Source organism: Mobula hypostoma, chromosome 4 (assembly GCF_963921235.1).
Source record: "Mobula hypostoma chromosome 4, sMobHyp1.1, whole genome shotgun sequence".
In the NCBI taxonomy this organism is placed as follows: Eukaryota; Metazoa; Chordata; class Chondrichthyes; order Myliobatiformes; family Myliobatidae; genus Mobula; species Mobula hypostoma.
In genome coordinates, this window is record NC_086100.1 from 120619796 (window position 1) to 120908153 (window position 288358).

At 41.8% G+C, this 288358-nt stretch overlaps 1 protein-coding gene across 1 annotated transcript; it reads right to left on the minus strand.

Moving 5' to 3' along the window:
* Positions 1 to 452: 452 nt before the first annotated feature.
* LOC134344905 (uncharacterized) lies at positions 453 to 125002 on the minus strand. The gene is made up of 6 exons (XM_063045036.1): positions 124879 to 125002; positions 93630 to 94094; positions 50374 to 50462; positions 38614 to 38707; positions 32908 to 33048; positions 453 to 2112 (listed from the first exon to the last, which is right to left on the minus strand). The coding sequence occupies exons 1-6, from the start codon at positions 124916 to 124918 to the stop codon at positions 2006 to 2008; spliced, it is 936 nt and encodes a 311-aa protein (XP_062901106.1). The 5' UTR covers positions 124919 to 125002; the 3' UTR covers positions 453 to 2005.
* Positions 125003 to 288358: the final 163356 nt, after the last annotated feature.

The following is a 288358-nucleotide window of genomic DNA, read 5'->3' on the forward strand; positions in this document are numbered from 1 at the left end:
CAATATGGGTCCTAATGTCATTATTAGTATCATGGAGAGGGGAGACTTGCAGCTTGGGCAACTGCTGGTCTTCCATACAACCTTGCCCAGGCCAGGTTGTATTACTATTGATGGCAATACATTCGATGCCTCTCCTATATTCCTATATGACTTCAACTGAATTTCAGGATTGTGTTTAACACAGAGGTGAGCTAGTAGTCATTTAACACTTTTTAACACTTTCAATGTTAAAATTACCCACATTAGCAAATCAGAATGGTCCTTTCCCCAGCATCTTCCTCTTACTCCGGTCTTCCTTCCAGCTTGCGAAAGCAAGTCCAGATGCAACTGACTGCTTTTCCCTGATTTATCTTCTGTTTTCTTTCGTTCACTCTTTGTGGTATCTCTTACAATGGTAATTGGCACTTCAACATTTAAAAAATAATGCAATTATCAAGTAAAATTGGTTGTAAGATTATGATGGCATTTTATTTATTTAAAGTGAAAAAAATGGATTGTTGCAAAAGCATGAAAAATACTTGAGTTTTATAATCAAAATATTTTTATACTAAGTATAGCAACCAAAAACAACAATAACACTCATTATCTGACATTTCCATTATCATTGTAAATCTATCATATAATCTAACAGTTAGTCGATTGATTATCTAAAATACCTTATTCCATATAAATGAATATTTGCTTTGTACAAATGCTGATTTTACCTCTTTAGGGAAAATGTCATTGCAAATTTAGCCCATTTTCTCTTCCTGTAGCTGTATAGGTTTCCTCTGGTAGCTTAGCTAGCCCACTGCAAATTATCTCAAGCATGTAGCTGAATGGTACGGTTTGAGGGAAGATGATGGGAATATGAGGAGAACAAAATCAGACTGGTATAAAATATGTGTATATGTGGGGAAAGAAACAGAGCTAAGGTTTCAACCTAATTACTTTTTCTCGGAAATATTCTGTCTGCTTCTCTGTCCACAGATACTGCCTGATTCACTGAGTAACTCCAGTGTTTCTGTTTTTATTTCAGCATAATAGCATTTGCAGCTTTTTTTTCTTGTTTTTTTAAAATTAGAGATCGTTTGATTGGACTGTTAATGCAGATCACATTTAATTGCACCCTTGGGCAAAGTTTGCCAAAGATAGTATAGAAATTCAGAGGTACTGCCAAGTACAACCAACTGAACCAGACTAGGAAGATCGAGGACAATATAAATATACCTGCTTCTAGATTTGGATCTAATTCATGGTAGGTGAGTACCTGAACAGAGCTTAGAGTAAAGAGAGCACATGTGAATCCTGATGAACGTTTTGACCTGAAATATCAACTGTTTATACATTTCCATAGATGCTGCCTGACTTGCTGAGTTCCTCCAGCATTTTGTGTGTGTTGCTCTGGATTTCCAGCATCTGTAGAATCTCGTGTATACATGTGAATCTGTGACAAGTTTAAAACAATGGCAGTGTTGGCTTGGATAAAAGTAATTCATTTGAATATTGATGAAGGGTCTTGATCCGAAACAACAACTGTTTATTTCCCTCCATTGAAGCTGCCTGGCATGCTGAGTTCCTTCACTATTTTGTGTGTGTTGCTCAAGATTTTTAGCATCTGAAGGATGTTTTCTGTCATTAAAATACTGCTGTTATTATTGCATATTTATATTGGTGGTCAAATGCACTCATGCACAGAAAGTGGAAAATCTGCTCTCAGCCAGCACCTAGGGATTTTGACAAAAAAAAAGCCTCTTGAATATCTTAATTTTCTGCTACATGATGTCTTTCAACACTTCTCAGACATCCTTTACCTTATTATTTTATCCTCCTTTTTAGAATTACGTTATACCCTGAGACAACATAATTAATTATGTGTTGAATCTTCTATCTTAAATGCAATACATGTCCACAGTAAAATAAAACAAGAAACCAGCAGAAGAGTCAAAGATTGATTCTTGTCAGTCTCTGGAAGAGATAGCACAAGAGGAACAAGAGCTCATCAATCTGAATGGAAGTATCCAAATCACTCAGTGGTGACACAGTCCATCAGGTTAATGTCAGTGAACGAAGCGTATTCAGACTTGAAGTTCCAGTCATCTAGGGTGTCGGTACCTTCCTGGGCAGGTGTTTCTGCAAAACAACAAATATGTTAAAACAAAGCGCATGAAGAGAAACACACAGCTTGTCTTCTGTTTCTTTTACTATCAAGTTAACAACATGAAGCAGTTCTGTGACGGAGGCTGGAGGAAAGAAAAGGGTAAGTCTGTCCCTTCCAGTTTGGACAGAAAGGAGCAGCCTCACTGCTAGCATCCTGCTGCACCCACTCCACTTGTTTCTCCAAGTGGAATGCAAGCCCGAATATACTTTGATAATAAATTTACTTTGAACTTTGAATCATTGACTTGCAGGAGTGCAGCACATTTCAGCTTGGTCCTTGTTCAGACTCCACCAGAACATCTCTTGATTTGTTTGATACTTTCTACGTCAAATTTTATTGCCTTAAATATTTGACAACTACACACCATATACAGAACAAGGAAGAGCACCATATAGAAACAGCCACTTCAGCCTTGATGTCTATGCTGACCATGATATCTATTTAATTTAATCCCGTTTCAGGATATATATTGTATACATTTCTCTGAAAGTAAATTGGACCTTTGAACCTTTGATCTAGCTGCACATGATCCATATCCCTCAATCCCATGCCTGTTTATGCAACTGTCTAATTTCTTCTTAAATGTTGCCGTTGCATCTGATTACACCACTTCCCTGTCAACACTTTCTAGCCATCTACCACTCTGTGTAAAACTCTCGCCTAGCAAATCTCCTTAAATTTCCCCTCTCTCACCTTAACTCTATGCCCCCTCATATTTGACATTCCCACCTCGGGAAAAAGACCATGACTATCAACTTTGTCTTTACCTCTCACAATGTTACTTATGACTTTCCCAGTGTCCTGAGCTTCCAGCGTTTCAGAGAAAGCACCCCAGGTTTATCGAAAAATCTCTTTATGCTTAATTGTGTTCACTACATCTGGAATTTTGTAACCTTGCTAATGATGATGCCACTCTAAACTTAAACTGAGAACACATAGCTACCTGCAGATATGTACCTGGGCACATTGGCTTCAGAGCCAGAAACAACGAATATTAAAGAAAACTGCAGGCTATTTAGATCATATCGTTTTGATCATTGGGCAAGGCCTAGTGTGGACCGCTATCAGGTTCTCCCCATCTGCAGACCACAATTCTCTATGATTTTGATCCATAAGGTTTTGATGTCCTAAGTCAGCTTGAAAACTCTAATTTTCCGTTTCCTGACTCTTGAGACTTCCAGGTGGATCTTTGTTTTTCTTCCAACTTCTGATGTAATTTCTCATGGTCCGGTCAGTCCTTAGGGCAATCCCTCTTTCCCCAACACTCGGACTTAATATACATGCCCCTGAAGCCTCCAAATCTCTCACCACCTCTGACTCAAACACACATTATTGTGAACATAGTACGGCAGTATGGATCCCACAAAAAGTCTGCCCTTCCACAGCAACAAAAGCAATGAGAATACAGGCTCTTATGCTTCCTGTCAGCACTCCTCTGCCCCTTCCCTGAATAGAGTACAGCCTCTAATGCATTCCCTCACCACCTTCCCCACCTCCTCCACCATAACACAGGCACTAATATCTTCCATCACCACCTTCTTCCTCCCCCCACCATAGTACTGGTACTGAATCACTCCCTCACCACCCTTCTCCTGACTCTGATGCTTCTCTTACGGTCACCCACACCATGTAATGAGCTCTTCAGACTTGTGCGGGGAACTGGATAGTGTTGGGCTCTGAGGTTGTTTAGAGCACCTGCCTCGGTTAATTGTTGTTCAACTAGAGTCATTAATCGCTTACAATTCCTCCTGTTTTTTTCACAAGTGACTTGTTTCTTGTAATGCGGTCTCTAGGCGCTTGCGATTTAAACTTGTTAAATGTACTTTGATAGTCTCGAGGATTCTATGTCACTTGTATAATTTAAGTGGATGCCTGATTAGCACTAATCGTGGGGTCCTAGTTTTGAAAATGTTACATCTCGCGCTGCTTTATTCTGATGGAATTCTTACGAATAAACTCTGGTCGCCTTCTCGACATTGGAGTCGATCTTCCCTCCACACTTGGGTTCCAATATTGCCAGTGCTCATCATGGCAGAAGGGCCCCGCCAAGTAATGCATCCAGTTGAGGTTGAACAGCAGCGGTTTGACATTGGTCAGCTTTAGTTGAGAATTTCATCTATTCTCAAGTCCACATTCTGCGTTTCTCAAATTTACATATTGAATGTGTCTATTCTACGCTCAGACCAGGGATGCGACTTGCCTGAAATACCTGTGCATTGCCTCAGACAAAACAATGGAATATCTTTCAGCAAACTCAGAGACTGCAACACTATTTCACTCAGAGTATGAAGATATATGCAGACTTGTAAAGAAGTCCCCAATATCATATTGTTCGCAACAGCATGCGATGCATATCTCTGGCGTACAAAATGACTACTTTTAATTGCTTTCTACATGCACCAATTGTCAGCAAATTTCAAACAAACCTTGTTACCCTGGGGCAAGTGGTGCTTCTCAGGTTTACCTGACCTCATCTGCTTTTGCACTACATAACCATAAACACGATCCCCAGTCCTGCAATCGTAACTCCCATTTGAGATGGAACCAGATTTGGAACGTTGCCTATGTTTAGAAATTGCTCTATTCCAGTCTGCTCACGCATTTAACCAGCACTGTGTTTGCCCAAACCTGTTTTTAAAGTGATAAAATGAATGCGAATTTCATCTGCCTTTTTTGTAAACAGTGCTCTTGGTTCCCTTGAGTAGCGATGTGCAGTTGTAGTTTTGGTGATATTACACGAAGCTCTGTTTAAATGCCTGCAGCTTTCAACACTAGACCATAAGGGACACACACAACATGAGCAGCACTCCTCCATTTGTTTTTGGCCAATTACATCTTTGGGTGAAGCAGTATTTCTGAAATATACCCCCCCACCCCCCCCACCCCAATTTAGTGAAAAGGAGCAGGAAAGCCTGGTGGTTAATTGCCCACAAAGGAAGTATTTTATGTAGCTGGTCACACTATTTTATGCAGTATTTTATGTCGCTTGAGGCCAACCTATAGAATGATAACAGCAGCTGGGTGCAAGGAGATGTCTGTTAAAAGCAGAGTATCCCCACAGTGCAGACCAGTGTCACAGGAAGTATCATGACCTCATAAGATTTGTCAAGGTGAGTCCTCAGTACTGACTATTTCATTTTATCCTCACCCTTTACTTTCTCTGAATCACGTACATGGTCCCTGTTTCCTTTGCATCCTCTCTCCCTCACCTTCTATCTTTCACCCTTTCTTCCACTTTACCTCCCGATTCCTTCTCTTTTCTCATACTATTTGGTCCCTTCCCACTCTGCCGCTCCCCATTTTCTACTTTCCCTTTTCAACACTTATGATTCTGTCCATCTCTGTCCCTTTCCCAATCCCCACTGCTCTCTCTATACCTCCCTCCCTTGTTTCACTGCTCTCCACGTGCTTTTCTCTATCACCCCTCTTCCTCTTTCTCCGTGTGTTTCTCCCCCCTTCTAAAAGTCTTCCCCCTTCTATATTGACTTCACTCTGTGGTATGCTTTCAACAAATGGCTGTAAATATCTTAGGCAAAAGGCAGGTCGCAAAGGAAACAAAACGATACTAGTTTGAAATTAAATGGAAGTCTGTCTGGAAAACCCTGACTTTCATTTAAATTCATAAGATTCAAGGAGTTATTTTAAAACAATAAATTTTTACAATTACATAACGGCTAAAATGTTCATTGACCTGAAATGTTAACTCTGTTGTTACCTGACAAACAGAGTATTTTTCATCACTTTCTGTACCTTACTTATTCAGATTTCTACACTTTTCATGCTGTTTTCGTTTCCAGTTGCATCTCACATTCAATGAATCACTGCATTTCTTTAACCCTGGGAAAGTGGGATTCTCACCCATCTGCTTTTGAGCTTATTAAGTATTAATCATTCACTTTCGGGATAAATTCTTGGCGCTTGCAAGCGACACAATTGCCAGTTGCTTTGTGATTCATCAGAAACTCCTGATTCTCTGATTTTCAGTATGTGGATGAACAGATGCAATCCCATCTTTTTTGTAGGGTAGATTGAACATTTCACTTGAATGAAAAACAGAACTCTCTGTTAACTCTTAAACAAAACTGATTTTCTTGTGGAGCCAGAGTTTTTAGACTGAAAGGCAAACCTTGGCAGGCTTTGCTTAATCAACATGCCTTTAAAACGTTGGCTAAGATGATTGGTGCAAATACAGATGAGTCAGTAACTTCCTCAACTCTCCTTAAATAATATAGTACATTGTGGAAATATGTCAATCTTAATGTTGTGCAGTGTGGCTAAATGATTAACGCACTTTAATCTAATTTCTGGTGCTTGTTCCTGTAGTGGTAGTTAATAGTGTTATTCCTGTGCCACCTAATTAGCTGTTCCTACTTGGGAGGAGTTCACATATTGTACAAGCAGGGTTTTTCAATGAAGGTCAGTTGAGCATCCTGCCTGGCATCCTGGTGTGCACTATCCCTCAATAACAAACTCAATTCCTAACTTTTCAATTTATGTTGATAAAACAACTAAGCATGAGGGGAATGATTCTCAAGATATCACGAAAGTAAAGATCCAGCATGTAATCAAAGACATTGACAACTTCTAGAGATGTTTGTGAGAGAGTACAAGAGAGTCTCTCTTCTCTCCTCTCCCATCAGTCAGGTGATACAAAAGCCTGAAAGCTCCTACCACCAGGCTGAAGGACAGATTCTATGCCACTATTATCAGACTCTTCAATGGACCTCTTGTATGATAAGATGAATTCTTGGCGTTACAGTTTATCTTCTTATTATTTTGCTTTTTTTTGTTTACTTCCACTGCACTTTTCCAATAGCTTTTACACAATATTCTGCATTATTATCCTTTTTTTTTACCTTATTCTAGCTCAATGTACTAGCTACTAATGATTTGATCTGCATGAACAGTATGCAAGACAAACTTTTCACTGTACATGTGACAGTAATAAACCAATACCAACATCATGAAGCACTGCAGCACTGAATCTAAAAATCTAAATGCTGTGATGTTTTCTATTGCAAATGGTGATCAAGCAAATCTGTAAAGACTTGGGCAACCCTGAAGCGGGTGTTCAGTGTGGGAAATGAATGGACCTAGCTATTAAAGCTCAGAAGTTAATAGGTGCAGGGCACCTCACATTACAGGCATGTTCCGAAAGTCAGGTCAGATATACCTGTCTAGCTGCAGGCTTCAAATCAACTGTCAGGGTCTATCAGAACCCTCAATTACACTCATTCAATCATTTTTGCTTTATAACTGAAAACCCCATGCTAACTTTCTAAACTACGATTAGGGTTAACGAAGCAATCAGCCTTTTCATACCAGATTAATTGCTAAAATACAGTTCAAAAGCAGAAACACGGATTTGTTTAAAGATAAGTGGCTGGTGCCTATGGTGAATTTACACTGGAACCCCTGGCCATAATTGGGTCAAAGTTTAAATCACAAAAGGAATTTCTTTTTAAACCTCCCCTCTTCCAAGATTTTCAAACAATGATACCTGTAGGTGCTTGGACAGAGTAGCTTCAGATTGCCACAAGTACAGACAATTCCCACAGCTCCTAATGTACAAAGGAATTATTGACCACACTTCATCAAGGGTAATAAACCACTTTAACCTAAACTTCGTTATAGAGGTCAGAAGCCCTGGGCAGCTGCTGCGTGCACTAACTCTGATAATTCAAAAGAAGGCTAAGCTTCAAAGGAATGGACATAAATTATATCAGTTCTTTTGAGAAACCGGATTTCATGGACATGTTGTCACATCCAGAGGAAAAAACATTCTAACTGGTTGTCAGTAGAAACCTTTTCAGGTGTTGGCAATTCTCAGTGAATATTAATTACATGGAGGTTGCCCTACAGAATTAGGTTAGCGCCAAAATTTATGTTCCATGCAAGCTTCCTTCCTTCTTCTTAGGCTGCATTCATCTAAATAAAATAAAATTATTTCACAGTTCTAACCACTGATATTCATAGAAGATATTTGAACACGACAAGTAACTCTAAAATTACTTTCAGCCGATGCCAAATAACCTGATCTACTATAGACGGCAGAGGGAATGGAGTGGGTAAGGTAAGAATTTGGAGAACTGTTGGAGATTTTGCAGGAGGAAAGCAGAACTGCTGTTTGAGGGTGAGGTCATCTGTTGGGGGGGTCAGTTGTGAGGGTCATGAGAGGGGTGGGTGGGGGATTTGTGCTTGGAAGTTGTATTCAGAATGGAGTGGAGGGGTGCTGGTCTTAGGAACCAGCAAAGTGCTGATTGTAGTAAAGACATGTGTAAGTATCAAGGAAAACAATATGGAATCTGAATTTTAAAGTTATTTTTAAAGTTTTTGGTTAGTTACTTAATTACACTATCCTGTTGTTCCAGGAGCCATGTTCAAATTAAAACTCCTAAGGAATAGATTGAAAACAACGTCAGAAACAAAATATGCTGTAAATCGGCAGAGCTCCCAAAGTAATAAACTCCACAGTGTAATAAAACCTTGTATTTCAGTGACCTTATAAGACAGACATTCAAAAGTGCATATGCCTAGAATTTTAATAATATCTCTCCTTAAATGTTTAAAGAGTTTCAGCATGTAGTTGAAGACCCTGACTGACTTTTACAGCTGTACAGTATACATTCTGACTGGTGTGGAAACTCCAAAACACAGGAATTCAAGAGGCTATTGAGTGTAGTTGGCCACATCATGGTTACAACTCTCTACACCTACAATAGGTAATATCTCAAGTAGGTGACATCCATGTTGACACCAGAATGTATGGCAAGAATTTCAGAATGCCCGCAGCACGTCCTTGGGTGTGTTAGTTGTTAACACAAATGACTCATTTCACTGTATGCTTTGATGTATATGTGATAAATAAATCTGAGTCTACATCAGAAATGTCATCTGTACAGGAAGGATCTGACTGTGAGGGCCCCTCTCACTGCCAGCCATGTGCAATTTTGGTGCTTGTTTGCCAGATCTGGCAATGAAGCATTCCACCAGGTGACTTGAACAGTTTTCTCAGCGAACCACACCGCAGTATCCATAGCATCTCTGTTCCACAGTATCTGCAGGATCTTCTGTGCTGATCACTGCCTAACTCCAGACTTGATATGGAAGCTATCTCTCTCCCACTCATTAATTTGTACTGCACTATGGATATCTGTGAAGAACTGAAGGATCCAATTTCTGAATCGTTCTGCAAAATCCATTTTGGAGAGCGAATCCATTAACTATGTGAAGGCCTTCTCCTGATCCTAGCTAACTAGATAGGTGTCCAACTCTCTATCCTGCACATAGGTGACTGTATCCCAGAACACACAAGGCTGTCAGAGATATGTACAAACATTGGTTTGGACTGGATGGATCACCTCTCCCAGAGCAGATGTGACCCAGCTGGCAGCAGCCTTTGACAAAATTTTGTTATCCGCATTCAACAGTGAAAAGGGTCTATAATTCATGATGACCTCTCTCTTCCCCTTCTGCTTGTTGATGAGGTTGATGATGCCTTTCCTCATGGAGATTGATATGCTGCCAGAAGAACAGCTCTGTACCTTTCTAGCTGGTCTGGGGCCATCCAGTCCCACAGAGCCAAGTACAACTCTGCCCATGTCGTCATTTCCGGGAGTTTCAATCACGTCGAAGGAATGGATGGAGCCAGTCAGCATCTCCCATGTCAATAGCTGATTTAGACTTCCCTGCTTGCTATTGCCTAACACCTCTTTAATGGAGGACAGGAGGTTCTGGGAGGCTGTGATCTCTGTGGTCTTACTGTCATATAGACTGGAATAGAAGGATCGACAGATCCTAAATATGTCAGTCTGTGAGAGTGTTACTGAGCTGTCCTCTTTAAGGCTATGGATCACGGAGCTCCTACTGTGAAACTTGTGGAAGGAGTGTAAACGTATCTCATCCTACTCCAAAAATTAGTTTATGGATCTAAAGACGCTCTTAGAGGATTAAAAGGCAAGGAGCCCAACTTGCAAATCATAAGATATACGAGTAGAATTAGCCCATTTTGCCCATTGAGTCTGCTCCACCAATTCATCATGGCTGATCCATTTTCCTCTCAGCCCCAGTCTCCTGCCTTCTCCCTGTATCCCTTCATTCCCTGGCTAACAAAGAATCTATCAACCTCTGTCTTAAATATATCCAGTGACATGGCCTCTAGAGCCACCTGTGTCAATGAATTTCACAGATTTACCACTCTCTGGCTAAGGAAATTCCTCCTCATCTCTGTTCTAAATGGACTTCCCTCTATTCTGAGACAGTGTCCTCTGGTCTCAGACTCTTCCAGCACAGGAAAGATCTTGTCCAAGTCTACTCTACTGAGGCCTTTCAACATTTGATAGGTTTCAATGAGATCTCTTCTCATTCTTCTGAATTCCAGTGAGTACAGGCCCAGAACCACCAAATGCTCTTCATATGATAAGCCTTTCAATCCCGGAATCATCTCCGTAAACCTCCTTTGTACCCTCTCCCACGTCAGCCAACATTTCACTTCTTGGAGTTCCTCTCTCATATCCATTGACTACAGAAGAAATTTCTGCAAGTCTGTCTGGAGTTAACACAATTCCCTTTGGCTCTGTTTTACCTCTGAATACCTTTGGGGAAGAAGAACCTTTTGATATTCCCCTTGATGGCTTCCCGCCAGTGAAGTGGAAAGTTAAAGAGGGGCTTCACAATCTTCAAACCTGTGTAATCCCTCTTTAGTTCCTTCTGCTCTGAATTGTCAGACGATCAGAGAATGAACCATTGATATCTTAATGAGGACATTTTAATTTACAAGTGGTTGACATATTGGGATTTCTTTCTTTTCTTGTATTATAAATGCAAATTACAGAGTTCAGAATAAATATAGTATTAAAGTACATATATATTACCATGTACTGCCTTGAGATTCATTTTCTTGCAGAAAAAAATAACAAAATACAATATAATTTACGAAAAAACTATACTTCAACAAAGACAGACAAACAACTAATGTGCAAATAAAAAAATACAGAGACCACACATTCTAAAAGAGTCCTTAAAAGTGAGTCTGTACATTGTAGAATCAATTTGGAGTTGTTATCAGTGAAGTTATCCACACCAGTTCAGGTCTGATAGTTGTAGGGTAATAATCGTTCCTGACCCTGGTGGTGTTGGACCTGAGGCTTAAGAATCTTTTGCCTGAGAAGAGACCATGGCATAGATGGTGGAGGTCTCTGAAGATGGATGCTACTTTTTTGTGGCAGTGTGGCATGTGAATGTGCTCAGTGGTGAGGAGGACTTTGCCCGTGATGGACTGGGATATGCAGATCATTGGTTCTACTTTGTTGGTCCAATTTTTGCCACTAATGGGTGTAATGCACATTTGCTTTGTCATCATCTGTGCAAGTAACACTGTGGTGGGGGGGGGATTTTAGGGGACACTAAGGTGCATGCTGTTGATTCACTTCCTTGATGGGTGGGTATTCTACCTGAAACAGTGGAATTAAAAGGTGCACAAAACAGGGTTTCTGCTTGTCTCGCACTGCGAAAGTCAAGGATGTCCATAGGTTTGTACATTTGACTGATTTGCATACCATGCTAGCGATATTAAGAATCCAAAATGAAAAATAATGTTGAAGTAAAACTATTAATTGCTACAAATGATTAGCAGGAAGGGCAGCATCTGTGAAAAAAAGCAAAACAACTAATATTTCAGGTTGAAGATCCTAGGAGTTGATCATGTTGAATTTGTCCAGCTTCTTGTTGGGCTCTAAGTCTGTTTTTATTTGAATAGTGTAGGAGAGAATATACTTGCTGTCCTGTGGTGATTTAAGAACACTGCCCCTTGAACCATAGTCAGCAAAAGTGCCAGCATTCTCCACCATTAGAGGGGCTCACAGCTCCACTGACGACCTGCACAGCAACACTACGAGTGTCCAGGTATTACAAGCAACATTTTTGCAACTACTGGTTGGTCTCCCTCCTATGCAAAAACTCACTTAACAGATGTGAAAAGCTGGAATGGCTGTGTAGTCACACACAGATACCCACAGAGTGAGGAGCCATCCAACCTTCTACCTTCTTTCATACTCTTTAACTAGGTGTCCTACATAACATAGGCCTTCCAAGTGAACTCCATCACAAACACCCACTCTGTCTCTGTCTTCAGCATCAAATGTGGTCCCATGGGCAACAGTGAACCAACACCACAAATATCATTTTTATTACGTTTTCTGACTCCGTTTTGACTTGTTGCCTATAACTGAGTAGTGGATTTGGTATGTCTAGAACTGACTAATCTAACACACCTGCACCCTCTGAACCTGAGAGCATCTAATACCCTATTGCTTGTGTCTTACTTGCACCTACCTGTTTGTATCTCATCTCTTGTAGCTATTGACCTGAACTTACTTTCAGCGAAACCAGGCAGCATCGATAGGAAGAAGTACAGTCAACAGTGTCCTGACGAAGGATCTCGGCCCGAAACGTCGACTGTACTTCTTCCTATAGATGCTGCCTGGCCTGCTGCATTCCACCAGCATTTTGTGTGTGTTGTTTGAATTTCCAGCATCTGTAGATTTCCTCATGTTCAGCGAAACCACCTCAGTTTAAAAATCCTGACCCCTGTTTTACAAGCTGTCAACCTGGTTTTCCATTGGTCTATAATTTTCTCCCTGAATCTTTCAACCCCACTTTCTAATCTAGTTCTTTGACAAATGATCGGTCATCTATGTAATTCAATTTCAAAACATTGATTGACAACACTTCTTCAAAAGAGTTTCTTGTATTCTGAATTGCTGCTTTAAGCATGTGGAATTAATTGGTTGCTAAAATATGTCCCAAAGAAGTTAGATTTATGGGTTTTTATACACTTGAAACAGAAAAGAGAAAAGAACAAAGAATATTAATTTTAGTGTCTTGATCACTCAGATAAATCACAAGTGCCATTATTTGTTGTACATGCCATTTGAAAAAAGCAGAAAAAAATAATGGAAATGTGATTTTCCTTTTTTCACATTTGGAAACAAATACATATTTTCTATTATTGGAAAGCTGCTACTGGAATTGGATAGCAGTAATCAGTGGGGAAACTTTCACAAAGGAAAGTACCGTACAAATTGGGATTGCTGAAGTTTGTACCTAATTTATTTTTCTCCATAAACTTTGAAGTGTATTGCTTAAACTTCATTTTGCATTGACATCTCAACTGTCATCAGTGTTTAAAGGGAACTGCCAATGTGAATTATGTGGTAAATTAAATCTGACTTGAATAATGTACAATTAATTCTAAGTTACCTCTGAAGAAAACAATAGCCAAAGATTGATGGGTTGTTGGTTTGCCTGGGTATGCATGTAAGCACTGTCAACTATGCAGTAAATGGACAGGCACTCTATACTTTCTCCATCAGACTGATGTTGGACTACTCACATATTCAGACATTCGACACTTATAATTGCATATTTTTGCATGAAAGGAGGCCTTTCCTGTACTTGCTCAAGGTCGATGTTGCCTGCTCTAATTTCAAGTTTCTTCTCATTCTCTAAAAGTACATTCTTTAATGTATTTTCTTTCCCAGGCACTAAAAATCAGTTAAGGGACAGGTAATACAAATCCAGAGTTGAGCCCTACAGAGATGTGTGCTGCCAGCTTGGGCATAAAGAGGTGGACAAGGCAAATTTGTTCTGTAACATCCTCCTGGGTATGACCTCTCCAGTGATGGATTGCACCTGTATTCCAACAAAGACTTTATGAAAACTGGTGGGTCATGTTAACTATTATCCTACCGGTTGTCTGTGTAAAGTGTAGGAAGAGATATGGATTCTCAGCCAGCAGTACCATATCCAATTCCAGCTTAAATAATGGAATTGGCTTGATCTTGGTCTCATGAGAATTGGGTCTTTGTGGGTTGGGTTGGGCTCCAGAGAGGGTTTTCATCTTCACCTCGCAGGAGACTTGTGTCTGCATTTGATTGCTCCCTTAAAAGCTCTTAGTGGAGGTGAGACAGGAGGAGGTTTAGGTGGGGTGGGTCCTTCTGGAGAATCTACCACCTTGATAAAATTTCCTTTTGATTTGCTGGGTATCAGTTAGAGCAACATAGATCAGCATAGTAGTGCAACAGTAATTCTATTACAGTGTCAGTGACCCAGGTTCGATTCCTGTCACTGTCCATCAGGAGATTGTATGTTCTCCCTGTAACCATGTGGGTTTCCTCCAGATGCTCCAGTTTCCTCCCATATTCCAAAGACATGTGGGTGTAGCCCCTGGTAAGCCTCAGGCTCACCTAGCTCGCTTTCGTCTAGGGGGAGCAGCCTTCCACCCCGCCAAACTGGGTAATCAAGTTTGTGTAGATGCTGTGGGATGTACCCCACCACGCCCAATAACAAACAGTACACCATATGCAATTAAATGATTACACTTTATAGATCTTACTGAAACGATGTAATTAATAGACATAAAATATAAAAAGAAAGGTAAAAGGCGCCAAACTTATCAAAGTTCAACCACTTGGTGCACAATAGTTGGAGCTCAATTAACGGAGTCTTCTTTCCACCATTCGAACCCTCCGACCTCCTTGATGCGCTGCCTGGGACCAACCATTGTGGTCGACCAGATGCTCCACATGAGTCTGTCTTCGTCTCCTCTCCTCGCCGAAGACCCTGGTCCTTGGACTCCCACTTGGGGTCCATTCCGTCAGCCAGCGTACAGCATCGCATCTCCTCTCTCTGTCCCCATCGTGCCTTCTGCCCCAAAGCCCGCAAAAACAATAGCTTACAGACACACAAGAAAGAATAACATCTATCCCAATTGGTTAGCAAATGAATACAATTCTCTTTATCAGTAATATAACCCAAATGAGCTGCGAGAGAGAAGCACTTTCTCAGCAGTTAACATAAAAGGAGCCATTTTTATTTTAACATAACAAAGAAGTCATTTTATTAGCCTTAGCAGTAACATAAAAGAAGAAATCCCCTGCATGGGTTACCAGTTTAATTTCTCATCACCATCATTATGTGCTATATCATATTACGTGGACAATCATGGTCCATGATCATAACTATTCTTGGCAAATTTTTCACAGAAGTGGTTTGCCATTGCCTTCTTCTGGGCAGTGTCTTTATGGATGGGTGATCCCAGCAAAAATCAATAATCTTCAGGGATTGTCCGCCTGGTGTTTGTGGTCGCATAACCAGGAACTGTGATATGCACCAGCTGCTCATATGACCATCCGCCACCTGCTCCCATGCCTTCATGTGACCCTGACTGGGGGATGAGGGGCTAAGCAGGTGGAACACCTTGCCCAAGGGTGACCTGCAGGCTAGCAGAGGGAAGGAGCACCTTACAGCTCCTTTGATAGAGTCGTATCTCCTCCCTGCCACCCAAAATTGGTCATATGGGTTTAATTAGGCAATGTGGGCTCATTGAGCTAGAAGGATTTATTAACCTGCTGTATCTTTAAATAAACATCATTTGGAGGCAGGGTAACAGAAGAATGAGGATCAATCTATTCTCCACTGTGGAATGTCTCTCCTGGTCTGACCACTTCTAGCATGAACTCCAGTTTTTCATTTAGGAATCTTAGTTAATTCCTGAGCATTCTGTGTGTGTCAATGAATTTAACAATCGTTAGAAGTGGCTGAGTGGAGCCACTCTATATTGCTACATGGACCTTGTGCCTTATCAATGTTACAGTAGTAAATCTGCAGACATGTCTGACTGGCAACTTCAATTACAGCTAACTGCAATTGGGGCTAAGATTGCAGTTTATTACCAAACAGGACCTTCTTGAAACATTGCACCCATTTAATGGCTATCTTTAGCCTGTCATCCAAATGTCCCTTCAATTCCTCCCAGCCCGCACTTTCACACTAAAGCTGTTGTCTTAACGCAAAATTGCAGTGTTTTAAGAAGTTCCTGTTTGGAAGTAACCGTATTGTAATATTAGCAGGTACATGATGGTATTTGCATTTACCAGCTGAGAAAATGATTTGCGGTTAATACTGTTTGCGTTGCTTGAGATGATAAGCTACTAATGTCAATTTTTTGGCCATCAAATCACAGAGTCATGGAGAAGTACAGTGTAGCAGCAGGCCCTTTGGCCCATCTAGTCCATGCCAAAACCATTTAAACAGCCTACTCCCATTGACCTGCACTCAGACCACAGACCTCCATATCATTAGGATCCAATGTACCTATCCAAACTTCTCTTAAGTGTTGAAATCAAGCTCACTTGTGCTGGCAGCTCATTCCACACTCTCACAACCCTCTAAGTGAAGAAGATTCCCCTCATGTTCCTCTTAAACTTTTCACCTTTCACCCTTAATGTTTGACAACCCAACCTCAGTGGAAAAAGCCTACTTGCACTTATGCTATCCATACCCCTCATAATTTTGTATACCTCTATCAAATCTCCTCTCAGTCTTCTACTCTCTAAGGAATACTGTCCTAACCTATTCAATCTTTCCTTATAACTCAGGTCCTCCAGACCCGGCAACATCCTTCTAAATTTTCTCTGTCCTCTTTTAACCTCTTTTAATCATTCCTGTAGGTAGATGACAAAAACTGCATTCAATAGTCCAAATTAGGCCTCATGAATGCCTTGTACAACTTCAGCATAACATCCCATCTCCTGTGCTCAATACATTCATTGCCAAAAGCTTTCTTTATTGTCCTGTCTACCTGTGATGCCACTCCTCAGTGCCCTACCATTCACTGTGTAAAACCTACCCTAGTTGGTTGTATCGATGTTTTATTCCTCAAACTTGTCTGCATTAAATTCCATCTGCCATTTTTCACCCCATATTTCCAGCTAATGCAGATCTCTCTGCACCCATGCTAGACTTCCTCACTGTCCTCTACTGCCCCAAAATTGGTGTAATCTGCAATTTGCTGATCCGGTTAATCACTCATTATCATCCAGATCGTTGATTTAGATCACAAACAGCAAAGGACCCAGCACCGATCCCTATGGCACACATGAGTTACAAGCCTCCAGTCAAAGAGGCAACCTTCTACTAACACTCTCTGGCTTTCCCCACAAAGCCAATGTCTAATCCGATTTATTATCTCATCCTGAATGCCGAGTGACTGAACCTTCTTGACCAACCTCCCATGCGGGACCTTGTCAAATGCCTAGCTAAATTCCATGTAAGCCACATCTACTGCCTTGCCTTCATCCACTTTCCTGGTAAATTCTTTGAAAATCTCTCTAAGTTTGGATAGCTATGCTGACTATCCTTAATCAGTCAATGTCCATCCAAATACATCTAGTCCCAATGACTTTCCCACAACTGATGTCTGGTATATGGCACTGAACCAAATTATTGTAGCAGTTTTATTAATTATTGTAGCAGTTTTCTAACAAACCAATGCTACTGCTGGTGACCCCCATGGATCGTTATGCTTGTATGGTGTGCCTTCCAATCATGCTAGCAATGATACTCCAAAAGTCAAAGGATTGCATTCGATCCTTTATTAGCAACTAGCAAAACATACAACCTTAAAGCGATGTAACTTAAGAAACTAAGACTAGTGATATTAAACATACTGAAGCAGACTTGAACAAATTTAAACTTAAGTTAAGCGTAAGTAAGCGCTCAATAAATGTATGACATCCATCGGTCCCCAACTCCAAACCGTCCAGAACAAAGCAGGAATATGTAACTTACTCCCTTCACTATTACCACGCCCTACTCACGTAACTAGTTACCATAATACACATAATAAACACGCAATGCAGAATACAATGCAGACAGAAACAGATGCATGGCTCCTAGAGGGATGAAGACAATAAAAACCTCTAATGTCAAAGTTGCACATTTATAAACATTATCCATGTTATTCTTGGACTGTTTAACTAAGGATTTTTGTTCTTCTGAGGATAAATCCAAGAGTAATATGACACTCACATTTACTAACTCATAGCCCTCACATACTGTATGCAGTTTCTTCTTAAGTCCTACAATTATTTCAATCACTTTGTTTTAAATATGGACCTTCGACCATGACTGAGGGCTGTACTCCTTGTATAAGGGACCTTAGGGGGAGTATCTTTATTACCATTGGTTTGATATATCCTGATGATTTTATAAAGAATAAAACTTGTTGGCATCAACTCACCCATTGAAATATCATCAAAGTTGAGAGTGTGTGGGACTTTCCAACCATACTTCCCTTGATACAGGAATGTAATTATTTATCCTCATGATCTGTGATCCAACTACCAGGAATGTAGCATTTGACCTCTGCTGCCATGATATGTGCAAGGTACAGCAAAGCGTAACATTGCCCAAGTCAGAAAGTAATATGAGTGATCTATCCAAATTCCACATAAGATATACAGCATATCATCAATAGGTGAGAAGGGTCAGGGTTAAAAAAACTCCTACAGGAAAATAATAAGTCCCATTGTATTTGCATACAACTCAACAAGTTTGTCAGCAGTAATGCCGGTCATTAGTATGTCATTCAGTAATGATGTCAGGCTTGACCACCCGCATCTATTGCCTTTAGGTCTGAGGAATGTTAAAACAGACAGTCGTATTCCTTCCATTTTAATAGTTTAAATTCCAGTTGGGAACTTTGATTGTAAGTGATAGAGTTAATATGCAACACAATGGCTTTAGACAAGGAAAAAGTTGATAAAAAATCGGTCTTTGTTACAAACGTACATTACTGTGTCGTGTATTTTGCCCACTCAAGTTGAAGAATGTATTATTGAATAAATCTGTTCCATATGAATTAATTTATTAAAAAACAAGAAATTTCTAATTTGCTTGTTAGTCCAATTTAGTGCTTTACTTAGTTAAAATGAAAATTGACAAGCTAGATGCATGTATGCACCAGTGATATTGAATTGTGTTGATGTTGGGGATTCAGTGAAGAGAATATGATTGAATGGGACCAGATGGTTAGACTCTCCATGTGGAAGTCGCAGTTGCCTGGTGGTTGTGTGGAACCTACACTCAGTGGCCACTTTATTAGGTACACCTGTACGCCTGCTCATTAGTACAAATATCTAATCAGCCAATCATTTGGCAGCAACTCAATGCATCATAGCATGTAGACATGGTCAAGAGGTTCAGTTGCTGTACAAATCAAACATCAGAATGGGGAAGAAATGTGATCTAAATGTCTTTGACCATGGAATGATAGTTGGTGCCAGACAGGGTGGTTTGATTATTTCAGAAACTGCCGATCTCCTGGGATTGCCACGCAGATAGTTTCTAGAGTTTACAGCGTATGGTGTGAAAAACAAAAAAACAGCCAGAGAGCGGCGGTTCTGTGGGTGAAAACACCCTGCTAATGAGAGAGGTCAGAAGAGAATGGCCACATTGGTTCAAGCTCACAGGAAGGCCACAGTGACTCGAAGAATCGTGCAGTGGTGTGCAGAAGAGCAACTTTGAATGCACAACCGTTGAACCTTCACCTGAATGGGCTACTGCAGCAGAAGACCACAAACATACATCAGAGGCCATTTTATTTAGTACCTTATTCAGTGACCACTGCTTGTGTATACTCGCCACTTAACTGCTGATGACAAAATGTTGATCCTACTGCCTATGGATGTGAACAACTTAATTGTTGAAGGAATTGTGAATAACACTAAATTTTGTGCAATTTTCAGGAAACTTTTGTTCTTATGGAAGATGGACAACACTGACAACTCTGGGTCTTGGACATGCTGTTCCGAGATGCCTCTACAGAAGGGATAGGATGACTGATCTCGATCAACAAAAATTAATTTTTATGTAAACTATGACCAGCCATAGGATAATCTCTCCTCGGTGTCCACTGACCTCAAGGTTTGTTTGCCAATGCCACATTTGATCGAATATTACTCTGGTATCAAGGACAATCACCCTTGCATTTTTAGAATTCGGCTCCCTCAGTAGTTTTGAATCTCTTTGAAGTTGCCTTCAAAGCTTGAAATGCAACTTTTTAAAGTGAAGTAGAGGGTAAATTTCTCAACAATACACACAGTTTGCTTTAAGTCCTGGATGTATTAATAAAAGTTTTATAAAGCATGGAAGAATGAATCTTAAACACAAACTGTCACTACAAACCCTATAGTTTCCAGTTTGTGTACTCTGATTAATACTTAATTTAATTGACGTGGCTAAGAACAAAAAAAACTTTAAATGGTCCCTATTTCTTTTATTAAGGATAATAGGAAATATGACATTGGAACAGAATCAGGCCATCGGCCCATCATGCCTGCTCTGCTATTTGATAATGGTCGGTTTATTATCCCTGTCAAATCCATTCTTTTGCCTTCTCCCTGTATCTTTTGATGCCCTTATGAATCAAGACCCTATCAATCTCTGATGTAAATACACTCAATGGCTTGGCCTCCTCAGCTGTCTGTGGCAATGAATTCCACAGATTCACTACGCTTTGGCTAAAGAAATTCCTCTTCATCTCTGTTCTAAATGTACATCCTTTTATTTGGAGGCTGTGCCCTCTGTTCCTAGCTTCCTCCACTAGTGAAACATTCTCTCAACTTCTACTCTATCTAGGCCTTTCAATATTAAATAGATTTCATTACCTGGGTGATGTGCATGGCAAGACTTCACCAGTAGCTAATGTGGTAAATAGCAGAGATGTGGAATGGTTAAAGCACAGATAGAGACATAACGTTACTTGAAGCATTAATCTGTATCATCAGATGCACTTCAGACTCTGCAGTGACAAATAACCTCAGATAGTCCTGACAAGACAGATTGCTTGTGGAACATGTGTGATTCATGCAGACAGAGGAAGACATTTGGCTCTGCTGAATTCATAATGATTAGTAGAGTGGTTCTCCCCATCCACTCTACTAGTTACATCCTCAAAAAATTCTATGAGATTCGTCAGACATGATTTTCCTTTCACAAATCCATGCTGACTTTGTCCGATCATTTCACCGCTTTCCAAATGTGCTGTTATCACATCCTTGATAACTGACTCCAGCAGTTTCCCCACCACTGACGTTAGGCTAACCGGCCTATAATTCCCCGGTTTCTCTCTCCCTCCTTTTTAAAAAAGTGGGGTTACATTAGCCACCCTCCAATCCTCAGGAACTAGTCCAGAATCTAACGAGTTTTGAAAAATTATCACTAATGCATCCACTATTTCTTGGGCTACTTCCTTAAGCACTCTGGGATGCAGACCATCTGGCCCTGGGGATTTATCTGCCTTCAATCCCTTCAATTTACCTAACACCACTTCCCTACTAACATGTATTTCGCTCAGTTCCTCCATCTCACTGGACCCTCTGTCCCTTACTATTTCTGGAAGATTATTTATGTCTTCCTTAGTGAAGACAGAACCAAAGTAATTATTCAATTGGTCTGCCATGTCCTTGCTCCCCATAATCAATTCAATTGTGTGCAGTTTTGGTCCCCTAATCTGAGGAAAGACATCTTTGCCATAGGGGGAGTACAAAGAAGGTTCACCAGATTGATTCCTGGGATGGCAGGTCTTTCATATGAAGAAAGACTGGATGAACTGGGCTTGTACTCGTTGGAATTTAGAAGATTGAGGGGGGATCTGATTGAAACGTATAAGATCCTAAAGGGATTGGACAGGCTAGATGCGGGAAGATTGTTCCCGATGTTGGGGAGGTCCAGAACGAGGGGTCACAGTTTGAGGATAGAGGGGAAGCCTTTTAGGACCGAGATTAGGAAAAACTTCTTCACACAGAGAGTGGTGAATCTGTGGAATTCTCTGCCACAGCAAACTGTTGAGGCCAGTTCATTAGCTATGTTTAAAAGGAAGTTAGATATGGCCCTTGTGGCTACAGGAGTCAGGGGGTATGGAGGGAAGGCTGGGTTCTGAGTTGGATGATCAGCCATGATCATAATAAATGGCGGTGCAGGCTCGAAGGGCCGAATGGCCTACTCCTGCACCTATTTTCTATGTTTCTATGTTTCTATAATAGCACTTCAGACCAGTGGGGAGCTGGAGGGGATAAGAGCTATCCGCTAAACCTTGGCTTCCCCTACATCAGTGGTCCCCAACCACCGGGCCGCAAAGCATGTGATACCGGGCAGCGAGGAAACCATATGAGTCAGCTGCACCTTTCCTCATTCCCTGTCACACACTGTTGAACTTGAACACATGCGAGGTCATTACCCATGCGTCATCCATGCCAGCGTGGGAAGAAGATCAACTCCTCGAGCTTGCAAATGACGGTGGGCTGAGAAGTATGTTTGACATTACATCTCTGCCAGCATTCTGGATCAAAGTCAAGGCTAAATATCCTGAGATAGCCACGAAAGCACTGAAAACGTTGCTTCCATTTCCAACATCATATCGCTGCGAAGCGGGGTTTTCTGCAATGAATGCAACGAAAACTAGATTGCGGAATAGACTGGGCATAAGGAACCCCCTTCGAGTATCACTGTCTCCCATCACCCCTTGATGGAACCGTCTTGTTGCAGGGAAACAAGCCCAGGGCTCCCACTGATTCAGCAATATTGGTGTGTTGCAATAATTTTATATCTTCATATAGGGAAAATATGTGCTGTGTGTTTAATATCCAAACGTTACTTAAAATGTTATGATGCTATGTATAAGTGACTTATAATTGACATCATTATATTCATGCAAGGAAAATATGCGCTGTGTTTAATATTAAATTTGTTAGATAAACCCTTTTAGAAATGAAATTGAGTGTATTAGCCACTTATAAGTGACTCATAGTTGACTTATCACCTATATTCTGGTCGTGATTAATACCCCTGCCCCAGGGTTGCCAACTGTCCTGTATTAGCTGGGACATCCTGTATATTGGGCTAAATTGGTTTGTCCCATACGGGATCGCCCTTGTCCCGTATTTCCCCCGCTAAGATAGAGTGTTCCTATGACACCTTTCATGCTGAAATGGCCTAAAGCGAAGAAGCAATTACCATTAATTTATATGGGAAAAATTTTTGAGCATTCCCAGACCCAAAAAATAACCCACCAAATCACACTGACATATAGTAAAAGCAGGAATGACATGATAAATACACAGCCTATATAAAGTAGAAATAACGTAAGTACAGTGTAGTTTCATTGACCAGAATCGCCAAAAACGATTTGTAGAAAAAAATCGGCACGTACACGCATGCGCACGTAATATATACACGCATGCGCACACAGGTGCCCGCGCAAGGCTTCATGGTCATGATAGTCTTTCTCGGGGTAAACAGAAAGTTGGAAACCCTCCCCCCCCCACCCCCCACCACCCTCCCTGGTCGGCCTGGTCCGCAAGAATATTGTCAATGTTAAACTGGTCTGCAGTGCAAAAAAGTTTGGGGACCCCTGCCCTACATGATCTATGCATTGTCTGAGAGTGAAGCAACCATCAAAGCATAAAGGATGCTACCACTCTTTGCTTAAGCAAAGGCTTAGATACCAAACTTAAGGTGAACTCCAAAACACTCCACTGAGGGACTCCAGTTTATGGATTATATGCTACATCCAGCACATTGGTTCAACTGTACCCACACACCCTGCTGCATTCCAAACCCTATCCAATTGCAGTGTAAAAATTCTTTTTGTACAATTTATTTGCCATTAGTGACAACTGTTGATGGAATGACAGTGTTTTCTGGTAATGCCCCTCTCCTTCACCATTCCCTATCCCCTTTTCCCTCTCTCACCTTATCTCCTTGCCTGCCCATTGCCTCCCTCTATTGCTGCTCCCCCCTCTTCTCTCTTCCACGGCCTTCTGTCCTCTCCTGTTGGACCCCTGCCCCCCCATTCTTCAGCTCTATGTCCCTTTCACCAATCAAGTTCCCTGCTCTTAACTTCATACCTCCTCCTCCTGGTTTCACCTAGCAGCTTGTGCTTCTCTCTCTGTCCCCCACCTTTTAAATCTACTCCTCATCTTTTTTTCTCCAGTCCTGCCGAAGGGTCTTGGCTTGAAAAGTCAGCTATACGTTTTTCCATAGATGCTGCCTGGCTGGCTCAGTTCCTCCACCATTTTGTGTGTGTTGTTTCTTGACAACGTTGTGTTTTATGATCATTTACATCAATAAGGAGGCAGATAAGGATTTAAACTGCCTTGCAAATGAAGTTTTAAGTTAGAATTCAAATATTAATTAATTTGCACTTGATGAGAAAGAGTGAGGAAGAAATTATGTCCATTTTTTGGGTGCTCTCTTTGTGCTGGAGCAACGTACATTAACACCTTTCACAAGATCCAGAACAGCAGTACAAATTGAGTTGCGTAGAAGGAACGGTTCTAAGTTCCACACCAATACATATGGCTTGCCTCGTGTCCTTGATATGTTAAATATCTCTACATTGCTTCAGACAGTCAGGTTTAAATGTTATCAGAGTTGTTCCAGCAGGTCATGATGGTATCTACAACAGAGCACAGGCCCTTCAGCCCAGAATGTTGTGTCAAACTAATTGAACTGATAACTCCTAATTCATCTAATCTCTTTCCCCCACACATTGACCGTATCCCTCTCTTCTGTGCATATTCATCTGTGCATTAACATCTGCCGGACGATGCTGAGGATGTTCTATGAGTCTGTGGTGGCCAGTGCTATCCTGTTTGCTGTTGTGTGCTGGGGCAGCAGGCTGAGGGTAGCAGACACCAACAGAATCAACAAACTTATTCGTAAGGCCAGTGATGTTGTGGGGATGGAACTGGACTCTCTGATGGTGGTGTCTGAAAAGAGGATGCTGTCCAAGTTGCATGCCATCTTGGACAATGTCTCCCATCCACTACATAATGGACTGGTTGGGCACAGGAGTACATTCAGCCAGAGACTCATTCCACCGAGATGCAGCACAGAGCGTCATAGGAAGTCATTCCTGCCTGTGGCCACCAAACTTTACAACTCCTCCCTTGGAGGATCAGACATCCTGAGCCAATAGGTTGATCCTGGACTTATTTTCCTGGCGTAATTTACATATTACTATTTAACTATTTATGGTTTTATTACTATTTATTATATATGGTGCAACTGTAACAAAAACCAATTTCCCCCGGGATCAATAAAGTATGACTATGACTATGACTATAAGAGTCTCTTGAATGCTTCTGTGCAATCTACCTCTACCACCATCTCTGGCAGTGAATTCCAACCCCACCACTCTCTGTGGGTAAAAAAATACAACACACAATTTGTTTATGCCGTCCCCCTCTCATCCTAAATATTTGCCCTCTGGTACAAGACATTTACATCTAGAGAAAAAGATCCTGACTCTGTACTCTATCTATGCCCCATATAATTTTATAAATTTCTATCTAAGCTCACCTCAGCTCTAGGGAAAACATTGTCAGCTTGTCCAACCTCTTCTCATCCTCCAAACCAGCCGGCATCCTTGCAAACCTCTTCTGCACCCTCGCCAAAGCCTCCACATCTTTCTATCATGAGGTGAGCAGAATAGGACGCAACTCTCTAAATGATGCCTAGCTAGAGTTTTAAAAAGGAGTAACATACTTCCTGGCTCTTGACTCAGTGACTCATCTAATGAACACAAGTACACCATATGCCTTCTTTACCTCCCTATCAGCATGTATGTTAATTTCTGTGTCATCTTCAGTTTGAGTATTCCCATTAATCCTTGTATGAAGTAATGTGGCAAAGTACAACACCATTATTTAACAACAGGGAAATGCCTTTATGCAGAGGCAGCAGCCAACTTGCATATAGCACAGTCCCCTGAAAGGCAAATAAGATAAATCAGAGATTGGCTACAGCACAAATGGAAACCATTCACCTCATTAAGTTCACAGTATTTTAATGTAACAGCAGTCTAAATCATCCCATTCTCCCGCTCTCTTACCATGCTACTATTAGTTCTTTCTTGGACTCCGTTGTGTACTCATGCATATTTTGACCCTTACTGTTTCCCTGCATGTTACACATTGAATGTAATGTGAGAGGGCATTCTGGGTAAGTGACTTACATGTGAAATAAACGTCTGCGCGTTTAGTCCACACATCTCCGCCTCTCTTGTGTGTTATTCATAGCCACCCTGCTTCCCAGTACCACAAACATACCAAACACCATTCCAGCTCGCTTTGTATGCAGTCAAGGTATACTATCTCCTCATGTTTGCCAAAGATTACATCTGTGTATTGGAGCAGCTCTGTAGAATACATTAATTTTATGACATATATTAAAACTAGTTTTATTTTAATCATTGCAATGCATGATTATGTAAATTATAGTCAATATGACTATAATATTTATTGGATTGTAGTTTCAGGATGATTTGAGGGCCAGAGTTAAGATCAACAAAATCAGAACACTAATGTTCCAACCGTGTCTTAAATAAAAGGATGGAACTGATTCTAAATGCAGTCTGCTATACGCAATGTGTGCTCATTCTGAAAATCCAACTGATTTCAGAAAAATATCCTGAAGTGTAACTTCTTTGTTAATTTTATTTCCAAAATTTCTACAGAAAAGGTTAATAAGAAAACACTGAAGCATTTTAACTGTAGTTGAACAAAGGGACTAAAAGATTGGACAGTGACTAGACATTTGTTGTGAGACTGTACCTGGTGCCTGAATGTCATCAGTTTCTTCAGAGTGATGAAAGAGATAGAAGCACTTACTCACCTCTCATCTGAAGTTGTATAAAACCCTTCTTACACAGGTTATAATGTTCACTCAACAGAAGAAATCTCATTACTAAAGGAAAGTGTAACAGCTCAAGCAGAACCCAGAATTTTCCCAAACAGACCCAATCATTATGCTTTTGTTTTCTTTTAGACCTCAACAAAGTCCTATCACAGGCATGCAAGGAGCAGACAAGTGAAGTTTTTCTACTCAAGTCAATTGCCATTTCATAAAATCTGTCATTTACAGATGCTCCCAACCCTTCCACACAATTTTCTCATATCTTAATGCCGCACTCTATCAGCCTTGCAAGAGGATTCTGTCATCAATAATAACAGGGCTGGGCCTCTTGCTTTGATCTCTACTTGGCTGGCTTTTGAAAGAGTAACTTCACAAAACTCTGTAAGGCAATTGTTTTCTGGAGTTTAAGTTGCCATTTGTTCGCACTTGTAAAATCTGACTGTAAGTGTCAAGGCAGTGACAATTTCATTACTGAATCATGATTTTCCATTCCTATTAGGCCATTTAAAAAAATTGTTCTATTATTTATATTCTTCAAAGCCAATAGAACATCGCTGTGATTCACCGGCAGCATTTTAGTCTCTCTAGCCTTGAGCATTATATCATCATGCCTAACCTGACAGACTTGAATCCGGGTCTATGATTCACCCAACTTCTTGAAATACCAGCTAACAGCACCAGAGTCTCATACATAAATTCTCAGCATCACATCTTACCCAAAGTGAAGCATCTTTTCCATCTGGTATTTCTATGCTACAGATTGCTGAACATAAGCATAACAATGAATACCATTCCAATCCAAGCAGGGAATTTGGTTACCAAGTGCTAATGAATAACTGGGATTGGCGTCAAAATTAGGAGTACCATCCCACAAATGAATCATGTAAAAGTATGACAAAATATCATCAAAAATCACATCTTACAGATAATGTGCCAGAATTCTCCATCGTAATCTCCGAGTACGTCCTGTTCTACTGGCAGGGTAGATCCACTACAGGAGGTAGCGAGAAGTGGCAAAGATGAATCCCAGCTCAAGCTAAAAAGTTAAAGCCTATGTGAGTCATACCCTCCATCCTACCGTTGTGATTGCGACAGAAGGGGTGTTAAAAGCTGTTGAAGGGGTGACAGAAACAATATCAGGTGCCTGAGGAGACTGAGGTCCTTTGGAGTATACAGGCCTCTCCTTCACATGTTCTACCAGTCTGTTGCTGCCAGTACAATCTTCTATGTGGTGGTGTGCTGGGGCAATGGCATCAACACGAGTGATGCCAAACAGGCTCAATAAATTGATCAGAAAGGCAGGCTCTGTTATAGGAGTCAAACTGAACACACTGGAGGCTGTGGTAGAACAAAGGACCCTACGGAAAATCCTGGCAACTCTGGATAGTGTTTCTCACCCTCTGCATGCCACCTTGGCTGAACAGAGGAGCACTTTTAGTAAAAGACTAAGACAACTGCACTGCTCCAAAAAGCATTATATGAGGTCACTCTTGCCCTCGGCCATTAGTCATAGTCATAGTCATAGTCATACTTTATTGATCCTGGGGGAAATTGGTTTTTGTGACAGTTGCACCTTAAATAATAAATAGTAATAAAACCATAAAGAGTTAAATAGTAATATGTAAATTATGCCCGGAAATAAGTCCACAACCAGCCTAATGGCTCAGGGTGTCTGACCCTCCAGGGGAGGAGTTGTAAAGTTTGATGGCCACAGGGAGGAATGACTTCCAATGACGCTCCGTGTTGCATCTCAGTGGAATGAGTCTCTGGCTGAATGTACTCCTGTGCCCACCCAGTACACTATGTAGTGGATGGGAGACATTGTCCAAGATGGCATGCAACTTGGACAGCATCCTCTTTTCAGACACCACTGTCAGAGAGTCCAGTTCCATCCCCACAACGTCACTGGCCTATAGCTGGGGAAGTGATGACCCACCCCCCCCCACCCCATTAGACTGTTCAAGGTAACTTATTTTTAATTCTTTTTTACTTCTCTTCTAATATTTGTATATTTGTATATCTGTGTACTTTTGATGCTACTGTGACACTGTAATTTCTTTTGCGATCAATAATTTTGCAATCGATCTATCTAAGTATAACTTGCTAACCGGGTAAAGCAACAATACAGGGCAATGTGCATAATAAACAGATATGCAGTGGTTGTGTCTGCTAAACTACAAACAGAGTGCATAATAAACAGATAGGCAGTGGTTGTGGCTGCTTCAGCCTCCTTAAGAATATTATTTTGGAAGGCATTTAGAAAGCATAACAATAAAGTCCCAAATGGGGAAAAGAAGTGTCTGCAGAGAAGGACAAATATAAGTTATGGTTGTTTGTATATTCCACAGTTGATTGATTCAAATCTGCACATGGCACAATATTAACCTAGTTTTTATGACTGGAGCAGGAAAATTTTCATTTAAAGAATTGTGGAAGAATTGGATCAGCCCATGATTGAAAGACGGAGCAGACTCGATGGGCCAAATGGCCCACTTCTGTTCCTATATCTTATGGTCTTTCTATTCCTCAATTTCTCTTCATGATTATGGAATTGACTTTAGACTGTTAAGAGTCATCGGACTTGCAAACACAACCAACTGGTCTTTTCCAAGCAAATGACAGCGTTGACCAATTTTCAGTCTCTCATACCTGACTTTTCAATAGATGAGAAATTGCAAGGATTTTTTTCATGGTTGCAGATGCATTTCGAGTGCTGAATAGTTACACACCACCCCCAAAGTAACTCGTCGATGACATCGAGAAAACACACTTGCATCTGCAGCAAGAATAATTCTCTTACATAAAGGTTGAGAATTTGTGAAAGGCATTACTGGTATTAGTTTATGAAGATCACATTCATTTAGCTTGTAAGAATAAATTAGGTAGACAGGTGAAGTAAAGGGGATGAGGGAAGAGGAAGTGAGTCAATTTTATGCGAATTCTACGAAGAATGATTGGGTTAAAAGCATTCCTTCATGTTGAATTTTCAATTGAAACATGGATTTAGCCAGACTTTGTAATGTACTCAATGTAAAAGACCAGAAACAACCTACAAGGAAAACACATTGCTGCTTTCAACCAAGAAGGCATTGAGAAACTGAGTAGTCGTAATGTGTCTGTAAAAATGCTACTCCTTCCTTGTCAGAAACATTCTGAGACTAAATAAATTACCCAAAGTGTAGCCATTCTAGGTCCCATTGTTCAATATTGCTCATATTTGCTGTTAACCAGATTTCCCAGTGTTTGTAGGTTTCTTTCTCCAAAATCAATCTGATTCAGACCGGTGTCACTGTGCGGCTTCAACTGCCAGTCAGTGTATGCTTATGTAGGAAGATTTCTTTACAAATTACAAATCAAATGATGCTGCTTCCAACTTCTGTCAAACTCTTAAGTAAGATAAATCCATTCCTCCGCAGTCCAAGTACCAGGCTTCCAGGAGGAGCACATCATTCAGCCACAAAATGGATTGCTCCTTTAAACTTGTCCATGTTATTTTACAGCTGTATATAATTGATTACTATCAGTATTGCATCCTTCAGGTTAAGTCATCTTACATTCTAGTCTCAGCTTATCACATGTATATGTGTATGATCACAGACATATGTGCATGATCACAGACATATGTGTATGATCACAGATATATGTGCATGATCACAGACATATGTGTATGATCACAGATATATGTGTATGATCACAGATATATGTATATGACCAGAGATATACATGTATGACCACAGATATTCATGTATGATCACAGATATACATGCATGGCTGCACTTAAAGTGATTAGCTTTTTATTATATCCAATGCTTATTAAAGAAAACATTAATGTGCAAGTGGAAGATAATGCAACACCTCTTCCCAGAAATGCAGACACAAGCTGCAGGCACTTAAGTAGCTGGAAGGGTAGAGGGGCAAGTGTCTAAGCTTGTGATGTCACCAAGTCCCATCAAACTGAAGGCCAAAGGAGGTAATGAGGAAAGTCTGTTCCAGGGCCTTCAGTTACTGGAATAACCCAATGCTGGAAATTCGGTTTAAATATTGGCAGACACTGCTTTCATAGCTAAAATTATCAGAGTCAGGCAGGTCATAAAGGCATTGCACTTCACCAAAGAATACGCATAGTTATCATTTATGTATTTCATCATCCGCATTGCCATTGTGGGCTGAGTTTTATAATTAGTGATTAAACGCTAATGGAAACTATTTTAAGAAAAGATGTATTACAAGAAATATGTCCTCACTGCCATGAAAAGCAAGGTTAAAAAGCTTCAAGCAACACACCACAAAGTTGCTGGTGAACGCAGCAGGCCAGGCAGCATCTCTAGGAAGAGGTACAGTCGACGTTTCGGGCCAAGGCCCTTCGTCAGGACTAACTGAAAGAAGAGCTAGTAAGAGATTTGAAAGTGGGAGGGGGAGGGGAGATCCGAAATGATAGGAGAAGACAGGAGGGAGAGGGATGGAGCCAAGAGCTGGACAGGTGATTGGCAAAAGGGATGTGAGAGGATCATGGGACAGGAGGCCCAGGGAGAAGGAAAAGAGGGAGTGGGGGAAAAACCCAGAGGATGGGCAAGGCAAATAGTGAGAGGGACAGAGGGAGAAAAAGGAGAGAGAAGAAAAGAATGTGTGTATGTTCAATGTTCAAGTCAATGTTTAAGTCAATGTCCATGCCATCAGGTTGGAGGCTACCCAGACGGAATATAAGATGTTGTTCCTCCAACCTGAGTGTGGCTTCATCTTTACAGTAGAGGAGGCCGTGGATAGACATATCAGAATGGGAATGGGATGTGGAATTAAAATGTGTGGTAACTGGGAGATCCTGCTTTCTCTGGCGGACAGAGTGTAGGTGTTTAGCAAAGCGGTCTCCCAGTCTGCGTTGGGTCTCGCCAATATATAGAAGGCCACATCGGGAGCACCAGATGCAGTATATCACCCCAGCCGACTCAGGTGAAGTGTCGCCTCACCTGGAAGGACTGTCTGGGGCCCTGAATGGTGGTAAGGGAGGAAGTGTAAGGGCATGTATAGCACTTGTTCCGCTTACAGGGATAAGTGCCAGGAGGGAGATCAGTGGGGAGGGATGGGGGGGACGAATGGACAAGGGAGTCACTTAGGGAGCGATCCCTGTGGAAAGCAGAGGGGAGGAGGGAAAGATGTGCTTAGTGGTGGGGTCCCGTTGGAGGTGGCGGAAGTTACGGAGAATAATATGTTGGACCCAGAGGCTGGTGGGGTGGTAGGTGAGGACAAGGGAAACCCTATTCCTAGTGGGGTGGCAGGAGGATGGAGTGAGAGCAGATGAGCATGAAATGGAGGAGATGCGTTTGAGAGCGGAGTTGATGGTGGAGGAAGGGAAGCCCCTTTCTTTAAAAAAGGAGGATATCTCCCTCATCCTGGAATGAAAAGCCTCATCCTGAGAGCAGATGCAGCGGAGATGGAGGAATTGCGAGAAGGGGATGGCATTTTTGCAAGAGACAGGGTGAGAAGAGGAATAGTCCAGATAGCTGTGAGAGTCATTAGGCTTATAGTAGACATCAGTAGATAAGCTGTCTCCAGAGATAGAGACAGAAAGATCTGGAAAGGGGAGGGAGGTGTCGGAAATAGACTAGGTAAACTTGAGGGCAGGGTGAAAGTTGGAGGCAAAGTTAATGAAGTCAACGAGCTCAGCATGCGTGCAGGAAGCAGCGCCAATGTAGCAAAGGAAAAGTGGGGGACAGATACCAGAATAGGTTTGGAACATAGATTGTTCCACAAAGCCAACAAAAAGGCAGGCATAGCTAGGACCCATACGGGTGCCCATAGCTACACCTTTAGTTTGGAGGAAGTGGGAGGAGCCAAAGGAGAAATTATTAAGAGTAACGAAACTGGTGTCATTTACATTTTAAACGTCACCACATGGGGAAAGTCTTGTGGCAGGGCAGCTCTGTGGCAAGATGTTTCTTATTCACCGCAGAGTACTATCCAATCCCCTTATCACTTCAATGTATTTTGATCTAGATCCATGTTGATAAGCAACTTTTAAATAAACTAAAATTTCCATGGAGATTCTTCTGATTATCATTAACTTCAGGTGTACTAAATTAATGGAAAAAATGCAGGATGTTTCCAGGAGAGAGTAATTATTACTGTATGCAGAGCTAGTGACAGGTAATACTTCAAACAAAAAAGAATTACAAACAGCACAACAAAAATTCATCACATTCCCGCTGTGTCTCTTGTTTCATGATGCATACCTGGAGATTGGTTTATTTCAGGCTCATGGTTGCTTTGCTTCCCATTAATTTCCTCTGGAACATTGAGGGTTGGTGCTGAATCTTTCTTGTGGTTGGTCTTGTCTTCGTTCACCTTCTCCACTTCTTTGTTGTTTTCTTTGTCTATAATGATAGATTTGAAAAGAAACTGAGGTAAGGACCTGATGCTTTGGCTCTTGGGCTCTCTAGTTTGCTGTTTCTTGCCAAAGAAGGACTTGTGCAGCAGCAAAGAGCTGATTAGTCAGTGTACTGAAGGAGATTGCCTGGAAACTTGTGGGACCATTTACTGGTAAAAACACAGTGGGATTGAAAGCCAAGGATAGATTAAACAAATTAGACAATTGCAATTATTTCTTGGTCCTAGAGTCAGACACTACCCGGTGCGTGGACAATCTAAACACTGGCCCAGATAGACTGGAAAGCCCAAGGGTTGGGCTGATTCCACTTGCTCCCCCGCGATGCTCATTCCTCTATGCGGTGATGAGGCAGTGAACTGATCCAGCAGCTGTTGTCTCTGCGAGTCTCGCAGTGTTTCGCCCTGCTAACATGATGAACTGAGATCGAGGCTTGGGCCTACTTCTGGCCACTCCAGGGAGCAGATCTTATGATTCGACCTGATTCAGAACACTTTTGTTTGTTTGTATTGTTTGCATGGTGTGCATGTGTGCGTGCATGTCACCCCTTTCTCTGCAGAGTGCTTATGGCTTTTCTATCTTTTAACTGGGTCATTTGGGTTTCTTGCTTTGTGGTTCCCCGTAAGCAGACAAATATCAAGGTGTATAATTTATACGTTCTTTGATAATAAATGTACTTTGAATTGAAATTGAATGATTTTCCCTCCTTGCAGGAGGAGAGAGCAGAGAATACTAGGGAGAGGCAAAGAATCAGAGGTGGTCTTCCAGCCATCTCTCAACTAACAGTTGCAACGCTGGAGATAGACGCTGAACGCCAACAGAACTCTGCTGTAGTTGATGATCATTTGGAACCCACTGACAGAATCAAACACATGGCATACATAAATCATTCATATTTATCAGATGTCAGGAATATATAAAATATAACCACATGGATACTAGCTACTAACACCTTTATGTTTTGTTAACTTTATTTCACATCTTAGCCTTCAATGTGGTCTTCAAGTGCCCCACAAGAGGTGGGCCAGGACGATGAGTCACCTCCTCAGTGAAGTCATGTATCCTGAGAGAGTGTGTTCACCGATACATGGAAACCCTTTGCTGGTTCAGAAGTTAACGCTTCTGACAGACCACTTAGGTGCTTGGCATTAGACAAAATATCAGAGGAGCAGCTGATGAAGACGGAGTCATTTGTGGGAAGTCTATGTTAGACTACATGAAGCTCCAGCTTCACTTAATTGGTTACAGATGCTGTAGCTTCAAGACGGTCTAAAACAAGTTACAAGCAGAGAGGCAGGAAAAACAAAAATTAAGGTACTAGTAGGTATCTCCTCCAGGTCTCACTGAGAAAACAGAAAGCTTTATCACAAGCATAAAGCACATAGTATTGTAGATCTTTGTAATAATGTCCTTGTCCGTGGGAGAAAAAACAAAGGCCACCTGCATGGATCATTAAAAGAGTTTGCATGGCTTAAGTGCCAACTTAAATAGTGTAATACCTTGAAGATGACAGCAAGAGTTATTGTGATCGTATCGTCTGACTTGTTCTAAAGTCAGATTAAGATATAATATGCAAAATGTGTTCGCTCTGTGTGCACTCACACACACATTCACGTCTTGTTTTTACTTGATGTTTGCATAATTTGAACAATGCCATTTAATTATCAGTGATGAGGATAAAAGAAGATTATTCAGGGTGGTATTTTTTGCCTGTCCTGAGATTTTGGGGGATTATCTTCTCTGGAGCTGTGGAGCTGTATGATTTACAAAGACTGAGTTGGATTTTGCCGGTGCAGCTTTTGTGCTTGAATTGTACAAGATTACTGCAGATGGTACGTTGGACCCCTCACGAGTCTGATCAAATAGGGAAAAAAAGGAACATTTTTCACTAAAAAATGACATCAGTATCACCAACACGTCATGAAGTTTGTTGTTATGCAGCAATATACATTTCAATACATAATAATAAAAACTATGAATTACAGTAAATATATATATATATAGAATCTAATGCTTTCCCGGCATATATGATAAATAAACTCCTCTCGGGCTTCCAGCCGGGTATAGATACCGATTATAACCGACGTCTCGATGACAAACTCTGCCATCTTCATCAGAGATGATGTGCTTGGGCATGTCTAGTTCAGTGGTAGTTACACCCATGTAGTTTATGCCTCCTAATTGGTTAGTCCTCATCCAATCAGGAGGGACGGAGTGCGGGGGTATAAATACCGCCAGACTGGACATGCCTAGGTGTCAGACCTGATCAAGATGGTAGTTTGTCATTGAATTGTTGGAAGCCCAAAAAAGAGTTTATAGAAGTTAAATTAATATACGATTGTTAAGTTAAATAAGTAGTGCAAAAAAATCTGTGATGTAGTGTTCATGGGTTCAATATCCATTCAGAATCCTGATGGCAGAGGGGAAGAAGCTGTTCCTGAATCATTAGGTGTGTACCTTCAGGCTCCTGCACCTCCTCCCTGATAGTAACAATGAGGAGAGGGCATGTCCTGGGTGATGGGGGTCCTTAACGATGGGTACCACCTTTTTGAGGCAACACTCCTTGAAGATGTCCTGGATGCTAGTGCCCGTGATGGAGCTGACTGAGTTCATAACTTTCTACGGCTTCTTTTGATCCTGTGCAGTAGCCCCACCCTACCTGACGGTGATACAGTCAGCTAGAATGCTCTCCACGGTACATCTGTAGAAATTTGCAAGTGTCTTTGCTGACGTACCAAATCTCCCCAAACTTCCAATGAAGAGTAGATAAATCCTTATCTGACTTACATGTAGGCGCTAAGACAAATGATGACAGAAGAGTATCACCTTAGTGCAACAGTGCAAGCTTAACAGACAGCACAATCATCAGCGCCCAGCCTATGATTTTTGATTATTTGCTCGGAACAATTCGAGAAGAGAGCACCCTGTCATGTGGTACAGGTACAAATGACTTCAGTTTTAACATATTTCCTGGCCAACCTCACTGGCATCTGCTGATACTCTAATATTGATGTCAGATTCCACTCATGTTCTATCCTTCTGTCCTTGTTGATGAAGGGAAAGAATAATCAGAATGTTGATTAATCTGTGCAGACCCCCATGCTCTTGAGTACAGTGTTCTTTACAGTTCTGTCCAAATGGCTTCACATTCTGCTTGCTTGATTTTGCCGGGGCCTCATTCTGCTTTAATGCCAACTGTTTATGAGTGTCTCTTGTTCTGCAGTAAAGGTAGGCTAGCCTGCCCAGAAATCCAGTGTTCCCTACTTCAACACGAATTGATTCTTTCCTGTATCTTGAAAATGAAAGAGCTGGGCCCTATTTTGATAACTTTCTGGGTCATTGCTGTGATGGAATGGGGCCTAAATTGCTATTTTTCTCGTAATTTAACTTTTAATGCTTGCTTATATGTTTGTATAATCATCTGCTTGTCCATAAAAGTTCAGTGGATCATCAATCACTTGTAGTATATCTGGTTCTGTACTTCTGTAGATTCTTTGTCTGAGAGCCTGAGATGTCACGGCAATGAAAATCAAGACAGTCTTTATTGTCTCACAGGCTGTTCTTACGAGAGAAGATTCCCTTACCTGTTCATCTTGAACCAGCTTTCAGTCCAGGAGGCAGGTTAGTAGTTTGTATGAGTTAATTACAGTCAGAGATGGTTACCTGCTGCTCTGTTACTTGCTCAGAATACTTTCCTGTTATTTCTTTATTATGAACATCTAATAAAATGTCTGGAACAAGATTTGTGACTCATTCTTGACATCTGAAGAACCTTCTGGACAATATCGTTTTCAGGTCCAGCAGCTGGGAAGTGGTGCTTGACTGCTGTCTCCATTGCTTGTTTCTGTGGTGCATTTCTATGACTCCGATAACAAATGCTTGCTGGGAATTCACTGCTTTCTCACTGAGCAGTCTCCTCTTACTACATGATTGTACCAGCAGGCTCCTGATTAAAAGGAGATAACTCCACTCACTTGCCCCATCATTCAGATGTTTCCCACACCCAATGATCTCACTTGAAGGACTCTTTATCTCATTATCTCAAGTTCACATCCTTTAAACACTTATTGTACTTGAAGTCTGCAGCCGTTTTACCTTGGTGCTGATGCTGGCTGTTCAACTTGTACTGCGGCACAGAGGTGGACCACTGCTGTCACTAACATTGTGATCGAACTATGAATATTTAACCAAATTCTAATATCCACTGAAGACCTCTCAGCCATTGAGCACATCTAAATGAAATGCTGTTGTAGGAAAGCCGTACCCATTTTCAGAGATCCCCACCACCCAGGCTATGCTCTCTTCTTGCTGCTGCCATCAGGTAGAAGGTACAAGAGCCTCAGGACTCACACCACCAGGTTCAAGAACACTTACTACCCCCCAACCATCAGGCTCTTGAATAAAAGGGGATAACTACACTCACTTGCCCCATTTGATTGGACAGCGGCGCAGACGCAGTAGAAGCGATCCTGTGCAGGACCGGAGCGGAGCTTGAAAAAGCAGACAGATTTCAGCAGGAGTCTTTCCACAGTGACACAGACTCAGTAGAAACGTTCCCACACAGGTCCGGAGCAGACGTTGGAAGTGCCGCCAGCGTTCAGCGGGAGAGTTTGACTGGACAGTGGTGCAGACACAATAGAAACGGGTCCAGAGTGGAGCTTGAAAAAGACAGTCTCCCTAAAAGAGAGGTACCGTCTAGCGGAACAGTCATCGTGGGAGTGGTCTGAGTCAGAGAGGTAAGGATTCAGCAAGAACAGTCAGAGGCGACATAAGTAGGCAAGTTTAATTCTTAGTTCTTTTTCTTAGTTAACCCTTGAAAGAATAGGGGGCATGTCAGCAGGGCCAGTGTTCTGTTCTGGGTGTCAGATGTGGAATTTCCAGGAGACTTCCAGCCTCCCCAGTGGCCACATCTGTACCAAGTGCATTGAGATGCAGCTCTTTAGAGACCATGTTAGGGAAGACACTAGTAGTGTGCCAGAGGTCTGTGAGTGTCAGGGAGCAGGAGTGAGTACCACTGCTATCACAAATGAAAAAGTGACATGCAAACTGAAAGTCTTAAGGTGGATAAGTCACCTGGACCAGATGGACTACATCTCAGAGTCCTGAGAGAGGTTGCTGAAGAGATAGAAGGTGCATAAGCTCTGATCTTTCAAGAATCATTTGATTCTGGCGTGGTTCCGGAGGACAGGAAGATAGCAAATGTCACTTCACTCTTTAAGAAGTGAGGAAGACAAAAGAAAGGAAATTATAGCCCATTCTGATATGTCCATCCATGGCCTCCTCTGCTGTCAAGATGAAGCCACACGCAGGTTGGAGGAACAACACCTTATATTCCATCTGGGTAGCCTCCAACCTGATGGCATGAACATTGCCTTCTCTAACTTCCATTAATGCCCCTTCTCCCCTTCTTACCCATCCCTTATTTATTTATTATTTTTTATTTTTTCCCCTTTCTTTATCTCATACTGCAGAAACTATCTGATGTAATTTCTCATACTCTGGAAATAAATCTCTGAAAAGAGACGGCAAATTCATGTTATTACAGAGAATATACCTGCTGTTAGTTCAAAGCCTCCTGGTAGAATTGGGCAACTCAAGGGGATGTTAGCATCTTCAGCAGTTTTTTGGGAGAGATCAAAGGAATACCTCTGAAAAATAGAAAAAAAAATCATACAGTCATACCCATGGTGTTATTGTTATCCAGTACACCACCTACCAAAATAAGACAAGGTCACTGAAGTTTCAGAAAAGTTAGGATGTCCAGATAAATGCTCACATTGGTGGTAATGTCTAACTGGTTTTGTTTTAATAACTACCAGAATACCCCTGTATTACAAATGTAATTTGTTACAGAGTGCTTAACCCTATTTATTATGAACTAAGTGGTGTTAAGCCATATCCATATATCATTCGCAGTTTAGAACCACCTTGGAAGTTCAGGTATTTCAGATTTGTAATTAGACAATGTGTTATGTTTAAGAATGGAGTGTTTATGTTGGTAATATGAAAATTCACTAAACTGGTGCTTAGAGAATCATAAATGATATCGCATTTCCCCTTCTATCCAAACCGGTGCTGCTAAAGAGCTATCCAATAATACACTTTCACAGGAAATCTCTTTTTCCAAGTACGTATCTGACTCTCTTCTGAGACTTAATATTGCATGAGCCGTCAAACCAATTTTAAGCAATATGTTCCACAACATCTTTATGTGAGGAATATTTTTTTTAACCTGACATCTCTGGTTAACAACCATTGACCCCTGCAAACAGTTCTTACTTTTTCTAGGAAAATCCTTCATCATTTTGAGCACCTCTGTCAAACCTTCCCTTAATCTTCTCTGCTCCAAGGAAAACATTACTAATTTCTCTAGTTGCCCCAACTAACCTTTAATTTTTTAATTCCCTGCACCAACTTTGTAAATCTCCTCGAAATGAATTCACTGATTTTGGTACATTAATGCTACATAGGATTTTACATTTAAGTCATCTCTCTAAGATCTTGACAGTTTTCTTAAGGCGTAATGAAAAAAAAATCTGTTGGCAGTGTGACACTTGGAAGTCCAATATTCTATTATTGCAAAGAATAGTTCCTTTACATTTTGTACCGTTAGCATTAGCACAACCAAGGTAACATAGCCTTCTCAAATTTCCCTCTCACTATTAAAGACATGCATTTCTGATTCTATCTTCCACTCTCTATCCTTCTGGTTTTGATACTCCTATCAAAATCAACCAATATCTGTTTCTTAAATTTCAGTTGCCATAAACTTGTCACATATGATAATATGCTTATGTCTGCATGAAGCCTATTGTTATTCATTCCACCATTTGCCACGATCTGTGTTTTATTTTAGCTGAAAGCTCTGATAATGTATACAATTCAAGAGCAGGGTATTCAACATGGACCTCAGCGGAAGAATACTATAATCTTCGCTCCGATCGGAAAAGCATACTTCCACCATTACTGTCTGTACACCATCCGTCAGAGAACTTTTGTGTATACAATCACTGGCATGTTAACCCATAAATTTACCATTATTTATAGACAGGGCTTTGTCAAACACTTTCTAAATATTCATAACAGCATCACCAATTTGTTATACTCTCATGAATCATCTCTTTAACTTGCTAAAAAACTCAACTCATTGGTCAAATGCAAATTAGTTTAGCAAAGCCATGCTTCTAAAATCCTCTTTACCTTGTTTTCTCCTTTTTTCCCCCCTTTATCCACTTTAAATGGAACATGAGAAACATGGGTGCAAGTACTTAAAGGCATTGGACACTTTTAAAGCACATTCACCTCTTTTTCTTTGATGAATATACTTAAATATATGCATTTAGCATCTGAGCCATGCCTCCAAAAAGAAATCTTTTTATTGGTTCCTACATGGCCACATCCCTGAATGGATTATATTTGTATTTGTTAGTGGTGACTTTGGGTGACAATATACATATTGGTATGTTATGTGTGTGACCATGTGCATACAATAAATGTCAAATTTGGCTCACAGGTTGCATTCTAATCTCAAGTACAATATCTTTATGATGTTGTCTTTCAGATAGAGAACTAGACTAATACTCAGTCCAAAGGGCCAGGAGTGTGAATGTTCTTCAAGGAATTCTAATGACAATCAGCCAATACGTTTAAAGGAGAATCACCCAAAATTTTAGTGATAGCAAATGGATGCATTAGATAGGCACACCAATGGGTCAAAAATTTAATCTCTAGTACTGTTCTCTGAGGAGTTTGAGAAAGCAGCAGCCATGCATTACCAATACAATTCTACAAAACCGTGTCTTACATTGAAGACAGCAGTTCTGAAGAGTGTTGATGTAACAGTCAGGAATGATAATACATTGAGGTGGTAGGGTGAGGATTGACATTACGGAGTGTGCACAGGAAAGGGGAAAGATTCTGTTGTAGGGAGCTGGATCTCTGGGAAATGCAACTCCCCATGACATAATGGCAGCTTCATGCCAACACAAGAAAATCTGCAGATGCTGGAAATCCAGACCAACACATCAAAATGCTGGAGGAACTTCAGCAGGCCGGGCAGCATTTATGGAAAAGAGTAAACAGTTAACGTTTCAGGCCGAGATCCTTCATCAGGACTCAAAGTCAAAGACTTTCCCCCAATGTCCATAGTCTACAGTTTTACCAGGACATGGCAAATGCTATCTAAATTGGTCAGCAGGTTACTGTTGGATATGTGCTTCTTGATAGAACTGTCAGAGACACTTCCATTACCTGATGATGACTGAGAGTGGACTGACCACGCAATGATTAGTTGGACTGGATTTGCTCTGCATTTTGTGAACAATCATTTCTGAACAATTTCCCACCTTGATGGGAAGTTGCTAGGCTTGAGATTGTATTGGAATGGTTTGGATAGGGAAGCAGACCTTCAGAACGATAGTGGGATGTTGTTTGGTTCCATATTCACACTGAGAATAGTTTTCATATTTTCATGCATTGAGAATGATTTAAGGATTGATGTTGTGTTGTGGGTAAGTTGGGTTTACATTGAAGAAGCCATGGAATTGGGAACTGGCATTTAGTGATATGCCCAAACTGCAGCTAACTACTGTGACCACAGTGTGTCGCCTGAGAGCTGAAATAAATGAGAAGAAACTCAAGCAGACATTGAACTGTTTCAAAGTTTCTCTCCCGACTTCACCAACAGAGAAATTTCATAAACTATTTCCTTGGTCAACAAGTCTGATTTGCACTTTGTCTGATTTTCCCTGGACCCCGAATTCATTAAAATGATGCTACACAGGGATCCTGTTCTAGAGAAACACACACAACATGCTGTAGCAACTCAGCAAGTCAGGCCATATCTGTGGAGGGGAATAAACAGCTGGCATTTCAGGCCCTGAGTATTGGTGAGCAGGTTACTGGGGATAAGTGCCCTCTCGAGACGCTGTTCTGGATGTGGGTGACTCTGCTGTGTTTTATCACCCTGACGACAAATGCTGGATGATAATGCAGCAAGTGAACAGTTCATTTCATTTCACAACATGTTTGATGAGGCCAAAGCACAGTTTATCATGATACAAGGCAGTCTATTCATACCTCTCTGTAGTCTAAACCTTAAGAGCATTCACACAATAGATTATGAAAAAGCTCAAAGATTCACTCTTCACATTCCAGTTTAGATAATTTTGTCTTTTTAACAATACCCGTAATAATTTTTGTCTGGATTTTAATGACGTGCCTTCAATGATCTTATTGATCTCTGAAGCATGGGTTTCTCTTTGACCTATAGCTGTGATAGCATCAAGAAATGTGAGTGGCCAATTATATTCAAGTATTTTCCCAGGCCACAGAGATGGCTATCTTAAAGCTAGAAGATGAAATCTGTGCTCTGCACTTTGGGAGGTATATCTTTCTGAGGGGCAGAAAAGACTTATTCAAATAATTCCAAGGTAAGGGGACTTATGACATGGATAGATATGAGAAACAGTTTCTTTTTTTTTATCTTAGTGTAAAGCAAGTTGAGCCGAAATTTGATAAGTGTGTTCAGAAACAATAATGTTCTAGACTTCTCTAGGAAAGAAACATTTTGCATTGAGAGAATCAGCATTAAAATTCAAAGCGAGTGTCTGCGATCTGGAATGCTTTTTGTTCATCTAAGGGTTGACGATAATTTGCTCCCACTCTAGTTCTGCAGGTGCTGAGATAGCTGATGAAGTCAGTGTGGGATCTTTAGATGATGACATGTGTTCCTTAATGATACAGGAAAGTTTGGGAGATGGAATAGTTATCCAGAATTTTCACAGAGCAGAGCTTCTGCGTGCCACAGACAAATGCATTTGAAATTCCCAAAACCTTCCCAAGAGATGTATCTCCACTTTTAGCGGTCATGGACCAGAAGTTCCCAGGAGTCCCGTCAGATGTTGTATATTTTCAGGGACTCTTACGAGAACATCTTTGAAGCATTTTCTCTCCCCTCCTGGAAATCTCAGCCAACAGTATTCAAGGTAGAATTTCTGCTTCGACAATCTGGCCCAGATTCAGCACTGGTTGAGAATGCTCACAGCCTCTATTCTATAGCCATAGCCTTGAAAAAGGACACTGCCACTGATGGCTTTATCCTACCCTTAGATTTAGATGGCTTTGGAGAAATACCACCAACATTGTCTCAGCAATGAGTTGAGGTGCCTACTGTAGTATGTGGCTATCTTTAAAGCATGCAAGAAGACAGGGTCACCTTTTCTTGGTAGCTGATAAGCCAGGTATCAGGTTTACAGGCTTGGTCTCTAAATCTCCTACAACAGTCGGTTGCAGGCTGCACTGGCCATGTCAGGAAACGGTCAGTGTTGTCCTTGATACTGTCTGAAACTACATGCCTATAAAACTGTTGTCAACAGGTTTCATTGTTCCTGTACCTCACCTCATTTATGCAAATGACTTAACTGATGAATGTCTTTACCATGAGGTGGCTGCCGAGATATGGAAAATGGTCCAGGTTTTTTAGCAAACAATGGCGCAGCGTTTCAATGCTGCACAATGACAGAGGGCATCTGTTTTCAAAATATTTAGTGTGAAACCCAACCTTTCATAACATTGATGGCATGTAGTTCAGCCTCTGATATTCACACACAGTAACTAAATTTTATCTGAGTTCTCTAAACTGCTGACTGAGATTTGAATGATCTTGGGTCAGGAGTGAAGATGAAGAAGATTCCTTCCATGCTGTGGATTAACTCCAATCAGTGGCAAACTCATTGGTGGTTCAGTACAACACCGAAGGAAGGGAGATTATTGGTGTCATGACCTAGCATGATTTGACCTGGGAACGGCTTTGCAGTTCACATAGCTAGAATGCTATTATTTGGCAGATGTAATTTGGTTAGCAACTTCAGGGACTACTCAAATTTACATGGATTCTTCATGTTTTTTAAATTTGTTGTTGAAAGAGATAACAGTCTTTGAGGTCAATACAGGTGACAGAGTGTTTTGTGTTGCTCCTATGTGAGGTGACATGAGTGCACCGCCTGAAAGATTAGCAGATGCAGATTCCACCGTGGGGGAAGTATGTGAAGGAAAGTAAAACTGAGGAAAGTAAAGAAAGAGCTGGGGACCTAGATTGACTAGATTGCTGTTACAAAAGGACAGTGGAACCTCTATGGACTGAAAGAGTCTCATTCTGTTCCATCTTTACACCTGAACTACAAGGGGGCCAATATCCTTTCAGGGAGGTTTGTTAGTGCTATTGGGGAGGGTTTAAACTAGATTTGCAGGGGGATGGGAACCAGAGTGCCGGAGCAGATAGTGGAGCGGAGGTGAAAATAAATGATGTTAAAAGTTCATGCAAAGTCACAAATAGAAGGGTTGAGTGGTGGTAATAAAGTTCTGAGGTGTGTCTTTTTCAATGCAAGGAGTATGGTGGGGAAGGCTGACGAGCTGAGGGCGTGGATTGACACGTGGAATTATGACATTATAGCCATTAGTGAAACTTGGCTGCAAGAGGGGCAGGACTGGCAGCTTCATGTTCCAGGGTTCTGATGTTTCAGACGTGATAGAGGCAGAGGGATGAAGGGTGGGGGGGGGGTGGCTGGCATTGCTAGTCAGGGAAAATGTTACAGCAGTGCTCAGGCAGGACAGATTGGAGGGCTTGTCTACTGAGGCCATATGGGTGGAACTGAGAAACAGGAAAGATATGACCTCATTAATGGGGTTGTATCATAGACCACCCAATAGTCAGCAAAAATTGGAGGAGCAAATCTGCAGAGAGGTAGCAGACAACTGCAGGAAACATAAAGTAGTGATAGTTGAGGATTTTAATTTTCCACATATTGATTGGGATTCCCATACTGTTAAGGGTCTAGATGGTTTAGAGTTTGTAAAATGTGTTCAGGAAAGTTTTCTAAATCAATATATAGAGTACCAACTAGAGAGGATGCAATATTAGATCTCCTATTAGGAAACGAGTTAGGACAGGTGATAAGGACAAATATGTGTAGGGGAGCACTTTGGTTCCAGTGATCATAACACCATTAGTTTCAACTTGACCATGGATAAAGATAGATCTGGTCCTAGGGTTGAGGTTCTGAACTGGAAGAAGGCCAAATTTGAAGAAATGAGAAAGGATCTAAAAAGCACGGATTGAGACAGGTTGTTCTCTGGCAAGGATGTGATTGGTAAGTGGGAGGCCTCCAAAGGAGAAATTTTGAGAGTGCAGAGTTTGTATGTTCCTGTCAGGATTAAAGGCAAAGTGAATAGAAATAAGGAACCTTGGTTCTCAAGGGATATTGGAACTCTGATAAAGAAGAAGAGAGAGATGTATGACATGTATAGGAAACAGGGAGCAAATAAAGTGCTTGAGGAGTATAAAAAGTGCAAAAAAAACTTAAGAAAGAAATCAGGAGGGCTAAAAGAAGAGATGAGGTTGCCTTGGCAGTCAAGGTGAAGGATAAGTCAAAGAGCTTCTACAGGTATATTAAGAGCAAAAGGACAGTAAGGGATAAAATTGATCCTCTTGAAGATCAGAGTGGTCGGCTATGTGTGGAACCAAAAGAAATGGGGGAGATCTTAACTGGGTTTTTTTAACGTCTGTACTTACTAAGGAAACTGGCATGAAGTCAATGGAAATAAGGCAAACAAGTAGTGAGGTCATGGAACCTATACAGATTGAGGAGGAGGAGGTGCTTGCTATCTTGAGGTAAATCAGAGTAGATAAATCCCCAGGACCTGACAGGGTATTCCCATGGACCTTGAAGGAGACTAGTGTTGAAATTGCAGGGGCTCTGGCAGATATATTTAAAACGTCGGTATCTAGGGGTGTGGTGCCAGAGGATTGGAGGATAGCTCATGTTGTTCCATTATTTTAAAAAAGCTCTAAAATTAATCCAGGAAATTATAGGTCGGTAAATTTGACGTTGGTAGTAGGTAAATTACTGAAAGGAGTACTGTGAGATAGGATCTACAAGTATTTGGATAGACAGGGACTTATTAGGGAAAGTCAACTTGGCTTTGTGCGTGGTAGGTCATGTTGAACAAATCTATTGGAGTTTTTCGAGGAGGTTACCAAGAAAGTGGATGAAGGGAAGGCAGTGGATATTGTCTACATGGACTCCAGTGAGGCCTTTCACAAGGTCCCGCATGGAAGGTTAGTTAGGAAGATTCGGTCGCTAGGTATACATAGAGAGGTAGTAAATTGGATTAGACATTGGCTGAATGGGAGAAGCCAGAGAGTGGTAGTGGAGGATTGCTTCTCTGAGTGGAGGCCTGTGACTAGTGGTGTGCCACAGGGATCATTGCTGGGTCCATTGTTATTCGTCATCCATATCAATGATCTGGATGATAATGTGGTAAATTGGGTCGGAAAATTTGCTGATGATACAAAGATTGGAGATGTAGTGGACAGTGAGGAAGGTTTTGAAAGCTTGCAGAGGGATTTGGACCAGCTGGAAAAATGGGCTGAAAAATGGCAGGTGGAGTTTAATACAGACAAGTGTAAGGTATTGCACTTTGGAAGGACAAACCAAGGTAGAACATACAGGGTTAATGGTAAGGCACTGAGGAGTGCAGTTGAACAGAGGGATCTGGGAATACAGATACAAAATTCCCTGAAAGTGGCGTCACAGATAGATAGTGTCGTAAAGAGAGCTTTTGGTACATTGGCCTTTATTAATCAAAGTATTGAGTATAAGAGCTGGAATGTTATGGTGAGGTTGTATAAGGCATTGGTGAGGCCGAATTTGGAGTATTGTGTACAGTTTTGGTCACCAAATTACAGGAAGGATATTAATAAGGTTGAACAAGTGCAGAGAAGGTTTACAAGGATGTTGCCGGGACTTGAAAAACTGAGTTACAGAGAAAGGTTGAATAGGTTAGGACGTTATTCCCTGGAGCGTAGAAGAATGAGGGGAGATTTGATAGAGGTATATAAAATTATGATGGGTATAGATAGAGTGAATACAAGCAGGCTTTTTCCACTGAGGCAAGGGGAGAAAAAAAACCAGAGGACATGGGTTAAGGGTGAGGGGGGAAAAGTTTAAAGGTAACATTGGTGGAGGGCTTCTTCACACAGAGAGTAGTGGGAGTGTGGAATGAGCTGCCAGTTGAGGTGGTAAGTGTGGGCTCACTTTTAACGTTTAAGAAAAACTTGGACAGGTACATGGATGAAAGATGAATGGAAGGATATGGTCCAGGTGCAGGTCAGTGGGTCTAGGCAGAAAAATGGTTTGGCACAGCCAAGAAGGGCCAAAAGGCCTGTTTCTGTGATGTAATGTTCTAGGGTATGGTTCTATCTTTCTTTAAATAATTTAAAAATTCCCGATGTTGCGATAGCACCACTGATTTCTGAAGCCATAGTGGGCTGCAGACACCATCCTACTCTGTGAAGGGCATGGAGGGACAAGAAACCCCTGACAGTGGCTTCTGGATTGCTGCACATGACAGCATGAGTCTGCCTTCCAGATGTTGCTGGCTGCTTCGAGGTGTAATGACAACAACCAGTGGCAGATTTCTTTGGCAAAATTCAGGCCATTGTTTTTCACCAGCATGATTGTTTTTATTTGAAAAATGTCTACCTTTTTTGTGAGGAGACCTGTTCTTTATCAAGGTGGTAGCACTGAGTAATGCAAATGCAGAAAACGGATAACTAACTGTGTGAAATTTCCATCACATCCTGCTCTTCTTTGAGCTACAGCTCATCATTTTGAGTTTTGAAGTTAACGTACTGTAATGACAATACTAAATCTATTCTCACATCCACTGCTGAGAATGGATTAGCCACAGGATGGTTTTAATTTCCTGGTTTGTGTTGATATGGTTAATCTCTCATGAGCAGAGGTATCAATACGGACCAAAATGGATTTTCAAAAGGCTTTTGACAAGGTCCCACACAGGAGATTAGTGTGCAAACTTAAAGCACACGGTATTGGGGGTAAGGTATTGGTGTGGGTGGAGAATTGGTTAGCAGACAGGAAGCAAAGAGTGGGAATAAACGGGACCTTTTCAGAATGGCAGGCAGTGACTAGTGGGGTACCGCAAGGCTCAGTGCTGGGACCCCAGTTGTTTACAATATATATTAATGACTTGGATGAGGGAATTAAATGCAGCATCTCCAAGTTTGCGGATGACACGAAGCTGGGTGGCAGTGTTAGCTGTGAGGAGGATGCTAAGAGGATGCAGGGTGACTTGGATAGGTTGGGTGAGTGGGCAAACTCATGGCAGATGCAATTTAATGTGGATAAATGTGAAGTTATCCACTTTGGTGGCAAAAATAGGAAAACAGATTATTATCTGAATGGTGGCCGATTAGGAAAAGGGGAGGTGCAACGAGACCTGGGTGTCATTATACACCAGTCATTGAAAGTGGGCATGCAGGTACAGCAGGCGGTGAAAAAGGCGAACGGTATGCTGGCATTTATAGCGAGAGGATTCGAGTACAGGAGCAGGGAGGTACTACTGCAGTTGTACAAGGCCTTGGTGAGACCACACCTGGAGTATTGTGTGCAGTTTTGGTCCCCTAATCTGAGGAAAGACATCTTTGCCATAGAGGGAGTACAAAGAAGGTTCACCAGATTGATTCCTGGGATGGCAGGTCTTTCATATGAAGAAAGACTGGATGAACTGGGCTTGTACTCGTTGGAATTTAGAAGATTGAGGGGGGATCTGATTGAAACGTATAAGATCCTAAAGGGATTGGACAGGCTAGATGCGGGAAGATTGTTCCCGATGTTGGGGAGGTCTAGAACGAGGGGTCACAGTTTGAGGATAGAGGGGAAGCCTTTTAGGACCGAGGTTAGGAAAAACTTCTTCACACAGAGAGTGGTGAATCTGTGGAATTCTCTGCCACAGCAAACTGTTGAGGCCAGTTCATTAGCTATGTTTAAAAGGAAGTTAGATATGGCCCTTGTGGCTACAGGGGTCAGGGGGTATGGAGGGAAGGCTGGGTTCTGAGTTGGATGATCAGCCATGATCATAATAAATGGCGGTGCAGGCTCGAAGGGCCGAATGGCCTACTCCTGCACCTATTTTCTATGTTTCTAATACCTGGATGGTTGGAATGGGGTTTTTATCGCTGCTTCCAATCTTCCCCATTGACCTTTACTACCTTTGCTGAAAGTATAAGTGGGTGAGGACTCAACTGACCTCAGCTCATCTTACTAGTAGCTAACCAGTCAACAAACATTCACTGTAAAGACATGGGCATGAAACAATGCACAGGAACAAGGTGTTATATATTTACCTGGTTATCCTCCCACTATTCTCAGCTGACTCAAACAAATAACAAATGCAGTACAGTCGATATGACATGCTAACAAAGCTTACAAGCATCTTACTGAACGAGGTGTTTGAACACAAAGCCAATTTTCTGGCTCAGAGCTAGTAAGCAGAGTATGGTGCTGAAGGGTGTCTCTCATTATGGACGAGAGGTGTGTCACAGGCTGTGTCGAAACCCTAGTTATTCATTATTTATATAAAGGATTTGGATACAAATGCACAATGTTTGATCAGTAAATTGGTGGATAACACAAAATTAGGAGACGTTGGTGATGGTGAAGAAGGTTATTGTAGATTACAGGGGAAATCTCGATCAGTTAAGAAAGTGGGCTGAGAAATGGCAGATGACTTCAGTACAAGTAAATGTGACGTGTTGCATTTTGGAAAGTCAAACCAGCATAGCACTTATGCTAGCAACGAGAGAGTGTAATGCAACAGGTAGACATAGGAGTACAAGTGTATAGTTCAATGAAAGTGGCGTCGTAGGGTGGTAAAAAAGTATTTAGCATGCTGGCCTTCAGTCAGGACTTTGAACATTGGAGTTAAGATATCATGTTGCTATTATACCTGTATAAGCCATTGGTTAAAACACACGGAGTACTATGTTTAGTTTTGGTCTTTCATAGCAGACCTTATTATAACAAAGTTGTGGTTAAAGTGGAAAGAGTTCAGAAAAGATTTACAAGGATGTTGACAAGACAGGAGGGCTTGGGTTATAGGGAGAGGTTGGTCAGGTTAAGTCCATATTTCTTGGAATGTAAGAGAATGAAGGGCGACTTTATAGAAACATTTAAAATAATGGGAGGCAGAGATAGGTTGGATGGTAAGTTTTTTCCCCATGATAGAGGACACTAAAATTAGGGGCATAGATTTAGGTGTGGGGAAGAAGGTTGAAAAGGGGACTGAGGGGGGCAACATTTTCATGCAGAGGGTGGTGAGTATATGGAATGAGCTGCTGGAGGAAGTGATTGGGGCAGATGTAGGTTGGGCCAAAGAGTCTGTATTCATGCTGTATTGCTCTACGACTCTATAACACAAAAGAATTTGTAATTTAAATCACAAATTTACTTACTCGTTTCCTTCTGTACAGGAAATAGCTCAGCAGGCAAATTATGGGAATAATCAGGGCAATGAGCACTACTAAAATTAGCATGGCATCCTCTGAAACAAAAGAAAAACAAAGTTATTAATGATATATCAGAAATAATGGACACAAAACCTGAAAGTTGAATTGATCTCAGTTCAGCACAGAGCAACAATCTTAATCACAAATTTTTAAAAAAGGATGGTTGATGTGGACATTTGGGACCTTGACACAGGGGAGAGTATGAATCAGAGACTGAATATCATGCAGATCGTTGGAGTAAGCCCCAAGAAGATTGTTTTCATGGTTAGTAGCATCAAGTACAACTCTGGTTAACAGCACAGTAAAGGTGACTGAGATGTTCTCAGGAATCACAAATGCAACAGCATAAATCAAAATAAGTATTTAAAAGTGAGAAGGACAAGTAGAATTTCCTCAGCTTCACATTGGGGAGCTGATTCTGGGATCCTGCACCAAGGCAAAGCTGGTGCCTGATCTGAAACTTAATTTCAATGGAAGTTGCAGATTTGGAAGTGAAATGTAAGATTACTTTCTTTTCAAACAATTATTTCACTTGAGATTTATATTCATTCATTAACGCTATTATTCTGGCCGGTGGTGTAGTGGCATCAGTACCGGACTTCAGGGCGAGTTGTCCCAAGTTCAAATCCATCTGTGCTGGGTGGAACAGCTAAATACTAAAGAAATGGCAAGGTTGCCTCCCAATGTGCCACAAGGCACGGAGAGGAATTGATGTTATTACATAGTTCAGTTAATTTTAGTTTTTTTAACTTAAAAAAAGATTGTTTTAATTATTAACTTATATTTTAATTGGTATTGAGTATCGCTGGGGAAAAATAGTTTAAAGTCTATTAAACAGCTATGACAACCTTTGCAGGGGGAAGAACACCACTCACAGCTTTTCATGCAGTCAAGGCCTTGACCTTGGGGGATGGGACTTCTCACTATCCCACTAGTGACTCTACTCATGTCACTAGGATCTAGGCCGACTTGGACCTGCCGGATGAGAAGTCAGCATTCAGATCAGGTGACATATTGGAGTGGGGATAAATGCTTGATAACAACTCCAGGCAATGGTGTGGGCCAACCTGTTTTAAAGGTTTCCCTTCTCTACATTTTTTACCTGAGAAAAAGCTTGCCTGTTTAAAACAACTTGAATAAGTCTGTATTAAAACTGTGGAGAGTGGAATATTAGAAACATAGAAACATAGAACATAGGTGCAGGAGTAGGCCATTCGGCCCTTCGAGCCTGCACCGCCATTTATTATGATCATGGCTGATCATCCAACTCAGAACCCCACCCCAGCCTTCCCTCCATACCTCCTGACCCCCGTAGCCACAAGGGCCATATCTAACTCCCTCTTAAATAGAGCCAATGAACTGGCCTCAACTGTTTCCTGTGGCAGAGAGTTCCACAGATTCACCACTCTCTGTGTGAAGAAGTTTTTCCTAATCTCGGTCCTAAAAGGCTTCCCCTCTATCCTCAAACTGTGGCCCCTCGTTCTGGACTTCCCCAACATCGGGAACAACCTTCCTGCATCTAGCCTGTCCAATCCCTTTAGGATCTTGTACGTTTCAATCAGATCCCTCCTCAATCTTCTAAATTCCAACGAGTACAAGCCCAGTTCATCCAGTCTTTCTTCATATGAAAGTCCTGCCATCCCAGGAATCAATCTGGTGAACCTTCTTTGTACTCCCTCTAAGGCAAGGATGTCTTTCCTCAGATTAGGGGACCAAAACTGCACACAATACTCCAGGTGTGGTCTCACCAAGGCCTTGTACAACTGCAGTAGTACCTCCCTGCTCCTGTACTCAAATCCTCTCGCTATAAATGCCAGCATACCATTCGCCTTTTTCACCGCCTGCTGTACCTGCATGCCCACTTTCAATGACTGGTGTATAATGACAGCCAGGTCTCGTTGCACCTCCCCTTTTCCTAATCGGCCACCATTCAGATAATAATCTGTTTTCCTATTTTTGCCACCAAAGTGGATAACTTCACATTTATCCACATTAAATTGCATCTGCCATGAATTTGCCCACTCACCCAACCTATCCAAGTCACCCTGCATCCTCTTAGCATCCTCCTCACAGCTAACACTGCCACCCAGCTTCGTGTCATCCGCAAACTTGGAGATGCTGCATTTAATTCCCTCATCCAAGTCATTAATATATATTGTAAACAACTGGGGTCCCAGCACTGAGCCTTGCGGAACCCCACAAGTCACCGCCTGCCATTCTGAAAAGGTCCCGTTTATTCCCACTCTTTGCTTCCTGTCTGCTAACCAATTCTCCACCCACACCAATACCTTACCCCCAATACCGTGTGCTTTAAGTTTGCACACTAATCTCCTGTGTGGGACCTTGTCAAAAGCCTTTTGAAAATCCAAATATACCACATCCACTGGTTCTCCCCTATCCACTCTACTAGTTACATCCTCAAAAAATTCTATGAGATTCGTCAGACATGATTTTCCTTTCACAAATCCATGCTGACTTTGTCCGATCATTTCACCGCTTTCCAAATGTGCTGTTATCACATCCTTGATAACTGACTCCAGCAGTTTCCCCACCACCGACGTTAGGCTAACCGGTCTATAATTCCCCGGTTTCTCTCTCCCTCCTTTTTTTAAAAGTGGGGTTACATTAGCCACCCTCCAATCCTCAGGAACTAGTCCAGAATCTAACGAGTTTTGAAAAATTATCACTAATGCATCCACTATTTCTTGGGCTACTTCCTTAAGCACTCTAGGATGCAGACCATCTGGCCCTGGGGATTTATCTGCCTTCAATCCCTTCAATTTACCTAACAACACTTCCCTACTAACATGTATTTCGCTCAGTTCCTCCATCTCACTGGACCCTCTGTCCCCTACTATTTCTGGAAGATTATTTATGTCCTCCTTAGTGAAGACAGAACCAAAGTAATTATTCAATTGGTCTGCCATGTCCTTGCTCCCCATAATCAATTCACCTGTTTCTGTCTGCAGGGGACCTACGTTTGTCTTTACCAGTCTTTTCCTTTTTACATATCTATAAAAGCTTTTACAGTCCGTTTTTATGTTCCCTGCCAGTTTTCTCTCATAATCTTTTTTCCCCTTCCTAATTAAGCCCTTTGTCCTCCTCTGCTGAACTCTGAATTTCTCCCAGTCCTCAGGTGAGCCACTTTCTCTGGCTAATTTGTATGCTTCTTCTTTGGAATTGATAGTATCCCTAATTTCTCTTGTCAGCCATGGGTGCACTACCTTCCTTGATTTATTCTTTTGCCAAACTGGGATGAACAATTGTTGTAGTTCATCCATACAACCTTTAAATGCTTGCCATTGCATATCCACCGTCAATCCTTTAAGTGTCATTTGCCAGTCTATCTTAGCTAATTCATGTCTCATACCTTCAAAGTTACCCCTCTTTAAGTTCAGAACCTTTGTTTCTGAATTAACTATGTCACTCTCCATCTTAATGAAGAATTCCACCATATTATGGTCACTCTTACCCAAGGGGCCTCTCACGACAAGATCGCTAATTAACCCTTCCTCATTGCTCAAAACCTCATTTTTCACTTTATTTAATGCTTGATTATTATACACAGTGTAATGCACCAGGAATCTGCAAGTCCAAAGAAGGTAATTCAAAAATTTCAATTACAATTAAGGAGATTTAAAAAAATAGCAATTGACCCAATGTACGATCCTTAAAGCTATTATTTCTTAAGGATGGGTACTATATGTTCACTTCCACTTTAGCATACTTTCATAAAATACGTAGGAATAGATCATGCACAATCTAAGGAATTCCTGAAATTATTTCTTACTCTTTCACTCCCATTTGACTAAGAGTGCCCTCTGGTGGAAGAGTGTAGGGGTTTCTGCATGTTCTTCACAGAAGGATTTGTCTGTCTTTTGCCTAAATTTTATTCTGCTTTTATTACGATATTTTTAAAAATCCACAAAACAAATTCACACTTGGCCTCAGAAGACTCATTTCAATAAAGTTTACAAGCAGTAAGATGGCAAGTTATGAACGATGATTCAACGTTTCCACATGAGCAAGTATTTTCCCTGCTTGTGGTCGATTTCTCATCAGCTTAGCATCATTCCAAACAAAATTCTTCTGTTATATTGGTGGGAGCCAGTAATACCAATGAGAAGGAAAGGTTATTATATATCGAAATTGTATGGGTGGACAATGAGCTGGTGAGAAGGCCCTTCATCCTCTGCCAAAGGAGAGGAAGACTAATCTCCTGACCTCTGCTGTATAAACAAAATCTGTCTCCTCCTAGAGTCCAGGTCCAAGTGTTAAAACTGTTTAATTTATGCTTGTTTTTGTACTTGGTCCATGGCACGGTCAACATTTATTGGTCTAACTGCCTTTAGGAGGGTGATGATACTCTCTACTGATGATGGAATCCTCACCAGGCTAATGGGTAGAGAGATCTAGAATTTGTACTGGCCAACAATGAAAGAAAAGCAGTATTGTTCGGAGTCTGGACAGTGAGGAATGTGCAGCTGCTAGCATTAAACTGAATCTTCTGTCTTTAGCCCTCCAGATTGTTGAGTTTACAGGCGTAGGAGATCCTGTCGAAGAAGCCTTTGGCTGGAAAGTGCAGTACATATTCAAAATGCTGGTGAACACAGCAGACCAGGCAGCATCTATTGGAAGAGGTACAGTTGACGTTTCGGGCCGAGACCCTCCGTTAGGACTAACTGAAAGAAGAGCCAGTAAGAGATTTGAAACTGGATGGGTGAGGGGGAGATCCAAAATGATAGGAGAGGACAGGAGGCGGAGGGATGGAGCTAAGAGCTGGAAAATAGATTAGCAAGAAGATACAAGGCTGGAGAAGGGAGAGGATCATGGGACGGGAGGTCTTGAGAGAAAGAAAGGGGGAGGGGAGACCAGAGGAAGATGGAAAGCAGGCAAGGGGTTATAGTGGGAGGGACTGAGGGAGAAAAAAGAGAGAGAGAAAAAGGGAATAAAAAATAAATAAAGGAGATCCTGCTTTCTCTGGTAGACAGAGCGTAGGTGTTCAGCGAAACAGTCTCCCAGTCTATGTCGGGTCTCGCCAATATATAGAAGGCCGCACCGGGAGCACCGGACACAGTATATCCCCCTAGCTGACTCACAGGTAATGTGTCGCCTCACCTGGAAGAACTGTCTGGGGCCCTGAATGGTGGTGAGGGAGAAAGTGTAAGGGCATGTGTAGCACTTGTTCCGCTTACAAGTGCCGGGAGGGAGATCGGTGGGAAGGGATGGGGAATGAATGGACAAGGGAGTCGTGTAGGGAGCGAAAGAGAAAGCAGGATGAGAGGGGAGGGGAAGATATGCTTGGTGGTGGGATCCCGGTGGAGGTGGTGGAAGTTACGGAGAATTATATGTTGGAATCAGAGGCTGGTGGGGTGGTAGGTGAGGACAAAGGGAACCCTATCCCTAGTGGGATGGAGGGAGAATGGACTGAGAGCAAATTCCCTCAAAAAATGACCCTCAATCACCTTTAAACTTTCCCCCCTAACCTTAAAAGCATGTCTTGTAGAGTTCGACATTTCTATACTGTTGTAAAGAATCTGACTTTCTATCCTATGAACATGTGTCATGATTTAAAACCTCTATCAGGTGTCTTCAGTTTCCAATATGCTAGGGAGAGCAACCCATGTTTGTCCAAACATGTTCCTTATTGCTCTTACCCTTGAATCCAGGTAAACCTCTTCTGCACACTCTCAAGTCTCCACATCTTTCCTACAATAGAACAAATAGAATTGCACACAATATTCCAAATCCAGTCTAAATGAAGTTTTATTTAGCTACATCTTGACTTCCTTACTCTTATATTCAACAGCCCTACCAGTGAAGGAAAGAAAATATGCTATCTGCCTTCTTCACTACTTTATCCAGTTGCATAGCCACCTTCAGTGAACTGTATATCTGGAGCCCAACATCCCTCTGTATCTCAGGGCTGCTAAGGAGTCTACCATTAACTGCATACTTTTTCCTTTTATTTGATCTCCTCACTCTTGCCCGGATAAAACCTTACCCACCCCTTCTCTGCCCATATCTGTAACTGATCTGTACCCCTCTATATTCGTTGATAGTTTTTTATACTGTCCAAAACTCCACCAGTCTTGGAGCATACACAAACTTGTTAATAATCCCATCTACAATTTCATCCAAATCATTGATATATATCACAAATGGCATAGATCTCAGCACCAATCCTTGTAGGACACCACTTTTCACAGAGCTTCAGGAAAAATAACATCCTTCCAGTCTTCTATGGGCAAGCCAGTTCTGAAATCAAACTTGCAATTCACCTTCAGCCCCATGTATTTTTATCTTCTGAATCAATCTACCTTGAGGGATCTTATCAAATGTTTTACATCCATGTAGATAACATCCCACATGAATCTTTAGGTCCATGAAGATAACATCCCTCATGAAGCTTCTTTGTCACCTCCTCAAAAATCTCAATGAAGTTTGTCAGGCACGAACTGCCATGCTGATTGTTGCTATGCAGGGAATGCCTTTACAAACGCACACAAATCCTATCTTTCATTATACACTCCAATAGCTTCTCTCCCATTAATATGAGGCTCAACAGGTCTTTAGAAAATGGCTGAGCTTAGGAAGAAGTCTGAAGCAGTTTTCACACCCCAAGCATGAAATGCTAAGCAGGAAAACCTCAAGAAGGAAGTTAAATAGGTACAAATCAGGGGAGAAAAAGTACCTTTTAATAAGACTTTTAAAATTGAAGTGCCTTGCCACTTTCTAATGAAAACATCTTTTAACATTTTTCTCCATTTTTTAGTTTGATTTGTACGTGGCTTTTTGTTTTACTTTTTAAAAAATTACAATGACGAGCAGTCTCGTGTGAACACGAATGCTGGATTTCCTGTTTCTGATGATTGGTTAAAACAATTAAAACCACAAGCTTGTCTATTCAAGTTATTAAGATTTGTTCATCTCACCTTTGTCCACTGCATAGATGTAAATAACAACTCTATTGCTTAATTTCCAGAGTGCAGCTGTTCACAGGAGTTGATCAAAGGTTTGCATGAGTGGTTTTCTCAGATTCTTGGAAAATATTACTAAAGGGAGAAAAATGGAATTCCTTTTCCCATGACAGACTTGAGGTCAGGGCATGAAGGAATATGGGGAGAAGGCAGGAGATTGGGGCTGAGAGGGAAATTGGATCAGCCTTGATGGAATGGTGGGCCAGGGTTGATGGGATAATGGCCTAATTATGTTTCTACATCTTATGGTCTATTCATGAGTAATCTTGCTGCATGCAGCTTATAAATCAGAAGAGAAAGTTTAGTGGGGTGGGGAAATGCCATATTTTAAAAGATGCACTAATTTGAGGATCTTCTTTTATATCAGCCGCATCACCCACCATGAACTCAGTAAAGAGAGAATCATTCCCATGATGCTGAGTGCCACTCGCACCATCAGAGTAATGCTACCATGGGTTTCTGCTACCATTAGTCATGAATACCTTGTCCTGAGGCGTGTTAGTGGAAGTCATACAATTGATACCTGGAATGGCAGGCAGTGTGCTATGGCCACAGTGTTTGCAGAAGTGCTGGCAGCTGAAGATGAGATGAGCAATAAAGAAGATATGTAGTAAATCGTGATTGGGGGAAATTAATAGTCAGTGAGGAGCAAATATCAACTGCATGTAGCAAAGAATCAGAGAGTTTATTACACAGAGGGTGGTCATTCAACTCACTGTGTTTCAACAGACCAATAAAAAGAATTCAGAATCAGAATCAGGTTTAATATCACCAGCATAAGTAGTGCAAAAAGAGAGCAAAAAAATAGCGATGTAATATACTTGGGATCATTGTCCATTCAGAAAATTGGTGGAAGAGGGTAAGACGCTGTTCCTTAAATGTTGAGTGTGTGTCTTCAGTCTCCTTTACCTCCCCCTTAATGGTAACAACAAGAAGAGGGCATGTCCTGTGTGATGGGGGTCCTTATTGATGGATGCCGCCTTTTTGAGGCATCTCCTTCTGAAGCTGCCCTCGATGATGGAACCGGCTGAGTTTGCAACTTGCTGCAGCTTTTTTCAATCCTGTGCAGTGGTCCCTCTATACCAGATGGTGATGGAACCAGTTAGAAAGCTCTCCGCAGTATACCTCTGGAAATTTGCTCGAGTCTTCTGGTGACATACCAAATCTCCTCAAACTCCTAATGAAATATAGCGGCTTTTATACCTTCTTTGTAATTGTATTAATATTTTGGGCCCAGGATAGATATTTAGAGATATTGACAGCCAGGAACTTGAAACTGCTCACCCTTTCCACTGCTGATGACTAGATGAGGACCAGTGCATGTTCCCTCGTTTTTCCACTCCTGAAGTTGGCAATCAATTCCTTGGTCATACTGATGTTGAGTTCAAGGCTGTTGTTGCGACACCACTCAACCAGCTGATCTATCTAGCTTCTGAATACCTTCATGTCACCATCTGAAATTCTGCCAACAAAAGTTGTGTCAGCAGAACATTTATAGGAGGCATTTGAGCTCTGCCTAGTCATATAGTCATGGGTGTAGAGAGAGGGTTGGGGTGTACCAGGGCTGATTATCAGTGAGGAAGGGATGTTATTTCCAATCTGTACTCACTGTGGTCTCTCAATGAGGTAGACAAGTATCCAGTTGCAGAGAGAAATGCAGAAGCCCAGCTTTTGGAGCTTGTTGATTAGAACTGAGGGTATGAAGGTCATGAATGCCGAGCTATTGACCTTTTGTGGCGATAGACAAACTGCAGCAAGTCCAGGTCCTTGCTTAGGCAGGAGATGATTCTGCTCTGCCCACGACCAGCCTCTCACAGCACCTCATCATAGTAGATGTCAGTAAACTGGGCGATAGTTGTTGAGTTAGCTCACCCTGCTCTTCTTAGGCACTGGAATGATCATCGCCCTTTTGAAGCAAGTCAGAGGTTCAAGATGTCCTTGAACACCCCTGCCAGTTGATTGACACAGGTTTTCAGTGCCCTGTCGGGTACAACATTAAGGTCTGACGCCTGTGAGGTTTCACCCCCTTGAAAGATGTTCTGACATCGGTGTCTGAGGCAGAGATCATTGGGCTGCAAGGTGCTGCAGGGATTCGCATAAGTACAGTTTCATTCTCCCTTTCAAAGTGAGGATAAAAGGCGTTGAGCTCATCTGGGAGTGAAGCATCACAGACATTCATGATGTCAGGTTTTGCTTTGTAGGAAGTAATGGCCTGCAAACCCTGCCAGAGCTGATGTGCATCCGATTCCTTCCTTAACTTCAACTGAAATTGCTTTTTCTCTCTTAAAATAGCCTTCCGTAGGTCATACCTGGACTTCTTGTATAGATCTGGATTACTGATCTTGAATGCTATAGATCTAGCACTCAGCAGACTACAAGTCTCCTGGTTCATCCATGGCTTTTGTATTGGGCATTTCCAGTATGTTGTCAAAGACACACACTCATCCTCATAGCTCTTAATAAATTCGGTGACAACTGTAGCGTACTCATTCAGATTCAAGGATGAATCTCTGAATATTTTCCAGTCCACTGACTCAAAGCAGTCCTGTGAGTGCCCCTCCACCTCCCTTGACCATTCTTTCTTGGTTCTCTCCGCTGCTGCTGAGGTCTTTAGTTTCTGGCTGTTTGCTGGGAGTAGAAGTGCAGCCAAGTGATTGGACTTTTCACAGTGTGGGCATGGGATGGCGTAGTAAGCATTCTAGATGGTGCTGTAAGAGGGGTCAAGTGTGTTGGCTCCTCTGGTTCCACAGGCAATAAATTGGTGTTAGATGTTCAGAGACTTCTTCAAGCCAGCCTGGTTGAAATCCCCCTCAACAATAAGGAAAGTATGAGGGTGGATTGTTTCGTGACTGCTGATTATGGTGTTCTGCTTCTCCAGTGCCTGCTAGATATTGGCCAGTCGTGGAATGTACACTGCTACTAGGATGATGGTGGAAAACTCACTTGGCAGATAAAATGGGCAACATTTGACCGCTATATTTTCCAGGTCAGGTGAGCAGGACTGAGACGGAACTACCATGTCTGTGGACCACCTTGAGTTAATCATGCAGCATACTCCATATCCTCTACCTTTGAAAGACTCAACTGTCCTGCCTCTGCAGTGGATGGTGAAGCCCTCAGGCAGCAGCAGCTATGGTGGGGGTGAGCCATGTTTCCATGAAGCAAAGTACACAGCAGTCCCTGATGTCCCTCTGGTACTGCAATCTTGCTCTGAAGTCTTCATTTTTATTTTCCAGAGACTATATGTTCACCAGCAGGAGAGTCAGGAGTCATTGTCTCAGGGCTGTATTTCAATTGTATTTACAGACCAGTACGTGTTCCGCATTTCCTTTTCCTTAAAGGGGAAACCGCAGACATGACCAGAGAGTGCAGTCTGGAATCTACCGATTTTGAGGATCAATAGATATTTTTAATGTTTTAAATGTTGTTGCCTAATGAAATACCCATGGATTTCAGCTGTAATATTCCTAGCTAGGAATATTTGATGACTCCCTTTAGAGCTGCACACAAAGAGTCACCATTAATTGGCGCTATCTTATTCTGTGTAGCCTAAACTCATCTTTTAAATTGAAACCTTCCAAGCTACAGCACATTAAGAATGGATGGAAGTGTAATAGGTTTCTGCTTCCTTCACCTCCACCTCCCAACCTCTTATCATTTCCAATGTTTTATTGTCCTTCCTTAACTCCTCTCTAAACCTTTTAACAGTTGTTGTAAATTCATACCCACAGGTTACTGACCTTCCATGAAGAGATTTCCTTATGCTTTACTCTTTTCAGGCCTCTCATAATTTTATACACTTAAATTAAATATTTTCTCAGTCCTGAATAATCAGAAGAAGAAAAAATCCCAGCGGTGGCACGGTAATGTAGTGGTTAGCACAACGCTTTGCAGAACCTGTACATTTTCCCTGTGACCATGTGCGTTTCCTCTGGGTGCTCTGGTTTCCTACCGCAGTCCAAAGGTATACCAGTTGGCAAGCTAATTGCTCATTGTAAATTGTCCCATGATTAGTCTAGGACTAAATCAGGAGATATCCAGAACTGTGTGGCTCAAAGAGCTGGAAGGGCCTATTCCACACTGTATCTCAATAAAATGAATAAATCACAGGTAAAATTCTCCATTTCCAATGAAGTCAGGGCCACACACTGGCAATTGGAGGTAGCTTAGATGGGAATCTTCATTAGCATGGTCTAATCGGAGTGAAGGATCATTTCTGTGCTGTGACTCTATGACTCCATGACTTTGAAAGTCCGTAAACTGTCTAGAGAGGTGGCACAGTGGTGTAGTGGCTAGCACAACGCTTTACAGGTGACCCAGGTTCAATTCCTGCTGCGGCCTATAAGGAGTTTGTATACTCTCCCCATGAATACATGCATTTCCTCCAGGTGCTGCAGTTACTAATCACAGTCCTGGTTGGTAGATGAATCAGTCACTGTAAATTGCCCTGTGATTAGGCTCAGATTTAACTGGAAGGTTGCTGGGCAGCATGGCTTGAAGGACCAGAATGTCCTATTCTGCGCTCTATCTCAGTAAATAAATAAATAATGTTGTCACTGTACTCTGTCTAATAAGTTTCTATAAAGCTCAAGAATATTCTTGCTTCTACATTCAATATCTTAGATAATAAAGAAAATTATTCCATTTGCCAATTGAATCATTTTACTTACCCTGTTGTATTATATTTAGGAATTTGTGGGCATACATTCCAAGGTTCTTCTATATATCTAGAGTTACCAGGATCCTACCTTGCTTTGTTTGACTTCCCCAAATGTATTGCCTTGCATTTCTACAAATTGAATTCAATCGAGCACTTTTTAGCCTATTAGACCACTTCATTGATACTCTCCTGTTGTGCACAGCTTCCTTCCTCAACTATGTGTTTCAGCCTAGTAGTGCAATAAACACTGCACCCAGTCCTTCTTTCACTGCTCCTTGTTCTGGTCTGTTAGGAGTCTATGCTGACGGACAGTTGTCTGGAGGGTTTCTAGAGATCATGTAGATAGAAAAATGTTTCATGGAAAGTGGGAAATCTGAGAATCATAGAGCTATGTGTCAGAATTCAGTTGCATTCGCCTGAACAATTTCCTCTTCTAGCTCCTACATTCAAGATGCATCTTTCTATTAGGGATGTTAAGGATTGAGCGATGCTAGCCGCTCATTCGAGCAGGAAAGCCCAATGAGGCTTGAACCATTCAGTAGTGTGGTTAATGCTGAATCCAAATTATGATCATTTACATTTGAAGGTAATGCGAAGTTTGTTTGTTGCTTATATTGTAATCAACAAGCACATTATTAAACCTGTCTATAAGCAAAAACATGGCAGTTGATGGAAACCTTAGATAAAAATAGAAAAGCCTGGTAATCCATGATGGGTTAGACAGCATCTAGAACATCAAACATCGAACATAGAATTTGGAACATTGAACACTATAGCACAGGACAGGTCTTCTGGCTCATGAGGTTGCACCAACCATTTAACCTGCTCCAAGATCAATCTAACCCTTCCCTCCTACATAGTCCTCCATTTTTCTATCATCCATATGCCTTTCCAAGAGTGGAGTATTTAAGTGCCCCAATGTATCTGCCTGTACCACCACTCATGACAGCACATTCCATACACTCACCACTAAATGTGTAAAGAAAACTTATCCCCTACATCCTCCTATACTTTCCTCCATTCACCTTAAAATTATGCCCCCCGGTATTAGTCATTTCCGCCCCGGGATAAAGTCTTTGGCTATGCACTTGATCTATGCCGCTGATCTTCTTGTACACCTCTATCAAGTCACCTCTCATCCTCCTTCACTCCAAAAAGCAAAGGCCTAGCACATTCAACCTGTCCTCATAAGACCATCTTTATAGTCCAACCAGCATCTCTGCACACTCTCTAAAGCTTCAACATCCTTCCTATAATGAGGCAACCGGAAATGAACACAGTATTCCAAGTGTGGTCTAACCAGGGTTTTGTGGAGCCGCAATGTTACCTTGAAGCTCTTAAAATCAATCCCCAACTAATAAAGTCCCACACTCGTTGCGCCTCTTTAACCATCCTTTCAACTGTAAGGTCACTTTGAGGGTTCATTGGATGTGGGCCCCAAGATCCTCCGTTTCTGCAGACTGCTAAGAATCTTGACATTAACTCTATATTCTCCCTTCAAATTTGATCTTCAAGGTGAATCACTACATGCTTCTTTAGGTTCTTGATAGTCTGAAAGGAGAAAGACATGAAAAGACTTCATTGAGAGAGTGGAAGAGATGGATACACTTGCTGCATACATCTGCCACTTCCTTGCCCAACTCTGCATCCTATCAATGTCCTGTTGTAAAATACAGCAACGTTCTACACTCACCACAACTCCATTAACCTTCGCGTCATCTGCAAACTTAATAATCCAGCCTTTTACTTCCTGGTCCAACTCATTTATAAGAATCACAAAAGCAGAGTTCCAGAACAGATTCCTGCAGAACACCACTGGTCACCAACTTCCAGGCAGAATACACTCCACCTACAACCAGTCGCAAGCCAATTCCCAATCCACACAGACAACTTTGCCTGGATCCCATGCCTCTTGATTTTCTGAATAAGCCAACCATGGGGAAACTTATAAAATACCTTATTAAAATCCATATATACACTATCTATTGCTCTACCTTCATCAATATGCCGCATCCTTAAAGAATTTAATCAGGCTCGTCATGTATGATCTGCCCATCACAAAGTCACGTTGACTATCTCTAATCAGACTATGCTTCTCCAAATGCCCGTATAATATATCATGTCTCTAAGAATCTTCTCCAATAATTCTCCCACCACTGAAGAAAGACTCACCAGTCTATAATTTCCAGTGTTATCCCTATTACCATTCTTAAACAAAGGAATAGAATTTGCCACCCTACAGTCTTCTAGTATTACTCATGTAGCTAGAGAGTATGCAAAGATCATCACCAAAGGTGCAGCAACCCCTGCCTCATTTCCCGTAGTAAGCTGGTATATATTCTGTCTGGCCCCAAGTACTTATCTATCTTCAGGTTTTTTCAAAAGTTCTGGCACATCATCTTTCTTAATGTCAACATGTTCTAGCATAACAGCCTGTTTTACACTGTGCTCACAAACGTTTAGGTCTCTTCCTCTGGTAAATACTGAAGAAAGGTATTCACTAAGGACCTCCCCTTCCTCCTCCGATTCCAGGCACATGCTTCCTCTTCTGATTGAACCTACTCTCACATTGGTCATCCTCATGGTCTTTATATATGTGCAGAATGCCTTAGAGTTTTCCTTAACCCTACTTGTCGAGGCCTTCTAATGCCCCCTTTGAGCTCTCCTAAATCCATTCTTCAGCTCCTTCTTGCATACTTTGTAACTCTCTAGAGCCTTGTCTGATCCTTACCTCCTAAACCTTCTTCCTCTTGACAAGATGTTCTACATCTCCTGTCATCCCTGGTTCCTTCACCCTACCACCCTTTCCCTGCCTCAAAAGGACAAACCTATCCAGAACATGTATGCAAATGTTCCCTAAACAGTATTTTATTGGTTCACATTTCCAGTGAGCATTTCCCTAAGTATATTTGTTCCCAATTTATGCTCCCAAATTCTTGCCTAATAGCATCATAATTCCTTATCTCCCCTGCAGCCCACCCCCCCGCCCCAAATTACATACAGAGAGAGAAACAGTTAAGTTTCCACATGGTTGAGTTTAACTCTCATTAAGGACCATCCAGTGAAAGACTCTACTTCTCTGACCCGATGATGATTCCTAAAATTCCTGCCTTTTATATCACAAGCCAGCAGTCTTTCCACAGTTTTTTCTGAGCATTCCTCCTTCTAGTACAGTTTGTTTTCTCTGTTTCTGTTGGTATGAACATTTAGAAATAACTTAGCTAATTTAGCTATTGCTGTAGGAAGTAACAAAAAAAAATGATAGATCTCAGCCTTCATTCTGGCAAATCAAATCATATAATCACTTGTCCTTCATCACCTCAATCATTCTGGTTGTTCTCTTCAGCTTTTACGAAACAACTGTGGAATCATTTTATACAATGTTCAGAGTTTCAGCCCGAAACATCGCCTGTACTTTTTTTTTCATAGATGCTACCTGGCCTGCTGAGTTCCTCCAGCATTTTGTGTGTGTTGATACAATGTTCAGGTTTAATTTTTGATTTTGGCTAAATCTTGACTGTTTAGCTCATCTCATTGACTGATTAATTTTACTCATACCCATCGAGCAGAACTTTGTTTTATTGTGAAATATCAATCAAGATCCTCAGATCTCTTTTCCTTTTGAGGTAACTTGCACTTTCTGGATTCAGTAATAGGAATGAATGAGTGGAGACAAAGTTCTGTCTCCACACCGAGGAGTTCCTCTATCGTGCTGCCTGGAAACATAACTGTGCTAAAGGAGAAATGTCCAGAAATGAAACTGTTGATTGATTCAAAACTGGCAACTGTGATATAAGACCATAAGATGCAGGAGCAGGATTAGGCTATTGAGCGTGCTCCACCATCTCATCATGGCTGATCCAATTTTCCCTCTCAGTCCCAATCTCCTGCCTTCTCTCCGTATTCTTTCATGCCCTGACTGATCAAGAAGTTATCAGCCTCTGCCTTAAATATACCTAAAGACATGGCCTCTACGGCTGCCTGTGATAACAAATTCCACAGATTGGCCACTCTCTGGCTAATGAAATTCCACCTCATCTCCATTCTAAGCAGACACCCTTCTATTCTGTGGCTGTGTCCTCTGGTCTTAGACGTTCCTACTGCTGGTAACATTCTATCCACACCCACTCTATTGAGGCCTTTCAACATTCAATAGGTTTCAATGTGGTCATCTCTCATTCTTCCGAATTCCACTGAGTACAGACCCAAAGCCATCAAATGCTCCTCACCAGTGCCTTTTAAAGCTTTAGCTTTAAATCCTTGCTTTTATTTTCTAGTCCTCCTGAAATGAATACTAACATTGCATTTGCCTTGCTCACCACGGACTCAACCTGCAAATTAAACTTTAGAAATCTTGCATGAGGACTCCAAGTCCCATTTCACCTCCAATTATTATTATTGTTGTATTTTTATTTTTCCCAGTTTATGCTGGTAAAACCTGAGGTACAGGCATAGCTAAGCACACTCATTTGTCAAATACTAGGAACTTTCGGACTATTCTAGTGTTGTTTAGTATTGTGGCTTCCTATAGATTTACAGAGATATTACTGTGAAGCCCTAATTGTTTAATGCTACTGTGTAGAGACACCAGTTGTAGATTTTACTGTCAGGACAATGTATACCTTGTTCATGTTCCATAGTCTTTCAATTTCCTCTTATAATTCAATGTATTTCTGGTGTTTTTCACATTCATTTCTGTAAGTTGTATGTGTTTGGAATGGCTATATCTATTAAATAAGTTGTTCTTGCTTGTTTGTCCTGTATTATTATATCCAGATGGTTATTTTGGATTGTCCTATCTGTAATAACTGATCATTCATAATATAATATTAATAATAATTATTATTAATTGCCTGCAATAACAAGATTGTATTCTACCACAGTCTACAATCTAATGTCTTATTGGAAATGATGGAAGGAAACTATGATAGGCTAAGTAATGAATTCTGGCTCCAGGAAGCATGGAGAATGTGAACAACGTTAGGGTTACCAAAGGAAGAATCGCCTAACCAGATGTAAAGCTCTTCTGTATTCAGATCTGTCTAACTAAACAGATAATGAAAGGAGACAAGGAGGATCAGATGCTCAGTGACTTTATCTATTTACTCTTCGTCTCCCTCAGTTATTGCCCATAGTTACCATGAAACCAGCTTCCACTGACTCAGCCCTATTCTAGGCAAGCACCTAAGCATCAACCCCTCTTCCTGGCGGTATCAAAGGGATTTTGCCTAACATTGTACATCTCCCCTTTCAAACCTGCTTTCTGTAGTCCTCTCCTCAAAATACACTACCTGCAGATTTGACAACTGCAAAGCTCTATCAGACTGGTACCATCTCTCACCTTCTATAAACCTTAAGTCATTCAAATATTCACCTACCTTAACTTGTGCGAAGTTCTGATTTCTCATCAATGATTTTAAATACAATGGCTTTTTATTGGTTTAAATCCTCTACTCTGGAGTGTCCTTCACAAACCTCCTCCCTTCACCACCTTTCTCTGCTCCTCGAAGATACTCCTCAAAACCCACTAGTCTGATCATATTTTGGTTCAACTGTACAAGCACCTCTTTATGTGCCTTGGTATCAAATTTAGTTTTTAATGCTCTAGTGGAGAGCTTAAAATGCCATCACGTAATCAACGTTTATGTGCGCTATGCAATAGAATTTTATTATAAATCCTATCTGATTTGGCCAGTTGGCCATTTGATTACTAGTTTATTTGGTTCAGCACAACAGTGTGGACTGAAGGGCCAGTTCCTCTGCTGTACTGTTCTATGTTCCATCCTTAAAAGGGAATGAGTACTTCCTGTACAGTCTCAAAATGACAGCCAATAGATTCTAGATCCTTCATGCAAACAGTAGGTGAATGCACAAAGGTGCCCGGAGAGGGCCTGTGAAAGGCATGACATGCCCATTTGAATGGTACATTCGCAAAGCACAGTAGTGCATGTGAGAACAGCAAATGATGCAGGTCACTCATCCAAATGCAGGTCTCCATAATCAATGTGAGCCTCAGAGGCCGGTGATCATGAAACTTAACATTAATCAATACTACAATCGAAGAGTCCCTTTACAGAGAAAGTTAACTCCCCTCTCTCCACCACCAATTTATAGCCCTAAGAAATCCACCCTAGCGATTCCCAGTCCAATACCCATCCGGATTCCTCCAGAATCAGAGAGAAAAAAAATCTTTCTGCTCAGAAACTGTGCAATGGCTGCCTCTTTATACATGTGCCTTGGGCCCTGTGCACAGCAGAAAATTTGCTAATGTAGCCCTGGTGGAAAATAATCTCAGCCAACTGCTCATCCCCTTTATAGGTGCAGAAGGATTTCTAGACCAAGATATTTTATTGCATTAAAGCCACAATGTAAACTTTCGTTGCTGTTAATAAAGGATTTCATCACTTGAACCAGAATGGATGCCAAACCCTTTGGCATATCAGGTCTTTATGGTGTCTCTCTAAAAACAAGAGTAACATCTGCCTTTCCCAGTCTCCAGGCATCTCTCCAGCTGCCAGTGCTCCCTGGAAGATTTATGTTAGTGTTTTTGTGCAGTTTCCTTCCTTATTTTTTATAAATCCTTTTATAGATTTTATCCGGCCCTTGAGGTTAATTCACCTTAAGTTTGCACAGCTGTTCAACAACTATGCTGGCCTAAATGTGAATAGTGTCATAACATATCTCTGCAACACCCACTAGTTCCTTTTTAAAATCACATAACTTACCTGTCTTCTCTTTGATTAAAAACCGAGGCAATAAACTTATGAAGCAATTTCACAGACTGCGAAACATCGGCTATCATGCCTTCTCACAACTTTTCTTTCAATGGCTCCCTTCTAACTCATTTATCTTATTTTTCACTTGGAAAAATAAAACTTTATTTCTCTTGTATTATTTAGCTAAGGGAGCCAGTGGCTTCAGTTGCAAATTCTGAAACTTACTGATAGATTCATAGGTCCAAATCCATTATTTTGCTCTGTCATTAGAGTGAGCATGGATCTAGGAAATGATTCATGGATCCTTTTCAAGGTGACCCTATAGATTACCATGGGATTGGAGGGCAAAGTTAAAGCTACTTATTTTAATTGTAGCTTTTTTAAATTATTACATCTTTTACATGGTTTAAATGAATTAAGGATTAAGAATTAGGGGTAGGCCATTTAGAACGGAGTTGAGGAAAAACTTTTTCACCCAGAGAGTGGTGGATACATGGAATGCTCTGCCCCAGAAGGCTGTGGAGGCCAAGTCTCTGGATGCTTTCAAGAAAGAGATGGATAGAGTTCTTAAAGATAGCGGAATCAAATGTTATGGGGATAAGGCAGGAACTGGATACTGATAGTGGATGATCAGCCATGATCACAGTGAATGGCGGTGCTGGCTCGGAGGGCCAAATGGCCTACTCCTGCACCTATTGTCTATTAATTACTTTTTAACATTTTTAATCATTACATTTTGGTAACATTTATCAAGATTTATCATTTCTAAATATGAGAGAATTTAAAGCAGATAAAATCATTTAAAACTTCTACAGCTGGCAAAACCTTGCCCCAACAATGCCTGATGTCAAAGGTTATCAAGGGCATATTGTGGGAGGAGCCTTCTCTCTGTGCTTTTAGAAGCACTGTTGCAATAAATTGGGCAACTTACTTCCTGAATTCAGCCAACCAACATGTTTGGCTTGGGAAGGGTAAATGTCACTACCTAGGGAACGGAGGTTGAGATCCAGGTTGTCCGACCAATCCAGTGTAAGCTAGGCCAATATTTTTACTTTACAATTTTAATTCCTCTCTTACAAGATCTTGATTTTGATACAACCTCCATATTAATGTTGCATCGTTTTCCTATAAGATGACAAATACATTTTACACCTTTATATGAGAGGCTTTGAAGCTCTATTCAACCGATAGGAATACCTTTAAATTTGGTATCTTTCCTTCGCGTTGGCCTAAATAGGTCCATTAGATTTAGAGTAATTTCCATAGTTATTCTGTTTCTTCTTTTCAGGTATTCCTCAATTTGGCCATTTTGTTTGGTCTGAGTTTCTTTGTATATCAGTAATTAAAAAAGAAATATATTTATACAATCTTTCTTTTCATAAATATTTCTTATAATTCAGAAAAGCAGCCAGTGATGTTGCAGAAAAAGATGTCCAACAAATAGCGTTGAGTTAAAGGCCAAATAATGCACTTTAGTCATGTGGTAAGTGTTATCTTAGATCCAGCAGTAATCTCCTTGTTCTTTTTCAACACGATACCATGCCATCCTATCTACTCAGATAAAAGATCATTGGGTTAATATCTCACATGAAGATGGCACTACCATATCGTTCAACATTGCACTATCCTGCACTGAGAAAGACAGCACAGATTTAATATTCTTGGACAAATCCTGTAGGGTATGACTGTAACTGCTGAGCCACAGCCACAGCACAAAGAGTGACTGAACAATGATCACTGATGCATAAAGCCTTACCTAACTCTATGTTGGTGATTTAATCATCCCTATTACTCATATTCAAACACTGGGTGTCTTTCTGTCTATTGATTCGGTTACAACCTGAGTCATAAATCAGTTTTCCATTAACGAGAAATCCCTTACTGGCTTGCCAGCAGTGACATTACTCTCCAGCCAGTTTCTGGTAACTTGGAATTTCCAGTACTAAAGTTGATCCTTTACCAGTCATCATCCTCATCCCACCCACAAACAAAAATAAAGTGTTTTACATTGGCTCGCTATTCCTCCAGTAGCAGCTTACACTTACAGGCATGTGGTTCACTTGATACCACTCTCACCTCTGGCTCAAAGCTCTGGGTCCTGCTCTAATGACCAAGCACAGAAATGTATATTCTGCACCGATGCACAACCTGACAGAAATGTTCTATGATCAGGAGTTTTGTCCCTTGAATAAGATGTTGCTGAGTACTTATGAAATTTTGCATACTCTCTACCTTCTTCAGTAATCCTATACATTGGGTTGACAAGAAGCAGTGAGTTTTACCATGGTATGCTGGCCAATATTTTCGCATCTGCAATATCATAAAGTAGGTTATATAGTAATCATTCAATGCCTGTGCATGGGAGCTTATTGTGCATAAAATAGCAGCTGTGTTCTCAACATTATAATGGTGACAACACTCCAAAAGTACCTTATTGGCAATAAAATGGCTTGGAATGATCTGTAACAGTAAAGTGTATTACATTAAAGCAAACCCATCTTGTTTTCAGTCGCATTTATTAATTGTCCCAGACTGCCTGCATCTCTGCCCTTTTTCTGTAATATCTCCCCTCACCTTAAGTTGAATATTAAATGTATATTTACTTGCATATTTGCTCCTGGGTGCTTGCTTTTCATATATGCATTCCATTTATTTGATTCAGTTTACCAAGCATTTGCAATTGTGACGATTTCTAATTGCAAACTTGCCGAGCTTACAAGTCTAACATCTTATTAATAAGTTATATTCAATTCAAATCACTCCAGTAGATTTACCTTGCGCTGATTTGGGGATAATTCTGTCCATAAGTTAACTGTTGCATTTTATTTCATTTGCACTGTAATTACAAACAATAACTAATACAGGATCAAATAAATTTTAGTATGGGCAGAATCATAAAATGTGAATGTTGTGTATTTAATATTTCGGTATTATTTGACAAATATTGTAAGTATATTGTTTGGTGAAACATCCTTTGTTTGTTTAAATACTTCATTATGGGTTTTATGTAAAAATACGTGACTGACATACATCATTAGGGCAGCACGTCATATGTGAGTGCCTCACTAAAGTAACACGAGGTAGACACATATCTCCCTGCACCAGTGCTTTTCTTTCAATTGGTTTCTGAAGTTACAAAACATAACAGTACCAACATGGTAATTTTAAAACAAATCCTGACTGACTACCTACCCGCGCTGCATGTTTTTTCTTTGGAAAGGTGACAGAAACGTTTGAGTTTTTAAAAAAGTGTAGCATGTCCATCTTCAGAAGGGGACAGAAATGGTCAAGTTAAAAGAAAGGCAGAAAATGGATGAAATTCAAGGATTCATAAACTGTGAATACCGGGTGATAATAATCATAAATTTTAAAAAAGAAGAAATGGCTGGCTACATCAGAAAGATAGATGTTTTGATTGCACTACAGATAACTGAGTGATATATACTGAACCAATTGAACAATGTTTTGAAGCAAATGAAGTAGCCAATGAAAAGCAAGTGCCAATTTGCTGAGTGCTATAGGCGGAAAAGCATACAGTTTGCTTAGAAGTTTAACGGCTCCAACCAAACCACCAAAATGAGCTTTGCTGATACTGAGAACATAATGAATGAACATTTAGAAACAAAAGTATTGTTGATTGCAGAACACTTTAGGTATCATAAGCGGAATCAAAAGGAAGGGGAGTCCATTTTAAATTGCAAAGCTGAAATGAAGAGATTCTACAAGCATTGTCAGTTCAGTAATGGACTTAATGATGCACTGAGAGATCATCTAGTTTGTGGAATCTTACAAGAAAGCTTTCAAAAATGGCTCTTAACCAAAGCACACTTTCATTTAAAAGACCAATTGAATTTGTTGTATCAATGGAAACAGCAGCCAGAGTCTCAATTGAGTTGCAGTCAGGAATGACAGTAAACATAAACAAAATTGTAACGTCTAAACAGAAACCAGCATGGCCAAACAAATCGTGTTACCGTTGTGGCAGAAGTTCAGATACACACTAATGAGAGTTTAAAGGCAAAACTTGCAGAAAATGCAACAAAGTAGGCCGCATATGAAGAACATGTTGGGGAAACAAAAATAAATGGACTGCACAGGGAAGAGAAAAAGATTTTTAAAAAGTCAAGTTGTGGTTTTAAAAAAGCACTGATCTGCATGCTGTTGATAAAAAATCTGATAATAATGAGAACAACACAGGACTCTGGTTCTTAAGATTTACAATGTGAAAACTAACAGGAGACAAGGTATATGGCTTGCACCAGACGTGAATGACAAATTAATTAAAATGGAATTGGACGCTGCAGCAGCTGTTTCAGTAATTCTACAAAGTGAGTTTGAATGGCATTTCAAAAATACTAAACAAACCTACAGATACAGGATCTAACTAAAGGCTTCCACTGGAGAAAAGATAACTCCTGGGGAATGACATTTCTAACAGTGAAATACAGCAGCTAACAAGCCACACTGGGATTGTATGTGGTAAAAACAGGAGGGCCAGCATTATAGGGCCATTATTGGATGAGACAACTACAACTTGATTGGAGATCCATCCACCATTTGCATGCCACATCCTCTGCAATAGAGTCAATTGAAAGTTAACTAAAAAGGTACTAGATAATGCCACTGAAGTGCACAAAGGTGGCACTGGAAAACTCAAACATATTAGGGATAATATCATGTTAAATAAAAATGCCACACCCAAGTTTTACAAAGTCCATCCATTTACTTGTAAAGTAACCAGTGAGCTAGATCACGTGGAGGCTGAAGAAATTCTTTTCAAATTTAAATTGAGCCCATGGGCAACACCAGTGGTCCCAATACCCAAGAAGGATGGGTCTGTCAGGATCTGTGGTGATTTTAATGTCACCATCAGCCCAGTACTGAAAGTAGAGGTACGGTGGTGAAGAAGGTGAATGCAATGTTGGCATTAATTTCTGGAGGAATAGAGTATAGGAACAGGGATGTGATGTCGAGGCTCTATAAGGCGCTGGTGAGAACTCACATGGAGTACTGTGGGCAGTTTTGGGCTCCTTATTTAAGAAATGATGTGCTGACATTGGAGAGGGTACAGAGAAGATTCACTAGAATGATTCCGGAATGAGAGGATTAACATATGAGGAACGTTTGTCTGCTCTTGGACTGTATTCCTTGGAGTTTAGAAGAATGAGGGGGGACCTCATAGAAACATTTCCAATGTTGAAAGGCATGGACAGAGTGGATGTGGCAAAGTTGTTTCCCATGATGGGGGAGTCTAGTACGAGAGGGCATACTTAAGGATTGAAGGGCGCCCTTTCAGAACAGAGATGCGAAGAAATTTTTTTTAGCCAGAGGGTGGTGAATCTATGGAATTTGTTGCCACGGGCAGCAGTGGAGGCCAAGTCATTAGGTGTATTTAAGACAGAGATTGATAGGTATCTGAGTAGCCAGGGCATCAAAGGTTATGGTGAGAAGGCAGTGGAGTGGGACTAAATGGGAGAATGGATCAGCTCATGATAAAATGGCAGAGCAGACTCAATGGGCCGAATGGCCGATTTCTGCTCCTTTGTCTCATGGTCTTATGGTCTAGATTAATATCATCTGCCCAGGATAAAGTATATTTTTGCAAACCTTTCTGGAGGAAAATCTTTCAGCAACGTGGATTTAGCTGAAGCCTACCTACAGATGGAGATAGAAGAAGAGTCCAAAGTGTTTCTCACTATAAGCACTGACAAAGGACTTTATTATTATAATAGGGTTATTTTTGGAGTAGCATCTGTACCTGCACTCTGGCAGAAAACTTTGGACCAGGTGCTGCAAGGATGTCCAGGCTCTCAGTGTTACCTGGATGACATCATTGTTCAGTGAGTATGATAAGAAACATCTTCCAAATCTAAAGACAGTGTTAAAAACATCAGAAGAGTGTGGGCTCAGAGCAAAATGTGGTAAGTGTGAGTTCTTAAAGCCAAGCATTACTTACTGTGGTCACACCATTGACACACGATTATTACACAAGTGTTCTGAGAAAATTTAAGCAGTGGCAGTTATTTTTAGGTTTCGTCAATTAATATAATAGGTTCCTGCCAAACCTGGCTACTTTGTTCAACCCTTGAATTCATTACAACAAATCGGGAAGAAACAGCAATAGACAAAGCAATGTCAGTTAGCTTTCCAAAAGGCAAAACAAAAAGATAACTATCCTCACACATTATAATCCACATCATCCAGTGAAGCTTGCTTATGATGCCTCGACTTATGATATAGGTGCAGTCATGTCACATGTTCTGAATAATGCAAGTAGACGCCCATAGCCTTTCCATCATGTTCCCATACCACTGCAGTGAAAAATTACCCATCGATTGACAAACAGGCCTTGTGTCTGCTTTGGGGTGCAAGATGTTTCAACCAGTACTTGCATGGGAAATAGTTTATTCTCAATACTGATCATCAATCACTAGTGTCCATTTTCAATCCACAGAAGGGTGTTCACTAACAGCAGCAGCATATATTAGAGATGGGCTCTGCTTCTTTGACGATTACAAGATTGAATTCAAGAGGTCAACTAATCATGGAAATACTGAGGGATTATCCCATTCACCCTTGGAAAAGGAAATACCTGAAGAATCTGCAAAAGAGTGCACTCCTCTTGGTGTATTCTCCGAAATGCAAATCTAAAGTCTCCCTATTATGGCAGTAATTATCCAAATGGAAACCAGAAAAAATCCCTCACTGTCTCAGGTCTACATGGCAATCCAAAATGTCTGGAAGAAGCAGCAGAAATTCCAGTTCCCCTGTAGTATCCAGTACCAGGATGAACTTGCACTTGACAGGGTTTGCCTTATATGGGGACTGAGAGTTGTTGTACCATCCAACCTGAGAGCTGAAGTGTTGGAGGCATGGTCAAAATAAAAGCATTGGCTTGAAGCGTTGTCTGGGATAGGTCAGCAGGTTGAGCAGCTTCCGTGCACAGTTCAGGATGCCAACACATCCAGAAGATGCCAAGAGCAGCACCTCTCCATCTCTGGGAATGGCCTTCATTGCCGTGGCAGAGGATTCATGTGGATTTTGAGAGACCATTCATGGGCACAAATTTCTTGGTAGTAGTGGATGTAACTACAAAGTGGCCAGAAGTGTTCCCAGTGGCCTCTGCTACAGCCTCGCACGTGGTTGATGTGTTGAGAAACCTTTTCTCAAGGACTGGTGTTCCAAAACACTTAGTCACTAACAATGGGCCACAGTTTGTTGCAGAACAGTCTCAGTCATTCCTGAAAATGAATGGAATAATTCATACTATATCTACACTGAACCACCCAGCTACAAATAGCTTGGTGGAAAGGTTTGTCCAGAGTCTAAAAAACACACTGTGGTCAATGTCAGCAGAGCAAATTAAACAGATATTAAATCCGAAGTTTGATAATTTCCTCCTTGCCTATCGCAATGTAGCACACTCCACAACCAACAACACACCAGCCATCCTGTTCTTGGGTTATCCCTTGCACTCATGATTGGATTGCGCTCATGCCTGGATCTGCTCAAACCCAATCTCAGCAGGAGTAGGCAGGACAAACAACTGAGACAAATTGAACGCTCCTGAACAAGGAGGTTCAATGTCTCACTCTTGGATAAGCCGTCCTGGCAAGGGATTACAGAGGTGATCAAAAGTAGGTACTTGGAAAGATTAAGGACAGAGATGGACCACTCTTCTACATAGTGGAGATTGTGTCTGATGTCCTCTGGAGACAACATGCTGATCAGTTGAGAACAGCCGACAACTGCTAAAGAAGAAAAGTGCCCAGAACTATCAGAACCACTTCCTGTAGTCCCAGAGTCAACTCCTACAGCCACTAGAGTGGAGACCCCAGAACCTGAGATTCTTACACAGCAACAAGTCTCATCTGCAAAGCAGGGTGACCTCCCTGGTCAGGAAAGACATTATCCCAGAAGAGTAAGAAATATTTCACAGCAATTAAATCTTTAGGCTTGAGTGGCACCATTTAAAATTTGCTGTGCTATGGATGTCTATATAATGGTTGTATTATATAGTAAAAAGACTGGAGAGCAATATGCTGTGATGCATTCTGTATTGAGCTGGACTTTGAGCTAAGCAGGGAGGAGTGTTGTGTATTTAATATATCAGTAATCTTTGCGTAATATTGTAAATATGTTGTTTGATTAAGCATTCTTTGTTGTTTACATAATTCATTACAGGTTGTATGTAAAAGTATGTAAATGGCTTACGACATTATGCCACCATATCATATGTGAGCGCCTCACAAAAGTAATACATAGAGTGTTACAAAACATAACAGTGAATACATTCTTCAAAATTTATATTCAGCTCAAAGAATTTACTGTTGTCCTCATCTTGTCTGCTTTTCAAAACTGTAGAAATATTGAAATGAATATTTCTATCTATTGATGTGAAATATGTTATTATTTTTCAAATACATTGAGGTTCTAACAGTGGTCCAGCAGGCCTCTCAGTCTTTGGCTTCTTACACTGTTAACTGTCAACTTGAAATATTAACTCTTCTTCACCCTCCCCAAGTGTTGCCTAATGAGTCAAGTATCTCCAGTACTCCTGATTTTATTTCAGATCTTCAACATCTGCAGATCTGTTTCTCCAGTTTGTCCCTTCAGAGTCTAGTACCTTTTCATGAGCCATCACCACCCTCTCTCAGCTGATACTGCATCACTTATGCCTTATTATCATCCTGTTACAGCCGTTTTCATTCCTCTCTTCCACTGCAACTTGAAACATGATGGTTCTTTTAACATTTCTCAGCATGGATAAAATGGCATCAATGTTAACTGTTGCATTTGAAATCTGGCAGAACCTCCCTAATAAAGAAAGGAAACAACTTCTTCTGTGTCTTTGATTCAGGAAACTTGCTTACAGATTTATGCAAATTCAAGACTTTCCAAAGCCCCAGGAGTGAAAGACTGTCTGGGCATGATGCTTAGGCCTGAATTCTGAGACCTTTGCCAGTAGGAAAGGCTATTACTGTCTGAATATGTAGATGGTATGTAACCACAGCCTACACTGTACACCAAACAAGCTGACATGAATCTGTCATGCTTGCTGAATATCAGCTACTGTTTTTTATGGATTGACTGCTCATTGGGGCACTAAGATTTCAGAAGCTGTTGTCTGCATAGCGGCAAAGTAGAGAAGAGGGGTAAGAGGACAGAGAGGATGCACTACCAAGATAGATCTCAGCATCCTGTGGTTAAGGAGGGGGTTCATGCATTAAAGGGGATAAGAAGGTAATACATTAAGGGCTTACAGCCACTCACTGGCAATTAGGTTATGAATAAATATTGCATGCAAGATTTTCAAATACACATCTCTGCAAGGATTTGTGCACTGAAGCAAAACCAATTACAATAACTTTTCAATGCTGTCAATGCAAATAATTCCAGGAGCCTTCCCCGTCTGGAACTGACTTGTGCTAATAAATATCAAACTTGCACCGCTTAAATGAGAGATAGTCACTGCTGAAGTCTTTGTGCATCCTGGGCTGACTGAAGACTGTGGACTGATGGACATGAATAGTAGTACTCTTCTACAAATCTTACTGTAACATTTTGGTAGAAGAAATGCAAAGCCTTAAAAAAGTCCTTTTCACTGGAGGAGATTTGCCAGAAAGATCAGTATGTTCAACAAAGCCCTGTAGAACGTGGCACCAAGTTTCCTTAAGTTATACTTGCGGTTAAGGTCAACGTGACCACCAACAAAGCAGTAGTTGCAAAACTGCACTCACACTTGCCGTCTAACTCAGCCACTAATAATGTCTGTCAATCTACCTCAGAACCTAACGTGACAAAAGATGCCACAGAAATTCATGTCGTAACTTTAAGTGTTACAAAATGCACTTACCAATTTATCAACAATCCCACACTCGCACACAAATTTCAGAACTTGCACAGTTTGCCAATGATTCAGCATTCAGGCACTTCACTCAATTATACTACAGCACTTACATCGACACTAATGTCTACCTCACAGGTTACGCTGGTAGAACACAGCAGCACACATCTGCCTGATTCTAATGTATATGCAGTTTAAAATGGATGAGAGATACCTGAGGGGCACCTTGGGTTGGCAACCATTCAGCCATTATACAACAGAAACTTGGAGTTGATTGAGCTTATCGGTAAGCTCAGACCTGATCTTATTTCTATCTTACATGATTCAGATGGTTTACACATGATCCTCTTCCCTGCCCTATCCCCTCATCATAGATATACAATTATGCTTCCATTATTTCACAAGTCAAAAATAACAATAAGCTGTGGCTGATGGGACTTCACTGTTTTTTAGCGAGGAAAAGAGATCGGTTGAAAATCATATCCACCGGTTCGAGTCCTGGCACAGCTGAAGACAGCAAAGGAACTTCTGAGTGACGGTAAGTTGTTACTCACGTTGGGGTATGGCGAAGGGTTGTTTAAAGTGTGATTGCTCAGAGGGGCATTAATGTGCTACCACCCAGGTCACTGAGAAAATATAGTCAGTCTGTACTTGTGAGCATATTAATCTCCCTGGCCATCTCTTCGACTCTGTTGCAGAGGGCTTTCTGGGTTCCCAGATGAGCAGGACCTCTATTTGCATCCCTGCCTCCTTCACCGGCTATGTGTCGGCAGAACTGTCGATCCACTTCTGTGTTGCCAGTATTGTTAGCAGAAGTTTTCAAACTGCACAACGATGTGATCTTTGCAAGGTTAATATCAGCTGGTAAACAAGACTCTTAAAATCCTGACGAAGGGACTCAGTCCAAAACATTGACTGTTTATTCCTTTCCACAGATGCTGCCTGACCTGCTGAGTTTCTCCAAAATCTTGTGCATGTTATTTGTGAAGTTAACCATGCTTATTCCATGCAAAACCTATTATGATCAGGACTGCTTCAACACACAAATCCGCAAGAGATGCATGGTGAAAACTCTTGTGCAAACTGCACTGGGCCTGCATGGCATTGGTCTTACACAGGGCTACTTTCATGCACTCATGTACAAAGGAAGTTTGAAGTCAAAAATACTTTTCACTTCACTAAAACTGTGCATGGCATTGATATCCTTTAATATCATTGTTTTTAATGGCCACTATACTCAGATTTTTTTTTACTCGGGGGAGCACGTTCATATTGGGAGTTAAACTGTGTGTAATTTTAAGAGAAGGGAAAAAGTGTTATTGAAGAAAGGTAGTTTCTGGATGAGGTTTCCAGGATATTACTCTCCCTCCAAAGAATTTACAAGTGATGTGAAACGAATGAAGAATTCAGTAATACATGTGAAGTTGTTATACTTAAGTTAAACGTTGGTTGCCACGATAGTATAGCCGTTAGCGCCACTCTGTCACAGCTCAGGGCATCGGAGGTCGGAGTGGAATTCCAACGTTACCTATAAGGAGTCTGTACATCCTCCCCGTGGGTTTTCTCTGGGCGCTCCAGATTCCTGCCAGAATCCAAAGCTGTACGGTTAGCAATTCAATTGGTCATTGTAAATTGTCTCATGATCAGGCTAGGGTTGCTGGAGGGGCTAGGAAGGTTTATAACATGCTACTTCTCTGTGAATTTGTGCTCCATCAAAGGGGCAATGAGGGAGCTGTGCCAGCTGCCTGATGTGCCACCATGCAGACGGCTCTGCTTGCGGCTCTTTCAGTGCTACTGAGACTTGTACGGTATAAAAGCATCCAGTGTGTTAGCTGGGCATTCATTCATCAGGTTGCTGACATTTGTAAAAATTGGGGAAAGTGTCCAGCTACCCACAGGGCAGCAAGGCAGCAATTTGATAAGGTCATTAATAGTACCAAAATGCAGGCAGCAATAAATTTAAAACTTCTTACCACCATCTGTGTTTAAAAACTTAACCCTGTTAGAAACATAATATGCTTTAAATAAATTGCAAGCCCTCAATCTATTACCTATGACAGGACATCATTAATACATAAAATGATGTCTGACTTCTTAAAAATCCAGATTACTGGTGATCTAATGTTGAAAATCTTTCACTTGGATACCAGATTTACTGAAATTTGGCATGACATACCGAGAAAATCTGACCTCCCAGAGTTTCTACTGAAAGTTAGTTAACTAAACAGAAGGCTTGCGAGTAAAGAACAAACTGCAACTCATCTGGTATAGGAGCAACTAAACATCGGACCTGAAGTCCCTACAAAGGACTGTGAAACGACTGGGACGATCATAAGGGTCTCCCTACCATCCGTTGGGAACATTTGTCATGAGCACTGTGCATGCAGGGCCCTTAGTATTATCAAGGATCCCACCCATACATCCAGCATCCTCTTTGTCTTTCTACCATCAGGCAGGAGACCCCGTGGCATAAAAGTAAGAACGGTCAGGATGGAAAACCTTTAGACCATTAGGGCTCGTGGGACTCTTGCTCTTCCTATATCAGATAGTTAGGGATTCTGCAATAAGCCTTGTGTACATCACACATGCGTGAACCTTACTTAAATTTACCATTCAAAAGGCCTTAACATGAAAATTTTGTTTAAGATGGTTTCGGACATGCTTTTTTGGGAATAAAGTGAAAAGAATGGCTTATTAAGAAAACCATCTCAGGAACAGTTACATAGAAACATAGAAACATAGAAAACCTACAGCACAATACAGGCCCTTCAGCCCACAAAGTTGTGCTGAACATGTCCTTACCTTAGAAATTACTGAGGTTACCCATAGCCCTCTATTTTTCTAAGCTCCATGTACCTATCCAAAAGTGTCTTAAAAGATCCTATCGTATCCACCTCCACCACCGTTGCCGGCAGCCCATTCCATGCACTCACTACTCTCTGAGTAAAATACTTACCCCTAACATCACCTCTGTACCTACTCCCCAGCACCTTAAACCTGTGTCCTCTTGTGGCAACGATTTCAGCCCTGGGATAAAGCTTCTGACTATCCACACGATCAGTGCCTCTCATCATCTTATATACCTCTATCAGGTCACCTCTCATCCTCCGTCGCTCCAAGGGGAAAAGGCCGAGTTCACAAAGTTGTCAATAGACTTTATACGTGTCATCAATACTTCACCTTAACAAATTTCATTTCATTTTAACAAAGCAACACACACAAAATTTTTGAGGAACTTGGAAGGTCAGGTAGTGAACAGTAGACATTTCAGGGCGAGACGCTTCATCAGGACTTTTTTATCACCCTAGCTTTCTCAGATTTGTCTTAAATCTTTTTCCCACTTTATATAAACTGTAAACCCTTAATCTAGTGCCCATCTCAGAACATCACTCATTTGGACTGATTTTACTGACAGATGGTATCAGTATATCTTATGATAAATCCAATTTTAGATGCATCCATCAAATAATGCCAGGTTATAACTCCTTAATATAGCAAGGGGTTTCTTCATGAATAAAAGAACATCTCTATTTAATTATCTTGCCCACTGAACGATAGAAGATTTTACCTTGCTGATAATTCAATGACTTTGAATGGACTATAATTTCACTGATATTGTAATACAAATATAATTTTGTGTCCAGTTTGTGGTTATTGGATTCATGTTAGAAACTGTAATTCTACAGAACTACCCAATTCTTTGCAATTCAATAATTACAAAGCTTTGCATGTGTCTTCAGTTTCCCTGAATTAACTAGGAGGACCTGTCCTGGACCCAGCACGTAAATGCAATTGTGAAGAAAACACGGCAGTGCCTCTGTTTCCTTAGGAGTCTGTGGAGATTTGGCAAGTTATCAGAAACTTTGACATGCTTCTATAGATGTGTACAGGAGAGTGTATTGACTGGTGATTCATGGCCTGGTATGGAAACATCAATGCCTTTGAATGGAAAATCCTGCAAAAGGTAGTGGATTTGACCCAGTACATCACAGGTAAAGCTCTCCCAACCATTAAGTACATCTACATGAAACACTGTCATAGGAAAGCAGCATCCATTATCAGAGATCCTCACCCCTCAGGCCATGCTCTTTTCTCAATGCTACTATCAGGTAGAAGGTAGAAGAGCTTCACACCACTAGGTTCAGGAACAGCTACTACCCCTGAATCATCAGGCTCTTGAACAAAAGGGGATAACTACACTCACTTGCCCATCCATTGAGATGCTCCCATAACCAATGATCTCACAACCAAAGGAATCTTTATCTTGTTATTTTATGATCGTGTTTTTTATTACTATTTATTTATATTTGCATTTGCACAGTTTGTTGTCTTCTGTACTCTGAGTGATCTTTCACTGATCTTGTTATAATTACTATTCTATGGATTTGCTGAGTATGCCCACAGGAAAATGAATCGCAGAGTTTTTTATGGTGACATATATGTACTCCAATAATAAAATTTACTTTGAACTTTGAGATTGTGAGTTGAGTTGCAGTTAATAGATGACATATGAGAGAGAACTCTGGCTACACTGGGACAAAGGAAGCCATAGTTATAGGCTTTTTCCATTGATAGTGGGGGAGATTCAAACAAGAGGACATGAATTGAGAGTTAAAGGGCAAAAGTTTAGGGGTAACATGAGAGGGAACTTCTTTACTCAGAGAGTGGTAGCTGCGTGGAATGAGCTTCCAGCAGAAGTGGTTGAGGCAGGTTCGATGTTGTCATTTAAAGTTAAATTGGACAGCTACATGGACAGGAAAGGAATGGAGGGTTATGGGCTGAGTGCAGGTCGGTGGGACTAGGTGAGAGTAAGAGTTCGGCACCGACTAGAAGGGCCTAGATGGCCTGTTTCCGTGCTGTAATTGTTATATGGTTATATGGTTATAGTTCAGAAAGAAGAAAGTCATATCAAAGGCACCTGCACAACAAATCCATTTCTGGAGCAAATTCAGGGGAAACTGTGGAAGTGGGTTGAATAAGTGAAGGTAGAATGTAAGAAATAATAGTCAAAATGGCTATGGGAGTCTGTAGGCTTGCAATAATTGTTTGTCACTAGGCAATGCCTAAAATGAAGAAGAAGAGATCCCAAAAGGGCAGAGGCAAATCAAGTTGAGAGTGGGTTTGACATTATCGGCAAAAATACTTGGAGTTTTGAACTCTATATGAATGCTGAAAGCAGCACCGATACAGTCATCCACATACCAGACAAAAAATGAGTGAGTTGACCCACATAGGGCTGTAACAAAGACTGTCCCACAGATCCCATGAAGAGACAGGTGTAGGTTGGGCTCAAGTAAGTGGCCACAGTTACATCTTAGATGTGGAGAAAGTGAGTGGAACTGAAGTTGCTTGGTTTGAGGATGTGTTCAGCCAATTGAATGTTGGTGTAGGAAGTCCAGTTGGGCCTGTGTTGAATGAAATGGAAAACCTTCAGACCTTGCTGATGTGTATAGAAGCACTTTATGTCATGAAGGATGGTCTATTACTGACGATGTTAAGAGGATATTGTCAGTAACTGCAATGAAAAACAGATAGCAAGAAGATAATGATGCAGCTCCAGTTTCATTTGTCTTTGAGAAAGAATCTAATACCTATAGACAAATCAAATGCTAAGTATTGTTGGCAGAATTTCAGACAGTGATGAGGAGGTTTACAGGAGTGAGATAGATCAGCTGGTTGACTGGTGTTACAGCAACAACCTTGCACTCAACGTCAACAAGATCAAAGAACTGATTACAAATTCCAGGAAGGGGAAATCAAGGGAACATGCACAGTCCTCATCGAGGAAAGGGTGAGCAGTTCCTGGATGTCAGCATCCCTGAAGAGCTATCCTATACCCAAAATATTGATTACAAAGAAGGCACAACAGTGGCTATACTTCATCAGGAGTTTGAGGAGACCAAAGACACTCACAGATTTCTACACATGCACTGTGGAGAGCATTCTCTTAGTTACATCACCATCTGGTGTGGAGCAGCCACTGCACAGGACTGGAAAAAGCTGCAGGAAGTTGTAAACTCAGCCAGGTCCATAATGGCCACTAGCCTCCAGGACACCTTCAAAAGGTAGTGCCTCAAAAAGGCGACATCCGTCATTAAGAACCAGCATCACCTAGGACATGTCCTCTTCTCATTGCTACCATCAAGGAGGAGGTACAGGAGCCTGAAAACACGTACTCAACATTTCAGGAACAGCTTCTTCACCTCTGCCATCATTTCTCTGAATGGACAGTAAACCCTTGAAAGTGCCTCACTATTTTTTGGAAGAGGTACAGTCGACGTTTCAGGCCTAATGGGAAGGAGTTGGAGTTGGTGTGTTCCACCGGAATGTCAGGTGGTATGGGTCCTGACGAAGGGTCTCGGCCTGAAACGTCGACTGTACCTCTTCCTAGAGATGCTACCTGGCCTGCTGCGTTCACCAGCAACTTTGATGTGTGTTGCTTGAATTTCCAGCATCTGCAGAATTCCTCGTGTTTACTATTTTTTGCTCTCTTTTTACTTATTTAATTATATATAGAGAGAGTAATTTTTGTTTTTATTATTATGTATTTTTATGTACTGTCACCACAAAACAACAAATTTCACAACTTATGCCAGTGATAGTAAACCTGATAACCTGATTCTGATTCTGACAATTGTGTGTGACAATTAGAAGAACTTAATCTAAATTTGATAGTAAAAGTGCAATATTTATTGAAGGAAAAATATATGGAAGCTATTCTATATTTTTCAAGTTAGAGAAATCCGATCAATGGTGTAGGCCCCTTTTTTTCCTTAATCTAAGTAGATTCTCAAGGTGGTAAATTTATTTTTTTCTTTTTTCTCTCATTTTTAATACTTTACATCTTATTTTAGGCAGAGGTCCAGTAGTCTGCAGTATCATCCCCTTAACAGATATAAATCCACAAACAAGTTTTATTTTCTCTGTGAGTCAGATCAGACTGTGGTTTATCTGTGGCAGATCTGTATGTCAACAGTTTGAATAAATATAGCAGTGTCTGACTATGGCCATTATTTTCAGCTGAGAGTGAGCCGTGCAGGCTATCGAGCAACAGTCTATGGATTGTCAAATGTGAATCACGGAGTGTACAATTACTGTAGCGTTGTAACAAGAGAACACCACCATCTTCATGACCATCATCAGTGTCAAATAAAAATCCATAACCGAGAATAAATATGGCCTCATTGCTGAGATTTATGTTTACACACAGGCATATTTTAAATAACTCACACAACATCTGAAAAATGAGCAAGAGGCAAGAGACTATCCCAAAGGAAATGATGTTGTGTCAAAAGTATTTCATTCATTGGCAGCAGGCACAAGCCAAATCGGGTACCATCTTATTTCTTTATTAAAAATAACAGAAAAAGAACAGGACTCATTTAATTCCAATTCTTATAATAACCTACTAAGGATAAAAATATGAAGTGACTATATCATCTCTCTGAATACCAGTTTTGCTCTAGTAGCTTACAAAGCCTAGCTGACTGTAACAGCTCTTCTTTATATCTTCCTGAAGGACAGGCCTCATAGCATTGATCCTAGCTGACACTCATAATGTAACCCTTCCTATATTCGCTCAGTGAGCTGTCCTCAGATGATCTCATTGGCATGCAATGGGTTAAACATAATGGTCTTTTGATAAAATGTTGGTGTGCTTGTACGCAGCAGCTTCGATAGGACCAACCAAAGGTGTTATTGTCTTCTTTAAGTGCATATTTTACATTCGCAAGACCCTGCTGGGCATAAAGAACTTAAAGTACTGTAGGTCTACCCTGTCAGCGAGTCGCTCGTTGGCAGAGAAACCGAAAGAACTAGACTTGATTCAGATCATAATGCTGCCTGCTTTAAAAAGGCATGGGTGCGCAAAGGTGGTGTGTAGTCTTATCAGCAAGTGATCGCCTTGTTTGCTTTTCTTGTGATCACAAGAACCCTGCAGGCATTGTTAATGTGGAATATGGCCAGTCCGAATCATTGATGTGTTAGTGAATGGTGGGGGAACTGCTTGGCCTTACTGACGAGGCCTCAAGCTGTGGTGTCACCTGTTTTCAGGCAACACCACCTGATGGGAAGGCATTGGAGTTGGTGTGTTCCACCGGGGTGTCAGGTGGTATGGCACATATGTAGGAGTTGGTCCTGCACCCCACCCCTCCCAGAGCTGTCTCAGCAAAAGACAAGATGTATTGTGTTCGACTGCAGACTGCTACAATATTCATAGATTCAGGAACTTGGACTTTATTGTTGTGTGTGACTCCATTTTACTGCTGTCTTATAGCTGCTAGGTATGCCTTGTACTGTGTATGACTGTTGGTCCTGTGCTTTGTAGCTTGGCCCCAGAGTAATGCTGTTTCATTTGGCTGTATTCATACTTGGTTGGATGACAATTAAATTTGAACTTGAAGATGAAATCCAGCCTCTACTTCTGTCTATTTCTATTCTATTGCTTTTCCTTTTTATAGACCTGGTGTTCCACTGAAATGTTTTATTCTTCAAAACTGGAAGTAATGTTTCCTGGCTTTTACCAGTTTTTTTTTAATCTTGCTGACTCTCTGGAACAATGCATGTATCTTCTCTAGAGCTTTTTTCTAATCTCCCACTTAGGCAAATCTGCCAATGCTTTCCTTTAATGAAGCATTAGATGTAAATTCTTCAAGTACCATAACAGAAAGGAGCAACCACAATACTTACTGCATTTAAATATGTAAATTGCATCACGATAATCATGTGTATTTTGAAATCAGAATCTTCCTTTTTACTTGGTGAAATTAATCATCCCACAGTACCCATGTGTTCTGAAGATCATAATTATATCATAATCAAAGGTTGTTCTTAGAGCAACTTTTGATTATAATATAATTGATTATCCTTTTTCTGAACTGAGGCTTTGGCCTGCAACAAATGGGCTTTTGGACCAGCTGAAGTGACGACTGGTTTTATGGCCAGTGGACTCACTTTCATGAGCTTCTGGGTGTTATTTGCACAATATGTCTTCTTCCTGCACATCGGGTCTTTTTTAATGGGCCCTATTGTGTTTCTTTGTTTTGTGGCTGCCTGTAAGGAGACAAATCTCAAGGTTGCATATGGTATACATACTTTGGTAATAAATGTACTTTGAAACTTGATGTTTCTATTGGCTCACTCATTTTCCTTTATTACTCTTCGGAATTTTCAATTACAGAAGCCAAACGTTGACTTTCAGACACATACCCAGACCTGCCTCTGGACATCAAGCCATTGCCTACCACCAGGTCAAAGACCTCATTTCTTCAAAATATATTCCTCCACTGCTTCCACCCTTATAGTTCCCCAACACCCCACTCTATTTTTACCTCCTGCCCAAGATCCAATCCATTAGCAGGACTCACTGGGAAGACCCGTTGTTCCACTTGCTTTTGCCCCTTTGAACTCATTTTCCCCACTATTCTAACAAATATATGGTAGTGTCATAGTTAAGCACAATGCTTTACAGTTCCAGCAACCCGTGTTCAATTCCCCCCACTGCCTGTAAGGAGTTTTGACCACTTTCCCTGTGAGTACATGGGTTTTCTCCAGGCACTCTGATTTCCTCCCACAGTCTAAAGACATCCCGCTTAGTAGGTTAATTGTTCAGTGTAAATTGTCCCGTAATTAGGCTAGGGTTAAACTGGGCATTCCAGAGCAGCGTAGGTCAAGGGGCCAGAAGGTCCTGTTCTGAGCTGCATCTCAATAAACAAATAGATAGATAGAATGTTACCTTTGATTATCTATCCACTGATGATGCCAGACCTGCTGAGTGTTTCCAGCATTTTCTGTTTCTGTTTCATACTTCCAATATTTGCAATCATTTTGACTTTTACTGGAAATGAGAACTTGGGTATGACTCAGTTTAATTCAGCACAAAGTTCAATGAAAAATGTCAACCTTCTGTTTCTTTTGGATTAATTCACAGGACCAAAGTCATTTTAATAAGCCATGCTTAAAATGACCTATTTAGTGAAATAATAACAGAAAATGCTGAAAATATTCAGGATGTCAGCTGGCATCTGTGGGTACCAAAAACAGTTATATAGTTAATGATCTATCATCAAGTTGATGACAATCCACTGGTCTCCGTTTCCCTGCTCACAGGCTCTGCCAGCCATTCTGTTATTCAATTCCAAGCATCTACACTTTCAAGAGTAAATATTTTTGCTATCTCCTTATTACCAAGCAGAATATACAGAAACTAATTTTAACTCTTATATAATGTTAAGCTTGGGCAATGCTTAAGGATACTTGAATATATTTATTCACGAAGTATGTAATTCAACTGCAGGGTAATATGATTGCTCCCTCAACACATTCATTATTTTGGTCTAGCCTGTGGAAAAATGTATTAACGAAAACATAAATTGGTAGACATTAATCATGACTTCTCTATTTTGTTTATTTTGCCTTTAATTTTACCAGCATCTGGAACATTTCCACCATCAGAGGCAGTAGAGGGGATTGTAATTTAGTTTTGTAAAGGAAGTAAAAAATTGTAGGCTAAGATAGTGGCGGAAGATGGTTCATGCACAATTTGTCAAACACAATTAAAGATATGAGCCGTGGTATGATACTGTGATGCCTCTGCTGAAACACATCATGGTCTGTGGTTACTATGAGATCACAACAGAAAGAATGCAAAGCCCAGGTTTCCAGAGAGAAGCAGAAAGTAGATGAGATCATACTGGGCAGCAGTCTGGCAACTGACTGTGAGATCAGTATTTAAGCATGTGCATATCATACTGCAGGTAGTATAGTACATTTTAATGCTGGGTGGAACTGGAGTCAATTAGAACGAGTGAGAAATTTCTGCCAATCCGAATGTCATCCCACTGATGATGTGGTACTGATGAGGTACTGGATACTAAATCAAAACAAATATCAAGTATTCAGGACGCAGCATAGGGTATTCTTTTCATTTAAGTCATATTTCTTCTGTTTGTATTTTTGTTCAAAATTTAACTCAATAAAATTGAGATTGTGCTTTGCTCTGTGTATTTGGTGTTTGCCCTTTTCTCTGTACTTTATATTGTTCTTGTATTTCAGTCCCTAAACAATCATCAACTGACACAGAATAAGACGTGATTAGAAATCACACTGCATAATACAAATGTGTTGATGTATTCATATGGTAATCTTTTCCTTGCTACTATAATGAGATATTATCGGCTATACTTGATCACATTACATGAATGTGTCCAGTGAATCATGCTGTATATTGTGTACAATACTTTAAGACAATGAAAAACAAAATTGAATTGGCTCCTAGCATATTGAGCAAAGCTGTGCCCACCTATACTCATTCATTACATTCTGATTTCCTAAACATTATAGTACAATTGCAACTTTTAATAAAAGTTTTAGTAGGAAATTGTCATTGCACGAGTGTTGAATGAGAGAAAGCAGAGCAGCATACATGTGTATTCAGTCTCCACAGACAATACTGGTTTCAACTGTGAACTGCCGATGAAACTTATAAAAGCTGATGAGCTGACAGAAAAACTGCCTCTGTTCAGTCATCTGAAACTTGTTTCTAAAACTATTGGAGTTTAAAATCATACTGAAATGGCAAAGGTCATAATGCAAAAGAGACACATTAGCCTGTGAATTCTTTGCCAGTGACAAACATTTTTTTTAATTAATTGTGGTATGCCGTTGCACTCATTGCCCACCCGTAAATGCCCTTGAACTTAAATACTTCAGAAGACAGGTAACACATTGCCAAGATTCTGCATTCACATATGGTCCAGACCAGATTTGAATTGCATGCTTCCTTCCCTAAAGGATGTTAGTTTTTACAGTGATCCAGTTCTTCATGGTCACTGAGATGATACTACCTTTTGTTTTAAACCAATTTGTTTAAAATATTTGGATGTAAATTCCCCAGTTGCTACAATGGAATTTAAGTGCATATGTTCAAGTCATTAGTATAAACCCACAGATTATTGATCCAGTAATGAGACTATGTTAGGATACTGTATATTTTCCTAATTAAATAGTGTAATATTTATATTCAGTGCCAGGTTTTCACAAAAGATCTTCCTGCACTTCTATTAAATCATCAGAGCAACTGTGACATTATACACACAATGAAAAATGCTGGAGGAACTCGGTAAATCAGGCAGAATCTATGGGGAGGAATAAACAGTCGTAATTTCGGGCTGAGACCCTTCATCAGCACTGGAAAAGAAGAGAAGTCAGAATAAGAAGGTCGGGGGGGGAGAGGAAAAGGTGTAGAAGCTGGCAAGTGATGGGTGAAACCAGGTGAGGGGGAAGATGGGTGGCCATGGGAGGGGGATGAAGTAAGATCTGGGAGGTCATAGGTGGAAGAGGTAAAAAGGCTAAAGAAGAAGGAATCTCATTGGAGAGGAGAGTGAATCATGGAAGAATGTTGATGGATTCTTGATTGGTCGGAGTATGAAGGGATACGGGGAGAAGCCAGGAAGTTTGGATTGAGAGGTAAATTGGATCAACCATGATGAAATGGTGGAGCATACTCAATGGGCCAAATGGTCAAATTCTGCTCCAATATCTTATAGTCTTATAGTCTAAAGTGAAGGATGAGAAGAACAAGAGTGAGGTGATGGGCAGGTGATGGGCAGCTGAGGGCAAAAGAAGGGGTAACCAGAATGGGGAATGGAAAAAGAGAGGGGAGTGGGGAGAAATAACTGGAATTTAGAGAAATCAATGTTCATGCCATCATGTTGGAGTCTACCCAGACAGAGTACGACGTGTTGCTCCTTCTACTCTGACCTGAATTTGGCCTCATCGTATCTTGCTTCCTGGTAAACAATTACAATCCTAGAGTCATTCATTGCCCTATTGAATCTGTACCAAATGTCAAACATCCATTTCTACAAGTCCTACATTTATCCCATTGCATTCTCCACAGATTCTCATCAATTTATCCTCGATTTTAGCATGCTCCAACACATTGGTGAGATTTATACCGTTGAATTAGCCCACCAACCTGCATGACTTTAGAATATGGGCAGAAACCCGAGCACAGGGAGAACATGAAAATTTCACCCAAAGCCAGGATTGAATCTGAGTCACTAACTGAGTAACAGCTCTGTTAACGACACCACAGCGCTGCCCACACAAAGATCTGATATCAGATTGTTACCACTTAAAATAAGGTCACACTACTCTATGGCTCTTTTCCTGCAGCCCAATGGGGGGTGGGGGGGAGGTGATTGAATTGACTAACAGTGCAAAAGAGATTTGCTGCCGGATGGTTTTTTTAACAATGCACAAGCAGAAGAGTTTGAACGAGATGGCAGTTAGAGCATACACTGTTTGAAGAATGTGCGAGACAGATGACTCTCTGACAGGATGTGCTTTTGATCTGAGTCATACATGAGGCAAGCTGCAGGCAGAAAAGTTGAGGTGGCCATCCAGCTTCACCGGAAACAGGCAGAAAGTTTTGATGGTTGGTATTCAGTCTGACAGATTCCACTGATCTAGAGTGCTCAGTGTTCTCCTGAGATTCCACTGAAACACATTGGGTCTGGCTAGATTCAGCAGCATTTTAGAAGGCAGAATGTAGGCAAACCCTGTAACATTAGTCCACAGATTGAATATGTACCTCCTACACGCTCTACAATGCTGGACTTGCATGTGCGCACTCATTTGCTTTCCTCGCTGCCTGGGTCTCAAGCATCAGCAGTGAATGAGAACGATGGGATTGGAACGGTGAGGCTTGAGCAATCAGAGGATCAGTCTAGGGGTATCATGGCAAAGAAAAACTGGAATCTGAATCAGGAATTAAAATTGGTTAGGGCAAAGATTTCAGCTTGAAGGCCAATTGGGGGAGAGGGAGTAGGTGGAGACTAGGATCACCTAATTGGTTTGGCCATGCCCGGGGTAAAAGATACTAGGAGTTACTTTAGATGGGTCCCAATCTAATAGAGCAATATTGAAGCAACACACAAAAACCTGGATGAACTCAATGGGTCTTGCAGCAACTTCGGAGTGAAATACAAACGTTTGTAGATAGTCATTGTCCTGTTAAGGCGTTTCAGCCTGCAACGTCGATTGAACTCTTTTCCATAGATGCTGCCTGGCCTTCTGAGTTCCTCCAGCATTTTGTGTGCAGATTTTCTCCTGTTTAGGTAGTCGCTGTTATAAGTTGAGACTCTTCATCTGGACTAAAAGGTGGGTAACTGCTAGAGTGAAAAGGTGGAGGGAAGGGTGGAGCAAAAGCTGGCATATGATATGTGGAGCCAAGTGAGGGGAGGTAATGATGAGCAGATGGAGAAAGGGAGAATGGGAATAGCACCAGAAGTTGACAGATGATCATTGGAAGTGATAAGGATCTGGAGATGGTGGAATCTGACAGGAGAGCAAGGTGGAGAATGGAAAAACAGGAGGGAGGTGAGAAGGGCAGAGGGGAGTAGTGGGGGAGGGGAACCAGTGGGAAGAGTATGTGGGTGATGGCAAATGGAGAGAAAAGAAACATGGAGATGGAATCAGGAGGAGAGGGAAAGAGAAAGGTGATGGACGGGTGGGGTCTGCAGAAACTATATTAAATCCCAGCCATCCCAAGAACGAGCAATGATGGTCACCCCTCAGAACAAGGTGGTAAAGTTTCCCCTCCAATGCTCCAGAGGGGACTGGGGTCACTTCCTTTGCATTTGGCACAGAGACTACTTCAGGTATATCTGCTGAGTATTGATCATGGAATATATACAGCAGCTCAAAATGAGTTGGAACTTGTTATTATTAATTTTACACAAGAAATACCCTGTTTCAGTTGTATATCACTGAATGAATAAAGCTGTACAATCTGTTTGAGGCATATTTGGCTGAACAGCATTCAGTCTTACCGAGCCAAAAACCAGATAGCTAACACAATTTCTCTAACATCACGATACAAAATATCTTTCATGGACACACTTGTTATTATTTAGTTTCATTTTCCTTCTGATTCTTCGCGGAACTCCATGAGTTGGACAAGATGCTTGCTGAGAAACAGTGTGAGAATGCCTTACCAATGGAGGAATCTGTATTAGGAGCTGAAGTGGTGGTAGGTTTCTGAGAATTGTCCACTGTAGAAGTTGAGACCTCAATAACACTCGTTGACGTAGGGGCAGCTGACGATTTCTGTGTGTATGGTGTCTGACTTTTCAATACCTCTGGCTCGGTAGAGGTCATTTCATCTGTGATGTTGGAGCTGGGGATATTATCTGAAATGCTCTGATTATCCTGATTTACACTAACAAATGAAATGTCCATTGGAGTAGTACTGTCGTTACTGTATATATCGGTGGCTACAGAAGTGTAGTTCTCAGGCAACTGGTAAAGGCTGGCAGTTTGACCATTTGTTAATGGAGATCGATTCTCCTCAGTAGTTGAGCTGGTATTGAATGTATCCTCAGGTGTTGACAGTAAAGTAGAATTCTCTGTGCTTGATTGATAAGTAATTATAGTTTCACTGTCAGTCACTGCCAAGATACCTACAATAAGAAGAAAAGTGATTAGTTTGGCATCTGCTGAGATTATGCTTCACATTTCGTATTCAGAATGGGATAACTTTTGATAGTGAGTTGCCTCAGTTTCTCAGTGCTTGCCTCTACCTTGGGACAATGATACTAAACCTCACAGCCCAGCATCTCTCACTAGTCCATACTACAAAAGCAGCTTTCTAGTGGGACCTGAATTGGGTCACCAGAACTGAGCATGCATGAGGAAGATGGAATATTAGAATGAGCTGACGATTGTGTGATCTGTGGCATAATACATATGTACATTGACATGGGTGAAGACTGACTCCACTAGCTTAGGTTGCCTCCTGTGGTGGAACAGCTTGCCAATATTCACTCTCACATTTCAGAAATGAATGAACGCTGCTGGGAGGAATAAACAAATAGTCCTCACCATTTCTGATCCCTGTTCGTGTTGTTTTTTTCAGAGAGTCAGCCATAAGATGGTAGACCACAGGAACCGACTCTTTGACCCACTGAGACCAGAACAACTATCAACCACCCATTCAAGCTCCATCAATCCTATTTTTGCCTCTCCACGTGCTCTTCAACTCCTACAAATTCTACCACTCACCTACACAGTAAGGACGGCTTACAGGATTCAAACAGCCCACACATTTCTGGGTTGTGAAAAGAAACCAGGATACCCAGAGGAATTCCACATGGCCACAGGGACAGCACACAAACTCCCACAGACAACTCCCAAGGTCAGGACTGAACCCTGGTCACTGGTGCTTAATGTTATTTTCAGATAAGTAACTCTGCATCCAGATGGATATTTGGATAAAAATACTGCTGAACAATTCAGCATATTTTTGGTGCTTTTAAATTTAAAAATCTCAACTACATTTTAATTTTTTCTTTGCTCACCCTCATTCCTATCATTGTAACCCAATCCAGCTCTAAAATGCTCCAGGGAGTTTGCAATCTTCCAGTTCTCAATTCTTGTGGATCCTTAACCGCTCCGTAACGGATGGTTATTCTGTTAGCTGCTCAGGCATTGAACTGTGGAATTCCAGTTTTAACCTTTCTACCCTCACTTCCTTAAAGGTACCTCCTTAACTTCCTCCAGTAGGTTGTTTGTTGAACCCCTTTAACTTGTCCTTACATCTTCCATGTCTCATTCTCAACTATGTTTTAAAACATTCCTGTGAGATGGTTTGATGTTAAAGATACTACAGAATTTGTTTTTCATTATTTGCAGTGGTCTATTCAATGTAACAGATTACCCTCCCTTTTAACCGCCTTCACTTTTACTCTCCTTCGCTCCCCTTTACTCCTGAAGGTGCTACATTATTTTGCAATTTTGTACTCTCACCAGTCTGTCAGTAATTTGTCCGTAAAGCTAATATAGCATATAATATTGAACATCATTCCAGCATTGACTAGATCCATAGCACAGCTTGATCCTACCTTCCCTATGAGGAAGAAATGGATTGCTTGATGGACCAGTAATATTTGCTTATTCATTTCCCTTCTTAGAACCGAAGCACCACAATTAATTGCAGAATTTAAAAACGCAAACACAAGGAAATCTGCAGATGCTGGAATTTCAAGCAACACACATAAAAATTACTGGTGAACGCAGCAGGCCAGACAGCATCTATAGGAAGAGGTACAGTGGACGTTTCAGGCCGAGACCCTTCGTCAAGACTAACTGAAGGAAGAGATAGTAAGAGATTTGAATGTGGGAGGGGGAGGGGGAGATCCGAAATGACAGGAGAAGACAGGAGGGGGAGGGATGGAGCCAAGAGCTGGAAAGTTGATTGGCAAAAGGGATATGAGAGGATCATGGGATGGGAGGCCTAGGGAGAAAGAAAGGGGGAGGGGGGAAGCCTAGAGGATGGGCAAGGGGTATAGTGAGAGGGACAGAGGGAGAAAAAGGAGAGAGAGAAAAATATATATAATAATAGAAGATAAATAAATAACGGATGGGTTATGAAGGGAAGGTGAGGCATTAAGGAAAGTTGGAGAAGTCAGTGTTCATGCCATCAGGTTGGAGGCTATCCAGACGGAATATAAAGTGTGTCCTCCTTTTTTAAAGAAAGGGGCTTCCCTTCCTCCACCATCAACTCTGCTCTCAAGCACATCTCTCCCATTTCACGCACATCTGCTCTCACCCTATCCTCCTGCCACCCTACTAAGAATAGGGTTCCCTTTGTCCTCACCTACCACCCCACCAGCCTCCGGGTCCAGTATATAATTTTCCGTCACTTCCGCCACCTCCAACGGGACCCTACCACTAAGCACCTTTCCTTCCATCCCCCTCTGCTTTCCGCAGGGATCGCTCCCTACGCGACTCTCTTGTCCATTCGTCCCCCCATCCTTTCCCACTGATCTCCCTCCCAGCACCTATCCTTGTACGCGGAACAAGTGCTGCACATGCCCTTACACTTCCTCCCTCACCACCATTCAGGGCCTCAGACAATCATTCCAGGTGAGGCGACACTTCACCTCTGAGTCGACTGGGTGATATACTGCGTCCGGTGCTCCCGATGTGGCCTTCTATATATTGGCGAGACCCGATGCAGACTGGGAGACCGCTTTGCTGAACACCTACGCTCTGTCCGCCAGAGAAAGCAGGATCTCCCAGTGGCCAGACATTTTAATTCCACGTCCCTTTCCCATTCTGATATGTCTATCCACGGCCTCCTCTACTGTAAAGATGAAGCCACACTCAGGTTGGAGGAGCAGCACCTTATATTCCGTCTGGGTAGCCTCTAACCTGATGACATGAACATTGACTTCTCAAACTTCTGCTAATGCCCCACCTCCCCCTCGTACCCCATCCGTTATTTATCTTATATTATTATATATTTTTTTCTCTCTCTCCTTTTTCTCCCTCTGTCCCTCTCACTATACCCCTTGCCCATCCTCTGGGCTTCCCCCTTCCCCCTTTTCCTTCTCCCTGGGCCTCCTGTCCCATGATCCTCTCATATCCCTTTTGCCAATCACCTGTCCAGCTCTTGGCTCCATCCCTCCCCCTCCTGTCTTCTCCTATCATCTTGGATCTCCCCCTCCCCCTCCCACTTTCAAATCTCTTACTATCTCTTCTTTCAGTTAGTCCTGATGAAGGGCCTTGGCTCAAAACATTGACTGTACCTCTTCCTATAGATGCTGCCTGGCCTGCTGCATTCACCAGCAGTTTTTTATGTGTGTTAATTGCAGATTTTGTCTGCTTCCTCAGGCGTTAGGTCTTCAGCCTTCGTTTCTGCGACAGTTCAGTACTTTATCACACAGTGCAGCTGCACACTGCTGAGTTGGCCATCAAAACTGATCATTGATAAAAACACATTACTTCCACTCTAGCTCATATATCAGCGATCAAACGTACAACTATAGGCCTGAACAGATGTGTGCCAGATCTCTCTGAATCTTTGTAATCAGCAGATGTAGACTGCATATTGAAGCTGAGTTACTGATCCATTGCTCAACAAAGAATAAATGCAAATAGACGTTTAGTAAAGAAGTATATAGCAAGTAGCAAAATAGAAGGCAAGAAGTGAGATATTTTTCAGCCTCACCATGTCATCAGATAGACTTTACTGTTAATGGATTTCGTTGAAATGCCATGTCTGTCAAGCTTTAGTGATATGCAGCATCTAATTTACAAACAGCAAGCACTTAGTCTTTGAAAGATTAATAATTTGTCATTGGCAATTGATATCTTACTGTCACATGTACTGAGAAAAGCCTCTCTTTGCATGCTATCCACAGCAATCATTCCATATGTTAAGTACATCAAGGTAGTACAAAGGGAACAAAAACACAAGTGAAGAATATTGTGTAACAGTTACAGAGAAAGTACAGTGCAGGCAGACAAATCAAGGGTAAGGGCCAAGGCAAGGTAGAGTGAGAAATCAAGAATTCATCTTTATTGTGCAAGTGGTCCTTTCAGAAATCTTATAGCAATAGGATAGAATCTGACCTTTTACCTCTCCTCACCTGCCTATTACTTCCCTTGGGTCCCTTCCTTCTTTTCTTTCTCTGATGGTCCATTCTCCTCTCCCATCAGATTCCTTCTTCTCCAGCACTTTACCTCCCTCACCTACCTGGCTTCACCTATCACCTTCCAGCTAGCCTCTTTCCCCTCCCCCCAGCTTTTTATTCTGCCATCTTCCCCCTTTCTTCTCAGTCCTGAAGGAGGGCTTTGGCCTGAAACATTGACTGTTCATTCATTTCCATTGATGCTGAGTACCTCCAGCACTTTGTGTGTGTTGTTTCGCATCAAACCTGTCCTTGAACCTGGTGGTATATCTTTTCAAGTTTTTAATATTCTGCCTGATGGGAGGAGGAACGACTTGATTATGTGGGCTGCTTTTCCAAGGCAGCGGGAAGTATAGACTGAGTGCGTGGAAGGGATGTTGGTTTGTGTGAGAGGGAGTCTTTAGTATGAATGTTTAGACAGGACACTGCAACAGACTACTTCTTTTCAGATAGTTTATGGAATCTTGCATGCCTCATTTGAAAGACATCTTACTGCCTAGTACGCCACTGGTGCTTAGGGCAGCAATGAAGGTCCTCCATTTCTGGTGGCATCCATTGGTGCCTTCATCATGTAAGTTGCTTCCTCTGGGTTTTCACTACTGTTAGTCATGCAAATCCCGAGTGGAGACTCAGGAATACCATTGCACTCAGATGTAGAAGGATTCTTCATTGCTGTTTCTGCAACAATACTGTTTTGCCAGTCAGGGTTGTTAGCCCTGAAGTGAACCCCCTCCCCCCCCCCGCCCACCAAACCTGGAGGGCCAGTGAACCACTCTTAGTCTATCCCCTACCCTTTGACCTGGTTGGCATGGGTGACGCTACCAAGAACCAAAGCATAAAGCCTTGACTTCAGCCAACATAGCTCTTCTAGTTATTGAGGCACTCGAGCCTCCAAACCATGACAAGGTTGGAGTCCTCTTGGAGGGTTTGAAAGACAGCACTTCCAATACAGTAGTGTATCCTTTGAACTGTAATTAAATGTTGTATTCACCTATATTCTCCAATCACCCAATAGGTTTCCAAGGGCCTATGGAAATACATATCAATGAGGCGATACAGATTCACAAGCTGAGACACTTTGTTGTTATCAATCATCTCAACGTTACTATGTCAGAAGTATGCAAATTACATGATTAAGAATGACTCAACAATCTGTTTAAGGAGTGCATGCTAGTGACTGAAATTTCCTATCAGAAGGATTCTCTCTGGATGAACAAAGAGCTAAGAGGACTAGATACAGGAGAACAATTGGTAATGATAATGCAGCCACTGTAGGCCTGAACGTTTGTGTCCAGGAAAACACTGAATCAAATTCAACCTTCTGTTCAGCGTTCACGCGAAAGACTCTCGAGGCAAACACTTTTTTTCTGTTAACTCTTGTCCTGCTGAACTTAGTTCTTCCACCTTAACTCCATCCTTTCACCCGTTTTAGTCTCTTGCCTTTTACATCTGTAACACTTCAGACATCAGTCACCACTTCAACAGTTTCCAATTTCCTGGTTGCAGCCAATTCATCTTTAACATGGTCATTTACTTGCTTTACACTTCCATCTCACATCAGGAGGGTCTGAGACCCCTCACGTAGGAAAACAGCATCCATCATCAGAAATGCTCACCACCCTGGCCATACTCTTTTCTCGCTGCTGTCATTAAGTAGAGGGTACAAGAGCCTCAGGACTCAGATCATCAGGTTCAAGAACAGTTACTATCCCACAACCATCAGGTTCTTCAACAAAGGGGACAATTGTACTCACTTGCTCATCTATTGAGATGTTCCCACAATTAATGATCTCACTTTAAAGACTCTTTATCTTATTATCTCAAGTTCTCATTATTTATTACTATTTATATATATTTGTATTTGCATAGTTTGTTGTCTTCTACGCTCTAGTTGATCTTTCGTTGATCCTGTTACAGCTACTATTCTATATTTTTGCTGAGTACGACCACGGGAAAATGAATCTCAGAGTTGAAATGATGGCATAAATGCACTTTGATAATAACATTTACTTTGAACTTTGAACTTTCTCTCTTAAACAGGGACCTAACCATCCCATATAAATCAAAACATTCATTTGCCATGTTGAACTCATCCTCACATAAAACAAGTTCTCCTCAACTCCACTCACTTCTTCCAGATCAACGGTGTAGCTACAGGCAACCACTTGGGCCCAGTCTATAACCATCAACTTGTGGGATATGTAGAGCAATCTTTCTTTCAGTCCCATCCAGAACCACACTATCGACTATTATTCTGCAACATCGATGACTGCCTTTATTCTGGCTTCATGCACATAAAGGACTCCAAAATTACTTTACATTTGCTGCCAAACTCCACCCTGCACTTACCTCAACACAGTGCATTTTCTAACTCTTCCCTTCCCTTTCTAGATCACTCTGTTTCCATTTCATGGGATCGGCTAACCACAAACATCTATTAGAAGCTCACAGAGTCCCACTGCTCTCTTGACTCTATTTCCCCCAAACCATGCCCTCTGCTAGGGCTCCATTTCATTCTCTCAGTTCACCTATCCCTGGTGCATTTGCTCTGATGATGAGACATTTGCCTCTTAAAACATAAAGGATATACATTAAATTAATGAATTCTGCAATATGAACATATGGACCAGTCCATGCCAAATCAACACACACTGCAATGACACATTTGCCTCTGAAATGTCTTCCTTCCTGTTGAGCCTTAGGATCCTTTCTACTACTGTGGATGGAGCTCTTGGCTGCATCTTATCTATTCTCCACACCTACTTTCTCACCACCTCACATTCTGGATTGAGCAAGAACAAAATTCTTCTGGTCCTCACTTCCCACCCCAAAAGCCTTCACATTCAATGTCATCCTTCCTAATTTTCATTAGCTCCAACAGGATCATCCCACCAGACATATATTCCCAACTCTTTTGAACGTTTAAATAGACTGTTCACTTTGCAATAGTCTAGTCTGCTCATTCACCTCCCATCCTATGATAATTTCTCATGCAACCACAGAAAGTGCAGCAGCTTCTCTTTCCAACATCCATGTTCCAAACAGTCTTTCTAGTGTCCTGTATTCAGTGTACACAATGTGCTCTCCTCTATATTGGATGAGCCAAATACAACTGCTCAGTCTGCAAGAATGAATCTGATGCTCACCATGCAATTCCCACTTTGTCTGTGGTCTGCTTCACTGTTACTATGAGGTCCATTGCAATTGGAGAAGCAACATCTCATTATCTGTTTGGGCACGTGGCAGCCCTCTAGGCTCAGTACTAAATTCTCTGGCTTCATGCAAAATTTTCTATATCTGTATCAAAAAGGCCCATTTCTGCTGTATATCATCTAATTGTGGTATCGTTCTCAGTTAATATGAGCTAGCCTGCTTGGCATACCACAAAGCCTCACATAATATTGACATCGAAACATAATCACCCTCCAACTGCTCCATTAACAGTTTTGACATGGACTCACCAAATCACAGATTTCCCTTTGTCTTATCCAGCACTCCCACCTATTTCTATACAACTTAAAATTGCAATTTTAGTCTCTCCTTCCCAGTGCTGATGAAGGCTTTCCAACCAGAAACATTATCTTAGTTACGTTTTCCAAAGACGCTGCTTGACCTGAACAGTTTTCCAGCATTTCCAGTTTTGGTTTCTGATATGCACAATCTGCAAGTCAGTTTGATTCTTCACCCACTTCCTGCTGTCTTCCTGGTTTTTTTTTTACCATATTTTCTCAGATCTCTAGTTTTTTTTTGGAGATGTATAGTGGTTCCTTCATTGTTCTAGAACTTACATTGTGAGATTAGTTTCATGTAAACCATACCATTTTTTCAGGGTCCATGAGTGATGTCCAATAAAGCAATGGACTACTGTCTAAATGGTGAGAAAATTCGGAAATCAGAGGTGCAAAGACTTGGGAGTCCTTGTGCAGGATTCCCTAAATGATAACCTTGAGTTGGTGGTGAGGAAGGCAAATGGAATATTTGCATTCATTTCAAGAGGCGAGAATATGAAAGCAAGGATGTAATGCTGAGGCTTTATAAGGCATTGGCCAGACCACACTTGGGGTATTGTGAGCAGTTTTGAGCTCCTTATCTAAGAAAAAATGTGCTGATATTGGAGAGGCTACAGAGGACGTTCACAAGAATATTCCCGGGAATGAAAAGGTTAATGTAAGAGGAGTGTTTGATGGCTCTGGGACTATACTTGCTGGAGTTTCGACGAATGAGGGGGAACTCATTGAAACCTATGAAATATTGAAAGGCCCAGATGTGGAGAGAATGTTTCTTGTAGTGGGTGAGCCCAGGACCAGAGAGCTCAGTCGCAGACTGGAAAGATGTCCCATTAGAACAAATATGAGGAGGAATTTCTTTGGTCAGAGGGAGGAGATTTCTGGAATTCATGAACACGCACATGGATGAGGATGCCAAGTCTTCAAGTATATTTAAAGTGGAGGTTGATAGCTTTTTGCTTAGTCAGGGTGTCAAAGGTTACAAAGAGAAGGCAGGAGAGTGAGGTTGAGAGAACCATAGAACCATAGAACCAAATAACACTACAGCACTGAAAGCAGGCCATTCAGCCCTTCTAGTCTGTGCCAAAACTTTATTCCGCTAGTCCCTTTGACCTGCATCCAGTCCATAACCCTCCAGACCTCTCCCATCCATGTACCTATCCAACTTATTCTTAAATTTTAAGAGTGAGCCTGCATTTACCACGTCAGATGGCAGCTTGTTTCACACTCTCACCACTCTCTGAGTGAAGAAGTTCCCCCTGATGTTCCTCCTAAACCTTTCCCCTTTCACCCTAAAGCCATGTCCTCTCGTATTTATCTCTCCTAATCTAAGTGGAAAGAGCCTATTCACATTTACTCTGTCTATACCCCTCATAATTTTGTAAACCTCTATCAAATCTCCACTCATTCTTCTACACTCCAAGGAATAATGTCCTAACCTGGTCAATCTTTCCCTGTAACTCAACTCCTAAAGACCCAGCAACATCCTAGTAAATCTTCTCTGCACTCTTTCAATCTTACTGATATCCTTCCTATAGTTAGGTGACCAGAACTGTACACAATACTTCAAATTTGGTCTCACCAATGTCTTATACAACCTCCCCATAACATCCCAACTCCTATACTCAATACTTTGATTTACGAATGCCAGGTTGCCAAAAGCCTTCTTTACAACCTTGTCTACTTGTGATGCCACTTTCAGGGAATTATGTATCTGAACTCCCAGATCTTTTTGTTCCTCTGCCTCCTCAGTGCCCTACCATTTACTGTGTATGTCCAACCTTGATTTGTCCTTCTAAAATGCAACACCTCACACTTGTCTGCTTTAAATTCCATCTTACATTTTCAGGCCCATTTTTCCAGTTGGTCCAGATACCTCTGCAAGCTTTGAAAGCCTTCCTCGCTGTCCACAACGCCTCCAATCTTAGTGTCATCAGCAAACTTGCTGATCCAACTTACCACATTATTATCTAGATCATTGATATAGACAACAAACAACAATGGTCCCAGCACAGATCCTTGAGGCACACTACTAGTCACAGGCTTCCAGTCTGATAAGCAATCATCCACTGCCACTCTGTGTCTTCTCCCACACAGCCAATTTCGAATCCAGTTTACATCCTCTCCATGGATACCTAGTGTCTGAACCTTCTGAACTAACCTCCCATGTGGGACCTTGTCAAAGGCCTTACTAAAGTCCATGTAGACAACATCCACAGCCTTTCCTTCGTCTGCTTTCTTGGTAACCTCCTCGAAAAACTCTACAAGATTCATCAAACACAATCTACCACGCAGAAAGCCATGCTGACTATCCTTAATCAGCCCTTGGCTGTCCAAATACTTGCATATCCGATCTCTCAGAACACCTTCCAATAATTTACCTACTACTGATATCAGGCTCACTAGCCTGTAATTACTTGGTTTGCTTTTGGAGCCTTCTTTAAACAACGGAACAATATGAGCTACCCTCCAATCCTCCAGCACCATACCCGTGGCTAAGGACACTTTAAATATTTCTGCCAGGGCCCCTGCAATTTCTACACTAGTCTCTCTCAAGGTCCGAGGAAATATCACGTCAGGCCCAGAGGGATTTATCTACCTTTATTCACTGTAAGGCAGCAAGCACCTCCTCCTCTTTAATCTCTATATGTTCCATGACACTACTGCTTGTTTCCCTTCCTTCCATATACGCTATGCCAGTTTCCTGAGTAAATACTGATGAAAAAGAAATTGTTTAAGATCTCCCCCATCTCGTGAAGCTTCACACATAGACGACCACTTTGATCTTCTATCTAGGGAACCAATTTTGTCACTTACCATCCTTTTACTCTTAATATACTTGTACAAACGTAGAAACCCTTCGGGTTTACCTTCACATTATCTGCCAAAGCAATCTCATGTCTTCTTTTTGCCTTCCTGATTTCCTTCTTTAGGATTTTCTTACATATTCTATACTCTTCAGGTACCTCATTTGTTCCTTGTTGCCTGCACCTGCTATACACCTCTCTCTTTTTCTTAACCAGATCGCCAATATCCCTTGAAAACCAAGGTTCCCTGTGCCTGTTAACTTTGCCTTTAATCCTGGCAGAAACATGCAATCTCTGCACTCTCAAAATTTCAGCTTTGAATGCCTTCCACATACTGAATATCCCAATCCACTCTTCCTAGATCCCTTCTCATTTCTTCAAAATTGGCCCTTCTCCAATTTAGAACCTTAACTCGAGGACCAGACCTATCTTTATGTATAATTAACTTGAAACTCATGACATTATGGTCACTGGACCCAAAATGTTCACCTACACATACTTCCATCACCTGACCTGTCTGGTTCCCTAATAGGAGATCAAGTATTGCATCCTCTCTCATTGGTACCTCTATATATTGATTTAGAAAACTTTCCTGAACACATTTGACAGACTCCACGCCATCTAACTCTTTCACAGTGTGGGAGTCCCAGTCAATATGTGGAAAGTTAAAATCCCCTATTATTACAACTTTCTGTTTCTTACATCGGTCTGCTATCTCTCTACAGATTTGCTCCTACAAATAATAAATCCGCCATGGTGGAGCAGACTCGATGAAGCGATGGTCTGATTTTGCATGAAAGAAATAACCCAATAAATGGTGATTTTGCAGGTGATGCTACATTCTGCGAATAGATGAAAGAATAGAACAATCAAAGCGCACATCATAAAGAGCAAATGAAGCATAATCGCCTCAGTTTAGTGCATCCATCCATAAGCACCCTAAAATATCGAAAGCCCTTTATGCATTAATAACAATGGTTTGTACTGCCTTTCTTGTGGAGTGAATAAGGGAGCTCTTAGAGTTTTCCTAAAGTAAGGAAGAAGCATAGCAAAACAGTGTACATATATTAGCCCCTCTCAGTGGACCAGAGGCAGAAAGTCATCTCTCTGGAGAATGAAGAAGATCAAAGGTAGCATCAAAAACTAGGATGAGAGTCTTTAAATTGAATTGCTGGGACTTGGGGAGCCAGTGTTTCTTAGAGAGACCGAGTGTGAGGAAGAGTGGGTACTATGCGATTTTATAAGGAGAGATTGTACTGTAGAAGGCAGTAACTGTGTAGACAATTTGTGTAGATGGCTGATGCCCAGAAATGAATGATGAAAAGTTCATATCCATAAAGTCCCAATTTTACTATAATGATTCTGGTGTGTTGTACTACTGTCTTCCTCAGTATTTTCTCATAATAATTTGCATAAAGAACTTAAAAATATCAGGACAACTGAACCTTTGTGTCAACTCTTCAAATCCTACAATGTGAATACTACCTCTCATTCTCTTGTTTACATTGTTGATGAACATAATTTTATGTGATAAGTTAGTCTCTCACTTTTTCTGGTTCCATTCCTTTTTTACCTTTTGGACTTTTGACTAGGGATATGAACATAGAACAACAGGCCCTTGGGCCCACTATGTTGTGCTGATCAGGTAACCTAATCCAGAAACTGTCTAGAAATTCCCTTAACGCATAGCCCCTTAGTTTTTTAAACTCCATGCACCTATCTAAGAGTCTCTTAAAAGAGATATCCACCTCTACCAGTGTAGCTGGCAGCCCATTCACATACCCACCACTCTCTGTGTAAAAAACTTACCTCCGACATCCCCCCTTGTATCTACTCCCAAGCACCTTAAAACTATGCCCCTCATGCTAGCCATTTCAGCCCTGGGAAAAAGCCTCTGACTATCCACACGATCAATGCCTCTTGTCATCTGATACACCTCTTTCAGGTTGCCTCTCATCCTCCGGCGCTCCAAGGAGAAAAGGCTAAGTTCGCTTAACCTATTCTCATAAGGCATGCTCTCTAATCTTTTGGAGAAGCATGCTTCCAATTTCTCTGCTCTGCTTTGAAAGATTTCCATAAATCAGGCTTGTAAGTTAGATATGGATGTGATATTGATGGTACAGTATCATTAAAAGCCATAGGTCAATAACCTAAGCAATGCTTCCAATAGATTATCTCCAGTAGAAAAAATCCTCTCCGTCTACTTTATACAGGCTTTTAAGTATTTGGAAGGTTTCAATATTAACAAAGTTAAACCTTACTGTTGTAATGCACATTAAAGTAATGATTATTGTAAGGAATAAGTTGTAAAGAAAAGGGGGCAGTGCACATCTCCTGTCTATATCAATGGTGTCAAAGTTGAGAGGATTGAAAGAGTCAAGTTTCTTGGTGTGAACCTCACCATTGGCCTGTCCGGGTCCAACTATGTTGATGTCATAGACCAGATAGCTCAGCAACGCCTCTACTTATTCAGGAAGCTAAAGAAATTTAACATGTCCCCATAGAACTTTACAAATGTTTATCAGTGCACCATAGAAACTATTCTGTCTGGATGCATAATGGCTGGATGGTACCGTAAGGCAACTGCTCTGCACAAACGGCAAGAAGCTACAGAGAGTTGTGGACACAGCTCAGCACATCACAGGAAATAGTCTCTCCTCTACGGAATTTGCCTGTACTTGCTGCCTCAGTAAAGCACCCAGCACAATCAAATACTCCACCCATCCCAGATATTCTCTCCTCTCCCCTCTCCCATCAAAAGCACATAACCACTAGGATCTAAAAAGTGTGGATTGGGACAAGTTGTTCTCTGGCAAGGATGTGATTGGTAGGTGGGAAGCCTTCAAAGGAGAAATTTTGAAAATCCAGAGTTTGTATGTTCCTGTCAGGATTAAAGGCAAAGTGAATAAGAATAAGGAACTTTGGTTCTCAAGGGATATTGGAACTCAGATAAAGAAGAAGAGAGAGATATATGACATGTATAGGAAACAGGAAGCAAATAAGGTGCTTGAGGAGTATAAGAAGTGCGAAAAAAAACCTTAAGAAATCAGGACGGCTAAAAGAAGACATAAGGTTGCTTTGGCAGTCAAGGTGAAGGATAATCCAAAGAGCTTCTACAGGTATATTTAAAGCAAAATGATAGTAAGGGATAAAATTCGTTCTCTTGAGGATCAGAGTTGTTGGCTATGCATGGAACCAAAAGAAATGGGGGAGATCTTAAATGGGTTTTTTGTGTCTGTATTTATTAAGGAAATTGGCATGAAGTCAATGGAAATAAGGCAAACAAGTAGTGAGGTCATGGAACCTATACAAATTGAGGAGGAGGAGGTGCTTGCTATCTTTAGGCAAATCAGAGTAGATAAATCCCCAGGACCTGACAGGGTATTCCCTCGGACCTTGAAGGAGACTAGTGTTGAAATTGCAGGAGCCCTGGCAGATAGATTTAAAATATCGGTATCTACGTTTTCTACTGAGGCTAGGGGAGGAAAAAACCAGAGCACATGGGTTAAGGGTGAAGGGGGAAAAGTTTAAAGGGAACATTAGTGGGGGGGCTTCTTCACACAGAGACTAGTGGGAGTGTGGAATGAGCTGCCAGATGAAGTGGTAAATGCGGGCTCACTTTTAACACTTAAGAAAAACTTGGACAGGTACATGGGTGAGAGGTGTATGGAGGGATATGGTCCAGGTGCAGGTCAGTGGGAATAGGCAGAAAAATGGTTCGGCACAGCCAAGAAGGGCCAAGAGGCCTGTTTCTGTGCTGTAATGTTCTATGGTTATATGAACATACGGTTCTAGCATAGCACCTATCCCCTTGTTATCAGACTATTGAACGGACCTCTTGCATGCTTGGACCTCACAGTCTACCTCACTATGATCTTGCACATTATTGTTTACCTGCATTTTTTTTTAAGTATCTTTTACAATTTATCCTGAATTGTTACTGTTTTATCTTATTCTGCCTCAGTGCACTTTGAAGATTTGATCGTATGAACAGTATGAAAGACAATTTTCACTGTATGTTGGTACACGTGACAACAATAAACCAATATCAATACCAATACCAGTACCAAACTGCTATCATGCCCAACACCATTTATTAGGAGGAGGAGTGTGGAAAGATGGTGCCAGTGGTTTTTGCAGACCCAGGCAACTTCTTTAGTTTGTCCACAAAACAGCTTCTTCTTCTTCTCTTACGTCTTTCCTTTCATTTCAAGGTGGTTGGTGTTCAAACTATGGTTCTTCAGAGTGACTGTGCAGCCTATACTTTACTGTCTCCAGAACTGGCCTAGAAGACATATGCCCTCGGGGAGCGCCCCCGTAGACGACCCAGTTCCTCGCCAATTTCACCGACTGAGGCGACGTGGGAGAATGAAACATCAAGATAGCAGGTGGTCTGTTTGCTGGTCGCTGGCTGCTGTCAGAAGAAGGTCCCTGTACTCGAGTGACGTCTCTCCCTCTCAATGGAGAATGAGGGCCACTCAGTCCTCAACACAGGGAGCTTGGAGAAGCGATGTGGAAGATTGTAACATCGGAGCAGCGAGCTGCTGGTCTTCATTCTTGACCTCTCACCCTCGCTGGAGAGAGAGATCCTCTCTGAGATACCAAAGTGCTGTGTCATCGAATGTAGTTTTGATAGACTGTGATTCATGGTCTATTTGGGGACCTTTGCTGCTGCTTCAGTGGTGGGGGGGAGGAATGTTCCATGCTTCAGGGCTTTGATGCTCTGTCGTTCATCCTCTGGGGTCTCTTGTTTCGTAGATGTCTGTGAAGAGTACGAATTTCAGGTTGTATACAGGGTGCATTCTCTGATATTAAAGGAACATAAATCTAATATTATTTGCCCACTGAAGTGATAATTTTATCTAACATAATCAACAGAATAGTCAACAGCAAGTGCTGAGAATGAATTTATGTGTATCATAGACTAGCGATCCAGAGGCCAGAGCTAACAATCCAGGCTGTAGTTCAAAGCTTGCCACACATTCTATCTCACAATAAGGGGCATAGATAGGGTAAATGTGAGCAGGTTTTTTTCCACTGATATTTGTTGAGACTACAGCTGAAAGTCATAGGCTAAGAGTGAAAGGTGAAATGTTTAAGGGAAACATGAACAGGGATGTTGAGAGTATGGACTAAGCTGCCGGCAGAAGAGGTGGATATGGGTTTTATTTCAACATTTAAGAGAAATTGGGACAGGTAAATGGATGGGAAGGGAATGTAGGACTAGGCAGATTAATAGTTTGGTTCAGACTTGAAGGGCCAAAGGGCCTGTTTCTGTGCTGTATGACTCTAAATAGAAGCTGCATCCCCTTTATCCGAAATCCTTGGGGCCAGAAGTAATTTTGATTCTGGATTTTTTTCAGATTTTGGAATCTGCATTATGAGCTTGGAATTGCCATCATTTCTGATTCTGAATTTACTGCTGTGCTACTGGTAAGCAGTCTTTGGTTTGGACTTGTTCAGCGTTGATAGGTACCTAACAGTAATAATTAATACATACTGTTCATATAGTAAAATATAATGTGAGCAGGGTGACAAAAGCAGCCTCGGGAGAATACCTGAATCTGCTGCTGAACAACAACAAACAACAGCAGGCTTTTAGCCTCCACCTACATTGCTGTGTTTTGATTAGAAGTTCACTATATTTGTATTTTACCTTTTTTCTGAGGTTTTATGTAAGGTATAAAGACAATCAGTATTGGAGATTTTTTTTTAAAACGCAAACAACAGGAATTCTGCAGATGCTGGAAATTCAAGCAACACACATCAAAGTTGCTGGTGAACGCAGCAGGCCAGACAGCAACTCTAGGAAGAGGTACAGTCGGCGTTTCAGGCCAAGAATTTAGTCTGGTGTTAGATTTTCATGATCAGCAGATGCTGTAAAAATTTAATGCCATTCCTTATCTTAAATTCTGCAACCAGACTGCTGAATATTCGCAATTACCTTCAATTTTTAGTTCATTGTCATAGATCTTTGCTTGTTTCACAATCAGCATACCACTGAGTTCACTCCCATGCTGACGATACACAATCGAGATCTTCATTTTTTCACTTTATGCAATGTTCTTCTATTTTTATTAAATTCTGTTCATTACATATGTGAGGTCACTTCTCAGAACTGTTTGGGGACACAGAGTCCTGCACATCACTGGGGAATCGTCCCAGTGTCTTGTGGAATTTTCCATTTGTGATATCGTGTCAGCATTCAAAAAATAATTGTACTTCAGAGGTTTCTGGATTTTGAGATTTCAGATAAGAGGTACTCAACCTGTTCTTCATTGTGTTCAGTACATGGAATTTGTAACCCACCTGGTCCATTTGCTCGTAGCTGTCCTCTGTAGAACCCCAAACTCACCGGTGTGGTTATCACAAGATCACAAGACAAAGGAGCAGAAGTAGGCCATTCGGCCCATCGAGTCTGCTCTGCAGCTCCCCCATGAGCTAAACTATTCACCCATCTATTTCCAATTTCCAGCTTTTTCCCCATATCCCTTGATACCCTGACTAATTATATACCTGTCAATTTCCTCCTTAAACACCCTCAATGATCGGGCCTCCACAGCTGTATGTGGCAATGAATTCCACAAATCCACTACCCTCTGGCTAAAAAAATTTCTCCTCATCTCTGTTTTAACTGGGCACCCTCTAATTCTAAAACTATGGCCTCTTGTCCTGGACTCACCCACCAAGGGAAACAACCTTTCCACATCTACTCTGTCCAACAGTTTCAACATTCGAAATGTTTCTGTGAGATCCCCTTTCATTCTTCTAAACTCTAATGGATTCAGTCCAAAAGCCGACAAACGCTCCTCATATGTTAGCCCCTGCATTCCAGAAATCATCCTGGTAAATCTTCTCTGAACTCTCTCCAACATCAGTACATCCTTTCTAAGATAGGGGGCCCAAAACTGCACACAGTATTCCAAATGAGGTCTCACTAATGCCCCATAGAGCCTCATCAACACCTCCTTATTCTTATACACTATTCCTCTTGAAATGAATGCCAACATAGCATTCGCTTTCCTTACCGCCGATCCAACTTGGTGGTTAACCTTTAGGGTATCCTGCACGAGGACCCCCAAGTCCCTTTGCACTTCCGATTTTTTAATTTTCTCCCCATCTAAATAATAATCTGCCCGATTATTTCTTCTTCCAAAATGTACAACCGTACATTTGTCAACGTTGTATCTCATCTGCCATTTCTTTGCCCACACTCCTAAACTGACTAAGTCTCTCGGTAACCTTTCCGTTTCTTCAATATTTCCTGCTCCTCCACCCATCTTGGTGTCATCCGCAAACGTAGCCACAAAACCATTTAATCCAGAATCCAAATCATCGATATACATCGTAAAAAGAAGCGGCCCCAACACCGACTCCTGTTGAACACCACTAGTAACCGGCAACCAATCAGAATAGGATCCCTTTACTCCCACCTTTTGCTTTCTGCCTATCAGCCAATGCTCCACCTATTTCATTATCTTTCCTATAATTCCATGGGCTCTCACCTTATTAAGCAGCCTCATATGTGGCACGTTATCGAAGGCCTTTTGAAAATCCAAATACACAACATCCACAGCCTCTCCCTTGTCAATCTTATTCGAGATAACCTCAAAAAATTCCAATAGGTTGGTGAGGCAGGATCTTCCCTTCATGAAACCATGCTGGCTTTGGCCTATCTTGTCATGCACCTCGAGGTATTTCATAACCTCGTCCTTGAGGATTGACTCCAATATCTTTCCAACTACCGATGTCAGACCAATAGGTCTGTAATTTTCTTTTTGCTGCCTCCTTCCTTTCTTAAATAGCGGAACTACATTTGCAACCTTCCAGTCCTCCGGAACCATGCCAGAGTCTATTGATTCCTGGAAGATCATTTCCAATGCTTCCACAATCTCCAAAGCCACCTCCTTCAGAACCCTTGGGTGCACCTCATCCGGACCGGGAGACTTATCTATTCTTACTCCACTTAGCTTCCCAAGCACTTTCTCTCTAGTAATCTTGACTGTACCTAATTCTATTCCCTGATACCTCTGGCTACCAGGTATATTGCTCATGTCTTCCACTGTGAAGACTGATGCAAAATACTCATTCAGTTCCTCTGCCATCTCTTTGTTATCCATTATAATTTCTCCAGCATCATTTTCAATCGGTCCTGTATCTACCCTTGTCACTCTTTTACTCTTCATGTATTTAAAAAAACTCTTAGTATCCTTTTTTAGCTAATCGCCAACTTCCTCTCATAATTCATCTTTTCTTTCCTCATGACTTTCTTATTTTCCTTCTGTAAGTTTTTAAAAGTCTTCCAGTCCTCATTTTTCCCACTAATTTTTGCTTCCTTGTACGCCGTTTCTTTTGCTTTTATTTTTGCCTTAACCTCTCTCATTAGCCATATTTGTGCCATTTTTCCATTCATGATTTTCTTTTTTCTTGGAATATATTTTTCCAGCATTTTTCTTATTTCTTGTAGGAATTTCATCCAATTCCGCTCTGCCGCCCCTCCATTTAGCTTACTTTTCCAATCGACTTGGGCCAGTTCCTCTCTCATACCACTGTAATTTCCCCGTTCCAGTGAAATATCAATACACCTGATACCAGCTTCTCCTTTTCAAATTTGAAACTGAACTCAATCATATTATGATCAATACTTCCAAGGGGTTCCTTTACCTCCAGCTCCCTAATCGCCTCAGGTTCGTTACACAGCACCCAATCCAAAACAGCTGATCCCCTGGTGGGCTTCTGAACAAGCTGCTCCAAAAAGCCATCCTGTCAGCATTCTACAAACTCCCTCTCCCGAGATCTATTACCTTCCCGACTTTCCCAATCCACTTTCATATTAAAATCCCCCATAATTATCTTGACATTTTCCTTCTGACACGCATTTTCTATTTCCAGCTGCAACTTGTAGTCCACATCCCAGCTGCTGTTTGGAGGCCTGTATATAACTGCTATTAGTGTCTTTTTACCCTTGCCATTTCTTAATTCTACCCATAAGGATTCTACCTCTTCTGATCCTATGTCCCTTCTTTCTATTGATTTGATATCGTTACTTACCATCAGGGCCACGCCACCTCCTTTACCTACCTTCCTATCTTTCCTATACACTGTGTATCCTTGGATATTCAGCTCCCAATCACATCCATCATTTAGCCATGATTCGGTGATGGCCACAATGTCATATCTTTTAACCTGCAGCTGCGTGCATTTAAGTACAGTACATTTAGATCAGTAGCTGTTGCCGATTTTGCTATATTTCTATTTTGCAGCAAATTATCCTGTATATTCTCCGGCCTGTCCTTCTTGCCATCTTTGCTGCACAGTATTTTTGACTTATTTCTGTTTTCCTCTTCCTCAACCCTAATACCTTGGTTTCCTTCCCCTTGCCAATTTAGTTTAAACCCTCCCTAACGGCTATATTAAATAATCCCACCAGGATACTAGTACCTTTTGAGTTCAGGTGTAATCCATCCTTTTTGTATAGGTCATACCTTCCCCAAAATAGATCCCAATGATTCAAGAATTTGAAGCCCTGCCCCCTGCACCAGTTACTTAGCTACACATTCATCTACTTAATTCTGCTAATCTTACCATCATTAGCGCGCAGCTCAGGCAGCAATCCTGATATTATCTCTGATGTTGCCTAACAGCTTATTCAGTTCAAGAGCAATAAAACTTAAAGCCTGAAAAATGAATAAAATATTATCTTCTAAAAGTCTTGGTTACTTCTCCCTCCCAATGTTATATTTCTGCAGGAAACAATTTGTGTAGACCTTCTGTGACTTCATGGAATCTACAAACATGTATATCCAGTTGTGAATGGTGTCATGAGTGAACCACTGAAATATAGAGAGATGTTATCTATAAAGGCATGGGTAGAGTAATTGTCAGAGTTTTTATTCCCAGTGAGCTGTCTGGTTACTATGGATATAAGATTATAAGACCATAAGACATAGGAGTAGAAATAGGCCATTCAGCCCATCGAGTCTACTTTGCCATTTCATGATAAATGATTTAATATCGCTCTCAACTCCATTCTCCTGCCTTCTCCCTGTTACCTTTGATGCCCTGAATGATCAAGGACCTATAAAACTCTGTCTTAAATATACGCAATGACTTGGCCTCAACAGCCATTAATGGCAATGAATTCCATAGATCCACCACCTTCTGGCTAAAGAGGTGCCTCCTCATTTCAGTTCTGAAGGAACGTTCTTATATTCTGAGGCTGTGCCCTCTGAGCCTAGACTCCCCTGTTATAGGAAACATTGTCTCCACCTCCATTCCAGCTATGGCTTTCAATATTCAATAGGTTTCAATGAGGTCCCTCCTCATTCTGCTAAACTCCAGTGATTAGAAGCCCAGTGCCATCAAACACTCCTGATACATTAACCCTTTCATTTCCAGGGTTATTCTCATAATCCTCTGCTGGACCCTCTTCAATACAAGCATATCCTTTCTCATATAAAGGACCCAAAACTGCTCACAATACCCATGTGTGGTCTGCTGAATGTCTTATTAAACCTCACCATTACATCAACAAACAACAGGAATTCTGCAGATGCTGGAATTTCAAGCAACACACATCAAAGTTGCTGGTGAACGCAGCAGGCCAGGCAGCATCTCTAGGAAGAGGTACAGTCGACGTTTCAGGCCAAGACCCTTCGTCAGGACTAACTGAAGGAAAAGTTAGTAAGAGATTTGAAAGTGGGAGGGGGAGGGGGAGATCCAAAATGATAGGAGAAGACAGGAGGGGGAGGGATGGAGCCAAGAGCTGGACAGGTGATTGGCAAAGGGGATATGAGAGGATCATGGGACAGGAGGCCCGAGGAGAAAGATGGGGTGGGGGGGAATCCAGAGGATGGGCAAGGGGTATAGTCAGAGGGACGGAGGGAGAAAAAGGAGAGTGAGAGAAAGAATGTGTGTATAAAAATAAATAACGGATGGGGTACGAGGGGGAGGTGGGGCATTAGCGGAAGTTAGAGAAGTCGATGTTCAGGCCATCAGGTTGGAGGCTACCCAGACGGAATATAAGGTGTTGTTCCTCCAGCCTGAGTGTGGCTTCATCTTTACAGCAGAGGAGGCTGTGGATAGATATATCAGAACGGGAATGGGATGTGGAATTAAAATGTGTGGCCACTGGGAGATCCTGCTTTCTTTGGCGGACACAGCGTAGGTGTTCAGCTTTGCTTTGCTTTTTTGCTTTGATTTGTTTTGATTACATCTTTGCTTTTATATTCTACTCCTCTCAAAATGAATGCTAACATTGCATTTGTCTTCCTTACCACTGACTCAACCTCCAAGTTAACCTTTAGGGAATCTTGCTTGAGAACTCTCTTTGCACCTCTGAATTCTGAATTTGCTCCATGTTTAGAAAATAGTTTATACCTCTACTAAAGTTGATGACCATACACTTCCCTGCACTGTATTCCATCTTCTACTTCTTTGTCCTTTCTCCTAATCTCCTAATTTATCCAAGTCCTTCTGCAGATTCTCTGCTTCCTCAACACAACCTGCCCCTCTACCTATCTTTGTATCATCCACAAAAATCTTGCCCACAAAGCCATCAGTTCTATCATCGAAGGCTGGAGAAACTCAGCAGGTCAGGCAGCATCAATGGAAATGAATAGACGATTGACATTTTGGGACAAGATCCTTCTTCAGGACTGAGAAGGAAGGGGAAAATTGTCCGAATAAAAAAAGTGAGGGAGGGGAAGGAGGCTAGCTGAAAGATGGTAGGTGAAGCCAGTTAGGTAGGAAAGGTCAAGGGCTTGAGAAAGAGGAATCTGATAGAAGAGGATAGCGGACCAAAGGAGAAAGGGAAGGAGGAGGGGATCCGGAGGAAGTAATAGGCAGGATAGAAAAGGTAAAATATCAGAGTGGGGAACAGAGGAAGAAGTGAGGGCGGGGGGAAAGAATTTGTTTACTGGAAAGAGAAATCGATATTCATGCCAACAGGTTGGAGACTACCCAGACGGGATATAAGGTGTTGCTCCTCCACTCTGAGGATGGTCACATCTTGGCACAATAGGAAGCCATGAACAGACATGTCAGAATGGGAATAGAAATTGGAATTACAACGTTTGGCCTCCCAGAGTCCCTCTTGTGGCGGGAGGTGCAGAGATGCTCGATGATGCGGTCCCACAATTTACGACGGGTCTCACCAATGTAGAGGAGGCGACACAATAGACCAGCCCAGCAGATACGCAGGTGAAGTGCTGCCTCATTCCATCAATCAGATCATTGACATATAACATTAAAAGAAGTGGTCCCAATACCACTAGTCACTGACAGCCAACCAAAAAAGGCCCCTTTTATTCCTACTCTTTGTTTCCTGCTAGTCCACCAATCTTCTACCCATGCAGGTATCTCTCCTGTAATACAATGGGCTTTTACCATGTTTAGCAGCCTCGGGTGTGGCACCTCGTCAAAAGCATTTTGGAAATCCAAATAAACAACTTCCACTGATTAGCCTTTGTCTATCCTCTCTGTTATTTCCTCAAGGAATTCCGACAGATTCGTCAGGCAGGATCTCCCCTTAAGGAAACCACAATGACCTCGTCCTATTTTATCCTTTGCCTCCAAGTACCATGAAATCACATCTTTAATAATGAACTCTTGCCAACTTCTAAGGTTAGGCTAACTGGCCTAACTTGTCTTTTGTCTCTTTCCTTTCTTAAAGAATGGAGTGACATTTACAATTTTCCAGACCTCCAGAACCATTCTGGAACCTAGCCATTCTTAAAAGACCATAACTAATGCCTCCACAATCTCTTCAACTACCTCTTTCAGAACCCTGGGGTGCATTGCATCTGGTCCAGCAAGACCTATATACTTTCAGACTTTTCAGCTTCTCCTTACTAATAGCGACTATTCTCACTTCTGCTCCTCGGCACTCTCCAATTTCTCACAGACTGCTGGTGTGTTCACTGTGAAAACTGGCACAAAATATTTGTAAATGTCAAATTGCCATTCCTTTGTCCAATGTCATTTTCCAGTGGTCCGATATCCATTCTTGCCTCTCTTTTGCTCTTTATATGTTTGCCCGATAAAACTTTTGGGTATCTTCTTTTTTATCATTGGCTAGCTTACCTTCATATCTCACCTTTTCTCTCCTTATGGCTTTTTTAGATGCTATCTGTTGGTTTTTAAAGCTTTCCATTCCCCTAGCTCATGCACATACACAGTGCAAGTTTCTTCACTCTTTCTCTCGCGCACACACACACGCACACACACACACACACAGGCACACTCAATGCAGCTACCTTACTGCTTTGACTTGGTGCACTTGACTGTATTCAGGAAGTCATCTTTGAGTCTGGATGAGTATCCACAGCTGTCAGCAACTCCATTAAAACCTGCATGGATTAGTGAGTGCCTATGAAAGCTTACTGTACATTCCCAAACCAAAGGCCGTGAATGAACCAGGAGGTTTGCACTCTAGTGAGGGCTAGATTTTAAGTCTGGCAACCCAGGTCTGTATAAGAAAACCAGATATGACTTGTGGAGAGCTACTTAAAGAGCCAAGAAACAATTCCGAGAGAGGTTAGAGGCATCATTGGAATCATGTCAATGTGGACAGGGTTTGCAAGATATTACTTCCTATGAAGCAAAACCCAACATCATGAATGGCAATGATGGTTCACTACCAGATGAGCTCAACACTTCTTATGCTTGTTTTAAAAGGGAGAATAAAACCACAGCTATAAGGATCCCTGCAGTGTCCATTGACTCTGTGATCTGTCTTGGAGGCTGATGTCAGACTGCCTTTTAAGAGGGTGAATTTTTGCAAGGTAGCAAGACCAAATGGAGTACTTGTAAGGATCTGAAAACCTGTGCCAACCAACTGGCGAGGGTATTCAAGAACATTTCTAATCTCTCACTGGTACAGTGGGAAGTTCCCATTAGCTTCAGAAGGGAGCAATTATACCAGTGCCTAAGAAAAGCCCATGATGGATCATGCACTTTGGTAGAAAAAATGAAAGGGTTGACTATTTTCAAAATGGAGAGAATTTTTTTTTAATGAGGAGCAAAAGGACTTGGAGCCTTTGTGCAGGATTTCCTAAAGGTTAATTTGCAAGTTAAGTAGTGGTGAGGAAGGCAAATGCAATGTTAGCATTCATTTCAAGAGGACTAGAATATAAAAGCAAGGAGGTAATGTTGAGACTTTATAAAGCATTGGTGTGGCCTCACATGAAGTATTGTGAACAGTTTTGGGCCCCTATTTTAGAAAGGATGTGCTGAAACTGGGGAGGGTTCAAAGATGATTCACAAAAATCATTCCAGGATTGAATGGCTTGTCATATGAAGAGAGTTTCATGGCTTTGCGGCCTGTATTCACTAGAATTCAGAATAATGAGGGGTGACCTCATTGAAACCTATTGAATGATGAAAGGCCTTGACAGAGTGCATATGGAGAGTTTATTTCATATGATGGGAGAGTCTAAGACTAGAGGGCACAGCTTCTTAATAGAGGGGCATCCTTTTAGAATTCAGATGAGGAGGAATTTCTTTAGCCAGAGAGTAGTGAATCTGTGAAATTCATTGCCACAGGCAGCTGTGGAGGCCAAGTCTTTATGTACAGTATACTTAAGGCAGAGGCTGATAGATATTAGATTGGTCAGAGCACGATGGGATACGAGGAGAAGGCAGAAGACTGGGCCTGAGAGGAAAATTGAATCAGCCATGATAAAATGGAGCAGACTCAATGGGCCAAATGGCCTAATTCTGTTCCTGTATCTTATGGTCTTCTGGTCTATGTGCAGCATGAGCTGCCTCAATGACTAATGCCCAACAGCACTCACATCTACAGTGATGAAATGCTTTGAGAGGTTGGGCATGGCTGGCATCAACTCCTGTCTCAGGAAGGAACTGGACCCACCGCTATTTGACTAATGCCACAATGGGTCTACAGCAGACGCGATCTCAATGGCTCTCTACACAGCCTTGGATTACCTGAACAACACAAATACCTATGTCAGCATGCTGTTTATTGACTACGGCTCAGCATTTAACACCATCATTCCTACGGTCCTGATTGAAAAGCTAGAGTACCAAGGCCTCTGTACCTCCTTCTGCAACTGGACCCTCGACTTCCTAACCAGAAGACCACAATGTATGTCGATTTAAAAATAACATCTCCACTTTGCTGATAATCAACGCTGGTGCATCACAGGGATGGGTGCTTAGCCCTCTGCTCTACTCTCTCTACAGCCATGACTGTGTGGCTAGGCATAGCTCAAATGCCATCTATAAGTTTGCTGATGATACAATCATTGTTGGTAGAATTATAGATGGTGGTGAGAGTGCGTACAGGAGCAAGATATACCAGTTAGTTGAGTGGTGCCACAGCAACAACCTTGCACTCAACGTTAGCAAGGCCAAAGAGCTGATTGTAGACTTCAGAAAGGGTAAAATGAGAGAACACAAAGTAATGCTCATAGAGGGGTCAGAAAATGAGAGAGTGAGCAATTTCAAGTTCCTGGGTATCAACATCTCTGAGAACCTAAACTGGACGTAACACATTGATGCAGCTATAAAGAAGGCAAGACAGCGGTTATATTTCCTAAGGAGTTTGAAGAAAGTTGGTTTGTCACCTAAAACAATCAAAGGCATCTGCAAATGTACTGCAGAGAGCATTCTGAATGGTTGTGTCACAATCTGGTATGGGAGGGGTGGGGGGCTACTGCACAAGATTGAAGTATGTTTGTAAAACTAGTCAGATCCATCATGGGTACTAGCCTCCACAGTATCCAAGACATCTTCAAGGAGTGATGCCTTAGGAAGGCGTAGTTCATCATTAAGGATCCCCACCATCCAGGACATGCCCTCTTCTCTTTTTTACTTTCGGGAGGGAGGTACAGAAGCCTGAAGCACATTCTCAGCAATTCAGGAACAGTTAATTCCCCTCTGCCATCCGATTTCTAAATGGATATTGAACCCATGAACACTACCTCACTACTTTTTTTATTTCTGTTTTATCTTTGTACTACTTATTTTAATATAACTATTTAATATATATATATATACTTAATGTAACTCAGTTTTTTTCACTATATTGATTTGCCATGTATTTCATTGTACTGCTGCCGTAAAGTTAACAAATTTCATGACATATGCCAGTGACATTAAACATGATTCTGAGTCTGGTTCTTTCTCATCCCTACCACCCCCCCCCCGCCCCTACACATCTACACATTCTCTCTCTCTTTCTCTCACACTCACAGATATAGTAGTTGTACCTCTCTCACACACCCACACCCACATTACGGTTCTCTCTCTCTCTCTCTCCTCTCTCCTCTCTCTCTCTCTCCCCAAAACATTTACTGTTTATTCATTTCCATAGATGCTGCTGAGTTCATTTTGTGTGTGTATCACTCTCACACTCTCTCGCTCACAGATACAGTAGTGGTACCTCTCTCACACACCCACACATACATTGCAGTTTTCTCTCTCTCTCATTTGCAGACAATACAGCTCTCTCTCACGCACATTCGTGCACATGCACACACACCCACAACCACACACACACACACACACACACACACACACACACACACAATCACCTTTTGCTGTAAATGGAGCAAAACGGCTTGATGAAATAGTTCCCCATTCTGTGTCGAGTCTCGCCGATGTAGAGGAAGTTGCACTGGGAGCACTGGATACATTAGATGACCCCCACAAGCTCACAGGTGAAGTGCTGCCTCACCTGGAAGGTCTGGTTTGGGGCCCTGAATAGTGGTGAGGGAGGAGGTATAAGGGCACATCTAGCACAGTGGGGAGGGAGGTGTGGACAATTAGGTCATGGAGAGTGCAATTCCTGTGGAAAGTGGAGAGAGGGAGGTGGGGGAAGATTATTTAATAGTGGTAAGATCCCATTTGAGATGACAGAAGTTACAGAGAGTGATGTGCTGGATATGGAGGCTCATGAGGTGATAGGTGAGGACAACAGGAGATCTACTCCTGTCATGACGGTTGGAGGATTAGATTCCTTCTTCTTCAGCCCTTTACCTTTCCCACCAATCATATCCAACATCATCCCTTCTCTTCCCCGAGCATGTACCTTATCTGTTACCTGGTTTCACCTGGCACCTGTGAGCTTGTGCTCCTCCCCTCCCCCGCCTTCTTATTCTGACATGCCCCCTTCCTTTCCAGACCAGAAGGAATGTCGACTGTTTATTCCTCTCCCGTGGATGCTGCCTGATTTGTTGAGTTCCTTCAGCATTTCACGTGTGTTGCTCAAGATTTGCAGATTCAGCAGCTTCAAGTTCCAGGACATCACATCTCTGAGGACCTGTCCAGGGCCCAACAAATTGATGCAGTTATGAGGGAGGCTCTACACCTTTGGGAGTTTAAGGAGATTTGAAATGTACAAATTTGGAGAGGTGTATGTCAGAGAGCATTCTGGCTGGTTGCATCACCACCTGATATGGAGGCTCCAATGTAAAGGATCACAAAAGGCTTCATAGGTTGGAGACTCCACCAGCAACACCACAGGCACAACCCTCCCCACCACTGAGGACCCCTTCAAAAGGAGGTGCAGCAAGAAAGCAGTATACATCACCAAGGACCCTCACCATTCAGTGTATGACCTCTTTTCGTTGCTATGATCAGTGAGGATATGAAGTAAAAACTTGTGCAGGTGGTGCTCATGATGTTCTGCCTTCACTGAGCAGTCACGACACCACTCCTTACAAGAAGCTTCAAGTTAGAAGATTCCCCTCAGGTCTGAAACTTACTTTGCGATGAAGAATTTTATGTAAAGGTGTTAATGGTCAAGGCTATTTCTGGCCAAGCATAAAACATACACATTAAGTAATGTATTACCTTATAGCAATGCCTACAATGCAAATTCAGTATATCCAACTCTTTGCTAGGAAAAGAAGACATTCTGATTGTGGTAATTTATCATATCTTTCCCGTCTTTTGTTGCCATATGACATATGCCGTCTGCAAGGCCTTATATCTCCATATCCTTCACTGTTGCTGCCATCTGTATTAGGATGTACGAACAGGTAATACTGTACCCATGCACAGTCCTCTAGTGATGACCATCATAGCTGTTTGGATTAAAAGGCCTCTGCCTTGCTCCTTTGCAGGTGATCTCCTTTCCTGACCATGGTACAGATCACTGAATCTATATGCCATCAGTGGGAACACATTCCATTGGGTGTCCAGTTGGGAAAGAATCCTATGCCTGTCCACTTATGACAAAGCTGCAGATCGAAAAACAAAATCAACTTCATTGACCTCTCTTTTAAGACTGAAGAAATGATTTATTTGACTTTGCTTGTAGAAGTGTTTCTTAGCTTCACCTCAAAAAGACCCGCTTAACTTTAGGAACCTCATATTAAATTTCACAAGAAGCAGAAATAATGATTTCTCAATACAATGTATCTAAAGTTTGAATCAAATCAACCCTGAAATTTCTATATTCCAGGAAATGCAATACTAATGTACCTGATTCCAACATAATCATCTTTTGGCAGAACACAACTAACAAAACAATATTTGAATCTTGTTGACTTTCTACTCTCTTCATGGAAACAATGGTTACTTCATACTCTCAGCTAATACAAACTACTTAAGGCCCTACTTCAACCACTGGAGAGGCCCAACCATTTACGTTAGCCTCACGCAATGTTCCTCTTGCATCACTATTATTAATATTCACTCTTTCTCCTTCCCCTACACCAACCCCCTCTTCCTACATGCTGGGCCTAAATAGGTTTCTCTTTTTAATAAAGAAAATAAACAGGATGTGTAACTCAAAAGAAACCTCAACCTCCACACATGCCACTCCGACATGTCACAGAAGAATAATTTCTACAATAGCTTGCAGTTCTGTCTAATGATGAACATTTGTTATGATTTTGTTTGGAGCTCCTCTTAGCTCTCTTAATACAATTCTTGTAAACCCTTCCTTTAAGATCAAACAGTTCCAATTTAATTACATTTCAATAACAATTTAAGTGTATCTAAAGATCAAATATTTGCTCATATAGATGTCAATCTGATGCTGTGTAAGTCTGAAATTTGTACTTGAAATATTTCAAGAGAGGTATGTTTTCAAATATCTATATTATGTTCCATTTCAAATGTTTTAAATAATTAAGAATTTTAATTTTAAATGTTGCCTAATACAAAATTAGTTTTGAAACTGAGCTTTCTAGTTCCTAATTTATATTAATCTTAATTTGAAAACAACTGAAATTAAATTATAGATTTTGGTTACTATAGTTTTAGTATTTTATAAATGGACAAACATTATTCAGTGGTGTTAACGTTTAATTTTTTTTGTATTAATTTCAAGTTCATATCGACAAGCATTTTGGATGTTAATATAGCTAAAATGTTAAAAATGTTTTCATCCAGCTTGTTATTGCAAAAGTAAATATAACTTTCTGTAAAATAAGCATTTCCACAACAAGATCAGAATGATGCTCTTTCCAGTTTTGTTTTTAAGTAGAGGTATTTTTTGTCCATCTAAGGCCTCTGCTTACCTATTCATAGTCTTGCCTATAAAAGATCAATTTCCATAATAGCATTGTACACATCGACAATTGAAAAATAACCAATGATTTTCACCAAATTCTTTTCAGTACTAGCTGCATCTAAGAATGAACTCCTTTCATAACAAGTAAAAAGGATCATTAATTATTCTGAAATGGTCACAGATGTGCAGATATGCAATGCAATATTGTATTGTTATCGTGTGGCACCAGCCAGCCACCCTCATTGACCAGTGAGAATGCAATGGGTGCTGTTGATTATTCAAGAGAAAATTAGTAATTACTGATTTAAATTCAGAGAGGTATAAAAATCACTGTCTGCCACTAAGTCACTCCATCATTCTTCTGAAGATGCTCTGAGTATGATCATCACAATGCAAATTTAATTTAAGTGACACACACATAGATTGCCTGCAATCTGGCCAAAGTATTGGATAGATTAGCCCAGGGAAGTATTATTATTCTTGTTTCATAACATAATTTTCTCTGGACTTGCATGTGCTACTGAATTACGTGCTTGGTCTTCATTGTCTTAAATCAGGGCATTAAAAATGAACAAAATAATTACAATCCAGCCACCATTCAAGTTCTTTTAATGGGTTCAATGAGCCGACTACGTGCTTTCTTCGGGTGCCTTTATTCACGTGCTAGCTAAGAACTCATGGATGTAAGAAGTCCAAGGTTGTGAATCATAACGAATTCTATTCAGTCCCTGTATAATGCTTGATAACATTATCAGATTCTGAAAGGGGAGTCAAAGTCACTTCAGTGCTGGAGGAGACTATGTGATGGAAATCACGTATGTATGGAGTCATGGAAACTTTGGAATCTAAAGTTAGTAGAGAACATGCAAATAGCAAAGAATACACATTAATACAAGTACAATATGCTTTATGGAACATTAAAGAAAAAAAGTTACATAAAAATAAAATAAAGGGCAAAGTCTTAAGCTTACCAATGATGAGCAGTTTGTAAGTAACAGCCAAATATGCCATTGTTATTTTCTCCAGTGGTTTCTAGCCCAAGTCATACAACAAGAACTGTGGCTTTCAAGAACACCTAATACTCCTCAAATAAAGTAACTTTATCCAACCCTCTATTCCTGCTGACATCACATCCTTCTTTTTTAAAATAGCCAACCAGTGCATTGCTGTAAGTTAGAGTGATGCAACAACAAAAATGATGACATTAATTTTGAGCTGTTTTTGCTGAAAACCGCAACAGGATGTTAAATGCCTTGCCGACACAGGTTTTTAACACAAAATCCTTCCAGTCAGAAAATTATTCTGTACCTTAGTTTCTAAAGTATTAAGTGAACATCTCGGTCAGTGAGCAATTTTAATAATTACAGAGTTCCCAAAACATCAATTTGAGGTGTCACCCTGAGTATTATACATTAGCAAGACACCAATTTATTGCATCCTGCTTGTAACATAGATATAAATCATTCTGGCAGCCTATTCAGAAACTGCAAAGTTTCAGAATTAGACAATAAGATCATACACTTAACAACAAGAACTTCTTCCATTAATATAGCATCCTTAAAGTAACAAAGCATACTAATGTGACAACTGAAAAAGGTTGATGCCATCTTGGGAGAATTTAAGATATATAACCAATAAATTAGGTTGTAAAGAACATAAAGAGAGATAGAGAGAATGAAAGGTTTGAGATGAATACCCAGGCTGAAGGCTTGCCCACCATTGTGGAGCTACTAAATTCAGAAATAATCAAGAAGGCAAAGCTGGATGAGTGTAGATATTTTAGACAGGTGTAGAACTGGAAGGACTAGAAATGAGGGGAGGGGAGAGGAGGAGAGGGGAAACCCATGGAAGAATTTATAAACAATTTCAAACTGAAGCCTTTCTGAACCAATACATGTCAACAAGTGCAAGGATACATGAGTGGAATGGAAGTGCTTTGGAACCCAGACAACAGTTCTGCAAAGTCTTGAATTTATTGGAACTTGACGTGCACTTGTGTTGAACCTTGAGTAAGACAATGAGATGAAGCAGCCATGAGAGAGAGAAACATCCAGTCTTGGATACATGTGAGGTTGGCACCATGTTTGCAAATGGTTTTATTTTAGAGTTAAAGGAGACTGCCAGAATCAAAAACATTCTCTGGGGGAATGCAATGGCTGGACAGCATCTGTGGAGGAAAATGGGCAGGCGATGATTGGGCTGAGGCACTTCAACTAGACTGAAACTGTTTTGGTATTGGAATTGGAACTGATATTGCTTTATTATTGTCATATGTACCATGACACAGTGAAAGGCTTGTTCTGCACATTTCATACACATCAGATAATTACATGGTACATTGAGGTAGAATGAGTTAAAACAATAAAAATGAAGAAGAAAGTGTTACCGCTAGTAAAAAATCAGCTACAAGATCATGCCGAGGTTTATAGTGAGGTAAAGAGACAAGTAGAGGAGATATGGACAGTTTGAAGGAGAGAGGGATGAGAGGTCGGGTCATACCTGTCAGCTGAATCCAAGTGAGGAATGGTAGACTGTCAGATGGAATCAGGCGGAGGAGTGAAAAGTGGAGATAGTGACACAGACTGCAAGGTGAGAGGTAGAGGCAACAAAGGGCAGTGGATGATGGAATCTGATGAGAAGGGAAGGTGATGAGTGAAACGACACAAGGGGAGGACATTGAGCAGATAGTAAAAGTAGGATCAGAGGACCCAGTAGGGGAAGTATGTAGGTGTTGATGAAGTTGATGGTGGAGGAGAAAGAGACTTGGTGATGGGGGCTAGGGAGGATGTGTTTTGAAAGAAGGGTGTGTGGGCACCCTGGTAGAAAATGAGGTCAGTGTGGTAATGGAATGGGGAATTAAAATGACTAGCAACTGGGAGATCTAGACAGAGAGATTGCAGGTGTCCTATGAACCAGCCACCTAGCCTGCTCCTGGTCTGAACAATGTAGGGGAAGTGACATTTAGAGTACTGAATGCAGTAGACTGGGTAAGAGGAGGTACATGTGAATCTCTGTCTCACCTGGAAGGGCTGTTTAAGACCTTGGTCTCTGTTCTGTCTAAGGGTAGGCAGAAGAAGTGCAGAAGTCTGGGCAATGGAAATGTGGATGAGGGTTCCATCAATCACAGTATGGGAAGTCATGGTTTCTGAAAAAGTAGGACATCTCAGATAACCAGGAGTGGAAAACCTCATCTCAAGAATAGCTGAGGCAGAGATGACAAAAAATGAGAAAGGGAGATGGTGTCCTTATAAAAGGGTGTGAGAAGATAAGGCCTAGACAACTGTGGGAGTCAGTGGTTTTGCAGTAAATGTCAGTGGATAGTTTGTCTCCTGATATGGAATCAGATGAATCATGAAAGGACAGAAAGGTATCAGAAATAGTCCAAGTGAATTTGAGGGTAGGATGGAAATCTGTAGTGTAGTTAATGAAATTGAGGAGTGCAGGAAGCACCATCAATGCAGTTGTCAATATATTGGAAGAGGTCCTCAGATTGGTGCCAGAGTGCGTTTTGAAGAAAGTCTGTTCGATGTAGCCAATGAAAAGGGAATTGTCAATGATTTGCATCAGGACTGAAAGAGGAGCGGGGAAAGAACCAGTATAAAGGAGAGAGGGGGAGTAGTGGGACAGGAGCCAAAAGTGATTGGTGGACTGAGGAGGGACATCACCTATCACTTCTCCTCAGTCCAGCAATCACATTGTGGGAATGATTGCAGAAAGCGGGTAAGACTTGACTGGAGAAATTTTGCTGGTGCTGTCGGGGTGCCTTTAAACTAATATGGCAGGGGGATGGGAACCCACACAGAAAAAAGGGAAGTGATGCAGAGACCAAAGCTAGAGTTAGTGAAGAAAAAAGTAAGAGTAGAGTGCATAAAAGTAAACAGCAAAAATCACATAGATTACTAGATTCTAAAAGGACAATGAGTATAAAGGCACTTTATCTAAATGCCCGTAGTATTAGAAACAAGTTTAGTGAACTTGTGGCACAGATCAGTACCAAGGCATGTGATTTAGTGGCCATTGCAGAAACCTGGTTGCAAGGTGGAGATGACTGGGAATTAAATAACCAAGGGTATCAGGTAATACTGAAAGATAGGCAGGAAGGCAGAGGAGGTTGGGTGGCGCTCTTGATTAGGGATAAGATCAGGGTGATTGTGAGAGACGATATAAGATCTATGGAGCATAATGTTGAGTCCATCTGGGCAGAGATTAAGAACAGTAAAGGGAAAAAAATCACTGGTGGGTGTTGTCTATAGGCCACCTAATAAAAATATTGCAGTGGCAGAGGCGATTAAGCAAGAAATAACTGAGGCTTATAAGAACGGAACAGCAGTTGTCATGGGGGATTTTAACTTCCACATAGATTGGGTGAATCAGGTTGGTCAAGGAAGTCTTGAGGAGGACTTCACAGAATACATCCATGATAGTTTTCTTGAGCAGCATATTAATGAACCTACAAGGGAAAATGCTATCTTAGATCTAGTCCTGTGCAATGAGACAGGTAAGATTAACGATCTTGTAGTTAGGGATCCTCATGGAAAGAGTGATCATAGTATGACTGAATTTCGCATTCAGATGGAGGATGAAATAGTTAGATCTAAAACTAGTGCATTATGCTTGAACAAGGGAGACTACAACAGGATGAGGGAGGAGTTGGCTAATGTGGACTGGGAGCACAGGCTATTTGGTAGGACAGTTGAGGAACAGTGGAATACTTTCAAAGAGATTTTTCACAGTGCTCAACAAAAGTATATTCCAGTCAAAAGTAAGGACAGTAAGTGTGGGGAGAGCCAGCTAACTAACTAGCTAACAGCTAACTAAGGAAATAAAAGATAGTATCAAATTAAAAGCTCATGTGTACAAAGTTGCAAAGAGTAGTGGGAGACTGGAGGATTGGGAAAGCTTTAAAAAGCAACAGAGAACAACAAAACAAGTAATAAGGAAACAGAAGATAGAGTATGAAAGTAAATTAGCTCAAAATATAAAAACAGATAACAAAAGTTTTTATAAATATATAAAGTGGAAGAGGATGGCTAAAGTCAATGTAGGTCCCTTGGAAGACGGTAAGGGGAAATTGATATTGGGTGATAAGGAAATGGCTGAGGCATTGAACGACTATTTTGTGTCGGTCTTCACAATGGAGGACACGTCTAACATGCCAAAGAAGGATGTTATGGACAAAATGGGAGGTGAGGATCTTGATACAATCACTGTCACTAAAGAGATAGAGATGAGCAAATTAGAGGGCCTGAAGGTAGAAAAGTCCCTTGGTCCTGATGGGATGCATCCCCAGGTGCCGAAGGAATTGGCGGAGGTTAAGGTAGACACGTTGGTAATCATTTATCAAAACTCTTTAGACTCTGGGCAGGTCCCGGCAGATTGGAAGACAGCAAATGTCACGCCACTTTTTAAAAAAGGATGTAGGCAAAAGACGGGCAACTATAGGCCAGTTAGCTTAACGTCTGTAGTCAGGAAAATGCTTGAAGCTGTCATTAAGGAAAAAATAATGAAACATTTAGAAAGGAGTGGTTCCATTAGACGGATGCAGCATGGATTCAGAAAGGGCTTGTTTGACAAACTTACTGGAGTTCTTTGAGGACATAATGAGTGCCGTGGATAGAGGGGGCAGGAGGATGTTGTATACTTGGATTTCCAGAAGGCGTTCGATAAGGTGCCGCACAAGAAACTTATAAATAAGATACGGATGCATGGAGTCAGAGGAAGTGTATTGGCATGGATAGTGGATTGGTTAACCGATAGAAGGCAGAGAATTGGTATAAATGGATGTTTCTCCGGTTGGCAGTCGGTGGTGAGTAGGATGCTGCAGGGGTCGGTGCTGGACCCGCAGCTGTTTACCATTTACATTGATGATTTGGAAGAGGGGACTGAGTGTAACGTAGCAAAATTTGCTGATAACACTAAACTGAGTGGAAAAGCAAATTGTACAGAGGATGTGGAGATTCTGCAGAGGGATATAGATAGGTAAAGTGAGTGGGCCAAGGTCTGGCAGATGGTGTGAGATCATCCACTTTGGAAGGAATAATAGAAGAGCAGATTATTATTTAAATGGTGAAAGATTGCAGCATGCTGTTGTGCGGAGGGACTTGGGAGTGCTTGTTCATGAATCGCAAGAAGTTGGCTTGCAGGTACAACAGATTATTAAGAAGGCAAATGGAATGTTGGCCTTCATTGCTAGAGGGATTGAATTCAAGAGCAGGGAGGTCATGCTGCAACTATACAGGGTACTAAGTGAGGCCACACCTGGAGTACTGTGTGCAGTTCTGGTCTCCATACTTGAGGAAGGATATATTGGCTTTGGAGGCAGTGCAGAGGAGGTTCACCAGGTTGATTCCAGGGATGAAGGGGTTAACCTATGAGGAGAGATTGAGTCACCTGGGACTATACTCTCTGGTGTTCAGAAGAATGAGTGGGGATCTTATAGAAACAAACAAAATTTTGAAAGGGATAGATAAGATAGAAGTAGGAAAGTTGTTTCCATTGGTAGGTGAGACTAGAACTAGGGGACATTGCCTCAAGGTTCAGGGGAGAAGATTTAGGATGGAGATGAGGAGAAACTATTTTTCCCAGAGAGAGATGAATCTGTGGAATTCTCTGCCCAGGGAAGCAGTTGAGGCTTCCTCACTAAATATATTTAAGAAACAGTTAGATAGGTTTTTACATAGTAAGGGAATTAAGGGTTATGGGAAAAAGGCAGGTAGATGGAGCTGAGTTTATGGACAGATCAGCCATGATCTTATTGAATGGTGGGGCAGGCTCAATGGGCCGGATGACCTACTCCTGCTCCTATTTATGTTCTTGTGTTAAACACAGATAACCAAGTGAGCTAAGTATGAGGATGAGAGATGCAAAAAAATTCAGAAATGGGGCAGGATTTGAAGAGATGGGGTTCGAAGGGTTTCGGCCTGAAACGTTGACTGTACTTTTTTCCATAGATGCTGCCTGGCCTACTGAGTTCCTCCAGCATTTTGTATGTGTTGCTTGGATTCCCAGCATCTGCAGATTTTCTCCTATAAGTCAAAAGTTTTTTTGGTTTCCAGCAGAGGAATAATGACAACAGATTTTAGGGGGGGGGGGGACACAGACATTAGGGAATGATAATCATTGACAATCCCAATTAACAAGAATCCAGGAAGCAAGAATGGATGGTCTACATTTGTACGGCAATAGAAGATAAAATAAAACAATTCTCATCAGAGTACACCAATAGGAACAGCAACCTCGGGGGCGGGGGGGGGCATGGAACAGATTGCAAATATCCAGCCGTTCCCTCACCCATGTTTAAGCAAGGTAACCAGGGCCCTCAATTCAAAGAGAACTGATGACATTTCATTCTCTTTTGCCTGAAACCAGGTAAACTGAGTGTGGAACATTTTTTGGAATTGGGTCTTCTTCATGGAGCACGTTGCCACCCATTTCCGGTGTAGTGACTTGGTTTTAATCCACTATGTAAAAACCAACTTGTATGCAGATGATTATATAGATAAAGACCTGGTAGCAGACATGGGACCTTCATTCTGTGGTGGTCTACTCTGGCAGCAACAGTTGAGCCACTTTGTCAACTTATAAGGTAGCTGTTGGGAAATATAAGCCACTCACTGACGGCATAGCTGATGACTCCATAGCTAGGCACACATCTGCTACATGTTGCTGCCTTGCAAAAGGTTATAGAGCAGGCTACTTATGTTCACACAATGCTCCCATTGCCTCATTCACACCGGAGAACCCTATTGTCTTTAGATCATTATCAAGATTCAGTTGGCCTGCTGCATATCAAGCTTGCTACATATCACAGAAACTACAATCGCAGAGAGAACGGCCCCAGCCCTAGCCCCACCACAAGCTACAAAAGAAGCTGCAGAGCAGGTGGGTAAGAAGCATTAAGGAAGGAGGAAGACTAAACACCTGTGTGCTCAGGCTGTGCACTGGGGATTCAATAACCACATTCCTTTACCTTCTTCCACTGCAAAAGTGAAAACCACCATGAAAAAAAATAAACATTCCCGGAACAGGTCTATCATTAATCTCGTTCCATTTTGCAGTCAAAGGAAATCATCCTTATGCATTCTTTTGGTGGTTAGTTCCCCTGTCCCTTTCTCAATGACAATGCTCCCAGGCAGAACTAATCATGGGTAGTAGTAGGACTGGTGGAACGCTGAGGGCTTGCAGTGGAGGGGCCGGGAGCATCTTTAGAGAATGACATCCCTTAGTCCAAACCATGTTATTGTGTGAATAATGGGATTTTAACAGAATCCAGGGTCGCATGCCCTTTGAGTGAGTTGTAGGGCAGCTCTCCAATTTTACACATCTTCCAGCATATCATATTTGCTACCGGTATGACAGTCACACACTAGTTACCTGTTCTAAATGTCTCTGACAAAGACATTTAAAATAATTCTGATTACTTTAAATGATTAGCAACAAATAAAAAAGATTTATACGTTTACTTTATAAATTAGTAACATGAGCCATGACTTGTGGTAAGTAGTTCAAGATTTAGATGAGAGTGGGGCCTGTCAGATATTTCTGTTGAGCTTGAGATCATTTGGGCTATTAGGCAATTGGCAAGGGCCTATAAAAAGAAGTTAGGTTTGGTGGGAGCAGCCATTGTGGGAGTGGTCTAGAGTTAGAATGGGGAACTGAGGCTTTGACTCAAGAGGCTCAAGAGATGAGGTTGAGGCCAAGTTGAGGTTTCTATCAATTTCAGCCTGAGCAGTTAGAATGGATCCCAGGGTAAATGTGTGCTCCACTTGCATGATGTGGGAAACTTGGGAGACCTCTAGTGCCCCTAATGGCTACACCTACAAGAAGCGCATCTGGGTGCAGCTCCTTATGGACTGTGGCACGAACCTATGGCTCATTGGGAGTCAGTCACAGCAAAGGTGTATGAAGCAAGCAGGTGGGTGACTATCAGGAGAAGGAAAGGTGTAAGTAGGCAGTGCAGACTACCTCTGTGGGTGTTACCTTCAAAAACAGGTACACCACTTCAGATACTGTACAACGCACCAGAGGAAGGCAGCAGTGCTCAAGTCTCTGTCATTGAGTCTAGCTTTGTGGCTCAGAAGGAAAGGGAGGTGGAGAGAAGACAGGTGGTGATAAGAGATTTAATAGGTAGGGGAATAGACAGCAGATCCTGTGGATGTAAAAGAACCCCCTGAATGGTGAGCAGCCAGAAGTCATGGCATACATTGATACCAATGACAGAGGCAGGAAAAGGGATGAGGTCCTAAAAGGTGAATATAGGGAGCGAGGTAAGAAGTGAAAAGCAGAACTTCAAGGGTAGTAATCTGTGGATTACTTCTTGTGCTACGTGCCAGTGAGGGTAATAATAGGATGATTTGGTAGTTGAATGTGTGTGTGAAGAATTGCAGGGGCGAGGTTTTGGATTTGCAGATCATCGAGCGTCTTCTGGAGAAGATATGGCCTATACAAAGCCGACAACTTATAGCTGAATGCAAGGGGGGAACCAAGATCCTTGCAGGCTGGTTTGCTCGAGCTGTTGTGGAGGATAGGTTTGTCCGATTGAGATAGGGAAAGGATGGGACAGTGAAGTAACCATGGTTGACAGCAGATGTGGAATACCTAGTCAAGAGAAAGAAGGAAGCATACGTACTTAATGTTTAGGAAGCAAGGGCCATACAGTGTCCTTTAGAGTTATAAAGTAGCAAGGAAGGAGCTTAAGAAGAGACTTAGAAGAACTAGAAGGGGACATGAGAAGGCCTTTGTGAGTAAGGTTAAGGAAAACCCGGAAGCATTCTACATGTAGGGTATGTGAAGAATGGGAGGATGACTAGAGTGAGGGAGGGGAAGTCCATAATGACTACTTTGCTTCAGTATTTAGCAGCAAGAGGGACCTTGACAAATGTGAAGACAATTTAGAACAGTCTGATATGCTGCAATATGTCAACCATAAGAGGCTGTGCTGGAACTTTTGAAAAACGGATGGGATATACCTTAGGTTACTGTGGGAAGCGAGGGAAGAGATTGCTGCACCTTAGACAATGATCTTTGCATTCTTAGTCACCACAGGAGAAGTGCCAGATGATTGGAGGGTGGCAAATGTTATTCATGTATTCAAGAAAGATAAGAAGGATAATCCTGGAATTATAGACCAGTGAGTCTTACATCAGTGGTGGGCAAAGAACTGCAGAGGAATTTTTAGACGCAAACACGAGGAAATCTGCAGATGCTGGAATTTCAAGCAACACGCATAAAAGTTGCTGGTGAACGCAGCAGGCCAGGCAGCATCTCTAGGACCCTTGGATCTCGGCCAGAAACGTTGACTGTACCTCTTCCTAGAGATGCTGCCTGGCCTGCTGCGTTCACCAGCAACTTTTATGTATGTTGCTTGAGGACTTTTTAGAGACAGGATTTACAAGCATTTGGAGAAGGAGAATCTGATAGCTAGCATTACTTTGTAAAGGGAAGGGAAGGACAGGCCTCATGAGTCTGATTGAATTCTTCAAGGAAGTGGCAAAACAAGTTGATGAAGGAAGAGCAGAGAATGTGGTGTGCATGGGGATTAGTAGGGCTTTCAACAAGGTTCCTCATGATAGGATCATTTAGAAGGTCAGGAGGCATGGGATTCAAGGAAACTTGGCTGCATGGATTCAGAATTGGATTGCCCACAGAAAGCAGAGGGTGGTAGTAGATGGAACATCATAGAAACATAGAAAACGTACAGCACAATACAGGCCCTTCGGCCCACAAAGCTGTGCTAAACATGTCCCTACCTTAGAACTACCTAGGCTTTACCTATTACCCTCTATTTTTCTAAGCTCCATGTAGCCATCGAGGAGTCTCTTAAAAGACCCTGTTATTTCTGCCTCCACTGCCACCGCCAGCAGCCCATTCCACGCACTCACCACTCTCTGTGTAAAAAACTTACCCCTGACATCTCCTCTGTACCTACTTCCAAGCACTTTAAAACTATGCCCTCTTGTGCTAGCCATTTCAGCCGTGGGGAAAAGCCTCTGACTATCCACACGATCAATGCCTCTCATTATCTTGTACACCTCTATCAAGTCACCTCTCATCCTCCGTCGCTCCAAAGAGAAAAGGCCGAGTTCACTCAAGTTATTCCTGCCTAGAGATTTGTGACTGGAGGTGTTCTGTGGGCATGACGAGTGCCATTACTACTGCCGTTCTGTAGGCATCTGTTGTGGGGTACCTACTCTGTGATTTTTATAAATAACTTGGACGAGGAAGTAGAAGTGGAAGGTGGGCTCATAAGTTTGTAGATGACATGAAGGTTGGTGGTGTTGCAGTTAGACCAGAAGGTTGTCATAGTTGACAACGGGGCATGGATCGGATGCAGAGCTGGAGTTGCATCGGGGAAAGTGTGAAGTGATACACTTTGGAAAGTCGAAATAAAAGTCAGAGTACAGGGATCCCAAGATGCAGCTTTCTTTCCCAAGACATCAGAAATGTCATTCTTCTTCATAGAACAGGGTTTCCCTTCAGCCACTATTGGTGTTGCCCTCACCCGCATCCCCTCCATTTGCCAAATATCTACGCTTACCCCATCTTCCAGCCACCTTAACAGTAATAGAATTCCTCTTGTCCTTACCTACCACCACATGAAATTCCGTATCCAACACATCACCCTCCGCAGCCTCCGCCACCTCCTACCACTAAACGTATCTTTACCTCTCCAGCTCTCCATTTTCCACAGGGATCACTCCCTCCATGATTTTACTTGTCCATTCTTTTCTCCCTCCCAGCACTTATCCCTGAAAGCAGCCGAAGTGCTATACCTCCTCATTCACCTCCTCCCTCATCTCCATTCACGGCCCCAAACAGTCCACTTCACAGGTGAATCTGTTCAAGTCATCTATTGCGTCCGGTGCTCCTGATGTGGCCTCATCTGCACAGGTGAGACCCTTCATAAATTGGAGGACCACTTCATCGAGCGCCTCTGCTCCAACTGCTAAAAGTGGAACTTCCTGGTGGCCAAACATTTTAATTCCAATTCCCATTCCTGTTCCAATGTTGGTCCATGACTTCCTCTTGTAACACGATGAGGCCACCTTGGGGTTGGAGGAGCAACACCTTATATTCCATCTGGGTAGACTCCAACCTGATGGCATCTCCTTTTGGTAAAAAAAAATTCCCTTCCCCTCCCCTCTTCTTCTATTCCTCATTCTGACCTCTTATCTCTTCTCACTACCTATCACCTCCCTTCCTCCTTCCCTTTCTCCTATCAGATTCCTTCCTCTCCAGCCCTTTATCTTTCCTGCCCACCTGGATTCACCTATCATTTTCTAGCTATCCTCCTTCCCCTTCTCCCTACCTTTTTATTCTGGTGTCCTCCCCCTTTCTTTCCAGTTCTGAAGCAGGGTTTCAGCCTGAAATATCGACTATATGTTCATTTCCATAGATGCTGCCCAACCTGTGAGTTTCTCCAATATTTTGTTTCTGTTGCTTTGGATTTTCAGCATCTGCAGACTTTCTCGTGTTTATGTAGAGGGATAATAACAGGATTCTTAGCAGTGTGGAGAAACAGAGGGAATTTGGTGTCCACGACCGTGGATCCTTCAAAGTCACCATGCAAGTTGATAGGGTGGTTAAGAATGTTAATGGCGTACTGGCCTTCAGTAGTCAGGGAATTGAGTCAAGAGCCATGAGGTAATGTTGCAGCTCTATGAAACTCTGCTTTGACCACGCTTGGAGTAATGTGTTCCGATTTGCATGTGGAAGGTTTAGAAAGGGTGTAGCGGAGTTTTGCCAGGATACTGCCTAGATTAGAGGAAAGGTTGAGCGAGCTAGGGCTTTACTCTACGGAGCAAAGGAGGATGAGAAGTGAATTAGTAGGGATGTATAAGATGATATGAGGCATTGATAGAATGGCATCAAGAACCTTTTCCCAGGGCTTGAAATGGCTAACGTGATGGGCATCATTTGAAGGTGATTGGAGGAAAGTATAGGGGAATGTCAAAGGTAGTTTTTTTACACAGAGAGTGGTGGGGGTAGAATATGCAGCCAGTGCTGGTGGTAGTGACAGATATGTTAGTGACAGTTAAGAGACTGTTAGATAGACACATATCTGAAAGCAAAATGGAGGGCAATGCAAGAGGAAATCATTAGATTGATCTTAGAGTAGATTCAAAGGTCAGCATAACATTATGGGCCTAATGGTTTGTACTGTGCTGTACTGTTCTAAATTCTTTGTTCTAAGTTAATTAAAATCTGTAAGTGGTAATAAATTATTTGAAATATTAGTACAAAGTAAAATGCTCAAATGTTTTCCTGCAGATTTATTTTCCCAGAGGGTCAATGATGCCATTAATATGAATGGGGATGGTATCTAGTTGTCTGTGCTCCCAGCATAAAGCTGAGAGTCAGATGCTGCTACACTGAAATCATTAAGTATGAATTCATCTTCTGTTGTAATCCCTCTGCCTTGTTCAGGAGGCAATCTGATTTATTTCCAAATACATTTTCTCTTAGGGGTCTGAGGAGAATGGGGGATAAAGTTCAGGGATGTAATCCAGAATGTTCTCACCGTGACTATGTGGTTTTCCTCCAGGTGCTCTGGTTTCCTCCCACAGTCTAAAGACATACTGGTGGGAAGGTTAATTGGTTATTTCAAATTGTCCTGTAATTAGGCTGGAATTAAGTCGAGGGTTTGCTGGCCAGCACGGTTCAAAGTGCCGAAAGTGCCTATGCCGCATCATATCGCAATAAATAAATTAATAAATAATCTTAAAGGAAAACACTTTTTTCAAACAAAAGTGGAATTCTTTCCTGAAAAGATAAGGTGACTGGGATACATGAATGTTTTACATTGGATATTGATGGATTCTTGTTCTGCTTGATATTAATCATTACACTTTTCTTGCCTTTTGATTAGCAACTGCAGGTGCTGGATGTGCTAGAAATGCCCAACAGGTCAGATAGCATCTCTGGAATTAAAGACCCAGAATATTGACCTGAAATCAGAACATTCCTGATGAAAGATTGTTGACCTGAAACTTTAACATTAATTTTCTCTATGCAAATGCTGCTTTGGGGTATTTCCAAAATTTTTGATTCTTATCACAGACAATCAACTTTGCTCTGTGTTTTGATTAGTTAGTCAATTTAAATTATATATATATATTAATATCAACAGAATATTATAATCACCTTAAATGCCAGAAACTTAAACTTAATAATAAGCAACACACATCAAAGTTGCTGGTGAACGCAGCAGGCCAAGCAGCATCTGTAGGAAGAGGTGCAGTCAACGTTTCAGGCCGAGACCCTTCGACTGCACCTCTTCCTACAGATGCTGCTTGGCCTGCTGCGTTCACCAGCAACTTTGATGTGTGTTGCTTGAATTTCCAGCATCTGCAGAATTCCTGTTGTTTGAACTTAATAATAATTTAGTTTTCATAAATTAGCTCTATAAGTTATACTCTAAACTAAAAGAGTATAATTGTTTCAAAAGTTGTAAATATCAAATAATAATCTGGATCAGTAAACAACTGAATCATTATGTTGACTCAAAATTCGGACTTAAATTACAGTCTATTTCCAGGGTTTTGGGAATATAACAGTTTCCTGTTTGTGTGAAGTTAACGGCGGAAGATAGAAATTCTTCCTCTGCGTACTGTGATTGACGCACATTTGCACACATTGAATTCACCATCTGAAATTCCATTATGCTGATTTCAGAATCAGAGTTCAACATACATATGTTACTGTGCCACATAAATAATAGCATGCGAATCTCAACACCAAGTAATTGCACTAAACTAATATTACTTCGGTTATTTCAGGCAATATGGTTGATATTTGCAAATTAAAACATGATGCTTGTTGACATCAAAGGACAGTTTACGTTTCAACAATGAACATGCTCCCATCAAAAAAAAAATTAAATCTTTTGTATTTCTCAGTTCTGGCACTCTTGTAAATGTGGCGTCTACACTTGACTAAAGCTTCTTGACCTTGAACTCTTTCTGTCTAGATGAACATATGATAACATTTTGCATGTCAACTACAGCTTGATAGCACTCTGGAGCCCAAAACAAAGGTCCACTTCCACAGCCTAGCATACACAGCATGTAAAGCAAAACATCTGTACACACGAAACACAGGTCATAGGGCAATAACGAACTGACCTGTCTTTGACATGCATGCTGAAAATAATATGCTGTAAGATGGCAACCTCCAGGGCTAAGTTTTTGTTTTTGAGCAGGATCATGATGGGACAGATGTTCCAGGATCAAAGTCAATTCCTTGTGCAAGCTGGAAGTACTCCCCTCTTTCTGGTCATAGGAACCTAAAGTTGTTGTGCAGGAACACTATGGTTTATGTATATAGATCACAAAATGCAATTGATATGAGCTGACTGCTCAAATCCTCCTTGATGTTGACAAGGCCCATATTGTCAAATTGAGCTTGTACTATTGCTATGATTGGTAACAGAAAGCTGATTTGCCTGCACATCTTTAGAAGGACTCTTCTAAATCTACTTATCTGCTTGAAATTAAATGCCTCCCCTACTGTGATGCCCTGTCCACTCAAATTGTTTTGCAGATTAAACTAGGATGTTCTATGTTCCAAGGTGGAATCCAAATTCTCAACAGTCATGGTCTTAATCAGTCACTAGGAAAAGAATGCATCTGGTAAATATTATATTTCTCATGAACCTGGCAAAAAAAACACCATTGTTTCATGTTAAACATTCCAAGATCCATTCATTTAGCATTGTGATGTCATTATGAGAATATAGAAGCATAGAAACATGGAACTTAAATTGACAAATACGCATTTTTTTGATCAATTCATGCATAAATACAATTCTAAGGTGGTTAGGAAACTTTAGTGGAACTCAGCAGGCCAGGCAGCATCTATGGAAACGAGTATACAGTCGACATTTCGGCATCTTGATGAAGGGTCTCTGCCTGAAACATCAGTTGTTTGGTCTTTTCCATAGATGCTGCCTGACCTGCTGAGTTCCTCCAGTGTTTTGTGTGCATTGCTTTGGATTTTCAGCCTTTCTCATGTTAAGAAGCTTTAACAATTACTTCCAGGTGAAGTCATGTTCAGCAGGAAACTGACCTGGTGATGCTTTCCTGTCATGTGCACTTAACGACATCAGCTGTCCTGCAACATGGGAGTCCCCCACTGATGGCAGAGAATTGCATCATTTAGGTTTAACCTAGGGACTTCATATAAAATAACTAGTCAGACATTGATTTACTCTTTTGGCCTTTGTATCTATTTAAAGGGAAGCTGCAGAAATCAGACTGTGCTGTTGAGAACCCATTGCCTGCTCCTTAAACACCTTCCAAAGGTCACAGTGTGTGCTCCAACAGGAGAAATTTTCTTTAACTCTTTATTTTCTTTAACTCTGGCCTACCTGAGTTATAGGTGAATCAATGGTTACTGTGCTTGCAATACTCTATCAGTTAACCTCTCCCAGCTGGGGTTTTGCAGAACCTGCAGCAACATAAGTATCAGTCTTCTCTGCATACTGATGGCTCTTATTATTCTTAACTTGGGAGGCATTTGGCATGCTCAGAATTATTTAAAATGGGAAAAACATTAAATAATATACAAATAGTAAATCATATCATTTTTCAGAAAAAAATAAACACATTTCATTAAATCAAGTTTTACAAAAGCATATTGCTGCATTGCAATGTTCTCTGCATGATTAACTGTTGTGAGGTTGCTCCTTTTCACAGACGCTGATGATCCACGGTGGTTTCTTCCCTTGGATACATTGGCTACAGACAACAACCCAGGTCCAATTGTGGCAGCAGAGAATTTCACCTGAATACAGGGAACTTGGACATGCTGCCTGGCTTGGAGCATTTAAGAATATAAGATTCAACAATTAGAACATGGATGGCAGGCAATTTCTCAAGAGACTGAGCAGACAAGAACTCTACAAATCTGAGGGCACACTGACTTTAACTTCCAGGCCTGGAAATTAGGCAGATGAAAAATGTTGGTTCACTGATGTCTAGTCACTGCTGCCTTAATTTATCTCCATGGAGTCACAATCTGAGTATGATTCTTCTGAAGATGGAAAAGTGCATGTACTAGGAGATGTTGCCTTGCTGTGCATGTGGGAGATCAAGCCCCATGTTCCATATCATCACTTGCGTAGGAGTAATCTGTTCTCATGGAATATCTTTCTGCTTGAGCAGGATAACAATCAGTTCAATTATAGCATTGTTTAGTCTGTGGGGAATAGTGACCTGTTGATAGACAGCCTCCTTTGGCTTTTGGAGAACAGTGAGATTCTTTCTGTCCATTGAGGGGAAAAATCTACTTACAAGTGCTTAATCTCTTCACTGAAGGCAACAAGTTGCTCTCTGGTGGAATATTGCTCTTGCGATGCAAAGAACAGATCTCTTAATGGGACTGTATAGAAGTAGCTGTCACCTGATCCAATGGGTACTGTGTAGAAACAAAGAAACATAGAAAACCTACAGCACAATACAGGCCCTTCAGCCACAATGCTGTACCGAACATGTACTTATTTTAGAAATTACCTAGGATTACCCATAGCCCTCTATTATTCTAAGCTCCATGTACCTATCCAGGAGTCTCTTAATAGAGCCTGTCGTATCCGCCTCCACCACTGTCGCCAGCAGCCCATTCCACGCACTCAACACTCTCTGCATAAAAAACTTACCCCTAACATCTCCTCTGTATCTACTTCCAAACACCTTAAAACTGTGCTCTCTTGTGTTAGTCATTTCAACCCTGGGAAAAAAGTCTCTGACTATTCACACGATCAATGCATCTCATCATCTTATACACCTCTATCAGGTCACCTCTCATCCTGCGCCGCTCCAAGGGAAAAAGGCCAAGTTCACTCAACTTATTATCAAAGGGCATGCTCCCCAATCCAGGCAACATCCTTGTAAATCTCCTCTGCACCCTTTCTATGGCTTCCACCTCCTTCCTGTGGTGAGGTGACCAGAACTGAGCACAGTACTCCAAGTGGGGTCTGACCAGGGTCCTATAAAGCTATAATATTATCTCTCGGCTCTTAAACTGAATCCCATGGTTGATGAAGGCCAATACATTGTATGCCTTCTTAACCATACAGTCAACCTGCGCAACAGCTTTGAGTGTGCTATGGACTCGGACCCCAAGATCCCTCTGATACTCCACACTGCCAAGAGTCTTACCAAAATGAACCACTTCACATTTATCTGAGTTAAACTCTATCTGCCACTTCTCAGTCCAGTTTTGCATCCTATCAATGTCCCACTGTGACCTCTGACAGCCCTCCACACTATCCACAACACCCTCAACCTTTGTGTCATCAGCAAATTTACTAACCCATCCTTCCACTTCCTCATCCAGGTCATTTATAAAAATCACAAAGATAAGGGGTCCCAGAACAGATCCCTGAGGCACTCCACTGGTCACCAACCTCCATGCAGAATATGACTCTTTGCCTTCTGTGGGAAAGCCAGTTCTGGATCCACAAAGCAGTGTCCCCTTGGATCCCATACCTCCTTACTTTCTCAATAAGCCTTGCATATGGTACCTTATTAAATGCCTGCTGAAATCCATATACACTACATCTACTGCTCTTCCTTCATCAATGTGTTTAGTCACATCCTCAAAAATTCAGTCAGGCGCGTAAAACACAACTTGCCTTTGACAAAGCCATGCTGACTATTCCTAATCATATTATACCTCTCCAAATGTTCATAAATCCTGCTTCTCAGGATCTCCTCCATCAACTTACCAACCACTGAAGTATGCCTCACTGTTCTATAATTTCCTGGGCTATCTCTACTCCCTTCCTTGAATAAGGGAACAACATCCGCAACCCTCCAATCCTCCGGAACCTCTCCCGTCCCCATTGATGATGCAAAGATCATTGCCAGAGGCTCAGCAATCTCCTCCCTCGCCTCCCACAGTAGCCTAGGGTATATCTCATCTGGTCCAAGAGATTTATCCAACTTGATACTTTCCAAAAGCTCCAGCACATCCTCTTTCTAAATGTCTATATGCTCAAACTTTTCAGTCCGCTGTAAATCATCCCTACAATCGCCAAGGTCCTTTTCCATAGTGAATACTGAAGCAATGTATTCATTAAGTACCTCCACTATCTTCTCCATTCCCATTCACACTTTTCCACTGTCTCACTTGATTGGTCCTATTCTCTCACGTCTTATCCTCTTGCGTGATGGGACTGCTGCTGATAACTCACAAAGAATTTAGCGTTGCTTCCAAAACGTAGGTCGAATTCCCCGGTCCCCACATAGCCTCCAGTAAGATGCATTCCATCATGTTTCTTTCCATCCCTTGCATTTGCAGAGGCAAACTTCACATTTCAGTAGCATTCAACTGACACGTCGTGAAAGCATCACAATAGTTGTCCTTGTCTAAATCATCAAGGGCAACTCACCTGCATGAACCCTCCCTTCAGTGAATGCCACACCACTTCCCAATACCCAGTAGCAGGCAATAGAATCTAGTCCTTGATATCCCTGTCCTATGCACCCACTGAACTTTTTTTGCTTCTCCGGTATGAAGTCAATCATACCAGTGAGCTACCAAGGCCAATGGTGGATAGTGTTGTCATCATCGTCAATACCCTTGCCATCAGTCCTACAAAGCAACTCTTTAAACATCCTCATAACCCAAAGATTCACCACAATAATGGGAGATATGTCTAGGTGGCCATGTTCGAAATCATCATCATTGTCATTGCTGTCAACAGCAGCAACCATGTTTCTTTCTAATCTCACTTCATACCTTTTTCTGTCCCATCTCCTCGTCTGAGGAGCATGTTGAGAACCTTGAAAGGCAAAAGAGAAGGTGGTTGAGTTGTAAATTGCAGAGAACATACTATAAGAGTGATACAGCGATAGAGAAGATATGAAGGTGTCTACTGTTCCTTAAATGAAAGGAGACGTGTGATTGCCATGAAATAAAGACTGAATGAATATCACTGGCAGATGGTGTATTGCATTAGTAGATTGGAGCTTGATAGTTGATCTGACTATGAGGTAATACATTGTCTCCATCAAATAGATGAGGCATTGTGCTCTGGAGGACCTTCTTCAGTGAAGAACTTAGTGTTTTTTTTTGCTATCATGGCTTCAATAAAGCACACTTAATGATAATTAGTTGAATATCCTGGTGGTGATCGCTATGCAATGGGGGTATTGGGTCAAATTTTAACAGTGGTATGAGGGGAGGAATTGGTAAAAGGAACAGTAATCACATATGGAGGTAGCCATATATTATGTTCATGTGTACAGGCATCAGACCAAAAGAAGAGTGTTTCTTGTTGTTCTTTGTCCTTGTCTCTGTCTCTTTGTTTTAAAAATTAAAAACAAATTAGGGAAAAACATTGGAAATACTACATTCAGCAAGTCTCAGAAGAGAAAAATAGGAACAATATTTCAGAGAAACAATGTTAATATTTCAGTTCAATGGCCTCTCATCACAACTGAATTCTACCGAAAAGTTGCTAACCTGAAGCATTAACTATGATGAAACATTATTGGGCTGATGGGACGGGTGACATTTGAGGACATTTAAGGGAAGATGTTGGAGTCAATTGTTAAGGATGAGATTATGGAGTACTTGGAGACACAGGACAAGATAGGACATGGTTTCTCTAAGAGGAAATCTTGCTGATGAACCTGAGGAAATTACAAGTTGGATAGATAAAGGGGATGCAGTCAATGTTGCATATTTGGAATTTCAGAAGGCCTTTGACAAGGTGCCACACATAAGGCTGCTTACCAAGTTAAGAACCCATGGTATTACGGGAAACTTACTGGCAAGGTTAGAGCATTGGCTGATTGTTTGGAGACAGTGAGTGGGAATAAAAGGATTCTTGTCTGGTTGGCTGCCAGTGACTAGTGGTGTTCCGCAGAGGCTGGTGTTGGGACCACTTCTTTTTATGCTGTATATCAATGATTTAGATGATGGAATAGATGGCTTTGTTGCCAAGTTTGCAGATATGAAGACTGGGGGAGGATCAGTAGTGTTGAGGAAACAGGGAGGCTGCAGAAGGACTTAGACAGATTAGGGGAATGGGCAAGAGAGTGGCAAATGAAATATAATGCTAGAAAATACTTGGTCATGCACGCAAGCCTCCAAGCCCAATGACAAAGTTGTGGTCCTCTTAGGGGATGTCACAAATAAAGCTGATCTTTTTTATTCTTAAATATTACTCTGTTTCTCCATTGCTGTCTGATCTACTGTGTTTCCCTAGAACATTCTGCTTCTACTTCAAGTTTCTATCATCTGCAGACTTCTTTCCCCTTTTCAACTTGATTTTTGTATTGCATTTGGTTTGCAGCTAGGAAGAAAGTAAAGGAATTTCACACAGCTATATACACTTCTGTGGCAATGCATGTGTTGATACATCATTCATGGGAACCTCATTGAGGAGCCTTACATTTTGAAAAGCATCTTCCAAATTTCCACTTTTCAAAGTTCATGGTAAATTTATTATGGAAGTACATATGTCACCATATCTAACCCTGAGATTCATTTGCTTGCTGGCACACTCAATAAATCCAATAACTACAACAGAATCAATGAAAGACTATGTAGAGTAATGTAATGCATGAGAGATGACGCATATAGTTCAGAATAGAAACTGGTCTACATAGTTCACAAACACTGTCATTGAGTTGTTGTGTTCACTTTAAGAGACGGTGTCTGATGCAATGGCATCAGTGTAAGGTGACCGCTTTTGGTTTATTCGTAATGGAAATAAAGAGTGGTAGCTTTTGTTAAATACCTGTACATAAAATGGCTCCTGCATGCTTTATTCACAAAATCCTACGTTTGCGACGTTGAAACTCTCAGACAATTCCAGCATTACTCAATGACATATCACCCAACACCCAACACCAAACACCAAACACTTTGAAGCTGTTGGAATTTTGGGAGTTGCCGCTACCGCATGGTTTTCACAGGCAGAAGCCCAGTTTGCACTGCAAGATATCACCATTCACAAAGCCAAGTTTTACTATATCATCTCTAAGTAGTTCCACTGCTGCCAGAGTGGCGAGTTTACTAGAAGACCCACCTGCATGTGATAGCTACATCACTTTGAGAACTCACCTATTACAGACTTTTGGACTGTGTAAGTCTGAGCAATCCAAACAGTTGCTCTCCTTGCCCAGCCTGGGTGGCACTAGGGCTTAAAAACTAATGGACCACAAATTATTTCTCCTGGATAATCACCATCTTTGTTTTATTTTTAAAGACCTCTTTATGCAAAAAATGCCTGATCAAATTTGCACAGCCCTTGCTAATACACTTGTGAAGGACTGTAGGAAGCTTGCTATAATAGCCGATAGTCTACACTCAGCAAGGCAGACCTACATCAATCCTCCTCCTTTTCCTGTCTCAACAAGCCCTATCATCAGAGCCTCCAGCAGACTCACACCCACAGCTCCAAACCAGACAATACCGGGTCAAAGTTTTTAGCATGTTCGCTTCGGCCCAAACACCAAGAAGTGCCGACTGCCCTGCAGCTTTAGCAGTGCCAGTGCATCGGGACATCAGAGGTCTGTGAACTCCATAGGTTGCAGCTGCCAGGATCATCTATTGTTCATTACAGACACTTTCTCAGTACGAGGCTTCCTGTGTGACATGGGTGCTCAAGCGATTGTGCTGCCACTGATTATAAGGCAGAGCATGATGGGCCCTTGCTAAGGGCACCTGTGGTACAGGATCTGGACTTATGGGACACAACGCATGATGCCCTGCTTCAGTGGATGATGCTACACATGGGACTTTGTCTTGGCTAAAGTTGTTAGACCTTGGCACAGGTTCCTGTGCCCCAAAGAACTGTTAGTAGACCTTAAGAACTGTCAGCTTGTGGACGCAAAGGACTTTGGGTTGTAAATTTCCCACGACAACCCTGTATAGCACATGCACCACCAGATGTGAATACACTCACCCACTGGGCAAATTGCCAAACCTCACCAAGCCCACAATTTCTATTACAGTCACAAAGCATGGGGGCAGGCACCACATTTTCACAAGTGGCTCACTGGTCCATGCCCGTGTGTAAACACTGGACTCGGAAGAAGCTGGCCAGTGAGAAGGCTGAGTTTGCAAACATGGAAAAGCTTGGCATTTTGCGCAGGTTGAAAAGCCCTTGGGCCTCATCCCTCCACGTGGTTCCTAATCTCGATAGTAGTTGCTGTCCATGAAGTGATTACCACCACCTTAACAAGGCCTCCACCCCCAATCGTTACCCATCCCACATACTCAAGACTTTTTGGCACATTTAGCCAGAAGGATAATGTTTTCTAAAGTGGACTTAGTCAGAGGCTACCAGCAGGTGCTTATGTGTGCTGAGGATATCCCCAAAACTGCTGTTATAACCCTGTTTGGCTTTATTGAGTTTCTGTGCATGCCATTGGGGTTAAAAATGTAGCACAGGCTTTCCAGCAACTAATGGTCTCTGTGTTAAAAGAGTTAAATTTTCTCTTTGTTTACCTGAATGACATATTTGTCACAGTGCATCACCAAACCATATCTCCACATACTTAAGTTAACATGGGCTGATTATCAGCCCTACTAAGTGCCTGTTCAGGTGCTTATTATTAACTTTTGCAGCCACTGCATCTCTGCAGAAGGTGTGACAACCCTGCTGTCAAAAGTCACCACTGTTATGGATTTTCCACTGCCCCGCACTACCAAAGTATTGCAAGAGTTTTTGGGTGTGGTGAATTTCTATCACCATCTTGTTCCACGAGCTGCTGAATTTAGCTCCCCTTGTATAGTGCTCTTAAAGTCAGGACCCCTAATCGTGTGCTTGAGTGGTCAGTAGACATGACCAGAGCATTTGATGACACCAAACAATCTCTTTGGAAAATGATCCTACTTGCTCATTTGTTCCCCATGCACCTACAGACCTACAGCCATCAGTACTGACACTTCAGACTATGCTGTGGGTGTCGTGCATGAACAGTTGTTTGGAGGCATGTGTCAGCCACTCGCCTTCTTCAGCCAGCAGCTCCACCACCACCACCAACCTCTCCACCCCCGAGGGGAAGTACAACATTTTTGACTGCAAGAATTCTTGGCCTCTATCTGGCTATCCACCACTTCATTTTCTACTAGAGGGTTGGCATTTCACAGCATTTACTGACTACAAACCCCTCGTGCATGCGATGGCTAAGGTGACTGACCCATAGTCGGCAGGGCAGCAATGCCACCTGGGCTACGTTTTGGAATTCACGGCTGACATACAGGAAAATAATGCTGTGGCTGACTGCCTCTCACAGCCCACCAACTAAGCCAAACATATCAAGGTTGACTCTACTAGCTTGCAGCCGACAAGTGTCAGGCCCAGAGGTCCAGGTTTACAGGACTACAGTCATGGGCTTGTATTTGGCCGAGGTCAAGTTTGGGGAAGTAGGAGTTTTTGTTCTATGTGATCTGTCAGCCAGTTGCCCTCGCCCCTTTGTGGCCTGCGCAAGTGGTTTCGCCATTTCCTAAATGCTACTCTAAGGGTCATCCTGATGGATGAGTGTTGGCAGGATAAACTCCTGTGGGTCCTGCTGGAGCTCAGAATGGCTCCTGCAGTCCTCCATAGCTGAGTTGGAGTACGAGCAGCCACTACAGGTGCCAGGTGATTTTTTTTCCAGACGCCACGACAGTCTGGTCAGTGTCTCAGCAGCATTCTGTCCTCCTCAGTAGACTCAATTCATTTACACCGATTCTTCCCTCCCATCATGGGCTACAGCAATCTTGGGTTTCACTTGACCCACATTCTACCCCATTTGTTTTTGTCCGCCATGATGAACATCAACACCCCCTTAAGCCCCCTTTAGGTGGCCTGCTCCACATTTTGGAACAGGGTTAAAAGACTTTTATTGTAGATAGGAATGCTAAAGCTGAAGGTATTTCTGTAGATCGCATTAAACTGGCTCACCAAGACCTGAATGGTACCACGACCATACCCCCTGCACTGTGACATGACCATGTCCGTGTCAGCACACAACTGGACAAGCCAGTGACACCAACCAAGGCACATAGGATCCGAGCCAGGCGGTTTTATGAGCTTCCGACAGACTCACAATATCAGTTTTGGTGAATTCTGCGGGATGCGTGTGTGGGGTAATATAATGGGTGACAGATGACATATATTGTTCAAAATAGAAACAGTTCTACACAGCTCACAAGCACTGTCATTGAGTTGTTGTTCCGGTTTAAAATGACACTGGTGAATCTCAGTGACTTCTGGCCGGTGGCTCAGCAAACAAGGAAATCTACTAAATGCTTTACTAATCACGCTTTTTCTGGCAAACAATCATCTCAAGTAATAGTCTGTAACTTCCCTTTGGACTTGGAGCCAATTCGATGTGGCAGAATCAAGGCAAGGCGAGGTGGCAAGCCCATTGTCTAGAACGAGGAAAACCCAAGGTTCTAGCATTTTAAGCACTGTGCCAAAGTGGAAAGGTCAGTTACAGGCCGAATCAAGGCAGTAAGGTCTGGATACCAGAGTGTACCGATTCGATTGGACTCGATGTCTGGATGGGGACTTAAATACTTTGCCGAATCAAGGAGGTCAGTTACAGGCCGAATCGAGGTGGTGAGACCCTGGCCTCAGAGCGTACTGAGGCCAGTGAACAATGTTTGGACGGAGACTTACGAGACGTGCCAATTTGGAAAGGAAGGGTACAGGCTGAATCAAGGCAGTGGCGTTGTGGCCACAGAGTGTACTGAGGCAAATAAACTCGATGCTTGGATGGAGATTTACGCCAGGCCAGTATTTCTTTAATTTGTGGCTGCCTGTTTGGAGACGAATCTCGAGGTTGTATAATATATACTTACGTTGATAATAAATGTGCTTTAAACTTTGAACTTTGTGTTTATTTAAGAGTTGGTATCTGATGTAATGACATCAGTCTCAGGTGACTACTTTTGATTGTTCATAATGGAAGTAAAGGGCTGTGGCTTCTGTTGAGCAGATAAAACGAATCTTACATGTTTTATTCACAAAATCGTACAAATGCACCAATGGGTGTACAACCAGTGTGCAAAAGAAAACAAATTGTGCAAATACAAAAAAAAAGAAATAATAATAATAAATAAGTAAGCAATATATATCTAGTACATGAGATGAAGAGGCCTTAAAAGTGAGTCCATAGGACATGGGAACATTCCCATGATAGTCGAACAATTCTGTAAACAAACACATCAACCTTGATCATATTTCTGAGCCAATACGGGCAAAATTCCTGACCACAATGCCCAAAGATTTCTACCCAGCCAGTCAGCGCCAATATTTCCTCCCCACGTCACAAATAAGTTTCCGAAATGATGTCCAATCAGTTGACTCAAAAGTAGATAAAGGCCAAGCATTCAGAGGACATGCCACAATCAACAGCGCACTGACAATATCTCCTCGCATGGTGATGAAACGTTTGCAAGTAAATTGCCAAGACTGGAGAACAACTCAACTCAACTATCAAACACCTGAGCTACACATCTACCGAATTATTTCCAAATGATAAACTGCTCCATAGATGTATTCTGTGAGCAAAGCACAGAAACCAACCTCCATTCACTTGATTTCTCCAAGGCAAAATTTCCACTTTCCTTTATTTAATATTCATTTGAATTTTTTGAAAAAATGCAAAACACACAATTTCCCATCTTTTAATTTTAACACAATGGATGGAAATACACAAGTTTTGGTGTGTGCTTCCAGTGCGCATTCAGGTTGTGGATCATAATTTCTTGTACTCAACTGCAGTGGATTCTGGTTAACTGGGACACACCAGGACCAATACATTTTGGTCCAATTAAATGGCTGCCCCAGTTAGCATGTTTCTGGGAAATAGGTCATCGGCTGGTGGTCTAGTGATATCAGCACCAAATGGTCCTGAGTTCGAATCTGGCTGGTTCCTTGCACGCTGGGACGAGCGTTGAGCTAGCAACTCAGCTCATAAAAAGTAGTCAAATGCTACAGAAACAGCAAAAATGTTACCTGACGCGCCAGAAGTTGCAAAAAGGAACAAAAAGGTCCAAACGAGTCCAGAACCAGAGGCCACAGTTTAAGAATAAGGGGTAGGCCATTTAGAATGGAGTTGAGGAAAAACTTTTTCACCCAGAGAGTGGTGGATATATGAAATGCTCTGCCCCAGAAGGCTGTGGAGGCCATGTCTCTGGATGCTTTCAAGAAAGAGATGGATAGAGCTCTAAAAGATAGCGGAATCAAAGGTTATGGGGATAAGGCAGGAACTGGATACTGATTGTGGATGATCAGCCATGATCACAGTGAATGGCGGCGCTGGCTTGAAGAGCTGAATGGCCTACTCCTGCACCTATTGTCTATTGTCTATTGTCTATAAAAAATGGAAATAGTTAAAAAGGTATTAAAAAAGACAAACTAATATTTATGAGTAACAAATGATGTATTTAAATGAAATACAGAAAATATTAGAACACTAACAATCATTCTACATTGCTATAAAACTGTGTATTAGTTCCTGAAATTTGTCACTGGAGGAACTCATCCAGTGTGTACGCTGCAGTGTTCTTTTGACTGATTGTAAATGAACAGGTTCAGCACAGGCACCTAGAGCAGATAATCAATCCATTGCTTTCTTTGAACCTGCTAGTGCTGCGTGTTTGTAGCCAATGAAACCGTTCAGCATGGCACGATAATAAAAGGCCTGTTTCGTTGGCATTGTAGATATCATCAGTACAAAACTTCTGAAGCAAGTTGTGGAGATTCGTAGATACCCATTTTTCAGCACTATCTTTCTCACCGTGGGCTTTCTTGAATTTAATGTGGAGCCAACATTTTTTTTCATTTTTAAATCTTTTTATTAATTATTATTGAAAATCAACAAAAAATACATTAAAGTAATCAAATCAACATATCAATATGCACAATAAAAGTTAAGCTATCAAATAACTGATTAACCAAACTAAACAGTATACCAATAATAAGAAGAAAAAACAAAATGTTAAAACTATTTTTTTGGTTGGAAAAAAGAAAGAAGGAAAAAAGAATCCCTGCTAACTAAAACAAAAAAATAATTCTACTAACCAAAAAAAGAGAAAAAAGAACATTGAGAGCACAGCCCTGGAGCTATACGCCATACAAGCTTCCATAAAAGAAAAACATCAATCCACCAACCAAATCCAATTACACACAAATCAGAAGGGGACCATCTTAATTAACTCAAATCAAATGATAGTAGCTGGCAAAAGAACCCTACCTTTTCTCAAAGTCACCAACATTTCTATCAAGACAACCAACCATATTTGTGACCTGCTTCTTAGCTAGCTCATCTGACTTTTTTTTAAACTTTGGTCCACTGACAAGCACAGCTTATCGAGTTAAAAAGGAAAACCTTTGACTGAGGTCCTCTTCAACATTTGGATCCTTACCCTCACACTTTCATTTTTGGGATGTTCCCTGTTGTCCTTTTGTAATGCTCAATCTTATTACAGTTAGTATTGCTGATATTTCAAACATGCAATCATAGATTTCAGCACCCCAGTTACCTCTGCCAGTTGACAATGAGTTGTGTTAAGCAGATAGTTTTTAATTTGGTACAGTAGGGTGACTTTTTTGACTAGAGTCAAATCTTTTCATGGTATCTTGACAAGGGTCTGAAAGTTTTTAAGTCAAAATAAAAAGAACTAAATGATCAAAAATCACTGTGTTTTGAATTGGCACCCATCAGCGCAAATGGATAACACAACACAAGTACATGCAACTGGTGCTATTTAAAATTGTTCTCTCTAAGCATGGCGTAGTGTCTAATGGCCACACGTGCGGGTGACTAATGCTAGTTAGAAACTGTTCAGCAACAGTCTCCTGTCCCAATTGAGTAGCATGGTGTCCCAAATAAACAAAGAGAATCCCAGCTATCTTATTGATTCGTTTTTGTTCTTTAAGAGTTGTCCCAAAGAAGCAGCAGCCCTGATGAGCCAATGGCCCAATTAACTGGAATCCACTGTATTTATAAAGAGGAAATAAAATCTGCTATGCCATTAGACTACCATCACAACATGATCAAAGTGTTCTTCAGCTAACTGACTGAATGCTTTACTGAGCAAATAGTGCATTGCCTTCTGGACTTAACTAGTGGCACAAAAACATATAGACAGCCTTAAAAGTATCCTTTCTTTTGCCCAACAATTGTTGAGATTGAGAGCACAACAATTTTCAGTTTTCAAATTTGTTGAGAGAATATGGTGAAATAGTTTCCAGGTTTTGCCCATCTTAATCGTAATTGAAAAAAAGACCTCCCATTAATCTTCACTTTGATGAGTTAAGGGCAAGTCACATTTTCCATCATTAGGTTAACCCAGCTGTGAGCACTTACTGCCAATGGTCTAAAAATCATAAATTGAGCCAATTATTTTGGAGAACTACAGTCAATGAAAGCAATGTTCCTACTCTAGTTACAAGATAATGAGGTGAATTGTACTTACAGCTAGCCAACAGTTCCACAAAGAACTGCCAGCTATCTCTTCCTCATGGATCAGATGATCACAGACTTCAATACCTGTCCTTTGGAAAAATGAACATGAGAGACCAATTATAGGTACCTACAACCTTCTACCCCAGCACTGGATTTACCATTGACTCCAGCGTGTTGACCTAAGAAACTAGATTCAATTCCAAGCCAGATCTTCAACTTCATACCAATCTTGGCTGTATTCATTTGAATGGGATCACCACCCTTGAATAAAAGGATAACTGGAAGCAAGTGGATTAAGTACAATGTTTTATGTTACCTTTATATTTCTATTTTATTTTGGTAATCTAAGGTATGTTTTATTTTTTTCCAATGATTTAACTCTTAATGATCTATTTTTTACATGACTTTTACCAATAAAGATATTTAATAATTACTCAAAGGCCTTTGAAACCAGTATGCTTGCTGCCAACAGGCCAAGGTCTTGGAACAGGGCCCCAGGTTCTGTCATCTGAAACCTAGTTGTTTCTCAGAATCACTCAGCCTCGTGGGATAGCAGCAGTCTCCACCTCTTCAAGCCAGTTAAGCCCCTGAGAGCAGCGAAAGGTAAATGAAGCTACAGGGAAACTGGGAGCGGGAATGGGTGGAGTGCCAGGGGGTGGAAGCTTAGGCCTCATTGAGCACTGTTCAGCCTGGAGTAACCGAGCCACTGCTCCAATGTATGCAAAGAGCAGAGACTGGAGAAATGGCACAAGGCTTCAGATCTGATTCTCCATTATCACCCCATTGGAGCATAGGCATCTGCTCAGAGTATGAACTTAGGGACTTTATACTTGAGATTGACACCAACTCCAGTCTTACTTACAAACTTCCAAATATAACATTATAAGGTGACTTCTGCAAGCTAACACTTATAAGTGTGGAAACTCACCTAACAAACTAAAAACTGAAGCAACAAACAATTTGCTGGAGGAATTCACCAGGCCAAGCAGCCTCCGTGGGAGGAAAGTAGTTTTCAACATTTCAGGTCAAACCTCTTCATCAGGACTAAGGGTGGAGATGGCAAGTAGCTAGAAAAAGAGGAGAGGGGCAGTGGTGAAGAGGTGAGTAGGGGTGTACAGGTGAATGGCAGACCGAGAAGGGGAGAAGGGCAATAGGCAGATTGAGCCATGTCAGGGAGGAGGAAAGGGAAGTATGGAGTTGTAAAATAGAATAGAAGAGATAAACAGAAACACAAACGCTGCCAGGTCTGATATCTGTTAAGTAAAAGTGATCATGGGAACCATAGCACTGGAAGTCTTCTGACATGTCGGTTCATGGCCTCCTCTTGTGCCAAGATGAGGCCATCCTCAGGGTGGAGGAGCTACACCTTATATGCCATCTGGGTAGCCCCCAACCGGAAAATCAATTTCTCCTTCCCATAAACAAATTTCACACCACCCATCCTCTATTTCCCATTCTGATCTTATACTCCTTCTCACCCTGCCAACTCTTCCCCCAGATCCCTTCCTCCCTTCCTTTTTCCTATAGTCCATTCTTCTCTCCTACCAGATTCTTTCTTCTCCAGTCCTTAACCTTTCCCACCCTATCACATTCCACCTAGCCTCCTTCATCTCCCCCCACCTTTTTATTCTGGCAACTTCCTCCTTCCTTCTCAATTCTGAAGAAGGGTTTCGACCCAAAATGATGACTGTTTATTCACTTCCATAGATGCTGCCTGACCTGCTGAGTTCCTCTGGCATTTTGTGTGTGTATGCTTGTGCTTTGGATTTCCAGCATAGTCTTAGTATTCCTGCTTATCACTCTCCTGGTAGTATTCACCTTCACTGTTCTGTTCCCCCACCTCATTCCAGCTACCTTTTTTAATGTCTGTCTCCATCCATCATCCACCTGCCGCTCTGTCCAAACTCCACCCTTCTCTCTTACCTACCTAGCTGAATCTGCCCATTGTCCTTCACACCTCCTTCACCACCAACCACTTACTAATTCCTCTCCTGGCATTCCAGCTGTCCTCTTTAGGCTGGCTAGCTTCGTTCTCCTTTCTTAGTCCTGATGCATATTTTCAATCCAAAACACCAACAATTCCTTCTCTCCTCCAATGCTGAATTTGTTTACTACTCTAGATTCCAGCACCTGCAGATCAGAACCTGACTCTGGAGCTCTCTGTACTAAGGAGGAACTCTCTTAGTTTTCCAACAGCTAAGATTAATTAAACATGGAAATGCTTGATTTAGTCTCCAATCAAATGACACCTGCAACAGGTATTTTGCCTTAAACAAGTTATGCTTAAAATTACCAGCATATTTGTAACAGCTATTTCCATTAGCCAAGGTGAGTATTTCCTTATCACATGGCTTATATATCAAACAATTTTGGTTCTAATTATCCCAAAAATCAAGTAAATGCCTTATTGATCACAGAGGTCTTAGGTGTTCCGCAGGAAATTATCATATTTCAAAATAATTTTCACATTTCATGGGTATAAAATGAAATACAACAGTTGTCAGTGCAGATGTTAAACCAGATGCTGGTATTTATTATGACTTTTTATCATGGAATATACTGTATTTGCTAACATTTGACAACTTTTCTGTCTTTAATTTTTTGTTAATCCCTGGATAAGTCCTTTCTTAACTTCTAAAATTCTCCCAATCTTTGTGTATACTGCAGTTATATTCAAGACTATTATTATTTTTCCTTTCAGTTTGATACCACTATTAACTTCATTAATTAGGCACATGTTCCATTTACACTGGCCATATTAGGCTCCATTCACAATGGAGTCTTTATTCCTTAATGATGGATATCATTGTTGAGAATAACAAAGCATTTCCTTAAATATTAGCTATTACTGTCATATTTTCGTGATGTTTGTAATTGTGCTTCCTTCATTTGGAACTTCTAATTTTGAGCCGACATTTGTCACTTTCAAATGAAATACTATATATCATTCAATCTTGTCCTGACCATTGTCTGCCAAAGGATATTTTGTTATGAGGTTGCTAATTAACTCTTCCTCGAGCACACAATCAGATCAAAAGTATTCTGTTCCTTTGTGGGGTCCACATTGTACTGCAATGCAATATTTCAAGTGCATTCCAATTGGCTTTGGCATTATTCCGGAGGAATGGAAAATTGCCAATGTCACTCCACTAGTCAAGAAGGGAGAAAAGCAGAAAAAAGAAAATTACAGGCCAGTTTGTCTGAACTCAGTGGTTGGGAAGATGTTGGAGTTGATTTTATTAAGGATGTGGTCTTGGGGTTCTTAGAGGCACATCATAAAATAGGCTGTAGTCAGCATGGTTTCCTTAAGGAAAAATCTTGCCTGACAAACCTGTTGGCATTCTTTGAAGAAATAACAAGCAGAATAGATAAAGGAGAATCAATGGATGTTATGTACTTGGATTTTCAGAAGACCTTTGACAAAGTGCCACACATAAGGCTGCTTAACAAGTTAAGAATCCATGGTATTACTGGAAAGATTCTAGCACAGATAAGGCATTAGCTGACTGGCAGGAGGCATAGAACGGGAATAAAGGGAGACTTTTCTGGTTGACTGCTAGTGATGTGGTGTTCCACAAGGATATGTTTTGGGACCACTTCTTTTAATGTTATATATCAATGATTTGGATGATGGTATTGATGGCTTTGTGGCAAGTTTGTGTACAATACAAAGATAGGTAGAGTAGCAGGTAGTTTTGAAGAAGCAGAGAAGCTACAGAAGAACTTAGACAGATTAGGATAATGGGCAAAAAGTGGCAAATGGAATATAGTGTTGGGAAGTGTATGGCCATTCACTTTTGTAGAAGAAATAAAACAGTAAACTATTTTATAAATAGAGAGAAAATTCAAAAGACGGAGGCACAAAGAGACTTGGAAGTCTTTGTTCCGGATTCCCTAAAGGTTATTTTGCAGTCTGAGTTGGTAGTGAGGAAGGCAAATGCAAGTCTCATTCATTTCGAGAGGACTAGAATATAAAAACAAGGATGTAATTTTGAGGTTTTATAAAGCACTGGCGAGGCTTCATTTGGACTATTGTGAGCAGTTTTGGGGCCCCTTATCCAAGAAAGGATGTGCTGACTTGAAGAGGATTCAAAGGAGGTTCAAGAAATTTATTCTGGGATAGAAAGGCTTCCCATGTGAGGGGCATTTGATGGCTTTAGGCTTCTATTCAATGGAATTGAGAAGAATGGAAAGTGACCTCATTGAAACCTATTGAATGTTGGAAGTCCTCAATAGGGTGGATGTGGAGAGGATGTTTCCTATAATGGAGGAGTCTAAGATCAGAGGGCACAGCCTCAAAATAGAGGGACTGCCATTTAGAACTGAGATGAGGAGGAATCTCTTGAGCCAGAGAGTGGTGAATCTGTGGAATTCAATGCCACAGTCAGCTGTGGAGGCCAAGTCAGTGGGTATGTTTACAACATAGAACATAGAGCATAGAATAGTACAGCACAGTACAGGCCCTTTGGCCCACAATGTTGTGCTGACCCTCAAGCCCTGCTTCCCATATAACCCCCCACCTTAAATTCCTCCATATACCTGTCTAGTAGTCTCTTAAACTTCACGAGTGTACCTGCCTCCACCGCTGACTCAGGCAGTGCATTCCACACACCAACCACTCTCTGAGTGAAAAAACCTTCCTCTAATATCCCCCTTGAACTTCCCACCCCTTACCTTAAAGCCATGTCCTCTTGTATTGAGCAGTGGTGCCCTGGGGAAGAGGCGCTGACTATCCACTCGATCTATTCCTCCTGATATCTTGTACACCTCTATCATGTCTCCTCTCATCCTCCTTCTCTCCAAAGAGTAAAACCCTAGCTCCCTTAATCTCTGATCATAATGCATACCCTCTAAACCAGGCAGCATCCTGGTAAATCTCCTCTGTACCCTTTCCAATGCTTCCACATTCTTCCTATAGTGAGGCGACCAGAACTGGACACAGTACTCCAAGTGTGGCTTAACCAGAGTTTTATAGAGCTGCATCATTACCCCGCGACTCTTAAACTCTATCCCTCGACTTATGAAAGCTAACACCCCATATGCTTTCTTAACTACCCTATCTACCTGTGAGGCAACTTTCAAGGATCTGTGGACATGTACCCCCAGATCCCTCTGCTCTTCCACACTACCAAGTATCCTGCCATTTACTTTGTACTCTGCCTTGGAGTTTGTCCTTCCAAAGTGTACCACCCCACACTTCTTCAGGTTGAACTCCATCTGACACATGTCAGCCCACTTCTGCATCCTATCAATGTCTCTCTGCAATCTTTGACAATCCTCTACACTATCCATAACACCACCAACCTTTGTGTCGTCTGCAAACTTGCCAACCCACCCCTTTACCCCAACATCCAGGTCGTTAATAAAAATCACAAAAAGTAGAGGTCCCAGAACAGATCCTTGTGGGACACCACTAGTCACAACCCTCCAATTTGAATGCACTCCCACCACCACAACCCTCTGCCTTCTGCAGGCAAGCCAATTCTGAATCCACCTGGCCAAACTTCCCTGGATCCCATGTCTTCTGACTTTCTGAATAAGCCTACCATGTGGAACCTTGTCAAATGCCTTACTAAAATCCATATAGATCACATCCATTGCACTACCCTCATCTACATGCCTGGTCACCTCCTCAAAGAACTCTATCAGGCTTGTTAGACACGATCTGCCCTTCACAAAGCCACACTGACTGTCTCTGATCAGACCATGATTCTCTAAATGCCCATAGATCCTACCTCTAAGAATCTTTTCCAACAGCTTTCCCACCACAGACGTAAGGCTCATTGGTCAGAGTCAGAGGTTGATAGATTCTTGATTAGTCAGGGCATGAAGGGATATGGAGAGAAGGCAGGAGATTGAGAGTGAGAGGGAAAGTGGATTAGCCATGATGAAATGGTTGAGCTGACTTGATGGGCCAAGTGGCTTAATTCTGTTCCTATACCTTATGGTCTCATGATCTAAATCAGGGGTCCCCAACCTTCTACACATCGCAGACCAGTTTAATATTGACAATATTCTTGCAGACCTCGCGTGCATTCAAGTTCAACAGTGGGCGTGACAGGGTAGGAGGAAAGGTGCAGCTGACTCATATCGGTTCATATCACCAAATCATACTGTTTCCTCACAGCCCGGTAGCACATGCTCGCAGCCTGGTACCGGTCCGTGGCCCAGTGGTTGGGAACCACTGATCTAAATTATCCTCAATGCTACCTTTTAACAATTAGTTTGCTAAATCTATGTGAAGATTAAAGTTATTCACAATATAAATTTACTTTTGTTACAAACTTTTCATATTTCTCACATCTGGTCTTTATCTGTACAATTATATACAGTAGCCACTGTTAGGGATCTATGCCCTACTTGTGCCAATAATGTATTCATTATTCTTTAGATTCATCCAGTCTGATTCTACTCTGATTTTCTGAACCAGGATCATTCCTCACTGCAGCACTGACACTATTCTTTATGATCAGATCTCCTTTGCCATTCCGTCTATCCATCTAAAATGTCAAGTAACTTAGAATATTCGATTTCTTAACTGGGTCTTCCTTAGTCACGACACTCTAATGCAGTGGAGCACAATATTTTTGCAATGGGGACCGAAATTACAGTTCAAGCCACCTCTAACGGCCATTCATAGGAAATACATTTTATGTTGTCACCATTACTTTAAGCATAGTATGGTTCCTTCCTTCCTTACCCAGGTTAACAAAAGGTCAAGCTGAACAAGAGTCACTGGTGCCATGGTTGACCCAGGGATTTAATAAGCAATGCATCTTTATTTAATATAGGAGCTGATCCTCTCTGCTCTGTGTTACAAGCTGAATCCTGTAACCCTGTAACTACCTCTTTGGTCAGTCCACTACAATCCAATCTGGCCTGACTTCTCTTGACTGAACAGGTGTCCATCCTGGCTGCAATCTCTGTCACGGTGGCTGCCAGCATTTGTAGGTGGCTTACCAGGCCATCTTTCCCCGACATCAGTTCCTTGTGTCAGAGACATCTTACTTTTAAAACAACATCTGGTGAATTATTATCTACAGGAACTGGAGTTTCCCCTTTAATCTCACGTTGTTCAAACCACCCCTCCGTCGGCATGAGCATGTTGAAATTCAACTTGATCTACCTGCACCTTATCTTTAGTCTACCTTGATATCTTCTTTTAGGCCTACATTGCGTTTGATCTAAATGTAATATCTTAAAACGTTAAATTAATTCAAAGAAAATGCGGGATGTCCAAAATACAGGTGTAACTTCATGTTTTAGTTTAAGTGAAGAGCGCACATATCATGTGACATCATGATGACGTATGCAACTAATACATTTTTACATATAACACATAATTAATTATTTAAAGAGCAAAAATGTTTAATTAAATAACAGATATACAAGATTACTCAAATATTATTGAAATATCAAATATGTGAAACTCCTCCCTGCTTGGCTATATACTCCAACTCAACAGAGAATTCATTGCAACACAATATACTATATAATGCAACAACTATAGATTACAGCACAGTAAACTTCAAATTGTCCCATTCAGAGCAAAAGATTTAATCACTCTGAAGGATTTCTTACTCTTGTGGGATAATGTCTTTCCTAACAAAAAAGGTCAATATGCTTGACAAGTGTGAATTGTGACTGTGAAACAATCTCAGGTTCTGGGGCCTCCTCTGTGCTGGTTGTAGGAGTTGACCCTGATGCCGCAGGAAGTAGTTCTGATCATGGCAGCCGCCTTTCTTTGTCTGTACATCTTGATCTTGGGAAGGTGATTTAGTTCACTGGGGGAGTATTACCTTATTAATTCTTCTATTGCTCCCTTTACAACCTGTTCTCTCCTCTTAGTTTCCTGATACACAACCTCATCTGATGAATCCTCTGCTTTTGTAACTCCATTGACTCCTTTCTTCTTGGCCTTCCATTCATCCAGCTGGGCTTTGATTTTTGCATCTACTTTTACTATCAACTTTTTGCTTCCCACTTGAAGTTCATTCAATAACTTCAATGCACACAGAGTAGATTTTGGTTCTTTATACTCACAGAAGTCGAATGCTTGCAACTTTCCTGAACCTCCTTGAACTCTCTTCCAGCTTAAAACCAAGCCATATTTCACAAGAAACTGCCTGATTACCCTGTCAGAAGCTTTCTCAGATACATCGCCTACACAGACTGTTGAACCACAATGGAGGAGGCCCCTGAACTTGAGATTATTTCACAGTCAGACTACTACGCTTTCACACTTCCTCTGACCAGCATGGTCCTTCCTTGATCCAACATGTTTTCTAACTGGAGGAACAGAGATTGACACCAATGCCCATTTCCCTTTGTAGGGCAACAGTAGGTGGTGAGACAGTTGTGGCATCATCCAGTACCTTTCTTAACTCACTTTCATGTGGTTTAATTGCAGGGTATGTAGCATGCAAATAGTGGATGGATCTCCAGTGAGGTTGTAGTAGTCACAGCCACTCACATCCCCACAAAGCTGGCCCTCATGTTTTTACTATATGCAAGCTCAAAGTGGCTTGTTGGTTTTGTATTTCACTATCACGATTGTCAATCCCACATTAATTATCTTTTCTCCAGTATAAATTCTTACTTAGATATCTGCAGGCTTCAGTTTGGTATCTTTGAAATGCCTCTCAAATTCATTATGTAGAATGGCAGAAACACCTAAGCCTGTGTTCAATTCCATTTTATTGTTTGTCTATTGTTAATTTTCACACTGTAGATCTCAAGGCTGGCCAGTCCTGTGTCACTCGAATCATTATCAGAATTTTCATTAACAGAATGCAGTTTAGTGCTCTTTTTGAAACTGCAACATGTCTTTTTATCTTTTTCTCTTCTCTGCACAGTTTGTTTATTTTTCTCTCCTCGATATGCTCTTTGTACGTGTCTGACTTTGTTACATTATTCTGCAAGTTTCACCTTTAAATCTGCATTTGTTTGGTGTATGTGAGCGCCTGCCACAACAGTAACACAATTATTCCTTAGATCCTGATTTCTGTTTAGATTATACAATTTTGTTCACTCTCACTTTCTTTCCTGACTGCGACTCAATTGCGTCTCTGTCTTCAGTTTCCATTGAAATAGCGATTTCCAATGCTTGCTTGAATGTAACTCTGCTTCAGTTAGGAACCAATTTTCAATGCTTTCTTTTAAGATTACACAAACTAAGCAATCTCTCAATGCATTATTAAGCCAATCACTGAACTGACCATATCTTCAATTCAGTCACATACACTGAAATGGTCTCCCCTTCCTTCTGATTTCTCTTACAAAACCTAAACCATTCTGCGATTAGCAAAGGCTTTAGTTTTAAACGTCCCTGCTGCATTACTTTTATAATTGTAGGAAAGCTCATTTCTACAGGTTTGATTAGAGCAATCAAATTTCAAAGTAAACTGTGCCTTTAAACCCAATGAACTCAGCAAAATTGGCACTCGCTTCTCTTTGGCTATTTCATTTCCTTCAAAATACTGTTTCAATAGCTCAGTATACATGAGCTAATTGCTTGTTATGTAATCAAACCCGTCAATCTTTCTGATATAGCCAGCCACTTCTGATTTGTTTTAATGATAAGTATCACCCATTACTCACAGTTTATGAACCTAAATTCTTCTGTTAACAGCTTTTAAATAAACTTGACTGTATCTTCCCCTCTGAATACTGTCTCTTTGTGTGCTGGGGTGCCTTTCTTGACTTGCCAATGCTCTCACTGCATTTTATTTTAGTTTGAACATCTCACTGCGTTTACCAAATCAGTAGCTGTCTTGGGTTCATTTTAAAATACCTCGTCGCGAATGTTATATTTTGTAACTTCAAAACATTAAGCTAATTCAAAAGAAGACACAAGGGTCTAGGAAAACAAGTGTAGCTCGAGTTTACTTTGAGCGAGGCACCCAGAATTCCTACAATAACATGATGACATATGCAATTAACATATTCTTACATATAACTCGTAATTAATTATTTAAATGAACAAGAATGCTTAATTAAACTATATATAGTATATATACATTATTACTAAAATATTATTGAAATATCAAATATACAACACACAAATAGAATTATAATTATATAATAATCTGGAAGGAGCTGGCATCAGCAAACAATGCAGACAAGGGCACATCCACCAGACAGTTCACAAAACTACTTCTCTCACTTCTTTTACATTTTTTCATTCGTGTAGTTCTGCTACTTTTGAAGCCTCATTTGGTGATGTGTTTTCAGGCTGATTAAGCAATCTGGCGCTTTGCTGTCTCCAAGATTGTTCCGTACAACCTCAAGCGAAGTATGCTGCCTTGAGGCTAAGAGACCTGGGTGCGGAGCACGAGCGCATGGTCGATTCAATTTTTTGCCGATTAAAGTGCCGAGCAGATTGAAATCATTGAGGTGAGTGTAGAAGGTGAGTGGATGCTCAGCAGCTTCTACCACCCTCTCACTTGCTGCTGCCAGAGGAAGGTGTTTTTTCATAGAGAAACATAGGAACAAAGAAATCTACAGCACATTACGGGCCCTTTGACCCACAATGTTGTGCCGATCATGTAACCTACTCTAGAAACTGCCTAGAGTTACTCCACCACATAGACCCCTATGTTTCTGAGTTCCATGTACCAATATAATGCTCTCTCTCTCTCTCTCTCTCTCTCCCTCCCTCCCTCTCTCTCTCTCTCTCTCTCTCTCTCCCTCTCCCTCTCCCTCTCCCTCTCCCTCTCTCTCTCTCTCTCTCTCTCTCTCTCTCTCTCCCTCTCTCTCTCTCTCTCTCTCTCTCTCTCTCTCTCTCTCTCACTCCATCTCGCTTGAAAGACCTTGTGGAAAGACCTTGCCTCGGAGGATGGTGCTGGATTTCTGGCTTTTGGGCAAGGTTTGATGGTGATGGTTTGTGGATTGGACTCTCTAGTTCACATTATGATGTGCTTCTGGTTTCTGATTACTCCTTTTTTTAGTTGCTATTTTGGGCGACTTCGAATCAAGACAGCCTGCAGATAGTGAACACTGAGCTGAACTGAATATGACTGGACTTTTTCGGTTTTGTGTTTTATGTTCCGTGTTTTTCACTCACCTTTTTGTTTCTGCTTTTTGCTATTTTTTTTTGCATGTGGGATGTTTTGATGTTTTTCTGTGAATGGGTTCGATGGTTCTTCTTTGTTTCGTGACTGTCTGTAGGGAAGACAAATCCTGAGGTTGTATACTGCATACATACTTTAATAATAAATGTGCTTTGAATCTGAATTCAGTTAGGAAATTGTAATCTCAATACATCATATGGTTGTAACTGAGTTCCATCACAAACAGAAAAGTAAACTTTCCATACTGCTACCTCTTCACTGCACCTTTTGAATGCACTGTTTTTATTCAATTATCGTAATAATCTGAGTTTACTATTCTAGTATTGCTGACAAAATGTCAATTAACAAACTTTAAACACCAGAGATTCTACAAATTCTGGAAATCCAGAGCATCACACATAATGCTGGAGGAACTCAACAGGTCAGGCAACATCTATGGAGAGGAATACGCAGTCAACAATTCAGCCCAAAACCCTTCATGAGGAAGGGGGAGAAACCAGAATAAGAAGCCAGCAGGGGCAGAGGAAGGAGGGAAGCTGGTAAGTGATAGGTGAAACCAGGTGAGGGGAAGGGGGAAATGAAGTGAGAAGCTGGGATGCGACAGGTGGAAGAAGTAAAGGGCTGAAGACGAATCTAATAGGTGAGGAGAATAGACCAGTGCAACCTTCTCTACATCAATGAGACTCGACGTAGATTGGGGAAGCTCTTTGATGAGCACCTTTGCTTCACCAACCATGAAAGTGGGCTTTCCCATTGGCCACCCACTTTAGTTCTACTTTCCATTCCCATTCTAGCATGTCAGTCCATGGCCTCCCGTACAGCCACAATGATGCCACTCTCAAGGTGAAGGAGCAACACCTCATATTCCATCTGTTTAGCCTCCAACCTGACCTCATCAACATCAATTTCTCTAGCTTTCAGTAATACTCCTCCCCCTCCTCCTCTTTCCATTCCCCATTCTAGTTCCCTTTTTATTCCTTCACCTCCCACTGGTGCCCCTCCTCATTTCCTTTCTCCCATGGTCTGTTATCCTCTCCTATCAGATTCTTTCTTCTTCAGCCTTTACCTCTTCTGCCTACCACCTCCCAAGCTTCCTACTTTATTCCCTGAACTTCATTCCAACGTGTTTTTGAACAACAGGGAAATATTACCAGAACTGGAGTGTAGCCGACAACATTCAGTGGTGCCAATACATCAACGGAATCACTGCTTATTACCTTATTCCTTGATAAAAGTACAATAGTTCACTGCACCTTAAAATTAGAAACACTTTCACCAATGGAACACTTGAACATATGTCACCTTAAGTTTCTTATATTTAATGTGCTGATGACAATCTCTCCTGCAAGACAGGAAGGTAGTGGGTTTTTGTCCCGCACCAGAGACTTGAACGCGTAATCTAGGCCAACATTCCAGTGTAGGTCTACAGAAGAAACATGTGCTTAAAGATATTATACTCAAAAAAAACATGCACATGTCATGCCAGTAGGTTTCATTTCTGGTCACTTATGATTTTTTGCAAGCGCCTCGCGCAGGTAACAGTGCCTTTTGGAAGTGTGAATCGCAATGTTTTCTCTATATTCAGCATTATATAATGTGAGTCACACTACCCACTGAAAGTAACCAATCACACATACAGTGCCTATAAAAAGTATTCAACCCCTTTTACAATATTGAATCGCAGTGGATTTCATATGGTTCTTTTTGACACTGACAACAGAAAGAGTCTCTTTGGTATCAAAGTGAAAACAAATCTCTACAAAGTGATCTAAATTAATTACAAATATAAAACACAAAATAATTGAGTGCATGAATATTCACCCCCTTCAAGTCAGTATTTAGAAGATGCACCTTTGGCATCAAATACAGTCTTGAGTCTGTGTGGTTAGGTCTCCACCAGATTTGCACATCTGGACACTGCAATTTTTTCCCATTCTTCTTTACAAAACTGCTCAAGCTCTGTCAGACTGCATGGAGATTGCGAGTAAACAGCCCTTTTCAAGTCCGGCCATAAATCCTCTATTGGATTGAGGACTGGACTCTGACTTGGCACTCCAGGACATTAATTTTGTTCTTTTTAAGACATTCCTGTGTAGCTTTGGCTTTATGCTTGGGGTCATTGTCTTGCTGGAAAACAGATTTTCTCCCAAGTCACAGTTCTCTTCCAGACTGCATCAGGTTTTTTTTCCTCCAGGACTTCTTTGTATTTTTTGCTGCATTAATTTTATCCTCTACCTTCTCAACCCTTCCATGGGCTGCTGCGGTGAAGCATCCCCACAGCATGATGCAGCCACCACCATGCTTCATGGTAATAATGGTGTGTTTTTGATGATGTGCAGTGTTTGGCTTATGTCAAACATAATGTGTAGTCTGATGGCCAAAAAGCTCAATTTTGATTTTATTAGGCAATAGAACCTTCTTCCAGTTGACTTCAGAGTCTCCCATATACCTTCTGGCAAACTCTAGCAAAGATTTCATGTGAGTTTTTTTCAACAGTAGCTTTCTCTTTGCCACTCTCCCATAAAGCTGCAACAGGCGAAACACCTGGGTAACAGTTGTTGTATGCACAGTCTCTCCCACCTCAACCACTGAAGCTTGTAACTCCTCCAGAGTTGTCACAGGTCTCTGGGTGGCCTCCCTCACTAGTCCCCTTCTTCCATGGTCACCCAGTTTTTGAGAAAGGCCTGCTCTAGGCAGATTTACAGCTGTGTCATATCCTTTCCATTTCCTGATGATTGACTTAACTACTCCAAGGGATATTCAGTGACACAGACATTTTCTTGTATCCATCTCCTGACTTGTGCTTTTCAATAACATTTTCACAGAGTTACTTAAAATATTCTTTTGTCTTTATGATGTGGTTTTTGCCAGTATACTGACTCAGCAGAAGTTGGACCTTCCAGATACAGGTGTATTTTTACTACAATCAGTTGAAACACCCTTGACTGCACACAGGTCTCCAAAAACAGATCTCCATTTAATTAATTATGTGACTTCAAAAACCAATTGGCAGCATCCAGTAATGATTTGGTGTGTCATATTAGGGGTATAGGGGGCTCTGGATAGAGGTAGTACCTTTGATGTCTGGCATGCTGCTCCCTACCAGACAGGGTGGACGGGCATCACCGGTTCTCATCAATCTCCTAAATTTCTCACGTGTTGGCTCCAAGCGCCATACCCCGGTAAACCGCTTCAGCTGGCGGGCTAAAGCACGTGAGGGGGTGGTGTTAACATGGCACCACTGGGTGAATGACTTCCATGATGAAGTCATCGGCCGGTGCGGGAAGGTTCTCAGATGAACTATAACGGCCACGTGTTCACGACCAAGACGAGCCACCTAGTTGGAGGAAATTGGCTGTGGTCAAACCTGGAGAGGGATGGGCTGTGCCATGTTTCAGATGCCCAAGACACGCCACATGGTGAGCACACCAAAAAGCAACTTCATACCGGATCGATCGCAGCCCGGGTTACCAATAACCGCGCTATCTGTCTCACACCAGGGCGGACGCGATAAATGTGCTACTGGTGATTCAACACAGAAGATCCGTGGCAGAGAGAACATCACAATCACCACATGGAATGTAAGAACGCTGAACCAAGCAGGGAAACTCAAGGAACTCACACATGAGATGGAAAGATACAATTGGCCCCTCCTCTGGCTCCGTGAAGCCAGATGGAAGAACGCTGGAGAAGTGCATACTGAGGAAGGACATCTACTCTATTATAGCAGAGAAGAGAACAGACATGAAAATAGTGTAGGGTTCCTAGTCAACAAATCCATCAAGAACGCTGTCCTAGGATGCGAACCAACGTCAAGCAGGCTCATAACCATCCACCTGCGAGTAAAGCCATTCAACATCACAGTGCCCCAACAACGGACTATGACATAGAAACATAGAAACATAGAAAATAGGTGCAGGAGTAGGCCATTCGGCCCTTCGAGCCTGCACCGCCATTTATTATGATCATGGCTGATCATCCAACGTAGAACCCCGCCCCAGCCTTCCCTCCATACCCCCTGAACCCCGTAGCCACAAGGGCCATATCTAACTCCCTCTTAAATATAGCCAATGAACTGGCCTCAACTGTTTCCTGTGGCAGAGAATTCCACAGATTCACCACTCTCTGTGTGAAGAAGTTTTTCCTAATCTTGGTCCTAAAAGGCTTCCCCTTTATCCTCAAACTGTGGCCCCTCGTTCTGGACTTCCCCAACATCGGGAACAATCTTCCTGCATCTAGCCTGTCCAATCCCTTTAGGATTTTATACATTTCAATCAGATCCCCCCTCAATCTTCTAAATTCCAACGAGTACAAGCCCAATTCATCCAGTCTTTCTTCATATGAAAGTCCTGCCATCCCAGGAATCAATCTGGTGAACCTTCTTTGTACTCCCTCTATGGCAAGGATGTCTTTCCTCAGATTAGGGGACCAAAACTGCACACAATACTCCAGGTGTGGTCTCACCAAGGCCTTGTACAACTGCAGTAGTACCTCCCTGCTCTTGTACTCGAATCCTCTCGCTATAAATGCCAGCATACCATTCGCCTTTTTCACCGCCTGCTGTACCTGCGTGCCCACTTTCAATGACTGGTGTATAATGACAGCCAGGTCTTGTTTCACCTCCCCTTTTCCTAATCGGCCACCATTCAGATAATAATCTGTTTTCCTATTTTTGCCACCAAAGTGGATAACTTCACATTTATCCACATTAAATTGCATCTGCCATGAATTTGCCCACTCACCCAACCTGTCCAAGTCACTCTGCATCCTCTTAGCATCCTTCTCACAGCTAACACTGCCACCCAGCTTCGTGTCATCCGCAAACTTGGAGATGCTGCATTTAATTCCCTCATCCAAGTCATTAATATATATTGTAAACAACTGGGGTCCCAGCACTGAGCCTTGCGGTACCCCACTAGTCACCGCCTGCCATTCTGAAAAGGTCCCGTTTATTCTCACTCTTTGCTTCCTGTCTGCTAACCAATTCTCCATCCCCATCAATACCTTACCCCCAATACCGTGTGCTTTAAGTTTGCACACTAATCTCCTGTGTGGGACCTTGTCAAAAGCCTTTTGAAAATCCAAATATACCACATCCACTGGTACTCCCCTATCCACTCTACTAGTTACATCCTCAAAAAATTCTATGAGATTCGTCAGACATGATTTTCCTTTCACAAATCCATGCTGACTTTATCCGATCATTTCACCGCTTTCCAAATGTGCTATTATCACATCTTTGATAACTGACTCCAGCAGTTTCCCCACCACCGACGTTAGGCTAACCGGTCTATAATTCCCCGGTTTCTCTCTCCCTCCTTTTTTAAAAAGTGGGGTTACATTAGCCACCCTCCAATCCTCAGGAACTAGTCCAGAATCTAACGAGTTTTGAAAAATTATCACTAATGCATCCACTATTTCTTGGGCTACTTCCTTAAGCACTCTGGGATGCAGACCATCTGGCCCTGGGGATTTATCTGCCTTCAATCCCTTCAATTTACCTAACACCACTTCCCTACTAACATGTATTTCGCTCAGTTCCTCCATCTCACTGGACCCTCTGTCCCCTACTATTTCTAGAAGATTATTTATGTCCTCCTTAGTGAAGACAGAACCAAAGTAATTATTCAATTGGTCTGCCACGTCCTTGCTCCCCATAATCAATTCACTTGTTTCTGTCTGTAGGGGACCTACATTTGCCTTTACCAGTCTTTTCCTTTTTATATATCTATAAAAGCTTTTACAGTCCGTTTTTATGTTCCCTGCCAGTTTTCTCTCATAATCTTTTTTCCCCTTCCTAATTAAGCCCTTTGTCCTCCTCTGCTGAACTCTGAATTTCTCCCAGTCCTCAGGTGAGCCACTTTCTCTGGCTAATTTGTATGCTTCTTCTTTGGAATTGATACTATCACTAATTTCTCTTGTCAGCCACGGGTGCACTACCTTCCTTGATTTATTCTTTTGCCAAACTGGGATGAACAATTGTTGTAGTTCATCCATGCAAGCTTTAGATGCTTGCCATTGCATATCCACCGTCAATCCTTTAAGTGTTATTTGCCAGTCTATCTTAGCTAATTCACATCTCATACCTTCAAAGTTACCCCTCATATATTCCAAGAAATCCTCTTCCTCAGCACCTTTACCAATTTGGTTCACCCAATCTACATGTAGATTGAAGTCACCCATTATAACTGCTGTTCCTTTATTGCACACATTTCTAATTTCCTGTTCAATACCATCTCCGACCTCACTACTACTGTTAGGTGGCCTGTACACAACTCCCACCAGCGTCTTCTGCCCCTTAGTGTTACGCAGCTCTACCCATATCGATTCCACATCTTCCCGGCTTATGTCCTTCCTTTCTATTGCGTTAATCTCTTCTTTAACCAGCAATACCACCCCACCTCCCCTTCCTTCATGTCTATCCCTCCTGAATATTGAATATGACGAAGAACACATGAAGAATTCTATAAGAAACTACAAGATGTTATCGACAAAGTGGCATCCGTTAGTCTTGCGAGACCATGGATCTGCGCCTGGAAAGTCTTCACTGTCCAGGGCGCAGGCCTGGGCAAGGTTGTATGAAAGACCAGCAGTTGCCCATTCAGCAAGTCTCCCCTCTCCACGACACCAATGTTGTCCAAGGGAAGGGCATTAGGACCCATTCAGCTTGGCACCAGTGTCATTGCAGAGCAATGTGTGATTAAGTGCTTTGCTCAAGGACACAACATATTGCCTTGGCTGGGGCTTGAACTCATGACCTTCACGTAGCTAGTCCAATGCCTTAACCACCTGGCCACGTGCCCACACCTGACATGATGGACAAAAATGATATTTTGATCATTCAGGGTGACTGGAATGCCAAGGTGGGCAGAGACACACAAGATGAGTGGGGGGATCTCATCGACCCCTCATGCAATGATACGTCCAATGAGAGGGAACTATGCCTGCTAGAATTTGCCAGTTATAACAACATGGTGCTGTCAAACTCACTTGGAGAGCACAAAGCATCCCAAAGATGGACCTGGCTGCCCCCAGTGGTCAACATCACCAGACTGACTACATCCTGGTGCAAAGGCGGCACAAATCTGGTGTGAACAGACCGAAGACCAGAACATTCCCAGGAACAGACGTGGGCAGTGACCATGACCTTGTCATGATGAACATCAGAGTGCGCTTGAGGAGAATCAACAAGCCAAAAAACAGCCGGCTGAGATTCGACCTTGAAAAACTGAAAGACCCCGCCATCTCTGAAGAATTTTAGGCAGCAATTGGGGGGGAGTTTGCACCAATACTCCTCTTTGACGAAGACCTCGAGACCACCACGAATAACTTTAACACAGTGATGATGGAAACAACAAGCAAGATTCTAGGGAAAAGCTGCTGCAGGTCAAAACCATGGGTCACTAACAGGATACTGGATATGTGCGACAGAAGAAGGAAATTAAAGAAAGAAAAACACAGCAGAGGGAAGAACAGAATATAGGAAAATCAACAAGGAAATCAGAAGGGAAATGAAGGAAGCAAAGCAAAGATGGATAGCCGAGCAATGTGCGGACATTGAACACAGCCTTTCCAACAACAACACAAGGAAGGCATTTCAACTGGTGATTACCAAAGAAAAACAAGCAAAAGTGAACAGCATCCAAGACAAAAATGGCAAAAGTCTCACAGAAGGAAAGGAAATAATGGAAAGGTGGACAGAGTACTGTTCAGAACTGTACAACTACCAGAGCAAAGGGGATCCAAGCATGCGGAATGTACAGGAATCTTCCAGTGAGGATGACTATCCAATCATGTGTGAAGAAGTTGAAGACACAATTAAATCCACTGTGATTCAATGTTGTAAAACAATAACACATGAAAACTTCCAAGAGGTGTGAAATATTTTTATGGGCACTGTACATCTCTTAAAGAAGGGGAAGTAGTGGAAGTGTAAGCTTCCAATCCAACCCAGAGCATTATCCAGCTATGGGTGCACTCAGAGCCACTCGAGCAATGTAGCACAGCTGCAGGTTCACTGATGCAGATTCTCTGGAAGAGGTGATTTAAGTCATCAACCTTAAATATCAGCCCTGTCACTTTCAAATGAAGTACTGTATGTGGACAGATGTACCAGCCCTGGAGAGTGCAAGAGGATGAAAAATACTGCAGGTAGTCCTCACGTTACGACAAGGTGAACAGTTCCTGGGAACTGTTCATAACCCGAACTTTTTGTAAGTCAAGAAAAGAACATAAACAGAGCATGGGATGGGAGAGGTTTAAAGAAGCAGCTGTGATAGGAGACTAAGCTGCTGCCAATCGCCTCACTTATTCACTGAACAAATGAGTGAGTCTGTTCCCAGTTCTGCTCAGCTCAAACCACCCTCCGGTGGTTGTGGCTGCAGGTGTGGGGAGAGAAGGCATGCTGAAATGCACCCATCCCACCCAGCAGAAGATGCCTGCAGCCCCACAGCATCAAGCAAAACCATTCCATCCATCTCCCAAACACTTATGTGTATGTATGGGGTGTCCTTAAGGCACACATGTGTCTGGAACCCAGGGAAGACCAGTACTGCACCTACCCTTTCCATCTGAATGGGTTGTATATGTGCTGACAGGTGGACTGCAGGCTGGTCAAGAGGAAGGGGTTGCTCATTATCAGTCACAGTTTTAACCCTGGGTTACAAAAGACAATAGAACTGCAACATGAGCAGGAATTTCTTCAGCCAGAGAGTGGAGAATCTTTCGAATGTGTTCCCACAGGTGGCTGTGGAGGCCAGGTTAGTGGGAATACTTAAGACAGAGGTTGATAAGATTTTTGATTAGTCAGGGCACGAAGGGATATGGGGAGAGGGCAGGAGACTGGGTTGAGAGTGAAAATGGATTACCATGATGAAATGGCAGAGCAGACTGATATGCCAACTGGCCTATTCTGCTCCTATATCTTATGGCCTATTTATGAATGAACCAGTATAAATTGCTGCCATTTTTTCCACAATGATACAAGTTAAAATTATCATCTTGTTCAAATTCCTGCTGCAAACCTTAGGCTTCAGATGGATAGGTAGCAGAGTGGTGCAGCTAATGTACTCATTGTCTCATGGTGCTGCTTCAATGTAGCAACATTATGACCATTTTGCTCTCCAACTGATAATTATTTGTTTTAATTGTGATTCTTTCTTGGATAATTTTGTTATGACTCACTTTTAACATATCTTATTTGTGAGTATGGTGCCTGACTCAGTGGGCACGTGGCCAAGTGGTTAAGGCATTCGTCTAGTGATCTGAAGGTCGCTATTTCGAGCCTCAGCTGTGGCAGCATGTTTGTGTCCTTGAGCAAGGCACTTAATCACACATTGCTGTAGTGTCTGTGTGAGGAGTGGCGCCCCACACAGATTTCCAATCTGTGCCTTGTAAGGCTTGAAAATGCCCTCTCATGGTCTGAGTCGACGTTCCCCTCCTTCCTATGTGTCACTGCTGATGCTACTTCTGTTTTTTGCTGCACCTGCATATACATGTACTGTGCATATGACAATAAACCTGACCTCGAAACTCTGCAACTTTTAACTCAATTCAATCCTGATTTCATATGCTATCTGCATGGAGCTTGCCCGTTCTCCCTGTGATCAGAATGGCTTACTTTAAGTGCTCCGGTGTCCTCCCCGAAGCTCAAAGGCATGCAGGTAGAGGGGAAAACGGCCCTAATGTGAAGTCTGAAGGCAGCTGATGAGAATGTATGGAGAAAAATATGGGATTAATGTAGTATTAGGATTGATAGGTTTTGGACAGCTAGAGTGAAAAATCGTGTGCTTCTGGGCCTGGTTTACTGTTCTATGCTCTAAGATGCCATTTTGAGCACATCTTGAGTGTCGTGGCACTACAATGGCTCCTTCTCTCCCTCTCCCCCTCTCTCCCCCTCTCTCCTCCTCTCTCTCCCTCTCTCTCCTCCTCTTTCTCTCCTTCTCCCTCCCTCCCTCTCTCTTTGCCTTCTTTTCTAATTTTTTTCTATCTAGCTAGCTTGCATAATACACACTTTTATAACAGAAACTTGAACTCAGTGCTCACTGAGACTTTGGACGTGACTTCTAAATAAGCCTTGTGTTAATCTTTGATCCTCTGAAATAGCACAAATGTAAGTTCCAACTGATTGATCAATTATATTATGCAAATTTAGTGAGGAGCATGAATAACATTTAAGAGATTCACTTTCACAGATTAGCCAGTAGTTCAGCCATGTACATGGAAAGACCTCAGGTCTGCGAGGTCTGCATGCCCTTCCAAATTTATGCTGGAGATACAGTGCTGAAATTTTGATTGCGGTTAATCCTTATTTTGCATTCGGGAAAATTGCTACACAGCTGAAGATCAGAAGTTTGAGTGCATCAGTAAACCTTTCACAGTGTGCTAGAAAGCTAAAATCTAATTTACGAGGAGTGATTGATACGTTTGTGGTCTAAGGTAGAAGGAGTCAATTTTAGAAAACCTAGCACATTTATTTTTCAACATAGTCCCCTCCTACATTTACACACTTAGTCCAGCGGTCGTGGAGCATACGGATCTTGGACCTCCAGAAAGTGTTCACAGCAGGGGTGATTGATAAGTTTGTGGCTTAAGGTAGAAGGAGATGAGTTATATAGTTCTCGTTACATTGAGGACTATGTTGAAAAATTAAATGTGCTAGGTTTTCTAAAATTGACTCCTTCTACCTTAGGCCACGAACTTATCAATCACCCGTCGTATATTGATGTAAAAATCCCACTGGGCTAGGCAAGCCTAGTTCACAGCTGACATATGGTTCAAAATGGGGAGAAAAGCTTTGCTAATTATAATAGCATCACATTTGGAATGAGAGAAAGTGGAATAATGGTGACTGAATAAAGTCTGTACCAAAAAATCTGAGAGTCTCATTAACATCGAGCTAATCAATGGTCCAGATTTTGCTGGCTCTCAGATTTGCGAAGGAATGTATATACTAATGCCTTGGGTTTTCAGAAACATTACAAAATGATTAAAGAATCATTTAAACATTGAAAATAATTATTGCACATTAAAAGTTAAATCACTTAAAAATCACATATACAAGTTAATACAGAAAAATAGGTTAATTAATTCAAAAAATTTAAATTGCGAGCTAACACTTCTCCAATTGAGCCATTGCTTTCCATTTAAATAAGTGAACTCACTGTTGTTACATCAGATCCAGGGTGAGATGGCTCAGTGGGCAGGGTGCCCAGATTAACTGGGAATTTGCCGTGCCCCAGCTCTGCTGCTATGTTCCATGAGGAGTCCAGTTTCAGAGCATAGTCAGGACATTGCTGGAGAGGCTCAGCCAGCAAGTTCAGGACTCCTGCATTATTACAGGAGTTTTGAATTTCCTGACATTCATGAAAAAAAATTGATGCTGGTAGGCCAATGCACACAACTGAATACACATTCCAGCCCATTGTAATGATCTCTGGATTTGATTTAAATTATTGTCAGTGCCCTTATAGCATCTGAATAGTTCCACAAATATTTGTCAAACACAGCAGAATACTTTTCCATCTCCATCTTTAAGTCAGACCTGCACTGTTACTCATGTGCTTCCACAATTCCTACTGTAACATGTCAATGTGCACTTAATAAATTTCTTGGACAGACTTCCTGCCTTTCCTCCACAAAGTCACCAAACAACAAAAAGGGAATATTGAGGGAACATATGTAAAGTTTCTACTAAAGAGGGGGTTTCTCATGATTTAGTAAACTTTTCCATGTTAAATGGTAATTGCTGTTACTTAGCGTGTCTATAATTTGGCTTCATTCATTTCAATGGCTTGATTTTCTTATGCACTGGCCTTCAGTGCAGAGAAATGGTAATATTAAGTACATGGCAATCTTCTTGGTCATAGAGAAGTACAGCACAGAAACAGGCCCTTCAGCCCATCTAGTCCATGCCAAAACCACTTAAACTGCTTACTCCAATTGAACTGCACTGGGATCATAGCCTTCCATATCCCTACCATCCATGTACCTATCCAAACTTCTCTTAAATGTTGATATCAAGCTTGCATGTACCACTTGTGCTGGCAGTTCATTTCACACTCTCACAACCCTCAGAGTGAAGAAGTTTCCCCTCATGTCCTCCTTAAACTTCACACCTTTCACCCTTAACCCATGACCTCTGGTTGTAGTCATCACCCAACCTCAGTGGAAAAAGCCTGCTTGCATTTACCCTATCTATATCCCTCATAATTTTGTATACCTCTATCAAATCTCCTCTCAATCTTCTACTTTCTAAGGAATACTGTCCTAACCTATTCAACTTCCCCTTATAACTCAGCTCCTCCAGACCCGGCAACATCCTTGTAAATTTTCTCTGCACTGATTCAGCTTTGTTTACATCTTTCCTACAAGTAGGTGACCGAAACTGCATGCAATACTCTAAATCAGGCCTCACCAAACTCTTATACAAATTCAACATAACATCCCATCTTTTGTACTCAATACATTGATTTATGAAGACCAATGTGCCAAAAGTTTTCTTTATGATCCTATCTACCTGTGACACCACTTTCAATGAATTATGGACCTGTATTCCCAGATCCCTTTGTTCTACCACACTCCGCAGTGCCCTACCGTTCACTGTGTAAGGCCTAACCTGGTTAGTCCTACCAAAGTGCAAAACCTTGCACTTCTCTGCATTAAATTCCATCTGTCATTTTTCATCCCATTTTTCCAGCTGATACAGATCCCTCTGCAAGCCAGGATAATCTTCCTCGCTATCCACTACACCCCCAATCTTGGATTTATCCACATATTTGCTGATCCAGTTAACTACGTTATCATCCAGATTATTGATATCTATGACAAACAACGAGGAACCCTGCACCAATCCCTGAGGCACGCCACATGTTACAGATCTCCACCACTCTCTGGCTTCTCCCACAAAGCCAATGTCTAATCCAATTTACCATCACATCTTGAATGCTGAGCGACTGAACCTTCTCGACCAGGCTCCCATGTGGGACCTTGCAAAATGCCTTACTGAAGTCGATGTAGACAATATCCTCTGCCTCGTCTTCCCTTCATCCACTTTCCAGGTAAGTTCCTCAAAAAACTGTGCTGCATACTATTGCAAAACATGCAAAAGAATTCAATAAGTTCAAGCCCAGCCACAGTCTGGGCTTCATGGGAACTGTGTCTGAGTAGGAGGAGGTTCCAATGGCAGAGCAGGAGGAGATTCTTGTGAGTAAGTAGCAGAGTTGAGGGGTTGATGCGGGGGTGGGACAGGGTTGAGGATGTATGTTGAGTGCTGAGGTCAAAGGGAGAATATTATAAGTGGCCATCACAAGTGACCAGTAGTTAGTACTGTAGGGATTATCTGATTCAGGTTGATTTGCATAGTATCTAATAATGTGATGCCTCACATTAAATTGATGGACACATGCTTTCTTGAAGCATTATAGAAGTTCAAATAGATCTCCATAGATCTCATTGGACAGAGGTTTGTCCATTTATCTTTCTTCTTTTGTCAATTTTGAACTCTAGATTTTTAAAATGATGTTCAAAGGCTATTTAGTTGACCGATGTGAAATGATCTCTACAGTCTGGAAGTGTCGAAGTATACCTGATTCATAATGTAGGACGAACTGCATTGCAAATTGTATGTGTTTGTTCATCCTGTACTCCATGTGCAGGTCAGTCCCGAAAGTATTAAAAGATGAAAGTTAACATTGCCATACAGTACAGACAGTATTGCTGTTTAGATTTAAATTTCAAGCTTTTTCACAATCACACCTCAGGGGAGATTATCACTTCTGGAGTGGGTGGAGAATGGGCTGTGTAGTATTTCAACAAACCCTTTAAAAGAAGTCTACAAAGAGGTATTTCTCACAGGTCAGCGGCAGTTATTTAAAAAGAGAGCTTCATGGGCGTTTGTCCATTGTACGGGGCCTATCAGCGGTGTCAACAAAGCTCTACAAACTAAATAAAAGTACAGGAGGGATAAGCAGGGCGGCAATTGTCGGGAGTAGGTCAGTGGAGAGAGTAGAAGCAACAGGCTTCGGCTCAAAAGAGGCGCTGGTTCTGTGTAAAGAGTCTGTTAAGGTTTCCGTTTTGTTTTTTTTCTCTCTTACTGTACCACTTAGGTGGCTGTGGTGTGTCCTTTGTGCTGGATGTTGGATAACTGGGAGACCCAGAGTCTCCCAGGGAACTACATCTGTGTGAAGTGCATCTGGCTGCAGCTCCTTGAAGACCGTGTTAGGGATCCAGAGCAGCAACTGGTTGACCTTCAGTCTGTCCAGGAGTGTGAGGAGATAATTAGCTCTACTGGTAAAGAATGGCTCAAATCAGTAGAAAGATGTGACATAGGATCAGAAGATGTTGAATCCTTGTGGGTTGAGTTAAGAAACTGCAAGGGTGAAACAACATTGATGGCAGTTATACACAGGCCTCCCAACAGTGGCTGGGAAGTGGACCACAGGTTACAACAGGTAATAGAAAAGGCAAGTCAAAAGGGGAATGTTATGGTAGTCATGGGAGGTTTTAACATGCAGGTTGATTGGGAGAATCAGGTTGGTAATGGATCTCAAGAGAGTGAGTTGTTGAATGCCTGAGAGATAGCTTTTTAGAGCACTTAGACCATAAGACCATAAGATATAGGAGCAGATGTAGGCCATTCAGCCCATCGAGTCTGCTCTGCCATTCAATCATGGGCTGATCCAATTCTTCCAGTTATCTCCACTCCCCTGCCTTCACCCCATACCCTTTGATACCCTGGCTAATCAAGAACCTATCTATCTCTGCCTTAAATACACCCAATGTCTTGGCCTCCACAGCTGCTCATGGCAACAAATTCCACAGATTTACCACCCTCTGACTAAAGTAATTTCTCCGCATCTCAGTTTTAAATGGACGTCCTTCAATCCTGAAGTCATGCCCTCTTGTCCTACAATCCCCTACCATGGGAAATAACTTTGCCATATCTAATCCATTCAGGCCTTTTAACATTCGGTATGTTAACAAGATCCCCCCTCATTCTCCTGAACTCCAGGGAAAACAGCCCAAGAGCTGCCAGACTTCCCTCATATGGTAACCCTTTCATTCCTGGAATCATTGTTGCGAAACTTCTCTGAATCTTCTCCAATGTCAGTATATCCTTTCTAAAATAAAGAGCCCAAAACTACACACAATACTCCAGGTGTGGTCTCACAAGTGCCTTATAGAGCCTCAGCATCACATCCCTGCTCTTATATTCTATACCTCTAGAAATGAATGCCAACATTGCAGTTGCATTCTTCACAACCAACTCAACCTGGAGGTTAACCTTTAGGGTATCTTGCACAAGGACTCCCAAGCCCCTTTGCATCTCTGCATTTTGAATTATCTCCCCATCTTAATAATAGTCTGCCCGTTTATTTCTTCCACCGAAGTGCATGACCATATACTTTCCAACATTGTATTTCATTTGCCACTTCTTTGCCCATTCCCCTGAACTATCTAAGTCTCTCTGCAGGCTCTCTGTTTCCTCAACACTACCCGCTCCTCCACCTATCTTTGTATCATTGCTAAATTTAGCCACAAATCCATTAATACTATAGTCCAAATCATTGACATACATCGTAAAAACAGCGATCCCAACACCAACCCCTGTGGAACTCCACTGATAACAGGCAACCAGCCAGGATAGGATCCCTTTAATCCTACTCTCTTTTTTCTGCCAACCAGCCAATGCTCCACCCATGCTAGTAACTCCCCTGTAATTCCATGGGCTCTTATCTTGCTAAGCAGCCTCATGTGTGGCACCTTGTCAAAGGCCTTCTGAAAATCCAAGTACACCACGTCTACTGCATCCCCTTTGTCTACCCTGCTTGTAATTTCCTCAAAGAATTGTAGTAGGTTTGCCAGGCAGGATTTTCCTTTCAGGAAACCATGCTGGCTTTAGCCTATGTTGGCATGTGCCTCCAGGTACTCTATAATCTCATCCCTAACAATCGATCGATTCCAACAGCTTCCCAACCATTGATGTCAGGCTGACAGGTCTATAGTTTCCAATCTGCTGCCTCCCACCGTTCTTAAATAGCAGAGTAACATTTGCAATTTTCCGGTCATCCGGTACAATGCCAGAATCTATCGATTCTTGAAAGATCATCATTAATGCCTCTGCAATCTCTCCAGCTACTTCCTTCAGAATCCGAGGATGCATTCCATCAGGTCCAGGAGATTTATCCACCTTCAGACCATTAAGCTTCCTGAGCACCTCCTCAATTGTAATTTTCACTGCACAAAATTCACTTACTTGACATTCTTGAAAGTCCGGTATACCGCAGACATCTTTCACTGTGAAGACTGATGCAAAATACTCATTCAGATCCTCTGCCATCTCTGCATCTCTCATTACAATATCTCCAGCGTCATTTTCTATTGGTCCTATATCTACCCTCGACTCTCTTTTACCCTTTATATACCTAAAAAAGCTTTTAGTATCTTCTTTGATATTACTCGCCAGCTTCTTTTCATAATTCATCTTTTCCTTCCTAATGACCTTCTTAGTTCCTTCTGCAAGTTTTTAAAAGCTTCCCATTCCTCTATCTTCCCACTAGCTCTGGCTTCATTGTACGCCCTCTCTTTTGCTTTCACTTTGGCTCTGACTTTACTTGTCTGCCACTGTAGTGTCCTTCTTCTCTTTGAAAATTTCTTCTTATTTGGAATATATCTGTCTTGCACTTCCCTCATTTTTCACAGAAACTCCAGCCATTGCTGCTCTGCTGTCCTTCCTGCAAATGTCCCTTTCCGGTCAACATCAGCCAGTTCCCCTCTCATGCCATTGTAATTTCCTTTATTCCACTGAAATACCAACACATTGGATTTTATTTTCTCCCTCTCAAATTTTAATGTGAACTGGATCATATTGTGATCACTGTTCCCTAAGGGTTCCTTAATCTTAAATTCTCTTATTACCTCTGGATCATTGCACAGCACCCAATCCAGCACAGTCAATCCCCTAGTGGGCTCAACAACAAGCTGTTCTAAAAAAACATCCGTTAGACATTGTACAAATTCTCTCTCGAGGTCCAGTACTGACTTGGTTTTTCCAATCCACTTTCATGTTAAAATCCCCAACGATTATCATGACATTGCCTTTCTGACATGCCTTTTCTATCTCCTGCTGTAATTTGTAAACCACATCCTGGCTGCTGTTTGGAGACCTGTATACAACTGCCATTAGGGTCCTTTTACCCTTGCCATTTCTTAACTCAACCCATAGAGACTCTACACCTTCTAATCCTATGTCATCTCTTTCTAATGATTTAATATTATTTCTTATACACAGAGCCACACCACCCCCTCTGCCTACTAACCTATCTTCCTGATACACCATATATCCTTGGATGTTCAGCTGCCAATGGCAGCCATCCTTCAGAGATTGTCACAATGTCATATTTGCCAATCTGTAGCTGAATTTCAAGATCATCTATTTTATTCCTTATGCTGTGTGTGTTCAGATATAACACTTTCAGTCCAGTATTTGTTGATTTCTGTTTTAACTGTACCATGCCTCTATTGCCCTGTAACTCATGCCACTGGCTGTGATTAAGCCTCATCTCCTGCCTGTTCTTTCTACAATCTCTATTGCAAGCTATCTTTGATTTATTTCTGTTCTCCCCTTCCTCAGCCCTATCACTCCACTTCCCATCCCCCTGTCAAATAGCTTAAACCCTCCCGAACAACTTTGTTAAATGTGCCTGCTTGGATATTGGACCCCTTTGAGTTCAGGTCTAACTCGTTCTTTTTGTACAGGTCGTACCTCTCCCAGAAGATACCCCAATGATCCAGGAACCTGAAGCCCTGCCCCCTACACCAGTCTCTCAGCCACACATTAATATGCCTGATCACGCTATTCTTGCACTCGTTAGCATGTGGCACAGGCAGCAATCCTGAGATTACTACCCTGGAGGTCCTGCTTTTAAGCTTCCTACCTTACTCCCTGAATTCTCTCTTCAGGACCTCCTCCCTTTTTCTACCTATGTCATTGGTACCAACGTGGACCAAGACTTCTGGCTGTTCACCCTCTCCCTTCAGAATACTCTGCACCCACTCAGAGACATCCTGTACCCTGGCACCCGGGAGGCAAAACACCATGTGGGTATCTTTATCAGGCTGACAGAACATCCTCTCTGCTTTCCTCACTATGGAATCCCCTATGACTACTGCATTCCTCATCTTCCTCTTTCCCTTCTGCACTACGGAACCAGGCTCAGTGCCAGAGACCCGATCGCCGTGGTTGTCCTCTGTCTGGTCACCCCCCTCAACCGCATCCAAAACGAGACAATGATTACTAAGGGTGATGGCCACAGGAGTGCTTTCTACTATCTGAGTTCTTCCCTTCGCTTCCCTGACAGTCACCCACTTATCTAACTCCTGCAGCCTCGGGGTGACTAACTCCCTGTAGCTCCTCTCTATCTCCTGCTCACTCTCCCTAATAAGCTGTAGGTCATTAAGCCGCAGCTCCAGATTCCTAACACGGTCTCTCAGGAGCTGCATCTCGGTTGTACCTAGCACAGATGTAGCCATCTGGAAGACTGGAAGATTCCCAGGATTCCCACATCCAACACCCAGAGCAAAACACTAACCCTATCAACATGCTCTCTATTCCTCAAAAAATGCAAAGAGCATCTACAAAGTAAATGGCAGGATACTTGGTAGTGTGGAGGAGCAGAGGGATCTGGGGGTACATGTCCACAGATCCCTGAAAGTTGCCTCACAGGTGGATAGGGTGGTTAAGAAAGCCTATGGGGTGTTAGCTTTCATAAGTCGAGGGATAGAGTTTAAGAGGCGCAAGGTAATGATGCAGCTCTATAAAACTCTGGTTAGGCCACACTTGGAGTACTGTGTCCATTTCTGGTCACCTCACTACAGGAAGGATGTGGAAGCTTTGGAAAGAGTACAGAGGAGATTTACCAGGATGCTGCCTGGTTTAGAAAGTAGGCATGATGATCAGAGATTAAGGGAGCTAGGGCTTTACTCTTTGGAGAGAAGGAGGATGAGAGGAGACATGATAGAGGTGTACAAGATAATAAGAGGAATAGATCGAGTGGATAGCCAGCACCTCTTCCCCAGGGCATCACTGCTCAATACAAGAGGACATGGCTTTAAGGTAAGGGGTGGGAAGTTCAAGGGGGATATTAGAGGAAGGTTTTTTACTCAGAGAGTGGTTGGTGCGTGGAATGCACTGCCTGAGTCAGTGGTGGAGGCAGATACACTAGTGAAGTTTAAGAGACTACTAGACAGGTATATGGAGGAATTTAAGGTGGGGGCTTATATGGGAGGCAGGGTTTAAGGGTCAGCACAACATTGTGGGCCGAAGGGCCTGTACTGTGCTGTACTATTCTATGTTCTATGTTCTTGCCAAAGCCTGTCGCATCTACTCTCGCCACTGGCCTACTCCCAACAATGGCCGCTCCGCTTATCACTTCTGTACTTTAACTTGGTTCATCAAGCTCAGTTGCTGCTGCTGATAGGCCCCGCACAGTTTGCCATTGAGCCTACCAGGGGATCAGCTATACCGGATTGGGTGTTATGTCATGAACCAGAGGCATTCAGGGAGCTTAAGGTAAAAGAACCAGTGATCATAATATGAGTTCAATTTGAAATTTGATAGGGAGAAAATAAAGTCTGATGTAGCAGTATTTCAGTGGAATAAGGAAAATTACAGTGGTAGGAGAGAGGAGTTGGCCAAAATAAATTGGAAGGAGATGTTGGCAGGGATGTCAGCAGAGCAGCAATGGCGCGCGTTTCTGGGAAAAATGAGGAAGATGCAAGGCGTATGTATTCCAGAAATGAAGAAATACTCAACTGGTAAAATAGTACAACCATGGCTGACAAGGGAAGTCAAAACTATTGTAAAAGCAAAAGAAAGGGCATACAACAAAACAAAAATTAGTGGGAACATAGAGGATTGGGAAAATTTTAAAAACCTACAGCAAGCAACTAAAAAAAAATCATGAGAAGGGAAAAGATGAAATATGGAAGCAGGCTAGCGAATAATATCAAAGTGGATAGTAAAAGTTTTTTCAAGTATGTTAAAAATAAAAGAGAAATGAGAGTGGACATAGGATCACTAGAAAATGAGGCAGGAGAAATAATAATGGGACACAAGGAAATGGTTGATGAACTAAATGAGTATTTTGCATCAGTCTTCACTGTAGAAGACATTAACAGCATGCCTGATGTTGTAGTGTGTGAAGGAACAGAGGTGGGTGAAGTTACTGTTACAAGAGCGAAGGTACTCAGAAAGCTGAAAGACCTAAAGGTACATAAGTCACCCGGACCAGAGGAACTGCACCCAAGGGTTCTGAAAGAGGTAGCATTAGAGATTGCAGTGGCATTAGAAATGATCTTTCAAAAATTGTTGGACTCTGGCATGGTGCCAGAGGAATGGAAAATTGGAAATGTCACTCCACTCTTTAAGAAAGGAAGAAGGCAGCAGAAACGAAATTATAGACCAGTTATCCTGACCTCTGGTTGGGAAGATGTTGGAGTCAATTGTTGATGAAACAGGTAGGCTGCAGAGGGACTTAAACAGATTAGGAGAATGGGCAAGAAAGTGGCAAATGAAATACAATGTTGGAAAATACATGGTCATGCACTTTGGTAGTAGAAATAAATGAGCAGACTACTTTCTAAACGGGGAGAAAATCCAGGAATCTGAGATGCAGAGGGACTTGGGAGTCCTTGTGCAGAACACGCTGAAGGTTAACTTGCAAGTTGAATCGGTGGTGAGGAAGGCAAATTCCATGTTAGCATTCATTTCAAGAGGTCTAAAATACAAGAGCAAGGATGTGATGCTGAGGCTTTATAAGGCACTGGTGAGGCCTCACCTTGAGTATTGTGAACAGTTTTGGGCCCCTCATCTTAGAGGAGATGTTCTGGCATTGGAGAGGGTCCAGAGGAGGTTCACAAGGATGATTCCAGGAATAAAAGGGTTGTTATAGGAGAAATGTTTGATGGCTCTGGGTCTGTACTCGCTGGAATACAGAAAGATAAGGGGAGATCTCATTGAAACCTTTTGAATGTTGAAAGGCCTAGACAGAGTAGATGTGGAAAGGATATTTCCCATGGTGGGAGAGTCTAGGACAAGAGGGCACAGTCTCAGGATAGAGGGGCACCCTTTCAAAACAGAGATGCGGAGAAACATCTTTAGCCAAAGGGTGGTTAATTTGTGGAATTTGTTGTCACATGCAGCAGTGGAGGCCAGGTCATTGGGTGTATTTAAGGCAGATATTGATAGGTTCTTGATTGGACGTGGCATCAAAGGTTACGGGGAGAAGGCCGGGTACTGGGGTTGAGGAGGAAAAAAAAAGGGATCAGCCATGATTGATTGGCGGTGCAGAATCAATGGGCCAGATGGCCTAATTCTGCTCCTATGTCTTATGGTCTTATGATCTAAACACTGTGTCCAGTTTACTATTCCAGTATGCTTCCCAATCTGATACTATAATTCTAAAGGGGGAGGGCAAACAGCTGGAAGTCATGGTACATATTGGCATCACTGACATGGGTAGGAAAAGCATGGAGGTCCTGAAGTGAGAATTTAGTGAGCCAGGTAGAAAGCTGAAAAGCAAACACCACTCCCCCCGCCCACCCCTTGTTAGCCATCTCTAGATTGCCAGCTGCTCCATGTGCCAGTGAAGGTAAAAATAGCTTGCTATGGTAGATGAATGCATGACTGAGAAAATGGTGTAGGGGACAGGGTTTCATATTTTTGGATCATTAGGATCTCATCTGGGGAAATGTGAACTGTACAACAGGGATGAGTTACAACTGAACCCGAGGGAGATGAATATCTTTATGAGCAGGTTAGCTAGAGCTGTTGAGGAGGGTTTAAACTAATTTGGCAAGGGACGGGAATCGGAATGATAGGGCTGAGGATTAAGGCTACTAGTTTACATGGACAGACAGTGCATAGTGAAACTGTCTGGAGGACAGCCCGCTGTTTGTGCAAAATTTCAGTCAGTGGGATGAGTTGAAGTGGAAAAGAGGGTAAAAATTGAAAAGGGTGATAAATACAGGACTGAAGGTGTACTTGAATGCATGCAGTATATGGAATAAAGTAAATGACATTGTAGTGCAGTTAGAGATCGGCAGGTATGATGTTGTGGGCATCACCGAGTCATGGCTGAAAGAAGATTATAGTTGGGAGCTTAACATCCAGAAAACACATTATATTAAAATGACAGGCAGGTATGCAGAGGGGGTGGCATGGCTCTGTTGGGAAAGAATGAAATCAAATCCTCAGAAACAAGTGACCTAGGATTAGAAGATATGTAATCCTTGTGGAAAAGTCGAGAACCTTCAAGAGTAAAGTGACCCTGATGGGAATTATATACAGACCCCCAAACATTAGCCAGGATGAGGACTACAAATTACAATGTGAGTTAGAAAAGGCATGTGAAAAGGGGAATGTTATAGAAGTCATGGGGGATTTTAATACATTGGGAAAATCAGGTTGGTTCTGAATCCCGAGAGAGTCTGTAGAATGTCTACAAAATGGCTTTTTAGAGCAGCTTATGGTTGAATCTACTGGAGGATCAGCTATTCTGAATTGGGTGTTGTGTAATGAACTGGATTTGATTAGGGAGTTTAAGGTACAGGTACCCTTAGGAGACAGTGAAAATAATATGATAGAATTCACCATACAATTTGAGCGGGATAACCTAAAGTCAGATGTATCAGTATTACAGTGTACTAAAGGGAACTACAGAGGCATGAAAGAGGATTTAGCCAAAGTTGATTGGAAGTGGAAACTAGCAGGGATGACAGCAGAGCAGCAATCTGTATAGTCTGGGAGCAATTTGGAAGGCACATGATAAGTAGATACATCCATCCCAAAGAAGAAGTATTCTAACGTCAGTATGATACAACTGTAGGTGACAAGGGAAGTCAACGCCAACATAAATTAAAAGAAAGGGTATATAGCAGAGCAAAATTTGGTTGAAAGTTAGAGAATAGGAAAACTTTTAAAAAACCAACAAGTGTAACTAAAAAACCATAAGGGGAGGGAACAATGAAATATGCAGGCAAGTTAGCCAAGAACATCAAAGAGTATACCAAAAGTTTTTAGAGACATATAAAGAGTAAAAGAGAGGTGAGATTAGGTATTGGACCACTGGAAAATGACGCTGGTGAGGCAATAATAAGGGACAAGGAAAAGGCAGATGAACTGAATAAGTATTTTGCATTAGCCTTCTTTGTGGAAGACACTAGCAGAATGTTGGAAGTTCGAAAGATTTAGGGGGCAGAAGTGAGTGCAGTTGCTATTTATAGGGAGAAGGTGCTTAGGAACCTGAAAGGTCTGAAGGTAGACAGTCACATGGACCAGATGGACTACACCCCAGGGTTCTGAAAGAGATAGCTGAAGCGATTGTGAAGGCATTAGTAATGATCTTTCAGGAATCACTAGATTTGAAGTAGTCCCGGAGGACTGGAAAACTCCAAATGCCAGTCCACTCTTCAATAAGGAAGAGAGTTAGAAGAAAGGAAATTATAGGCCAATTAGTCTGATCTCAATGGTTGGGAAGATGTTAGCTATGTTTAAAAGGAAGTTAGATATGGCCCTTGTGGCTACAGGGGTCAGGGGGTATGGAGGGAAGGCTGGGTTCTGAGTTGGATGATCAGCCATGATCATAATAAATGGCGGTGCAGGCTCGAAGGGCCGAATGGCCTACTCCTGCACCTATTTTCTATGTTTCTATGTTTCTATGTTAGAGCCGATTGTTAAGGATATGGTTTTGGGCTACACGGAATCAGAGGCGGAGGCCACCGTCAGTCAGAGTTGACTGGATATTGCATCCTAGCTGTCCAGATACACAAGCCTGGGCAGTATGATATGGAGCGCAAGCTGTTGCCCATGTAGCATGCTCCCCTTCTTCACGCAACTGATGACCCCAAAGGAACCAGCAGCATCACAGGAGTTGCCAGTCAGCATTGAACTCAAAGTTGGACTGCCTTAGGGACCCAGCTCCAGACTTTTTCCCTTAGGGTTTACTCTTGAAGCCGTCCCCATGAATATGTAGAGCCGCAATGCAGCGGAGGTTTGAGATCAGAGACTTCCTTCTCCTAGATGAGCTGCCAGACATGGCTGATGAGCTCTATCTGCCCGAAGTGGTTGGTTTTAAGGCACCAGTAACCTGCCTTTCCTCTTCTCCTGTCAGCAAAAGCTGTTTCGCCGGGCTTAGTAGCTAAGCCACACATGAAGGCCAGGAGGTGGATTAGGTTGTCAGAGGCTGTTCGAGGCTCATGCCATTGGGAGGATTTAATAGGTAGTGGGAGCTTGTCCCCATTACCACCCCCAGCTATAACTTCCTTCAGGAACCTGGGGTACATGGAGACACATGATAAAATCATATAAAGTCATGATAAAGTCAGCATGTTATTTTAAAGGAAAATCTTGTCTAAAGAATCTGTTGGAGTTCATTGAGGGAATAACAAGTAGGACAGACAAAGGAGATGTTGTGCACTTGGATTCTCAGAAGGCCTTTGACAAGGTGCTGCACATGAGGCTGCTTAACAAGATAAAAGCCCTTTGTACTACAGGAAAGATATGAGTACGGATAGAGTATTGGCTGATTAGCAGAAGGCAAAGAGTGGGAATAAAAGGAGTATTTTCTGAATAGCTGCCAGTGACTAGTGGTGTTCCACAGAGTTTGGTGTTAGGACTGCTTCTTTTTATACTGTATATCAATAATTTGGATGATTGAATTGAAGGCTTTGTGGCCTAGTTTGTGGATGATATGAAGACAGGTGGAGGGCTAGGTAATTTTGAGGAGTCAGGGAGGCTGCAGAAGGACTTGGACAGATTAGGAGAAGGCATAAAGAAGGTGACTAGGGAGCTTAAGATAAAAGAAGCCTTAAGAGGCATTGGTCCCAATATGATTGAGTGCAGCTTGAAATTTGATAGAGAGAATGTAAAGTCTGACATAGCAGAGTTTCAGTGGAGTTATGAAAAATACAGTGGTATGAGAGAGGAGTTGGCCAAAGTAAACTGGAAGAAGATGCCGGCAGAAATGACAGCAGAGCAGCAATGGCGCGAGTTTCTGGAAAAAATGAGGAAGGTGCAGGATAGATGTATACCAAAAACAAAGAAACACTCAAATGGCAAAATAGTACAACTGTGGTTAACAAGGGAAGTCAAAGGTAATGTAAAAACAAAAGAGAAGGCATACAACAAAGCAAAAATTAGTGGAAAGACAGAGGATTGGGAAGCTTTTAAAAACCTACAGAAAGCAATTAAAACAAGTATTAGGAGGGAAAAGATGAATATGAAAGCAAGCTAGCAAACAATATCAAAATAGATAGCAAGAGCTTTTTCCAAGTATGTAAAAAATAAAAGAGATGAGAGTGGATATAGGACCACTAGAAAATGAGGCCAGAGAAATAATAACAGGGGAGAAGAAGATGGCAGATGAACTTAATGAGTATTTTGCATCACTGTGGAAGACACGAGTAGTGTGACAGATGTTGAGGAGTGTGATGGAAGAGAAGTAAGTGAAGTTACTATTACAAGGGAGAAGATGCTCAAAAAGCTGAAAGACCCAAGGATGCATAAGTCACCTAGGCTAGATAAACTGCAACCTAGGGTTCTGAAAGAGGTAGCAATAGAGATTGTGGAGGCATTAGTAATGATCTTTCAAAAATCATTGGACTTTCAAAAATCATTAGCATGGTGCTATAGGACTGGAAAATTGTAAATGTTGCTCCACTCTTCAAGAAAGGAAATTGTAGACCAGTTAGCCTGTCCTCAGTGGTTGGGAAGATGTTGGAGTCAATTGTTAAGGATAAGGTTATGGAGTACTTGGTGACACAGAACAAGATAGTACAAAGTCAGCATGACAAACCTGTTAGAATTTTTTGAGGAGTTTACAAGTAGTATAGATAAAAGGGATGAAATGGATGTTGTATATTTGGATTTTCAAGTGCCACACATGAGGCTGCTTACCAAGTTAAGAACCCATGGTATTATAGGAAAGTTACTAGTATGGTTAAAGCATTGGTTGATTGCTAGGAGGCAGCAAGTGGGAATAAATGGGTCCTTTTCTGGTTGGGTGCCAGTGAATGGTGGTGTTCTGCAGGGGTTTGTGTTGGGATTGCTTCTTTTGTGCTGTATATCAATTATTTAGATGATGGAATGGATGGCTTTGTTACCAAGTTTGCAAATGATACAAAGGTTGGTGGAGATGCAAGTAGTGTTGAGGAGGTGGGCTGCAGAAGGACTTAGGTTAGGAGAATGGGCAAGAAAGTGGCATATGAAATACAATGTTGGAAAATGCATGGTTATGCACTTTGAAAGATGAAATAAGTGTGCAGACTATTTTCTAAATGGGGAGACATTCCAAATATCTGAGATGCAAAGAGACTTGGGAGTTCTTGTGTAGAAGAACCTAAAAGTTAACTTGCAGGTAGAATCGGTGGTAAGGAAGGCAAATGCAACATTAGCATTCATTTCAAGAGGTTTAGAATACAAGAACAGGAATGTGATGCTGAGGCTTAATAAGGCACTGACGAGTTCTTACCTTGTGTATTGTGAACAGTTTTGGGCTCCTCATCTAAGGAAAGATATGCTAGTATTGGAGAGGATTCAGAGGAAGTTCACAAGGATGATTCTGGCAATGAAGTGGTTATCATATGAGGAACGTTTGACAGCTCTGGGTCTGTACTCACTGGAATATAGAAGGATGAGAGGTGAAATCCTTGAAATCTTTTGAATGTTGAAAGGCCTAGACAAAGTAGATTTGGAAAGGATGTTTCCCATGGTGGGGGAGTCCAGAACAAGAGGACACAGCCTCAGGATAGAGGGGCATCCATTTAAAACAGAGATGCAGAGAAAGCCAGGGGGTGGTGAACTTGTGGAATTTATTACCACAGGCAGCTGTGGAGGCCAGGTCCTGACTGGACATGGCTACAAAGGTTATGGGGAAAAGGCCGGGGAGTGGAGTTGAGGAGGGGTAAAAAGGATCAGCCATGATTGAATGGGGGAGCAGACTCAAGGGCCAAATGGCCTAATTCTGCTCCTATGTCTTATGATCTGGAAGTGGAAAATAGAATAGAGTCGGGAAGTGTAGAGTTGTGTACTTTAGTAGAAGGAATAAAAGCATAGACAATTTTCTAAACGGGGAGAAAATTCAGAAATCCAAGGTACAAGGAGACTTGGGAGTTCTCTTGCAAGATTGCCTGAAGGTTAATTTGCAGGTGAATCGATAGTGAGGAAGACAAATGCAATGTTAGTATTCATTTTAAGAGGACTAGAATATGAAATCAAGGATGTAAGGCTACACTCACAACACGCTGGAGGAACTCAGCGGGTTAGACAACATCTGTGGAAAAGATCGGTCAACGTTTCGGGCCAGAACCCTTCGTCAGGACCGTAGAGGGAAGGGGCAGAAGCCCTGTAAAGAAGGTGGGGGGAGGGTGGGAAGGAGAAGGCTGGTAGGTTCCAGGTGAAACCTACCAGCCTTGACGACTACATTGATGCTGTTTCCTGCACCCATGCTGAGCTCGTCAATTTCATCGATTTTACTTCTAACTTCCACCCAGCCCTCAAATTCACTTGGTCTATCTCGGACACTTCTCTCCCCTTTATCAATCTCTCGGTCTCCATCTCTGGAGACAGACTGTCCACTGACATCTTCTACAAGCCCACTGACTCTCATAGCTACCTCAACTATATCTCTTCCCACCCTGCCACATGCAAAAATGCCATTCCCTATTCCCAGTTCCTCCGTCTCTGCCGTATCTGCTCCAAGGATGAGGTTTTCCATTCCAGGACATCTCAAATGTCCTCCTTCTTTAAGGATCATGGTTTCCCTTCTGCCGTCATCAATGATGCCCTCACCCGCATCTCCTCCATTTCCCGCACTTCGGCCCTCACCCCATCCTCCCGCAACCACAACAAGGACAGAGTTCCCCTTGTCCTTACCTACCACCCCACCAGCCTCCGGATCCAGCACATTATCCTCCGCAATTTCCACCACCTTCAACAGGACCCCACCACTAAGCACATCTTTCCCTCTCCACCCCTCTCCGCCCTCCACAGGGATCAGTCCCTCTGCGACTCCCTGGTCCACACGTCCCTCCCCACGGATCTCCCACCCGGCACTTATCCCTGTTAGCGCAAGTGCTGCACCTGTCCCTACACCTCTTCTCTTGCCACCATTCAGGGCCCCAAACAGTCCTTCCAAGTGAGGAAACACTTTACATGTGAGTCTGTTGGGGTCATCTATTGCATCTGGTGCTCCCAGTGCGGCCTCCTCTACATCGGTGAAACCCGACGCAGATTGGGGGACCGCTTCGTCGAGCACCTCCGCTCCGTCTGCCACAACAGACAAGATCTCCCAGTAGCCACCCACTTCAACTCTGCTTCCCACTCCCATTCAGATATGTCCATACATGGCCTCCTCTACTGCCATGATGAGGCTAAACTCAGGTTGGAGGAGCAACACCTCATATACCGTCTAGGTATTCTCCAGACCCTTGGTATGAACATAGAATTCTCCAACTTCCGGTAATTCCCTCCCCTCCCTTCCCCATCCCTATTTCACTCTGCCCCCTCCTCCAGCTGTCTATCACCTCCCTCATGTTTCCGCCTCCTTCTTCTACTACCCATTGTGTTTTCCCCTATTCCTTCTTCACCTCACTGCATCCCCTCCCCCACCCCTTTATCTCTCCCCTTACTGGTTTTTCACCTGAAACCAACCAGCCTTCTCCTTCCTACCCTCCCCCCACCTTCTTTATAGGGCCTCTGACCCTTCCCTTTACAGTCCTGACGAAGGGTTCCGGCCTGAAACATCGACCGATGTTTTCCACGGATGCTGCCTGACCTGCTGAGTTCCTCTAGTGCATTGTGAGTGTTGCTTTGACCCCAGCATCTGCAGATTATTTTGTGTTAAGGACGTAAGTCTGAGGCTTTATAAGGTACTGGTGAGGCCTCGCTTGGAATATAAAGAACCAAGTGATACGCACTGGGTCTTTTATTTAAGAAAGAATGTGCTGACATTGGAGATGGTTCAGAGAAGGTTCATGAGAATAATTTCAGGAACAAAAGGCTTAATGTTTGAGGAGTGATTGATGGGCATTTACTCAGTGGAATTTAAAAGAATGAGGAGGGAATCTCATTGAAACCTATTGAATGTTGAAAGGCCTTGATAGGGTGGATGTGAATAGAGTATTTCCTACGGTGGCAGAGTCTAGGACCAGAGGAACCTACATCAGAATAGAGGGATGTCCATTTAAAATAGAGATGAGGCGGCTGTGAACAATTGGCCTATAGATGTATTGAATACAGAGGTTGATAGGTTCTTGATTAGTCAGAGTGTCAAATGTTAATGGAATAAGGCAGGAGAATAGGTTTGAGAGGGAAATGGATTAGCCATGATGAAATGAAGGAGCAGACTAGATGGGCTGAATGGCTGGGTTCTGCTCCCATGTCTATAGTCTCATAATAAGAGTTGCACACCAATGCTTATATTTAAATACATTCCATCTGATGTGAGTCTGGAATGCAAGTCATTCAATTAATGCCAAAGAGTGACTGTAGAACAACATATACAAAAGGCTATGGGAACTCGTGAGATCAGGCAGCATCTATAAACTCAAGGATGGCAAAGACCCTCCTTGAGTTCCACCAGCATTTTGTGTCTGTCATTCAGTTCATGCACTTGTGTTTAACTGACCCAAAACAATTCAGGCTAAAGGTTGCAAGTTTAGTCCCTTTGTCAGGAGTGCACGAGACTGGTAAATGGACTGGTCTGCCTGCAGTAGTTCAGAATTCATCTGAGAGACTATAGTCTCAATAATTATCATAAATTACCAAAGATACTGTACGCTTCTAGGCATCCCAACAAATGATATGCCTTAGGATGGAATTAGGTTAGAAGCCGGGGTGGGGGCGAGTGTGGTAGGGGTGGTAGAGGGTTCCTCAGTAAGTGTGTACATGTTTTGCTAGTAGCCAAAATTTTTAACAGCAGTTGGAAATCCCGGGTGCTTTGAATTATGTTTATTACTATGAATCAATGGTGCTGTTTAACAAGCAAACAATGTTGGAACGTTGAGCCAGTTGTACCTCCTCGAACTCACTCCACAGTTAAGACATGCAGCACACACTCCAAAACCAGGCGTCATTGTTGACCTTAGAATCAGCCTTCTGCTGTATGACTGAGACCGTTAATCATCTGGGAGAAGACCAATTAGCTTCACGACTTCTCCTTTGTTTGCCAGCAACATTCTGCAGAACCTTCACATGAAAAATGTTTCCAAATATCCTTACTGCTGTAAAAATAGGTCACGGAAGTGGAGTCAGTTTTCTATCGCTCGAGCTACCAAGTTATTTAGAGGTAATTTGATTGGCATTTGCTTTGTCCTTTGTTTTCACAGTGTCTCTGTCCACTTGAGTGATTATCTGTGTGACAGACTCGAGGCTCAGCACCTTAACATTGTAATTACTTTGTCCAACGAATTTCAGCAGCAAGTTGAAGGCATGTAGCCTTCTCACTTCCTAAGTATTCCTAATTTTTAATCCAGTTCTCTCTTCCAGTGTTGCCATGAGAACTTAGTTCTTAAAGTAAATAAATCCAACATATAGCTGGTGTATTGTCTTAATATTCAAATTATTGGTCTAGAAATGCAGAAACTGAAATTAATGATCAAGAAACATTTGTTTAAATTGCACCACAACAATTAGGATTTTAAATTCAGTTCATCTGTAGACACAGTAATTAAACTACAGGGTTGTTAAGAAAAAGACCTATTGATTCATGAAAGGCCAGTACAGAAAATGTCCTCCATTCATACCTGATCTAGTCACTATGTCACTCTGGACCCATGATAATTTTTGTTCTAATTCATTTTTTTTTGTGAGCTAGTCATTGATGACAAGGCCAGGATCAAATTCATTCTTTTTGCATGAACTGGTTCTGCACGCTGCCCTGTGACTTTTACCCCGCTCTTTGTTGCACTGAGGCTGTGGGCCTGCTCGGGCTGCTCTCGGCTTTGTGGCTGAGGACTCGCCTTTCGTTCTAAATGCTATTTGCTTACTTTCATTGTTTGCACGATTAATTTTTTTTCATTCTCTCTGCACATTGCTTGTTTGATGGTCTTCTTCTTTCAGTGGGTTATTTTGGGTTTCTTGTTTTGCGGCTGCCTGTAAAGAGATGAATCTCAAGGTTGTATAATGTATGCATACTTTGAGAATAAGTGTACTTTGAACTTTGAATTGATGATAAGGTCAGGATTAATTGCCCATGTTTAACTGTCCTTGAGAAATTGGGAGTGAGACACCTTTTTGAAAAGTTGTTCTTCTGGTGAAGGTACTTCCACGGAGTTTTCAGGCGAGGGAGAGCCTTGATGTAGAACCAGGGGATCTGCAGGTACTGGTGTTCCCGTGTGTCTGAAGCCCTTGTCCTTTTTGGTGGTAGAGGTCGCAGTTTCAGTCTCGCTCGTCTGAAAGTGTAAGTGAGCAATCTAAATACTGTGCATTTTGTAGCTGATAAGCACTACAGTCACTGTGAATACTTAAGGTGCATAGATGAGGAACAAGTATTAGAAAGGTCATAACGATTAACTTTATTTCACACATGCACATCGAAATATCAAAACATACAGTGAAATGCATCATTTGCATCAAATCAAATCAGCAAGGATTGTGTTGGACAGCCTGCAAGTGTTGGCACATTTCTGGCGCCCACATAGCATGCCTACAACTCACTAGCTCAAACCAGAAGTTTTTTGGAAAGCTGGATGAAACCAGAGCACCTGAAAGAAACCCGTGCAGTCACGGGAGAGTGCACGAATTCCTTACAGGCAGTAGAAGGAATTGAATCCCGATCAGTGATTTCTGGCGCTGCAATAGCATTACATCAACCACAAACGAGCTACCTTTTTTGGGTGGTGTCAAGGTTCTGGAGAGTTGTTAGCTCATCCAGGCAAATGGCTGATTTTGCCTGGTAAATGACAGATGGGCTTTGAGGTTTCAGGAGATGAGCGATGTGCTTGAGGATACCCAACCTGTTCTTGCAACCACTGTCTTTCTTTGGCCAGTGCAGATGAATCTATGATCAATGTTGACTCCCAAGGTATTTGATGATAACATTACTGAATATTAAGGGAAGATGGTGAGACCCTGTTGCTTTTTGGCACCTCTGTGTTGTGGTGTGTATCTATTCACCACATATCAGCCCATGGTTGAATATTGTCTGGGTCTTATGTATGTAAATAAGGGCTTCCTCATTTGCTGAGAAGGTCCAAATGGGATTCAATGTTCCCATTATGATAGAGGGAGATCATTAATGAAGCAGATGAAGATGGCTAAACCTAGGACACTGCCCTGAGAAACTCACACAGTGATGTCTGAGATGGGGATGATTGACTTCAAATGATTACAACCACCTTCCTTTGTATGAGATAGAGCTGCAATCATTAGAATATTTTTCCATTTATAGCCACTTTCTTCAGTTTTAGCAGGGTTCTTTGGTGTCATATTCAATCAAGTCATGCTCTTCTTTTTGTGTGATCCCTGGGATCGAGGGTCATTTGCATACTCTCAATTTTGTGGGTTCTGTGGTGATATACGATGCCAAGGTAGGAACCTCAAGCTCTCCTGCAGATGGACTAACGGGGTGAGATAGGGTCTAATGAGTTTGTGAGGTGATGCAGATGGGCTGCACTTCATTCTATTTTCTCTGCAGAGTTTCTGTGAAGTCCCGATGTCTCGAGGCTCATTATACCATCCTGAATGCTTTCATGCCAATTTACTTGGTCATGTGCCTGAGGTTTACAAGAGTTATTGGAGCAGGTGCACTTCTTCAAGGAAGCTTTGAGCACATGCTTGAATCTTTTTTTTCCTGTTTTCGTGGTGAACTCTTCACATGACAAAGCTTGGAATAGAATAGTACTCCAATGATTTGGGAGCCTGGTATATGGCATGTGAAGGGCAGGTTTTGCCCAACACAGCTGACTAAGTGCACCTGGGGCCTTAGTGCTGGGGATATAGCCTTGGCAGAGATGCTAATATCAGTTCAATTATCTTCCCAATGAGGAGTTTGCAGAGACAGCATTGGTGGCATTATTCCAGTATCTTGAGATGTCTACTGTTAGTGGTCCAGTCTTAGAAACAGATAGGAGGCTAGAGATCATTCCATCCAATAGACAAATGAGTCTTGTGCCAAGTTTGAGGTCTTGAGTTTCAAACACCCTTTTTCTCAATTAGCTGAAGGCTGTTCTAGCACACTAAAGGTGGTGGTGAGTTATATCATCAATACCTGTCTTCACTGAGGGATGGATTCAGGAATAGGAAAAGCAGTGCATGTCACATAAAGTCAGGTTCCATTTGTGCTTCAGGAGTTTTGCAAGGTAAGAATACCTGTGTAAGGCTATTTAGAATGGGGCAATGGGAGGAGTCAAAGAGTTGCACTGGTAGAGAGCTCACACAGATATGTTAGGCCAAATTTCTGCCTTCATGCTGTAAACAAACTATCTATCATTTTATTCTGTTGACAACTTTTACTGGTACACATGGATGGTTCTCTGAAGTGCCTGGCAAACCATCTAGTTCAGGGATTATCGGTATAGGAAATTAATATTCTCCTTCCCAAAGATGCAAACATCCAATAGTCTGTCCTCCCAAAAGGCCTCATACAGCAATGAAGAATAATTGCGGGTACCTTTTAAATTAAATTTTTTGAAAGAAATATATTAAATTCAACTTAATGACGTGTAGGTGTTTTCCCAATTTGAACTATTTCATTGCCAGAATAAACAATTTAACTCCCAGAATGGGTGCTATGGTAGTGTAGTGATTGGTGCGATACCATTACAGCACAGGGCTTTCCAGAGCTCGGAGTTCAGTTCTGGGTAGGTTAATTGGTCATTGTAAATTGCCATGCGATTAAGTTAGGATTAATTTAGTTTGACAGGGGTGGTAGGGGCTTGAAGGGCTGGAAGGGCCTCCTCCACACTGTATCACTAAATAACTAAAATAAAATATTACTTTATTCATTTGTTTATTCATTTCCATTGATGCTGCCTGATCTGCTGAGTCCCTCCAGCATTTTGTGTGTTGCAATAAAATATTATAATTGGTTTGCACTTTGCAGGGTGAGCTATGTAACATGAAATTTTGAACTAAATAGGCAGTCATGTAAAATGCAGCTGTGCCTAATGTAATACAATCATCACCACTGTAGCAGATTCTGCAATCAGTGGGCGAAAGAGTTAAAATAAAAGTGTGTAGCTCTATGTCAACAGCACTATAAATCACCAAGCCACAAAGAGGCATGCACATTGAAATCTAGCACCACTGATGACTCTGTGGACCACCGTGTGTGTGGCTTTCCATTGAAAACTAGCTTGAGTTGTGCCATAACCACAAACCGTCGTGTGTGTGAAACAGTAGAGTTTCAATTCAGCATGAGTAGAGTTCATGAAGCAGCATCTAGTGACTGATTGGCTGACAAACAAATCCTAACACGCTTTTCCACTAAACATACGACATATCATAATAAATAAGGTTTATTTAATGCAATGAATGCTTTGCGAGGCTTACAGCTCTCATGTGTTGTAAATGGAATGGATCAAACCAATCACGGAACCCATACGTTGGTGTGCCAAATGAATTAACCATCAATGATGAGATAAGATTCAGACTGAAACAAATTCTCTGCAGCTTTGAAATTCAATATAGCCTAAAATACCAAAGAAATTGCTTCCAAAGCACTGTCTTCTTTCTCATCTGTGCATTCTGCTTACCACTAAGTCAGGCAACAAAACCTAATCTGTCTTTCATGGAGAGGATTTGTTTTAAATAAGCACTAATTTAATTTTTAACCTAGCTCTGACATCATGCAACTTACTTACATCTGATTAACTCATATATTCCAATCTGTATATTACAATACTGTTAATGTATGACCACCAACTTTCAACAACTTTTCTTCAAATCCTTCAACCTCTACGTGCACCACTATGTTCAATTCCTTTCACACTGGTGTTCCCTCAAGATTAGAAAATCCCAGGAAACATCCCACAAGATGCTTTCTGTTTTCTACCATCTGTCTTGCACTGCGAGGTGCTCAAAAACATGGAGATATTTATCTTTATACACTAAACTCCTTCTCCGACAAGAGCATATAAGCATGATTTTACGATTAGTGAGTATGGTATGGTACAATGCCAGTCTCAACATTTTGGTTACAAGACCTTTCTCGGAAAGACCATCCACCCAGAATATTAGCTCTACTTCTCTTTGCACTCATGCTGCCTGACCTGCTGAGTATTTCAGGCATCATCCGCTATGTTTCAAATTTGCAGCACTCGCTGCATTTTTGTTACTTGGAATTGAGAATGAAGTTGCTAAAATTTGCTACTTTGGAATATAAAGTAGTCAATTCAATCAATGAATAATTGTTCAGTATTTCAGATAGAACTGACATCTTCCCGTCATCTTTTAATAACTGTTTAAATTCTGCAGGATGTTACATTTATTTCCAGTAGAATTAGGATCTTTTCTTGCATTATTACATAGTTATTGCAACTGGAACCTTATTTTATATTAGATTACATTATTAGATTATGAGGACACTCAGTCCTCGTTTATTGTCATTTAGAAATGCATGCACTAAACTGGCATTAAACATAAACATGCATTCCTCCAGTATGATATCACAGCAACACAAGACAGACCAAGACTAAAATTGACAAAAACCACATAATTATAACATATAGTTACAACAGTGCAAAGCAATACCATAATTTGATCAGAGCAGACCATGGGCACGGTAAAAAAAAGTCTCAAAGTCCCGATAGCCCCAACAACTCACGCAGCCGGTAGAAGGGAGAAATTCTCCCTGCCATGAGCTTCCAGCGCCGCAAACTTGCCGATGCAGCATCCTGGAAGTACCCGACCACAGTCTGACTCTGAGTTCTTCCAAAAACTTCGTGACTCCGACCAGCCCTCCGACACCGAGCACCGAGCACCATCTCTGCCAAGCGCATCGACCCCACCCCGCACACCAAGCAATAAGCAAAGCTGAGGATTCGGGGCCTTCCCCTCCGGAGATTTCGGATCACACAGTAGCAGCGGCAGCGAAACAGGCATTTCAGAAGTTTCACCAGATGTTCCTCGGTGCTCTTACGTCCGTCTCCATCAAATCAGAATTGTGCATGGCATCCTACTTGACAGATAACAGATATTCATCACCGGAGAGGCAGTGCACGCTGTGTCGTGCCGCCATCTTATCCTCCTCCTAATTTTGTATTAGCTTACAAAATTAGTGTAACTTTGATAACATTAAGGCAAATCTGTATTGCAAACCACACAAAATGCTAGAGGAATTCAGCAGGTCAGGTAGCGTCTCTGGAAATGAATAAACAGTCAACATTTCTCGCCGTGACCCTTCTTGAGGTTTGTGTGTTGTTACTCTGGATTCCAGCATCTACAGAATCTCTTGTGTTTATGTACTTACAATATCATTGAGTGTCTAACCAGCTTCCCCTGACATTTAACACTGTATCTCCCACCATCAATATCATAGGGAGAGTGGGGTACTCTGGAGGAGGTTAAAATTCAGTGCTGATCAAAAACGTAACAAGATTGACCAGATAAATAACATAACTAAAAAAGAAGTTCAAAGCTAAATACTTTGTGACAAGTGACTCGCCTCCCTTTTTCGCAATGAGTTTCGACACCTCTAATACATTTTGGAGCATAATGAAATAGACTTGACTCCCCTAGTTAATTATAGCCCCAACACACGAAACATGTCATTATCTAGATGGAGCATCATCCTACATCAGTAGGATGCTTCTCTAGCAACCCACCTAAAGCTGTAAATATTAATTTCCCCCATCACCTGCTGTGGGCTGTGCCAGTTACAAAATGCACTGCAGCACATTGGTAAAGCTATGTGATAGCACTTGCCACCTCAAAAGAAATAGGCCGGGGGATGCTACAAATATTCCATCAGGTTGTATTTCTTCCTGAGTTATACATATCCCTATATCATGCAAGTAAATGAAAGAAAGTGAAATAAGTTTGAACCAAGAGTCTGAAATCTGAATTTAATGTGCTGCTGTGTTTTCTGGCGGGCATTTAAGGGAATTTCCAGAACTTCATAAACTGTGCATCTCCAAGCCAACAGATGTGGGAGACTGTTTTGTTGCTTACTGCTTATCTCGTTGAGAGCTCCCTAGCCTCTTGGCTGCAATCGGTGGTCTGATCCCACACTGTGCCCTCTGCAGGGCATTAGTGGCACCTGTGCCAAGATTCTCTCAGATTCTTGAACTGAGTTTGAACAATCCTGAGGGAAACATGGGAGAAATTTGTCTCTGGTCACTGAAGCTCACATGTGCACAAATATCCCCTGCTGGTTGTCCTCACCACATAGCTGACTCCGGACATGCAAAGGTGAATACACTCGTGTCCAATGACTGTGCATGCCTGAGCTGTGAGAGCAAGACAACTGTTTAACCCCACTGATTCTGTTGCAGCGAGTACAAAACTAAACACAAACATTCAATTTTAACTTCTTACAATAAGCAAAATAAAGGCTCTGAAATTAAAGTGCATTAGTAGGCATAAAACAAAGAGAAAAGAAGTAATTTTTTTCCAAAAAGTTCCAACCCTGATTAAATTCTAAAGAATAAGACTTTTTTCACATAAAATCACAGTTTTGAAACTAGTGAGATCGTTTGCTAACATTTACATAGAACAGTACAGCACAGGAACATGCCCTTCAGCCTGCAATGTTGTACCGAACAGCTAAAATGTAATTTGAAAAAAACTAATCCCTTCTACCTGCACAATGTCCATATCCCTGCATCTTCCTCATATTCATGTGCCTTCTAAACATCTTTTAAAAGTCTCTAATGTATTTGCCTCCACCACCATACCAGGCAGCACATTCCAGGAATCCAACACTCTCTGAGTAGAAATCTCACCCCTCATATCCTCCATGAACCTACCCCCCCCCCACCTGCTATTAGACATTTCAACCCTGGGAAACAGATACTCCCTATCTACTCTATCTATGTCTCTCTCATAATCTTATAATTCTCTGTCAGGTCTCCTCTCAGCCTCTTCTGTTCCAGAGAAAACAACCCAATTTTGCTCAGCCTCTCATGATAACACATGCCCTCTAATCCATGCAGCGTCATGGTAAGCCTCTTCTGCACACTCTCCAAAGCCACAACGTCCTTCCTTCGCAGCCATTGATCAGTTACTATTGAAGATTCACTCACTCTTGAAAACAGCAGCTTCCTTGCATACTTAGAGTGTAGCCACTAGGTAAGGACATCAACTTCACATCATGGTATTGATTTGTCAGGACTGAGGAGAAGCAGGGTATATCCAAAACATCCAAATTTTATGGATAATCACATTTACCTATATACACTATACATGTATAAACTCTGTGGTCACTTCATTAGATGCACTTGTACACCTGCTGTAGAGTAACTTCATAAAACAGTGACCACCTTATTGTTGTTACCTGAACGAAATCCAGGCCATAATATAACAAGAAACAAATTATATAACTTAGTCATCTTCTATAGTTGGGCATTTGGAGGTCATTAGGTAGGAAAAGGAACGTTCACTTCTCTGTCCATTTTTTGAAGATTATTCAAGCTGCAGCACTATTCTAAGATATTGAAATACCAAATTTAATTATGTTTAAATATGACGGTAAAAAAACAGCACATGTATTACACATTCATAAAAATATATAGCACAGAAGGAGGGTATTTCACCATCATTCCTGTACCCACTTTGAAAGTGCTTTGAGAGTTAACCTCTTCTGCTTCCATAAGACCATAAGACATAGGAGCAGAATTAGGCCATTCAGCCCATCAACGCTGCTCTGTCACTAACATTGCTGAATTATTATCCCTCTCAACCCCATTCTCCTGCAATCGCTTTGTCTTGATGCCCTAATCAATCAAGAATCTATCAACCTCCACCCAATTACTTGGTCTGCACAGTCATATGTGGCAAAGAATTTCACAGATTCACCACCCTCTGGCTAAAGAAGTGTTTCCTCATCTCTGTTCTAAATGGATGTCCCTCTATTCTGAGGCTGTGCCTCTGGTCCTAGACTCCCTTGCTATAGGAAACATACTTTCCACATCCCTCTATCTAGGTCTTTCAATATTCAATAGGTTTCAAAGAGATCCCCCCACATTCTTCTAAAATCCAGCTAGTACAGGCCCAGAGCCATTAAACACTCCTCATATGTTAACTCTTTCTTTCCTGAGATCGTTCTTGAGAACCTTCTTTGGATCCTCTCCAATGCCAACAAATCTTTTCTTGGATAAGGAGTCCAAAAGAGATCACAGTACTCCAAGTGTGATCTGACCTATGTCTTTATAAAGCCTCAGCATTACATCCTTACTTTTGTATTCTAGTCCTCTTAAAGTGAATGCTAAGATTGCAGTTGCCTTCCTTACCACCGACTCAACCTACAGGAGGACTCCAAAGCTCACTTGCACCTTCAATTTTTGAATTTCCTCCCCATTTAGAAAATAGTCTATGCCTTTATATCTTCTAGCAAAGTGCATGACCGTAACTTCCTTAAGCCCATCTGACACTTCTTTGCCAATTCTCCCAATCTGTTTTAGTCCTTTTGCAGACCCCCTGCTTCCTCAACACTGCCTGCTCCTCTACCTATCCTTACATTGTCTGCAAAATTGGCCACAAAACTATTAATTCCTTCAACCCAATCATTGGCATTTAATGTGAAAAGAAGTGGTCCCAGCACCGACCCATGTTGCACATCACTAGTCATCAGCAGCCAATGGGAAAAGGCCCTCTTTGTTCCACTCTTTGCCTCCTGCCAATCAGCCAATGCTCTATCCATGCTAGTATCTTTCCATTAATACCATGGGCTCTTTATCTTGCTAAACAGCCTCGTGTGCGACACCTCGTCAAAGGCCTTCTGAAATTCCAAATAAACAACTTACACTGACTCTCCTTTGTCTGTTCTGCCTGATAATTCCTCTAAGTATTCCAACAGATCCCCTTAAGGAAACCATGTTGACTTCAGTCTATTTTGTCATATGCCTCCAAGTACCCCAAAACCTCATCCTTGATAATAGACTCAAACATTTTCCGAACCAGTGAAGTCAGGCCAACTGGGCTATAATTTCCTTTCTTCTGTCCCTCTAACTGACAGAGGAGTGGTTAGAGAAGAGAAAAGACTGTTAGCCAAGAATAGTTGTAAATCAGAGTTTTCAGGTTGCTGGGCTATTACATTGGGTGCCACAGAGATCAGTTTTAAACCCTCATCTCTTTATAACTTAATACAATGATGTGAAGGACAGTTGAGAACATACACAAGTGAGAAAGAGCTATGAGGCGGACTAAAGAGCTTGCAAAGGAAAGTAAACAGGAGGCTAGGGTGAAAGGTGATGTCAGTAAATGTGAGGTTCTGCAGTAGGGAACAGAAGTACAAAAAAGATTAATTTTTATAAAGACACTGATAAGTTGGTAAATATAGTTGTGCCTTGGTGGGCGGGGAAGGAAGTGGTGGAAAGGGAGGGTAATCTTGGTGTGCTGTTCCTTAAAAATGCATATGTAGATATGGCGTGATTAGGAAGGCAAATAGCATGTTGCAAGAATGCTGGAAGGTAAGAGTTATCGTTGTATGTATACAGAGCTATGCTGGTACCCCAACTGATCACTCAGGCCATGAATAAGAGTGACGGTCTCACTTCAACCCAAGGTTGTGATTGTGGGAGACTTTAGTTTTCCACACATAGACTGGGAAGCCCATTCTGTAAAAGGGCTGGATGGTTTGGAGTTTGTAAAATGTGTGCAGGGTAGTTTTTTGAAGCAATACATAGAGATACCAACTAGAGAAGGGGCAGTGTTGGATCTCCTGTTAGGGAATGAGACAGGGCAAGTGACGGAGGTATTTGTTGGGAAGCATTTCAGGTCCAGTGATCACAATACAATTAGTTTCAGTGTAATTATGGAGAAGCAACACACATCAAAGTTGCTGGTGAACGCAGCAGGCCAGGCAGCATCTATAGGAAGAGGCGCAGTCGACGTTTCAGGCCGAGACCCTTCGTCAGGACTAACTGAAGGAAGAGTGAGTAAGGGATTTGAAAGCTGGAGGGGGAGGGGGAGATGCAAAATGATAGGAGAAGACAGGAGGGGGAGGGATAGAGCCAAGAGCTGGACAGGTGATAGGCAGAAGGGAATACGAGAGGATCATGGGACAGGAGGTCCGGGAAGAAAGACGGGGGGGGGTGACCCAGAGGATGGGCAAGAGGTATATTCAGAGGGACAGAGGGAGAAAAAGGAGAGTGAGAGAAAGAATGTGTGCATAAAAAAGAGTAACAGATGGGGTACGAGGGGGAGGTGGGGCCTAGCGGAAGTTAGAGGTCAATGTTCATGCCATCAGGTTGGAGGCTACCCATACGGAATATAAGGTGTTGTTCCTCCAACCTGAGTGTGGCTTCATCTTTACAGTAGAGGAGGCCGTGGATAGACATGTCAGAATGGGAATGGGATGTGGAATTAAAATGTGTGGCCACTGGGAGATCCTGCTTTCTCTGGCGGACAGAGCGTAGATGTTCAGCAAAGCGGTCTCCCAGTCTGCGTCGGGTCTCACCAATATATAAAAGGCCACATCGGGAGCACCGGACGCAGTATATCACCCCAGTCGACTCACAGGTGAAGTGATACCTCACCTGGAAGGACTGTTTGGGGCCCTGAATGGTGGTAAGGGAGGAAGTGTAAGGGCATGTGTAGCACTTGTTCCGCTTACACGGATAAGTGCCAGGAGGGAGATCAGTGGGGAGGGATGGGGGGGACGAATGGACAAGGGAGTTGTGTAGGGAGCGATCCCTGCGGAATGCAGAGGGGGGGGGAGGGAAAGATATGCTTAGTGGTGGGATCCCGTTGGAGGTGGCGGAAGTTACGGAGAATAATATGTTGGACCCGGAGGCTGGTGGGGTGGTAGGTGAGGACCAGGGGAACCCTATTCCTAGTGGGGTGGTGGGAGGATGGAGTGAGAGCAGATGTACGTGAAATGGGGGAGATGCGTTTAAGAGCAGAGCTGATAGTGGAGGAAGGGAAGCCCTCTACCTTGCCGAGGCACAGCGACAACTCGCGGATACCTCCTCTTATTTACCCCTCGATCGTGACCCCACTAAGGAGCACCAGGCCATTGTCTCCCACACTATCAACGACTTTATCCGCTCAGGGGATCTCCCATCCACTGCTACCAACCTTATAGTTCCCACACCCCGCACTTCCCGTTTCTACCTCCTACCCAAGATCCACAAACCTGCCTGTCCTGGCCGACCTATTGTCTCAGCTTGCTCCTGTCCCACCGAACTCGTTTCTGCATACCTCGACACTGTTTTATCACCCCTTGTTCAATCCCTTCCGACCTATGTTCGTGACACTTCTCACGCTCTTAAACTTTTCGATGATTTTAAGTTCCCTGGCCCCCACCGCTTTATTTTCACCATGGATGTCCAGTCCCTATATACGTCCATCCCCCATCAGGAAGGTCTCAAAGCTCTACGCTTCTTTTTGGATTCCAGACCTAATCAGTTCCCCTCTACCACCACTCTGCTCCGTCTACGAGAATTAGTCCTTACTCTTAATAATTTCTCCTTTTGCTCCTCCCATTTCCTCCAAACCAAAGGTGTAGCTATGGGCACCCGTATGGGTCCTAGCTATGCCTGCCTTTTTGTTGGGTTTGTGGAACAATCTATGTTCCGTGCCTATTCTGGTATCTGTCCCCCACTTTTCCTTCGCTACATCGACGACTGCATTGGCGCTGCTTCCTGCACGCATGCAGAACTCGTTGACTTTATTAACTTTGCCTCCAACTTTCACCCTGCCCTCAAGTTTACCTGGTCCATTTCCGACACCTCCCTCCCCTTTCTAGATCTTTCTGTCTCTGTCTCTGGAGACAGCTTATCCACTGATGTCTACTATAAGCCTACTGACTCTCACAGCTATCTGGACTATTCCTCTTCTCACCCCGTCTCTTGCAAAAACGCCATCCCCTTCTCGCAATTCCTCCGTCTCCACCGCATCTGCTGTCAGGATGAGGCTTTTCATTCTAGGACGAGGGAGATGTCTTCATTTTTTAAAGAAAGGGGCTTCCCTTCCTCCACTATCAACTCTGCTCTTAAACGCATCTCCCCCATTTCACGTACATCTGCTCTCACTCCATCCTCCCACCACCCTACTAGGAATAGGGTTCCCCTGGTCCTCACCTACCACCCCACCAGCCTCCGGGTCCAACATATTATTCTCCGTAACTTCCGCCACCTCCAACGGGATCCCACCACTAAGCATATCTTTCCCTCCCCCCCCTCTCTGCATTCCGCAGGGATCGCTCCCTACACAACTCCCTTGTCCATTCGTCCCCCCCATCCCTCCCCACTGATCTCCCTCCTGGCACTTATCCATGTAAGCGGAACAAGTGCTACACATGCCCTTACACTTCCTCCCTTACCACCATTCAGGGCCCCAAACAGTCCTTCCAGGTGAGGCATCACTTCACCTGTGAGTCGACTGGGGTGATATACTGCGTCCGGTGCTCCCGATGTGGCCTTTTATATATTGGTGAGACCCGACGCAGACTGGGAGACCGCTTTGCTGAACATCTACGCTCTGTCCGCCAGAGAAAGCAGGATCTCCCAGTGGCCACACATTTTAATTCCACATCCCATTCCCATTCTGACATGTCTATCCACGGCCTCCTCTACTGTAAAGATGAAGCCACACTCAGGTTGGAGGAACAACACCTTATATTCCGTATGGGTAGCCTCCAACCTGATGGCATGAACATTGACTTCTCTAACTTCCGCTAGGCCCCACCTCCCCCTCGTACCCCATCTGTTACTCTTTTTTATGCACACATTCTTTCTCTCTCTCTCCTTTTTCTCCCTCTGTCCCTCTGAATATACCTCTTGCCCATCCTCTGGGTCACCCCCCCCCGTCTTTCTTCCCGGACCTCCTGTCCCATGATCCTCTCGTATCCCCTTCTGCCTATCACCTGTCCAGCTCTCGGCTCCATCCCTCCCCCTCCTGTCTTCTCCTATCATTTTGCATCTCCCCCTCCCCCTCCAGCTTTCAAATCCCTTACTCACTCTTCCTTCAGTTAGTCCTGACGAAGGGTCTCGGCCTGAAACGTCGACTGCGCCTCTTCCTATAGATGCTGCCTGGCCTGCTGCGTTCACCAGCAACTTTGATGTGTGTTGCTTGAATTTCCAGCATCTGCAGAATTCCTGTTGTTTTAATTATGGAGAAGGATAGGATTGGACCTAGGATTGAGATTTTTGATTGGAGAAAGGCTAACTTTGAGGAGATGCGAAAGGATTTAGAAGGAGTGGATTGGAAAAATTTGTTTTATGGGAAGGATGTAACAGAGAAATGAAGGTCATTTAAAGGTGAAGTTTTGAGGGTTCAGAATCTTTATGTTCCTGTTAGGTTGAAAGGAAAGGTTAAAAGTTTGAGAGAGACATGGTTTTCAAGAGTTAATAGAAACTTGGTTCAGAAAAAGAGAGAAATCTTCAATAAATATAGGCAGCTGGAAGTTAATTAGGTACTCGAGGAATATAAAGAATGTAAAAAGAATCTTACGAAAGAAGTTAGAAAAGCTAAAAGAAGATACGAGGCTGCTTTGGCAAGTAAGGTGAAAATAAATCCCAAGGGTTTCTACAGTTATGTTAGTTGCAAAAGGATAGTGAAGGATAAAATTGGTCCCTTAGAGAATCAGAGTGGACGGCTATGTACGGAGCCAAAAGAGATGGGGGACATTTTGAACAATTTCTTTTCTTCGGTATTCACTAAGGAGAAGGATATTGAATTGTGTAAGATAAAGGAAACAAGTAGGGTAGTTATGAAAAGTATGACAATTAAAGAAGAGGAAGTACTGACACTGTTAAGGAATATAAAAGTGGATAAGTCTCCAGGTCCGGACAAGATATTCCCTAGGACTTTGAAGGAAGTTTAAGTGCAGAAATAATAGGGGCTCTGACAGAAATATTTCAAATGTCATTAGAAACGAGATTGGTGCCGGAGGACTGGCGTATTGCCCATGTGGTTCCATTGTTTAAAAAGGGTTCTAAGAGTAAACCTGGCAATTATTGGCCTGTGAGTTTGACGTCAGTGGTGGGTAAATTGATGGAAAGTATTCTTAGAGATGAAATATATAATTTTCTGGATAGACAGGGTCTGATTAGGAACGGTCAACATGGATTTGTGCGTGGAAGGTCATGTTTGACAAATCTTATTGAATTTTTTGATGAGGTTACTAAGAAAGTTGACGAGGGTAAAACAGTGGATGTTGTCTATATGGACTTCAGTAAGGCCTTTGACAAGGTTCCACATCGAAGGTTAGTTAGGAAGGTTCAATCGTTAGGCATTAATACGGAAGTAGTAAAATGGATTCAGCAGTGGCTGGATGGGAGACGCTAGAAAGTAGTGGTGGATAACTGTGAGTCAGATTGGAGGACGATATGTAGCAGTGTACCTCAAGGATCTGCACTGGGTCCAATGTTGTTTGTAATATATATTAATGATCTGGATGCTGGGGTGGTAAATTGGATTAGTAAGTATGCAGATGATACTAAGATAGGTGGTGTTGTGGATGATGAGGTAGGTTTTCAAAACATGCAGAGAGATTTAGGACAGTTAGAATAGTGGGCTGAAAGATGGCAGATGGAGTTTAATGCTGAAAAATGTGAGGTGCTACATTTTGGTAGAACTAATCAAAATAGGACATACATGGTAAATGGCAGGGCATTAAAGAATGCTTTAGAACAGAGGGATCTAGGAATAATGGTGCATAGTTCCCTGAAGATGGAATCTCATGTGGATAGGGTGGTGAAGAAAACTTTTGGTTTGCTGGTCGTTATTAATCAAAGCATTGAGTATAGGAGTTGGGATGTAATGTTGAATTTGTATAAGGTACTGGTAAGGCCAAATCTGGAGTATTGTGTACAGTTCTGATCACTGAATTATAGGAAAGATGTCAATAAAATTGAGAGAGTACAGAGGAGATTTACTAAAATATTGCCTGGGTTTCATCTCCTAAGTTACAGAGAAAGGTTGAACGAGTTAGGTCTTTATCCTTTGGAGCATAGAAGGTTGAGGGGAGGCTTGATAGAGGTGTTTAAAATTATGAGGGGGATTGATAGAGTTGATGTGGTTAGACTTTTTCCATTGAGAGTGGGGAAGATTCAAACAAGAGGGTATGGGTTGAGCATTAGAGGACAAAAGTTTAGGGGTAACATGAGGGGGAACTTCTTTACTCAGAGAGTGGTAGCTGTGTGGAATGAGCTTCCAGCAGAAGTGGTTGAGGCAAGTTCGATGTTGTCGTTTAAAGTTAAATTTGATAGATATATGGATAGGAAAGGTATGGAGGGTTATGGGCTGTGTGCAGGTCGGTGGGAATAGGATAGGGTAAGAGTTCGGCACAGACTAGAAGGGCTGAGATGGCCTGTTTCCGTGCTGTAATTGTTATATGGTTATATGGTTATATAAGACACTACTTCCAATCAGAAAATAAATCATTCTCCACAACTCTTTGCCTTCTGTCCTGTGCTGATTTTGCATCTACGTAGTCATTGACCCTTTAATTTTGCAAATAAATTTAATTTGCACTACTTAAACAGCTTTTGAACATCTACCTACAATGTCAGCCTTATCAAATTTTTGCATCAAAAAAAAATCGATCAAGCCAGTCAAACATGGTTAGCCTGTCAGAAATCATCTAAGTGTTTATTTACTGAGTCATTTTTTCCAATGCTCCATTAATTTTATCCTTAATGGTTTATCATGAGAAACATGAGCGTTTTTCCCAATATATTCATTTCCTTGTTTGAACAGAAGTTGTCATAGCTGCAACATTTTTTTTCTGGCATTCCCCTACTTAAAAAGAATTGATAAATTATGATCCAAAATTCTGTCCTCTATACTCAGTTTCCCAGCACTCATGTGCATAATCTTTTTGATCTAAGCACGGTCTGCCTTAATCATCTCCTATTTAGCTAATTATAATCTATACAACTTCTCTTTACTTCTCCATTCCCTACCCCACCCCGCTTAACAATTGGTAGCAGTGCCTTGGTGAAAGAAGCCAAGAAGCGTTCAGTATCTTAGCTTTCTCTCTGCCTCCACAACAGGATTTCCTTTTGGCTGTATCAGCCCAATCATTCCTTTATTTTTCTTCCATTTATATTTTGTAAAGTTCTTTTACATGGCCTTCCAGTCACCAAAGATAACTGGGGCCTTCATTCTGTGCTGGTCAAATGGTCTGACTCACCACCAAAGACCTTCCTCTGTGGTCTGAGTCTCAGAAACAGGCACCACAGATCCCCGTTGGATCAATCCAGTCGCCACACACCATGCATATCAACCCCAACTTCCATGTCTCCCATCCAAAGTCCCTTCTGTGCAGTCTGCTAGCCCTAGTGACGAGTTCACCCCGGAATCCTCTCATCATCGATGGTCGGCTAATAGACACCATCCATTGGTGTCTGGTTCATGGCTGACTCCTTTACTTGTGGACTGGAGGGTTACGGCCCAGAGAAAAGGCCATGGGTTCCATCCCAGACATCCTGGGCTGGACCTGATCAAAGACCTCCACTGTCACCACCTGGATCACCCTGGATGTCAGGTGCTGGCCATGGTGTTGGGGCGGTGGGGGGGGGTCCTGTCATGCTTTGGTCTGATCACCAGGTTACAACTGAGTCCTGCAGGCTCTGCCCCTTAATTATTAGTTGATTACGTTCACCTGTATGTTGTTTCAGTTATCAGTGCACCTGTACCTTGTTTTGTTTCTATTTAAGTTCCAACTATTTTGTTCATCTTGTCTCAGTCTTAAGTTTACTTACCTTGTGTGTAGTGTCCTTGAGGCTTTGCCTGGCTTCTCTACTAACCAACCTTCAAGTAAAGTTTCTTCATTCAGCTCCCACCTTATCTCTGGTCTCTTCTGCACTTTGGTCCACTGGGTCTCTGTCTCTCCTAGCAGGCTGCTGTTTACAGATATGGAATTTCACCATAACAACTACAGTTCACACAGCCTGACAACCACTCCTGTTATAATGTTAGTGTATGCATCAATATTACCTGCCATCCTTTCTCTTAGAAACATAGAAAATGGGAGGAGGGACAGGTGTTTTAGCCCTTAGAGACTATTTTGATCTTAGCTGACTATCCAAATTTAGTGCCTTGGTCTTACTTTTTCTCCATGTCCCTTGATCCCTTTGGCCATAAAGACAAGATCTAAAACCTTCATGAATGTATTTAGTGTTTTATCATCAACTGTGCTCTGTGGTAGGGAATTCTATAAGTTCACCTCTCTTGAGGTGAAGAAACCTCTCTTCATCTCGGTCCTAACTGGCTTCCTTATTTTTCTGTGTTTGCAGTCCAAGATTCTGAATTCTTCTGTGGGAGACAATCTTCCCACATGCAGTCTGTCCAGTCACATTGGAATTTTATGTTTTAATAAGATCTCCCTTCATTCTTCTGAAATCTAGCAAATACTGACTCAATCATCCCTTCATCAATCAGCATTCCTATGAATCAATCTAATGAATCTTTGTTATATTGCTATCATTACACCCTTTTTCAGAATAGGAAGACCAAAACTGCGCACAATACTCAAGGTGGGTCTCACTGAAGTCCTATAATTGCAATGAGCATTTCTACTCAAAACTTCTCAGTATGATGGTCAGCGTACCATTTGCCTTTTCTGCATGCTGCACCTGAATACTTGTGTTCATCCATATTGCGAATTGATGCTTGGGTCTTGTTTTATCTCTCATTTTCCAAGTCTCAAACTGAATACAAGAATATGAAAGGAGGATTAGGGCTTTGCTACTAAGTCTTCAATAATGAACTCTAGCATTTTTTCACCATTGACATCAGGTTAACCAGTCACTAATTCTGTTTTCCCACTCTCTCTTGTTTTTAACTATTGTGGTTAAGTGAGTAGCTCTCCAATCAACTGCAACACATACGAAGCTGGAGGAGCTCAGCAGGTCAGGCAGCATCTACGAATGGGAGTAAACAGTCAACATTTCAGGCCGACATCCTTCATCAGGATTCTAGATTTCCAGCATCTGTAGTACCTCCTGCCTTCAATCAATTGAGCTGATTCAGGGTTCATAAAATGTTGAAAAATAACTACCACTGCACAACTGCTTCAAGGGCCACTTTCTTCCATAGTCCGAGATGCAGATTACTGAGCAGCTAGGGGTTTACTGGTTTTTAATCCAGTTAGACTATTACCCTACTCGCACTGATTTGCTTCAGTACTTCAACACTAAACACTTGGTTTTCTAGCACTTCTGCAGAGTTATATGTACCTTCCTTTCTGAAGTAGAATACAAGTTTTTGTCCAGTTGGCCTGCTACTTCTTTGCTCTCATTATAAATTCCAGTCTCCAATAGTTATGGGCCTGCATTTGTCTTCAGGAATCTAGAGAAACTTTTATTTCAGTTTTTATGTTTCCTGCAAAATTACTTTCAGAAGCCAATTTTCCCTTCTTAAGTAATCTTTTGGTCTTCCTTTTCTGAGTTCTAATCTGTCCCCAATCTCCAGGTACACAGATTTTCTGTCTAATTGATATATTTGAAAACAGGGAAAAAATATAAGTGCAAAGAACATTTAATTTACCACATGTAATTTCTCTGACAACATAAATACAAACCTACCCAGTCAAGGGGAATATATTTGTTATGAGTTTGTTGCTGTTAAATAAATCAATATGTTTAGCTTTACTGGAGCCACTACATGTTTGGGTAAGAATTGTTTCTGGACATAAAGTGGAAAAATGTCTGCTCAACAAATTGTAATCAATGGAGTTCAATGAATACATTAAAAAATCACAAATTCAACTTACTGTTTGTTTACAAATTTAAGTACCATGTTAAGTTTTGATCAGTCTATTTTGTCAACGTGAAATGTCACAGTATTTATTGTTACAACTTTATTTAGTAAGCTCTTAAAACCGTTTGGAATGACTTGGCATTAGTTTAATAAAATTAAATAGTTTTAATTGAATATTCAAGCTTTTCAATGCTAATGAGCATGCAGTTACAGCAAAACAATATTTTAGATCTGTTTTGCAACATAATTATTTACAGTAAAGAGAGAATCCATTATAAATATTGATAACTGTAAGTAACAAACATTGATTTAACTCAAACAGATTTATTTTTCTGTTTATGACCTTCTTAAATGTGAAAGTTCAGTGTTTAAACAGAATGCAATTTATAAACACAATTTGCAGAACACTGTCTTTGGTCTTTGAACTAAATCAAAGCCTGATAGGATGTTATTAGCAAAACCAGATGCTCTTTTCTGTTTTTAGCATTGTAACAATGACGCTTCTGATATATGACAGGCCATGTCATGCAAATCCTCTCCCTTTTCTATTATGGAAACGGCAATGTGTGAAGAGGCAAAGCGTTGTATGCAAGTGATCAGAAACCAGTGGGAATGGGTAGACTGGGACCTAAGGCACTGGAGGAGAGTCACACATTTGCTAAATATGCAAATGTCATCACCTCTTTACAGAATCAAAGTAATGGCAATATTTTGAGTAATGTAAATTCTAATGTAAAAATTCAAAGAGTACAAAGCAAATTTATTTTCAAAGTTCGTACATGTCACCATATATTACCCTGAGATTCATTTTCCTGTGGGCATCTATAGTAGATACAAAGAAACACAATATGATACACACAAACAAAGATAGACAAACAAACAATGCACGTCAGAGGACAAACTGTGCATTTCCAAAAAATATTAATAATAGTTAAATAACAAATAATATTGAGAACTAACTTGGCAAATAACAACTTAAAGTAGTTAGACAGGGGGTGGGAATAGGAGTGAAAGTGCTAAGGATGAGGTAGCTGATTTACAAACAGAGACAGTGTGTAGTAAGCAAGGAGAGGCTGATGAGAGGACAAAATTGCAGTCAACGAGCTGAGTTTCAATGTAAAAAGTGAACCAAACCAAAAAGGGTTAATACAGGTCTGAAGTTGTTGTACTTGAATGCGCGCAGTATATGGAATAAGGCAAACTTGTAGCACAGTTACAGATTGGCATGCATGATGTTGAGATCATCACTGATTGTGGCTGAAAAAAGATTATAGCTGGGAGCTTAAGATCCAAGGATACACATTATATAGAAAGGACAGGCAGGTAGACAGACAAAGTGGCATGGCTCTGTTGGTAAAAAGTAAAAAAACATGAGAAAGAGATGGCACACAATCGGAAGTTGTAGAATCTTTGTGGGTAGAGCTAAGAAACTGCAAAGGTAAAAAGACCCTGATGTGAGTTATATATGGACCTCCAAACAGTAGCAAAGAATTGGCCTACAAATTACAATGCAAGATAGAAAGTGCATGCCAAAAGGGCAATGTTACAAGTTCAACATGCAGGTAGATTGGATCTCAAGAGGGGGATTTTCTACAATTCCTGCAAGATGGCTTTTTAGAACAGTTTGTGGTTGAGCCCACTAGGGGATGAGCTATTCTGGATTGGGTGTTGTGCAATGAACCGGAATTGATTCGAGAGCTTAAGGTAAAGGAACCCTTAGTGAAAGTAATCATAATATGATAGAATTCGCCCTGCAATTTGAGAAGGAGAGGCTAAAGTCAGATGTATCAGTATTACAATGGAATAAGGGGAATTACAGAGGCACGAGAGAGGAGCTGTCCAAAATTGATTGGGAAAGAACGCTGGCAGGAATGACTAATTTCTTAGAAATTTGCACAGTTTCGGCATGTCATCTAGAAGTTTGACAACCTTCCATAGCTACACAGTGGAGAAAGTTCTTACTGTTTGCATCTCAGCCTGGTATGGAAATACTAATACCCATGAACAGAAAAACTTACAAACATTAGTGAATACAGCCCAGTCCATCACAGGAATAGTGCTCATCTCCACTGAGCACTCTACAAAGGAGCACTGCCACAAGAAAGCGGCATTTATCATCAAGGGTCCCTACCATCCAGGCCAAGCTCTCTGCTCACCATTGGGAAGGAGGTACAGGAGACTTAGGTCACAGCCTGCCAGGTTCAGGAATAGTTATTGCCCTTCAACCATAAGGCTCCTGAACCAACATGGATAACATCACTCACCTCAACTCTGAACTGATTCCACAAACTATGGACTCACGTCCAATGAAAAAGACTCACATTAGACACTATATGATGGCAGATCAAATATGATTGCAGAATATAGCATTAAGGGCAAGACTCTTGGCAGTATGGAGGATCCAAGGGATCTTGGGGTCTGAGTCCATCGGATACACATAGCTGCTGTGCAGGTTGACTCTGTGGTTAAGAAGGCATATGGTGCATTGGCTTTCATCAATCATGGGATTGAGTTTAAGAGCTGAGAGGTAATGTTGCAGCTATATAGGACCCTGGTCAGACCCCACTTGGAGTACTGTGCTCAATTCTAGTCGCCTCGTTACAGGAAGGATGTGGAAACCAGAGAAAGGGTGGAGAGGAGATTTACAAGGATGTTGCCTAGATTGGGGAGCATGCCTTATAAAAACAGGTTGAGTGAACTTGGCCTTTTCTCCTTGCAGCGACGGAGGATGAGAGGTGACCTGATAGAGGTGTACAAGATGGTGAGAGGCATTGATTGTGTGGTTAGTCAGAGGCTTTTCCCCAGGGCTGAAATTGCTAGCACAAGAGGGCATAGTTTTAATGTGCTTGGAAGCAGGTATAGAGGAGATGTCAGGGGCAAGTTTTTTTACACAGAGAGTGGTGAGTGTGTGGAATGGGTTGCCGGCAATGGTGGTGAATGCGGAAACAATAGGGTCTTTTAAGAGACTCCTGGATAGGTACACGGAGCTTAGAAAAAAAGAGGGCTATGGGTAAGCCTAGGTAGTTCTAAGGTAAGGACATGTTCGGCACAGCTTTGTGGGCCGAAAGGCCTGTATTGTGCTGTAGGTTTTCTATGTTTCTATTTTTCCAGACCATAAGACCATAGGATATAGGAGCAGAATTAGACATTTGGCCCATCAAATCTGCTCAGCTATTTCATCATGGCTAATCTATTTTCCCTCTCAGCCCCACTCTCCTGCCTTCTCCCAGTATCCCCTCATACCCTGAATAATTAAGAGCATATCAACCTCTGTCTTAAACATACACCCAATAACTTGGCCTCCAATGATTTCCACAGATTCACTACTCTCTGGCTAAGGAAATTCCCAGAGTCCTCGCATCTCACACACAGAACAAAACACTTCCCACTGGAGCCGTTCTCACTGCACTAACTGTGGCCAAACAGGCCAGGAATAAGGAATAAAGAAGAAGAAAAAAATGAAACTTACCGGACATTTACTCACCCAAGCCTGATCTCACCGAAGCCAGATAAGCCAAAGCCACTCCCACACTGGACTGCTCACAACAATTGCTGCTGCCTTGCTTTTATTTGCCCTTTGTAATGAATCCCGCTCAGTGATCGGTCACAGTCCAACTCCGCAGAACTGTCGCGAATCGCTGCCTTTTTAATCTTGAGTGCAAACTGAAGTGAAAAGGTAGCTCTCTTCACGTACTCCCGCTCAAGGATTGGTCACAGTCTAACTCTGAAAACCTGTCACAAATCGCTGCCTTTTCAACCTTGAATGTGAACTTAGTGAAAAGATTGCCAAGTGAAATGACAGCTCACAATCATTTACACTTATTCTATCTCAGGCATCAAAACAGTACACAGATTCACCACAACAGTACAGTGAGAAATGTACAAATATCATTAACTTCAAGAAACACAGGGTGATTTAACATCCACAGATCGATGTTTGTGTTTGGTATTTCAGTGGGTGATAGCAAATCTCGAAGAGCAATGTGGAGAGCAGCAGGATAGGGGGTATGGGTCTAAGGCTTGAACTTCAGGCAATGTCCATGGGGATGAAAATGAAGATCTTTATACGTCATTTGAAATTGACCCAAAGGGTAAATTCCCAAACATTTTTACTATTGAGTTGAACCATTTCTCAGGCTAATGCTGGCCTTTATTGGGTACCTTACATTGCAGGACTTGATGAAATGAGTAGATGATCACTTCTGCCCTGCTCAGAATTTTTTTTAGAGAATGCTCCAACCGCCAATCGCATTTTAGGTTGCTTTGTAATTTCTTTCCCCCAGAAGGAGGTTGTTTGTGCAGCCAGGAGGTGCAGGTCTACTTACATCTGCATCCTTCACCAGTCCTCAACCAATGCCTACTGCACTGCATTGCAGTCAGCTCCTCTAGGACTGACTCCAGAACAGACCTTAACACTGTTAACAGTGTAATGGGACAATTATTTATCTATATAAAGTGAATGACGTACTGTGGCGACTCATGCATATCATCAAAGCTAGACCCAGTTTTACAGTTACAAATTCTTGATTTTGGCTTATTTTAGGACATTTTTATATACTAGGCTAAAATTAGTTGAGGTTAGTTTTGGAATATAACGGTACCCACCTTAGCCTTACCCAACAGGGCACTGAATTGTTATAATGTTCTTGTCCTCCAGTGTGAGCACTGACAGATAAGCTTTTTTCCTCATCTTTTTCAGTTCTGAGCTTTTGTGGAACCTGTGGTAATCGCCTACTGTTTTTATTCACACTCTTGTTCCAAGGATCATACCCTGAGCAGTCAGCAAAGTACCAGTGAACATAATATTGATTGTATATAATAATTATTGCTCTGCTGTTCTCAACCCTTTTTAATTATGTCATAGGTGTTGTTTGGGCTGCAACAATTAACATGGTAAGTTCCAGAGAAGTCCTTAATTAAACCACTGACACCTTGTTCAAAGTCCTCATTTTCTTACTTCTGGTAAGATGGCTGTATGCTCGGAAGCAGCAGCCACTCAGGGACCAACCAATTGCTAGAAAATGCTGGACTCCATGAACTTCAGATACTGCAGGACTACCCTCATTCGTGAGCTACTCATTGGGAGAGATACACGCTGGAGGAACTCAGCAGGTCAGGCAGCATCCGTGGAAACAAACAGTCAAAGTTTCAGGCCGAGACCCTTGACGAAGGGTCTCGGCCTGAAACATTGACTGTTCGTTTCCATGGATGCTGCCCAACCTGCTGAGTTCCTCCAGCATGTTGTGCATATTGCTTTGACCCCAGCATCTGCAGAGTATTTTGTGTTTATCATTGGCAGAGGAGTTGGACTTGGTGCAAACTGTGTTGCTGCCTAATACAGGAAAACATCGAAGGCACCAGAGATGGTGCGCAAAGCAGCCATGCAGTGCAAACGCAGGTGATTGCCTTGGCTGTTTAACTTGCAATTGAATTACTCTGTTGGACAATGCCGCAGGCCTGTTTCCCTTGTTTGTTGATGCAGCAGATAGCAGAGGAGCTGTGTGGCCCCAGTTTTAGCAAGGACTAGGCCTCAAGGCATGGACTTGCCTGCTGCTGCAGTCCAGGAGAGGAGACGCCAGAGGTGGTATAGCATGTCATCCATGCTCAGTTAGAGGCTGGCCTCACCCATTGGTGCTGCCCTCAAGTGTTCGATCGATGGAATGACAAGCTGGATTGCGTGCATGTGTTGGCTGTGGACTGCTGGGAACTGCTCCATCAATTTGTGGGACATGTCACTCAGGGACATGACTACATATATATTTATTTATATATTTTTGTGACTTTATGTCTGCTCATTATCTTGAATGTGCTGTGTGGATTGAGCTGTGTATGTTTTGCTCATGTGTGGTTGAATGATAATTAAACTTGAATTTGATTTGATTTGATCAGTCTGTAGACCTACTAATTGACTGCATTAGAAATTGAGAAGTCATTGAAACACACATACTTTACCCCCATTTGGGACATAATCAATGTACAGAGAAAACAATGTCAAAAATCGACTACAGTCCATGTTGCCATTGATTATAACTGTATGAATGTTGCAGATGCATTTTTCCACCATACTGTTGGTAGAAATGCCTACTGTACAAATACATTCATAGTTTCAATAATGGCAGATCCCAGTATTAATTACCTAAAACTAGACTGGATTATTTGCAGCCAACATCAGTTGGCAGTCCCAAGAGGAAGCAACATCTCAGTTTCTTCCTGGTGTCCTTGCCATTACAGAAATCATTCTACACACTGCTCATGACATCAGGAAATGACAGCAAACACAAGATTAAGCCAAGTCACGCAAATTGAATACACACAAACATGCTTCCTGTCTAATGCAGGAGATAATCTGCAAATGAATGTCTCAGAAGCTAACAACTGAAAGCAAATAACACCAACCATATTGGAAAGGATCTTTACTCGGGCCGTTGTGATTGGTGAGGATAAAGCCACTAACGACATGGATGTAATCTTTACAACACACACTGGAAGGGTCCTGATGAGAGGTCTCAGCCTGAAATGTTGACTGTGCTCTTTTCCATAGATGCTGCCTGGCCTGCTGAGTTCCTTCAGCATTTTGTGTGTGTTGATTGGATTTCCAGCAGCTGCAGATTTTCTCCTGTTGATGTAATCTTTAGTTTTTTTCCTTCTTCTTCACCCCTTCCAGCTTCTTACTTCATCTCCCCCCTTACCCACCCACTCACCTATCACCTGCCAGGCTGTAGTCATTTGTGTTGCCCCCTCCCCACCTTCTTCTTCTGCCTTCCCTTCCAGTCCTGATGAAGGTTCTCAGCCTGAAACATCGACTGTTTATTCCCCTCCATACACATTCCCTAACTTTCCTCCAGCACTTCTAGTGTGTGCTTGCTCAAAATTTCCAACAGTTGCAGAATCTCTTGTGCATATGTCAACGTCATTTGCCTTTTCTTATACAGTACCAACCCTTTCTTGCCTTTAATCTGGTCTAACAGAGGGTGAGCAAATATTTCTTACCTTTACTTCCCTCCTCAGCATATCTAATAATTGTTTGTTTTTTCCTTTCAAATACCCAAAAGAAAAGACACACGAGAAATACGTAACAAAAAGGCAGTGAGGAGTATAGTACATTGCCCTGGATTTTACAAGAGCAACTCCCACTGATGCCGGTACAGCCAATCATGGAAAGGACAAAGTAAAAGATGGGTACGCCTGTGACAAGGAACTGAGCAAGAATAGTTTGCACTGGGAGAGGACAGCACAGATGGCACAGCTCTCCTGAGGGTAGAGTTGCAAATTCTGCTGCAGAGGGCTCAGATGAGGTCTTTAAATGAGACATTAGAGCAGATTGTTAAGAAGACGCTCAAGGCGTTCAACATGTGAACAAAGATGTCATGCTAAACTGTACACAGCACCAGTGCAACCACAGCTAGAGAGAGTGCTATCTATAGCTCTGGTCACCAGCCTACAGGAAGGAAGTGATAACATTTGAGGGAGTTTAGAGAAGATCTATAAAGATATTGCCACGACTAAATAATCATTAATATCTACAAAGATTAACTGGGCTGGAGTTCTTTCTTTTGAAACAAAGGAGCCCAAATGAAAATTTCATTGAGATGTACAAAAATTGTGAGAGGGAGGGTGAATGAGAGGGACCAATCTCGCTTGGCAGGGAGGCTGATAACTAAAGGGACGGCATGGTAGTGTAGTGGTTATCACAATGCTTTACAGTACAGATGATCCAGGTTCAATTCCCACCACTGCCTGTAAGGAGTTTGTATGTTCTCCCCTTGACCACGTGGATTTCCTTCGGGTACTCTGGCCTCCAAAGGCTAATTGGTCATTGTAAATTGTCCTGTGATTAGGCTAGAGTTAAACCAGGGGATTGCTGGGTGGTGTGGCTCAAAGGGCCAGAAGGGCCTATTCCAACTGAATAATAATAATGATGATGACCAATGGAAGAGCATGACCCTCCATGGAAGACATCCCCACAATCTGAGCAGACTAGATGTCGACAAGGAGTGTCGAACGCCTAGCTTAGTGTTGGAAACTGTTTCCCAAAAACAGAAGGGTTCCTTGTGGCAATACAGGACCAGATGGTTAACACAAAAATGATCAAAAATACATAATGATAGACTAACAAATTCAAGATGAAAAATGTAGAAAATGCTAAGGAAAACCAGAAACAACCCAACACATTACAACATGGACCAAGAAGTCTAACACGTCCATCACCTGAGTAGCTTAACACAATCTGATTACTTACACAGACATAATCAAGTGGCAAACAGCATTCACCAAAATCTTGCTTTAAATTACAAACTCATAAAATAAATCATACCGTACTATAAATACAAGCCTGATCAAGTTTCAGAGTCAGAATATCACAAATTATGCTACAACCAATCTGTTATTACAAATTCATAATAACCATTTGGATATAATAATAGAGGATAAACAAGCTAGAATAAGCAAATTCCTCGATATACACATCACTGAGGGCCTCACTTGCTCTGTACATACAGGCTGTGTGGTGAAGAAGGCACAGCAGCGCCTCTTTCACCTCAGACAGTTGAAGAAGTTTGGCACGAGTCCCCAAATCCTAAGAACTTGCTACAGGGGCACAATTGAGAGCATCCTGACTGGTATGGGAACTGTACTTCCCTCAATCACAGGGCTCTACAGACAGCCCAGCGCATCTGTAGATGTGAACTTCCCACTATTCAGGACATTTACAGTGACAGGTGCATAAAAAGGGCCCGAAGGATCATTGGGGACCCAAGTCACCCCAACCACAACTGTTCCAGCTGCTATCATCCAGGAAATGGTACCGCAGCATTGAAGCCAGGACCAACAGGCTCTGGAACAGCTTCTTCCACCAGGCCATCAGACTGATTAATTGACGCTGACACAATTGTATTTCTAAGCTATATTGACTGTTCTGTTGTATATCTTACTGTACATACTATTTATTACAAATTACTATAATTTTCACATTGCACATTCAGATGAAGATGTAATGTAAAGATTTTTACTCCTCATATATGTGAAGGATGTAAGAAATAAAGTCAATTCAATTCAATTCAATGCTTAACAGATTTAGCCATTCCAAACACACATAACTTAAAGAAATAAGTAAGTGAAAAATGCCAGAAATATGCGGAATTAAAAGAGGAAATTGAAAGACTTTCAAACATGTACAGGATATACATTGTCCCGATTGTATTTTTTTTTAATTTATTCATTTACGTAATGTATGTGTCACTAGCTCAGCCAGCATTTATTGCCCATCCCTAGTTGCCCTTGAGAAGGTGGTGTTGAGCTGCCTTCTTGAACCGCTGCAGTCCCTGAGGCGCAGGTACACCCACAGTGTTGTTAGGGAGGGAATTCCATGATTTTGACCCAGCAGCAATGAAGGTATGGCGATATGTTTCCAAGTCAGGATGGTGAGTGGCTTGGAGGGTGATCTCCAAGTGGCAGTGTCCCAGGTTTCTGTTGTCCTCATTCTTCTAGATAGTAACGGTCGTGGGTCTGGAAGGTGCTGCCTTAGGAGCTTTGATGTGTTGTTGCAGTGCACCTTGCAGGACTATAATTAACTGATTTCATAAATGCTAAGAATAAGAAAACCATGTGTTTCTATAATCCTAAGTTTATAACTTCCAAAAATATTGATAGAAATATCTACACTGGTATCATTCCAAAGTCACTACACAATAGCATTAAACAATTAGGGCTATATAGTAATATTTATGTAAATCTTCAGAAAGCCACAATACTAAACATCACTAGAATAGTCCAAAAGTTCTTAGTAGTTGAGAAATGAGTGTGCTTGGCTATGCCTGTACTTCACGTTTCACCAGCTCCAGCTGAGAAAAATTAAATAATAATAATAATAATAATAATAATAATAATAAAGGGCATTCATAAGGGTATTAAGAATTGATTTCACCCAAAGAGCAATGGGGATCTGGAGCTCACTCTGTGAAAGTATAAAGTGGAGGCAGATATCTTCAAAAATTTGAAAGGCATCTGCTTGAGCACTTGTAAAACATTACATGACATGGAAAGGGTCAACAATAAGAAATGAGAACTCCCTAAAGGGCTCAACTTTTAACTAGCATGTGCATGTTCAGTCAAACAGCCCTTTTCTGTGCCTTAATTTCTGACGTTATGATTTTATGCTCAGAAAGTGTTTTATAGGAATCAGTAACAAGTTATCTAAAGTCATCCTTATACTTATCAGAGAACAGCCTTGTCAGGCTGGGTAACAGCTACTTCCCCCAGGCCATTAGACTTCTTAACACTCTGCGGCATGCAGCACACATGTCGACCCTGCCTGATTTCCCTGTCCCCACCACCCCAATTACCCTACTCACAGACTCACTCACTTCCTGCAGTGGTCACCTTTCATCTTTTATTGCTGCTGGTCCACATATCCGTACGATTGCTTGTTTTATTATAATAATACCAGTAACATTATACAGTCTTACATAAACATGCACCTCGCACTTTGTGTCAACCTGTCAATCTTCAGGCCATCCACTCGGGAACTTGTGCTAATATTATTTTGTGACTGTATGCACTGTGTGTGACTATATGTACTGTGATTCGCACTTTGACTCCAGAGGAATGATATTTTGTTTCACTGTATACATGTGTATGGTTGAATGACTGTCACACGATCAGGTTTCGGTGAGGGTCGCATGCACTTATGAAGGTGTGGACTTCAAAAACTCAGACAACAGCACGTTCAGTGCAAAGATGTTTATTATGTGTCAAAAGGTGGAAAACTTTTTGAAAAAGGGTCAAAAAATATTTACAGTGGGAAAAGACAAAATAGCGAAAACGCCAAAACAGAAAAATACAGATATTTATTTAAAATCAGACCTTTAGGATTAGCTCTCCAGAATTTCAACATGAAAGTAATACATCTTACCACACTCTTCTTCTCTCTTCACTTCACAAAAATAACTGCCATCAGCAACCTTCTCGTGCTAGGCGAAAAGGGATGGACCATTCTTCAGAATGTGGGGTTGCGGGGAAGCTGTTACCGTGAGCCTAAACGATTACACAAAACCAAAACACAGGAAATGGTATCCCTCTTCACAATCACAAATGTCCACAAATACATTCATCACAATAAGATCGCAATGACATTGTGCAACAAAATCAAACAAGTCTGACACAAGTAATATCTTCCTTCTGCACCCACTCCCTGTCATCGTGTAATTCCCTATCTGGCAACGCTGATGCTGATCTCATGCTTATTGAGCGCACATGCTCAGTGGAAGAGTTCATTTTGGGGGACGGAGCAGAGTGCGGGCTCCTGGTCCCAGTTTCGCTTTGTAGATGTAGATGTCACAATGCTTGAGGAGGAGAGTTACCTGGAGAATTTGATACAAGCAGCCATCATGACCCACAGCTTAGCCCAGTGCTTCCCAATCATTTTTAGCCTAACGCTTCTCCAAGTACCTGGAAACTTGCCAACTCCCCTCTTAGGCACAATATGCTTTCCGGTGCCCCAGTGGAGTAAAAACATGTCTACCATATGCTAACATGAGAAAAATGATTCTGTTTTAAATTTCATTTGTCTTTAAACCTAGCCCATGCAGTATCTGTGTGCTGTACAGCATTTTTGATATCAATGTAATCCTTGAGCTTGATGGTTTTTAGCTAAAGTTGAAATATCTGGTTCAAGTTGTGACAGCAGAAGCCTTAAGTTCCCATGCGTAACAATATCCAAGTGGTTTCTGTTTTTTGTGAGTGTGTAGTTCACTGCACTGAAGCCTCTTTTGACAGGGTAGGAGGATGCAAATGCAATGAAGGGCAGTTTGACTCTTCTCTAAAGACTTGGAAACTTTGTATGACAGCGTAGCCACGTACCACAAAAGCCGACATTTTTGAAAAGCATTTTTGCTTCTTCATCATTCTGAATTTTGATAATTTCTTCTTGCAAGCTCCCTTCCTGTTTTTCTACTTTGCAAATAAATGGGCTAATTACAATGTCTGGAATTTCCAGATCATTCAATCGATGCTGAGCATCCTTCTTCAGAGACTGCAGGTGTAAGCAGTACTCTTGCAAATCACCATCTGTCAGAGTGGCATGCTTTCGATGCAGGGAAACCATGAGAACGTTTTTCTCCCAATGTTTTGCTTATACATTTCCCAATTTCCAATAAAAGTGGACACTGCACTTTTTGCCTGGATTAAACTGAAATTATCGCCCTGCAGTTTCATATTTAGAATGGTCATTTTGTCACACAGATCAGCAAGGTATGTCACATCTCCTTGTAGAAGTTCAATCTTGTTTCCCAAGCTCTTGTTAACTTTGAGCAAAAATTCAGCCACGGTGTCAAAAAGCTCAAAGAAGCGTGTTAAGCAGCAGCCTTTTGACAGCCAATGCACATCAGTGTGAAGAAGCAAGCATTCAAACTCTTCATCATTATCTTGGCATGACTGGCAAATATTCTGCAATTTAATAGAAGAGCTTAATTTTGTTGATAGTAGATATTTTAAGAGTTATGTTTTTAAAAAAGTCGCTGACTGAGGTTTTTGGCTGTGAAACATTGACGATGATTTACACAATGAATTGCAGACTTGGAATTTCTTTTTTCACAGATATCACTAAACCAGCATGGTGACCTGTCATATATGGTGCTCCACCTGTGGCTCAAGAAATCATGTTCCTAATCCAAATACTTTTATCCTCAATGTATATTTTGAGCGTGTTGTAGATGGATTCTCCGTTGATATTTGTTTTTTTAAGTTTTTACAAAAGAGAATCTCTTCATAAACTTTTTCCTTTTTGATAAACGTCATTAGCAATGCCTCATTACCTCACACAGTTGACTCATCCAGTTGTATCTCAAAACTTTTGTAGCTCTGTGCATAGTTGATACTCAATGTCTTCATTCATTTTGTCAATATGAATTACAGAGTTATTACTCAGAGGAATTGATTTTAAAATACTGGTATCCATTTTGAGAACAGTGGTGAGCACTTCTGATACAGCAGGCATTATTAATCTCTCACCAATTGTATGAAATGTTTCACATTTTGCTATCATTTTGGAATTTTTTAAGAAGCAATATCAAGGTCATTCTTAGCTTTCTCAGCAAATGACTTGAGTGTGCAACGCTTTTCTTCTGGAACTGAATAATATCATAAGTAGCCCTTACAGGGTATCTTTACAGAAGTGTTCCTGCAATCTTTATGGTTTCATGGTTTCATTAGACAGAAAAGTATTTCAAATAAGACACATGGGACATCGCTGATGTGATGGGAATGGAATAAAACCGTACTCCAAGTATGTAACATTGTATTGACGCATTTCCTGTAATTTCTGTTTCTTAGCAGGCTTGGAATGCAAGGCTTCACCGCCTTCAGCCATACAAACTTATCCATCATTAATGGGGCTAAATTAAAATAAAAAATTAACACAAACTGGGAATGCCTATTGTTTGTTAATAGCGGCAGCAAGATGACACAGTCAGTCAGGTCTTGTACCTCAAGTTAGGGTGCCACTTACTGCCCCCACAAGAATCTTGAATGTTCCCTCGATAACTTCTATTTTCCCTAACACCCCCTTAGGACACATAACTGCCCCACAGGGAATCGCTAGCTTAATCAATACCTGGATGTGAATAGTGGTATGGCACATGATGATGTGCATGTCAGTCAGACATGTATGGAGACCCACAATGTAGTGATGCAGAATCCGCAGCCTTTGAACTCGTTACTTGCTGTGGGCAGTCCCAGTAGTGGAGATAGGTGCACTGAGTGTGGCACTGTGGCCTAGAGAACATTCAAGACAGCAAATTGATAGGAAATCCAAAATCAGTGGAATCTGCATAGTCACACTGTCACCATCTTTTCCTGCAAACTTGACTGGGTATTCCAAAAGCCATATCTACCCCTGTGCAAGAGCCATGGATCACTCTTTGGGATTGGGACTCCAATTTCAACAATCTTTTGCACTGCAGTTCCATTGTCAAATCATCTGTCATCAGCACAGTCATTGTTCACCTCCTTAACTTTTGGGCAAGTTCAGAGACTGAGGATTGCGCATCACCAAACCCTGGGTCTCCATACCTGTCTGACTCATAGACCACTAATTACATAATTTTAAACAGATTGAAGAGATAAATGCAGGAATGATGTGGAACGAGGTAAGTTCAATACATGTTATTGTCATACCAGAGGAAAGAGACAGCTAATAGATTTGGACAGGCCATATTTAAACCTCGCTGAGATTCTAACAAATCATAACTGAATACACTGACTGATAGCACAAACAGGTAAAAAATTTAGCTATGTGATACGGAGATATGGGTACATAATAGCTGATGTTTGGAATTAATTATTTCAAGCTAAACAATGCTTAAGAAGAATGCAAAAATGGCAAGTATTGGTGTGGAAGTAATGGGGTGAAGTAACAGTAATATAAGGACAGAAATGAAGAATTACCTGGAGTAATATCAATATTGATGGAGATAAAGAATTACAAGGCTAAAAAGCAATGGGTAATGCCACCTATTGGCAACAACACAGTGAGTGAGAGAGAGAGAGAATCAAATGCGAAATAAGGAAAGTTTGCACGTGGAACTTTAACGTTTTTCTAATAATAGGCAAGTCAAATTGGAGAATGAGTTCATAAGATGAACTGATGACAATTTCCTAAAAAAAATTCATCCAGAAACTATCTAGGGTATATTAGATATTATCCAAAAGTAAAATAGTTTGTAGTTAACTGAAATGGTTTGCCAGCAGGTAAACAATGGTAAGTAGTAAGGAAAGTGATCTACCCACAGCTAGCAATGCAGCACCGACCTTTACATGGCGACCCAGTAACACAGCTACGGCCACGCAGATTCAATCCTGATCTCTGTGGAATTTGCATGTACTGTGTTTCCTCCAGTTTCCTTCCACATCTCAAAGACAGGTGGGATAATTGGTTAATTGGTAAATGGTTGATGGTAAAAGAAAATTTCCCCTATTGCATAAGTGCGTGGTAGAGCCTAGGGGAAGTTGATGACAATGTGGGGATGAATAAACTTAGATTAGTGTCTGATCATTGTAATTGAGTAGTTGATAGTTGGTATTGGTATTAGTTTCTTATTGGTATTGATTTATTATTGTTACATGCACGTACCTTAAGGTGGTTATAGTCAGGAGTGGTAATGGGGACAAGCTCCCACAACCTATTAAATGCACCCAATGACGTGTGCCTCAAGTAGCCTCTGACAACCAAGCTCAGCTTCTGGCCTTCACATGTGGTTTAACCTCTAAGCCTGGCAGAAACAGTTTCTATTGGCAGGTAAAGGAGCAAAGGCAGGTTACTGGCACATTAAAATAGTTGCTTCGGGCAGATGGGGCTCGTCAGCTGTGGTTGGCAGCTCCTCTGGGAGAAGGAAAACTGGTCTCAAACCTCTGCTGCCTCATGGCTATACCTGCTCATGGGGAAGGCTTCAGGAGCAATCCCAGAGGGAAAAGTCTGGAGCTAGAGCCCCTAAGGCAGTCCAACATTGAGTTCATTGCTGACTGGCAACTGCTGCAATGCTGCCGGTGCCAAACTGTGTCGGTCTCTGCCATTCCTTTGGGTTCATCAGATGTGTGGAGAGGGGAAGACTCCTACATGGCAACAGCTTGCTCTCCATTTCGTACTGCCCTGGCTTTGTGTGTCTAGACATCTAGGATGTAACATCCATGGTTGACCCTGATCAACGGAGGCCTCACGCATGTACCCCAATACAACAAAAAGCTTATCTTCAACGCTGCTAATACAGATCCAATCATTACATTCTGCTTTGGAGTACAGCAAGGTAAAACAATAAATAATGTGTGAAAGCCACAGAGAAAGAGCAGGTAAACAATAAAGTGCAAGATTATAAAACGGTAAATTGTGCGGTCAAGAGTCCATCTTATCATACAAGAGATCTGTTCAAGAGTCTAGTAACAATGGGGTCGAAGCTGTCCTTGAGCCTGGTGGTATATGCTTTCAGGCTTTTGTATCTTCTGCCCATCGGGAAAGGGAAGAAGCCAGAACGTCTGAGGTGGATTGGGTCTTTGATTGTGCTTGCTACTTTACTGAGGCAGTGAGCCGCGTCCACAACTCTCTGCAGTTTCTAGTGGTCCTGTGCAGAGCAGTTACCAGAACATGCAGTCAGGATGCTTTCTATGGAGCATCAACAAAAATTGGGAAAGGTCAATAGGAACATGCCAAATTTCTTTAGCCTCCTGAGGAAATAGATCAGATTAGATTAGATTATGAGGACACTCAGTCCTCGTTTATTGTCATTTAGAAATGCATGCTTTAAACAATGATACAATGTTCCTCCAGAGAGATATCACAAAAACACAGGACAAACCAAAACTAAAACTGGCAAAACCACATAATTATAACATATAGTTACAACAATGCAAAACAATACCGCAATTTGATGAAGAGCAGACCATGGGTATGTTAAAAAAAAATCTCAAGTCTCGATAGCCCCATCATCTCATGCAGACGGTAGAAGGGAGAAACTCTCCCTGCCATGAACTCCAAGCGCTGCAAACTTGCCGGTGTATTGGAAGCACCCAACCACAGCCAACTCTGAGTCCATCCGAAAACTTTGAGCCTCCAACCAGCCCTCCGGCACCGAGCACCGAGCACTATCTCTGCCGAGCATTTCGACCCCGCCCTGGCCGCCGAGCAATAAGCAAAGCCGAAGACTCGGGGCCTTCCCCTCCGGAGATTCTGGATCACACAGTAGCAGCGGCAGCGAAGCAGGCATTTCAGAAGTTTCACCAGATGTTCCTCCGTGCTCTCACTTCTGTCTCTATCAAATCAGGATTGTGCACGGCACCCTACTTGACTGATAACAGATAGAGGTGAGAAAGTGAACTCTCTTTGTTGTGACATCAACATGGCTGGGCCAGGACAGGCTATCGGTGATGTTCACCCCTAGGAGCCTAAAGCTTGAAGCTGTCACCCCTCTCAACCTCAACACTGTTGATGTAGACAGGAGCATGTGCACCTCCCTCCTTCCTGAAGTCAATGGCCAGCTCCGTTGTTTTGTTGACATCGAAGAAAAGACCGTTGACATGACATCATATCACTAACCTCTCTGTCTCCCTCCTGTACTCTGACTCCTCAAAATTTGAGATACATCCCACTATGGTGGTGTCATCTGCAAACTTGTAGAAGAAGTTAGAGCATAATCTAGCCAAACTGTCATAAGTGTAGAGAGAGTAGAATAGGGGATCGAGGATACAGTTTTGTGGGGATGGACTCACTGCGTCAAAGGAACTGTTTCCATTTCTCTAATGAGTTCCAGGATAGAATAAGATTACAATAAAAAAAATCAAAAATGCTGAAGACAGGCTAGGATGGTGAAAAGGAAAAATAACTTCAGATGCTGGAAATCTGAAATAATATAGAAAATGGTTGAAAATATTACAAAAGTCTAGCAGCAACTATAGGAAGTTAAATCAGAGCTAATATTTCAAGTCAAAGGTCCTTTGTCAGACTCATCTGATGAAAGATCTTCAACATGACATGTTGACACTGTTTCTTCTTCTTCCTCTTCTTCTCCATCTTGTTTTATGGCAGTTGGCACCCAGCTTAATGGTGCATTACCACCACCTTCTGCTCTGGAGTGTGCAATAGATTTACATTCCAAATTCCTTCACCCAGTCATACACACACATACCCTAACCTACACTTTATCCTCCCGTCTTTGGCCATCCTAGTACCCTCTTCCTGCTTATCCACCATATCCTATAAAAAACCCCTGTACCCCTTAAGAAAGCTAAAAATACCCTGACTTGTGCTCTCTCACCCATGCCCAGCAACCCTTTTAATGTGAATTCCTGCACCACCAGTTCCCTTAGTTTAATTCTCATCATCTCTCTCTGTATCCCATACTTCCTGCAACTCAGAACTACATGTTCTACTGATTCCTCTTCCTGACATTCCTCACACAATCCTGTCTGATGTTTCCCTATCATTTTCACTGTTTTGTTTAATGCACAGTGCCCCAGCCTTAACCCAGTCCACAGTCTCCTCTCTTCTGTTTCCACTACCTACCCTAGTACCCGCAATACTCTTTTGTATTTGATATAAATGCCTCCCTTTCCCTTTCCTGTCCCATCTTTCTTGGCACATTTGGTTGATTTTTCCCCAGATTACACACTTAACCTCTGCTTTACTGATACTAATGTGCATTTCTATATTTTCTTTCTTTAACGCCCTCTTTGCCAACTCATCCACCCTCTCATTCCCCTTTACCCCTACATGTGCTGGAACCCATAGAAATTTTACCTGACCTCCCTGATTTGCAATTCTTGTGACTGACTGAAGGACTTCATAAAGTACATCTTGTACTGTTTCTCTTCTCACTTTAATATTTCTTGCACTTTCTGTTTCATTTTTCAACAGTCAGGGTGTATTTGTGCAAAGTGGAACAAAATTTGCATTTCAAGTCTCCATTGAGAAAGGACTTCAATCTGGGACCAACGGGTCCGTTACAGATCCGTGATGTCGGAATTCTATAAGATGGATTTAAGACCAGCGCTGCTGTACCCTGCACGTCTAAGGATTCGCATGTTAGATGGAGCCCTTCGTTTTTTTGATTCTCCATCGGATGCCCAGAGTTATCTGGATCAACTTTCATCTTCAACATCTTAATTGCCTTTTTTTAATTTTCTCCGTTGATCGGAGGCTGTGAATTGGTTGGTTTTAACTTTTCTGTGCCCTATTTGGGCAGAAAAGTTTACTTTCGATTTCTTAATATGGCTGCTAAACTTTCTTTTTAACTGCGTCATTTCTTTCTTTTCCCAGGGGATTCTGGGTGGTTACTTCCCTTTTGTCATCTTACGTATTTCCTGTGCGGCCTTAAATTTTGTAGTTTTTTTTAAATTTTATTCTGTTTTGCTTTTTATAATCATTTTATGTTAATAATCCTATTTTTTTTGTTGCTGTGTCTATTCATGAGTTTGAGGTTTATTGTGGTTTTTTTTTAATATATACTTTCCGGCTTTTGTTCTGTTCTGTGTGTATTTTAATTGAGCTAACTTTTTTTTACTTATTTTTTTACTGTTTTACAATTAGCTGATCCTTTTCATATTTATACCTTTTTTTTAGGGAGCGTATACCGGAAGTCATGGGGGTAGTTTTAGCGCTTGCTTCTTTCTGGCGGGTCTGCTTTAGATTTCGCCTTGGGGTCTTGGGGTGGGGGGTGGTGGGAGGGGCTTCACGTTTTAGTTTGTTTCTCTTTGGGCTATATACATTATTGAAGTATTGGTTGCGTCCTTTTCCCCGGTATCTTTTGTATGTTCTGTTTCCTCTCCGGGTTTGTGGGTCGCGCCTATTGTCAATCCTCCTTGTTATGGGTTGACTTTAGGATTTATGGAGTCTATTATTAATTTTGTCTCCTGGAATACTAATGGTCTTAATCATCCTATTAAAAGGAAAAAAGTTTTTAAAGTGTTCCGGAGACTTAAAGCACAAATTTTATTTTTACAAGAGACCCATGTACGGAGGGGGGACAGACTACGTTTTTTCAAATTCTGGAAGGGACAACAATTTCATTCGAACTCCAATGCTAAGATTCGAGGCGTCTCTATTTTTATAGACTCCTCAGTTACTTTTATACAACAGGATATTATCTCTGATCCGAATGGTAGATTTTTATTGGTTAGTGGTTTACTATTTAATAAAAAAGTAGTTTTGGTTAATGTTTATGCTCCTAATATGGATTGTCCGGAATTTTATAAATCATTGTTTGATCAGTTTCCGAATTTGAACGAGTTTTCATTGATTTGGGGCGGAGATCTTAATACCTGTTTATCTCCAGCTTTGGACCGTTCGGCTCCTTTACGGACTTTACCTAATAAATCTGCAAATTTGATTAATTTTTTCCTTTCTGATTCTGGGTCGACGGACATTTGGCGTTTTCTGCATCCTCAGGAAAAAGATTTTTCCTTCTTTTCACATGTTCATCATTCCTATTCAAGAATTGATTATTTTTTCATTGATTCTCGTCTCATTCCTTCAGTGATTAAATGTGATTATGATTCTATAACCATTTCGGATCATGCTCCACTTAAGCTTTCTATTAAAATTATGGCCAATATACCAAACAATAGACAATGGCGTTTTAATTCGCTGTTGCTTCAGGACTCGGACTTTGTTAATTTTATGAATGAACAGATTGAGCTTTTTTTTACAATTAACCATACAGAAGATATTTCGGTTAACACTCTTTGGGACACTTTTAAAGCCTATATTCGGGGTCAGATTATTTCGTATTCCGTTGCTTTGAGGAAGAAACAGAAGCAGGAGGAGATGGCAATTGTGGACAAGATTAAAGAAATTGATAAGAAATATGTTATGGCTCCTTCTGAGGAGCTATACAAACAAAGAACTGAACTTCAAATGGAACACAGTTTACTACTCTCGTCCTCGATTGTAAACCAATTAAAGAAAACAAGAAGTGATTTTTATGTTCACAGTGATAAAATTGGCAAGCTGCTGGCTAATCAATTGAAATCTAATTATGTTAAATCTCAAATCAATCAGATTTATAACCAAAATGATCGATTGATATTGGATCATGTGGGGATTAATCAAACCTTTTGTGATTTTTATTCTTCTTTATATCAATCAGAGTCTCCTCGAGATTCTAAATATATGAATGATTTTTTAGATAAGTTAGACTTCCCTCAGATTTCACAGGATATGTCTTCTTTATTAGATACTTCCATTACAATGGATGAGATTAAGAATGTTATTTTTTCTATGAATCTGGGGAAAGCTCCTGGCCCTGATGGGTTTACCGTTGAATTTTATAAATGTTTTGCTTCTTTATTGATTCCTTGGCTCTATAAGGTTTTTGAGACTTCTTTGAAACTTGGTAAACTTCCGGAATCTTTTAATAGAGCATCAATTTCTTTAATACTAAAGAAGGATAAAGACCCTGCTCAATGTGCATCTTATAGACCAATATCTTTATTAAATGTTGATTCTAAAGTTTTTTCTAAGTTATTAGCAAATAGACTAGAAAAAGTACTTCCTTCTATTATTTCGGAAGACCAAACGGGTTTTATTAAAGGTCGTTACTCTTTTTATAATATTCGTACATTGTTAAATATCGTTTATACTCCCTCACAAAATGTTCCTGAGTGTGTTATTTCTTTAGATGCCGAGAAAGCTTTTGATAGAGTAGAATGGCCTTATTTATTTAAGGTGCTTGAAATGTTTAATTTTAGCTTGAAATTTATATCCTGGATTAAACTGTTATATCACTCCCCTGTAGCCTCGGTTCGTACTAACTCCTTAAACTCACCTTTTTTTCCTCTCTTTCGTGGTACTCGACAAGGCTGTCCTCTTAGTCCCCTATTATTTGATATTGCATTAGAACCTCTTGCAATTGCTATTCGAGAATCTTCAAATATTACTGGGATAACTCGGGGATTAAAGTCCCATAAATTATCACTCTATGCTGATGATTTACTTTTATATATTTCTAATCCTGAGAGATCCATTCCTGCTGTTTTAGAGTTATTAGCACAATTTGGTCTTTTCTCAGGTTATAAATTAAATCTTAGTAAGAGTGAACTTTTTCCGATTAATAAACATCTTCCCTTATATTATAAATTTCCATTTAAATTGATTAATAATTACTTTTCATATCTTGGGATTAAAATTACTTGTAAACATAAAGATTTATTTAAGACTAACTTTTTACCATTAATAGACCATATTACTCAACTTTCATCTAAATGGTTTCCCTTATATTTAACTTTGATTGGTCGTATTAATGCAGTTAAGATGTTTTTTTTGCCAAAATTTTTATATGTGTTTCAGGCATTACCAATTTTCGTTCCTAAATCTTTTTTTGATAAAGTTGACTCTAAAATTTCTTCATTTATTTGGCAGAATAAGAATCCGAGACTGGGTAAAATACATTTACAGAAAGCTAAGAGAGATGGAGGTTTAGCATTACCTAACTTTAGATTTTATTATTGGGCTATTAATATTCGACATATGAAATTTTGGTTACTTGACCGGGACATACTATCTATTCCTAAATGGGTAGCATTGGAATTACAATCTGTTCAGGGTTATACACTTGGTTCTATTTTAGGTTCCTCTCTTCCTTTTGATTCGAAACGCCTTAAGCAGGTCTCTAACCCGATAGTTAAATATGCTTTGCGCATTTGGTTTCAATTCAGAAAATTTTTTGATCTTAATCAATTCGGGTTAGCGATTCCTATTTTAGGTAACATATTTTTTCCTCCCTCTTTTACGGATCGCGCTTTTCAAACTTGGAAGACTAAGGGTATTTTACGGTTTTTGGATTTATTTTTAGATGGTTCCCTTATGTCTTTTGAACAATTATCTAATAAATATAACTTATCAAGAATACATTTTTTTAGATATTTACAAGTTAGAAATTTCCTAAGTACTATACTTTCTTCCTTTCCAATGCTTCCTCCTATATATATTTTAGATTCGATAATTAACCTTAATCCATGTCAGAAAGGTGCATCGGCTATGATTTATAATATTATTATGAAACTTAGGAAAGCTCCATTTGATAAGATTAGGGTAGATTGGGAACAGGAATTGGGGCTTACCATTTCTGTGGATGATTGGGGGCAGATTTTACAATTAGTTAATACTTCCTCTATTTGTGCTAAACATTCCCTAATTCAATTTAAAGTGGTTCATAGAGCACATATGTCCAAAGATAAGTTAGCGCGTTTTTACTCGCATATTAATCCTTTCTGTGATAGATGTTCGGGGCAGATAGCCTCTTTAACTCATATGTTTTGGTCTTGCCCTACTTTGGAAACTTTTTGGAGAGATATTTTCAATATTATTTCTAAGGTATTAAATATAGATATCTCTCCTCACCCTATTACTGCTATCTTTGGACTACCTAAAATTTCTAGTAATCTTTCCCCTTCAGCCCGTAGAATGATTGCATTTCTTACTTTAATGGCGAAAAGATGTATTTTACAACATTGGAAAGAGCTTAATGCTCCAACTACCTTTTTTTGGTTTTCTCAGACGATTTTATGTTTGAATCTGGAGAAAATTAGAAGTAACCTTTATGATTCTTCATTTAAATTTGAACAGATTTGGGGACCTTTTATTCGATATTTTCATTTAATGTAATATTTACCCTTCTTGTTTTTTCTTCACTGTTTTAATGGAGGTCGGGATTGAGGACGTGATTTTAAGTTTAACTCTGTTTGGTTTCAAGTTAGCCCATTGCTTTGCTTTGCTTTTAGTTAGTTGCACGGTGGGTTTTTTTTGGGGGGTTTTTTTTTCTTTTTTTTTCCATTGATATATATAAAATCTAGTATACTATTATGTTATCTTGGTTTCTTATGCTTAAATTACATTGTCTGTAGTATTTTCTTTTTGGTATTGTTATCTTTTGGAATTTTATTATACTTTAACATTGTATTAATGTTTATATGGCTTACCTTTTTTGTATACTTACTCAATAAAAAGATTTAAAAAGAAAGAGAAAGGACTTTTGAGCTGAAACGTTTCCCCTTGTAGAAGTTGTTTTTCTGATTTCCAGCACCTGCTGTTTTGTTGATTTAAGGTGAGACTGATTTATCAAGATGAGCAGTAAGGGAAGAACTTTAACAAGCAATAAATGATCAAAAAGTTTATGAAGAGGGTGATAGAATTTTGGGATTAATTAGAAAATTAACTGGGAGTTCTTTTGCAACTGTCAAAAACAGGTTAAAGGATACATAAAAGAATTTAGATTTAGATTTCCCTAAATCTAGGAACTCTCTCCCTCTCTCTTCTGTCTCTGATATGATACACTGCTCTTACTAATCTAGACTACTTTGATGACACCTCCCAAGCCATACATACAGTATCAGTTAGTGTACACTGTTACAGCACCAGCAATCAGTGATCAGGCAACGCATGGAAAACGTGGAGGAACTCAACAGGCCAGGCATCAGTGATCAGGGTTCAATTCCTGCCGCAGGAGTTGCCTCCCATATTCCAAAAACATAAGAGTTAGTGTTAGTAAGTTGTGGGTGTGCGATGTTAGTACTGGAAGCATGGAGACACCAGTGGGCTGGCCCCAGCTCACCTTTGGGCTGTGTTGGCAGTTCTTGGAGAATGAACAAGTAAATATATTTGATGAGATATGATATTGTTGGAAAGGGCCAAGCTGCTCTCAACAGCAATACAACAGATGAGCATATTTGGTAACACTTGGCCCTTCATATTATAATCGAATCAAGGCACTCATAAATCTATAATGATTTGAATTTGTGAAAGTTTGCAAAGACAGCGGGAAATAGCCGGGTTGCTCAAAGTTCCTGAAAAATATCCTTCCTAAGAACCTTATTATTCAGTACTCCATGACGTTTGCTCTGCTCTTTGCTGTATTGAGGGTGAGGATGTGAGCCTGCTCCTGCTGCTCTGGACATTGTGTCTGCAGGCTCCATGGCATTTTGCGTCATTATGTGATGAAATGAGGCCGAGGCTGTCGGCCTACTCCTGCTGCTCTGGGCTTCATGACTATGGACTCACTTTCGTTCTGAATGTTGTTGCTTGCTTTTATTGTCTTTTTTTCTCTCTCTCTCTGTGCATCAGGTGTTTGTTGGTCTTTTTTTTAAATGGGTACTTTTGAGCTTCTTGTTTTGTGGCTGTCTGTAAGGAAACAAATTTCAAGGTTGTATAATGCATAGTAGTAGTAGTAGTAGGCAGCCATTGATCCCAGGGGATCACGGTTTGCACCTCTGGTAGACTGTGTCCTCTCCAGGGCACAAGCCTGAGTGAGAAGATTTGAATTACCAGCTGTTGCCCAAGCAGCGGGTTCCCTCTCTCCATGACACTAATGTAGTCCAAGGGAAGGGCAAGCGCTGATACAGCTTAGCACCAGTGTCATCACAGAGACTGCCAGAGTAGAAACGTAGAAAAACCTGCAGCACAATAAAGGCTCTTCAGCCCACAATGCTGTGCCGAACATATACTTTCTTTAGAAATTACCTAGCGTTACCCATAGCCCTCTATTTTTCTAAGCATGTACCTAAGAGAAGTTGTAAACAAGATCAAACTGCCTTAGGGAGCCCGGCTCCAGATTCCTTCCTCGGGGTTTACTCCCGAAGCCTTTCCAATGGGTGGGTACGGCCGCAAAGCAGCGGAGATTTAAAATCAGAGTTTTCCATCTCATGAGCTGGCTGCCGTTCAGTAATGTATACATACTTTAATAATAAGTGTACTTTGAAATTTATTGGTTAAGAGGGAATGACTCAATAAGGAACTGAACACTGGGGAGTCAATTTCATTGCCTGTACTACCCCTCTTCAATTTATGGTGTCCTGATTTCCAAGGTAGAACTTTCTTCCTCTTTCAATGGAAACGTGTAAGTATTGATGTTCTCACTATTCAGATTCAGACTTATTTCTCACATGTATGTTGAAACATAGACAAATATGTCATTTGTGTTAACAACCAACACAACCTAAGGATGTGTGAGCACCACCACACATTCTGGCACCAACATAGCACGCCCATATTACTCAGCAGAACAACACAGACTACAACAAATAGAACAGAACACAATAAGCAACAAGACAACAGCAGCAAAACAAGCCCCTTTCCTCCCTCCCAACATGCACACGTGCAGACAGTCCTCATTAGACCATAAGATAATAAGGCATATGAACAGAATTAAGCCATTCAGCCCATCATGTTTGCTCCCCTATCCCATCATGGCTCCTGCCTTTGCCCCATGACCTTTGATACCCTTATTAATCAAGAACCTATCACCTTCTGCTTTAAATGTACGCAATGACATGGCCTCCACAGCATTTTGTGGTGAAGTATTCCATATATTCATCATCTGGCAATCCCAGACCAGACCTCGGGTCCTCCAGTTTCCGGACTTTCAAATGACCTTCAGGCTTTGATCTTTGGTATCAACCCTGATAATGGCCAATGATAGGATCCCAAACTCACCATTCATTTTGCATCCCACTCATGTGGATACCCAGTCCCAAGACCCACTGACCTGGGATTAATGGCCACGGATGTCCTTGGTCATGCATCCACCTGGCTTGCCTTTTCAGGTGGAGAGGTATCCTGGATCCGGGTACACTTCATTACCTCTCCACGTCACTGCCCTTCAAATGCGTAGCTCTGAGCGTTGGCCTAGACTCTAGCCTGACCTCTAACCCCTCTATATCTTGTCCCTAAGCCCTACTCTAACCCCAGACTCCCATTCCCTAAACCAGATCTGATCACTAACTTCTTTCTCTGTTCCCAAGACCATCCCTATGACTTAAAAAACAACCAAGTCTGAGCCATGACCCCGACAGAGACTGCATCTTGGTACCATCTTGACCAGAGTATGTTTGAGCAGTATGTTTATGCAAGACAAGTGTTTCTCAGTATCTTGGTTCATGTGACAATAATAGACCAATTCCACTTCCAATTCCTATTTGTAAACCTTGCCCAAGCCTCAAAAGCAATGTTTAACCTTCAATAAAATAGAGCTATTTCACAGAGTGATACACAGCCAAATGATGAGAGCTGAGTGTAAAGTTTGGTCAAAGTGGATGGGGTATTTAGAACAACAGAGAATGAGAGACTGTCAGGCCAGCTCCCACCCAGTCTCCCAGTCTCCCAGTCTCCCAGTCTCCACCCGGCTAATGGATTCACACCTCCCAGTCTAATTGGATTCACCTGCTGCTCATTCCAGGTTCATTGTCTGCAGCCTGTTTAACCCCAGTTCTCATCCATAGTCCTTGTTCATGCATTGAACCAGCCACTCTTCCAGTTTACCTTGTTGTGTGTTGTTTCTGTTCTCGCTTGTACTGTGGCCCTTTGTAGCTTGTAATTTTGCAGCCTACTATTAAATTTATTGTTTGGTGCTGATTCATTTCCATTGCCCTGCTTTTGGATCAAGGCACCTCGACATTTCCTGACAGGATGTGTAGACCAACAATTGACTGAGCAGAGGATGCTCACTTCAAGGAAATTGTCTGCCAACATGAGCACGTGATCCAGCGGCAGCAGGAATCCACTGTCCATCTCTCTGAACTTTTCATCAAACTCTCTGCCTTGGTGCAGCAACTCCACGTCAGTCAACCTTCGAGCCTCGAATTTCTATGCCCAAATCCTTTGATGGATCTGCAATCCAATGCCACAACTCTTGTCCCAGTGTCCTTTCCTTTCCTGAAGTGTCTTACTCTTTGAGTTCCAGCTGTCTCTGTATTCTACAGACTGGGCCAAGACTGCCTTCCTCATTTCTCTCTTGATGTGGCGAGCTCTGACCTGGGCCACTGCTAACTGGGACAATAAAGCCACCAGTTACAACAAATGATGTTTTCACTGCTGAGATGTGATGGATTTTCAACAATCCAGGAAGTGGGGGGGGAGTTTGCAACAGATCTGATAACTTGCCTATGTTAATGTTCATGCTCTGTGCTGGGTTACACTGTAGAATTCAGGACACCCACAGTGGTATGCAGCTGAAACGCAGAAGCCCTGCTGGCCCAATACCATCACGGCCTCTCAGAGCGCTTGAAAGACAAGCTGTCTACCTGACAGAAGAGCACCGACCTCAAACGCCCCATCATTCTGGCTCTCTGTATTGCGAGTGTCTTGTGGAGCAGCCCTGCAGATCATCACGAGAGCCTCCAGAAACCAGGCAGTTAGGGAGGGCTTTCTTAACCAGCCCCCCTCCCCACCCACCCACCCACCCCCAGAGCAAGAGTGCTGCTGGAGAAACAACTTGTCCGCCTATTGTGGCAAAGCCCAGTCACATGCCAAGTGCCCACTGTGTCTGGGAAACCGGTTCCTCCAGGTGGAGACAAGGGCTTCTAGTCTGGCAAGCACTCCCCAGCCCCTTGTTCCAGCACCCTTGCCTGTCTCACTCTCTCTGTCCTCCTCCACACAATGTCAGCCCTACGCACACAGGAAACTCTGGTGGATTCTGGTGCAGCAGACAACATTCTGAATCAGACTCTGTGTGTGCATCTTGAACACCCTACCATACCTGTCTCTCACCCCTTCAACATGACGGCCATTGACAGATGTCCCCTAAGGTCTGGGACAGTCAGAACGCGCACACAGCCTATACACACAAGTTGGACAGTACTACAAGTCCATCCAATTATTCCTGATCAACTCAACTAACACTCCCCTCATCCTGGGTTACTCCTGGTCCTCCACTCACGACCCCCACTTCACCTGGTCATCCAGTGCACTATGGAGTTGGGGACTTGCCTGCCTGCACCCTCAGTTGACTTTGACCCATAAATCCATGGAGATGGAGGCAACCTGTGACCTCACCAAACTCCCAAAGGGCTACCATGACTTGACCATCACCTTCAGTAAAAGGGAAGCTAGCACCCTGAAACCGCAGACCATATGACTGCACAATCAACCTCCTCCTGATCACCACCCCTCCTCAAAGTCCTCTGTTCTCCCTCTCTCCTCCTGAAACCCAAGCCATGAAGGACTACGTCACTGAAGCTCTACATAACAGCTTCATTCACCCATCCCAGGCCCCAGTCAGTGCAGGATTCTTCTTTGAAAGATGGATGTCTTTGTCACTTCCACCATCAATGCTGCCCTAAAACACATCCTTCCATTTCTTGTATGTCTGCCCTACCCTATCCTCCCACCAAGGGTAGGGTTCCTCTTGTCCTCACCTACCACCCGAGCAGCCTGACGTCCAGCACATTATCTCTGTAGCTTCCACCATCTCCAATGGGATCCCACCACAAAGCACATCTTTCCCTCCCACCCCCCCACCACCCCTACTTTCTGCTTTCCACAGAAATCACTCCCTACACAACACCCTTGTCTATTCTCCATTCCCACTGATCTCCCTCCTGGTATTTATCCTTGCAAGTGTAACAAGTGCCACACCTCCTCCCTCAATTCCATTCAGGGCCCCAAACAGTCCTTCCAGGTGAGGTGACACATCGTCTACTGTATCCGGTGCTCCCAGTGTGGCCTCCTATATATCAGTGATTGGGAGACCACTTCGCTGATTACCTATCAGAAAAATCAGGATCTCCCAGTGGCCATCCATTTTAATTCCACTTCCCATCCCCCATTCTGACATGTCGATCCATGGCCTCCTCTACTGCTGTGATGAGGCCACACTCAGACTGGAGGAGCAACTGCTTATATTGCGCTTGGGTAGCCTCCAACCTGATGGTAGGAATATCGGGATTGGCCACCCCCACTCTCCTCACCATTCCCCATCCCCTTTCCCCTCTCTCACTGTTTCTCCTTGCCTTCACTCTCTGCTGCTCCTCTCCCTTTTCTTTCTTCCATAGCCTTCTGACCTCTCCTGTTCTCCAGCCCTGTATCTCTTTCACCAATCCACTTCACAGCTTTTTACTTCACCCCTGCCCCCTCCCGGTTTCACCTATCACCTTGTGTTTCTTCCTCCCCTCTCTCTACCTTCTAACTAACTCTGACTCTTCATCTTTTTCTCTACAGTCCTGAAGAAGGATCTCGGCCTGAAATGTCAACTGTATTCTTTTCCATAGATCTTGCCCAGCCTACTGAGCTCCCCCAGCATTTTCTGTATAAGAAATTTCCTTTCATTTAAACAATTTGTTTATGATATACACTCAATGGCCAGTTTATTAGCTACTTCCTGTACCTAATGAAGTAGTCAATGAGTGTATGTTCATTATCTTCTGTTGCTGTAGCCCAACCACTTTGAGAATTGATGTGTTGTGTATTCAGAAATGCTCTTCTGCCCACCACTGTTGTAATGTGTGGTCATTTGAGTTACTAACAAGAGAAAATCTGCAGCTACTGGAAGTTCCGAGCAACACACACAAAATGCTGGAGGAACTCAGCAGGAAAGGCTGCATATATGGGAAAAAAGTACAGTTGACGTTTCAGGCCAAGACCCTTCGGCAGGACTGGCTATTAAATGAGTCCTGGAGGATTGGAGATGTTGGCAAATGGGAAACACTGAAGCCTTCCTGATCTGAAATGACCACCAGAACTTCATATCCATACAACAGACCCGCCAACTCAACCCATGTTATCTGTTGCCAAGGTTCTGTTATTATCGCTCCTCTTGGCTTGTTGATAACTGCCATGCAATTGTGCCCAAATCACATCTCTGGTGGTTTTGACTTGTAACTGTCTGGGAATTAGGTCTGATGTCCTCATATACATAAATTCGGTCCTCCCGAAGGGTTTCGACCCTAAATGTTGACTGTACTTTTTCCATAGATGCTGCCTGGCCTGCAAAGTTCCTCCAGCATTTTGTGTATGTCATTTGAGTTACTGTCACCTTCCTGTCAGCTTGAAAAAGACTGGCCATTCTTCTCTGACCCTTCTCATGAACAGAGTGTTTTTGCCCACAGAGCTGCCACTTCATTGAAAGTTATTTTATTTTTGCACTTTTCTCTGTAAATTCTAGAGACTGTTATAACCATATAAACCATATAACAATTGCAGCACAGAAACAGGCCAACTCAGTCCTTCTAGTCTGTGCCGAACTCTTACCCTATCCTAGTCCCACTGACCTGCACTCAGCCCATAACCCTCCATTCCTTTCCTGTCCATATATCTATCCAATTTAATTTTAAACGACAACATAGAAACTGCCTCAACCGTTTCTGCTGGAAGCTCGTTCCACACAGCTACCACTCTCTGAGTAAAGAAGTTCCCCCTCATGTTACCCCTAAGCTTTTGCCCTTTAACTCTCAATTTATGTCCTCTTGTTTGAATCTCCCCCATTCTCAAATGAAAAAGCCTATCCACGTCAACTCTATCAATCCCCCTCATAATTTTAAACACCGCTATCGAGTGTCCCCTCAACCTTCTACGCTCCAAAGAATAAAGACCTAACTTGTTCAACCTTTCTCTGTAACTTAGGAGATGAAACCCAGGCAACATTTTAGTAAATCTCCTCTGTACTCTCTCAATTTTATTGACATCATTCCTATAATTCAGTCACCAGAACTGTACACAATACTCCAGATTTGGCCTTACCAATGCCTTATACAATTTCAACATTACATCCCAACTCCTATACTCAATGCTCTGATTAATAAAGGCCAGCATACCAAAAGCTTTCTTCATCACCCTATCCACATGAGATTCCACCTTCAGGGAACTATGCACCATTATTTCTAGATCCCACTGTTCTACAGCATTCTTCAATGCCCTACCATTTACCATGTATGTCCTATTTTGATTAGTCCTGCCAAAATGTAGCACCTCACATTTTTCAGCATTAAACTCCATCTGCCATCTTTCAGCCCACTCTTCTAACTGGGCTAAATCTCTCTGCAAGCTTTGAAAACCTACTTCATTGTCCACAACGTCACCTATCTTAGTGTCATCTGCATACTTACTAATACAATTTACCACCCCATCATCCAGATCATTAATATATATTACAAACAACATTGGACCCAGTACAGATCACTGAGGCGCACTGCTACACACCGTCCTCCAATCTGACACACAGTTATCCACCAGTACTCTCTGGCATCTCCTATCCAGCCACTGCTGAATCCAATTTACTACTTCAATATTAATGCCTAACAATTGAACCTTCCTAACTAACCTTCCATGTGCAACCTTGTCTAAGGTCTTACTGAAGTCCATATAGACAACATCCACCGCTTTACCCTCGTCAACTTTCCTAGTAACCTCATCAAAAAATTCAATAAGATTTGTCAAACATGACCTTCCACGTACAAATCCATGTTGACTGCTCCTAATCAGACCCTGTCTATCCAGATAATTATATATGCCATCTCTAAGAATACTTTCCATCAATTTACCCACCACTGACGTCAAACTCACAGGCCGATAATTGCTAGGTTTACTCTTAGAACCCTTTTTAAACAATGGAACCACATGAGCAATACGTCAATCCTCCGGCACCACCCCCGTTTCTAATGACATTTGAAGTATTTCTGTCAGAGCCCCTGCTATTTCCATACTAACTTCCCTCAAGGTCCTAGGGAATATCTTGTCCGGACCTGGAGACTTATCCACTTTTATATTCCTTAAAGACGCCAGTACTTCCCCTTCTTTAATCGTCATACTTTCCATAACTACCCTTCTTGTTTCCTTTACCTTACACAATTCAATATCCTTCTCCTTGGTGAATACCGAAGAAAAGAAATTGTTCAAAATCTCCCCCACCTCTTTTGGCTCCGCACATAGCTGTCCACTCTGATTCTCCAAGGGACCAATTTTATCCCTCACTATCCTTTTGCCACTAACGTAACAGTAGAAACCCTTGGGATTTATTTTCACCTTACTTGCCAAAGCAGCCTCGTATCTTCTCTTAGCTTTTCTAATTTCTTTCGTAAGATTCTTTTTACGTTCTTTTTATTCCTCGAGCACCTCATTAACTCCAAACTGCCTATATTTATTGTAAATCCCTCTCTTTTTCCGAACCAAGTTTCTAATATCTCTTGAAAACCATGGCTCTCTCAAACTTTTAACCTTTCCTTTCAACCTAACAGGAACATAAAGGTCCTGTACCCTCAAAATTTCACCTTTAAATGACCTCCATTTCTCTGTTACATCCTTCCCATAAAACAAATTGTCCCAACCCACTCATTCTAAATCCTTTCGCATTTCCTCAAAGTTAGCCTTTCTCCAATCAAAAATCTCAACCCTGGGTCCAGTCCTATCCTTCTCCATAATTATATTGAAACTGATGGTATTATGGTCACTGGACCCAAAGTGCTCCCCAACACATACCTCCGTCACCTGCCCTATCAGGAGATCCAACACTGCCCCTTCTCTAGTTGGAACCTCTATGTATTGCTGCAAAAAACTATTTTGCGCACATTTGACAAACTCCAAACCATCCAGCCCTTTTACAGAATGGGCTTCCCTGTCTATGTGTGGAAAATTAAAATCTCCCACAATCACAACCTTATGCTTACTACAAATATCCGCTATCTCCTTACACATTTGCTCCTCCAGTTCTCGGTCCCCATTAGGTGGTCTATAATACACCCCTATAAGCGTCACTACATCTTTCCTATTCTTCAATTCCACCCAAATAGCCTCCCTGGATGAGTCCACTAATCTATCCTGCCAGAGCACTGCTTTTATGTTTTCTCTGACAAGCGATGCAACACCTCCCCCTCTTGCTGTTGTAAGTGAAAATCCCAGGAGATCAGCAGTTTCGGAGATTCTGAAACTTCCAGTCTGGCACCAACAATCATTCAACAGCAGAGTCACTTACATCACTTTTTTTCTCCATTCTGATGCTTACTCTGAGCAACAACTGAACCTCTTGACCATGCCTGCACGCTTTTATGCAATGAGTTGCTGCTACATGATTGGCTGATTCGATACTTGCATTAATAGCCAGGTGTACAGCAGTACCTCATAAATTCACCTGTGAGTGTATATTAATGGCTTGGATGAATATATTTGTAAGCTTATTCGTAAGATGACACAGAGGTTGGCAGGCTTGTAGATGGTGAGGATGTTTACTAAAGGATATAGCAAGTTATAGATCAGTTGAAAATATGGAGAGAGAAATGGCAGTTGTTGTTTAATCTGAACAGGTGCAAGTTGTACTTTGGGCTATCAAATTCAGGAGGAAAGTATACAGTAAATGGCAGGGCAATTGGGAGCACTCAGGTGCAGGGAAATATTGAGGTGCTCGTTCATATCTCCCTGAAAATTCCAACGCAAGTTGATAGTCTAGTAAAGAAAGCATGTGGCATACTTGTCTTCATAGGTGAGGGCATTAATTGTAAAAGTTGGAAAATCATTTTTCAGGCATGGCATGTGCATTTCTGGTTGCAGCATTACAGGAAGGACATGGAAGCTTCAGAGTGGATACAGAATCGGCTTTCTGGATTAGAGAGTATTGGATCTAAGGAGAGTTTGGACAGACTTGGAATGTTTTCCCCTGAAGGTGCAGAGGCAGAGGGGTGATCTGATAGAACTACAATATATGAGAGGTATATGTCAAGTGATAGAGGGCATAGCTTTAAGGTGAGAGGTGGAAGTGAAGATGAGGCTTACGAGGCAAATTGTTATGTAGTAGGGTGCCTGAAGCACACTGCCAAGGAAGGTGCTTAAAGCAGAAATGACGGCAGCGTTTAAGAGGCACTTAAGACAGGCAGGAAAATGGGGAGATGTCGTTCATGTGCAGGCAGGTGGAACTGGTTTAAATTTGCACCATCTCGGTACAGTTATTGTGGACTGAAGGGCCTATTCCTGCACTGTACTCTTTGTACGAACATGAATACCACAAAGATTAAGCCATTTTTTCAATGTGTCTGTAGAAACCAGATGTTCCTGTAGGCAGTTTGAGTAGCTGCCTTTTCATGCAGCTGAGGAAATCCGTTGCCAACGGTTCTATTATTACCACTCAACTTGCTCCCTTTTTACCTTCTTGATAACTGCCATGCAATTGTGCCCAAATTACATATCTGGTGACTTTGACTTGAAACTGTCTGGGAATGAGGTCTGGTGTCAATTGCGTGCACCAGGCAGATGGCCTAGTATGGCTTTGTGTTCAGGACTTGAGAGATTCTGTCCGGTCTCAAAGCCAAGCCATCCCACAGCTATTCGTGGGAGAGGGTGGGGTGAATAGGAAGGTTCAGGCCAACAGAAAGCAGGGGGTCAGAGTTCCTGAATTATTTTAGACATCATTAGATAGATTCTTGAGAAAAGAAGAGGCCAAAAATTATTTGGTGCAGGTGGAAATGTAAGATTGAAATTATATTCAAATGATGTGTGATTTTTGAATAGTAGAACAGGTTTGAGTAACTAAATAGCTTTTCCTGTTTATGAAAGCCCGAAGATGTCATTGTGCAATTTTTAGTTGTACAGAAAATGGGTAACAGAATTTGGAAAAGAAAATAGGAATTAGCAAGTTAATGAGCAGCAAAATGAAAACACGAGGTGAAGTTTTAGCAGAGGAAGTTGTGTTCCCCAAACTCTTGCAACAATACCTGTATTGCTAATAAAGTCATCACATAGGTATTGTCCTCTTTGAAGTTGTAAGTAGACTCATCTAACAGTCTCAACACACAAATATGATAAATTAAAGATAGTTTGCCCAAGAATGGGCAAAATGTTGCAGAACAAAATTCCACTCTGAAAAAGAGATGTTTTGAGATTTAGGTATAATTTTCTTCAGAATTTCTTTACCGTTGGGGAGAAATTTAGTTACTTGGACATGTGTGAGTTTCTAGAGTCCAGTAGTGAAAGGCCTGTAAGAACTCTTAAGGAATTAAGTGAGTGGATGATTGGCAAAAAGCTGGAAACCATGTGAGTTCTGGTGATACTCAGTGTATGGAGAATTGGGAAATTTTGTTTCCAGCTGTTGATGGGAATTTCCCATAACCTTAAGGGCACAATTGCAAGAACATTATTAGCAAAACCTGTCCCTGAAGCCATAGCAGAATTTACAAACAAGCTGACTATAAATAGTCCCTAATTAGAGAACATAACAGCAGATTTATCAAAAGAGAGGCAATGTCCCCAGACATCTTAATCGACTGTATTTATTATAATTAAACCTCAAAATCAAGAATGCTACAATAGAGCTTCCAAATTCATGTGGTTTGCTTCATTGTGGTACATTTATATTCAGGCTTTGAATTTTCTTGATACATTGTTTATCATTTCAGGTGATCCTTCTCATTTACATTTTGCAATTTGAGTTCACTTACTTTTGCAAGTTTGATACTTTCTCTTTATGGACCTGCATAATATAAGTAAACATAGATAAAAAAGAAATGAAGAGTGGGGCGAAGAGTGGAATAAAGAATCATGAAAAAGGGACAAAATAATCCCATTATTATCCTGTAGGAAGCAGTGTTGGTTTTACTTTTCATCCTAAAGGCAATGAGCAGGATTTCCATTGTAAGTTTTCGGAGGTCTAAGCTGTGTCAACATAATTCCACATGCACTCACAGGGCACAGCTTCCTGGTATCCCAGCTCAATAATGCTACTACTTACTGATGCAAGTTATCTGATTTTAACAACTTAAAAATTAAAACAGGCACCAGAGTTTGTCAATAATATCATCTGTACTGATGCTATTTCTCCAAGTTTCCTGCTGACAGGCAAGTAGGAGAAGCCCAGTAGAAGTTTGCCCCTTCGGCTTTGTAATGTTGGTTTTACTGATTTTATAAGATCATAAAATATAGAAGCAGAATTAGGCTGTTCGGCCCATCAAATCTGATCTGTATTCCATCCTGGCTAATTTATTATCCCTCTCAACCCCATTCCCCTTTCTTCTCCCCATAACCTTTGATGTGCTTACTAATCAAGAACCTATCAACCTTTGCTTTAAATCTCCTCAATGACTTGGCCTCCAAAGCCATCTGTAGTGATAAATTCCACAGATTCATCACCCTCTGGCTAAAGAAATTGTTCCTTATCTCTATTCTAATGGGCACCCTCTATTCTGAGGCTGTGCCTTCTAGTGAGACTCACCAAAAATAGGAAATATTCTCTCCATACCCACTCTAACTAGGACTTTCAATATTGGATTGGATTCAATGAGATCCCCACGATTCTTCGAAACTCCAGAGAGTACAGGCCCAGAGCCATCCAATGCTCCTCATACATTAAACCTATTATACTGCACCTATTTTCTATGTTTCTATGTTTCTATCATTCCCAGAGTCATTCATGTGAATCTCCTCTTGACCCTCTCCAATGTCAGCATATCTTTCCTTAGATAAGGGGCCCAAAATTGATCACAATACTCCGTGAGGTCTGACCAATGTCTTACAAAGCCTCAGCATTACATTATTTCTTGTATATTCTAGTCCTCTCAAAATGTATGTTTTCCTTACCACTGACTCAATCTGCAATTTGATCTTTAGGGAATCTTGCATGAGGACTCCCAAGTCCCCTTGCATCTGTTTTTGAGTTTTCTCCTAGTTTAGAAAATACTCTATGCCTTTATTTCTTCTACCAAAAATGCGTGACCGTACACTTACTGCACTGATTTCCATCTGTCACTCCCTGGTCTATTCACTCAATCTGTCCAAGTCCTTCTGCAAACTCTCTACTTCCTCAACGTTACACACCCCTCTACCTACCTTCATATAAGTCACAAACATGGCCACAAAGCTATCAATTCCATCATCCCAATCATCGAATACAACAAAAAAACAAGTGGACCCGACACCGATCCCTGCAGAACACCACTAGTCACTGGAAGTCAATCAGAAAAGGTCCAACTCTTTGCCTCCTGCCAATCTGCCAATCTTCTATCCATGCTAGTATATTTCCTGTAGCTTCATGGGCTCTTATCTTGTTAAGCCAGCTCATGTGTGGCACCTTGTCAAAGGCTTCTGAAAATCCTAGTAAACAATATCCACTGCCTATCCTGCCTGTAATTTCCTCAAAGAATTCCAACAGATTTGTCAGGCAAGATTTCATCTTAATGAAACTATACATCTCCTCAACTATTGAAATCAGGCTAACTGGCCTTCCTTCTGCTTCCCTCCCTCCTTAAAAAGTGGAGTGATATTTGCAATTTTCCAGTCTTCTGATCCATTTTGCCAATATTGCTGATCCTCTGACTCTGATAGATAAAAGCAAAGAGAAGGTAAAGAGTTAAAGATGGATGCTTGTGATAAGATGGCGACGTGTTTGGTCGCAGCAACCTCTCCCGGTCCAACCAATGGTGTAATTATTTGTCTTTTATGTCCCTGTTATGATCACAAGACACTGCTGGACGTTAAGAACACTAAGTCCTGTACTGCAGGTTTACCTCACTAGCCAGTTGCTGGATTGCGGTGGACCTGTGCAGCATAGGCTTGTTGAGTACGGTTACGCCATCTGCTACCACCACCCAGGGAAGAAGGCATCAGAGGCAGTGCGTGGTCCAACAAATGATTGTCCTGAAAGTTTTTCTTGTGACCCTGTTGGACATTGGTAATGTAGAATACTGCAAGTCTGGTTCATTGGTAAGACTGACGACAGTGGAACTGTGTGACCTCGGTTGCTGTGCAGGAGCCATCCAGGAGAGGAAACGTCGGAGATGGTGTATGAGCGAACAGAGGCATACTGGGCATGCTAGAGTCCATGTTGAGTCAGGGGCTGGCCCCTCCCATTGGGGCTGCTGTACAGTATTTGTTCAGTGGAAAGCAAGCTGAATTGTGCTCCTCAGCAGCTGCACTGGGCATGAGAAACTGCTGCACGCTTGTTCTTGCAGAAACATGGCTCCAGTAAAACATCCCAATCTTCAGACTGTGCCACTCAGGGACTTGGTCTAACATTACTTCTTGTGACAGTATGTGCTATCGTAACTTTAGGTGCTGTGTGTGACTGGATGTACTGTGTTTTGCACCTTGGCCCTGGAAGGACATTGTTTCACTCAGCTGTACATGTTGGAAACTGGAAGAACAAACAACCTGATGCAGGAACCCAGAGGCCGGAATGCATCGGTCAAGGAAAGGAATTGTCAACACCTTGGGTTGAAACTTCGCAGCAGGGCTGCTCAATTTTCACCTTCTCCATGCCTTGTTCTTGTGCAAATATGTGGCATAAGTTATCGTTTAACTGGCCATAAAGGCTGAGCCCTCACAATTAAGAAACTATAAATACGGCCGACTTCCAAAAGACTTGAGACTTGCCCTGCTGAGTACTGTAAGTATCCTCCAAAGCCATCTATGTGAATCCTCGTCCATGAGGAGTGGTGGTAGAACAAATCTACATGCTCATTGGCCCGTGGCCCCTGCTGTTCAGTAGATGGCGGCAGTGAGAGAGGGAACAAAAGCAATAAATGGTGCAAGCTGGGTGTCGAGGAATGTGAAGGTAGGTGACAGAGCTGGAGGGAGATAAGCAGGAACATAAAGTGCTACCAGAACTGGATTTGGATAGGTAAAGGAGGTGGGAATGGGAACAATTAAAGGAGAGGTGAACAATAGTTGGAACCGGGGTGAGGAGTGAGGAACCTATGTGTGTAGTAGGTGAATCAAACCAGGGTGGGGAAGATGATGAAAATTGTTGAAGAGAGGCTGAGGTGTACATAGGAAAGGAGACAGAAATGGGAGGACTGTAGGATTAGAAGGAGAAGAAGAGGGAGGAGAAATGGTCTGCAACAGAGATCGTAGGTGTAGGTATTCTGTGAAACAGTCTCTGAGTCTGCGCTTGATCTCACCAGTGCAGAGGAGGCCACGTTGGGAGCACCGAATGCAGTAGTCGAGTTTGGAGAAGATGCAACGTGATTCTTTGCCTTACATGGAAGGACCGTTTAAGTCCATGTGGTGAGGGAGGAGGTATACGTGTTGCATCAACTGCAAGGGCAGAGGAAAATGCCAAGGATAAGGGAGAGATGACCAGACCAGGGAGTCACAGAGAGAGTTGTCCTGGATTAAGATAGAAAGGAGTGGGGAGGAAAAGATGCAGCTGGTGGTGTGAACAATGACAAAGGCTGACATGCTGGATGTAAGGGCTCATGGGGGAATTTTATCTCAGTTCTGTCTGGGAGGAGGCAGAGTGAGAGCAGAAACATGAGGAGATGTGAGATAGGGCTCCATCAAACTCAACAGTAGGGAAGGCATCCTTCCTGAAAAAGGAGGACTTCTTAGGTGTCCTGGAACATAAAGCCTCAAAGCAGGTGAGGTGCAGACAGAGAAACTGGGAGACAGGAATTACCATTCCAAGAGATTCCTTACATGAGATAGGATGGGAAGAGGTGTAAACTATGCAGCTGGGGAGAACTGGTGGGTTTATAGCAAATATCAGTGAATAGTTTGTCTCCTAAGTTGGAGACAGAGTGATCTAGAAAGGGGAGAGCAGTGTCACAAGTGGTCCACGTGGGACAGGTATCCTTTCAGATTAGAGACATCTTTGAACCAAAAGGTGATGCTCCTAATGCATTGCGTGCAATCAATGACATGCTGCACTGTATCCTTGCAAGGCCACTTGCTCTCTACAGTGATAGAGGATAAACTGCATTCAACTTTCTTAGAATATTGAATGAATGCAATTTCCTTTATATGACCATGTTGCAAATTTCTCTAAGTACCATCCCAGATGAAATGATGGGAAAGGTTCTGGTTCACTTCTCAGAATAATGCAAAAATCCGCATAGTTTTGTTCTAAATAGGAGCATCGAGTCTCCCCAAAGTCCTGGCCAGCATTAACCCATCTCTCAGCATCACTGAGAAAGATCATCTGGTCTTTGTCACATCACATATTGTAAGCTATTCGACTGTTACCTTGCATGCATTGCAACATTGACTACAGAGCCAGAGTGCCTTATTGACTGGAAACACACCGGAGGCCATGAAAGGTACTTCATAAATGCAATTCTTTCTTTCATTCTTCCCTGGTGGATGACATTCTCACAGCATCTCTTCACCTAAACCAGCATGTAAACCTACTCATTGAACTACACTTCATCTGGGGGTAGAAACCTAGTTGATCTGCCAACATTGCAGGATAAAATGTTGCGCTGGTGTAGTCAAGAATGGTATTAAATACCATTTGGTACAGAAATGCCATTGAAAGGATAAGACTGGTCAGAGAGAACAATGTTACATTGCAAAATGAATTTGGTCAAATATTTGTGAGGAATGAGGAAAAGGCAGAGGTGATGAGCAAGCATTTTGTATCATTTTCCACTGCAGAAGATGTTACAAACACCCTAGTGCAGGTAGGATTGGGATAATAGTACAGATGAATGAGAGCCTGAGGAGTTGGTGCAGGGGGTATGGTTTCAAGTTCTTGGATCAATGGAACCTTTTCTGGGGATAGAGTGCACCTGAACTGGAGGGGAACCGATATCCTGCCCAGGAGGTTTGTTAATGCTACTTGGAGCGGTTTAAATTAGCTTTGCAGGGGACTGGGAACCAGAGCACCAGGTCGGTAACTGAAGGATAGAACAGGAAGGTAGATGTCAGGGAAAGTATTGAAAGGCAAATCTGAAATAACAGGTATGGAGTGTGTCAGATAGTGTGAAGTGTGTGAATTTTAATGTCAGGAGTGTTATGGTTAAAGGTGATGAACTTAGAGCAGGGATCAGTACATGAAATTACGATGTTGTGGCCATTACAGGAACTTTGTTGAGAGAGAGCAGGAATGATTGATTAATGTACCATGTTTTCAAAGCTTTACAAAAGATAGAGCAGGAGGTAAAGGGGAGTCAGATGGTGTACTACTAATCACGGACAGTGTCACGGCTGCATTCAGGGGAGACATACTGCAGGGTTGAGACACTGAGTCCATTTGGGTAGAATTCAGGAACAGGAAGGGTCTAATCACACTGATGGAATTGTACTGCAGACCCCCTCAGTAGTCACCGGGACACTGAGGAACAGATATGTAAACAGATTAAGGAAATGTGTAAAAATAATAGGGCTGTTGTCATGGAGGATTTCAACTTCCCTAACATAAACTGGGCCCTTCTTAGTGCAAGGGGTTTAGATAGGGCAGGATTTGTTAAGTGTATCCAGGAGGGTTTCTTAAATCAATATGTAGACAGTCCAATAAGAAGGGGCTGTACTGGACCTGGTGTTGGGTAAGGAGCCTGGCCAGGTGACTGACCTTTCAGAAGGTAAGCAGTTAGGAATAGTGATCACAACTCCTTAACTTTCAGGAGTTATAGATAAGGATAGGTATGGTCTTTGCAGGAGAGTTTTAAATTGTGTAGGGCAAATTCTGAGGGCATTAGGCAGGAACTAAGCAGAGTTAATTGAGAACACCTTTTCTCTGGCAAATCCACATCAGACATGTGGAATGTGTTTGAAGATCAATTACACAGGGTACAGGTATGTTGCTGTTAGAAGGAAGGATAGGATGGAAAGATAAGAGAACCTTGGATATCCAGAGAAGTGATGAATTTAGTCAAGAAGACGAAAGAAAAGTATGTAAAGCTTCAGAGCATAGGATCAAATGGAGCACATGAAGATTATAAGGAAACCAGAAAAGAACTAAAGAAGGGAATTAGAAAAGCCTGGAGGGACCATGAAAAGTCCTTGGCAAGTAGGATTAAGGTGCATCTCAAGTTGTTCTATACAGACATCAAGAACAAGAGGATAGCCAGAGAGAGGGTTGGACCACTCAAGGGCAAAGAGGGGAACTTATGTCTGGATGCGGGAAGTGTGACTGAGGTGCTTAATGAGTACTTTGCTTCAGTATTTACCAAGGAAAAGGATAAGGAGGACAAGGAGATCAGTGCTGAGTGTATAAATATGTTAGGGCATTTAAAGATCAAGGAGGAGGAGGTATTAGGTCTCCTAATCAGTATTCCAGCGGAGATGAGTTCAAATACTTTGATTATAGTAAAAACCAGATGGGCAAGGCTATTTGCCAACATTGCATGCTTCCCACATTGACAGCATTATGTGCTCCTAACAGCTCCCATTAAAACAGCTCGTATCTTTTCCTCAGCAAGAACAGTTCCTAGTCCCTTAATAATCAGACTGATTTGGAAAGGTCGGGTACAGGCCAAATAAGTGACAGCGGGGTCTAAACCCAGAGCATATTGAAGCGACAGGGCCCAGGTACAGAGAGGGAGAACCCGTTGTTTGAACGGTTTAAACATAAGGCCAGGAGTGAGTGTTGGGACAAGAAGCAGGTGTCAGGCTGGTTCTGCTCACTGCTCTGCATGTTTATTCGGCTCTACACTGAACTGAGGATGAGGCTGTGGCCTGCTCCGGGCTCCGTGTCTAAGGGCTCTGTAACATTAGTCAACTCTGGGCTGCTATTTGCTTAATTTTATTGTTTGAATTTGATTTTTTCTTCCCACACATTGGGTGTTTGATGGTCTTATTTTATGGATTCCCTTGGGATTCTCTGTTTTCTGGCTACCTGTAAGGAGACGAATCTCAAGGTTGTATAATGTATACATACTTTGATAAGAAATGTACTTTGAACTTTGGATTAGCAGTGGATTTTATGGATCACACTATAAATACACATGGTACACTCACCCACAGAGAAACCAAACCACCGGACATTTCCTATGGTCAGCACAACTTGGAGAAGTGGGTCCTGAGGGGCAAGGGTTCACCCGAATCACACTGCTAGCACAGCAGCTGAGTGCAGATACAATGACCTATGCAGCTCTTGGACCTGTGAAAATGGGGCCCATCATTCTGAGGGAACCCTGCAGTATACACCAGTAGCTACAGAGGCAGAGGCTTCATCATTATATGTTGTATTCTGCATATCTGAGTGATCTGGTCACAGCAGCTTGTTCCTGGGGTGGGGCTGGAGGGGGAGGGGGGACGGGGGTGAGTTGCATTATGCACTCTGGAAACTGAGGGACATAAGATAAAGGTTGATGAGTAGAGGAGAAAGAGGATGAGTAGGCTACTGGGAAAAGCCCCAGCAGGACACCACAGCTTCATTTTCCAGCAACGTGGAGAAAAATGAAATTAAGACTAAATGCAATAAGGGACTAAATCTATTGGGTCTTGCCCTCACCCCCATAACTTGTCTCCTCTCAGGAACCATCAATGTGCCTGATTTCTATGGTGGGTGCCCCTCTAAAGATTGATGCTATTCTTGGAAAGAAGAGCAAGAAAAGATCACAACTTGCATTCATAGAAACATCGAAACATAGAAAATAGGTGCAGGAGTAGGCCATTCGGCCCTTCGAGCCTGCACCGCCATTCAGTGCGATCATGGCTGATCATCCAACTCAGAACCCTGTACCTGCCTTCTCTCCATACCCCCGATCCCTTTAGCCACAAAAAACTTGGTCCGCTAGGGAATGGTGCAAGTCCTGCTTTTGCGCTCATTTAGACCATTAGACCGTAAGACATGGAAGCTGAGTCTGCACTGCCATTTCATCATGGCTGATCCATTTTCTCTCTCAACCCTAAAATTTTACCTTCCCCCACCCCATATCTCTTCATGCCCTGACCAGTTAAGAATCTATCACCATCTACCTTAAATGCACATAAAGACTTGGCCTCCACAGCTGTCTGTGGCAATGAATTCAACAGATTCACCACTCTCTGGCTAAAGAAATTCCTCATCATTTCCTTTCTAAAAGGATGCCCTCTATTCTGAGGCTGTGTCCTCTGGTCTTAGACACTCCCACCATAGAAAACATCCTCTCCACACCCACTCTATCAAGGCCTTTCCTATCCGATAGGTTTCAATTGGGGCACCCCTCATTCTTCTGAATTCCAGTGAAAACAAGCCCAAAGCCATCAACCAATCTTCATATGACAAGCCATTCATTCCTGCAAACATTTTCATGAATCTCCTCTGAATCCTTGCCAGTTTCAGCACATCCTTTTTAAGATAAGGGGCCTAAAACTGCTCACAATACTCTGGGTGAGGCCTCACCAATGCTATATAAAGTCCCAACATTACATCCCTTTGGGCCTCAGACTTCTATATTTTGTCTCTATTTAGAAAATAGTCAACCCTTTCATTTCTTCTACTAAAGTGCATGATCATACTCTTCCCCAATACAATATTCCATCTGCCACTTCTTTGCCCACTCTTCAAGTCTGTCTAAGACCTTCTGTAGCTTCTCTACTTCCTCAAGACTGCCTGCCCCTCCACCTATCTTTGTATTGTCTACAAACTTTGCTACAAAAGCATCGATTCCATCATCCAAATCATTGACATATAACGTAAAAGGAATTGGTCCCAACACAGACCCCTGTGGAACACCACTAGTCATTGGCAGCCAACCAGAAAAAGTGTCATTTACTCCCGCTCTTTGCCTCCTGCCAATCAGCCAAAGCTTTACCCATGCTAGAATCTTTCCTGTAATACCATGGACTCATAGCTTGTTAATCAGCCTTATGTGTGGCACCTTGTCAAAGGCTTTCTGAAAATCCAAGTACACACATTAATTGATTCTTCTCTGTCTATCCTGCTTGTTATTTCTTCAAAGAATTCCAACAGATTTATCAGGCAAGATTTTCCCTTGAGGAAAGCATGTTGGCTACAGCCTATTTTATCATGTGCCTCCAAGTAACCCAAACCCTCATCCTTAACAATTGAGTTCAACATCTTCTCAACCACTGAGATCTGATTAACTGGCCAATAATTTCCTTTCTTCTGCCTCTCTCACTGTGTATATATACTATTGTAATATCATTTGGAATTTTTTTTGGCCAATATCAGGCTGTTGTATTTGATATCTGAATTAGCACTGGTGCTACACTCAGTGGCCACTTTATTAGGTACACCCAAACACCTGTTCATTAGTACAAATATCTAATCAGCCAATCATGTGGATGCAACCTAATGTATAAAAATATGCAGGCAGGGGTAAGAGGTTCAGTTGCTGATCAAACCAAACATCATAATGGGGAAGAAGTGTGATCAAAGTGACTTTGACATGGAAAATATTGTCGGTGCCAGATGGGGTGGTTTGAGTATCTAAGACACTGCTGATCTCCTATCATTTTCACATACAACATTCTCTAGAGTTTACAGAGAACGGTGTGAGAAACAAAAAACCATCCAGTGAGCAGCAGTTCTGTGAATGAAAACACCTTGTTAATGAGAGAGGTCAGAGGAGAATGGCCAGATTGGTTCAAGATGACAGGAAGGCGACAGTAACTCAAATTACCATTATAACAGTGTTGTGCAAAAAAGCATCTCTGAATACACAACATGTTGGGCCTTCAAATTGTTGGGTCACAACAGAAGAAGGCCACAAACATACACCATACACTCAGTGGCCTCATAATTAGGTACAGGAACACAAATTAAACAAAGACTGACATCCAATCACTGTGCCTTGGATTCACAAATGCAGATTCTCCATCCAAGCCATGTGGCAATGTTGCTTTTGACAAGAAGTTTTTAAACTATACAATTAGTGGTTGAGGCTTAAAGTTTGATTATGTATGAAATATTTTTTTTCCATGTTGTCAGCTATACCATCATCTAGCTACAGACTGAAAACCAAAAGCACCATGGAGGTAGAGATGCTGGTGTTTTTTTTTGCAGGGGGGGAGGGATGGGCATAGTCAAATCATAGTTTTAGTGACTTGCCATCCCAGGGGTACTTGTAATGGGTTTATATGATTCTGAAGACTACAAACTAGTTTCATGCATCAAATGAAACAAAACTGTTTGTCAATTTAGTATGTATGGGATAGGTATTAAAGCTGTTTATATTGTTGCTTGCTAGAGAGCCTGACTGTGATTAGCTGAGTTTGGCAGCTAAATGATTACATACCATATTTACTCCACTGCGGTAGACCAAGTCCTTTCTGCTTGGTTGTTTCTTGCCCTCTGGGTCCTTTTTCCAACTGCTTCCAAGCATATGATGCTGCTGATTATTTTGGACGCTGTATCTTTGACACACATATGGTTAAGTATACAGTAGTCTGTGCTGAGGAAAAGAGCATACAGCACTTGTAGATAAAAGAATAACAGATTTTGTTACTGTCACTACAAATGAGGTATTTTCATTACGTAATATATATCACTCTCCAAAAAGTATCAGTTACCTCAGACATTTTGTCTTTATTTATTTCAACTGGAAAGGTGAATGTAATATAAACCATGAAATTGTCTGGTGTCATTAGTACATGGACATTTAGCGACTTTTGATATATTGTTTTCTCCACCATCTTATTGCAGCAATAATACATTTGTGTTTTTCCTAGACGTTAAGAGTGACTTTGCCAATTTCACACAGTCATCCCTGGCTTCAAAGTCAATGAGGCCACAGTGCTTTTTTATGAGGCAACACACAAACTTTCAGATTGGTTTCCATCTCATGTGGTTCCTTACTTTTTTGCCATGACTCCGACAGCAGGCAAAGAAAAATAACTTGTTCTTCAGCTGTTGACAAAGCCACTGTGAGCCACCACGAGCTGTGCATGACCAATCCACCAGAAGTAGCTTCCAATTTTTCTGCTCCTTTGCTGCAAGATGCCCAGACCTCTTCTTTGCCTTTCCAGGCCAAGGGTGGCTGAGATTGAGAGTGCAGTACAAAGGCCAATTCAGTTGTTATTTACCTTCCAACACTGCCAGTTTGTGCTCCTACATAAGTGCCACAGTGACACTTTGCAAACAAAGTCTACATTATTCAGATATGGTTTTCCTTTGGCTCTGTCAAATCGCTGAGCCGTGGAGAGGAAAGCTGAGTTGACTGTCTTGTACCAACCTTGAATGCTCACTTTGTATCTTGTTAGCCCATTGTGACCACATGAACAGTCAACACCCCATGCTCCTTAAACCCTCGCAATTCTTCCCGTGAAGGACTGAAGTCCTGAATCCCGTGGTTCTTGCTTCATGTGCTTTGGGTCTTTTTTCCACCAAGCTGATTACTCCATGTACAAGTGACTCTAGGTCTTACACCTAACCTGAACTCCATATCCCCCAGCACTGACTCTCTCCAAGACCTAAAATTTATCTTTAATAAAACTTAATTCAATTGACTGAATCGAGGTCTCTATTTTCATTCAAATTATAATACATGCTAATCTGCCTCATGCCTGGTGGGAGTTAGAAGGCCACTTAAAAGTGTAGAAAACCCAACTGTGAATTCAAAACTGGAACTACAAATTTACAATGGTCTGGAACTCTAGAAAAATGCTCGGCTGATGAATTGTAAGTGTGGAATTAAGTATTCAGTTATCTGTGAAGAACTTTAAGAATGGTATAAACAATTATAAGACCATAAGACCATAAAGGAGCAGAATTAGGCCATTTAGCCCATCGAGACTGGTCTGTCATTTCATCATGGCTGATCCAATTTTCCTCTCAGCCCCAATCTCCTTGCCTTCTCCCTGTATCCCTTCAAGCCCTGACTTATCAAGAACTTATCAGCCTCTGCCTTCAATATACATAAAGACTTGCCCTCCACAGCTGCCTGTGGCAAAGAATCCACAGATTCATCACTCTCTGGCAAAAAAAAATCCTCCTCATCTCTGTTCTAAAAGGACATCCCCCTGTTCTGAGGCTGTGCGGTCTGGTCTTAGAACTCTCCCACCACAGGAACGTCCTCTCCACATCCACTTTATCGAAGCCTTTCACTATTTGATAGGTTTCAATTACATCACCCCTCATTCTTCTGAATTCTAGTGAATGCAGGCCCAGAGCCATCAAATGCTCTTCATATGACAAGCTATTCAATCCTGGAATCATTTCTTGAACCTCCTTTGAACCCTCTCCAGTTTCAGCACATCTTTTCTAAGACAAGGGGCCCAAAACTGCTCTCAATACTCCAAGTGAGGTCTGACCAGTACTTTATAAAGTCTCAGCATTACGTCCTTACTTTTATATTCCAGTCCTATTGAAATGAATGTTAACATTGCATTTGCCTTCCTCACCACAGACTCGACCTGCAAACTAACCTTTAGGGAATCCTGCACAGGCACTCCCAAGCCCCTTTGTGCCTCACTTTTTTTGTATTTTCTCTCTGTTTAGAAAATAATCTATCCTTTCATTTCTTCTACCAAAGTACATGATCATACACTTTCTATTTCATCAGCCATTTCTTTGCCTATTCTCCTGATCTGTCTATCCTTCTGTAGCCTCTCTACTTTCTCAAAACTACCTGTCCTTCCACTTAGCTTCATGTCTTCTGCAAAATTTGCAACAAAGCCATCAATTTCATCATCCAATTCATTGACATATAGCGTAAAAAGTATCTGTCTCAACACAGACCCCTGTGGAACATCACTAGTCACCAGCAGACAACCAGAAAAGGCTCCCTTTATTCCCACTCTTTGCCTCCTGCCAATCAGCCACTGCTTTATCCATGCTAAAATCTTTCCTGTAATACCATGGGCTCTTAGCTTGTTAAGTAGCCTTATGTGTGACACCTTGTCAAAGACATTCTGAAAATCCAAGTGCTCTATATCAAGCAATTCTGCTTTGTCTATCCTGCTTCTTTTTTCCTCAAAGAATTCCAATAGGTTTGTCAGGCAATATTTTCCCTTGAGGAAACCATGCTGACTACAGTCTATTTTATCATGTGACTGTAAGTACCCTGTGACCTCATCCTTAATAATTGATTCCAACTTCTTCCCAACCACTGAGGTCAAACTAACTGGCCTATAGTTTCCTTCCCTCTGTCTCTCTTCCCCTTCTTGTAAGAGTGGAGTGACATTTGCAATTTTCCAGTCTCCCAGAAACATCCCAGAATCTAGTGATTCTTGAAGGATCATTCCTAATGCCTCCACAATCTCTTCAGCTACCTCTTTAAGAACCCTGGAGTGTACACCATCTCCTTCAGGTGACTTATCTATCTTCAGAACTTTACCTTTCAGTTTCCCAGGAATGTTTTCTCTAGTAATGGTAACTTCATACATTTCATGACCCCTAACACCTGGAACTTCCACCATACTGCTACTGTCTTCCACAGTGAAGGCACCTTATAGGCATTCTAGAAAACCCCCTCCTGGAATCCAGCACCAACCTGATTTTCCCAACCTACCTGCATGTTGGACTCCCCCATGACTATTGTAACATTGCTCTTTTGGCATGTATTTTCTATCTCGCATTGTAATTTGTAGACCACATCCTTACTACCGTTTGGGGGTCTATATACAATTCCCATCAGAGTCCTTTTACCTAAGACAGAAATAATAGCAGGACTAACGAAGTCTACAAGTGACTACACATACATTATAAAATACTAGTGACCCTCCATGCCTCCCTGCCACTTTGCATTCTGGTCATTAGAGTTACAAACTTCACCCTATGAAACTCATAAATGATCCAATATCTGGGATTGTGGAATAAAATGTCCTGTTGCAAAAACAACAGATTTGGTCCATTCTTGTTTTTTTCAATCAGCATTTCTTGACACATACACACATAAATAATGCTTTTTCACGTGTTTGGTTCATATTGCTGTCCAGCAATGTTTTTCCTCCCCGCAAGAGCTCTCCGTTTTATTTACTCTCAAGAAGCCTGAACCATGGCCAGCAGGTTTAAGTGTGTTGTAAATCTAAATAACCATTGTTATTCATTGTTAGTTACATTATTGAACTATCCAACCTATAAAGATAAGCAGTATAAATCACCATGCAAACTGGAGGTTGAAAGGTGATAAGCATCTGTAGTCACTTTGGTCTCCCGCCACTGCTGCTAGCCGCTTAAGAGATTCACTTTGGAAACTGGCAAGAAAATCTCTTACGTGCCCACTGCCATGAACCAGCAGTTGCATTGCTATCATTATTGTTGAGAGAAAAACATCCCATAGAACTACATACGTCTTCACTTACTAAAAGGGGAATCAAAGGGAAATAGGTTTTTGTGTTTACGGAAAATTATGAGACAGAGGGCTTTCTAAAAATGTAGCTCCCCCCCCCCAACCATTATGCAGGGGTTTCCTGTAGTGTGTGGGGTATACTGTTCAGGTGGCATCCTAAAAGAAATAGACAAATGGGATGCACTAGAGTGGAATAGAGTTTACAGGGCTTATAAAGCAGTGGACTTTTAACCATAAGCTAAACTGCTCCAGTGAAACCCATTCAGCTATAGCAAATAATTTGGGCAAATGTTATCAGTAAATATCAGTAAATAGTATAACGATAAATATCAGTCTGTAGCCTGGATGCATTATGCACATTCTGGAAATGTTTAAAACAATGCTCTTAGAAGAAAGAAAAAGAGATTCTTAGAAAGGAAAATAGGAAGCATGAAACGAAATCACAAGCATTTCACAATGTTAGTAAATACAAGTTATGATGGCGCCGATCTACAATGTCTGTCAGTGTTGTAACTCAGACTTAGTTAAGTTATTTTTGGGTTCATAGGGAAGGTTTTGGGGACAGTGTAGGTAGTTAGGGATCATGCTCGGGTTCAGGGGCAGGGGTGAGGGAGAGGTAGAGGTCAGGGGCAGTAAAAGGAGAATTGAATTTAAATCTTACAGTGATCCGACAACATGAGGGACTAAAAATCTTTGAGCTATGACTCTGTCACAATGTACAGTCATCTGAATTTATAAGTCTAATGACTTGTAGAAAGAAGCTGTCCGATAGCCTGTTGGTCCTGGCTTTAATGCTGCAGTACCAAATGCCAGACGGAAGCAGCTGAAATAGTTTATATTTGGGGTGACTGGTGTCCCCAGTGATCTTCCAGGCCTTCTTTCTGCACCTGCTGCTGTAAACGTCCTCAAGGGAGGGAAGTTCACGTCTGCAGATGTGCTGGGCTGTCCGAACCACTCTCTACAGTGCCCAGCAGTCAAGGTTGGTGCTGTTCCTATGCCAGGCGGTGATACAGCCAGTCAGGATGCTCTCAATGGTGCCCCTGCAGAAGGTCTTGGGGGCACATGCCGAACTTCTTCAGTCACCTGAGGTGGAAGAGACACTGTTGTGCTTTTTCTGGCCACACAACAGTGTGTACAGTCCAGGTGAGATCTTCGGTAAGAGTCAAAAGGCATGAGATGGTGTTCAGGTCAAGATTTCACTGAGCTGTAATGTCTGTACGTAGCCCCCCGGTAAGCCTCAGGCTCGCTCAACTCGCTGTTGTCTAGGGGAACAGCCCTCGGCCCCGCCAAACTGAGTAATTAAGTTTGTGTGGTTGCTGTGTGATGTACCCCACCCCGCCAAATAACAGACAATACACCATATACGATTAAATGAATTACAATTTATAGATATTACTGGAACTATGTAATTAATAGAGATAAGATATAAAAGGCGCCAAACTCATCAAAGTTCAATCTCTTCGAGCACAAACAGTTGGAGCTCTAGTAACGATCCTCTCTTCACCATTCGATCCCTACTGACCACCTCAACCCGCCGCCTGGGACCAACCACGGTGGTCGACAAAACGCTCCACACGAGTCTGTCTTCGACTCCTCTCCTCGCCGAAGACCCTGGGCCTCGGACTCCAACTCGTGGTTCTTCATGTCGGCCAGCTCACAGCATCACATCCACTCTCTCTCTCTCCATCGCGCCTTCTGCCCCAAAACCCGCACATCACAATAGCTTACAAAAAAAAACCAAAAATAGAATAACATCTATCCCAATTGGTTAGCAACTGAATACAACTCCCTCTATAACCCAAACAAGCCACTAGTGAGAGGATTTTCTCAGCAGTTAACATAACAAAGAAGCCATTTTGATTAGCCTATGCAGTAACATAAAAGAAGAAACCCCTTACACGTAGTTGTCATGGCTCAGACAGAGCTGTTTTCTTTTAGGTTTGTAAGAATGGTTTGGGGGACAGAGTGAGAAGTTAGGGGTCAGATTAGGGTTTAGGGACAGGGATGAGCATGAATGAAGAATTAGGGACAGAAACCAATTTTTGGGGTCCAAGTTGGAGTGCTCAGCAGTGGAAGTGCTGCAAACCTGGAGGATGGTTCAGTAGGCACGAAAGAGAGCAACAACCCTCAGGTTAGTGAGTATTGAGTAGAAAGTCCAAACAGGCAGGAGTCACAAAAGCCGATGACACCCCAGGTCATGGAATCAGAGGTAAGAGCGAGTCTGTAAGTCACTCTGTGGTCAAAGGTCAGCCACCCTGGATGTCGGGTCAGCAGGTGCTGAGGAGATCAGCCATCACTAGGTCTTTGAGTCCCAGGTCAGAGATCCATGTAGGTGGGAGTTACAAAAGCTGTTGATCCCCCAGGTCACCAGAGTCGGAAGTCCATACGAGTCTGAAAGTCATGGCCCAAAGGTCAAACTTGTGATTGGCGAGTCCTATGGTTGTGGCCAGAAGGTCAAATCTGTGATCAGCATATCATGGGGTCGATACCTAGAGGTTGGCAAAAGTCTGGAGGGAAAAGCCAGAGGTTGAAGTCCAGAGTGTGGCGACTCTGGAGCTAGAAAGCCCGAAGATTGAAGTTGGTGTGGCTAGAGTTTGAGGCTGAAGGTCAAATCTGTGATTCTGGGCCAGGACTACAACTGAAGGGTTTGAGTCTGATGCCTGGAGTCCCTGGGGCCAAGGACTGTTTGACAAGAAGCAGCCTGTCATGGGGCTAGAGGCCTGCCTGTATGTGTGAGGGGTTGGGATGGTGGGATTGGTCTTGCTTTCCTGTCTTGTTTTATTCTGTTGTCTTTATTCCTACTGCTTGCATTAGTCACCTGAAGATCGTGGACATTCTACGTCCAAGCCATACTCTCTTCTCACTGCTGCCATCAGGAAGGAAGTACAGGAGCCTCAGGACTCAGACCACCAGGTTCAAGAACAGTTACCACCCCTCAACTGTCAGGCTTTTTAACCAAAGGGGAAAACTTTACTTAACTTCACTCAGCTGCCCCATCATTAAAATGTTCCCACAAATAATGGGCTCACTTTCAAATATTCTTCATCTCATGTTCTCGATATTTATTGCTTATTTATTTATTATTATTATTTCTTTTTTTCCATTTGCACATTTTGTTGTCTCCCGCACTCCGGTTGAACACTCTAGTTAGGTGGTCTCTCGTTGCTTCTATTATGGCTATTATTCTTTAGATTTATTGAGTATGCCCACAAGAAAATGAATCTCAAGGTTGTGTATGGTGAGATATGTACTTGGATAGTAAATTTCCTTTGAACTTTGAAACTAAATGTGAAATTGTGAGATCTGTATGCAGAGAGTGACACAAAAGGGAGAAAAAGAGTTGGACTTATAGATGGAAAAACTTGGGATGTTGAACAAACCACAGACTGACTGTGATCATTGGTATTTAAGTAAGGAGGCTAACAAAATAAAGAGAAGGGTGGATGGAATAAAGCAGTTGACTTATAAACAAGAGGGTCAACTTGTGTTTAATTTATTGTCTGTTCTGCAGGATGTCTACACATTAGCAGTCTGCAAATATTAAACTGCGTTTGTTGTATATCAAGTATCCTTTATTATAAAGCTTGATAGCTGAATATCATCATATTAAAGTATCTCTTTCTGATTAAGCTACAGAATGTAAAATTAACACACCGATATTCTTACTTTTGGGCAGATGACACAATGATGGAAAAGACTTAACATGGATTGAAAGAAAAATACCAAGAAATTTGTGAATGGCTGAGAATGGTACAATCCCATTATCAAAATCAATTGCATTTTATGATACATACTCAAACAATTTTGCCTCAGGTTGATCTCATAATCATAAACAATATAAATATATTGCAGATTCAAGGAGGAAACTGGCTACTAACCATCCTGACAAAAATAATTTATGGAAGTAAAGATCAAAAGTGTTTTGTTTGTTAATTTGAATGTTGTTCCTGCTCGCTTATCAATGATTGCCTAAACACACAAAAGTCAAAATTTCATGTAGCCATTTTTTACTTTACATTTTCAAACTCTTACAAGTTTGATGCTAAGGCTTCCATCAAACTACTACTCTCCAAGGGCTAAGGCTGTTGAGTGTTACTTCATTATATTGTTTATTCATATGGCTAGGAAATGATCCACGGGGAAGAAGAAAAATACACAGATTTACTCTGCAATACATACTAAAATAATCCAAAAGTAAGCATATTAACACATACCATATTTCACATGTTGCTTACATTTTCAGAAAATCTGAGATAATGGCAAAGAGAGACCTTTGGGACAGGAATCTAGAGCCGTGGGGTTACTGGCAATCTATTGCTTGCAAGTAACAACAACTCAGGTACTAACATTTGGACCATGCAAGCTTTTGTTTTATACTCTCTCCCTTTCTGCTTCAAGTTTTTAACCATACAGGCACACTCAACAGAAGGAGACATCTTTCTAGGTGGCTGCTGATCTTAGTCTATCAGCTTCTGTTGGAGGATGGCAGGAGTATCCTAAGGTAACATACCCCCAAGATCTTCCTTCCTGTGGGATGCACTTGACCTGCACTCTATTCCTTTTCAAAGGAAATTGATCAATTGTAGAAAAGTTTCAGCAACCTTCCCTCCTACCCATCCATTACAGAGCATGTGTAAGATCCAGAAACTACTTCCCTGCATGGCAGAAAGATTCTAGCATTCAGCTTTGTCCAAACATTTTACAATGAATCTCATTTGTACCACCTATAGAGGCAAGGTATCATTTGTTTTCTTATTTAATCACTGGAATACTGCGTTAAAAACAAAAAGAAGGAGGGATAATAATATCTGAAGAAGACTGGACAATAATATGGAGGTATCAATGGAAGTGTACCAGTTCACAGAAATGGAGGGAGTTTGGATGGAAAAACTTGATAAGATATTTTATTACACCCTCTCAGAAATCCCATTATGATAGTAACCTCCCTGTTTGCTGGAGAAATTGTGGAAATCAAAATGCAAACCATTATAATATTTTCTGGGATTGCCCCGTTATCAAGGACTATTGGAGTGGGATACACAATGCCCTACAACACATCTTTATATGTGAAATACTCTTAGGGAGTAAGACCATATAGTTTGGGCATATACCTCAAGAATGGTTGAAAAGAGATAAATATTTAACGACTGTACTGCTTGGGCTGGTAAAAAGACCCTTACCAGGAAATGGTTATCTCAGGAGAGCCCAAATTTAAATGTATGGATGGAAATTACAATGGACATTTACAAAATGGAGAAGACAACAGCATCTGTTGGAACAATTGCATCATAAGTTGGAACAATTTTATTCATACTGGAAAAAATGGTTTAACTACATAACACCTCATAGGCCTGATTTTATTCTCACAAGTCAATGAATATGTTGTAAAAAAGATCACTCCCTACTCTGTACATAGTTTTCTTCTTTCGATTGTTTTTTCTTTCTTCTCCTTTCTATAAGTGTATACCTCAGATAAATAATATGTGGAGATTTGTGACAACTATGATTATATGATATATAAGTACAGTATCTGAAATACATCTTATAGAAATGTTTCTTTGATGATAAAATTCAATAAAAAACAAATTACAAAAAAAAACAAAAAGAAACTCATAGACACAACTTTGGTGTGGAACTTGAAATGTTGCTGATTGAGTAGAAGCATATGCCCCATTGTATGGTAGCATAATCAGTAAATAGTTAATTCTGGGAGAGGTTGATGGGGATATGGTTAAAAATTGAATCAGTATAAATAGGTGCTCAGTGTTTATCACTGGCTCAATGGGAAGACAGCCCTGTTTATATGTTGCATGTCTCTATGACTCTAATAGACTTCTCTCAGAAGGTACAGAGCAGTAAAGATGAAAGACAGGAGAGCATACAGATAGGTTGAGGTATTTAAGGTGTGGAAGTGGACTCAGCCATCATTAAATATTCAAAAAGTGTGGCATCTTTGCAATCCTATAATAGGATGTTAAATGGCCAGTAAATAATAAAAAGTGATACTACTGCTGGCACCGGAGTTGGAGACATATGAAAAGTTGTTGTGTCTGTTGACAGCACACATTACTGCTGTGGCATCATGAGAGGATATAGTGCAGACCTCAAAGAGACCCTTCAATCCAACACAGAGAGAAAATCTTACTATATTGAGTTGCTGAGAACCAATTGCATAGATGCCGAACTATCAGGAGTTCAAACAAGCAGATGCGGCATTGTCAGAAATTTATTGACATCTCATTTATATAATAAACAATGGCATAAGCTGCCTTAGTGACATAGGCAGTGATTGAATCTGGGAGATAATTTGAAATGGAAACTGTCATCCTACTCTTTGAGGCAACAAGAAAGATATTAATCAATTCAGATCATGTTTGTGGTTAAATTTGACAAGAATCTATAATCTGCAAAAGTATTGGAAAGCTGACAGACCTTGCAGTTTTAAGAATGAACACACTGGTTTTAATAATGGAGACTTGGGAATGAGAGATGAAATACTTTGCTCAACAGTGGAGCAACATAATGCCACCAATGATCACAATGCAAGACATTTTTAAAAAGCCTTGCTTTACTAGATTACAGCTGCGGAGGATGCATGGGGAGTTAAGGGGATTGTTGTTGTGTGCATCTGAGCCATGGGATTTGAACCCTCCCTGGGGGCATGCACACCACATAACCTAGGTTCACAGCCCGACACAAATGATTGATGATGCACAGTGCAGCTCGCACTCCATCACAGGAGGTATGCTTGAAACTGCTTACTTATCCTCTTCAGTTTTCCCTCGTATAGTATAGCATCTCCTGAAATGGACCGATGCTATTTCCACAGAAATGTTTGCCCTTCTGGCCACCCCTTAGGGCGAAATCGTTTCTCTTGCCTTCCTACTGGACTTATTTACGGCTGTGATGCATTTAAGGGAAACAGGCTGGATCCTATCAAAGGGAATTGTGGAACACATTATATAAAATCTGAGGAAAAGTTCATCATGTTTAAGAGCTGCCTAAACTCCTACACAGTAGGGAGAAGAACAACTGATCTATATGCTTGGAAAATGCCATCCCAACCCATTTTATTCTTAAAACTGGAGGAGCTGTCAACTTACCAATATGTTTGCAGATTACATATTTCTGTTAAATTTAACTGCAAACCTGATCTGAAATAATGATTTTCTTTGCTGGTGTCTCACAATGTAGGATAACAGATTTGGTTTCAAAATTTCCCCAGGCTCGATCAATGGATGGGGAATTCCATGTTGCCCCTATTGGGTCAGACAGGACGCAGGGACCAAATGATTATCTGAGAGAGGGTACAGATGGAGGAAGGTTGAATGGCACAGAAGATGGCGCAGTGGTGCCAGCCGTCAGGAGCTGTGAATAAGAAGAGAGGGATGGAAGTTGAAGCAGCAAAGGGTAACAGGGAATACTGGAAATTTGAAACAGAAGTTTGGGACAGCTGACATCTGAAATTGATGAATTCACATGCAGAGTGCTGAAGACTGTCCCATGCCAAGCGAGAAGACGGGATGCTTTTCCTTAAAGTTATGTGGAACAGATTTGGAGGCCAGAGAAAGAAAAGTCAGAGTGTGATGGATGGCAAATTAAAGACAAATAGGAGCCCTTTCAGAATGAACAGAGTTGTTCCACAAAACAGTCACAAAATCTGCAATGTAAATATTGTTCTTAAATTATCCACTTGGAATTTATCACTAGAGACAGCAGAATACATAGCTTAAACCACTCAGGAAATGTTGACCATGTGCAATATCACCCAGGCATTTTGAACTGGTGTGGCAGAGAGTGTCATCCAAAATGTTCAGAAATATTGCAAACAGAGGAGAATCTGCAGATGCTGGAAATCCAAAGCAATGCACATAAAATGCTGGAGGAGCTCAGCAAGCCAGTTAGCATCTATGGAAACGAGTGCAGTCGAGGTTTCAGGTCGAGAAATCTTTTCCAAAGAAAACAATCCTAGTCTATGCATTTCTTTCTTATATTTGCATTAAACCATGCCTGGTGTCATCTGTAAATCTCATTGCATCTCCTCCACCATACTTACCTTTCCAATAAAGTGGTGACAAAACCCAGAATTAATCCATCTGTAGTCAAGCAACTGTTGCAATCTTCTTTATATTTTCTAGGTTGGCTAACCTCATTTCATCAATTTATCCACCTGCTTTGCTACCTAAAAAGGTCTGTGATGAACATATACTCCTGCTATTTCTTCATACTTCTTAATATCCTACCAGATAGTACAGCACAGTACAGGCCCTTTGGCCTATGAAGTTGTGCCAAACTTTTAACCTACTCCAAGGTCAATCTAACCTGTCCCTCCCACATAGTCCTCAAATTTTCTTTCATCCATGTGCTTATATGAGTTTCTTAAATACTTCTAATATATCTGCTTCTAGCACCAGCTGTGCAGGTGCATCCCGCACCCCTACCACTTTCTTTTTAAAAAACCTACCTTTGATATTCCTCCTGTACTTTTTTTCAAAACGCCTTAAAGTTATGCCCCCTCATATTAGCCATTTCCAAAATGGGAAAAAGTTACTGGTTGTCTGCTCCATCTATGCCTCTTATCACCTTGTACACCTCTATCAAGTCATCACTCACTCTCCCCTCCAAAAAGAAAAACCCTATCTCACTCAATCTATCTTCCTTTAATCCAGGTAGCAGCTTGGGAAATCTTCACACCTTCTCTAAAGCTTCCACATCTTTCCTATAATGGGGTAACCAGTAATAAACACAATACCCCAAGTGTGATCTAAACAGAGTTTTTCTGAGTTACAGCATTACCTCAATCCCCCAACTAATGAAGATCAGCAGATGATACCCCTTTTTAATTATCCTATCAACTTGTGCAGCAACTTTGAAGGACTATGGCCATAACCCCAAGATACCCCTGTTCCTCCAGAGTGTTGGGAATCCTGAAGTAACCCTGTATTCTGTCTCCCAGTACAACCTTTTAAAGTGAATCGCTTCACATTTTTCCAGACTGAACTCCATCTGCCACTTCTTAGCCGAGTTCTGCACCCTACGTTCCCTTGTAATCTAAAATAACCTTCTTACTATCCACGATGCTACCAACCTTCACACCATCTACAAGCTTACTAACACACACTTCTACTTCCTCAGCTAAATCACTTATAAAAATCTGCCATCCAAGAACAGATCGCTGCGGGACACCACTGGTCGCCAAGTTTCAGGCAGAATACATTCCATCTACTACCACCCTCTGCCTTCAGAGGGCAAGCCAGTTTTGAATGTAAGCAGCCAAGATTCCCTAGATTCCACGCCTGCTGACTTTGGGCCAACTGTGAGGAACTGATTTATAATTCCCAGGGTTATCTCTCTTTCCATCCTGAACAATAGAATAACATCTGTCAATCTCCAATCATCTACCACTACTCCTATGAACAGTGAGGATGCAAAGATCATCCCCAAAGGCACAGCACGGGGAAATCTGCAGATGCTGGACGTTCAAGCAACACACACAAAAGTTGCTGGTGAACACAGCAGGCCAGGCAGCATCACTAGGAAGAGGTACTGTCGACGTTTCAGGCCGAGACCCTTCGTCAGGACTAACTGAAAAAACAGCTAGTAAGAGAAATGGAAGTGGGAGGGGGAGGGGGAGATCCAAAATGTTAGGAGAAGACAGGAGGGAGAGGGATGGAGCCAAGATCTGGACAGTTGATTGGCAAAAGGGATATGAGAGGATCATGGGACAGGAGGCCTAGGGAGAAAGAATAGGGGGAGGGGGGAAGAATCCAGAGGATGGGCAAGGGGTATGGTGAGAGGGACAGAGGGAGAAAAAGGAGAGAGAGAGAAAGAATGTGTGTATATAAACAAATAATGGATGAGGTACGAGGGGGAAGTGGGGCATTAGCGGAAGTTTGTGAAGTCAATGTTCATGCCACCAGGTTGGAGGCTACCCAAACGGAATATAAGGTGTTGTTCCTCCAACCTGAGTGTGGTTTCATCTTTACAGTAGAGGAGGCCGTGGATAGACATATCAGAATGGGAATGGGATGTGGAATTTAAATGGGCACCCGTATGGGTCCTAGCTATGCCTGCCTTTTTGTTGGCTTTGTGGAACAATCTATGTTCCAAACCTATTCTGGTATCTGTCCTCCACTTTTTCTTCGCTACATCGACGACTGCATTGGCGCTGCTTCCTGCACGTATGCTGAGCTCATTGACTTCATTAACTTTGCCTCCAACTTTCACCCTGCCCTCAAGTTTACCTGATCCATTTCCGACACCTCCCTCCCCTTTCTAGATCTTTCTGTCTCTATCTCTGTAGACAGCTTATCTACTGATGTCCACTATAAGCCTACTGACTCTCACAGTTATCTGGACTATTCCTCTTTTCACCCTGTCTCTTGCAAAAATACCATCCCCTTCTCGCAATTCCTCCGTCTCCGCCACATCTGCTCTCAGGATGAGGCTTTTCATTCCAGGATGACGGAGATGTCTTCCTTTTTTAAAGAAAGGGGCTTCCCTTCCTCCACCATCAACTCTGCTCTCAAATGTATCTCCCCCATTTCACGCACATCTGCTCTCACTCCATCCTCCTGCCGCCCCACTAGGAATAGGGTTCCCCTTGTCCTCACCTACCACCCCACCAGCCTTCAGGTCCAACATATTATTCTCCGTAACTTTCGCCACCTCCAACGGGATCCCACAACAAAGAACATCTTTCCCTACCCCCCTCTCTCTGCTTTCCACAGGGATCGCTCCCTACGCGACTCCCTTGTCCATTCGTCCCCCCCATCCCTCCCCACCGATCTCCCTCCTGGCACTTATCCTTGTAAGCGGAACAAGTGCTACACATGCCCTTACACTTCCTCCCTTACCACCATTCAGGGCCCCAAACAGTCCTTCCAGATGAGGCGACACTTCACCTGTGAGTCGGCTGGGTGATACACTGCGTCCGGTGCTCCCAATGTGGCCTTCTATATATTAGCGAGACCCGACGCAGACTGGGAGATCATTTCGCTGAACACCTACGCTCTGTCTGCCAGAGAAAGTAGGATCTCCCAGTGCCCACATATTTTAATTCCACATCCCATTCCCATTCTGACATGTCTATCCACGGCCTCCTCTACTGTAAAGATGAAGCCACACTCAGGTTGGAGGAACAACACCTTATATTCCATCTGGGTAGCCTCCAACCTGATGGCATGAACATTGACTTCTCTAACTTCCGCTAATGCCCCACCTCCCCCTCGTACCCCATCCGTTATTTATTTATATACGCACATTCTTTCTCTTTCTCTCCTTTTTCTCCCTCTGTCCCTCTGACTATACCCCTTGCCCATCCTCTGGGTTTTCCCCCCCTCCACCTTTTCCTTCTCCCTGGGCCTCCTGACCCATGATCCTCTCATATCCCCTTTGCCAATCACCTGTCCAGCTCTTGGCTCCATCCCTCCTCCTCCTGTCTTCTGCTGTCATTTTGGATCTCCCCCTCCCCCTCCCACTTTCAAATCTCTTACTAACTCTTCCTTCAGTTAGTCCTGATGAAGGGTCTCGGCCTGAAACGTCGACTGTACCTCTTCCTAGAGATGCTGCCTGGCCTGCTGCGTTCACCAGCAACTTTGATGTGTGTTACCCAAAGGCACAGCATTCCTTTCCCTCAATTCCTGTAGTAACCTAGGGTATATCCTGTGGACATCTATCCTAATGTTTTGTAAAAGTTCCAGCTTATGTTCTTGATTAATGTCAACATGTTTCAGCATATCAGCTTGTTTTAGACAGTCCTCACATTTGATAAAGTCCTTCTCACTGGTGAACATTAAAGTGAAGGATTCATTCTGGATCTCCCTCTGACTCAGAGTACATGTTTCCTCTTATATCCCTGATCGGTTCAACCCTCACACCAGTCATCCTCCTGTTCTTCCATACATGTCGAACACCTTAATCCTACACACCAAGGTCTTCTTTGTTTCCTTTTAGCTCTCTTATGTCTATTCTTAAACTCCTTCCTGGCTACCTTGTAGCTCTCTAGAGCTCTGATTAATCCTTGCTTTCTAAACTTTAAGTATGCTTCTTTCATCCTCTTGACTAGATGTTTCATATCTCTTGTCAACGATGGTTCCTTCGTCCTACCATCCTTCTCCTGCCTCAAAGGGACAAATCTCTCCAGAACCCCATGCAAGTGCTCTCTAAGCAACATTCACATTTCCATTAGGAATGGATGTACTCAGGGAAACGCACTATTTATGCTCTCAGGTTCTGCAGAGTACTATCATAACTCACCCTCCCCCAATTAAATACTTTCTCATCCTATCTGCTCCTATCCTTGTCCAAGACTACGGTAAAGGTCAGGAGATGTGGTCACCATCTCCAAACTGCTCACTCACCAAGAAATATGTCGCCTGACCAGGTTCATTGCCTGGCACCAGATCCAGTATGACCTCTCCTCCAGTTGGCCTGTCCACATATTCTGTCAGCAACTCTCCCTGGACACACCTAATGAATTACATACCATCTAAACCCTTTTTCACCATGGAAGTACCAAAAAATATTAAGGAAGTTGAAGCCACCTATGATAACAAACCTGTAATTTTCACACCTTTCCAAAATCTGTTTCCCAATCTGCTCCTGGGTATCTCTGTTGCTATTGGGAATCTGTAGAATACTCCCAATAAGTCCATAAGACCATAAGATATAGGAGCAGAATTAGGCCATTTGGCCCATCAAGTCTACTCTGCCATTTCATTATGGCTGATCCTTTTTCCCTCTCAGTCCCAGTCTCCTGCCTTCCCCTTCCCCATCCCTTCATGTCCTGACCAATCAAGAAACTATCAACCTCTGCCTTAAATATACATAAAGACTAGGCCACCACAGCTGCCGGTGGCCAAAAATTCCACAGATTCACTTCTCTCTGGCTAAAGAAATTCCTCCTCACTTCCTTTTTAAAAGGACATCCCTCTATTCTGAGGCTGTGTTCTGTGGTCTTAGACTCTCCCACCACAGAAAATACCCTCTCCACATCCAGTATATCAGGCTCTTTCACTATTCGATAGGTTTCAGTGAGGTCACCCCTCATTCTTCTGAATTCCAGTGAATACTCGCCCAGAGCCATCAAACGCTCTTCATATGACAAGCCATTCAACCCTGGAATCATTTTCGTGACCCTCCTTTGAACCCTTTCCAGTTTCAACACATCCTTTCTAAGATAAGGGGCCTGGACCTGCTCAAAACACTCCAAGTGAGGCCTCACCAATGATTTATGAAGTCTCAACATTACATCCTTGCTGTTATATTCTAGTCCTGTTCAAATGAATGCTTCCATCACATTTGCCTTCCTCACCTCAGACTCAAGCTGCAAATTAACCTTTAGGGAGTCCTGCTCAAGGACCCTCAAGTTCCTTTGCACCTCAGATTTTTGTATTTTCTCTCCATTTAGAAAATAGTCAACCCTTTAATTTCTTCTATCAAAATACATGATCATACACTTCCTGACACTATATTCCCTCTGCTACTTCTTTGCCCATTCTCCTAATCTAAGTCCTCCTGTAGCTTTTTTATTTCTTCAAAGCTACCTGCCCCTCCAGCTCTCTTCATATTGTCTGCAAACTTTGCAACAAAGCCATCAATTCCATCATCCAAATCATTGACTATAACATAAAAAGAATGATTGCTCCCTTTCTGTTCCTGACTGCCACCCACACTGACCCAGTAGACAATCCTTCAAGGATGTCCTCCCTTTCTGCACCTGTAATCCTATTCCTGATTAGCAATGATACTGCCCCATCTCTTTTAACCCCCCTCGCTGTCCCTTTTCAAACACCTGAGCCCAGAACATTCAGCAGCTATTCCTGCTCTTGTGACAATATGTTATTTTCACTCACCAATACACAGGCCGGAAAATTTATTTTAATTTTCTGAAGCCATTTAGATTCAGCTCCAATGCAACAAAAGAAACACAACAGTACCAGCTACTCGTATGTGTATTTACCTTCCCCACATAAAGATGAAGTTCTCTAGTTGTGTAATTATTTTGCTCAATTACCTGTATCTACTATTTTATCAATTGATGTGAATTATTTAACAAGCCTTGTAAACATTTATCCACACTATGTTTATATATATTTGTGTCTATATTCCATTTCCAAGGCAACAATTCATTTACTTTCCATGATTCCTTATGTGTTCTTTCTTCTTGTGTCTGCTTGTTGCCCTATTACCAATCTCGAAGGCGCGATTTGATTCTATTGTTGTTCCTCTCTGTGCCTTGTGGCGCAGCGGGTGGTAACCTTGCAGCTTCTTTAGCATTTGTCCATTTTTTACGAGCTCTGACCACATAATTTTGCAATTCTGTAAGACTGTGAAGTTTCAACTGTGACTCTCTCCATCACAGCTACAGTGGAGGGGCTCCTGAAATCCTCAACCATACCTTTAACACATCTAGACTTGGCTGTTCCTGTACTCTCCTTATCAGCTTTCCTTGGTCTATTTTCTATGGACTTGAGTTACTCAAAGCTCTGCTGTACCCATGTTAACTTGCATTTGAACTTGCTAATCTTCATTAGGCATGATGACCAACATCGGGCTTGCTGACCTCCAATGGCTTCAAGCAAAGTTCAGCAGGCCAGGCAGCATCTACGGAAAAGAATCAACAGTCCTGATGAAGGGTCTCAACCTGAAACTATCACTGTTTACTTTTTTCCATAGATGCTGCCTGGCCTGCTGCACTTGGCTTGAGGTATTTGAAGGTCAGCAAGCCTGCTGCAGGTCATCAGGCCTAACAAAGGTTAGCAAGTCCAAATAGAAGTTAGCAGGCGTAGAGATGAGCTTTGAAAGCCTGGCCTGCTGAGTCCCTCCAGCATTTTGTGTGTGTTGCTTTGGATTTCCAGCAACTGCAGATTTTCTCCTGTTTGTGAAGTAAAGTTCTGGTTTTTAAATTCTAATTCCATTGAAATCCTTCCACTCTTGCCCTGCAGCCACTCTACAATCTCCAGATTTATGAACCTCTAGACCTAGAGATCCTCTAGGCTCATCCCATCATGGTCTATTGATCATCCCTGAACATTATCATTCCATCAGTGGTGACTATGCTTCTAACTCCCATGGTCCTAAATCCAGAATTCCCTGCTGAAACCTCTCTAACCCCAATCCCCCTCATCTTTACAATGGTTCAGCTATGCTGATAATCCAAATATAATCATGTGTCAGATATTGTTTAATAACTGTCCTGTGAACTACTTTGAATACTTGGCTCCACCAAAGGAAAGTTGCTGTTGTAGCCTTTGTAGACATTTAACCATGAGCTGATCTCCAAATGTCATATCCTACCTGCCTTATTGTGAGCCTTATTCTCAGCTTGACTCCTTGCATTACAAAAAAAAATTAAAGTCTACCATCCAGGCTTTAAGCCAGCTCATATGTTTTGCATCACCTTCACACACAAGGCATTACTACAGTCTTCAGTCCCACATATTGAAGTGCTCTCTCTCACTCTCTCTCTCTCTCATTCACTCACTCTCTCTTTCACTTTCTCTCTCTCTCTCTCTCTCACTCATTCACTCACTCTCTCTTTCTTTCACTTTCTCTCTCTCTCTCTCTCTCTCTCTCTCTCTCTCACACACACACAAACTTAATTGCTCAATCAAAGTGGCGATGTCACCCTAATTACCTCATGGAATTCCCACTCTCACATTTTACGACTTGTAGAAGAAGGATGCGACAAGAATGAGCTTGGGGGGGGGAAATGTGAGATTTAACCCCCCCTTAGAGGAGACAGTTGTGGCAATAGTAGGAAGCTCCATCACTGAGACTTTAGTCATTGGCTATGCTAGACCATTCACATTTCAAATTTTACCCAAATATAAGGAAGTTCAAAAACACATACTGTGCAACTATACAGCAGACAGAAAAGATAACCCAGCGAAGAATTTGCGAGAAGTCACAATGCCATTATTTAGCACTGCTGTGGGTAGTGGGGCAGAACTGGCCTTCGTTTCAGTTAAGTGGTTTCACTGAGAGCCTGGCTGAAATACAACATTGATAGGACTAAAGTCAAATCGGAATTATTACCGCTGATTAATGACATGACGAGTCTGTTTGGTAAACTTCTGGAAGCCATTAGCCATTCTCCAAATTCCTTAATCATGATTCCATCTAGCACATGCTACAAGATATGTAGGTGAATTTTGGACTCTGGTTTTAACATTGAGGAGACCATGAAAGGTTTTAAATAGGCACCACACAGCGACCAATTTCCCTCAAATTGGAACATGTTTAACATGATCAGTTGTGAAATAATTCTGTTCTGGCTGAAACCCACTCTACAACTTGCCTATAGATAAGTCTGTGGAAGCACCATAACACATTGTTAGCTTACTATCACAAAAGATTGACCAATTCTCTGTTTGCTTTGCAACAAGGCTATGCTATTTTCGTTGTTTCTGGCTTTGTGTTGCTATGGTGATGAGAAACACATTTGTGTGATTCTATTATTTGTTTATCCTGAGCTTTCAGTGGTTGAAAGACTGGCGTCATTGTTTGTGATGACGTGCCAACGTATGCATCTGTCAATTGATTCAGAGCAAAAGCTTAGCATTTGGAAAGTCATGCCAATTAAAAAGGAAAGAAGTGCAAATAAACAATTAGTTTAACGTCAACCTGTGAGGTATAGGAAAAAATTCTTCCTTCCAATTCACTAACAATGAAATATTTTCTTCAAAACAGATCTTCAGTCAATATATTCTGTTCCTCAAACCTTCCTCAGTTTATAACTATGTTAACTCATCATTCCTACTGGACCATAGGCCACCATTAACAGCTCACCAGAGTCCTCTACTATCCTGGCCAATCTTTCAAGTTGTCCCCAGGTGTATCCTATCATATATGTTCTAGGTGAAGATCTTTCCTCTTCAGGGATGAGATCTTTGGAGCTTCTGTTGGAGTTCCAGTAGCTCTGGGTTTTTACAGGATGGGGGTTGCTAGCCACAGCCAGACTTCGGACCATCCGTGGTAGAATTTAGTTTCTAAGACACTTAGAAAAAGCCAATGATAAGTCTTCTTAAATTCTGCCAATTTAGAAAAGGTCAATTATGTTTCTCTCTGAATTCTCCCAATTTCCCTATGGAGAGATTCTTCAGATCCCCTCTACAGTTTTTTTCCACTGTGCTTTCTATTGTTGGGAGAATCCTTCATATCACTCTTTAGCCTACTTGATCTCAACATATTCAAGTCAGTACAGGTTGAAGCAACTTTTCACTGCAATCCCCAAAATAATGTCTGTGCCAATACTGAGTATGCAGCACATCCATAATGTTTTAATACACAGTTTGCAACTATTACCTGTTCAAAACCACACAGCACCAACCTGCTCCAGTGATGACTGACGAAAAGGCTCCAACGTTAGTCCTGACGAAGGGTCTCGGCCTGAAACGTCGACTGCGCCTCTTCCTATAGATGCTGCCTGGCCTGCTGCGTTCACCAGCAACTTTGATGTGTGTTGCTTGAATTTCCAGCATCTGCAGAATTCCTGTTGTTTATTGAAGAAGACTCTTCACTTAGCTACTGTGCCATAATGAAATGGATGTAAGGGAAAGTATCCGGTCTATAGACACAGATTTGCTTATCCTTGTGGACATGCTAGAGTGGAGGAGACATATCTGCCTGGTATGGGAACTGTACCTCCCTTAATCGCAGGACTCTGCAGAATGGTGCGGACCGCCCAGCACATCTGTAGTTGTGAACTTCCTATGATTCAAGACATTTACAAGGACAAGTGTGTAAAGAGGATCACTGGGGACTCGAGCCATCCCAACCACAATCTATTTCATCTGCTACTATCCGGGAAGCGGTGCCACAGTATAAAAGCCAGGACCAACAGGCTCCGGGACAGTTTCTTCCATCAGGCCATCAGACTGATGAACTCACACTGATTTGAGTGTACTCTATATTACATTGACTGTTCTATTTATTATAAATTATTATAAATTACTATGATTGCACATTGCACATTTAGTTGGAGACGTAATGCAAAGATTTTTATTCCTCATGTATGTGAAGGATGTCAGAAATAAAGTCAATTCAATTGAATTGAATTCAATTTAATATCCCTGCAGCAGGGATCAAGGAGAGTCCTCAAAGCTGAAATGCTATAGTGGTACCTGCAGTGACCCAGCCCACACCTGGGAATAGTGCTGGATGACCTCATGAGGTAAGTCAAAGTTTGTGCTCTGACACTGAGAACTGTATCTCACAAATAATGAACATATACAGTGTGTACCCATGCATCTCAAATATTAATAGACAAACACACACACATACAGAGACATTAATAAACACACAAAGTAGTGGACATAGCTTTGTCCACCACAGGAAATGCCCTCCCACCACTAAGCACACCTACACTGAGCAGTGCCACGGAAAAGCATCATCTCTCATCAAGGACACTCACCATTTAGACCATTCTCCCTTCATGCTACTGCCACTGGGAAGGAGGTACAGGAGCCTTAGGTCCCACATCACTAGGTTCAAAGAACAGTTCTTAACCTTCAACCATCAGACTCCTCAACCAGCGTGATAACTCCACTCACCTCAGCACTGAATTGATTTCACAACCTGTGGACTCACTCTCAAGGACTTTACAATTCATGTTCTCAGTATTATTTATTTACCTACTGCTTGATTATTATTGATTCTTTTGTATTTTTATTGTATTTCTTTGTTCTGTTGTGAATGCCTGCAAGAAAATGAAACACCCAACACACACACACACACACACAACTATGCTCCCTTAACCCTTCTTAGCAAATCACACATCATACTTACATCAAAAACTATCATGACAATTGAGTTATGATAATTATGTCATAACAGCAGTGTTGGCGCATGACCAAGTGGTTAAGGCGTCGGTCTAGTGATCTGAAGTTCACTAGTTTGAGCTTCAGCTGAGGCAGCGTGTTGTGTCCTTGACCAGGGCGCTTAGCCACACATTGCTCTGCGACGACACCGGTGCCAAGCTGTATCGGCCCTACTGCCCTTCCCTTGGAGAACATCGGTGGCATGGAGAGGGGAAACCTTCCAAGGCGCAAATCCATGGTCTCATGAGACTAACGGATGCTGATAAAAAAACAGCGCTTTGGCGCCTTCCCCATGTTCTCGCAGAAAAAGAGAGTTGGCAACTGTTGCCTACCCTAAAGTACAGGAGAGGACACTTTCAGCCCCTTATAGTATAGTGTTTCCTCATTTCACAGAGCTCGTTGGACCTGAGCATGTGACTGGAGCTAACTTGTGTCAATCTCTACAGTAGCTTTAACATTCCTCTTCCCTTACAGTTAAATAGAATCCTCTTTTGCATGAATGCATGTGTGCTGGGCATGCTACCTATCAGGGCCAAGCACTCACTATTGCCATTCTGGTGTAAAATCTGTGGATTTATTGGCAAGCAGCAACTCGCCGGTCCCATCACTCCCACACCAGCTCATAGAGAAGTAGGATGAGGGAGGCGAGAAATAGAAGGAGGTAATGAAGGAAGAATGCATTGTATTGCACCAAGCACCACAAAAATACCAGCTCAGGTATTGCCTTTGCAAGTTTTAGGCAGATAGGTGAGAAGCACCTGTTTCATATAGAGAGGCATCTGGGCTATTGCTGGCCAGAGGGATAGAGGGCCACTTATCAGACATACCCTGAATGACTCAGGTAGGGTCTACAAGAGGAAATATACTTGGGATCATACACAAGAAATGCCGGAGGAACTCTGCAAGTCAGGCAGCATCAATGAAGAGAAATACGCTGTTGATGCTTTGGGCCAAGACCATTCATCAGGACTTGATGAGTTCCTCAAGTATTTTGTGTGTGTTGCTCAAGATTTCCAATGAAGCACTTGGCATATTGTCCAGTCTGCCTTACAGTGTACAGGGAATATTAAGCAGCATGAAAAAGTCCCTTTCCAGTCTCATGAAAAACTTCATACACGCTACATCCAGAAATCTTGGTGTCACTCAGAGGAGACATCTAGCTCATCACTTCGTAAGAGCCCAAGGTCTTTCCACTGATGCCGAGGAGCTTGAAGACTTACCTGTCCTTGTGCTGTCAACATTCCTCTGCCCTCACCAGTGGTTCTCTGGCACAGCTCACACATACCTCCAACCAACAGCTTCTCCAGGCTGCAGTCCGCAACACAAGAAGCTGTCTTTACAGTCAGCTCCTACTCACTCATCATTATCCATCACGGGTATAACTGAAAGAAAGCAACCTTCACCAGCTCGGCTGCAGCCACAGAGAGGGCTCACGAAGGGAACACTTTATAGAACTAATACAAAATATTAAGGTAGTAGGGATGGTAAACTATGGTGGAAGGTCATTACAAAAGAAAATACTTAAAAATGCAGCTCACCTTGAACACGACATTTGAAACTGCCTCCACTGATAATCCTGGTTGTTCATTAAATAAAAATGCTCATATCACTTCTGATTGTTTGGCTTGTCGTATTTATTATATATTCCTGGTTCCCAAACCCTCCACCAGTGGGAACAGTTTCTCTCTGTTTAATCTGTCCACATGCTTTATAAATGTAAGCAATTTATCACATCCTCGCAAATCCTCCTTTGCTCTGAGGAGAAGAACCCCAGCTTCTCCATTCTGTCCACATAATTAAAGTCCCTCATCTCTGGTACAATTCTAGAACATCTCATCTGAGCCCTGTCTTTAGCCTTTATATAAATCTTAATATCTACTACATAGAATTGGAAACAATACTCCAGCTATGCCTGAACAAGTGTTTTGTAAAGATTTATCATGACTTCTTTGCTCTATAAATAAAACTCTGGATCCTAAGTACCCTATAAACCACATTCTCCACTGCCTTGCTACTTTCAACAAACTATACATGAATATATCAAAACTCTCTTTTATAGTTGTATCCTGTGATTCATATTGCCTCTTTTCATACTTTCCACAAAATGTAATATGCTGCAATTCTCTCTTTGCATTAGCTCTCTCAACAGGGTTCCACTTCCTATTTTAACTCAACCGTCCTCATCATCTACATTTCCCTCCTGAATAAAGCCTTTCGAATCATAGAGACATAGAAGAGGCTGCCTATGCCCCTCACATCCGTGCACTTATCCAAATTTCTCTTAAACATTGAAATCAAAATTGCATCCACCGCTCACGCTGGTAGCTCATAACCTCTAGTTGTAGTCTCACCCAACCTCAGTAGAAAAAGCCTGCTTGCATTTACCTCTCATAATTTTGCATAGTTCTACCAAGTCTCCCCTTCATCTTCTACATTCTAGAGAATAAAGTACTAACCCATTCAATCTTTCCTTATAACTCAGATCTTCCAGTCCTGGCAACATTCTTGTAAAATTTCTCTGTACTTGTTCAATCTTATTTACATCTTTCCTGTAGGTAGATGACCAAAAACTGCACAAAATACTCCATGAGGCCTCACCAGCATCTTATACAACTTCAACATGACAGCCCAACTCCTGTACTCAGTACTTTGATCTAGGAAGACCAATGTTCCAAAAGCTTTCTTTTTGATCCTATCTACCTGTGATCCACTTTCAATGAATTATGGACCTGTATTCCCAGATCCTTTTGTTCTATCGCACTCTTCGGTGCCGTACTGCTCACTGTGTAAGACCTACCCTGGTTGGTCCTACTGAAGTGTAACATGTCACACTTGTCAAGAATTAAATTCTATCTGCCATCTTTCAGGCCATTTTTCAAGTTGGTCCAGATCCCACTACAAGCTTTGATAGTCTTCCTTGTTGTCCACTACACCCCCAACCTTGGTGTTATCCCTAAACTTGCTGACCCTGTTAAGCACATTATTATCCAGATCATTGATATAGATGACTAACAACAATGAACCTAGCACTGCCTCACTAATGGCTCAGATATCATAATTCCATGTGTTGATCCAAGCCCTGAGCTCATCTGCCTTTCCTACAATACTTCTCGCATTGAAATATATACGTCCAACTCAAAACATTAGTCCTTCCATGCTCTATCTTTTGATTACTGCCTTTGTCTGAGGTCTTAACAACATCTGTCTCCACAACCATTCCACTATCTGTTCTGTCACTCTGATTCCCAACCCCACAACTCTAGTTTAAACCACCCCCCGCTCCCATGCAATACTATCAAACCTTCCTGCTAGCGTATTAGTCCCCCCTCCAGTTTAGGTGCAAGCCATCTCTTCTGTACAGGTCTCACCTTCCTGGAAGAGAGCCCAATGGTCCATAGTTTGGAAGCCTTCCCTCCCTACACCAACTCTTTAGCCACATTTTAAACGGTATGAGCATCCTATTTCTGCATGTGGCACGGGTAGCAGCCCTAAGATCATAACCCTGGAGCTCCTGTCCTTTGACTTAGCACCCTACTCACTTTGCTGAACCTCGTCCCTATCTGAACCACAACCTCTGTCAGCTCACCCTCCCACTTAAGAATGCTGAGGACTAGATCCAAGATGACCTGGACGCTGACGCCCAGAAGGCAACATATCATCCGGGAATCTCATTCTTGCCCACAGAACGTCCTTTCTGTTCACATAAATAATGAATCCCCTATCAGCACAGCGTGCCTCTTCTTCCCCTTTTCCCACCTGAACCATGGAGCCAGACTGGACCACTGTGACTTTCCTCTGCTAGGTCATCTTCCCATCAACAGTGGTATACTGTGGTTGAAGGGGTGGCCGCAGGGCTGCTCTGCACTGGCTGGTTAACCCCTTTCACCCAACTGACTGTCACCCAGTTTCCTGTGTCCTGCACCTTGGGTGTAACTAGCTCTCTGTATGCCCTGTTGATCACCCCCTCAGCCTCCTGATTGATCCAGAGTTCAGCCAGTTCCAGCTCCAAATCCATAACATGGGGTGTTAAAAGCTGCAGCTGGATGCAGTTCTTGCAGCTGAAGTAATCAAGGACACTGGAGGTCTCCCTGCCTTCCCAGACCCCACGAGAGGAGCCTTCAACTATCTCCCCGGCATCCCTACTGTTCTAACTGTGCAATTATTAAGAAGGAAGCAATAAGTAAATTGGAGAAACATCTGCCTCCAGCCTTTTGACTTCTCTCATTCTAGCCTCTCCTCATTGAAGAGCCAAAGCCTCAAAAACCTACTCTCACCCTATCCACTCCAACAAAGGCCGCTCTACTTGCACCTGCCTTATTTTTATTTGCCCTTGCTAATGAATCCCAATTTCTGATTGGCCACTATTTAAACACTAAACACCCTGTGAAACAATGGACACTCAGCGACCTGTGTAAATCACCCCTTCTCTCACTCCTGATCTCTGGTTTTCTGCTCATTGTCAATTTAATCACATCCACTAATATTATTATCAAGAAGCTCACACTAAATTCCAACTCATTAATAAGCAAAATGTAAAACGGAAAAAAAGGTGGGGTACTGGATATTGGGTGGGAAAGGTGATCATGTGAGAAGAGGGACCAACAATCAGAAGGGGATCAGTGGTCAAAGGAATCAATAGCCAAGATTTGGATGATCAATAGTTCAAGAAGTTTAGTCCTGTGAGGTTCCAGGTCCTTGGGACCAGAGGATGGTGATGAATCATCAGGGATATGAAACTAGGTCTGCTAATAGATTGCAATTACAAAGACAGACTGGAGCAGATGAGGCATCTGTTACAAACATATATATAATTAGAAAAATAAATATTTCAAGATAATGATAAAGAAAAAATTATTTTCTGTGGCATTGAATCTGACGGGTATGGTATTCAGGTACAGCAAACTTAGAGAACAGGAAATCATAAACACGAGATTCGGCAGATATTGAAAATCCAGAGTAACACACACAAAATGCTGGAGGAACTCAGCAGGCCAGGCAGCATCTATGGAGAGGAATAAATAAAGTTCAAAGTTCAAAGTAAATTTAATATCAAAATACATATATGTCACCACATACAACCCTGAGATTCATTTTCTTGCAGCATACTCAATCATTCCGGAATAGAGCAACACACGTCATAGAATCAATGAAAGACT

What these genes read in the sequence shown, in the direction of transcription:
- LOC134344905 (XM_063045036.1), bottom strand. Translation starts at nt 124,918, where the DNA reads ATGGCATATTTGGCTGTTACTTACAAACTGCTCATCATTG. An exon ending in TTACAAACTGCTCATCATTG is followed by an intron (nt 94,095 to 124,878) that starts GTAAGCTTAAGA and finishes TTCTTATTGTAG; the next exon opens with GTATCTTGGCAGTGACTGAC. An exon ending in TAATACAGATTCCTCCATTG is followed by an intron (nt 50,463 to 93,629) that starts GTAAGGCATTCT and finishes CTTTTGTTTCAG; the next exon opens with AGGATGCCATGCTAATTTTA.